The 273,012-nt window shown below is 39.0% G+C and overlaps 39 protein-coding genes and 8 long non-coding RNA genes across 119 annotated transcripts in view; 23 read left to right on the top strand and 24 right to left on the bottom strand.

The window, feature by feature from the left end:
- The window catches only part of LOC125501309, a 4,966-nt gene extending 2,811 nt beyond the window's left edge, over positions 1-2,155 (bottom strand). The window contains exons 1-4 of the long non-coding RNA XR_007278844.1: positions 1,979-2,155; positions 1,773-1,909; positions 1,585-1,662; positions 1-1,497 (exon numbers count right to left, since the gene is read on the bottom strand). The exon at positions 1-1,497 is cut by the window's left edge and continues 2,811 nt beyond it. This is a non-coding gene — a long non-coding RNA (uncharacterized LOC125501309). The remainder of the gene's footprint in view (positions 1,498-1,584; positions 1,663-1,772; positions 1,910-1,978) is intronic.
- A 208-nt stretch (positions 2,156-2,363) lies between these two features.
- Positions 2,364-5,301, top strand: LOC125501308. Of its 2 annotated transcripts, none has more exons than XR_007278842.1 (4): positions 2,364-2,558; positions 2,645-2,911; positions 3,014-3,951; positions 4,656-5,301. It is a non-coding gene; the product is annotated as an uncharacterized LOC125501308 (long non-coding RNA). The 2 variants fall into 2 exon arrangements; XR_007278843.1 differs by lacking the exon at positions 2,364-2,558 and having other exon boundaries at positions 2,757-2,911; positions 3,014-3,778; positions 3,862-3,951.
- Positions 5,302-21,254: 15,953 nt separating this feature from the next.
- On the bottom strand, positions 21,255-21,921 carry LOC125501485. The gene is made up of 3 exons (XR_007279067.1): positions 21,780-21,921; positions 21,542-21,710; positions 21,255-21,445 (listed from the first exon to the last, which is right to left on the bottom strand). It is a non-coding gene; the product is annotated as an uncharacterized LOC125501485 (long non-coding RNA).
- A 16,731-nt stretch (positions 21,922-38,652) lies between these two features.
- On the bottom strand, positions 38,653-41,956 carry LOC105687419 (alpha-(1,3)-fucosyltransferase 10). 4 transcript variants are annotated; one of them, XM_012403071.3, is made up of 8 exons: positions 41,816-41,956; positions 41,558-41,674; positions 41,175-41,220; positions 40,946-41,073; positions 40,624-40,843; positions 40,297-40,486; positions 40,031-40,208; positions 38,653-39,273 (listed from the first exon to the last, which is right to left on the bottom strand). In XM_012403071.3, the coding sequence occupies exons 1-8, from the start codon at positions 41,867-41,869 to the stop codon at positions 38,779-38,781; spliced, it is 1,428 nt and encodes a 475-aa protein (XP_012258494.2). In that variant the 5' UTR covers positions 41,870-41,956; the 3' UTR covers positions 38,653-38,778. The 4 variants fall into 4 exon arrangements, with proteins under 4 accessions (XP_012258494.2, XP_048512697.1, XP_012258495.2 ...); XM_048656740.1 differs by lacking the exon at positions 41,558-41,674 and having other exon boundaries at positions 41,816-41,954; XM_012403072.3 differs by lacking the exon at positions 41,816-41,956 and having other exon boundaries at positions 41,347-41,672.
- Positions 41,957-42,043: 87 nt separating this feature from the next.
- On the top strand, positions 42,044-43,445 carry LOC105687420 (MICOS complex subunit MIC19). Of its 2 annotated transcripts, none has more exons than XM_020853158.3 (3): positions 42,044-42,190; positions 42,629-43,034; positions 43,160-43,445. In XM_020853158.3, the coding sequence occupies exons 2-3, from the start codon at positions 42,629-42,631 to the stop codon at positions 43,330-43,332; spliced, it is 579 nt and encodes a 192-aa protein (XP_020708817.1). In that variant the 5' UTR covers positions 42,044-42,190; the 3' UTR covers positions 43,333-43,445. The 2 variants fall into 2 exon arrangements, with proteins under 2 accessions (XP_020708817.1, XP_025602202.1); XM_025746417.2 differs by lacking the exon at positions 42,044-42,190 and adding an exon at positions 42,197-42,345.
- Positions 43,446-43,596: 151 nt separating this feature from the next.
- LOC105687418 lies at positions 43,597-50,005 on the bottom strand. The gene is made up of 3 exons (XM_025746418.2): positions 48,988-50,005; positions 48,609-48,899; positions 43,597-48,539 (listed from the first exon to the last, which is right to left on the bottom strand). The coding sequence occupies exons 1-3, from the start codon at positions 49,896-49,898 to the stop codon at positions 43,640-43,642; spliced, it is 6,102 nt and encodes a 2,033-aa protein (XP_025602203.2). The 5' UTR covers positions 49,899-50,005; the 3' UTR covers positions 43,597-43,639.
- A 142-nt stretch (positions 50,006-50,147) lies between these two features.
- LOC105687421 (B-cell receptor-associated protein 31) lies at positions 50,148-52,401 on the bottom strand. Its single transcript, XM_012403076.3, has 3 exons — positions 52,160-52,401; positions 51,106-51,420; positions 50,148-50,997 (listed from the first exon to the last, which is right to left on the bottom strand). The coding sequence occupies exons 2-3, from the start codon at positions 51,371-51,373 to the stop codon at positions 50,570-50,572; spliced, it is 696 nt and encodes a 231-aa protein (XP_012258499.2). The 5' UTR covers positions 51,374-51,420; positions 52,160-52,401; the 3' UTR covers positions 50,148-50,569.
- Positions 52,402-52,617: 216 nt separating this feature from the next.
- Positions 52,618-53,367, top strand: LOC105693197 (MICOS complex subunit MIC13 homolog QIL1). Its single transcript, XM_012412967.3, has 3 exons — positions 52,618-52,758; positions 52,861-53,014; positions 53,095-53,367. The coding sequence occupies exons 1-3, from the start codon at positions 52,739-52,741 to the stop codon at positions 53,290-53,292; spliced, it is 372 nt and encodes a 123-aa protein (XP_012268390.1). The 5' UTR covers positions 52,618-52,738; the 3' UTR covers positions 53,293-53,367.
- A 328-nt stretch (positions 53,368-53,695) lies between these two features.
- Positions 53,696-57,895, top strand: LOC105693229 (proliferation-associated protein 2G4). The gene is made up of 7 exons (XM_012413023.4): positions 53,696-53,997; positions 54,841-55,075; positions 55,157-55,319; positions 55,463-55,642; positions 55,779-56,027; positions 56,194-56,340; positions 56,463-57,895. The coding sequence occupies exons 1-7, from the start codon at positions 53,913-53,915 to the stop codon at positions 56,565-56,567; spliced, it is 1,164 nt and encodes a 387-aa protein (XP_012268446.1). The 5' UTR covers positions 53,696-53,912; the 3' UTR covers positions 56,568-57,895.
- A 172-nt stretch (positions 57,896-58,067) lies between these two features.
- LOC105693228 (NEDD8-activating enzyme E1 catalytic subunit) lies at positions 58,068-60,435 on the bottom strand. The gene is made up of 4 exons (XM_048656742.1): positions 60,019-60,435; positions 59,540-59,900; positions 59,016-59,345; positions 58,068-58,928 (listed from the first exon to the last, which is right to left on the bottom strand). The coding sequence occupies exons 1-4, from the start codon at positions 60,264-60,266 to the stop codon at positions 58,539-58,541; spliced, it is 1,329 nt and encodes a 442-aa protein (XP_048512699.1). The 5' UTR covers positions 60,267-60,435; the 3' UTR covers positions 58,068-58,538.
- Positions 60,436-60,468: 33 nt separating this feature from the next.
- LOC105693226 (coronin-2B-like) lies at positions 60,469-74,826 on the top strand. 8 transcript variants are annotated; one of them, XR_007278890.1, is made up of 11 exons: positions 60,615-60,755; positions 61,394-61,560; positions 65,330-65,527; positions 65,782-65,898; positions 66,183-66,497; positions 66,617-66,841; positions 66,947-67,156; positions 67,255-67,372; positions 67,572-67,798; positions 74,110-74,247; positions 74,372-74,826. XR_007278890.1 is itself a non-coding variant. In XM_020856484.3 (10 exons), exons 2-10 carry the CDS (start codon positions 61,438-61,440, stop codon positions 68,924-68,926), a joined length of 1,725 nt encoding a protein of 574 aa, XP_020712143.2. In that variant the 5' UTR covers positions 60,469-60,755; positions 61,394-61,437; the 3' UTR covers positions 68,927-70,674. The 8 variants fall into 8 exon arrangements, 7 of the variants coding, with proteins under 7 accessions (XP_020712143.2, XP_012268437.2, XP_048512695.1 ...); XM_020856484.3 differs by lacking the exons at positions 74,110-74,247; positions 74,372-74,826 and adding an exon at positions 68,735-70,674 and having other exon boundaries at positions 60,469-60,755; XM_012413014.4 differs by lacking the exons at positions 61,394-61,560; positions 74,110-74,247; positions 74,372-74,826 and adding exons at positions 64,784-64,979; positions 68,735-70,674 and having other exon boundaries at positions 60,480-60,755.
- On the bottom strand, positions 67,146-74,410 carry LOC105693230 (U-scoloptoxin(05)-Sm1a). 4 transcript variants are annotated; one of them, XR_007278893.1, is made up of 4 exons: positions 74,271-74,410; positions 73,001-73,156; positions 72,056-72,413; positions 67,146-67,381 (listed from the first exon to the last, which is right to left on the bottom strand). XR_007278893.1 is itself a non-coding variant. In XM_048656747.1 (4 exons), exons 2-4 carry the CDS (start codon positions 73,264-73,266, stop codon positions 72,202-72,204), a joined length of 396 nt encoding a protein of 131 aa, XP_048512704.1. In that variant the 5' UTR covers positions 73,267-73,394; positions 74,271-74,409; the 3' UTR covers positions 69,496-72,201. The 4 variants fall into 4 exon arrangements, 2 of the variants coding, with proteins under 2 accessions (XP_048512704.1, XP_012268447.1); XR_007278892.1 differs by lacking the exon at positions 67,146-67,381 and adding an exon at positions 69,496-71,153; XM_048656747.1 differs by lacking the exon at positions 67,146-67,381 and adding an exon at positions 73,239-73,394 and having other exon boundaries at positions 69,496-72,413; positions 74,271-74,409.
- Positions 74,827-75,021: 195 nt separating the features above from the next.
- On the bottom strand, positions 75,022-82,845 carry LOC105693204 (cytosolic carboxypeptidase-like protein 5). Of its 4 annotated transcripts, none has more exons than XM_012412974.3 (11): positions 82,626-82,778; positions 81,542-81,684; positions 81,176-81,465; positions 80,538-80,876; positions 80,118-80,389; positions 79,779-79,935; positions 79,558-79,654; positions 79,133-79,439; positions 78,775-78,982; positions 78,421-78,579; positions 75,022-76,010 (listed from the first exon to the last, which is right to left on the bottom strand). In XM_012412974.3, the coding sequence occupies exons 2-11, from the start codon at positions 81,657-81,659 to the stop codon at positions 75,249-75,251; spliced, it is 2,709 nt and encodes a 902-aa protein (XP_012268397.2). In that variant the 5' UTR covers positions 81,660-81,684; positions 82,626-82,778; the 3' UTR covers positions 75,022-75,248. The 4 variants fall into 4 exon arrangements, with proteins under 4 accessions (XP_012268397.2, XP_012268399.2, XP_048512675.1 ...); XM_012412976.3 differs by lacking the exon at positions 82,626-82,778 and adding an exon at positions 82,446-82,599; XM_048656718.1 differs by lacking the exon at positions 81,542-81,684 and having other exon boundaries at positions 81,373-81,465; positions 82,626-82,845.
- Positions 82,846-83,066: 221 nt separating this feature from the next.
- On the top strand, positions 83,067-85,225 carry LOC105693208 (cleavage and polyadenylation specificity factor 73). Its single transcript, XM_012412983.3, has one exon. The coding sequence runs from the start codon at positions 83,071-83,073 to the stop codon at positions 85,120-85,122; it is 2,052 nt and encodes a 683-aa protein (XP_012268406.1). The 5' UTR covers positions 83,067-83,070; the 3' UTR covers positions 85,123-85,225.
- Positions 85,226-85,784: 559 nt separating this feature from the next.
- Positions 85,785-95,706, bottom strand: LOC105693202 (DNA polymerase theta). 7 transcript variants are annotated; one of them, XM_048656707.1, is made up of 22 exons: positions 95,559-95,706; positions 95,205-95,400; positions 94,041-94,271; positions 93,658-93,911; positions 93,400-93,532; positions 93,130-93,331; positions 92,807-93,002; positions 92,441-92,610; positions 92,078-92,345; positions 91,610-91,943; positions 91,316-91,457; positions 90,933-91,176; positions 90,688-90,829; positions 88,191-90,561; positions 87,834-88,042; positions 87,554-87,758; positions 87,295-87,476; positions 87,087-87,206; positions 86,667-87,002; positions 86,317-86,581; positions 86,023-86,243; positions 85,785-85,933 (listed from the first exon to the last, which is right to left on the bottom strand). In XM_048656707.1, exons 2-22 carry the CDS (start codon positions 95,289-95,291, stop codon positions 85,796-85,798), a joined length of 6,450 nt encoding a protein of 2,149 aa, XP_048512664.1. In that variant the 5' UTR covers positions 95,292-95,400; positions 95,559-95,706; the 3' UTR covers positions 85,785-85,795. The 7 variants fall into 7 exon arrangements, with proteins under 7 accessions (XP_048512664.1, XP_048512663.1, XP_048512660.1 ...); XM_048656706.1 differs by adding an exon at positions 94,441-94,970 and having other exon boundaries at positions 95,205-95,685; XM_048656703.1 differs by having other exon boundaries at positions 94,441-95,685.
- A 209-nt stretch (positions 95,707-95,915) lies between these two features.
- LOC105693203 (tubulin-specific chaperone D) lies at positions 95,916-101,921 on the top strand. Its single transcript, XM_048656717.1, has 18 exons — positions 95,916-96,429; positions 96,744-96,922; positions 97,096-97,234; positions 97,493-97,679; positions 97,774-97,993; positions 98,148-98,296; positions 98,413-98,642; positions 98,757-98,896; positions 98,990-99,095; positions 99,192-99,369; positions 99,469-99,627; positions 99,756-99,965; positions 100,118-100,282; positions 100,372-100,496; positions 100,587-100,741; positions 100,822-101,020; positions 101,133-101,435; positions 101,520-101,921. The coding sequence occupies exons 1-18, from the start codon at positions 96,088-96,090 to the stop codon at positions 101,793-101,795; spliced, it is 3,462 nt and encodes a 1,153-aa protein (XP_048512674.1). The 5' UTR covers positions 95,916-96,087; the 3' UTR covers positions 101,796-101,921.
- Positions 101,834-104,872, bottom strand: LOC105693209 (probable mitochondrial glutathione transporter SLC25A40). 2 transcript variants are annotated; one of them, XM_012412985.3, is made up of 7 exons: positions 104,170-104,872; positions 103,912-104,078; positions 103,693-103,827; positions 103,407-103,569; positions 102,825-103,021; positions 102,623-102,683; positions 101,834-102,252 (listed from the first exon to the last, which is right to left on the bottom strand). In XM_012412985.3, the coding sequence occupies exons 1-7, from the start codon at positions 104,276-104,278 to the stop codon at positions 102,050-102,052; spliced, it is 1,035 nt and encodes a 344-aa protein (XP_012268408.2). In that variant the 5' UTR covers positions 104,279-104,872; the 3' UTR covers positions 101,834-102,049. The 2 variants fall into 2 exon arrangements, with proteins under 2 accessions (XP_012268408.2, XP_012268407.2); XM_012412984.3 differs by having other exon boundaries at positions 102,602-102,683; positions 104,170-104,871.
- Positions 103,420-104,108, top strand: LOC125501341. Its single transcript, XR_007278897.1, has 2 exons — positions 103,420-103,560; positions 103,746-104,108. It is a non-coding gene; the product is annotated as an uncharacterized LOC125501341 (long non-coding RNA).
- Positions 104,873-105,094: 222 nt separating the features above from the next.
- LOC105693210 (translation initiation factor eIF-2B subunit alpha) lies at positions 105,095-107,225 on the top strand. The gene is made up of 8 exons (XM_012412986.2): positions 105,095-105,237; positions 105,315-105,416; positions 105,619-105,758; positions 105,893-106,009; positions 106,099-106,211; positions 106,473-106,617; positions 106,810-106,935; positions 107,066-107,225. Exons 1-8 carry the CDS (start codon positions 105,225-105,227, stop codon positions 107,213-107,215), a joined length of 906 nt encoding a protein of 301 aa, XP_012268409.1. The 5' UTR covers positions 105,095-105,224; the 3' UTR covers positions 107,216-107,225.
- A 195-nt stretch (positions 107,226-107,420) lies between these two features.
- On the bottom strand, positions 107,421-117,729 carry LOC105693207 (tyrosine-protein kinase Fer). 4 transcript variants are annotated; one of them, XM_048656719.1, is made up of 16 exons: positions 117,589-117,729; positions 117,163-117,394; positions 115,387-115,645; positions 114,443-114,616; positions 114,133-114,229; positions 113,694-113,889; positions 113,177-113,314; positions 112,851-113,060; positions 112,448-112,631; positions 112,000-112,170; positions 111,035-111,262; positions 110,702-110,878; positions 110,375-110,588; positions 110,064-110,216; positions 109,729-109,851; positions 107,421-109,578 (listed from the first exon to the last, which is right to left on the bottom strand). In XM_048656719.1, exons 3-16 carry the CDS (start codon positions 115,597-115,599, stop codon positions 109,196-109,198), a joined length of 2,661 nt encoding a protein of 886 aa, XP_048512676.1. In that variant the 5' UTR covers positions 115,600-115,645; positions 117,163-117,394; positions 117,589-117,729; the 3' UTR covers positions 107,421-109,195. The 4 variants fall into 4 exon arrangements, with proteins under 4 accessions (XP_048512676.1, XP_012268401.1, XP_048512677.1 ...); XM_012412978.3 differs by lacking the exons at positions 117,163-117,394; positions 117,589-117,729 and having other exon boundaries at positions 107,421-109,338; positions 109,456-109,578; positions 115,387-115,942; XM_048656720.1 differs by lacking the exons at positions 117,163-117,394; positions 117,589-117,729 and having other exon boundaries at positions 112,448-112,601; positions 115,387-115,942.
- Positions 116,095-116,825, top strand: LOC105693211 (cytochrome c oxidase subunit NDUFA4). Its single transcript, XM_012412987.3, has 3 exons — positions 116,095-116,288; positions 116,356-116,502; positions 116,577-116,825. Exons 1-3 carry the CDS (start codon positions 116,241-116,243, stop codon positions 116,631-116,633), a joined length of 252 nt encoding a protein of 83 aa, XP_012268410.1. The 5' UTR covers positions 116,095-116,240; the 3' UTR covers positions 116,634-116,825.
- Positions 117,548-119,617, top strand: LOC105693251 (phosphopantothenate--cysteine ligase). 2 transcript variants are annotated; one of them, XM_012413063.3, is made up of 7 exons: positions 117,548-117,664; positions 117,750-117,933; positions 118,084-118,214; positions 118,332-118,429; positions 118,574-118,788; positions 118,996-119,178; positions 119,304-119,617. In XM_012413063.3, exons 2-7 carry the CDS (start codon positions 117,805-117,807, stop codon positions 119,487-119,489), a joined length of 942 nt encoding a protein of 313 aa, XP_012268486.1. In that variant the 5' UTR covers positions 117,548-117,664; positions 117,750-117,804; the 3' UTR covers positions 119,490-119,617. The 2 variants fall into 2 exon arrangements, with proteins under 2 accessions (XP_012268486.1, XP_020712149.1); XM_020856490.2 differs by having other exon boundaries at positions 117,664-117,678.
- LOC105693249 (vacuolar protein sorting-associated protein 16 homolog) lies at positions 119,466-124,535 on the bottom strand. 2 transcript variants are annotated; one of them, XM_012413060.4, is made up of 17 exons: positions 124,106-124,517; positions 123,838-124,024; positions 123,576-123,704; positions 123,312-123,456; positions 123,027-123,154; positions 122,775-122,950; positions 122,327-122,699; positions 122,069-122,196; positions 121,831-121,975; positions 121,595-121,729; positions 121,338-121,499; positions 121,095-121,244; positions 120,726-120,973; positions 120,435-120,531; positions 120,195-120,298; positions 119,951-120,098; positions 119,466-119,882 (listed from the first exon to the last, which is right to left on the bottom strand). In XM_012413060.4, exons 1-16 carry the CDS (start codon positions 124,159-124,161, stop codon positions 119,954-119,956), a joined length of 2,508 nt encoding a protein of 835 aa, XP_012268483.2. In that variant the 5' UTR covers positions 124,162-124,517; the 3' UTR covers positions 119,466-119,882; positions 119,951-119,953. The 2 variants fall into 2 exon arrangements, with proteins under 2 accessions (XP_012268483.2, XP_048512679.1); XM_048656722.1 differs by lacking the exons at positions 119,466-119,882; positions 119,951-120,098; positions 120,195-120,298 and having other exon boundaries at positions 120,460-120,599; positions 124,106-124,535.
- Positions 124,536-124,897: 362 nt separating this feature from the next.
- On the top strand, positions 124,898-133,237 carry LOC105693242 (chaoptin). Of its 4 annotated transcripts, none has more exons than XM_048656716.1 (7): positions 124,898-125,509; positions 125,621-125,746; positions 126,768-127,396; positions 127,484-127,657; positions 128,742-128,860; positions 128,936-129,082; positions 129,170-133,237. In XM_048656716.1, exons 2-7 carry the CDS (start codon positions 125,742-125,744, stop codon positions 132,158-132,160), a joined length of 4,065 nt encoding a protein of 1,354 aa, XP_048512673.1. In that variant the 5' UTR covers positions 124,898-125,509; positions 125,621-125,741; the 3' UTR covers positions 132,161-133,237. The 4 variants fall into 4 exon arrangements, with proteins under 4 accessions (XP_048512673.1, XP_048512672.1, XP_012268470.2 ...); XM_048656715.1 differs by having other exon boundaries at positions 125,599-125,746; XM_012413047.3 differs by lacking the exon at positions 125,621-125,746 and having other exon boundaries at positions 124,898-125,285.
- A 278-nt stretch (positions 133,238-133,515) lies between these two features.
- Positions 133,516-138,622, bottom strand: LOC105693243 (eukaryotic translation initiation factor 4B-like). 2 transcript variants are annotated; one of them, XM_012413050.3, is made up of 12 exons: positions 138,465-138,622; positions 138,109-138,237; positions 136,798-136,979; positions 136,334-136,441; positions 135,930-136,158; positions 135,559-135,810; positions 135,139-135,385; positions 134,975-135,023; positions 134,768-134,879; positions 134,563-134,656; positions 134,408-134,477; positions 133,516-134,093 (listed from the first exon to the last, which is right to left on the bottom strand). In XM_012413050.3, the coding sequence occupies exons 1-12, from the start codon at positions 138,472-138,474 to the stop codon at positions 134,025-134,027; spliced, it is 1,551 nt and encodes a 516-aa protein (XP_012268473.2). In that variant the 5' UTR covers positions 138,475-138,622; the 3' UTR covers positions 133,516-134,024. The 2 variants fall into 2 exon arrangements, with proteins under 2 accessions (XP_012268473.2, XP_020712163.2); XM_020856504.2 differs by having other exon boundaries at positions 136,798-136,976.
- Positions 138,623-139,042: 420 nt separating this feature from the next.
- Positions 139,043-172,102, top strand: LOC105693239 (zinc finger protein 1). 5 transcript variants are annotated; one of them, XM_048656725.1, is made up of 11 exons: positions 139,043-139,165; positions 139,286-139,562; positions 139,735-139,881; positions 165,063-165,247; positions 166,169-166,309; positions 166,503-166,800; positions 166,872-167,230; positions 167,349-167,726; positions 167,804-168,130; positions 168,384-168,546; positions 168,691-172,102. In XM_048656725.1, exons 5-11 carry the CDS (start codon positions 166,223-166,225, stop codon positions 168,882-168,884), a joined length of 1,806 nt encoding a protein of 601 aa, XP_048512682.1. In that variant the 5' UTR covers positions 139,043-139,165; positions 139,286-139,562; positions 139,735-139,881; positions 165,063-165,247; positions 166,169-166,222; the 3' UTR covers positions 168,885-172,102. The 5 variants fall into 5 exon arrangements, with proteins under 5 accessions (XP_048512682.1, XP_012268464.2, XP_012268465.2 ...); XM_012413041.3 differs by lacking the exons at positions 139,043-139,165; positions 139,286-139,562; positions 139,735-139,881 and adding an exon at positions 154,196-154,333 and having other exon boundaries at positions 168,691-168,916; positions 168,994-172,102; XM_012413042.3 differs by lacking the exons at positions 139,043-139,165; positions 139,286-139,562; positions 139,735-139,881 and adding an exon at positions 154,196-154,333 and having other exon boundaries at positions 166,872-167,227.
- LOC125501342 lies at positions 153,516-155,639 on the bottom strand. The gene is made up of 3 exons (XR_007278899.1): positions 154,456-155,639; positions 154,020-154,394; positions 153,516-153,793 (listed from the first exon to the last, which is right to left on the bottom strand). It is a non-coding gene; the product is annotated as an uncharacterized LOC125501342 (long non-coding RNA).
- Positions 172,103-174,719: 2,617 nt separating the features above from the next.
- Positions 174,720-175,714, bottom strand: LOC105693241 (NAD(P)H-hydrate epimerase). 2 transcript variants are annotated; one of them, XM_020856505.2, is made up of 2 exons: positions 175,573-175,714; positions 174,720-175,452 (listed from the first exon to the last, which is right to left on the bottom strand). In XM_020856505.2, the coding sequence occupies exon 2, from the start codon at positions 175,431-175,433 to the stop codon at positions 174,741-174,743; it is 693 nt and encodes a 230-aa protein (XP_020712164.1). In that variant the 5' UTR covers positions 175,434-175,452; positions 175,573-175,714; the 3' UTR covers positions 174,720-174,740. The 2 variants fall into 2 exon arrangements, with proteins under 2 accessions (XP_020712164.1, XP_048512703.1); XM_048656746.1 differs by having other exon boundaries at positions 175,533-175,666.
- A 366-nt stretch (positions 175,715-176,080) lies between these two features.
- On the top strand, positions 176,081-183,471 carry LOC105693240. 2 transcript variants are annotated; one of them, XR_007278891.1, is made up of 9 exons: positions 176,081-176,275; positions 176,443-176,652; positions 176,803-176,965; positions 177,150-177,281; positions 177,445-177,579; positions 177,747-177,978; positions 178,093-179,748; positions 179,831-180,006; positions 182,987-183,471. XR_007278891.1 is itself a non-coding variant. In XM_048656744.1 (8 exons), the coding sequence occupies exons 1-7, from the start codon at positions 176,259-176,261 to the stop codon at positions 178,269-178,271; spliced, it is 1,068 nt and encodes a 355-aa protein (XP_048512701.1). In that variant the 5' UTR covers positions 176,081-176,258; the 3' UTR covers positions 178,272-178,315; positions 178,569-178,785. The 2 variants fall into 2 exon arrangements, 1 of the variants encoding a protein (XP_048512701.1); XM_048656744.1 differs by lacking the exons at positions 179,831-180,006; positions 182,987-183,471 and having other exon boundaries at positions 178,093-178,315; positions 178,569-178,785.
- LOC105693200 lies at positions 179,693-180,833 on the bottom strand. The gene is made up of 3 exons (XM_048656748.1): positions 180,662-180,833; positions 180,388-180,569; positions 179,693-180,292 (listed from the first exon to the last, which is right to left on the bottom strand). Exons 2-3 carry the CDS (start codon positions 180,421-180,423, stop codon positions 179,894-179,896), a joined length of 435 nt encoding a protein of 144 aa, XP_048512705.1. The 5' UTR covers positions 180,424-180,569; positions 180,662-180,833; the 3' UTR covers positions 179,693-179,893.
- Positions 182,121-183,471, top strand: LOC125501338 (probable glutamate--tRNA ligase, mitochondrial). Of its 2 annotated transcripts, XM_048656751.1 has the most exons (3): positions 182,121-182,374; positions 182,484-182,520; positions 182,616-183,471. In XM_048656751.1, the coding sequence occupies exons 1-3, from the start codon at positions 182,339-182,341 to the stop codon at positions 182,852-182,854; spliced, it is 312 nt and encodes a 103-aa protein (XP_048512708.1). In that variant the 5' UTR covers positions 182,121-182,338; the 3' UTR covers positions 182,855-183,471. The 2 variants fall into 2 exon arrangements, with proteins under 2 accessions (XP_048512708.1, XP_048512709.1); XM_048656752.1 differs by lacking the exon at positions 182,484-182,520 and having other exon boundaries at positions 182,133-182,351.
- A 606-nt stretch (positions 183,472-184,077) lies between these two features.
- On the bottom strand, positions 184,078-184,924 carry LOC105693221. Its single transcript, XR_001103459.3, has 2 exons — positions 184,767-184,924; positions 184,078-184,671 (listed from the first exon to the last, which is right to left on the bottom strand). It is a non-coding gene; the product is annotated as an uncharacterized LOC105693221 (long non-coding RNA).
- A 102-nt stretch (positions 184,925-185,026) lies between these two features.
- Positions 185,027-187,202, top strand: LOC105693219 (alpha-2-macroglobulin receptor-associated protein). Its single transcript, XM_012413003.3, has 7 exons — positions 185,027-185,533; positions 185,664-185,805; positions 185,883-186,053; positions 186,139-186,249; positions 186,369-186,477; positions 186,603-186,759; positions 186,834-187,202. The coding sequence occupies exons 1-7, from the start codon at positions 185,300-185,302 to the stop codon at positions 187,035-187,037; spliced, it is 1,128 nt and encodes a 375-aa protein (XP_012268426.2). The 5' UTR covers positions 185,027-185,299; the 3' UTR covers positions 187,038-187,202.
- Positions 187,203-187,317: 115 nt separating this feature from the next.
- Positions 187,318-189,827, top strand: LOC105693220 (33 kDa inner dynein arm light chain, axonemal). Of its 2 annotated transcripts, XM_012413004.3 has the most exons (6): positions 187,318-187,530; positions 187,616-187,774; positions 187,856-187,988; positions 188,096-188,241; positions 188,329-188,526; positions 188,608-189,827. In XM_012413004.3, exons 1-6 carry the CDS (start codon positions 187,438-187,440, stop codon positions 188,641-188,643), a joined length of 765 nt encoding a protein of 254 aa, XP_012268427.3. In that variant the 5' UTR covers positions 187,318-187,437; the 3' UTR covers positions 188,644-189,827. The 2 variants fall into 2 exon arrangements, with proteins under 2 accessions (XP_012268427.3, XP_020712158.2); XM_020856499.2 differs by having other exon boundaries at positions 187,616-187,988.
- Positions 188,007-215,386, bottom strand: LOC105693217 (protein lap4). Of its 10 annotated transcripts, none has more exons than XR_007278886.1 (36): positions 215,019-215,386; positions 214,699-214,816; positions 210,344-210,422; positions 210,141-210,230; positions 209,901-210,021; positions 209,503-209,795; positions 209,267-209,400; positions 209,072-209,183; positions 208,760-208,935; positions 208,443-208,603; positions 208,238-208,348; positions 207,914-208,156; positions 207,576-207,815; positions 207,380-207,458; positions 206,607-206,771; positions 206,272-206,447; positions 206,016-206,153; positions 205,789-205,944; positions 205,628-205,708; positions 204,749-205,549; positions 202,426-202,533; positions 202,163-202,342; positions 201,655-201,699; positions 201,140-201,298; positions 200,665-201,045; positions 200,424-200,579; positions 194,425-194,982; positions 193,796-193,907; positions 193,621-193,677; positions 193,377-193,494; positions 192,403-192,508; positions 192,145-192,258; positions 191,937-192,065; positions 191,526-191,726; positions 191,033-191,125; positions 190,567-190,708 (listed from the first exon to the last, which is right to left on the bottom strand). XR_007278886.1 is itself a non-coding variant. In XM_048656709.1 (35 exons), exons 1-35 carry the CDS (start codon positions 215,178-215,180, stop codon positions 190,454-190,456), a joined length of 6,315 nt encoding a protein of 2,104 aa, XP_048512666.1. In that variant the 5' UTR covers positions 215,181-215,386; the 3' UTR covers positions 188,007-190,453. The 10 variants fall into 10 exon arrangements, 7 of the variants coding, with proteins under 7 accessions (XP_048512666.1, XP_048512667.1, XP_048512669.1 ...); XR_007278888.1 differs by lacking the exon at positions 191,033-191,125 and adding an exon at positions 191,376-191,432 and having other exon boundaries at positions 190,572-190,708; XR_007278887.1 differs by having other exon boundaries at positions 190,652-190,708; positions 191,033-191,432.
- Positions 215,387-215,467: 81 nt separating this feature from the next.
- LOC105693246 (peroxisomal membrane protein 11C) lies at positions 215,468-217,265 on the top strand. The gene is made up of 5 exons (XM_012413055.3): positions 215,468-215,865; positions 215,934-216,275; positions 216,383-216,561; positions 216,739-216,807; positions 216,899-217,265. The coding sequence occupies exons 2-5, from the start codon at positions 216,045-216,047 to the stop codon at positions 217,110-217,112; spliced, it is 693 nt and encodes a 230-aa protein (XP_012268478.2). The 5' UTR covers positions 215,468-215,865; positions 215,934-216,044; the 3' UTR covers positions 217,113-217,265.
- A 1,170-nt stretch (positions 217,266-218,435) lies between these two features.
- Positions 218,436-226,335, bottom strand: LOC105693245 (cytoplasmic polyadenylation element-binding protein 1). Its single transcript, XM_012413053.3, has 12 exons — positions 225,798-226,335; positions 224,422-224,740; positions 223,470-223,669; positions 221,647-221,912; positions 221,436-221,562; positions 220,922-221,345; positions 220,605-220,837; positions 220,442-220,534; positions 220,180-220,345; positions 219,972-220,099; positions 219,815-219,895; positions 218,436-219,737 (listed from the first exon to the last, which is right to left on the bottom strand). The coding sequence occupies exons 1-12, from the start codon at positions 225,816-225,818 to the stop codon at positions 219,564-219,566; spliced, it is 2,232 nt and encodes a 743-aa protein (XP_012268476.2). The 5' UTR covers positions 225,819-226,335; the 3' UTR covers positions 218,436-219,563.
- Positions 219,595-220,412, top strand: LOC125501339. Its single transcript, XR_007278895.1, has 2 exons — positions 219,595-219,754; positions 219,992-220,412. It is a non-coding gene; the product is annotated as an uncharacterized LOC125501339 (long non-coding RNA).
- Positions 226,336-226,895: 560 nt separating the features above from the next.
- Positions 226,896-230,514, bottom strand: LOC105693223 (cell division cycle protein 16 homolog). Of its 3 annotated transcripts, none has more exons than XM_020856464.2 (11): positions 229,971-230,514; positions 229,706-229,858; positions 229,435-229,599; positions 229,191-229,350; positions 228,764-229,016; positions 228,585-228,664; positions 228,422-228,511; positions 227,968-228,277; positions 227,716-227,878; positions 227,434-227,626; positions 226,896-227,302 (listed from the first exon to the last, which is right to left on the bottom strand). In XM_020856464.2, exons 1-11 carry the CDS (start codon positions 230,076-230,078, stop codon positions 227,052-227,054), a joined length of 1,926 nt encoding a protein of 641 aa, XP_020712123.2. In that variant the 5' UTR covers positions 230,079-230,514; the 3' UTR covers positions 226,896-227,051. The 3 variants fall into 3 exon arrangements, with proteins under 3 accessions (XP_020712123.2, XP_012268431.2, XP_048512687.1); XM_012413008.3 differs by having other exon boundaries at positions 226,896-227,338; positions 229,971-230,464; XM_048656730.1 differs by lacking the exon at positions 229,971-230,514 and having other exon boundaries at positions 226,896-227,338; positions 229,435-229,595; positions 229,706-229,847.
- A 128-nt stretch (positions 230,515-230,642) lies between these two features.
- Positions 230,643-241,258, top strand: LOC105693222 (protogenin B-like). 2 transcript variants are annotated; one of them, XM_012413007.3, is made up of 20 exons: positions 230,643-231,083; positions 231,386-231,648; positions 231,711-231,846; positions 231,952-232,105; positions 232,291-232,359; positions 232,453-232,676; positions 232,808-232,950; positions 233,025-233,184; positions 233,276-233,563; positions 233,633-233,797; positions 233,910-234,101; positions 234,222-234,406; positions 234,528-234,672; positions 234,756-234,851; positions 234,949-235,102; positions 235,185-235,318; positions 235,397-235,765; positions 235,851-236,125; positions 236,202-236,309; positions 236,380-241,258. In XM_012413007.3, the coding sequence occupies exons 1-20, from the start codon at positions 231,017-231,019 to the stop codon at positions 236,572-236,574; spliced, it is 3,522 nt and encodes a 1,173-aa protein (XP_012268430.2). In that variant the 5' UTR covers positions 230,643-231,016; the 3' UTR covers positions 236,575-241,258. The 2 variants fall into 2 exon arrangements, with proteins under 2 accessions (XP_012268430.2, XP_012268429.2); XM_012413006.3 differs by having other exon boundaries at positions 233,633-233,842.
- On the bottom strand, positions 239,711-244,487 carry LOC105693225. Of its 3 annotated transcripts, none has more exons than XM_020856472.2 (9): positions 244,346-244,487; positions 243,993-244,267; positions 243,735-243,908; positions 243,369-243,571; positions 243,132-243,285; positions 242,789-243,057; positions 242,480-242,698; positions 242,284-242,382; positions 239,711-240,396 (listed from the first exon to the last, which is right to left on the bottom strand). In XM_020856472.2, the coding sequence occupies exons 2-8, from the start codon at positions 244,042-244,044 to the stop codon at positions 242,329-242,331; spliced, it is 1,125 nt and encodes a 374-aa protein (XP_020712131.2). In that variant the 5' UTR covers positions 244,045-244,267; positions 244,346-244,487; the 3' UTR covers positions 239,711-240,396; positions 242,284-242,328. The 3 variants fall into 3 exon arrangements, with proteins under 3 accessions (XP_020712131.2, XP_048512700.1, XP_012268433.2); XM_048656743.1 differs by lacking the exon at positions 239,711-240,396 and adding an exon at positions 241,817-241,999; XM_012413010.3 differs by lacking the exon at positions 239,711-240,396 and having other exon boundaries at positions 241,817-242,382.
- LOC105693224 (activin receptor type-2A) lies at positions 244,431-250,632 on the top strand. 3 transcript variants are annotated; one of them, XM_048656739.1, is made up of 10 exons: positions 244,431-244,562; positions 245,605-245,795; positions 245,879-246,047; positions 246,134-246,273; positions 246,338-246,717; positions 246,824-247,010; positions 247,132-247,269; positions 247,352-247,483; positions 247,556-247,733; positions 248,358-250,632. In XM_048656739.1, the coding sequence occupies exons 3-10, from the start codon at positions 245,978-245,980 to the stop codon at positions 248,396-248,398; spliced, it is 1,266 nt and encodes a 421-aa protein (XP_048512696.1). In that variant the 5' UTR covers positions 244,431-244,562; positions 245,605-245,795; positions 245,879-245,977; the 3' UTR covers positions 248,399-250,632. The 3 variants fall into 3 exon arrangements, with proteins under 3 accessions (XP_048512696.1, XP_020712129.2, XP_020712130.2); XM_020856470.2 differs by lacking the exon at positions 244,431-244,562 and adding an exon at positions 244,569-244,910; XM_020856471.2 differs by lacking the exon at positions 244,431-244,562 and adding an exon at positions 244,569-244,910 and having other exon boundaries at positions 247,556-247,748.
- Positions 250,233-250,891, bottom strand: LOC110117443. Its single transcript, XR_007278898.1, has 2 exons — positions 250,580-250,891; positions 250,233-250,425 (listed from the first exon to the last, which is right to left on the bottom strand). It is a non-coding gene; the product is annotated as an uncharacterized LOC110117443 (long non-coding RNA).
- LOC105693232 (putative thiamine transporter SLC35F3) lies at positions 250,870-258,966 on the top strand. Of its 13 annotated transcripts, none has more exons than XR_002306061.2 (13): positions 251,167-251,611; positions 251,687-251,867; positions 251,944-252,116; positions 252,189-252,338; positions 252,397-252,747; positions 252,811-252,939; positions 253,024-253,213; positions 253,314-253,403; positions 253,525-253,654; positions 254,999-255,028; positions 256,556-256,839; positions 256,953-257,147; positions 257,219-258,271. XR_002306061.2 is itself a non-coding variant. In XM_048656733.1 (13 exons), the coding sequence occupies exons 3-13, from the start codon at positions 251,723-251,725 to the stop codon at positions 257,066-257,068; spliced, it is 1,788 nt and encodes a 595-aa protein (XP_048512690.1). In that variant the 5' UTR covers positions 251,167-251,358; positions 251,436-251,611; positions 251,687-251,722; the 3' UTR covers positions 257,069-258,271. The 13 variants fall into 13 exon arrangements, 9 of the variants coding, with proteins under 9 accessions (XP_048512692.1, XP_048512691.1, XP_048512690.1 ...); XR_007278889.1 differs by having other exon boundaries at positions 256,953-257,893; positions 257,973-258,271; XR_002306064.2 differs by having other exon boundaries at positions 257,973-258,103.
- On the bottom strand, positions 258,723-261,263 carry LOC105693234 (BTB/POZ domain-containing protein 17). Its single transcript, XM_012413033.3, has 4 exons — positions 261,122-261,263; positions 260,793-260,997; positions 260,534-260,674; positions 258,723-260,457 (listed from the first exon to the last, which is right to left on the bottom strand). Exons 2-4 carry the CDS (start codon positions 260,952-260,954, stop codon positions 259,150-259,152), a joined length of 1,611 nt encoding a protein of 536 aa, XP_012268456.2. The 5' UTR covers positions 260,955-260,997; positions 261,122-261,263; the 3' UTR covers positions 258,723-259,149.
- A 129-nt stretch (positions 261,264-261,392) lies between these two features.
- Positions 261,393-265,360, top strand: LOC105693231 (splicing factor 3A subunit 1). Of its 2 annotated transcripts, none has more exons than XM_012413026.2 (13): positions 261,393-261,539; positions 261,617-261,717; positions 261,786-261,915; positions 262,221-262,551; positions 262,620-262,779; positions 262,860-263,141; positions 263,229-263,336; positions 263,402-263,570; positions 263,651-264,334; positions 264,427-264,488; positions 264,568-264,675; positions 264,743-264,916; positions 265,046-265,360. In XM_012413026.2, the coding sequence occupies exons 3-13, from the start codon at positions 261,810-261,812 to the stop codon at positions 265,145-265,147; spliced, it is 2,286 nt and encodes a 761-aa protein (XP_012268449.2). In that variant the 5' UTR covers positions 261,393-261,539; positions 261,617-261,717; positions 261,786-261,809; the 3' UTR covers positions 265,148-265,360. The 2 variants fall into 2 exon arrangements, with proteins under 2 accessions (XP_012268449.2, XP_048512680.1); XM_048656723.1 differs by having other exon boundaries at positions 261,773-261,915.
- A 166-nt stretch (positions 265,361-265,526) lies between these two features.
- LOC105693235 (xylulose kinase) lies at positions 265,527-270,336 on the bottom strand. 2 transcript variants are annotated; one of them, XM_012413034.3, is made up of 12 exons: positions 269,847-270,336; positions 268,545-268,627; positions 268,325-268,478; positions 267,995-268,174; positions 267,787-267,888; positions 267,443-267,574; positions 267,197-267,350; positions 266,972-267,116; positions 266,608-266,897; positions 266,449-266,546; positions 266,242-266,382; positions 265,527-266,137 (listed from the first exon to the last, which is right to left on the bottom strand). In XM_012413034.3, exons 1-12 carry the CDS (start codon positions 269,907-269,909, stop codon positions 266,075-266,077), a joined length of 1,605 nt encoding a protein of 534 aa, XP_012268457.2. In that variant the 5' UTR covers positions 269,910-270,336; the 3' UTR covers positions 265,527-266,074. The 2 variants fall into 2 exon arrangements, with proteins under 2 accessions (XP_012268457.2, XP_048512689.1); XM_048656732.1 differs by lacking the exon at positions 269,847-270,336 and adding an exon at positions 269,230-269,421.
- Positions 270,337-273,012: the final 2,676 nt, after the last annotated feature.

Here is a 273,012-nt window from a genome sequence, read left to right as displayed (position 1 = left end):
ATTGAAACTAATAATAACTTAATTCCTAATTATTTATTGTTATTTTTTATATTACTTATAAATATATGTGTTTTGTGTGCATAATATAGGCTTCCATTGCCCCGGCCAAAGCCGTAGTTTATAAATTTTTAAATGTGTGTGGTTTTATCGGCCGAAATTCATTAAACTTCCAGAATCGTGAAATGATTTGAATAACGTGATTCTCATGAATTGAAATACAACAATGTTTCGATAATTTCATTTGAAATCGTATTGGAAAATGGTATAAGCAAAAGAATGAATTTAATTCATATTAATTAAGGGCTTAAAAATGTGTGTGTTTGGGGTAAGGTTTCTTATGACTAATTCTTTTTTTTTTTTTCTTAATGCTAACAAAAAATAATATAGGTAGTGAAATAATATTTTTCTTCGATCAGGATTCCACTTCAGAAGATGAAACGTTGCCCAAGAATATTCTTATACCTTATTATAAATACCTTAATTATTTTCAAACTTAATTTAAATCTTATTTATTTCCACACTTAATTTATATCTTAATTATTTTCACACTTAATCTATATCTTAATTATTTCTATACTAAATCCAATGTCCGCGGTAGTTTCTTGAAGCTTAATCGGATACTTAAAGTTAACAAGAGAATCAGGGAGGAAAGAAGATGTTGAAAAATATGTTTCCATATCAATCAGTTGGAGTTAATTACTTTGAATGAATGAGAATTGAGAATAACTGAATCGACAAATTTTTTTATCTCCAAAAAATCAATTACGTATTTTCTAATCGCTCGGAGCTGCTGATCATACCTGATTCTCGTCGAGAAAGTGAAACTATGGTAAAGGACCACCATTCGAACGGCCTAATTTTTTTTACTAGTTAGTGATCGACGAAAACGAGATCAATCACTAAAAATTATTATAAAATGCAAGAAAACGCGTTGGTCAATCAAACGATGGTCTTTACCGTTGCCTATGAGCCGCGCACTCTTGCTTACATAAGGTTGGTGGATGATGATTTATTTGAATAGTTCATAGTGTATGAACTATTTGTCAACTGACTAACCAATAGATCAACTAACTGAATAATTTTCCAAAAAAATTCTATATCTGTGACTCTACAAACTGCAAGTGCGCTATGCTCAACGACAACCGAACCTACGATTACCTGAGCTAATAAAATGATTTTAAAATCTAAAAGTACCGCCACGCCACGCGAATTGGGGGAACATACTTATTCTATAAAATACAACGATCCCGATGCCAGCGTTCACCATCGTGTGAGCTGGCAAAGAAATCGAGGAAATCTGACTGCTGGGACTTACCCCACCGCTGCCGGTACCAAAACCGGACCCGAGCTGGTTCCCAAGCTCAGGGGTCTTGGATTTTACCCGGATGTCTCTGCCTCCCTGATGACTATAGCTGTGTAGTAGGTTGAATGTAGAAGATGTAGTACGATGAGAGGTCGATACAATGCTCCTTCGATACTCCCACGAAAAATAGTGCTCTAAAAATGACAAGAAGAGAAAAACATGAATAATAAGAAAAAAGACTCTGTCAAAGAGAAAAAACAGTGGTAGAAAATTGTATTTACCGAAATTCTTCACTTTATACGTGTGGTTGGTGACCAGCCGGACGAGGAGACTTTATTGTAGGTAGTAAAAACTTTTATCTGTAAGACGAAATTTGAATATTTTTGATAAAGTGGATTTCTAATACACAGGCGGTGCGAGTCACAGAATTCGGAGAATGTGACTAGAATTATTAAAATTTGAGGCTCACCAATTCTGCTCGAATGTAGTGAACAGAAATCCGGTTTGAGTAGCTACGGAATCGTTCTCAGCAGTATTGCACGTGCCAGTTAAATTAGTTGCACCGATACGTATAGTATGCCATCGAAGTGCAACAGGCTCTGGGCTCTATAATGCATAATACCAATACACGAATAAGTATTGCAGTTCCAAATCAAATTGATTCAGATTACAAACCTCACGGCGACAAGGTCGTCTTCGCCATAAAATCACAGCCCGGTATTACGAATACCGAGCAATTATAATCGAATCAAAATTACCAAGCGTCTATTACGCAGCAACTTTACGAGAAATGAAAATTTCGTGAAAAACCGTTAAAAGATTAGGAACTCGATTCTCCGAAACAAGAAATAGTGCACTCTGATTCGAAATATTACATCAACAAACTAAGATATTCTATTGTTGTAACAAATTAAACGTGAAAATAAATCGTAATAAGTAGGGGCATAGTCGCATGATCGACCTTAATTCGACCGTTCGCGATCGAATCGCACTAAGTCGAAACAAAGGCGCCCGCTCGCTGCTCGCTACGAAAATACGTGGGGAAAGATAGAAAAGAAGAGAAGTTAGAACGAACCAGATTGTAGGACAGGAAAGGTGAAGATCCGGGTAGAAGAAGTTCCAGATCTCCATATTGCATTGTGAGTATGCACTTCGAAGAAACTGCAGAGACGCAGATTACTTCGCAGCAGGTCTAGGACCTGTCCATAACTTGTCCATGCCTGTCTGGCCCGGGCAGAGCCATGCAATATCTCAGGTAAAACCATTTTATATTTCAATTCAGTAGATTATTCTTGTCACAATATTAAAATTAATGTTCAAGCTAATTAGTGCGACCTTTAGAATTAGGTATTATGCGATATGGTTAAATTAGTAAGGAGTTATAAGAGCACGAGGCGTACTGTTCGAAATTCGGGAAGCTAATGGCGTCGTAGCTTCGAGACGCTTCGAGACGCTTCGAGACTCCCAGCATGCATTGCTGGTGGGGCTCGCCGCATGGTGGCGTTCCAGTCGAACTCGTTTAACTTTTACCTAACCGCCTCTTTCGCGCGTTCCACCGTGTTGTAAAAAGCTGAACGAACGCAATAAAAACGATCGCAACTGCTTCAGGTAATATTTCAACAATCAGATATCGATTATAATCTATTCTGGGTTCAATCATCCTAATTATCACGATTCCTAATTGTTCAATGGGTATTGCTTTGATACTAGATGGAATAATCTCGAAGCTTAGAACGCAGATCGTCGACATTGAAAAAACCAATCAATCGCAAAAATGATGGGGTTATCTGACGAATCCGGAGAAATTCACTCATATTCACCAATCCCTACACGGTGCCGGAGGATGGAGAGGTAATTACAACCATCGAGCCAGATTATTGTGAGTATTATTATTACCATTTTTTCTCTCATAAACCGCAAGTTTTTAATACCTCGCCCAACGAAGAGAGTTCGCTGTCCGCTACGGGTGAGAGAAAAATAATATTTTTGAAACAAAATCTTGTATCCCACAAGTTTTTTGCAAATGCAAAAATATAATAAAGTAAATTCATTGCATACGAGCGTTAGTGCAGTAAAGGAAGGCAAAATATGCGTTCTCCGAGGGTGTCGTTCTCAAAGAATAATAATAGCAGTAAAAAAAAAATAATCAAAAAATCGGAGGACATCAAAAGCACCGCAATATTTTCATCGCATTAACGGGGTAAAGTATTAGCCAATAATGTCGGCGCCTATAGTGGCGTGTCCAACGTCGACTTACCCAGCTGTTGCTGTAAAAGCAACACCTTGTTCACCTCAGCTCATATCCCTACACAACTCGTTTAAGGTAGAAGATAGGGAAGAGAATTATGAATGCGAAGGAGAACCTCAAACAAAAATAAACAAACTGAAGACCAAAAAAATAAAGAAGACTCGTTTACTTTGGATAATTTGCATACCATATCTTGCAGCCAACGAGGAACGTATGCATATAACTAGGTATAATTCAACCGGCTAATTAAACAGGTACCGAACGTATTTTAATTACGACATGGCAAGGATCTACAATATTATTACTCGAGGTGCCGGCGTGCGACTTTCCAACCACACAGGGCTCATCTTCTTCGTCATCATCATCGTATCTCTACCAATTGAATTACCCTCAGTACACGGTAAGGCTATACCTCATCAATTATAAATTTTATTAGCGTTATCGTTATTTTTACTTACACCGTAAGGAGTCTCGATTAATAACAATTAATCTTACAATATTTTCGCATCGATATTTTCGTTTTATTTCTATTCCACAAACAGGGAATTTTTTTATCTGTGTACACTTAGGTGAGAGCATTATAATATTGGCAAATTGCCGGTATAATAGTTCAAAATATTGGAGCGTGGGTGACGGAACGTGTGGTAACGTATACAGCTACAGATGCAGCAAACACGGGCATATCGATTGGTTCAGGAATAGTTTCTGTGTGATCGAGAATAAAACGAAGGAATGAACGAACCGATTCTCCGTATATCGAAATAACGAACCGCGATTCGTACCTACCCAGTTTTACATTCGCATGAAATGAGTAAAAACTTGATTGACACTAAAATGAAAAAGCTAAAGAACGAAAAAAAAACAGTTTCATCATCCCCTTGATCTAAACTCGTAACATATCAACGTGTAAAGTGGGACACTTTCCGTCCCCAACGTCACGATGTCCAGACTTAATGGTTCCGGTGCCATTTAGTATCGTCATTTTACTCCAATGTGATCGCTCTCTTTGTACATACCAATACCCATACAAACGTACGATGAAAGATAGATAAATAGAACATACGTACGAAGGTACGTACTCGTACATGGTTTTTTTCTTTTTAGGCAGGAAGTGCGTGTGCACAAGCAAGTCATGCCTGGAGGCAGGCACGGACACCCGCAGGACGCGTTTCTCCTGTTACACAGAACTCATCCTGATCGACGAGGGACAAGGGAACACTACAACCCGGGGCTGCGCCGAGTAAAAAATTTTTTCCTCCCGCTCTTTTACTTTCTTTTTTTTTTATGTATATATAATTTATTTATTTATTTTTTGCGATATTTCGCGCCCGTTAAGCCAGCAATGCAACGTATGTACCGGTGTAAGTCCAATTTACTTGTAATATGTATAAAGTAGGAAATTATGAGGATCTTGAGGAAAATGGGTAATATGAACGACAGTAATAACAACGATAAATGAAAATAAGATCTGCCTGTGGATACACAGTTCTGCCTGTGGATTTGGTTGACAATGCATAGTTATAGGTATACAAGTAGGTATACGTAACGTATACAATCACTGTGCAGGAGGATCGAGTTCACCGAACTCAATACGTATACGCTATACATCTATATAAAGTAACTAACTAAGAGAATCCATGAACGTATATATTTATTTGTATGTATGTACGTAAGACTTATTATATATATAAATACCTACATACCTATGTACGTGCGTAAAACGCGGTATACAAAAGATGCGGCTAAGAAACTTTGCGCTTAATTGCCCCCTGCACGTTCATTCCTCGATCCTTGACTTGATGCATGCGATTTTATACTTGTATGTAATACGTACGTATGTACCAGTTCTCTATGTACTCGTGGCGATTATTATACCTACAACCATATACCTAAGCATGTATACCGTAAGAATCTCAGGAAAGTGAACAACATAGGGAACGCATGAGCGCGAGAGAGAGCTTATGGAAGTTCCGTGAGTACGAGACAGACAGACTGCCTGCCCCTCCGTTGTCTTTGAGTCCCCACTCCGCCAAATTGTAAACAGACCATCGCTAGAGCTGTGATAGCCTGTTTGAAGAAAATCAATAAAAAAAGTCTGTGATATCAAGAATAATAAGTATTAATAATTGTAATTAGAATCATCAAAGATTTAAATACATTTACATTGACAAAAAAAAAATTATATTTTCATGAGAAAACCTTCATTTTGAATTGGGAACTTCTTTGAAAATTTTTTAATATTTAAAGGAACAAAGTCAATCATATTTATGCTAATGGTTTTTGTTTTATCAATTGTGAGAGAAAAACACTCTCAACCCGAACGCGCTTACTTAGATCACAGCTCTAGCGATGGTCTGTTTACAATTTGGCGGAGTGAGGACTCGAAGGCAACGGAGGGGCAGGCAGTCTGTCTGTCTCGCACTCACGGAACTTCCATGAGCTCTCTCTCGCGCTCATGCGTTCCCTATGTTGTTCACTTTCCTGAGATTCTTACGGTATATGTATGATACGTACGATAATTCAAAGATTCGCGATCTCGTGGAACTCGTGCAACTCGTGCACGCGAGTTATCATATTTGAATACATAGCGGACGGCGTGAACCATAGTTATGGAGATATTTTGATAACATTAATTATCTTATTAGAAAATAGATGGGTGAATGAATAAAATTACGTTCGTACGGTGTACAATTTACCGGTATATAACTAATTGATTAGGTAATTATTGATTTTTGGTATTTAACCGTACGAAATATTTATTTTATTCGCTTCGTATTTTTTTTTTTATTTTTCCGTCAGAATTCGGTGAATCAAAAGAAACAGAACAATCGATTGATTGTTATATTAATTGACTGAATTAACCGAATAGTTTGTTGGAGGAAAAAATTCTATGCAGGCATACAGATTTATTTTCATCGGGGTACACGTATTTGCACTTGTAAAATATCCCCCCATCATTAATTCCAATCTCATCTTGAGCGACATTCCGATGAATCAATCTCATAATATATTGCTCAAGTTGCTTGTACCTCGGTAGGTTACACGACTGTCCGTATGTAACGTGTTTTCTATGTATCGTACGCACATACCTATATACGAGTTCGCGTAAAAAAATTGAATTAAAATCCATCTACCTATCAGTCGGGCGTAATATAAATGAGTATATGTATAATTATATAAAACGAATACGTGATACACGTATACTGTGCAGATATATAAATTTATTTATAGAATCAAAACCGCGAGCTTGCTGTTGAGGTTTTTTTACTTATTATCATTTTATTTTTATTTTCATTTTATTTTGCATCCATATAAGCGTAAATACATGTAGGTATGTAGCGCAAAAACTATCCTATACAATTTATACATACAACGACGTGTGTCTTGCTGAAATGTAGTCTGAATTAATTAATGAATTTATTTATTTATTTAATTAGCTCGAATCCAGTGCAGCGCTGAATATAATTCTCATGTTACGTACTCACGTGAATGTAGATTATTATCCCATATGGCGAATACATGATTCTTGGCAGGATTTATAGCGCATTCCATGTCAGACGCGACACTTTTTCCAAAATATTATTTGAACTTGATAAAACCTTCATGTTTTTGACTTATGTATGGTATTCTTAATATTTTTATTGGCTCAGGAATCCGAATCTGGAAGCCAAATTCATCTAGCTATAAAATTGATCGAGTTATCGAAAATTTTTCGCTTTTTGGAGCAGAAAAATTAGGATATCTCGGAGAAAAAAATCCGTAGCTCAAATTGGCCAACGGATCCGTGTTCCTGAGGTCAAAATACATAAGAAAAATGCCATACAATCAATTTTTATTCTTTAAAATTGATCGTATGGCACTTTTCTTATGTATTTTGACCTCAGGAATATATATATTAAACCCAATTAAAACAATGATTTATTTTTTGCTCAAAGATCGAATTTTTTTTCTGGTTCTTCAAGAGTAATCTCACATATAATGAGCTCCGAAATCCAAATTTAAAAGCCAAAATATTCTACTCATGCAATCGATCGAGTAATCATCAATTATTCGCTGTTCGAAGCAGAATAATTATAAGACATCGATTGGTTTCAGTCGTAGACCCAAATAGATTCGTCGCGATCCATGCATGGGTCGAAATATTCGAATTTCTCGGTCTACAAGGGACCTAAACTGGAGTCAGCGTAGCCAGCAGCTAGCGTTTTGTTGTGAGACCTCACCTTCGAAGCTGAGCAGAGCCCACGCCCCACAACATACCGCGCGCCCGTGGCTACCTGACTCCAGTTTGGTCCCCTTGTAGACCGAGAATTCCGAATATTTCGGCCTATGCACGGATTGCGACGAATCTATGTGAGTCTACGACTAAAACCAATCGATGTCTTATAATTATTCTGCTTCGAACAGCGAATAATAGATGATTACTCGATCGATTGCATGAGTAGATGATTTTGGCTCTTAAATTTGGATACCTGAGCTGATTATACGTGAGATTACCCTTGAGAAGCCAACAAAAAATTCGTTTTTTTAGCAAAAAATTAATCATTGTTTTGATTGGGTTTACTATGCTTTTCTTACGTATTTTGATCTCAGAAATCCAAATCTGAAACGAAGATTGATCTATCTCAAAAAATGACCTAGTAATCCCCATTTTTTCGCATTTTTTTTCAAAAATTTGAGGATATCTATAAGGGAAAAAATCGTAGCTCAATTTGGACAACGGATGCGTGTTCCTGAGGTCAAAATACATAAGAAAAATGCCATACAATCAATTTTTATTCTTTAAAATTGATCGTATGGCACTTTTCTTATGTATTTTGACCTCAGGAATATATATATTAAACCCAATTAAAACAATGATTTATTTTTTGCTCACAAATCGAATTTTTTTTTTGGTTTTTCAAGAGTAATCTCACATATAATGAGCTCCGAAATCCAAATTTAAAAGCCAAAATATTCTACTCATGCAATCGATCGAGTAATCATCAATTATTCGCTGTTCGAAGCAGAATAATTATAAGACATCGATTGGTTTTAGTCGTAAACCCAAATAGATTCGTCGCAATCCATGCATAGACCGAAATATTCGAATTTCTGAATTCACCAGCAAACCCAAGCTTAGCTAGAGTCAGAGGTAGCCACGGGCGCGCGGTTTGTTTTGAGGCGTCACCTCTGCTCATCCCTGAAGGTGACGACCCACAACAAAGTGCTACCCTGCTGGCTACGCTGACTCCAGCACAGCTCGGGCTCCCTCGTAGACCGAGAAATTCGAATATTTCGACCCATGCACGGATTGCGACGAATCACAGTGCGTCTACGACTAAAAATAATCGATATGTCTTATAATTTTTGTGCTCCCAACATCGAATAATTGATGAATATTCAGCTTATTATTCGACCGGTCGTTGGATAAATTGGACTTGAATTTGTCGAGTCAATTGTGCCACGACCCGAAACCATCGGAATATCTTGATATTGCTACGTCTGCAACAAACGATTGGCTTATTAATCGACCGGTCGTTGGATAAATTAAATTAGGAAGCAGTTGTGGATTTTCAAACTCAAAATACATGACGATACCTATATTACGGCTTCAGAAAAACGAGCGTGTCGACTGGACCGAGCAATTCCTGATACTCGTCGAGAGATCTCCATTTTTCCGTTCGGAAATGCGACAAAATGGACAACACGTGCGAAGTTCTGTCAAAGAGCAGCATCGCAAATCGAACGGAGAACCCCAACGATTTTTCTGAAACAAGTACAAGTGTTAAAATGTTTATAGATTACCGGATGCTGGAGGAACCAGAAACTAACAAACCTGCATTTCTCATTTAGACGCTGTATCCATATTAAAATAAGACTGACACGTAACTTCGCAGTTGCTTGGATTTATTGTCCAGGCCCGAAAATTGCAAATACCTGAAGACTGTAGCCTCTGATCCTCTGGGTTTTTTCCGTGTCGAGACCAAGAATGCAATTACCTGGACAAAGGAGTAAATTCAATGACATGTCATCATTAGTATTCGTCAACATCAGGGTTGTGTTCAACTTCGATTTAAAGAACATGCTCCGATGGAACGTCAAGGGTGTGTCACGAGTTTTTGATCAGTAAGTTATCAGATCTGATACCGACCGATGACGATGAATTGTTCGTAGGAAATATACCCTATGCGGATTCGCCGACCGATATCCATGGACCGACCGATGACGATGAATTGTTCGTAGGTAATTTACCCTATGCGGATTCGCCGACCGATATCCATGGACCGACCGATGACGATGAATTGTTCGTAGGTAACTTACCCCATCTGGACTTGCGCTGAAATCAGTTTTTGAAAAGTCCATCAGATGGCACTAGTTTTTGTAGTTCACGAAAATTCCGCGACTTAGCGCTAGCTGTATCAGCGAGTGCGCAGACGTGACCAACAGCGGTGAAATTCAATCATAACATATCCCCGAAATAAAGAATCCCCAAAAAACCTCGCCCTTTGTCCGAAAAAAGTCGAAAATCGAATTTTTTTTCGGTTTTTTGAGCTTCATCTTATAAATAATCAGCTCAGGGATCCAAATTTGAAGGCCAAAATCATCTACTCATGCAATCGATCGAGTCATCATCAATTATTCGCTGTTCGAAGCAGAATAATTATGAGACATCGATTGGTTTTAGTCGTAGACCCACTTTGATTCGTCGCAATCCATGCATGGGTCGAAATATTCGAATTTCTCGGTCTACAAGGGACCTGAACTGGAGTCAGCGTAGCCAGCAGCTAGCGTTTTGTTGTGAGACCTCACCTTCGAAGCTGAGCAGAGGTCACGCCCCACAACATACCGCGCGCCCGTGGCTACCTGATTCCAGTTTGGTCCCCTTGTAGACCGAGAAATTCGAATATTTCGGCCTATGCACGGATTGCGACGAATCTATGTGGGTCTACGACTAAAACCAATCGATGTCTTATAATTATTCTGCTCCGAACAGCGGATAATTGATGATTACTCGATCGATTGCATGAGTAGATGATTTTGGCTTTTGAATTTGGATACCTGAGCTGATTATACGTGAGATTACCCTTGAGAAGCCAACAAAAAATTCGTTTTTTTAGCAAAAAATTAATCATTGTTTTGATTGGGTTTACTATGCTTTTCTTACGTATTTTGATCTCAGAAATCCAAATCTGAAACGAAGATTGATCTATCTCAAAAAATGACCTAGTAATCCCCATTTTTTCGCATTTTTTTTCAAAAATTTGAGGATATCTATAAGGGAAAAAATCGTAGCTCAATTTGGACAACGGATGCGTGTTCCTGAGGTCAAAATACATAAGAAAAATGCCATACAATCAATTTTTATTCTTTAAAATTGATCGTATGGCACTTTTCTTATGTATTTTGACCTCAGGAATATATATATTAAACCCAATTAAAACAATGATTTATTTTTTGCTCAAAGATCGAATTTTTTTTCTGGTTCTTCAAGAGTAATCTCACATATAATGAGCTCCGAAATCCAAATTTAAAAGCCAAAATATTCTACTCATGCAATCGATCGAGTAATCATCAATTATTCGCTGTTCGAAGCAGAATAATTATAAGACATCGATTGGTTTCAGTCGTAGACCCAAATAGATTCGTCGCAATCCATGCATAGGCCGAAATATTCGAATTTCTGAATTCACCAGCAAACCCAAGCTTAGCTAGAGTCAGAGGTAGCCACGGGCGCGCGGTTTGTTTTAAGGCGTCACCTCTGCTCAGCCCTGAAGGTGACGACCCACAACAAAGTGCTACCCTGCTGGCTACGCTGACTCCAGCACAGCTCGGGCTCCCTCGTAGACCGAGAAGTTCGAATATTTCGACCCATGCACGGATTGCGACGAATCAAAGTGGGTCTACGACTAAAACCACTCGATATGTCTTATAATTATTCTTCTCTCAACAGCGAATAATTAATGATTATGTGATCGATTGCATGAGTAGATGATTTTGGCTTTCAGATTTGGATTCCTGAGCTGATTATATGTGAGATTAAGCTTGAAGAACCAAAAAAAAATTTGATTTTCGACTTTTTCGGACAAAGGTCGAGGTTTTTTGGGGATTTTTCAGGGGTCTTGACGTATTAGGGTGGTTTGTTCACGATTTTTGGCGGTTTTCGATCCAAAGGGGTGGTTCATTGGCGATTTTTTGCTTCTTCTGGAAGAGAGGAAAGGTTTTTTTTGGCGATCATTGACGATTTTCGACCGGAAAATAAGGTTTTCTGGCGATTTTCGGCTTTTCCTACCAGCAGGGCCAGTTTTGAGGTGATATTTTCTCTCAGATTTGGAGCCCAGAAATCCGACTGTGCTCGCGAGAATATTTTGCTCGATTAATTAATCGAGTAATCGCAAATTTTTCACTGAAATGAGCAGAGAAATTGAAATATCTCTGTAGCTTTGAGTCGGAAAAAAATAGGAAAAAATCGCGAAAAATCAGAAAAAAATCGGGAATTAATGTAGGATGACGTACCTTCGGTTCTGGATCACAGGGAACCTCCAGGAAGGCCGGGAAATGCAGTAATTGGCGGATCAATCGGAAAATTGACTCAAAATCGAAAAGAAATCAGGAAAGGAAGGAAAAAATAGAAAATATTCGGTCAACATCTGGAAACAAGTCTAAGGTCGTGTTACTCTAGCTACAGGGCTCAAAAAACTCACAGGACATGGAGGAAGTACACTCATTCATTCAAAATGAGATAAAACTTGAGAAAGATTCAGGAGAAGAGCGGAAAATAATAAATAATGATGACGGAGCAGTAGTTGTATGTATTTTGATCTTGAAAACAAGAATCTGATTACATAATTGAACAACAACTAGGAGCTATCAAGGTATTACAATTTTTTGACTTTTCAAAGCAGTAGAGTACAGCAGTCAATCAATTTAAACAGAGGATTAGTATTACCATCGTTTCTGGGCCCTCAACACGTAGAAGTGCCAAAACTTCAGGAACTAGACTTCATTATTGACTCGTATATCGATAAACGACCAGAGTCTCACAGATACTGCAATCTTGCTAACACAATACAGGATGCGTTCCGAATGTTTCAAAATACCTTATTCTAATACATTTCGAACTTAAGAACATAAATCCGACGAATTAAGTGAGCTACGACTCAAAGCTACAGAGATATTTCAATTTCTCTGCCCATTACAGTGAAAAATTTGCGATTACGATTTGGGAGGAGAAAAATTATAAGACATATCGAGTGGTTTTAGTCGTAGACCCACTTTGATTCGTCGCGATCCATGCATGGGTCGAAATATTCGAATTTCTCGGTCTACAAGGGACCTAAACTGGAGTCAGCGTAGCCAGCAGCTAGCGTTTTGTTGTGAGACCTCACCTTCGAAGCTGAGCAGAGCCCACGCCCCACAACATACCGCGCGCCCGTGGCTACCTGACTCCAGTTTGGTCCCCTTGTAGACCGAGAATTCCGAATATTTCGGCCTATGCACGGATTGCGACGAATCTATGTGAGTCTACGACTAAAACCAATCGATGTCTTATAATTATTCTGCTTCGAACAGCGAATAATAGATGATTACTCGATCGATTGCATGAGTAGATGATTTTGGCTCTTAAATTTGGATACCTGAGCTGATTATACGTGAGATTACCCTTGAGAAGCCAACAAAAAATTCGTTTTTTTAGCAAAAAATTAATCATTGTTTTGATTGGGTTTACTATGCTTTTCTTACGTATTTTGATCTCAGAAATCCAAATCTGAAACGAAGATTGATCTATCTCAAAAAATGACCTAGTAATCCCCATTTTTTCGCATTTTTTTTCAAAAATTTGAGGATATCTATAAGGGAAAAAATCGTAGCTCAATTTGGACAACGGATGCGTGTTCCTGAGGTCAAAATACATAAGAAAAATGCCATACAATCAATTTTTATTCTTTAAAATTGATCGTATGGCACTTTTCTTATGTATTTTGACCTCAGGAATATATATATTAAACCCAATTAAAACAATGATTTATTTTTTGCTCAAAGATCGAATTTTTTTTCTGGTTCTTCAAGAGTAATCTCACATATAATGAGCTCCGAAATCCAAATTTAAAAGCCAAAATATTCTACTCATGCAATCGATCGAGTAATCATCAATTATTCGCTGTTCGAAGCAGAATAATTATAAGACATCGATTGGTTTCAGTCGTAGACCCAAATAGATTCGTCGCAATCCATGCATAGGCCGAAATATTCGAATTTCTGAATTCACCAGCAAACCCAAGCTTAGCTAGAGTCAGAGGTAGCCACGGGCGCGCGGTTTGTTTTAAGGCGTCACCTCTGCTCAGCCCTGAAGGTGACGACCCACAACAAAGTGCTACCCTGCTGGCTACGCTGACTCCAGCACAGCTCGGGCTCCCTCGTAGACCGAGAAGTTCGAATATTTCGACCCATGCACGGATTGCGACGAATCAAAGTGGGTCTACGACTAAAACCACTCGATATGTCTTATAATTATTCTTCTCTCAACAGCGAATAATTAATGATTATGTGATCGATTGCATGAGTAGATGATTTTGGCTTTCAGATTTGGATTCCTGAGCTGATTATATGTGAGATTAAGCTTGAAGAACCAAAAAAAAATTTGATTTTCGACTTTTTCGGACAAAGGTCGAGGTTTTTTGGGGATTTTTCAGGGGTCTTGACGTATTAGGGTGGTTTGTTCACGATTTTTGGCGGTTTTCGATCCAAAGGGGTGGTTCATTGGCGATTTTTTGCTTCTTCTGGAAGAGAGGAAAGGTTTTTTTGGCGATCATTGACGATTTTCGACCGGAAAATAAGGTTTTCTGGCGATTTTCGGCTTTTCCTACCAGCAGGGCCAGTTTTGAGGTGATATTTTCTCTCAGATTTGGAGCCCAGAAATCCGACTGTGCTCGCGAGAATATTTTGCTCGATTAATTAATCGAGTAATCGCAAATTTTTCACTGAAATGAGCAGAGAAATTGAAATATCTCTGTAGCTTTGAGTCGGAAAAAAATAGGAAAAAATCGCGAAAAATCAGAAAAAAATCGGGAATTAATGTAGGATGACGTACCTTCGGTTCTGGATCACAGGGAACCTCCAGGAAGGCCGGGAAATGCAGTAATTGGCGGATCAATCGGAAAATTGACTCAAAATCGAAAAGAAATCAGGAAAGGAAGGAAAAAATAGAAAATATTCGGTCAACATCTGGAAACAAGTCTAAGGTCGTGTTACTCTAGCTACAGGGCTCAAAAAACTCACAGGACATGGAGGAAGTACACTCATTCATTCAAAATGAGATAAAACTTGAGAAAGATTCAGGAGAAGAGCGGAAAATAATAAATAATGATGACGGAGCAGTAGTTGTATGTATTTTGATCTTGAAAACAAGAATCTGATTACATAATTGAACAACAACTAGGAGCTATCAAGGTATTACAATTTTTTGACTTTTCAAAGCAGTAGAGTACAGCAGTCAATCAATTTAAACAGAGGATTAGTATTACCATCGTTTCTGGGCCCTCAACACGTAGAAGTGCCAAAACTTCAGGAACTAGACTTCATTATTGACTCGTATATCGATAAACGACCAGAGTCTCACAGATACTGCAATCTTGCTAACACAATACAGGATGCGTTCCGAATGTTTCAAAATACCTTATTCTAATACATTTCGAACTTAAGAACATAAATCCGACGAATTAAGTGAGCTACGACTCAAAGCTACAGAGATATTTCAATTTCTCTGCCCATTACAGTGAAAAATTTGCGATTACGATTTGGGAGGAGAAAAATTATAAGACATATCGAGTGGTTTTAGTCGTAGACCCACTTTGATTCGTCGCGATCCATGCATGGGTCGAAATATTCGAATTTCTCGGTCTACAAGGGACCTAAACTGGAGTCAGCGTAGCCAGCAGCTAGCGTTTTGTTGTGAGACCTCACCTTCGAAGCTGAGCAGAGCCCACGCCCCACAACATACCGCGCGCCCGTGGCTACCTGACTCCAGTTTGGTCCCCTTGTAGACCGAGAATTCCGAATATTTCGGCCTATGCACGGATTGCGACGAATCTATGTGAGTCTACGACTAAAACCAATCGATGTCTTATAATTATTCTGCTTCGAACAGCGAATAATAGATGATTACTCGATCGATTGCATGAGTAGATGATTTTGGCTCTTAAATTTGGATACCTGAGCTGATTATACGTGAGATTACCCTTGAGAAGCCAACAAAAAATTCGTTTTTTTAGCAAAAAATTAATCATTGTTTTGATTGGGTTTACTATGCTTTTCTTACGTATTTTGATCTCAGAAATCCAAATCTGAAACGAAGATTGATCTATCTCAAAAAATGACCTAGTAATCCCCATTTTTTCGCATTTTTTTTCAAAAATTTGAGGATATCTATAAGGGAAAAAATCGTAGCTCAATTTGGACAACGGATGCGTGTTCCTGAGGTCAAAATACATAAGAAAAATGCCATACAATCAATTTTTATTCTTTAAAATTGATCGTATGGCACTTTTCTTATGTATTTTGACCTCAGGAATATATATATTAAACCCAATTAAAACAATGATTTATTTTTTGCTCAAAGATCGAATTTTTTTTCTGGTTCTTCAAGAGTAATCTCACATATAATGAGCTCCGAAATCCAAATTTAAAAGCCAAAATATTCTACTCATGCAATCGATCGAGTAATCATCAATTATTCGCTGTTCGAAGCAGAATAATTATAAGACATCGATTGGTTTCAGTCGTAGACCCAAATAGATTCGTCGCAATCCATGCATAGGCCGAAATATTCGAATTTCTGAATTCACCAGCAAACCCAAGCTTAGCTAGAGTCAGAGGTAGCCACGGGCGCGCGGTTTGTTTTAAGGCGTCACCTCTGCTCAGCCCTGAAGGTGACGACCCACAACAAAGTGCTACCCTGCTGGCTACGCTGACTCCAGCACAGCTCGGGCTCCCTCGTAGACCGAGAAGTTCGAATATTTCGACCCATGCACGGATTGCGACGAATCAAAGTGGGTCTACGACTAAAACCACTCGATATGTCTTATAATTATTCTTCTCTCAACAGCGAATAATTAATGATTATGTGATCGATTGCATGAGTAGATGATTTTGGCTTTCAGATTTGGATTCCTGAGCTGATTATATGTGAGATTAAGCTTGAAGAACCAAAAAAAAATTTGATTTTCGACTTTTTCGGACAAAGGTCGAGGTTTTTTGGGGATTTTTCAGGGGTCTTGACGTATTAGGGTGGTTTGTTCACGATTTTTGGCGGTTTTCGATCCAAAGGGGTGGTTCATTGGCGATTTTTTGCTTCTTCTGGAAGAGAGGAAAGGTTTTTTTGGCGATCATTGACGATTTTCGACCGGAAAATAAGGTTTTCTGGCGATTTTCGGCTTTTCCTACCAGCAGGGCCAGTTTTGAGGTGATATTTTCTCTCAGATTTGGAGCCCAGAAATCCGACTGTGCTCGCGAGAATATTTTGCTCGATTAATTAATCGAGTAATCGCAAATTTTTCACTGAAATGAGCAGAGAAATTGAAATATCTCTGTAGCTTTGAGTCGGAAAAAAATAGGAAAAAATCGCGAAAAATCAGAAAAAAATCGGGAATTAATGTAGGATGACGTACCTTCGGTTCTGGATCACAGGGAACCTCCAGGAAGGCCGGGAAATGCAGTAATTGGCGGATCAATCGGAAAATTGACTCAAAATCGAAAAGAAATCAGGAAAGGAAGGAAAAAATAGAAAATATTCGGTCAACATCTGGAAACAAGTCTAAGGTCGTGTTACTCTAGCTACAGGGCTCAAAAAACTCACAGGACATGGAGGAAGTACACTCATTCATTCAAAATGAGATAAAACTTGAGAAAGATTCAGGAGAAGAGCGGAAAATAATAAATAATGATGACGGAGCAGTAGTTGTATGTATTTTGATCTTGAAAACAAGAATCTGATTACATAATTGAACAACAACTAGGAGCTATCAAGGTATTACAATTTTTTGACTTTTCAAAGCAGTAGAGTACAGCAGTCAATCAATTTAAACAGAGGATTAGTATTACCATCGTTTCTGGGCCCTCAACACGTAGAAGTGCCAAAACTTCAGGAACTAGACTTCATTATTGACTCGTATATCGATAAACGACCAGAGTCTCACAGATACTGCAATCTTGCTAACACAATACAGGATGCGTTCCGAATGTTTCAAAATACCTTATTCTAATACATTTCGAACTTAAGAACATAAATCCGACGAATTAAGTGAGCTACGACTCAAAGCTACAGAGATATTTCAATTTCTCTGCCCATTACAGTGAAAAATTTGCGATTACGATTTGGGAGGAGAAAAATTATAAGACATATCGAGTGGTTTTAGTCGTAGACCCACTTTGATTCGTCGCGATCCATGCATGGGTCGAAATATTCGAATTTCTCGGTCTACAAGGGACCTAAACTGGAGTCAGCGTAGCCAGCAGCTAGCGTTTTGTTGTGAGACCTCACCTTCGAAGCTGAGCAGAGCCCACGCCCCACAACATACCGCGCGCCCGTGGCTACCTGACTCCAGTTTGGTCCCCTTGTAGACCGAGAATTCCGAATATTTCGGCCTATGCACGGATTGCGACGAATCTATGTGAGTCTACGACTAAAACCAATCGATGTCTTATAATTATTCTGCTTCGAACAGCGAATAATAGATGATTACTCGATCGATTGCATGAGTAGATGATTTTGGCTCTTAAATTTGGATACCTGAGCTGATTATACGTGAGATTACCCTTGAGAAGCCAACAAAAAATTCGTTTTTTTAGCAAAAAATTAATCATTGTTTTGATTGGGTTTACTATGCTTTTCTTACGTATTTTGATCTCAGAAATCCAAATCTGAAACGAAGATTGATCTATCTCAAAAAATGACCTAGTAATCCCCATTTTTTCGCATTTTTTTTCAAAAATTTGAGGATATCTATAAGGGAAAAAATCGTAGCTCAATTTGGACAACGGATGCGTGTTCCTGAGGTCAAAATACATAAGAAAAATGCCATACAATCAATTTTTATTCTTTAAAATTGATCGTATGGCACTTTTCTTATGTATTTTGACCTCAGGAATATATATATTAAACCCAATTAAAACAATGATTTATTTTTTGCTCAAAGATCGAATTTTTTTTCTGGTTCTTCAAGAGTAATCTCACATATAATGAGCTCCGAAATCCAAATTTAAAAGCCAAAATATTCTACTCATGCAATCGATCGAGTAATCATCAATTATTCGCTGTTCGAAGCAGAATAATTATAAGACATCGATTGGTTTCAGTCGTAGACCCAAATAGATTCGTCGCAATCCATGCATAGGCCGAAATATTCGAATTTCTGAATTCACCAGCAAACCCAAGCTTAGCTAGAGTCAGAGGTAGCCACGGGCGCGCGGTTTGTTTTAAGGCGTCACCTCTGCTCAGCCCTGAAGGTGACGACCCACAACAAAGTGCTACCCTGCTGGCTACGCTGACTCCAGCACAGCTCGGGCTCCCTCGTAGACCGAGAAGTTCGAATATTTCGACCCATGCACGGATTGCGACGAATCAAAGTGGGTCTACGACTAAAACCACTCGATATGTCTTATAATTATTCTTCTCTCAACAGCGAATAATTAATGATTATGTGATCGATTGCATGAGTAGATGATTTTGGCTTTCAGATTTGGATTCCTGAGCTGATTATATGTGAGATTAAGCTTGAAGAACCAAAAAAAAATTTGATTTTCGACTTTTTCGGACAAAGGTCGAGGTTTTTTGGGGATTTTTCAGGGGTCTTGACGTATTAGGGTGGTTTGTTCACGATTTTTGGCGGTTTTCGATCCAAAGGGGTGGTTCATTGGCGATTTTTTGCTTCTTCTGGAAGAGAGGAAAGGTTTTTTTGGCGATCATTGACGATTTTCGACCGGAAAATAAGGTTTTCTGGCGATTTTCGGCTTTTCCTACCAGCAGGGCCAGTTTTGAGGTGATATTTTCTCTCAGATTTGGAGCCCAGAAATCCGACTGTGCTCGCGAGAATATTTTGCTCGATTAATTAATCGAGTAATCGCAAATTTTTCACTGAAATGAGCAGAGAAATTGAAATATCTCTGTAGCTTTGAGTCGGAAAAAAATAGGAAAAAATCGCGAAAAATCAGAAAAAAATCGGGAATTAATGTAGGATGACGTACCTTCGGTTCTGGATCACAGGGAACCTCCAGGAAGGCCGGGAAATGCAGTAATTGGCGGATCAATCGGAAAATTGACTCAAAATCGAAAAGAAATCAGGAAAGGAAGGAAAAAATAGAAAATATTCGGTCAACATCTGGAAACAAGTCTAAGGTCGTGTTACTCTAGCTACAGGGCTCAAAAAACTCACAGGACATGGAGGAAGTACACTCATTCATTCAAAATGAGATAAAACTTGAGAAAGATTCAGGAGAAGAGCGGAAAATAATAAATAATGATGACGGAGCAGTAGTTGTATGTATTTTGATCTTGAAAACAAGAATCTGATTACATAATTGAACAACAACTAGGAGCTATCAAGGTATTACAATTTTTTGACTTCTCAAAGCAGTAGAGTACAGCAGTCAATCAATTTAAACAGAGGATTAGTATTACCATCGTTTCTGGGCCCTCAACACGTAGAAGTGCCAAAACTTCAGGAACTAGACTTCATTATTGACTCGTATATCGATAAACGACCAGAGTCTCACAGATACTGCAATCTTGCTAACACAATACAGGATGCGTTTCGAATGTTTCAAAATACCTTATTCTAATACATGTCGAACTTAAGAACATAAATCCGACGAATTAAGTGAGCCACGACTCAAAGCTACAGAGATATTTCAATTTCTCTGCTCATTACAGTGAAAAATTTGCGATTACGATTTGGGAGGAGAAAAATTATAAGACATATCGAGTGGTTTTAGTCGTAGACCCACTCTGATTCGTCGCGATCCATGCATGCGTCGGAATATTCGAATTTCTCGGTCTACAAGGGACCTGAACTGGAGTCAGCGTAGCCAGCAGCTAGCGTTTTGTTGTGAGACCTCACCTTCGAAGCTGAGCAGAGCCCACGCCTCACAACATACCGCGCGCCCGTATATTCCTGAGGTCAAAATACATAAGAAGAGTGCCATACAATCAATTTTATTCTTTAAAATTGATCGTATGGCACTTTTCTTATGTATTTTGACCTCAGGAATATATATATTAAACCCAATTAAAACAATGATTTATTTTTTGCTCACAAATCGAATTTTTTTTTTGGTTTTTCAAGAGTAATCTCACATATAATGAGCTCCGAAATCCAAATTTAAAAGCCAAAATATTCTACTCATGCAATCGATCGAGTAATCATCAATTATTCGCTGTTCGAAGCAGAATAATTATAAGACATCGATTGGTTTTAGTCGTAAACCCAAATAGATTCGTCGCAATCCATGCATAGACCGAAATATTCGAATTTCTGAATTCACCAGCAAACCCAAGCTTAGCTAGAGTCAGAGGTAGCCACGGGCGCGCGGTTTGTTTTGAGGCGTCACCTCTGCTCATCCCTGAAGGTGACGACCCACAACAAAGTGCTACCCTGCTGGCTACGCTGACTCCAGCACAGCTCGGGCTCCCTCGTAGACCGAGAAATTCGAATATTTCGACCCATGCACGGATTGCGACGAATCACAGTGCGTCTACGACTAAAAATAATCGATATGTCTTATAATTTTTGTGCTCCCAACATCGAATAATTGATGAATATTCAGCTTATTATTCGACCGGTCGTTGGATAAATTGGACTTGAATTTGTCGAGTCAATTGTGCCACGACCCGAAACCATCGGAATATCTTGATATTGCTACGTCTGCAACAAACGATTGGCTTATTAATCGACCGGTCGTTGGATAAATTAAATTAGGAAGCAGTTGTGGATTTTCAAACTCAAAATACATGACGATACCTATATTACGGCTTCAGAAAAACGAGCGTGTCGACTGGACCGAGCAATTCCTGATACTCGTCGAGAGATCTCCATTTTTCCGTTCGGAAATGCGACAAAATGGACAACACGTGCGAAGTTCTGTCAAAGAGCAGCATCGCAAATCGAACGGAGAACCCCAACGATTTTTCTGAAACAAGTACAAGTGTTAAAATGTTTATAGATTACCGGATGCTGGAGGAACCAGAAACTAACAAACCTGCATTTCTCATTTAGACGCTGTATCCATATTAAAATAAGACTGACACGTAACTTCGCAGTTGCTTGGATTTATTGTCCAGGCCCGAAAATTGCAAATACCTGAAGACTGTAGCCTCTGATCCTCTGGGTTTTTTCCGTGTCGAGACCAAGAATGCAATTACCTGGACAAAGGAGTAAATTCAATGACATGTCATCATTAGTATTCGTCAACATCAGGGTTGTGTTCAACTTCGATTTAAAGAACATGCTCCGATGGAACGTCAAGGGTGTGTCACGAGTTTTTGATCAGTAAGTTATCAGATCTGATACCGACCGATGACGATGAATTGTTCGTAGGAAATATACCCTATGCGGATTCGCCGACCGATATCCATGGACCGACCGATGACGATGAATTGTTCGTAGGCAATTTACCCTATGCGGAGTTGCCGACCGATGACGATGAATTGTTCGTAGGTAACTTACCCCATCTGGACTTGCGCTGAAATCAGTTTTTGAAAAGTCCATCAGATGGCACTAGTTTTTGTAGTTCACGAAAATTCCGCGACTTAGCGCTAGCTGTATCAGCGAGTGCGCAGACGTGACCAACAGCGGTGAAATTCAATCATAACATATCCCCGAAATAAAGAATCCCCAAAAAACCTCGCCCTTTGTCCGAAAAAAGTCGAAAATCGAATTTTTTTTCGGTTTTTTGAGCTTCATCTTATAAATAATCAGCTCAGGGATCCAAATTTAAAGGCCAAAATCATCTACTCATGCAATCGATCGAGTCATCATCAATTATTCGCTGTTCGAAGCAGAATAATTATGAGACATCGATTGGTTTTAGTCGTAGACCCACTTTGATTCGTCGCAATCCATGCATGGGTCGAAATATTCGAATTTCTCGGTCTACAAGGGACCTGAACTGGAGTCAGCGTAGCCAGCAGCTAGCGTTTTGTTGTGAGACCTCACCTTCGAAGCTGAGCAGAGGTCACGCCCCACAACATACCGCGCGCCCGTGGCTACCTGATTCCAGTTTGGTCCCCTTGTAGACCGAGAAATTCGAATATTTCGGCCTATGCACGGATTGCGACGAATCTATGTGGGTCTACGACTAAAACCAATCGATGTCTTATAATTATTCTGCTCCGAACAGCGGATAATTGATGATTACTCGATCGATTGCATGAGTAGATGATTTTGGCTTTTGAATTTGGATACCTGAGCTGATTATACGTGAGATTACCCTTGAGAAGCCAAAAAAAAATTCGATTTTTTAGCAAAAAATTAATCATTGTTTTGATTGGGTTTACTATGCTTTTCTTACGTATTTTGATCTCAGAAATCCAAATCTGAAACGAAGATTGATCTATCTCAAAAAATGACCTAGTAATCCCCATTTTTTCGCATTTTTTTTCAAAAATTTGAGGATATCTATAAGGGAAAAAATCGTAGCTCAAATTGGCCAACGGATCCGTGTTCCTGAGGTCAAAATACATGAGAAAAATGCCATACAATCAATTTTTATTCTTTGAAATTGATCGTATGGCACTTTTCTTATGTATTTTGACCTCAGGAATATATATATTAAACCCAATTAAAACAATGATTTATTTTTTGCTCAAAAATCGAATTTTTTTTTTGGTTCTTCAAGAGTAATCTCACATATAATGAGCTCCGAAATCCAAATTTAAAAGCCAAAATATTCTACTCATGCAATCGATCGAGTAATCATCAATTATTCGCTGTTCGAAGCAGAATAATTATAAGACATCGATTGGTTTCAGTCGTAGACCCAAATAGATTCGTCGCAATCCATGCATAGACCGAAATATTCGAATTTCTGAATTCACCAGCAAACCCAAGCTTAGCTAGAGTCAGAGGTAGCCACGGGCGCGCGGTTTGTTTTAAGGCGTCACCTCTGCTCAGCCCTGAAGGTGACGACCCACAACAAAGTGCTACCCTGCTGGCTACGCTGACTCCAGCACAGCTCGGGCTCCCTCGTAGACCGAGAAGTTCGAATATTTCGACCCATGCACGGATTGCGACGAATCAAAGTGGGTCTACGACTAAACCCACTCGATATGTCTTATAATTATTCTTCTCTCAACAGCGAATAATTAATGATTATGTGATCGATTGCATGAGTAGATGATTTTGGCTTTCAGATTTGGATTCCTGAGCTGATTATATGTGAGATTAAGCTTGAAGAACCAAAAAAAAATTCGATTTTCGACTTTTTCGGACAAAGGACGAGGTTTTTTGGGGATTTTTGACGGGTCTTGACGTATTAGGGTGGTTTGTTCACGATTTTTGGCGGTTTTCGATCCAACGGGGTGGTTCATTGGCGATTTTTTGCTTCTTCTGGAAGAGAGGAAAGGTTTTTTGGCGATCATTGACGATTTTCGACCGGAAGATAAGGTTTTCTGGCGATTTTCGGCTTTTCCTACCAGCAGGGCCAGTTTTGAGGTGTTATTTATTCTCAGATTTGGAGCCCAGAAATCCGATTGTGCTCGCGAGAATATTTTGCTCGATTAATTAATCGAGTAATCGCAGATTTTTCACTGAAATGAGCAGAGAAATTGAAATATCTCTGTAGCTTTGAGTCGGAAAAAAATAGGAAAAAATCGCAAAAAATCAGAAAAAAATCGGGAATTAATGTAGGATGACGTACCTTCAGTTCTGGATCACAGGGCACCTCCAGGAAGGCCGGGAAATGCAGTGATTGGCGGATCAATTGAAAAATTGACTCAAAATCGAAAAGAAATCAGGAAAGGAAGGAAAAAATAGAAAATATTCGGTCAACATCTGGAAACAAGTCTAAGCTCGTGTTACTCTAGCCGCAGGGCGTCAAAAACTCACAGGACATGGAGGGAGTCCACTAATTCGTTAAAAATGAGATAAAATTCGAGAAAGATTCAGGAGAAGAGCGGAAAATAATAAATAATGATGACGGAGCAGTAGTTGTATGTATTTTGATCTTGAAAACAAGAATCTGATTACATAATTGAACAACAACTAGGAGCTATCAAGGTATTACAATTTTTTGACTCCTCAAAGCAGTAGAGTACAGCAGTCAATTAATTTAAACAGAGGATTAGTATTTCCATCGTTTCTGAGCCTCAAATATCTGGAAAAGCCGGAACTTGAGGAACTAGAGTTCATTATTGACTCTGAAATCAATAGAAGCAAAGACCAGAGTCTCAGCGATTCTGCAGTCTTGCTAGCATGATACAGCATATGTTTCAAATGTTTTAAACTAACTTATTCTGAGATTCTCGAACTTAAGAACGTAAATCCGTCGGATTAAGCGAGCCACGACTTGAAGCTACAGAGTTAATTAAATTTCTCTGCTCATTACAGTGGAAAATTTGCTATCACTCGATCAATTCGATAAGCAAGATATTTTGGCGAGCACAGTCGGATTTCTGGGCTCAAAATGAGTAAGAAACCAAAGCGCAGAATATCAATCGTACTTTCTCGACCCGAAGGAGCTGTAGTCTTCGCTTTTCAAGTGTCCGCAGCAATCTTATTTCCATGTAGTTTGTTTGCAGCGACTCAGATCCGTCGACTCAATCAAGACACAACTCGGTACCATCGAAATATCTTGATAATTCTACGTTCTGCAACAAAGAATCAGCTTATTGATCGACCGGTCGTTGGATAAATTGAATTAGGAAGCAGTTGTGGATTCTCAAACTCAAAATACATGACGATACCTATATTACGGCTTCAGGAACACGAGCGTGTCGACTGGACCGAGCAATTCCTGATACTCGTCGAGAGATCTCCATTTTTTCGCTCGGAAATGCGACAAAATGGACATAACGTGGGAAGTTCAGTCAAAGAACAGCATTTGTTCCTGAAACAAGTATGAATATTCCAATGTTTATAGATTTCCACATGCTGGAGGAGCCAGAAGCCAACAAACCTGCATTTTCCAACCAGACGTTGCATCTATATTCAAATAAATTTGACAAGTAGTTTCGCCGTTGCTTGAATCTATTGTCCATCCCAAAAATTGCACATGCCTGAAGACTGTCGCCTCTGATCCTCTGACTGTCTTCGATTTCGAGACCAAGAATGCAATTACCTGAATAAAGGAATATTTACAATTACATGTCATCATTAGTATTCGTAAACGTCAGGGTTGTGTTCGACTTTGATTCAGAGGCTATGCTCCGATGAAACGTCAAAGGCGTGTCACGAGTTTTTAATTAGTGAGTTTTTAGCAATTGTGTCAATAGCAATACGTTTTTTCACTGGACTGATGAAACTAGGAGGTATTATAATTGATCCAACCCATTGCGAACTGTCATCAATTCTCTCCTATTCTTCCAATTTCCTCATGAACTATTTAATCACCTTAGCTGCCAACAAACAGTGTCATCAATCACCTGGTAAATTCTGTATACCGATTCTTCTGAAACAAATATAGAACATTCCAATGTACAGAGATTTCCACATGCTGGAGGAGCCAGAAGCCGACAAACCTGCATTTTCCAACCAGACGTTGCATCTATATTCAAATAAAACTGACATGTAGCTTCGATGTTGCTTGGTTCCATTGTCCAGCCTCAAAACTTGCAAATGTCTGAAGACTGTAGCCTCTGATCCTCTGACTGTTTTCCATCTCGAGACCAAGAGCGCAATTACCTGAATGAAGGAGTAATTATAATGACATGTCATCATTAGTATTCGTCAACGTCAGGGTTGTGTTTGACTCGATTGAGAGGATATGCTCCGATGAAATGTCAAAGGTGTGTCACGAGTTTTTGATCAGTGAGTTCTTAGATCAGTAAGTTTTGACGCCATGTAGCTAGAGTAGCACGACCTTAGACTTGTTTCCAGATGTTGACCGGATATTTTCTATCTTTGCCTTCCTTTCCTGATTTCTTTTCGATTTTGAGTCAATTTTTCAATTGATCCGCCAATTTCTGCATCTCCTGGCCTTCCTGGAGGTGTCCTATGATCCAGAACCGATGGGACGTCATCCTGGATTTATTCCCGATTTTTTCCCATTTTTTCCCATTTTTTAAAATATGTTTGAATTTTAGCGCCGCTGGTCACGTGGCCGCACTCGCCGATACAGCTAGCGCCATGTGGCGGATTTTTCGTGAACTAAAAAAAGATGGCGCCACCTGCGACTCGACCACGTGGTCGAGAAACGAGTGGGGCCCGTCACGAGGCTAGACGTTTCAGTAGTTCACGAAAAATCCGCCACATAGCGCTAGCTGTATCGGCGAGTTTTTAGTTCACCGAAAATCCGCCCATGGCGCTAGTGCGGTCGCTTGACCAGACCACGTGACGTCAGAATCGCGGAAAAATTCAAACATAATTTAATATATCGGAAAAAATAGGAAAAATACGCAAAAAATCAGAAAAAAATCGGGAATTAATGTAGGATGACGTACCTTCGGTTCTGGATCACAGGGAACCTCCAGAAAGGCCGGGAGATGCAGTAATTGGCGGATCAATTGAAAAATTGACTCAAAATCGAAAAGAAATCAGGAAAGGAAGGAAAAAATAGAAAATATTCGGTCAACATCTGGAAACAAGTCTAAGCTCGTGTTACTCTAGCCGCAGGGCGTCAAAAACTCACAGGACATGGAGGGAGTCCACTAATTCGTTAAAAATGAGATAAAATTCGAGAGAGATTCAGGAGAAGAGCGGAAAATAATAAATAATGATGACGGAGCAGTAGTTGTATGTATTTTGATCTTGAAAACAAGAATCTGATTACATAATTGAACAACAACTAGGAGCTATCAAGGTATTACAATTTTTTGACTCCTCAAAGCAGTAGAGTACAGCAGTCAATTAATTTAAACAGAGGATTAGTATTTCCATCGTTTCTGAGCCTCAAATATCTGGAAAAGCCGGAACTTGAGGAACTAGAGTTCATTATTGACTCTGAAATCAATAGAAGCAAAGACCAGAGTCTCAGCGATTCTGCAGTCTTGCTAGCATGACACAGCATATGTTTCAAATGTTTTAAACTAACTTATTCTGAGATTCTCGAACTTAAGAACGTAAATCCGTCGGATTAAGCGAGCCACGACTTGAAGCTACAGAGTTAATTAAATTTCTCTGCTCATTACAGTGGAAAATTTGCTATCACTCGATCAATTCGATAAGCAAGATATTTTGGCGAGCACAGTCGGATTTCTGGGCTCAAAATGAGTAAGAAACCAAAGCGCAGAATATCAATCGTACTTTCTCGACCCGAAGGAGCTGTAGTCTTCGCTTTTCAAGTGTCCGCAGCAATCTTATTTCCATGTAGTTTGTTTGCAGCGACTCAGATCCGTCGACTCAATCAAGACACAACTCGGTACCATCGAAATATCTTGATAATTCTACGTTCTGCAACAATGAATCAGCTTATTGATCGACCGGTCGTTGGATAAATTGAATTAGGAAGCAGTTGTGGATTCTCAAACTCAAAATACATGACGATACCTATATTACGGCTTCAGGAACACGAGCGTGTCGACTGGACCGAGCAATTCCTGATACTCGTCGAGAGATCTCCATTTTTTCGCTCGGAAATGCGACAAAATGGACATAACGTGGGAAGTTCAGTCAAAGAACAGCATTTGTTCCTGAAACAAGTATGAATATTCCAATGTTTATAGATTTCCACATGCTGGAGGAGCCAGAAGCCAACAAACCTGCATTTTCCAACCAGACGTTGCATCTATATTCAAATAAATTTGACAAGTAGTTTCGCCGTTGCTTGAATCTATTGTCCATCCCAAAAATTGCACATGCCTGAAGACTGTCGCCTCTGATCCTCTGACTGTCTTCGATTTCGAGACCAAGAATGCAATTACCTGAATAAAGGAATATTTACAATTACATGTCATCATTAGTATTCGTAAACGTCAGGGTTGTGTTCGACTTTGATTCAGAGGCTATGCTCCGATGAAACGTCAAAGGCGTGTCACGAGTTTTTAATTAGTGAGTTTTTAGCAATTGTGTCAATAGCAATACGTTTTTTCACTGGACTGATGAAACTAGGAGGTATTATAATTGATCCAACCCATTGCGAACTGTCATCAATTCTCTCCTATTCTTCCAATTTCCTCATGAACTATTTAATCACCTTAGCTGCCAACAAACAGTGTCATCAATCACCTGGTAAATTCTGTATACCGATTCTTCTGAAACAAATATAGAACATTCCAATGTACAGAGATTTCCACATGCTGGAGGAGCCAGAAGCCGACAAACCTGCATTTTCCAACCAGACGTTGCATCTATATTCAAATAAAACTGACATGTAGCTTCGATGTTGCTTGGTTCCATTGTCCAGCCTCAAAACTTGCAAATGTCTGAAGACTGTAGCCTCTGATCCTCTGACTGTTTTCCATCTCGAGACCAAGAGCGCAATTACCTGAATGAAGGAGTAATTATAATGACATGTCATCATTAGTATTCGTCAACGTCAGGGTTGTGTTTGACTCGATTGAGAGGATATGCTCCGATGAAATGTCAAAGGTGTGTCACGAGTTTTTGATCAGTGAGTTCTTAGATCAGTAAGTTTTGACGCCATGTAGCTAGAGTAGCACGACCTTAGACTTGTTTCCAGATGTTGACCGGATATTTTCTATCTTTGCCTTCCTTTCCTGATTTCTTTTCGATTTTGAGTCAATTTTTCAATTGATCCGCCAATTTCTGCATCTCCTGGCCTTCCTGGAGGTGTCCTATGATCCAGAACCGATGGGACGTCATCCTGGATTTATTCCCGATTTTTTCCCATTTTTTCCCATTTTTTAAAATATGTTTGAATTTTAGCGCCGCTGGTCACGTGGCCGCACTCGCCGATACAGCTAGCGCCATGTGGCGGATTTTTCGTGAACTAAAAAAAGATGGCGCCACCTGCGACTCGACCACGTGGTCGAGAAACGAGTGGGGCCCGTCACGAGGCTAGACGTTTCAGTAGTTCACGAAAAATCCGCCACATAGCGCTAGCTGTATCGGCGAGTTTTTAGTTCACCGAAAATCCGCCCATGGCGCTAGTGCGGTCGCTTGACCAGACCACGTGACGTCAGAATCGCGGAAAAATTCAAACATAATTTAATATATCGGAAAAAATAGGAAAAATACGCAAAAAATCAGAAAAAAATCGGGAATTAATGTAGGATGACGTACCTTCGGTTCTGGATCACAGGGAACCTCCAGAAAGGCCGGGAGATGCAGTAATTGGCGGATCAATTGAAAAATTGACTCAAAATCGAAAAGAAATCAGGAAAGGAAGGAAAAAATAGAAAATATTCGGTCAACATCTGGAAACAAGTCTAAGCTCGTGTTACTCTAGCCGCAGGGCGTCAAAAACTCACAGGACATGGAGGGAGTCCACTAATTCGTTAAAAATGAGATAAAATTCGAGAGAGATTCAGGAGAAGAGCGGAAAATAATAAATAATGATGACGGAGCAGTAGTTGTATGTATTTTGATCTTGAAAACAAGAATCTGATTACATAATTGAACAACAACTAGGAGCTATCAAGGTATTACAATTTTTTGACTCCTCAAAGCAGTAGAGTACAGCAGTCAATTAATTTAAACAGAGGATTAGTATTTCCATCGTTTCTGAGCCTCAAATATCTGGAAAAGCCGGAACTTGAGGAACTAGAGTTCATTATTGACTCTGAAATCAATAGAAGCAAAGACCAGAGTCTCAGCGATTCTGCAGTCTTGCTAGCATGATACAGCATATGTTTCAAATGTTTTAAACTAACTTATTCTGAGATTCTCGAACTTAAGAACGTAAATCCGTCGGATTAAGCGAGCCACGACTTGAAGCTACAGAGTTAATTAAATTTCTCTGCTCATTACAGTGGAAAATTTGCTATCACTCGATCAATTCGATAAGCAAGATATTTTGGCGAGCACAGTCGGATTTCTGGGCTCAAAATGAGTAAGAAACCAAAGCGCAGAATATCAATCGTACTTTCTCGACCCGAAGGAGCTGTAGTCTTCGCTTTTCAAGTGTCCGCAGCAATCTTATTTCCATGTAGTTTGTTTGCAGCGACTCAGATCCGTCGACTCAATCAAGACACAACTCGGTACCATCGAAATATCTTGATAATTCTACGTTCTGCAACAAAGAATCAGCTTATTGATCGACCGGTCGTTGGATAAATTGAATTAGGAAGCAGTTGTGGATTCTCAAACTCAAAATACATGACGATACCTATATTACGGCTTCAGGAACACGAGCGTGTCGACTGGACCGAGCAATTCCTGATACTCGTCGAGAGATCTCCATTTTTTCGCTCGGAAATGCGACAAAATGGACATAACGTGGGAAGTTCAGTCAAAGAACAGCATTTGTTCCTGAAACAAGTATGAATATTCCAATGTTTATAGATTTCCACATGCTGGAGGAGCCAGAAGCCAACAAACCTGCATTTTCCAACCAGACGTTGCATCTATATTCAAATAAATTTGACAAGTAGTTTCGCCGTTGCTTGAATCTATTGTCCATCCCAAAAATTGCACATGCCTGAAGACTGTCGCCTCTGATCCTCTGACTGTCTTCGATTTCGAGACCAAGAATTCAATTACCTGAATAAAGGAATATTTACAATTACATGTCATCATTAGTATTCGTAAACGTCAGGGTTGTGTTCGACTTTGATTCAGAGGCTATGCTCCGATGAAACGTCAAAGGCGTGTCACGAGTTTTTAATTAGTGAGTTTTTAGCAATTGTGTCAATAGCAATACGTTTTTTCACTGGACTGATGAAACTAGGAGGTATTATAATTGATCCAACCCATTGCGAACTGTCATCAATTCTCTCCTATTCTTCCAATTTCCTCATGAACTATTTAATCACCTTAGCTGCCAACAAACAGTGTCATCAATCACCTGGTAAATTCTGTATACCGATTCTTCTGAAACAAATATAGAACATTCCAATGTACAGAGATTTCCACATGCTGGAGGAGCCAGAAGCCGACAAACCTGCATTTTCCAACCAGACGTTGCATCTATATTCAAATAAAACTGACATGTAGCTTCGATGTTGCTTGGTTCCATTGTCCAGCCTCAAAACTTGCAAATGTCTGAAGACTGTAGCCTCTGATCCTCTGACTGTTTTCCATCTCGAGACCAAGAGCGCAATTACCTGAATGAAGGAGTAATTATAATGACATGTCATCATTAGTATTCGTCAACGTCAGGGTTGTGTTTGACTCGATTGAGAGGATATGCTCCGATGAAATGTCAAAGGTGTGTCACGAGTTTTTGATCAGTGAGTTCTTAGATCAGTAAGTTTTGACGCCATGTAGCTAGAGTAGCACGACCTTAGACTTGTTTCCAGATGTTGACCGGATATTTTCTATCTTTGCCTTCCTTTCCTGATTTCTTTTCGATTTTGAGTCAATTTTTCAATTGATCCGCCAATTTCTGCATCTCCTGGCCTTCCTGGAGGTGTCCTATGATCCAGAACCGATGGGACGTCATCCTGGATTTATTCCCGATTTTTTACCATTTTTTCCCATTTTTTAAAATATGTTTGAATTTTAGCGCCGCTGGTCACGTGGCCGCACTCGCCGATACAGCTAGCGCCATGTGGCGGATTTTTCGTGAACTAAAAAAAGATGGCGCCACCTGCGACTCGACCACGTGGTCGAGAAACGAGTGGGGCCCGTCACGAGGCTAGACGTTTCAGTAGTTCACGAAAAATCCGCCACATAGCGCTAGCTGTATCGGCGAGTTTTTAGTTCACCGAAAATCCGCCCATGGCGCTAGTGCGGTCGCTTGACCAGACCACGTGACGTCAGAATCGCGGAAAAATTCAAACATAATTTAATATATCGGAAAAAATAGGAAAAATACGCAAAAAATCAGAAAAAAATCGGGAATTAATGTAGGATGACGTACCTTCGGTTCTGGATCACAGGGAACCTCCAGAAAGGCCGGGAGATGCAGTAATTGGCGGATCAATTGAAAAATTGACTCAAAATCGAAAAGAAATCAGGAAAGGAAGGAAAAAATAGAAAATATTCGGTCAACATCTGGAAACAAGTCTAAGCTCGTGTTACTCTAGCCGCAGGGCGTCAAAAACTCACAGGACATGGAGGGAGTCCACTAATTCGTTAAAAATGAGATAAAATTCGAGAGAGATTCAGGAGAAGAGCGGAAAATAATAAATAATGATGACGGAGCAGTAGTTGTATGTATTTTGATCTTGAAAACAAGAATCTGATTACATAATTGAACAACAACTAGGAGCTATCAAGGTATTACAATTTTTTGACTCCTCAAAGCAGTAGAGTACAGCAGTCAATTAATTTAAACAGAGGATTAGTATTTCCATCGTTTCTGAGCCTCAAATATCTGGAAAAGCCGGAACTTGAGGAACTAGAGTTCATTATTGACTCTGAAATCAATAGAAGCAAAGACCAGAGTCTCAGCGATTCTGCAGTCTTGCTAGCATGATACAGCATATGTTTCAAATGTTTTAAACTAACTTATTCTGAGATTCTCGAACTTAAGAACGTAAATCCGTCGGATTAAGCGAGCCACGACTTGAAGCTACAGAGTTAATTAAATTTCTCTGCTCATTACAGTGGAAAATTTGCTATCACTCGATCAATTCGATAAGCAAGATATTTTGGCGAGCACAGTCGGATTTCTGGGCTCAAAATGAGTAAGAAACCAAAGCGCAGAATATCAATCGTACTTTCTCGACCCGAAGGAGCTGTAGTCTTCGCTTTTCAAGTGTCCGCAGCAATCTTATTTCCATGTAGTTTGTTTGCAGCGACTCAGATCCGTCGACTCAATCAAGACACAACTCGGTACCATCGAAATATCTTGATAATTCTACGTTCTGCAACAAAGAATCAGCTTATTGATCGACCGGTCGTTGGATAAATTGAATTAGGAAGCAGTTGTGGATTCTCAAACTCAAAATACATGACGATACCTATATTACGGCTTCAGGAACACGAGCGTGTCGACTGGACCGAGCAATTCCTGATACTCGTCGAGAGATCTCCATTTTTTCGCTCGGAAATGCGACAAAATGGACATAACGTGGGAAGTTCAGTCAAAGAACAGCATTTGTTCCTGAAACAAGTATGAATATTCCAATGTTTATAGATTTCCACATGCTGGAGGAGCCAGAAGCCAACAAACCTGCATTTTCCAACCAGACGTTGCATCTATATTCAAATAAATTTGACAAGTAGTTTCGCCGTTGCTTGAATCTATTGTCCATCCCAAAAATTGCACATGCCTGAAGACTGTCGCCTCTGATCCTCTGACTGTCTTCGATTTCGAGACCAAGAATGCAATTACCTGAATAAAGGAATATTTACAATTACATGTCATCATTAGTATTCGTAAACGTCAGGGTTGTGTTCGACTTTGATTCAGAGGCTATGCTCCGATGAAACGTCAAAGGCGTGTCACGAGTTTTTAATTAGTGAGTTTTTAGCAATTGTGTCAATAGCAATACGTTTTTTCACTGGACTGATGAAACTAGGAGGTATTATAATTGATCCAACCCATTGCGAACTGTCATCAATTCTCTCCTATTCTTCCAATTTCCTCATGAACTATTTAATCACCTTAGCTGCCAACAAACAGTGTCATCAATCACCTGGTAAATTCTGTATACCGATTCTTCTGAAACAAATATAGAACATTCCAATGTACAGAGATTTCCACATGCTGGAGGAGCCAGAAGCCGACAAACCTGCATTTTCCAACCAGACGTTGCATCTATATTCAAATAAAACTGACATGTAGCTTCGATGTTGCTTGGTTCCATTGTCCAGCCTCAAAACTTGCAAATGTCTGAAGACTGTAGCCTCTGATCCTCTGACTGTTTTCCATCTCGAGACCAAGAGCGCAATTACCTGAATGAAGGAGTAATTATAATGACATGTCATCATTAGTATTCGTCAACGTCAGGGTTGTGTTTGACTCGATTGAGAGGATATGCTCCGATGAAATGTCAAAGGTGTGTCACGAGTTTTTGATCAGTGAGTTCTTAGATCAGTAAGTTTTGACGCCATGTAGCTAGAGTAGCACGACCTTAGACTTGTTTCCAGATGTTGACCGGATATTTTCTATCTTTGCCTTCCTTTCCTGATTTCTTTTCGATTTTGAGTCAATTTTTCAATTGATCCGCCAATTTCTGCATCTCCTGGCCTTCCTGGAGGTGTCCTATGATCCAGAACCGATGGGACGTCATCCTGGATTTATTCCCGATTTTTTCCCATTTTTTCCCATTTTTTAAAATATGTTTGAATTTTAGCGCCGCTGGTCACGTGGCCGCACTCGCCGATACAGCTAGCGCCATGTGGCGGATTTTTCGTGAACTAAAAAAAGATGGCGCCACCTGCGACTCGACCACGTGGTCGAGAAACGAGTGGGGCCCGTCACGAGGCTAGACGTTTCAGTAGTTCACGAAAAATCCGCCACATAGCGCTAGCTGTATCGGCGAGTTTTTAGTTCACCGAAAATCCGCCCATGGCGCTAGTGCGGTCGCTTGACCAGACCACGTGACGTCAGAATCGCGGAAAAATTCAAACATAATTTAATATATCGGAAAAAATAGGAAAAATACGCAAAAAATCAGAAAAAAATCGGGAATTAATGTAGGATGACGTACCTTCGGTTCTGGATCACAGGGAACCTCCAGAAAGGCCGGGAGATGCAGTAATTGGCGGATCAATTGAAAAATTGACTCAAAATCGAAAAGAAATCAGGAAAGGAAGGAAAAAATAGAAAATATTCGGTCAACATCTGGAAACAAGTCTAAGCTCGTGTTACTCTAGCCGCAGGGCGTCAAAAACTCACAGGACATGGAGGGAGTCCACTAATTCGTTAAAAATGAGATAAAATTCGAGAGAGATTCAGGAGAAGAGCGGAAAATAATAAATAATGATGACGGAGCAGTAGTTGTATGTATTTTGATCTTGAAAACAAGAATCTGATTACATAATTGAACAACAACTAGGAGCTATCAAGGTATTACAATTTTTTGACTCCTCAAAGCAGTAGAGTACAGCAGTCAATTAATTTAAACAGAGGATTAGTATTTCCATCGTTTCTGAGCCTCAAATATCTGGAAAAGCCGGAACTTGAGGAACTAGAGTTCATTATTGACTCTGAAATCAATAGAAGCAAAGACCAGAGTCTCAGCGATTCTGCAGTCTTGCTAGCATGATACAGCATATGTTTCAAATGTTTTAAACTAACTTATTCTGAGATTCTCGAACTTAAGAACGTAAATCCGTCGGATTAAGCGAGCCACGACTTGAAGCTACAGAGTTAATTAAATTTCTCTGCTCATTACAGTGGAAAATTTGCTATCACTCGATCAATTCGATAAGCAAGATATTTTGGCGAGCACAGTCGGATTTCTGGGCTCAAAATGAGTAAGAAACCAAAGCGCAGAATATCAATCGTACTTTCTCGACCCGAAGGAGCTGTAGTCTTCGCTTTTCAAGTGTCCGCAGCAATCTTATTTCCATGTAGTTTGTTTGCAGCGACTCAGATCCGTCGACTCAATCAAGACACAACTCGGTACCATCGAAATATCTTGATAATTCTACGTTCTGCAACAAAGAATCAGCTTATTGATCGACCGGTCGTTGGATAAATTGAATTAGGAAGCAGTTGTGGATTCTCAAACTCAAAATACATGACGATACCTATATTACGGCTTCAGGAACACGAGCGTGTCGACTGGACCGAGCAATTCCTGATACTCGTCGAGAGATCTCCATTTTTTCGCTCGGAAATGCGACAAAATGGACATAACGTGGGAAGTTCAGTCAAAGAACAGCATTTGTTCCTGAAACAAGTATGAATATTCCAATGTTTATAGATTTCCACATGCTGGAGGAGCCAGAAGCCAACAAACCTGCATTTTCCAACCAGACGTTGCATCTATATTCAAATAAATTTGACAAGTAGTTTCGCCGTTGCTTGAATCTATTGTCCATCCCAAAAATTGCACATGCCTGAAGACTGTCGCCTCTGATCCTCTGACTGTCTTCGATTTCGAGACCAAGAATGCAATTACCTGAATAAAGGAATATTTACAATTACATGTCATCATTAGTATTCGTAAACGTCAGGGTTGTGTTCGACTTTGATTCAGAGGCTATGCTCCGATGAAACGTCAAAGGCGTGTCACGAGTTTTTAATTAGTGAGTTTTTAGCAATTGTGTCAATAGCAATACGTTTTTTCACTGGACTGATGAAACTAGGAGGTATTATAATTGATCCAACCCATTGCGAACTGTCATCAATTCTCTCCTATTCTTCCAATTTCCTCATGAACTATTTAATCACCTTAGCTGCCAACAAACAGTGTCATCAATCACCTGGGAAATTCTGTATACCGATTCTTCTGAAACAAATATAGAACATTCCAATGTACAGAGGTTTCCACATGCTGGAGGAGCCAGAAGCCGACAAACCTGCATTTTCCAACCAGACGTTGCATCTATATTCAAATAAAACTGACATGTAGCTTCGATGTTGCTTGGTTCCATTGTCCAGCCTCAAAACTTGCAAATGTCTGAAGACTGTAGCCTCTGATCCTCTGACTGTTTTCCATCTCGAGACCAAGAGCGCAATTACCTGAATGAAGGAGTAATTATAATGACATGTCATCATTAGTATTCGTCAACGTCAGGGTTGTGTTTGACTCGATTGAGAGGATATGCTCCGATGAAATGTCAAAGGTGTGTCACGAGTTTTTGATCAGTGAGTTCTTAGATCAGTAAGTTTTGACGCCATGTAGCTAGAGTAGCACGACCTTAGACTTGTTTCCAGATGTTGACCGGATATTTTCTATCTTTGCCTTCCTTTCCTGATTTCTTTTCGATTTTGAGTCAATTTTTCAATTGATCCGCCAATTTCTGCATCTCCTGGCCTTCCTGGAGGTGTCCTATGATCCAGAACCGATGGGACGTCATCCTGGATTTATTCCCGATTTTTTCCCATTTTTTCCCATTTTTTAAAATATGTTTGAATTTTAGCGCCGCTGGTCACGTGGCCGCACTCGCCGATACAGCTAGCGCCATGTGGCGGATTTTTCGTGAACTAAAAAAAGATGGCGCCACCTGCGACTCGACCACGTGGTCGAGAAACGAGTGGGGCCCGTCACGAGGCTAGACGTTTCAGTAGTTCACGAAAAATCCGCCACATAGCGCTAGCTGTATCGGCGAGTTTTTAGTTCACCGAAAATCCGCCCATGGCGCTAGTGCGGTCGCTTGACCAGACCACGTGACGTCAGAATCGCGGAAAAATTCAAACATAATTTAATATATCGGAAAAAATAGGAAAAATACGCAAAAAATCAGAAAAAAATCGGGAATTAATGTAGGATGACGTACCTTCGGTTCTGGATCACAGGGAACCTCCAGAAAGGCCGGGAGATGCAGTAATTGGCGGATCAATTGAAAAATTGACTCAAAATCGAAAAGAAATCAGGAAAGGAAGGAAAAAATAGAAAATATTCGGTCAACATCTGGAAACAAGTCTAAGGTCGTGTTACTCTAGCCGCAGGGCGTCAAAAACTCACAGGACATGGAGGAAGTCCACTAATTCGTTAAAAATGAGATAAAATTCGAGAAAGATTCAGGAGAAGAGCGGAAAATAATAAATAATGATGACGGAGCAGTAGTTTTATGTATTTTGATCTTGAAAACAAGAATCTGATTACATAATTGAACAACAACTAGGAGCTATCAAGGTATTACAATTTTTTTAATTTAATTTAATTTCGACACGCCAAATTAAAAAAATATCTGAGAGGTGACTGACCCGGTTACGTGGAATGGCCCGTATTCGAGTTTGGATATATTACCCGGCGACAATGTTAGAAATCTATCAATGCCTATGGAGGCTCTAGCCTCTAGTCACCACACTTTTTCAATTCGTATTTCAATTAATTTGTCTCAAATTAAGAGTCCACATTTTTGCCATTGGAAATTTACAAATTTGGATTCATTAATCGGTGCATGCGTATGTACATTCAACAATCGTTTTCTGGATTGAATTTTGACAGATTCTCGTCAAATTCTCGTAGATCGATTCTTGTTTTATTCCACACTTGCTTTGATAGTAATTTAGCTTTGCATTTGCCAACAGCCCACTCACGCACCCACCCATTATTTTTATTTATTTTATGAGTGAGTGGACTTAGCGGCATAGGGCAATCATAATGCTTCTGTGCTACGATATAAGTATCGCGTTTTCTTGTTTTCGCGTGTACCCTCTGGCAAACTAGACATTCGAATGTCTGAACATAGGTCCCGAATTCATTCATAACGTTTTTACTGCGATTTCTCAAATTGTTCAAAAGACGAATATTCGTTATCCGTTTAGTAGGATCTGCGGATAACTTATGAGCTATAAATTTCTGGTATCGTGAAACGTCATCTGCCAGAGCAAGTAAGTAGTTTGCTAGTTCCTTAGGCTCGGCAAAATCTGCTATGGAAATTGCAGAGCCCTCGTTTGGCAGCCAATCCTGTAAATAAACATTATCATGTACGAAGTTAACTATTATGTTATTTACTTATGATAGTCCATATTGTGTATAAATACAGGGTGAATCCTTTAACTCTGTCAACCCGTCAGGGGTATGTTGGGGCTGCTCAGACAAGCATTTTGAGGTAATACACTTATGGTCGGAAACTCCTCCTAACGGCTGTGGAGGGCTTTGAAGATTTTTTTTTAAATTTATTTATTTTTTTTCTGGTACCCAGGGGTTGCTCGTACTGTCGCTCGGATTCGAACGTAATGGTTTATTCCGCGCTAAACAACGTACTTCTTAGTGTCTCATCGGTACAAGTCGAGTAATTATGAACCGCCTTACTTGGGTCGAGCTAACCAGATGTGCATTATGCGTACCGCGCCAATGATTCGAATTCACTCGCTGCGCAACGCTGGTATCGTGAACGGTTCCCAAACCGACCTTTTCCCCACAGGCAAGTTTTCTCTGCAGTTAATCGTCACGCGAGGGAAACTGGGTACCATAAAGAAAAAAATAAAAACAAAAAAAAATTAAAAAAAAAATTTTAAAAACAAAACTCCAAAGCCCTCCACAGCCGTTAGGAGGAGTTTCCGACCATAAGTGTATTACCTCAAAATGCTTGTCTGAGCAGCCCCAACATACCCCTGACGGGTTGACAGAGTTAAAGGATTCACCCTGTATACTTCATTTGCACTATAAGGTATAAAATTAGCGATTACAACGCACATCGTGCATATAGAATCTATATAACCTTGAATGAAGGCGATCCGTAATAGACTGGTACCGAGCCTACGATAAGTGGTCTCCATAACTTTTCCGTTATATAGTCATTGCAGACAGCATTTTCGAACGCAATAGTAAATTTGTATTGAGCAGTCAATGACAAGAATTCTCTGTCTTTCAGTGACTCCAAGTGATCAACTGTCAACCTTGCAATGGTAAATCATTTCAGTTTTTGGACATGTGTCACAGTACAATTAGTAAACCTAGTTACATATGAAGATGTGACAGATTTACCTTTTGGGGAGACGTTTATTATTCAAACACATACCATAGGAGTCGATAGAAATATATTTCATCAATTCCTGAACATATGAATCCCTTTCACTCGCAGTATCACAATCAGATTGAATATAGAGTAATGGAGCCAGGTTGGATTCCCTCATCAGTCTATCCTTCTCCTCAAATGACATGAAATAAGTTGTCCCTGGATATATCTGATTGTTACTTGCATGCAAAATGAGAATGATTTGACTCGTATAAATTTATCACGCTACATCAAAGACAAGAGCATATATGAACTACTCGTGTCAAAATCGTGACAAGGCTTGAAAAAGTACAAACCTAATAATTCCTCTTCACCGTCTAAGTCAATGAGCGTCAATGGCACGTCACTATATCGGCTAAAAGTTGCAGAGTGATTGAATAATGCCAGAGCATATTCTGACGTGAAGATTGGAGCATTTCTCGGTGACTCTTCATGAATTAGGCCCCAGTCAATGCTATTCTGACGTGGCATGGGTAGGTCGTCAATTTGAATACTACTGCCATAGAATAGGATGCTCTGCAGATAAATTTAGCAATACTGCATATGTACATTATGTGAAAATTTTCAGCTTGAGAAACAAGATTTATAAAATAAACCAAATAAAAATGCCAAATGTACCTTGAGATGATTGTGCGACCAAAAAGTGCGATCCTGTGTAAACCAACACTCGGCTGATCCGCAGGTTTCCAAACGACCTATGCTGCTTACGAAAGGCGTCCACCACAATATCACTGGAATTTTGATGTCTGAAAATAATTCAATTTATCGATTAGGATTCCACTTGTAATTGTAAATAAAATACAGCCTTGACTTCCATATATTCATTGTTGTTGTTTTCATCAAATACCTTCATGCCGCAATTTACGACCATGGGGTATATGCATGAGCCAAAGCTGTGGGTAAATTATAAAAAATTAGCAGTTGAATCGAAACTTGAGCAAACTTCTTTCATTATATGTCTCGATGACTCCAGCATGACAAGGCAACTGTAAAAATTAAGTCTATAATTGACGGAATACCTGGCAAGTAATGAATAAAAAGCCGATGACCGTTACTATGAAAATACCCATTTTCAATTTCGTTGGCATTTTTATATTCCCATCAATAAACGTACTGGTTCTTGGATGTCCTTATTCGCACAATACGAATCTTCAGTCAATGAGATAAGTTGTACTCTAATACTACTTCCGTCAATTCTACCATAGATATACATATGTATGTATAGTCTACCATTGTAAATAAGCGTTTCACGTGGCGATACACAGACGCAGGACGCTTGCGTTCACCAGAGATGAGCTCACGTCCAAAATAACGCCAATGGAAAAATATAACCTTGATCATGGCGATCTACAGTGGACCGTTGACATTAGGGTTAAACTTCAATAGAAAAATTCCTGATCTTCAACGTTCAATTAAAATTCAATGAAAAATTTACAATATATCGAACCAAATGTTTTTATTTTGGTTTGTAATCGTGTTTGTAATTACTGGAAAAGAGTTGATGTATTTGGCAGGTTGAAAAATGTTGATTTTGGTGAGCATGCCAATGGCATGCCATTTCTATGATGCCATCCCGCAGTGCCCACAAAAATTCCAGGAACAGTCTATCGCAGATAATCCTTGAATATTTTAATTGAACAAATCTCGATTACTTCCCGATGGAGACAAGGGTGGAGATAGATTTTCGTTGAAAACCAGCCCTAACCAAAAACAAGCCAATGACTGACTTCAACGTTTGTCTTTCGGACTTGAATGAAGGACAAAAAAAAACTTCACATGACATGCGCTACGTATGCAACGAAACCCAGTATGGCGACGACAGGACCAATTTTGTATAGGAGATCACTTTAAAATTCCGAGAAAGTAAGTAGGAAGTGTGGCTCGTGTCACCACGGTCCATGGAGCTGCCGATGCCCGTGTACAAAGCGTCAACCGATATTACCTTGATAGCTTACTTGACCAAATAAAAGTATTTTAAATAGTTTGTTCAGGACGTGATTTGTTGGTGCACACCCTTGGTATAGAAAAAAAAAGATTTTGATCTATAGAATGACCGACTAATCATCATAGTTTATGTAATATAGTTAACGTTAGATGTAAATTGTTGCTCATTATTTTCATCTGTGACAAGTTATTGTGGTCTGACTGTCATTGGATATACAATCCATAGTACATGTGGAAAGGTCTTTTCCACATGGAAAGGATTAATTGATAATCATATCGCTACTGATACCACTTCCGGATTGTTTAGAAGTAGTACTTATGAGGTTACAATTTGAGTTTGGTTCTAAATTTCTACAGATGGGGTCGAATCAAAGTGCCCGAAAACTTACTATTTCTAATGAGGAGGAAGTCCGTGTCATCAAAGTATCGAAAGCGGTTGTGCAGCGGCTGCAAGGAGCCGAGGATGAAAATGGAGAAAAAAAAACCACCAAGAGTGCCGAGCCCCCATATGCAATGCCATTGCCTCATCTAGTTTCACAAAGGGTACCTGTTGTTCCGGATGGCTCAGCAAATGCAGTGCCGGTATATTATTATCCTGAATATACCGTATCAGCCCTTGAAATTCAGCAGCAAAAAGAGGAAGAACTCAAGAATCAAGAGCATTACTGGCAAAGACGCCTTGAGAACATGGAACGAACTCACAAAAATATCAATAACATCGTAGAGGCAGAGTATAAGAAAGCCATCAACGAGTTTACCAATGGTAATTGTTAAAATGATAATTTGAGACTTAGGTTACATTCTATTTCACATTCGTACCTCAAAATTATCATTTCAATTGCCCCTTCAGGCTGTAATGTACTAATGGTTCTTGTAAATGTGTCGCAGGTGGTAAAGTTCCAATTCCTAGTACAAGATCACCCTGCGACAAACATAATAGCAAGGTGTTAAAATGCTACCAGAATAATCCAAAAGAGGTGCTACAGTGCTCTGCTTTGGTAGAAGAATTCTCAAACTGTGTGGATCAACACCGCGCAAACATGATCGCCGCACGGTGCTGAGTTATCACCGCCCAATTCATCAATTGTTGCACCCCGTTTATGTAGACATTTAGTTTTCAAAATATTATGCAGCAATTCGTAGTAGAAATAAAATCTTTATTGTTATAAGCGCAGCCGCTGCATATTTTGGATCTTTCATTCTAACAACTTTCGCTACCTTGAATAAACTTCCGCATTAGAATAACAAATGTACCTAGTATAACAATTTTCGTGTATTGAGTATCTTATACTTCCACATGTTCTGCTGCTGTTGACAAAGCCCGTGCGTCAAGAATTCTTCCAATTGTGAGGCTGCAGCTGTATTAGGTCAGTAATCTTTGGACAAACGTGAAATTCTTTCTAAGAGAATTATTTCAACGGATGGATATTCTTCGAGTAAATCCTTCCACGCAATTTTTTGTAGACTCATGACAACACTGACGGTCAGTGCAACCACATCATTGGAATGAGGAAGATAATTCGTTACACCTTGCTGTATACCAAAAATACTTCCCGATCCTTGGATGGTTGATTGAGGTTTACTCAAAACCTCGACTTTTCCAGAATGAATGAAGTACATTGTGTGATTAACATCACCTGCTTGCACAATATAATTTTTGGGAAAGTACACGCAGCATTTCATCCTGGCTGCAAGTTGAAATAAGAAATCATCGTGCAGGCCGTGAAATACCTCTGACTCAATGAGCAGGTAACCATAGATATCAAACATAATTCGATGTCGTAAAAAAGCAGGCATACTACTTATCATGCTGGGCATCCAAGCCCCTCTATACCTCACCCATTGCTGCAAGTAATAATCCCATATTCTTTGCAGCAAAACGGGGGATAGTGATCTGCTCTTCATAAATGAGTAAAGTCTTTCTGCCTGAATCTCAAAGTTTGTGAAGATATATTGGGTGAAGTGGATCATCGTAGCTACAGTTGTTAGGAAATTCAGAACGACTGCTTGATAGAGGACTATTAATAACAATGTTGTCAGAGCTTCAGGTACTGTGCTGGGCTGCACGTCATGTGAACCGACTGAAGTCAGCAGATCGGAATTGTATTGGTAAGCTAGCATCATTGCCTCAATTCGGGATGTGACGAAATGTTTTTGGCGATTTGGTGGAATATTATGACTACAACCAAATTCTCGGCATGCAACAAATATCCATAAACAAACGCCCAGGTGAACTACAACAAGATTGGTAGTGCAGAAATAAAAAATACGCTTCACCGGACTTACATACAAGTCTTTTTGCCCATTGGCTTGAAATTTCAATAAATGAAATATTCTTAGCAGACGGTTCGATTTGAGTATTGTATAAAGTTGAGTACGGAACTTGGGAATGCTCACTACACGCGACAAAATCTCAAACGGAATGCAACAGAGCAGATCCAGCCAGAAGAGATCCCAGCTATAAATGTATCTCCTCGATACCCGCTCATAATTAGTGATGGCAACATCCTTACTCTGATCAATAAGATTGGTGTGAAAACCAATGAATATTTTGATAAAAAATAATAGGTCACACAAATAAATGAGAAAATTCATTGGTACATTTAACGCATGCATAGCAATTTGGGTTGTCACGAGATAGACACTCATCATAGAGACAGGAAGACATAATATCCAGCAGAACCACTTATACCAAGCTAATTCCTTAGAAATGAACGTCATTGAACTATACGCCTTGGTTTGAATACTACCTGCATTCGATTTTTTTTCTGCATATTTAGGAACCATAACCGAGTCTACAATAAATTCAATATTCACAATGGTAGCACAAGATAATCTGGCCTGCACTACAGGAAAGTTGTCAATTGTACTATAAAATTTACTCCCTGCTATACTTAAGAGAAGTACGTGACCTTGCGCCATCATCTGCATAGTATGCCGCAGAGGCTTTGTTTTCCTGAATGAACCAAATATACCTCCAGGACCGATGGTACATATTAAACTATCATCAGCTGCCAGAACATCAACAAAACCATCTTTAACGATGTAGATTTTATCTTGAACTTCATTGCGGCAAATAATGGGACTACCTTTGCGGTAGCATGTATTGTCAAACTGGTTGGCCAACAATCTAATGGCGTTCAAGTCATGATCTCTGAATAAATCCACTCTCGCTAACACTGAGCCATTCAATTCCATGGCAACTTCTTCGCGGAGGTGCGGTGGGAGAGTTTCAAAAAGATTTTTACAGTCTGTACTTTTTTTGGAACATTTCCAACAATGTTCAACCTCGTCAATGATTACTGTAATCAATTCCATTGAAACGTCTTCTGCTTTTAAATAACGGAGCAAAGATCGTATCTCTTGACGATAACCTGTAAGACTGAGATCGCAACCAATCTTGCTGCAAGTGATTTGTGCAACCGTTAACCACCACATAGGTATAACAGTTATGCAAACCAACATGACTACAACCATTTCTTCAGTTGTGACCGTCGATATTGCCCCATTTCCGCAACGGAAAATAAAAGTGGAGTAAAAATACACGGATATACAATAGATTGCCAGAGGGTTATTGTGTTGTTTGAATCTAGATACTGAAAACCACGAATAAGTGGTACATTCGATATTCTCATAAACGTCGTCTTTGTATTGAAATTGACATATGTATAACATATTGGCGCATGAAAAAGAGTTTAACATAATTCCAATAATCAGCAGAAATCTAAGTCCAGCCAATGATGTGTTACGATGTTCAATTTCGTTGTTCGTTATAACAAATCTACCGAATATTCTAAAAAGTAGGAACGGGCGAGTAATCAAATAAAACCATGCCTTAGTCAAGTGGGTATTAGAAGATCCGAGTGTGTTTTCCAATCCAAATAATTCCAGAGGCAAGCTGGTTAAAATGTCGACAAATAGACAACCAGCAATATAATGTTTTGCTGTCAATAGAGGATGACTTACTCTTATGCCATTATTAGTGAAGTACGAAAGGTGCAGCCGTAAATAAATGTCTATAAATCCAATGAGATCGAATAAATAGCCAGCCCAACGTAATTGAGGATATGCCACCAGTGAAGTAAAGAATTGAGGATAGAATATGATACTCATGAAACATACAACTTCTCGGAGTTCCTCCCAAGAAGTAAAATATTTTCCACATGGGTCCATGCCACGTCTCAACATCAGATAGCGGATGATAGAGAGCACCCCAATTCTTTTAAAAGGTTTAATGTACTGCAGGTCAATTGCCTTCTCATCTAGAGAGGCTAGTTTTGGATACCCGTTGATTGTTGAAATAGACTTCTTCTCATTTTTAAAGCTCACTAGAGTTCTATCAGCAAGGTCATCGCATTGATTTATTGCTCGAGCTAATTGTGCCTTATATTCGGGGAACATGTTTAGGGTCTGCCTAAAATCTGAGTGCTGAATAGATAGGATTTCACATGCCGTTAAAGCACAAATGTCAGCTAGATTATTCGTATTGCGTACAAATTCTATGACAAGCATTGCCGATCCAGGACCAACAGTTTCCTTTCTGTCTCTATCAACGTCGCTTGGTAATGCGGAAATAACCTGACAGTATCCATTTCTTATCACGTACATAGTTGTTGTTTTCAATCCGGCTTTAGCAATTATTGCATCCTTTGTGAAAAGAAAGACTTGTGCTTTCTTAGCAAGTATTTCCAAAAATACCTGGTTCCCTTCAGAGAATATCAGTGAGGACTTGAGGTTTTCCATGATGCTTTGTATAATTATTTTATCATACAAGTCTTGACATACCATGGACAATAGTTTACCATTCGTATGCCTCCTAAATTTATTGTAAATCCATTGCGCGTGAAAATGATTTCGAATGCACGTTATCAAGTTCATTGAGTTCCCATGCTGCGTTAAAAATTGAGTGACCAAGGAAAGGTGCTCCGCAGCTGCATTGTTTGTCTCATACTTAATTATATGAGTTGCTCCTGATTCGGCGCAAAAATAAACATATATCATTAGACTAAAGATTATTCCTGCATCCAATTCCAGAACTTCCCATTTGTTTCTTGGCACTTTTTTTGAAATACCAAGGCTCGTTATTATATTGAATGTGTAATACATGGAGGATATTAGAACATTGTACAGCAATCCCTCTTTGGCAAGTGACTCTGCTTCGAGTGTCCCATAATATCCAATCAATGTATTTACACCACATGCTTTCAACCGACAACTAGTCAGATATATTACAGTTGCCATCCAATATGCTGTGATGACGTACATAAAAATTGACCAACACAACTTGACAGGCTCCACCTTTCTACCCATATGTTCTTCGAATTGCACCATATATTTGTACAGCCTATACACTGTGAACAGTCTGTTAGCTCTATAAATTGAACATGAGTAATTATCAAGATTTATGGAATTCGAGCTCACACTCCCAAAAATGGTGATAAACAGTTCTATTGGTAAAGCAACGATGGTGTCGACAATGAAGCCTGTAGTTTGAAGCTTCAGTCTCAGCAAATGTCCGGTATCAACTATCATTGGTTGATTCTCTAGCTTTATTGCTGTGGAGGACTGTATGAACAGGTCTATGACACTGGTTATGACAAAAACAGTATCTGTGATGAGGAGCCAATTTGGGAATGTCGTAGTAAACGTTATGTAATAAGGATATAATAAAATTATGATAAATGACATAAGTATAACGAATTTTCCCCACCAATTGAGAAAATTCGATTTTGGCTCAAGAACGCACGGGCAACTCATATCCAAACAAATAGCATTTGATATTAATTCTACTCTATCACTCAGAGCCAACAATTCCAGATGACAGGAAGTTCTCGTTTCGAGAATAGGTACGGAAAAATTCGGTGACACTTGATCGCCACAATGCTTTGTTGTATCTTCAATCATATGCCAACAAATCTTCAGCCAACCCATACCATTGTTATGTTGCCGAATCCCCTGGCGTTCAATCTCTCTATGTCTCAGGGTCTTCAAGTGTTTCGCGATTAGGAAGCGTGCAACTCGTTTTTCATGAAGATGAGTGGCTGCGATCGGATATAAATTCAATAGCCTGTAGAGGCTGGTCGCATCCAGTATATGTAATTCGGAATGGGTTGCACTGCGAATGTCAGCGTGACATTTGGATGGCGTCAGTAATGTTCCCTCACCTAATGTAGTGCCACTTGATAATGATAGTACAGGTGTCTCGGCATCATCCTCAGTCAATATTTGCAAGACTCCAGATGTTACGTATATCATCTCTGATGTATACCTGTGCCAAGTTACAAGATTCCAAAGTGGGCTTGTCTATCTTTGTGATATACGAGCTTATATGTCTAACCTGTTTGCCTTGAACACATATTCCCCAGGTAGATAATATTGAATTCTCATTACGCAACTGAGAGCACGCTTGAAAGAGATATCTTCGTTCTGAAACAGCTGGGAATGTCTCAAGACTTCCCAGTGAATATCAAGTTGAACCGATCGTTGAAGAGGACGTGGTAGTGCGTGAAAGAATTCTGGCACAGTTTGTATCGCTGCTCTGTTCTCCAGCAGAGTCATATGATACAAACTGACTTGGTCATAGAGTGTATCAGAGGTACCCCATGAGTCAATGAACTTGGCCTCTGATCTGGAAATATTTTTTTAACTTGTGACAATAATGGATGATCCGTCTAAAATCAACAATGCCAAAATGTTGTAATGAAGTCTTAACTCGCCTCATTTCCAGCATAAAAGAAAGCTGTCTCCACATATTTCTCTTTAATATGCCAACTAGATAGGCATAAAATACTGATTTCATAATAAGTCCAGTGACCATAGCAAAACTGAAAAAAACCCACTCCCTTGGGACAGTGGCTGAAATATTCCCCGCAGCGTTGTTCCAATTTAGGGACAAAATGACTGTAACTGCTGCAATAAACTGATTCATTGTTTCGGAATAATCAAGTACAGTAGATGGGAAGCTATGGGTCCAGTTAATCTCTTTGCAACCCCAGCATGACATGGTATGTAATAAAGCTGCCAAAATATGACCAAAGACAAGATATAGCGTTACATAGCCCATTGTCAGATACCATAAGTTTCTAACTCCAATGGCAGATCTAAGTTGAAGGAAATTTAGTTGTAGACGGTAAATCCTCATCAGTTTATTTGATGAGAGAACGTTGCCGATTCCTTGCCAAGATCCATGCTTTTTGATAACCCAGGTATCAAAGATTAAGTTCAGAGGTATCAACGAAATTATATCGATAATCAGTGAAGGCCAACTAGTAGGCATATATCCACGTGTTTCTTGTATCTTTTTCAGAAGATTATGCAGTATTTTGAGGAGAGTATCTGTCAGATAAATGATATCGCAAAGCGGCGTTATGTACTTTTCTAGTACATACATGGTTTTTTGCGCACTGTACGCAATTTTGTAAATTACAAGAAAAACTACCAAGATCACAGACAGTAGCACTACGTTAGCAAAAAACGTGTCGAATGGTAAAAAAATTGCATTTTGCCAATGAATACTGGAACACTGCTTTGCCAATTTTTGATTCATGTTCGGTTGTCCTGTGATTTCATTGACATTATTCGAATCATGGGTTAACTTATAGTGTTTGGGGACAGGTTCTTCATCCATAGAATCAAGCTGCTAGTTGGTAAATATAAGAATCTTTGATTTATGATCAAATCAGAGGCTTGTGACTGAAAATAAATTGTATGGCCCTAGGCATGTGGTAGATGACATCTCGTACATAGTTTTTTGTTTCAACACCTGACAATGAGTTCCATAGATTTTGTTTGAGCAATTTTTCACCAATTGAATTTGATAGATTAACAGAAGCAAACCTTAAGGATAAAAAAACAATCAAAAATCCATCGTCGACCGTAATTTTCAGACGTCTCTTATTATCCAGAAACTTACAACTTATTACAAAACGAAAAGACGGGTATAAAACTTTACGGTTAACGTTATACCAGAGGCTGGTACGGTATTCATTGATCTGAGGTAACATCTCACATAGTCCTGATTAGTCTCGATAAATATCGCTAACCAATTAGTCATAATGGTATATCAAAAGTATGCCACCCAATTGATTCTATTATGGATAGCTAGATATGAGCCGGTGGTTACATGCGCACACTAAGAACACTGCGTTGATCCTGGGGATGAGCGTAAAAATAAGACTTAACTCGTACTTCCATATCAAGATAAGGAGACACTGGATATTTCATACCATCGGAACACGTTTTCAAAAAAAATAACTGAACGAATGAATACCATTCGTTTTTTGGCAGAGGGTATTAGCTTTATTCCATCTTTTTATCTCCGCTGCATTGTAATTTAGCGTGTTCGTCACTAAGCCTATCATATTCTTTGACAAGAGATTCTGCCTGTGATGTGACAGCTTCTTTGTCCTTTCTTTCTCTCCGCAAATCAGCCTCAAGTTCAGATATCTGCTTGTTCAACTCACTGATTTGATTTTTCAGTTCAGATACTGCTTTATTATGAGCTTCATTGGAATCATTCTGAGCACTTTCTCCGGATGACTTCTGCGCCAGAAGTGATTTAGCTGTAGTAGTTGCAGATACCGCCTGACGCATGGCAGCTTCACTTTGAGCTAATAGTGTAGCTTGGGCAGAAATCAGTGTAACGAGACGCCGGATGACAAGGCTTAAGAAAAGAGCAAATCCAGAAATATAAAAATTTCGCTGAGCTCGGAATAGCCTCATATTACCTGTAATACATAGACCCAATCACTTCGTCATTTTCTCTGTATCCCATCACATTGTAAATGAGAATCGTCTATTTTAGTCAAGTAATCAGCAGAGGATATACTCATTACCTTGCATTTCGGAGTTCAAATGAATGTGTTCGCCTGCTTCCAGATTAGAGTACTTGCGCATTTCTCGTATGGCATCAAGCAAAAACAAGACCAGAATAGCCAATAGCACTAGAAAGTAAATTGAAGCTTGACTATTCAAGCTTTGGAGGAACCTCGACTTAAAGAATCTCTGCCATCTTCTCGGGGATGCTATTGGCAAGACGAGCAGCAAAACAACAGCTATCTCCGAGTATAAAAAGATGGCAATAATTGTCCATTGTAAACTCATTTTGGTAGGTGGTCTTCTCTTACTTGATTCGTGCTTCAGAAATACGTCTATTTGGGAATTAAATAATCGTTTTTATAAAAGTTTTCATCAGACACCTAAGGATATTTGGGATACAAATTGATACGAGATATGCAGTGAAAACTTGAGATTCTTTTCACATTACGTCTGTCATTTATTGAAAAAGATGGAAGAGTCAATGTTACTGAATATTATCCGAGGAATAACTAACTGAAATTATGTCAAAATTATCGGCATGTTGTATTCAAGCATGGTATTTGATATATGATCCTTTCCTCGTTTATTAGAATTTATACAAAATAGTCTGCTGGAGAAGTTGGAAGAAAATCAAAACTGACAATGAGACACATTGATATATCACTTGACATATATTCTAAGAATATTGGCAAAAAAAGCATTTTCATATGTACGTGGTCCGCGATGTAGCTTGAAGTGCCAAAGTCAAAAATTGATTCGATATAAGCAAAAAATTACAGACCAAAGTTTCTGACGCAACAAAACATTCGAATTTCATTTTAGACAATTCATGCAATTACAGGGGTAAGTAAAAAATTATAATTTAACGTCAAAATTATGTAGAAGTCAGAATTTCGACTATTTTATAGGTTGTAAAGTGATAATGCTATTACAGCACAAACTTTTTTATGACCTAATGACGACAATGAGGACAATTTCAACCACTGGACGAGGCTACGACACTGATGGAAAGATTAAAGTATTTTCGCAATTACGGTAAGAAGAGTTCGCAGATATGCCCCAATTACTCACGTCTGATTATGTGGATTTGTGATATATCGTAGTAATATTTCAAGCTGGCCGAAATGATGGATCGAAAGTTAGATCATCCGACGTTCACAGGTAGTGATACTCAGTACAAGAAGGTGCGGTACGGTACTTATAAATAACCTTACGATGACGAATGTTGCCGTCAGAATCTTTCTAGACTGTATTTTTTTAACAGCCTCACCATGGTCCCCGCAGTGGTCCCCGCTGCCGCTGCTCTTCTATCGCGATTGTTCATTCGTCTTTTCTTTTTTTATACTTTCCATGTGTAGAGCGACTATTGGGTCCATGAGAGCGACACGGAAACAGTGAATTCGTTGGTGACACGTAGCAGTGTGAAGCCAATCTCGCAGGGAAGTCATCATCGCACTCAGCACCGCAGCCAACTTTGAACCCAGCGGCAAATCTAGCAAGCAATCCAGCAGCGAAACAAGCGTCGTGTGCACCGGGCTTAAGTTGATACCGAAGTTTATCTAACAAGACGACGACGACGGTGTCAGTTCTCTTGCTCTTGTTATTCAGGGCGATTTCAATCATCTGCTTCGTTGAAGAAACAAATTTTAGATGAAAATGGGTGTGTTGCGGTTAGTATGTGCTTTAGAAGTTGAAGATGGTTGAATAGACCTTTGTTGATATGATTGATCTCTTTGAATAAGAGCTGGATGATTTCAAGGTTTACATTACAGATTTGCTGTCAAAGCTACCGCTGCCAGCGGAATTACATATTACACCAAAGGACTTTGGTCCGAACCTGAAGACAGCATGAAACTTTATTGCAAAATTTATGACACTGTTACACCGTATGTAGAAAAAAATATCCCCATGGACGTCGTTCCTAAGGTTTGGCCCAGGATATCATCATATCATCAATTTATAACAAAGATTCAAAGCTTCTATATTTAAATAATTTTTATTTTAAGCTTCCAAAACTACCAAACGTGACAGACATCATGAGCCTGGTAGAAACTATGTGGAATAAAGGTATCATCACATCGTTCAAGTTTATATCTGAACTTTCCGAACATACGTCTAGAGGTATTGAAGTAATTGGAATCAAGGAAGCCATTTCCAGTGCCATAGATTCGTTGAATGCAGCTGAAAAAGCAGGCAGATCTTAGTAATTGAATCCATAAAACTAATATTGATACATATGTATTTATTTCCAGATTAAATAGTGAAAATTTATAGTTCTATATGTGAATAACCATTATATGCAATTAAGGAAGATTGATCTACTCATCCAAAATAATTTTAACAAAAAAAAGCCTTTGCAAATTGAAATGAAATAATTGTAATAGCCCAAAATATCATTCGAGAGACTAGAAAATACTCTCCGCATCGTTGAATATTGCATGTTGGATTATGGTAGAATATCATTTAGCAGCATTTAAGTTCGAATTGACAATAGTTTCCGCCAATTTTTGACGTCAGAGATGCCATATTTTCCATTTCCGCCAGGAGCGTAGTCGGCTTCGAGCAAAGCGTGTACTACTCGGACAACTCAGGCGTAAAAAAACATATGGACCATGGATTATACTCGAGTGGTGGTAACGTGGTAAGGGAACCCAGCCCCACAAGTATAACAGCCGACTTATTGTTAAGTGAGTTTAACCAGTGAGTTTAGCATAGTTCAACGGGACGCCACCTACGAGGTATAAAAATTCGGGAAGTAGACCAAGGAGTAGACAAGAGAGCGAGAGAAATTCGTGTCACGTGACTGGTCAGTTGTGCAGAAGACATGGCGGACAAAGAGGAGGCTGAGAAGACAATCGCTGAGGACTTGGTTGTCACCAAGTATAAGATGGCTGGTGATATAGTAAATCGTAAGAAACTAACGCAGAATAAAATGAGGATCTTAGGGACTATCAAATCTTCCTCTCAAATATCAGAGTCATCTAAATTTTCAACGATATTATGAAAGGCCATATGGAATGTGGCGCGCCAATGCCGGGCTTCCTTGCCATGTGGGTTGGCGTCGAGCCTGAATTTTTTTTGCACTTTCCCGAAAATATTCCTCCGTATCGTATGTTAATATGCTGAACAATCGGTCTTAAATTTACCTGTTCTCCAGATTAAGCTGTTTACCACACTTTTGTCATGAGCGGTTCGTTTCATACACCTCCGGAATACATTGACTATTTGATTTATTGCTTGAAGATAACGTTCTTATTTTACTGTTCTTGAAATTAAAATAATTTTCAGCACTCATAAGTTTGATTGATAATTCGTATACTGATTTGTGATCGGCATAATTCGGTTCAGTACTCAAATCATGTTAAGTTCGCTCCTTGCATGGCTTCATCACATCTATTTCGTTTGTAAACCAACAATTGATAGCAATTTCCGATTGGTTTCAGTTAGTGTTTTCCGGAATTTTTTCACCAATTTATGCCAATGGTATAGAAGTTTTCAGTATAATTCAAAAGAAACTATAGCCTGTTCCTACTTCTGTTGATTGGAGATGAAAAATTACCCATACAGTTTATTAAACAAACTCTGAACAAACTGCAGCATCACATTCTTCTCAAATATTTTTCTATTCCAGAGATTTTAACCATAGATAGCATACACAGTTTCTACACGGGCATTGCCTGAGCCTCTGCCGGAAAGCTCGCTATGCTTCATTCCGGTAAACATCGAGAATTTATATGGTGTTTCTGTTATAGGAGTCCTGAAGCAGGTCTTGGACAAATGTGTCGTTGGCACATCAGTAAGATATATTTGCGAGCTAGGCGATAAGCTGTTAATAGAAGAGACAGGCAAGGTTTTCAAGAAAGAGAAAGAGTTGAAAAAGGGTATAGCTTTTCCAACATGTGTCTCAGTGAACAACTGCATTTGCCATTTCTCCCCTGTACCCAGTGAACCTGATCAGATTCTGAAGGAAGATGACATGGTCAAAGTGTGAGTTAAACCAAAAGATACCTTCGATTGTTTCATTTTGCTAGAAAAAAAAATATTTCATTATTATCATATTTACTCTAGAGACCTTGGTGCTCATGTAGATGGGTTTATCGCCGTGGTGGCGCATACCATTGTAATTGGTTCAACGGTGGACAAAAAAGTAACCGGTAGAAAAGCTGATGTTGTGCTAGCTGCACACTATGCTTCTCAAGCTGCGTTACGACTTCTTAAACCAGGCACCGAGGTAGGATGCATCAGAAAACCTGAAATAAGAGTCCATGTCACTTTTATAGAGTTCGACTTCGTATATTTTATAAAAGATGAACGTTTTTGTGTAGATATGTAGATGTCATATGTAATATTATATCTCTTTTTCTATGTTACTAGACCTACACCATCACAGGGACCGTAGAGAAAATTTGTGGCGCCTACAAGTGTAAGCCAATTGAGGGAATGCTTAGTCATCAATTGAAACAGTTTAAAATCGATGGCGAGAAGACCATCATCCAAAATCCCAATGATGCACAGAAAAAAGAACATGAAAAATTCACTCTTGAGACTCATGAGGTACAAGTTTTGAACAACAAATAATACCAAAGTTTAGAATCTACATTAGCCCCAGGTTTTATTGTCACTTATTGAATTCTGCAAGTGGTCGAGATTGTTTCTTTACGATCGTTAATAGGTGTATTTCTCAATTTAGGTATACGCGATAGATGTGCTAGTAAGTACAGGTGATGGAGTTGGACGAGAGCAAGATACTAGAGTGACGATATACAAGAAAACAGAAGAAACTTATCAACTTAAACTCAAAGCGTCTCGTATGTTTTACTCGGAGTTATCGCATAAGCATGGACTCATGCCCTTCAATTTGCGCACTTTTGAGGATGAGAAGAAAGCCAAAATGGGAGTCGTCGAGTGTGTTAATCACAGGTTGATCGAACCCTTCCAGGTACGAATCAACACTAAATTAACCATCCAATTGATGCATGACTTTGACATTCCTTAGTTGTGCGTTTCTACATGAGATAACACCTCAAAGACAAATCCAATTCATAGCGTACCTGTGCTTTGTGAACACTGTTTACAGTAAAATGGTAAATCATTCCATATTTCAGGTGTTATATGAAAAACCGACTGAGCATGTAGCACAATTCAAGTTCACAGTGCTTCTCATGCCCAACGGACCACACAAAATTACAGGAATTCCTTTTGATCTTGAGATTTTCCATTCCGATTGTCTTGTCGAGGACCCTGAGCTTAAGGTACGAGTCGATGTGGCTGGATTTGTTTGAATCTTTTCAGAATGACCAATTTGAGAGATTAGTATCGAAAATAATGTCGTATTATAACAATTACCATTGTAATCACGTTTGTTCGATTTTAGTCTCTACTGAACTCTTCGGCAAATCCCAAGTCTGCAAAAAAGAAAAAAAAGAAGGCCGAGAAGGCAGTCGGCGAAGTGGCTATGGAGTTGGATGTCCAGGCTTAACATCTGTTTTATTTTCATTCATGACTTACTGGCATCATGCACCTTCCCATCTTTTATTTGAAGCAAAAATAAAACGAACGATTACTGCCAAAAGTAAAACTGGACACTGTTTAGGAATGAATTGAATATTAACTGTAAAAAGCGAAATTTCCGTTATAACCTTTATACCACAGGATGTGATCACTGCCTGCGTAAAACAAATTTATCATAGATCAGCCACAGTGCAATGGTGAGTTTTTTTTTGCTTCGTTGACCATAACGGCGAACTACATACTGTCAGAATTAGTCTGTAGATCGCGGAGGTATTCGTCTATGATGAATTTCATATTGTTACGAAAGCGTATTACTGTATTTCATTTCACACGCACGAACACTCATAGTCTTGTTCATCAGAATTTTTCTTTGATTTTATACCAAGAACTCTGAGTTAAACATGGTGTTTTCTTTACATGATTCACGTTGGACGCTTCACTCGTAATTTCAGTCGAATAACACGTAAACATGTCGGCTGCGACACCAGTATTTAGTACATCCTTCATCCCAATCAGTTGAACATATTGCCAGCTTATACAGTAATCTAGGAATAGAAGTCTATAACATTGGAATACCGATTACCGATCGAGAGGTTGAAGGTTTATTAACTCGTTGCTGCTAATGTAAACGAGTATTCAAGCCATGTTTTTCATACAGCTGTGAAAACTATATTATGGTAAATTTATATCCTGCAAAAAATTCCCAGAATCATATACCAATACGTTCTGACGAGTTGCAAAACCTGATGCGTTGAGGGGAGTTGATTTCGAATTTGGTTGTAAACTAGACTCCCTAAACTCACTACCATTTGTCGGTATTACGGGAGGGGAATCAATCGCCCTGGAAAGCTGTTTTTTGGGGGCATCTGAATTAACATTGAAGAATTTATGAAATATTAACATTATCTAATGACTAATAGTTTTATATAAGGATGATAGATAATGTGTCTATGTTATAGATATTTTTTCTACTCGAATTATGAATATGGATTGTCGGAGTGTACTTGTGAAACAAAGGTACCCTACGGTGACGTGCTCTGTCTTTCCACAGCTTAAGATTCTTCTTAACACAAACTATGTTGTTGCAGGTCATAAATTTTGTGACTTGTTGAAATACAATTTTACATCTTTACATGGTGAAATTCACGACTGATTTTAATTTTGAACATATTTGTTTATCCGGTATTTCTTAAAGAATGCGTTTGCCCTAAGTAGTAAGGATGCTCCACTGCATGTATTTTGAAGTTGGAAAATACCTGTGCCAAGCAAATAGAATGAAACGACATGACTACTGCACTCGCTTTTCTTTATTTTCCTTCGATATCATTTGGATGATAATTAAATTCAAGTGGACGAAAAAAAGCAGCAAAGATCAGAAGACTACACCGCAATATTGTGAGTTGATGAAGTAAAAAAAATGACGCAAAAAAGGCGAGAATATGTTACATGCGCAGAAGAAACGCTGACAGAAATTAAACCAATTTACATTTATTAACTTTGTTTCAATTGCTTCATGCTGCAGTTCTTGCGGTAGCAACTACAACTCACAATTTTCGTCAAAATACGTACACAAAATACAGAATATAAAACAGTATCGAAGTAAAGTTTGTCTATATGAAGAATGAACTAAAAGAATTCTTGTGAATGAAAGTAATGGTAATATGACGCAGAAAAATCATCGATTTTGAAAATTCATCTGACGGGCACATTACGTAAATTATAGATATGACGTAAAATTTGTCTCGACTATATCAAACAGCCATTTGCGTAATTACATGAGCTTGCTAAGACACTAGCAGTTTGTTCTTGTTTGCTCGGATTAAGTTGCTCATAAGAGACCAACTCGATTGTGGTTGCCGCTCGACCATATATAGCGGTGTGTGTCGATGTAATATATGAAAAAGTATGTAATTTGAAATAAAATGTAAAGATCTCATCGTTACGCCATTTCTACATCTGTGACAATAGGTGGAAATTTCAACTTGAGTACAACTGTGTTTGGTGTAGTGATGTCTGCCACCATTATTTCAGAACCATCTTTTAAACCAAGCTCAATCAGGGATTTGTTTAAATTTACTCTCGTTTTCTCCTCGATGCTTGCAACCGTCTGCATATACAGGGTTTTGTTTTTCCCATCAATGTTTGCCGTCACACCTGGATTTTTCATCTGCAAGTCAATCCTTTCGCACAATATGTCTAGCAAACTCTTAAGCTTCAATGATGAATCAGAAATCCGTATCTCTTTTGGGATTTGACTACAAGCTAAGCAATCATTCTTCTTTTCCGCTTCGTATGTATACGTATAAATCCCATCTAGATCATTCAATACCTGTCAAAAGGAATGAAAATAAACGTTCTATAACAAACTTGCGTAAACGCATCACAGAGTTGTGGGGTAAATGACTATCTAACGAACCATGTAATTATTCAATGAAGAGCAACAACTTGTCGCTAACTTGAAAACTTCTGTACTACAGGTGGCAGCAATCACTGCATTTGTCGATGCAACAGCAGGAATAATATTTTTCACAACTCCTTGGACAAGTCTGTAGGTTAATCCTTGTATACTAAACTGCACAGCTCTTTCGTTAGACTTTTCATAGATCCAATTTATATGGTGTGGATCGTCTCCATCAATGGGACAGTCAAATGGATTTTCTTTTGGCCACTGAATAACTTTCACATACTCGATACAGTGTTCGGGTAAACGTGGAGTATTTGCTATTGTACACAGCGGATAAGTGACCTGTTGGACAGCAATTGACAAATCAATTTTCATTTCTTCCATGGATACCAAAAATTGACACGAGACTTTTAAAACTTGAATTTTTCCATTTCTATGAATAATAAAACTAAAGTAACCCAAAAGGAACAGACAAAAGAAAATGATCAAACTGAAATTGGAATAAACAGTGTAAACTGAAATTTAGAGAATTTCACCTGTGGAGGATAAAGATCTAATGTACATTCGATACAGGCTGATAAACCAGGTAAAATGACTCTTGCGTTCCCCTTAAATCCTTCTGTACCTCCGTCAACCAGCGGGATAACACTGGACTGATCCAATTCTCCATCTTCGTAATTGAGCAGTGATATCAACATACCATTAATCCATCTCCTGGCAACGATTGAATCTAGCCCAGAGATTATGATGTGAAATTGTCGATAGAAGGCTTCATCTTTTTCTTGTATCTTACAAAAGTGTGGCATCACGTTACATCCTGACACTCGAGCATTGATAAACTTTGCCGCAACCTCAGCTTTCGAGGCACCAATGTCTTTGTGACGAAACAGAAATTGTCTGTTTTGAAAAAGCAAAGATTGAAATACTGACAATTTATATTAATAAAATACAAATTCACTGCAACATAAAAATAAAATATCTCTTCTGGAAACTGGTTGCGTTAGGCTAGATATACCTGTTGAGGTTTGACAGTTCAATAGTATCCATGTCAATAAGATGAATCTGTCTGAAACCCATCAGGGCCAAATTCTTGAGAAGTTCACACCCTAATCCTCCCGCTCCAATGACCAACAGTTTACAATTTTCACTCAAAAATTGTAACGTATCCGGTGACGGTTCGAAATCCGGCCGACAAAATGGACCAGATCTCTCCAAAACCTTCCGTAGATGACACCATTTTCGGTGTAAATGGTCTGATCCCATTTTTACAAATGTTAGAAAATTGATTTCATGTGAACACGTGAACAGCGCTTGACAAGTCGAACAGAGCTTCTTTCCTATGCGAAAAATTCACAATGCTTTCCATTTTCAGATGAATGGAAGGATGGAAGCCCGTGAGTAAAATAGTGGCATAATTAATGGAGAAGCGAAATGAACGCAAATTCGGTGTGAGACCACGTGAGATTAACACGATGACTGGGCTCACAGACGTTTCCCGTTCTTTTTGGGACAAACCGAAATCTACGAGTCTTGCGATCTGAATATCTGTCGTAACCAGTGGCGAATTATAAATGAACGTTGAACCCGGGCGTCTACAAGACATTACAGAAGTACAGAATCGACTCATTATCAGTTGTGTAAACAAATCAGCGTCTTGTCAAACCTACGTAACGTACGTACTACGTACGTGAATTTCAAACGCATTTTTGCATTCAAATGACAACATTGGACTACTAATTACAATTTACGGTGGTGAGCATTGTCTTTTGTTTGTCCATACTCTCATGTTGACGGTATTTCGTGGTATTCCAAAAGTTGTCACACTATCGTGCATGTATACATAAAATCATCTTTCATTCTATAAAAATTGTTCACCGAGTCAACGATTTCAATCGCTCTCTTTTTATTCGAGTGGTAAAGTCATACATGATCACGAATGCTTGCCCTGTGCTGCCTCGTATAATCCTTGATTTCTAAAATGAATGAATCTAACGACAACGTAACGTATCAAGTAGAGCCTGGATTGGAGTTGACTACAACCTGGAAAATCAATAACAAAGCATGTTTGATTATTTTCATTACTGTTTCTACGCTATCACTCGCCAAGCGACGGGAATAATTATTTTATGTAGCCACTCAGCCCTGTAAATTGCCGAGTAATATTTTGTAAAAGTTTTCCTACTAGTCTTTTCTTTTGATTGTATGTACGTACAATATACACGTAAAGATAGGTGTGGAAAGTTTAATCAGACCTTGCAGTTAGCCATGACGCGAAAATTCATTGAAACATTAATTCGTTCTTTTACTACGCAATCATATTGCAAATTGAGGAAACGTCGTCCATGGTTATCTGTAAACATTTTTTTATACAAAGTTTCTTTCCAATATAGAGAGAACGTCGACCCTACAGAAGACTATTTCAGTGACCCAAGACATGCTTAGAATTAAGGAGGACCTACTAAGCGATATGATAGAACAGGATGGAAGAGATGAATTTCACAGTGCTTCAAACACTAATACAATCGATGTTAGAGCCTGCTACAAACCCAGCGAACGAGTGAGAATTTTCCTCCTATGCAATCAAATAGACAGTATGCTGAAAATCAAAACTTTTTCACAAATAATTTGTCAGATTCTTATTTTAGAGCATTGCATGTTTTGATAAAAAATGGAAAGGATGTAATAACCCCGGTAGTAAGGGAATTTGAAATCTGAAGAGGAGCGAGATTCTAAATCGCCCTGTTGTTCAAAATTATTGCAAGATTTTTTATTCTCACCCTGATTGCTTTACTGCATGTGACTGTCATATTATAGTAGGTAGGTTAGTCATAACTAAGAATAAAACCGCACAGCTTCAGTCTTTGTTCGAGATGCATACGTTATTTCATCAAACAATACAATGCTCGAGGTGTATGAATTACTATGATCATGAATTTTAGCAAGGACTTGCAAAGCAAAAAATAACAAAGTGGAATTTATGAATTTAATTAACTACATCCACTGATATATATACTAACACTGCAGCGCAGATAACATACTTTTTCGGACAGTATAACATTTCTCAATGGATAAATTTAATTCTCGAATTGTACTCCGCACTAATCTAGGGATCGCAGGCCGAAAGAGTCGTTACATTCTGCAGCGGTAACGTTTGTCTATTTGCGGTTGACTTTAAATTTGGAGGTTTTGAGGTCCCCGGGATTTGGCACGCTTACAGATCCTAAAAAACTGTATAGTATCATTCTAGACTTTCTGCAATTTACGGTTCAAGTGTTATGTTAATTAGATACAGGCAGGGCGGGGGATTCAATTCGTACGTTTTTTTTTTAAGTTTACTGTTTTCCAACCGTTCGATTTGCTAACGAGTAATTTTTATATTTTCATACATTACGCATAGTTTTTGTCTGACAAATTTTCCCCATCGTTCATCAATGAAAAATACACGAGGCATCTAATAACCCCTTATCGTGTACGTCGTTGTACTTACAATTAGACTAAATTCATCCGGTTGAACGCTCGGTTAAATTAGAATATCCATGTATAGGATACACCGTACACCTACACTACATATAGCTATCCGATTTGTACAAACACTGTATGACAACAAAATGGATTGATAACAACACGATGTAAGAATATCAAACATTGTTTGCAGTAACGAAAATCTACGTCCGATACTTCTAATCCACATATTTCGTTGATAATACCTCGTAATTATTAATTACCGATACAAAGCTACGTCAGTCTGCAATAAAATTTTATATCTTAAAGAGTATATAAATCTCAAATTATTACGAAACCATGAAAATTAACCGATTCTGTAGGTATTCGTTACCCGCAGCAGATTTCCTAAATTCAACGCTAATGCGAAAAAGGCGATAGAAATTCTGTTGTGAACTTCCCATGTAGGAAATGAGTTCTAATCTCCCCACCCTCGTATTTCGCGTCTGATAGATACACACGTGTACAATCCACCGCTACAAATAATTGTTAGTATGGATGTCCTGATCGAGTTCCCCGAGGAGTTACCTCTTTCGTAACGAAATCAACGTTCGATCGAATTCAGTAAGGATCGGGTACTCGGCGTGAAAAGTGGTTCGTAAAAATCTCTTTCTACTTAGAAATTGCCGGTGTGTGTATGAGCATTTTAACTCCTGTCGCTGAAAAACAGATTATACAACAAACGAGTATTGAAAATAAATAATAAGCAGATCGATGTTACACCCTCTGATAGAAATATATCAGAGGGTTTAACATGTATGTGAGACTGGTCAAAAAAAGGTTTTTTTTTTTTCTTTGAATAAATGTATCTAAAAAATCAAACAATCTATGGTAAAAAAACCATTTTGACTAGAATCAAAATGGGAAAAGAAAAAAAAATTGTCACTTTTATGAAAAATATCAATTGTTCTCAACGTTCAACAATTTGATTTTGTGCTCTGACGTTCCATAACTTTTGTTCTATCGAGTTTAGGCGAAAAACTAGAGATACCAATTTTGTAGAAAATTAAATTTCCTAAAGATGGTAAAAACAAAAATTCTAAAAAAAATTTTTCGTGTATACTTATTCTGAAAATTAGAAGTGATTTTTTTTCAATGTATTTCAAATGGGAAGGGGGACCTCCCTATGCGCCAGCTCAATTTTTGAGATATGTAGGGACGATTGCGGGAGGATTTTTTTTGGTGTTAAAGAAACTTTTACAATACTTAAGATATGAGCTCTCAATATTAACATTAAGTATCCTCCCAAAACGTGAGAAGATTCCCCATTTAAATAACATGTAAATTTGAATTTTTTTAAATAATTTTCTATAACTCTACGGCATTTTATGATATCATATCCATTTCGTTCGAAATTAATGGAGAATTGAACGATGTTCGAAAGTGTTTAGCACAGCATAATTACAACTTACACTGGCGAGATGGTACAGGTCATTAAAGTTGATTTTCACCCGAAATATCTGCTTCGTTATCATGCAATTATTCTCTCATTGAGTACTTCTTCTGATATTGTAAAAAATTTCGAAACATACACATCTTCATGTATCATTCTATTCCAAGAACTGCGGTACAAAAACTTTGATTTTCCTGAAGATCGAAAGATTTAATAGCTCGATGGAAGATCGGTTTTATCATGTATCGGATCAAAAGTTTATTTTGTAGATTTATAGGATATGTATGCCTTTTAAAAATTTCGTTTGATATTCTCGTTTCCGTTTTCAACATATCACATTTTACAAAGAGAGCATAACTTCAGACGATCGTAGCGGTCAAAATTTGTATTGGGACTTCGCGTATACATTTTTTTCTACCCTCCGCAACCAACGTATCACCACCTGTGGTATCACTTTTTTCTCTCTAATCTAAAGACCAAAGGCATGAACCTATTTTACTATTCACACTTTCACTTTCGCCGCGTTTTGGCTTTAATACCCGTCTGTATGGTAATTACTTGGCTGTTGGTTAAAATCACCAGAAATTAATGATATACTATAATGCAGTTAGTCGACTATCATTTTATCTACACGTACTTACGTACATACTTACGTACATACGTAATTTATATTTTCATACATAATTATAATTGAGCGTTGCGTATTGTTGCTGCTGCTGCTTCCACTATGATTACTATAATTATGATTATATATTATATATTATGTATTATTGCAATATTATCATTATTTTTGCTGTTGTTCTTTGTTATTTTGTATAAGTTATGATTTTATGAGTCTGTAGCGATTTTTTGTAGCGGTGTGTTTCCTTTTTTCTGTTTCATGCAGTAAAGAGAAAAAATTTGAGAGAGTTAAAAAGCATTGAGTCGATGTTGCATGGACCCCATCATTCGTGGCCTCGCTGCTCTCGCACATAATCCTTCTGTGCTCTTCGGTACAAATGAATGATCGAATAATCTCCTTAGCCATTGTTACACTACATTAAAGTGTCGTCAATTTGTCTAATATGACCAACGACAATCAGGTAAGTGCCCCACGTTCGTAGTTCGTTTGCAAGAAACTCTCTAGGATCGGTTCATCTATATATCATTCAACTGTGATATCATTCTCGCGATTAGGACCATTGTTGTAGGAGGAAATTTTTGTTTTTCAGCCTACTTCTTTCTCTTTATTTTTCGAGCATGACCAAGAATTAGAAAGTACGAATATTCCAGTTTAGCTTTTTGTCAAATTCATGTATGCGCTATCATTTACGACTCTCAATCAGCTTGAATGTATAGCTTAATCCGATACTGTACCTACCTGTGCCTAAATTCATTCTTGAGATGTAGCATCTCATTGTCAATAGAAACTACAAGTACGTTTATTTTGCAGATCTGGTTTCGAGGGGTGCGAAGTAGTAAATTTCGACATGTGTATGGAGTGCCTGCTAAAAGAGAAAAATGTTACGACAACGTGAAGATAACTAAAAACGCCCACGATTCACAATTTTGCGCAGTAAATCCAAAATTTTTGGCCATTGTGACGGAGGTTGCAGGTGGTGGTGCCTTTCTCGTTTTGCCGCTTGACAGCGTAAGAAATTTGTTTCATTTTCAACCTAACATCTGTTGATTCTTGTGAATTTCGTGAAAAATGCTCGGTCAATTATTTCTTCTGTACAAAGTGAAAAATTCTTTCCATCTATGCTCAATCCATGCGAAATATGACCAGTATTTACTTATTTATATAGTTATATGTATACTGTGTAAATATTAAGGTAGTTTATTTTTTGATTTGAAAGTTATTTTATTACAAATATATGTATATTTTTCTTATTTAATGTACAGACTGGTCGATTGGATTTTAATGCCAACAGAGTGACCGGTCATACAGGACCAGTATTAGACATAAAATGGAATCCATTTAATGACAATATGATAGCTTCATGCTCCGATGATTGTACGGTAAGTGTATCATGTAAAAAGCCCTATAACGCAACCACTTGATTCTACAAATTCCACATGTTTGATATCGTTCGAATGTGGGAGGTGTTCAATATCAAATCACTTTAATTCATGAGTTCATGTACTAATCACGTTAATTAACGCATCTATGTCAGAAGGCACCACTGTCATCAGAGTCAAAAACTATCATCCCTATATTCTGGAATTGTGACGAGCTTCTCGCGTAATCGATCTTTGGGTATTTTTGTTTAGTGTAAAGCATATTTTTGTATTATATTTCACAGATTAAATTGTGGCACATACCTGATGGAGGCCTTTCCCGAAACTTGACCGAGTGGCTTGTCGAACTACAAGGTCACAAACGACGAGTGGCATATATCGAATGGCATCCAGTAGCTGAAAATATATTGTTCAGCGCTGGATTTGATCACCTCATTATCGTGTGGGATATAAACAGCGGTGAAGCTGTAAGCATCATAGACAGACATTCAGATGTTATATACAGCATGTCTCTAAACCGAGATGGAAGTCTACTCGCTACCACTTGTAAAGATAAAAAACTGCGTGTTTTCGAACCAAGATCTGGGATCGTTGTTTCAGTTAGTACATCCTGCTTTCCGTAGTTTCTAATTTTGTATGTTATCTTTGCAGGTAATTGTTCGTATTGATTATGTGAATATTAATTTAAATGTTGTAATTGGATTTTTCATTATTTTAGGAAGGCGTATGTCATGCTGGAACAAAAGCAAGTAAAGTGGTATTTCTCGGTGGTTCTGGCCGCCTACTGACGACTGGTTTTAGCAGACACTCAGATAGGCAATATGCCGTTTGGAGTCAGCATGATTTGTCCAGTCCTTTGACTTGCGAGACGATCGACTCTTCAAGTGGTGTAGTTTTTCCATACTACGACCATGACACCAATATGATCTACCTTGCAGGAAAGGTGACGATTGTACTCAATCAATTTTTTTACTGAAGTAGAAAGGCATACTTCGTTACTCCTGTTCTCTGTCGAATGCATCAATAATAATCACAGTGAATATTATAGGGTGATGGCAACATTAGATATTATGAGGTAGTAAATGAAACGCCCTGGATACATTTCCTCAGCCAGTTTATATCTGGTAATCCTCAACGAGGACTAGGTGTGATGCCAAAGAGAGGAATCCTTACCAGCCAGTGTGAGGTTTTCAGGTTTTTTAAGTTACATGCAACTAGGGGAATGTGTGAACCCATTTCTATGATAGTTCCGCGAAAGGTAATGCATTTATTTCAAACTAATAATCTTTAGTTACATGTCCTATTTATATCAAATACTGATTCTTGTCAGGATGTGATCGATGACTTCATTTGCAGAGCGATCAGTTCCAAGAAGACTTATACCCGGACACAGTTAGTACCACGCCAGCTCTGACAGCAAAAGATTGGGTAAATGGCATGAACAGCCCTCCACATCTGATCTCGTTGAAAACAGGTAGATCAACTGAAAAGTTCCACAGTCAGTTCTGAATCAGGAATATGTTTTTATTTATTTATTTATTTTTTTTTTCCAACCAGAAGGTTTAAATCTGTTGAGTCATGTCCCAAAAAGAAATATGTTCGTAAAATGTGCAGTACAGACTCATGAGTAACATTTCTTCAATGAAGTAGACGTTGTTAACTTTTTCAAATAGGTGGTAGTATCACAACGCATAAACCTCGGTCTCACAAACAAAATCAAGGTCCTGCTGCCACCGATCTGAACACTAAGAAGAAGTTTGCATTTTTGTCGACTGAAACAGTACCGGATTACAGGCCGGTAGAGCTTCACGACATGTCCGAGAAGAGTCAAAAGACATCTAGCAATCTGACTACCAAGTTTCATCAGCTACAACAAAACTTTGGCAGCGTCACAACGCAGGTAAGAATCTACACACTTTTTTACTGCTACTATACATATTTCATGTAATTCATATGTGATTTTCGACAGTGATATACTTGTGACCTTACATGATTTTAATATCATTTAATATCAACTAATTTGGGAAAATTTAATTATTAGAACAGTGCAAGAATAATAAATAGCAATGAATGGTTGATCAAGAATTTTTAGATTTTCCTGAGTAATTCGAAAGCCTGGTCATCATTTACACGTGGCAGAGTCCTACTCAAATGTAATACGACCAATATTTTCCTAATTTTATTCCTTTCGGTTGACAGAAGAATCTGAAAATGCTGTTCATATTGACAATATTTTATTTTATCAACTTGTAACATATTATTGACTGCATTTCATGTCAATCAAACAAACATAAAATCATTGTGATTTCGGACCGAGTCAAATTAGGTGTGTGCACAGCTCATAAAAAATCACTTACTTACGATAACATAACTAAGCAAATTCAGTTTTTGTTGATATAAAATAAGAGCTACCCCTTCGACCGTTCGTATAACTCACCAACACTTTGCATGGACTATATCAAGACGACGAGATGTAGTACTGAATTCCATTAGCCTATGAACAAGTTTGGAAGTAGTTTCAATTATTACCAAAAGGTACGTTTGTATGATTTATTTTTTTCATTATCTTTCTCTTGTCATTTCTTGGTAAAGGTGATGGATTTCGTTTTCTGTGACACACACAGATTTGACTGGCTCTGATATGGTAACCAATCATTGGAAAATTATTATGCAAATACAAATGCTGTCCGTTTCTTGTCAAACTGTCTTTTATAAAACCCTGCTTAATCAGTTAAGAAATATTTCATTAAATATGAAAATAATATTCAAGATGCAATTTAACTACACTAATCTTTGCAGCTAGCATCTCATTATATAATAGAATGTATCATTTTAGAAGAATATTCTAACATCACCGTTAAGCGACAACAAAACACTCAGCACCGTAGAACCTCTTAACGAATCTGATTTGAGGATGGCTTACGTGCATCAAGGAGATGAGTTGAGATTATTGAGACGACAGTTGGCTAATAGTCAGTTACGGGTCAAGGAGTTAGAAGAACAAGTGTTGAAGCTCCAAAATCAATGAAAAGTGCATTTTACATTGGATAATGATCAAGAAGCAAAGTATTCTATTCCCAATCAAAGCTTCTCATCGAAAGGTTTTATGAATGTGTCCATTGCAATAGGATATAAACTACAAGAAATTCGACGTCTGCATCAGCGTAGTTAGGATACTTGGAATTATTGATTCATTAAGTTGTCACTCCTGTCTTCATGTCGGTTAAAAATTAATTCTTGTATCGTTCCCTTCAAATAAGTGAGATCTATATTACGAACGAAATCGCATTGTCAAAATTGAGTCGTCAACAGTATCTTTTCGATTCAATATCACAACTTTCCTATTGAATTTCTTGATACTTTCTATACACAGCTGAGTTCTTATCGAATCACAGACGTGGAGAAATTTATCGAATTAAAATGCAAAGGTACATATTCATGATTTTACCACTTGGATGTAATGTGGGTAGTTGTGATAGTATCTAATATAACTGATAGATAATTGCGCTAATATCTTGATGTACCTACCTAGATTCCAATGGACCACTGCAATACCGTAGATGGACAATTAACTTGAAATTGATGACTCTCTATGAATTAGAGCAAGTTAATGAATTTGTATTATCACATTTACAAATAGTTAATATCTAAAGACGCAAAATACCGTAATCGATTAGTACAAATTTTGAAAAACGGAAATGGCACTTAAACTAAAAATAGACAGCAGTATCTTAATCTGATTTTTCATATGCTATTCAGATGGATAATCAAAGCTCGTGTGCTATCGATGTTGTCAGTTTATTGATCTATTTATCGTGCCTTTGCCAAAAACTGAGCACTGCCTCCGGTAATTTTTTTTTATTCCTTTCATATGCATTTCTTAGGCCTAATTAGGAAATGCGTGTTTGTAGATAGAGAGGTAAAATATATGTCAAATTCTATAGAGTCAATTTCAGTCAGAGTTCGGATGCTCGTTTCAATTTGGATTGAATAACAAATGTCGATTACGATGGTACATCTTAAATCAAACGGTAAAAACAAAATTTTCGATTATTGGGTGATCGTTCATAATTTGTACGGTCAATGATTAAATTATGATTCAAAAAGTTTAAGCTCATTATAAACAATGTATGTTTGGGATTACATTTAAGAAAATCTGCATACATCAGAAATAATGATCAATCAGTGATTTATTCGAATCCTTGAATTTAAGATCGAGAAATTCAAACTGGAAATTTGCTTACCGAAAGCAGTCTGTAATAAATTCGCGCGGTGCACTCGTATCTCATGGGCAATTTGATTATCAGTCAGCTTGATACTTTGCCAGTTGGCAGAAGTGAATGTTCTGATTTTTTTTAGAGTACTCGTAGGCTTATTGTTTCCAACGTCAGGGCCCAGCGTGATTGGCATTGCATTAGTAAAAAGTGCAAATGAGGTAGTAAAAAAGAAGCGCATTGAAAGTAACATCAACTTTTTGATGTAAGGGTTGCTTCACACATATGCCAAAGACGTTGATGATTGTTTCGAGTAAATTGAGCATGCACAATAATTAGAAAGCACATGATCATATTGTTATGATAATTATGATGGCTCTGAACTTTGGCAGTTAGGTACAGAGCTACCTACTCTTTGTTATTATTATTATCATTGTTATTATCGTCATCGTAATCTTCATTATCAATGTATAAATGTTCAATATTTGTACGTGTAAGCGATATAAGCGAATAATTTTTCGGAATTTAACTTGTAGTCAATAAAGAAATCGGTTAATTGCAATTTTCGGTTTGCATACAGATGAAGATATAATACTGTGCAAATATACATATAATCTATACCTATACCTATGCATAATATCGTCGTTATCCCATTAATTACAACAATGAATAAAATAGTGATAAATACTACGTGGTTACGAAAGTCTTAGAAAATTGGTTTGTAACTACTTTCCAGCTTACACGATATCTGACGGCCTCTCGATTTGGTCTCAGAAAAAATATCATTACGTGCACGAAATGATATATTAATAAGTCGGGTATCAAACAAGTCATCATTGCTTACACAGAACAGTCTTTTTTTTTAATTGAATTAGATTAGATTAGTGAACAATCTCACGCAGGCTTGAATGTTACAGGCTCAGTTTTAGGGCTCTTCCAATTCATTTCATTTGCTTTAAAATCAGAGGGATATGTCTCAGGAGGACAGAGCGACTACTGTCAGCGAGTGAAGTTTAGAGCACTCCGTTTGGAAGTTTGTAGCTACAAAGAAAAAAATGATAGAGCAGGAATTCAAAACAGGTTTAAAAGCTTGGAGTATTTTGTGTTTGAAGACTCATTTTCGAATTTCGAACAAAAAAACACCGACATTTATGACCACCGACAGGTCGAAAAATGTGGTTTTTTCAGAGTTAACCGAAGTAGGTCAACTTTGGAGCATCACCACTCGTTCGAAAAATATTCGAAAAAATTCAGAGATATTCCCGAAAGATTTCTCGAAAAGATCCCGTTGGAAAATTTCTAAAATATTGAAATACATGGCGCCGAAGTACAAAGAGACGATCTCGGGAACAGTTCAAGCAAAACTGATCTACCGTGGGCTGAAAATTTACAGGAAAATCTACAATTTCTAATGCCGTAAACGGAAAATTGCTTGTATTTCTGAATTTTCGTTAATCGTCATTAACGTTTTAGGAAATTAAAGACGTTGCGGTGCGGGAAGATGTCAGACTGTAGTGACGCTGTAGCGGCTGGGTCACCCACTTAACGCCTTCAATTTCTTAAAACGTCGGTGTGTTTTCTTCTCAAAATTCGAATATGAGTCATCAGACGCAAAATATTTCAAGCTAATAAATTACATTGCATCGATATATGTGGATGGATACAATTTGGCTTAGAAAACATTGAAATACATTTCATCTTCTGCATAATTTTTCTTTTCTTTTCACATAATCTTCAACGATTATGTTGATATTAAAATTAAATGACTACCGTTCTAGTAATCGATGTGAAAAAATATCTAATATTTTGTGAAATTCTGTTTTCTATACGGGCTTAAATGTTACGGCAGATACACCTGTATGTATTTTCAATTGCCACGTAGTAATCCTCATTTAATGAGGAAAAAAAAACACTTATGTGTCCTACTAGATAGTAAGATGTACCTAATATACATTTGTGCAGGGAAGCTTTGCTGCCTTGATGGTAATCGGACGGAATTGTTTCGGTGTGATCCATGACAAGTTCGATTGTCCTTTCGGACTATTCAAAAATCTTGTTGAAAGTTGGAGTAGAATATACAACGCGTTTTCTATCTCTTGAATACAATTGTATATCCGATTATCAAACTGGGTGTAACCAGCGATAATGCGGTCGGTAATGTGGCTGATGCGGGATTACACCCGTCGCCGCTACAAGTGTAGACGCAGGTTCGATACTCCAACTGGTCGCCCGACTGACTAACGTAATTGCAGTAATTTCCCACGTACAGCGAAGAACAGTATCTTTTGGTACCTATCCCTCCTGTCAACAAAGAAGAATAAATTTTATATTCAGCGATTGGAAATGCCGGGTAGATGCGGTGCAGCAGAATAGGCCCATAGTTTAAGAAAACTTGAAAAATTTTCAAAATGGCCCATCAAGAATAGAAATTGCACAACAGTTTCTGATGCTCGGCAACCATGTTGCCCTCCTCTAATCCCTTTAGCAATTTGGTCGTTGAAAAAATCCACCCCATTGAACAAACAACAAATAGACAAATCAACTCATGCATGTGCAGCATTGTGTATACCTATGCCAATACGCTAATTGAGTCAATTTATTGGATTGGCACAGATGTTCGTACAACACATACGTAAACTGTCAACTTCAGATGCCACACGGGTATACCGTAAACGTGCTACATTTTATTTCCACCTCGCAATGTGCTGTTTCTTTCTAATAAATTCTGATGATACAATGATACGATGATATACTATGAGATAGAATTAGCTGTACGTTAGTAAGTTTTTTAAAAGATGTTAAAATCCAGTTAATTAGCGTAGTTAGTTAATTGTAAAACCAGCGTATACATATGTATAGATTGAAATGCGTGCGATACTTTGATTTACCCTCAAATCTTCCGACGTGCTTTATGCAGTACTGAGCACCGTATACGTTATCGCATGGCTCCGGTTTAATGTCGATGTCACTTTGCAGATACTCATTGCACTGAAATGGATTGTCAGAATCCGTACCCAGGCATTGATAACAATCGATCGCACTCGCTAAATATAAATAAACAAATGAATAATAAAATAAACAACAACTGTAGAAAGGAAAACTAGTGGGCTTACAACGCTGTATTACCTGCTTGTATCATAGGTATATTGAACATGTAATCTGCATAGGTGGATTCGTACTTGGCATTGGTATTTGCATTAAAATATCGTACGAAAAAAACGAATTTTTGTCAATGAACGTTTGTCAAGTTGACGGTAAAACTTTGTCCAGTAGACGAAATTTCTATAAAATTACAGACTCTTGTTACGTGATATTACCGTTTCTTGTGTTTTATTGTTAAATATTTTGATTAAGTTCTGCGAATGCAACAAAACATAATTCCGATGTTCGTTCACCCAATGAATACAACGAATCGATTCTAAAAAACCTGAAAAACGATCGATTTTATCAAACGATCAATAACGAATTCTATCTACAGTGAGAAAGTTTGAATCAGATGCAAATCTCTCGTTGCACACGAATTTCCTACACAATTGTCAATGAGTGGGAGGGTAACTTGTACGAGTGACGAACGATACGAAACTGTACATTCATTGTTCATGATCCGTTCATTTTTAACTCATATACGTACAGGGGAACTCCGAGAGTAATATATCTTGCAACGATCGTACAGAGGCCAGAATTGGGTATGTAACGCTACATACATGCATACTCGATGTTCATAACGATTTATCGTTGCCGATCCATATACATATATGTACTACTTTAAGTTTTCATCCCGCTCCATGAAAATTATGTTGAAAACGCGCGTTAACATAATTGACTAAAAATCAGTCGATCGACAACCATTTTTTGCTCCTGTTATGCCATTCGTAGAAGTTTTTTGCAAATTAAAGACTCAATATTTCATTATGGATCGAATTTCAATCTGATATATCTATTAACAGCGAGCAAGCATGTTGCGTGAGAGATCACTCGCTAAAAATGTTTGTTGCAGTATAATCGAATTCCGAGGTTTACAAAAGTTCAAGGGCCCCACCCTCATGGGATTCATTAGACGTTACGTTTCATTTGTATACGATGGTAAATCAGACGCATTGTGAGATATTGTAGAATACGGAGATAAATAGGACAGGTAAGAAGCACAACCGTACTCACCGGATTCAAGGTACGCCAAAAGAAGCGCAACGATTATCAATAATGATCCGTCTCTTCGATTACATGCCATCTTGTTTGAAATTTATTTTCCTTTCACTTAGAACCGTGGCTGACCGCAGCTCGAACAGCAATCGCCACTGAATTGCGTTGCTAATGACACATAGACACTCTATGTATACACCTGGCTGCTACGTTGCGTTTACGATCACCTGTAGTACTGTAAAACCTGACCGACCCTTGCCGCCTCCTATCGCCTGACCAAAGCGCCTATAACCGAAGCTTGGCTCGAACTGAAGCGGCCAGCGACGATCTACAGTTTCATTTGTTTGTATGTAGGCGCCAATGTGAGCAATTAAAGTGGGAGTTCGACAGAGATCAGTGGAGTTCGCCACCTCAACCTTAACCAATCACGAGTCAGTAGATCTTGGAGAAGCACTGTGTGTCCTACCATTAGCTGCTGATTATACGTATCAAATGCTGATTATACATACTTATATTTTGTATTTTAATGCTGTTAATTGTTATTCATACAAATAAAATTTATTCATGTTTCTAAGATCTATATAATAATGATTTGATAGCTGAGAAAACTACGGCGTAATCTATCATGCACGAGAGAATTCTGTTCTGAAATGATTCAATTGCGGAAAGTTTCCCCTCTTTTGTCAAATTTCCCTCATGCATTAGTCATTGCATCACTTTTTAGCATGTAACAGGATGAATTTACAGCTGCTCGTTGCAGATTGTACAATAGATTTGTAATAGAAATTTTATTACCACGTTGTTACAATTAATTTGTGTTTCTGAGTGTGATTGAAGTTCTGCATTCTAAAGCAAACTTGGGTCAGAGTCTCGATAAATTCATAATACATCAAGACATATTAATATTGTAAAAACTAAAGATTTATATCAAGATCAAATGTTTCAGAAATCAGCTCAATAATAATTAAAATAGGATCTTTTAGTTTGCCAACACTCTCATTCTGTGAGTCCACTGCTATCTTCATTCCCAGACAATTTGGAAATGAGTAAAGAATTCTTACCTTTCAATTTCAGCTTGGAAGACTTCTTTGATTTTATTTGCTCGATTTTAATAAAAGGCTTCCGCACTCTGCCAAATATATTCTTGTTATTCTGTTTATTGCACAAAAAAAATGCCCTTGATGATACTGTAGGCACCACCTTTCCAGGTAATGTTGATTTTGAGGATTCCCCAATTTCTGGACGAGTTTTTGCAAACTTTTTTGAGGGGATAGCCTTTGGACGTTCAGATTTGTGTTTAAGAACGAGTGATTTTTCACTAATCATTTGATGTTTGAAATTATTCAATGTTAACTGGCGGTTCGAGCGCTTGTGCGTTGACAATTTAGGTAGTACAGTCGATCTGATATTAGCTACGTTTGATGTAATGCTTGGAATATGATCGACAGATTTCAACAATTTCTTTCTTACAGCAATTGCAGATGGCAACCTCGCACCGGACGACAAATTATCATCTTCGATCTTACATCCGTCTTGATTTTTCAACATTCTGTTACTGCTAACCGGTCTGGTTTTTCTACTACATGCAATCCTTTTAAAATTTGTATAAATCAAAGAGGCTCGTCGTATCCTATTTGTTTTAACTGCCAGGATTATACCACTTTTCACTGAAGTACTACAATCTTCGGTAGAAGAATTCATCTTTGATTCATTTGTATCCAGAGTGCGTTGATTTGTAGCATCCACTCCACCTGAACCCTATAGAAAGAGCAGTAACAGAAATTGCATATGGATAAACGCCGGATAGGCATACACATCAATATTGAAAATGTGCCCACTAGTACATGAATAGCTCAACAATGCTAGAGCACTATCTCCTCTAACAGCAATATCAATCTGGGAACAATAGATGAAAATGTATGTGCAACTGTTCACAGAGCATGATTATTTCTCTCCATGCCAGAAATAGCCAAAAACTGATCAAACAATGGTCATTTATTTCAACAGTGCTTAAAATTTATCATGAAGGTATTACTTGTGTTTGTTTAGTGATTGAACTGACTGTAAAATCTTTGGAGAACAAGCAGGCGATTATGGCGTTTGCATATGACTAATTGTAAGTATACATATAAATGCACAAAGAAAAAAAAATAAAATAAGAATTTTACCGAACGACACCATCACCATTTTTGTTGTCTCAAAAATGATCTCTTACAATGGAACAATTCGATGAATTGCAACTCGATAAAACCGTAAGATACACGACGGATACACGAAGATATACGCCTACTAGGAATGAATAAAAATAAAGCTGATAATCGCGTACTAATAAAGTGTTGATTTATTTACACAAATGTATATATAAATCAGTACAATAACGAAGAGTATGCATGAGTTATTAAAAAGAAAGCATCGTTTTATATTTTTATCAGTCTTAGAAAGAAATCTCATTCCAATAGAGGTAGAAGAAATAAGTTTCTCAAATTTAAAGCTCGGAAAATTGTAAGTAACGAAACTATCAAATTTAAAAATTTGGCCAACGGTTTTATTATATTCTGAAGTATGGTGTCGCACGATTGAACTCTAGGTTCACGTTGCTATAGCGAATAAATATGTTATTCCATGCCACATATTTTAAAAGTTAAAAAATCAACAAATTGAACCAACTGTTGATTTACTGAATACAGCTTCGCCTGCAATATATTCAAAGTTTCGAAAAAATCATTTTCGAGCTGCTTAGAATAAGTTCATACTAACGATCAGATAAAAGTCGATGTTTTGAGCCGTTATGATTTGTAAGGTTGATAATTTAGATTAGGCTCGTATGGCTTACTAGGCTCATGGTAATGAGAGTGGAATTAATTCTTGTTACAATCTAATGAGATTTTTCAATTGATACGAGTGCTTTCATCTCTATTACTCATGAACGAGGATGACCGACTTACTCATTTTCAAATTGGCTAAAGATTTGATTGATTCAATTGTGGGTACCATTTGTCCGAAAATTACTTTGGCTTTGTGACAAATTCAACATTTGATATATTCAAAATATGAATTACGAGCCACAATTTTTTGACCGCGATAAGCCTCCGTCATACAGCGACATTTACGATTGCTGCGTTACAGTAATATGCAGATATTTCTAAGCAAACATAATTATGATGAATATTAAGAGAAATGCTTCTCTCATTCTCTTTGATAACTAATTTTTCAATACTTTCTGACCAAAGGAAACATTTTTCAACCTTCTTTCCACTTGGTTAACTGTCATATATTTTATCGTAAAATGCTTAATTTTTAATTCATTTTTTATGACGTATTCGTATTCAAAAATCAATGTATTAACAAAGTAACTACCTGAATTAATTGTATTGGGTATTATTCATTCAGTTATAAGTTGTATAATTTATCCTCAAATTGTACCCTGAATTCTCGATTTTATAAAATAACAAATCAACATACGACACAAAATGTGTATACATCGATTGATGAAGAAGAAAAATCGGAAAAAGTACTTCTCATAGATATGACTGATTAATGAGAGAATAGCATATTCATCATTGCCGATATATTATAGAGGAGACAAACCTACAAAAAACGACATTAGTACAAATATCGATTAAAAAACTTCCTGTTCGAAAACTATATCAACATTTCTAAAGTCAACAAACAAGAATTGACACGTATTTTTTGCTGGGATTAATATGCGCTCGGTAAACGAAAATTTAAGCACTTTGAATTTTCAGAGCGAAACATAACGTACCGTTATCACTGCTCAGCTTACTAGATAAAGTAAAGTCGTTCGATTTTAAGTATCAAGGTTCAGCTTTTAATTTTCGGTTTGAGAAATACCACTTATGTCAACCCCCATGAATAAACTGAAATATGACAATGTTCAAGGATTTAATTCTGCATTATATTGTTTTCCGGAAGACCAGCTACTCAGTACTTGGAAATGCAGTCACACATTTCAAAATATACCTGTGTAATGCCACTGATGGAAGTAACGTAAAATATTTAATATCAATGATATTATTAAAGAGTGATCAACGTCTTTTCGCTTCCTTACTCTGACTTGACAAACAAATGAAATGAACTGTTAGGACAGTATACATTGCCTTATTTCAGTGTCTATATTTCCACTTTGGCCATTTGGATTAGAATTTACCTTACTCAATGGTCGATTGAACGATGAAGCGAGGTTCACGTACGTTAACTTTAAATATGATCGTACACCCCTCAGTGAACGATATTGGCTGTTTGGGAGGCGGCTATTGGGATTATTTGTTGTAAGATCTAGAATCGACGGCCCTAATGCAGCTCCAACCTACAGAACAAGATTTGCTGAGTTAGAGTAACCTGGTGCCCCAATGTTGAAGTTGAACATTTCAAGGATGTACAGATGTCCATCGGTTGGAACAAAGCCTCTTTGTGTGCAATATTGTAACATTATAAAAAATACAGTCAATAGATATCTCAGAATCTATGCATACGTTTCATAACAAACAAGGTATGCACTCACCTCTTCAAAAACAGTAGGTGTATACTTTGGTGGGACAAACATGTGGCTTTGTGTTTTGTTTACTCCATCCCGTACTCTAGCTGGCATCGAGTTTACCATTCTACCGGAATTGTAATTACACTCCAAAGTGTAACTCCGCACCAGGCCAGTTAACTTATAAACTGCCACTCTACCAGACCCCTCACGTGACATACCGTCACGTTTATCACTGAACGAGATAAAGCATATTTATTTATAATTTAGGTGCATTAGGATTTTCCGATGACGGGCCATGTAACATTATAGGTTTGGCATGAATCAGCGTGTAAACTGTGAAGATATTGATTCGTCTACAATAATAGATTATCAATTTACTTACATCAAATACATATTCCTTTCTGCAAAGTTACAAGAAGTGAAATGAAAGTTTGGATTATTGAGAGACATCAACTTTGGAAGGAGCATACACATAACAGTATCTTCCGCATTGTCAAAATGATTTCCATACATAAATACTCCTTTCTTTGAAGCATGACCATGTAAATCGATGTATAAATAGAGTCCAGAGTTCTCAGGATCTATTGGGAATTGTCCAATGGCTAGCGCGGTACATGTTTTCTTATTACATTCGTTTTCTGAATTTTGCAATTTTGCTTTTGAGTTTTCAACAAACTGTTCTTTGCCTCCTTTAAAACGTAATATTTCAATTATCTAGCAGACCAAACACTAATAATAGTACATTGAACTGAATTGTGAGTACGGATTGGTATCTAGAAGGATATTATGTATATGAATAACATTCACCATGCAGTATGTGCCCTGGAGCTCCCTCTGCCAGCTCACATACCGTTCGAGATTCTGTCCCATCCCTGCCTTTTTCATCCAAGGTCATCAGTGTCACCTGATACATAGCATAGAAATAACGGATCATCTACATCTTCGTGGTACGCGTATAATATGATTTTCAAACCCTTTTACTTTTACCCTGTTTTTTCAAGAGTCTAATATCAGGCTTTGGAAATTACCTGCTGCAGTAGTCTGTTGGTTGTATCACGAATAACATTAGTCAGAGATCCAGTAGGTCCAATCACATTGACTTTTCTTTCGCCAACTTCTAAATTAATGTTCAATGATTTCTCAGAAGGAATCTCGTCTGGCACTTGATAAAAGTGATGATGATACCTTGACCAAGTGAAAATGTCATAATTTTTCAAAGTCGATGAAAGAACACATGTAAGTTTTAGTGCAACTACAGCTATGCGGTTGGATAATTTTACTTTTATACGAACGATTACATACTGTTTCATGTGCTCTACTTTTCAGTAATAATACGAAATAATGCGATTTAGTAATTATTAACTTACAAAATGAGCACTCTGGCAGCATATATAGTTGGGTGATCGATGAAAGATGGATTGAGATAGACTCTGTTCAAATTGACCCCCCTTGTATCCATCCGATAATGTCCTCTGGCCACTCCATCGGGATTGAGCATTGGAATCATTTTGAAAACATAACTCCGACGTAGATTGATAGCTATAGGGTCTTCTCGATTTAGCAGAAAATTGAGAAATCCATTGAACACAAAACTGGATGGTGTCTCTCCCGGATGAACTCTGGCACTTATGAATATAATCTGCAAACAAATTAGAGCAATTAAATTTCATCAACCATCATCGTTACAATGTATTTTTAATAATACACTACAAGGAATATTTGTGGGCAGTCGAAAGATAAACAAGATTTTGAATATGGAATTTTATGGTATATAGAACAGAGCATTCCTTTTTGCCTCTGAATTTGAATGGTCTCTCTTCATCTTTTATTGGAAATAGTCGTTTCAGCTTTGCCTCCCTCTCGGTTGAAATGTTGTGATGAGAGCTTATCGTCAACAAGTCCAACCTCAAGCCCTCCAGAGACATTATAGCACATTCTCTATGATAATAAATATCGTCAGCAAGCGTAACATTTTTCTTCATCAATTTTGCATCTATTCGCTTCAAATAATTTTGCAAGTCCGTATATGAGAATGGATAGGTGAATGCAATATAACTAATAGCCTTGCTATTTTCTGGTGTACGAAATAAAAACGATAAGGTGAATTCGCTGCCCTTGTGATCAAGCTGGAAAAAACATATGTATTAATCCTTCAACTTTTTTTTTGCTAGGTGATTATTTCTAGAACCTGTTTCTTTGGTTTCAAATATAAATAAACGTGTTCATATTACGTTTTTTCAAAAATCCATTGACAATGAATGGATATATTTACAATAACTTGATTCTTAAAAATCTGGATGCTGAAAAATTCATTTAATCTTTTCAACAAGTAACTAGCTGTGACGATAAAAAAAGTCGTTAGGTTTGAAACAAAGCCAAACGTGGTATTGAGTAATTGCCTTAAAATCACTGTTATTATAATTACAGTAAAGGACGGCTTGTCTCGTATTCGTTCCCATTGCGAATGACCTGGTACAGTTTTATAAACAGGACACATTCCCTGGCTGAACATTTTCACTTGCTTGTTGAGATTAACCACATTTATTTTGACAATAGCATCTGGTGCTGGCGCTTTGACACCAAAGTAGAACCAAGTTCTATTGGTGTTCTGATAATCTGTACCATGGCAATCGTGTTTGGTCCATACATTGAACTCGTATTCTGGTATCTCGTCTGGCACAGTCCGACTAAATTTCCCATCATGTTCAAGACTTTCTGTAACAAAACAACCATAAATGAGACACTAATTTAGGAATAGTCAAATTTAGCATCCTAAAAAAATATCAGTTACCATTACGTGGAGATCCTTCGCACACCTTGAGCTGCTCTACTTTAGCCAAATTAGCCGAATCAAAGTGATTGTAGAATGTAAAGTTACCACATTTTATTCCCTCTGTTGTAGCTGCCATTATATGCTATCGGTTACATGATATTCTAAAATAGTCGTTAATTATTTATAATGTTAATAAACGAAAAAATAAAGAAACGGTGCAGGGATCTTAGCAAATATATCAGTCAAAATTTCATTTAATATCATCAAGTGACACAAGAAAAATGCTCTTTTCTATTGCCTATGCTATGTTGTAAGACGGACAATGGTTCAATAAAACGATATTAACGAAGTATATTATTAGCGATACTAAAAATAATTTTTCATGACAGGTTATCTCAATGTCAGAAAATATATCAGTAAATAAATAGTTTGTTTTAATACAATGTTGTTGTGGAATGCAATACTACAGCCGACTAACCTATACTTGTCTACTTTCACATTAACGATAAAGGATCATAAATACAGCTGGGCTATAAGTTTGAAATGAAAATAGTAGTAAAGAAAATGTCAACTTGAATTGTAATAGAGCTAAAGATCGATTCTGATTTATAAAGATAACTTAGGGAAAAATCATAGATGACATTTTAGAATCAAATCCCATGATGAGATAAACCGCAGTTCCCATTATGTTGAATAAACCGTAAAAAAGTTCAAAAAACGCAAGCCACTCAGTAGGGAGAATTTATAGTATAAATAATTAATTTGTGGCATGATTAGGAAATATGTCAATAAAGGATCCCTAGGAAATGTAATACGCAGGTGACATCTTTTGTGTGCTGCGAATCATTAACGCTTATTCTAGCAGAGAGAATATATTAATGATTTCATTTCCAAGTGTTTAACCCTTTGGCTACTGCTATACCTAACGCAAATGTCACTCGGTCGTCTATTGACGACAGCCGTAGTTAATACTGATGAAATTGATGCACTTTGACAGTTGATCGATCATATGATCTCTTATTTACATTTGTTACGTCAAGTTGGCATGCAGTGAATGAACAAACAAAAAACTGTGCCACAAATTCATGTGAAATTCACTCACCCTTTTGTATGGGATAAAGATGCCCCTATTCATCTTCAGAGTTTCAGAAGAACTAGAATAGCTCATCGCTCAAAGATAGGGTTGCACTTTTAACAAGGAAATGATAAGATATTATTATTTCTTCATATCAACGTCTTCCTGCTTCCTTCCACCATTTCCACAAAAATAGTACAAAAGTACCAATAGCTCTGTCAGACCAAAGAGGATGTGAAAGGAGTCACGGACCCTGAAGCGTGCGGTAATAAAAAGAACTATTTACGTTAGATTACCTGGTGTATTTTGCAAGTGTCGATTGAAAATTGTTGTCAGGATGAGAAATCATATGGCGTATAAATAATGAAAGAAAGGACGAAATGATGCAATTGTAATATATATTCCTACCGCTGAACGATCCTCTAATAGTATCATCGAATAGTAAATTGGCGAATCTCAGTAACCTAAAAAAATGTCCTCAAAACGAAAGTCGGACACGCAAGTGCCGGCAGAAGAAAGCAACTTGCTGTCGATTAGACCACTTGGCGCGGGTCAAGAGGTCGGCAGATCATGTATTATGCTGGAATTCAAAGGAAAAAAGATTATGCTGGATTGTGGCATACATCCAGGTCTCTCTGGCATGGATGCTCTACCGTTCGTTGATCTTGTAGAAGCTGATGAGATTGACTTACTTTTGATATCCCACTTTCATCTCGATCACAGCGGAGCTTTACCATGGTTTTTGCAGAAGACAAGCTTTAAAGGACGATGTTTTATGACTCATGCAACAAAAGCTATATATCGCTGGCTGTTGTCTGACTACATAAAAGTTAGCAACATAGCGACGGAGCAAATGTTATATACAGAGTCGGACTTGGAGGCCAGCATGGACAAGATAGAAACCATAAATTTCCACGAGGAGAAGGATGTGTTCGGAGTAAAATTCTGGGCCTACAATGCAGGACATGTTCTCGGAGCCGCAATGTTCATGATCGAAATTGCTGGTGTTAAGATTCTGTATACCGGTGACTTTAGTCGGCAAGAAGATCGACATTTAATGGCTGCTGAAATACCCAATATACATCCAGATGTTCTAGTTACAGAATCGACGTATGGAACTCACATTCATGAGAAACGAGAGGACCGAGAAGGCAGGTTCACCAATCTGGTTCATGAAATTGTAAACCGAGGTGGCAGATGCTTGATTCCTGTATTCGCGCTCGGTCGTGCACAGGAATTACTTTTAATCCTTGATGAATACTGGAGTCAACATCCCGAGTTACATGAAATCCCAATCTATTATGCCTCATCTTTGGCAAAAAAATGCATGGCCGTCTACCAGACGTACATCAATGCCATGAATGACAAGATACGTCGACAAATAGCGATCAACAATCCATTTGTTTTCAAACATATATCAAACTTGAAGGGAATAGACCATTTTGAGGATATAGGTCCTTGCGTAGTAATGGCATCTCCTGGTATGATGCAGAGTGGTTTATCTAGAGAATTGTTTGAGTCCTGGTGTACAGACTCAAAGAACGGAGTGATAATTGCTGGTTACTGTGTCGAAGGTACCCTGGCCAAAACAATATTATCAGAACCAGAAGAGATAGCTACAATGTCTGGGCAGAAGCTACCACTCAAAATGTCAGTCGATTATATATCATTCTCTGCACATACCGACTATCAGCAAACTTCGGAATTCATAAGAATTTTGAAACCACCTCATGTCGTTCTCGTTCACGGCGAACAAAATGAAATGGGAAGACTAAAAGCTGCTCTGCAAAGAGAATACGAAGACGATCCGCATACAAGTATGGAAATTCATAATCCTAGAAACACTGTGGCTGTAGAGCTATATTTCCGTGGTGAAAAAACCGCCAAAGTGATGGGAACATTAGCTATGGAAGCTCCCAAGCCTGGACAAAAATTGTCAGGCGTTTTAGTGAAACGAAATTTCAATTACCATATTTTAGCACCGTGCGATTTATCCAAATATACGGATATGAGCATGAGCCAAGTGATTCAAAGGCAAAGTATCCATTTTTCAGCATCAATACCTGTCTTGAAATATCTGCTCACTCAAATTGCTGGCAGTCTAGAGACTATTGATGATAAAAAGATGAGAGTCTTCAATAACGTTGATGTTTTACTAGAAGGAAAAACCGTCACAATGGAATGGATAGCGACCCCTGTTAATGACATGTACGCAGATTCAGTTCTCACTGCGATTCTACAGGCTGAAATGATGGATCAACCACCAAAAACTCTGCAAGCACCTGCCAAAATGGACAGGATGCATTTTAAGGAATGTCTTATCGAGATGCTACAAGAAATGTTCGGTGAAGATTCAGTACCAAAGATATTCAAAGGTGAGAAATTGTATGTTACTGTGGATGGTAAGAAGGCTCACATCGATTTGATGAACTTGGTCGTGACGAGTGAAGAGGATGAAACTTTTGAACAAATAGTGCAGACTGCTGTTTCTAAACTACATCAATCGCTCGCCCCTCCCCCATGATACAATTTGAACAATCAATTCCGATTCAATTCAAATGAGATAATTGTATAATTGATCCAACATTATCGATTAAACGGTTAATAAGAGAAATTTTTTTTCAATATTTTGTCTACACTTTTGTCTATTTATCCCAAAGAATCTCAGTATTTTATTGCAATTACACATGCCATCAGATATTATGGTTGTACACCTCGCAGGCCCGCAAAGATGATAGATTCACAAGTTTTTTGGACAGTATAATGAATTTTTCTAGGTATTATTCCTAGAATTGTTATCAATCGTTCAATTTATTCCGACGACACAAAGAATTTGTTGACATGTGTGTTTTTACCACATTGATGATAGAAGTGTGAATTCATAAATTTTGTTCCAAATTGATTATGATTAAAAAAAATGGTAGATTATCTGAAGTACATGAAATTCTTTTCATGATAATCTACGCAACAATAAATATACGTGTAACAATTATCCATGAAAGTTCAAGGTATGCAATAATCGCTCTCAAATTTCGATGAACTTCACAATTATTGGAGGTGCTGACGTTTTTAGAACTCACTTGGAGCACAAAAGAATAATTCCAAAATCAAAAGGAATAACTACAAAGGTGTCAATTTCAAATCCACGAACAATTATTGTACTGGTGAAATAAAATAGGCCAAGCATTACTTTGATCCTAAACTTTATATTCGGTTAGGCTACCCCATGTGGGACCGACTTTAATTTTAACAGGCAGTGGAACGTACAGCTGATATGCCTCCTCCATTGATGTTTTCACTATGACTGCAACCCGATCAAGGTCCGCTGCATTCACCTGAGAGAGTTTTTGTCATCGAAATATACTGTAATGAGTCTTGATACAATAGAAAAAAAAGCTGACATGTCTACTGAAAAAACGCCAACCTCATATAACAGTTCATCGTGAAGTTGTAGCACTAGATAGGCTCCTCGTTGCCGGCAATCCTTACTGCTTCTAAGTTTCCTAGTTTTCATCTCTGAGAAGACTCTTGGAGCATCTGGATATTCGGAATGCAGTCTTTCGTCGATGAGAACCATTGCTTTCTTAGCTAAATCTGCCGCCGAACCCTGAATTTTCGTGTTTACCGCCTGTCTTTCAGCATGTGCTGGAAATGAAGTTTTTTACGACTAGATAGAAATATAGGTGCGTTTAATGGAAAAAGAGGGTTTTGCTCTTACATCTTTCACTTTTCACATCACTGTACAAGCCTGGCAGTTTTCTGCGCCTTTCCATTAGAGTTATCACATATCCATTTTCTCGGCTTTCTGTTGTTACCTGGCTTAGCCAAGTACGTACGTTCGGATAGGTACCTAGGAATGTTTCCATGAACTTACCAGCTTCCAGTTCCGTGACCGATAACTGTTTCGCCAACGCCTTTGGACCTATGCCGTAAATTATTCCATAACATAGCTGCTTTGTGCGTTGACGTAGATCATCTTGTACCTAATGCACAGAAGGATAATGAGAACACCATATTCTCTAATTATGTTTTCCGCATTATTTGAGAGTGAATATACGGATTTATTACCTCCTCTACAGATATATGATTCCATCGTGCAGCGATATTCCTAAAAATATCAGCATCTCTTCTCATAACTTCGCACAGCACGGGATCTTTGGAAAAATGTGCCAGTATCCTCAACTCGAGCTGGCAATAATCTGCTGATAGGATGATATTTCCGCAAGTAGGAACAAATGCCATGCGCATGCTAATTACAAAACTGTTATCCTCGGAACTGAAATCTCTCGGAACATTTTGTAAATTTGGTTCATGCATGGATATTCTGCCAGTGGCTGTCCGTGTTACACAACATCCCTGAACCCGAGACCCTTGATGAGCTAGACTTAATAATGGAAACACCATCTAAAATAAAGCCATGTTTTGCAGATGATCAAGTATTACTTGGATGCATGATCCCTAAACTTTTTAGTCCACAATTGCAGTTACTTTAGTTTGAGTTGCGTTGAGTTTCCGCCATGACACGACTAAATTGGAAATTGGGTTACTGCAATTTTCTAACACGGCCTTATTGGTGCTCACTTTTATGCCCTTGTACATTCCTAAGACCTATAACAAATCGAGTAGAGCATAAACGATTCTTTGACCATGTAAAACTTTTTATTTTAGCTGACAATGAGTGGCGCCATTATCTCACCTGTGCAACTTCTTTCGGAGAGTTGAAACTGAATCTTCTTCCAGCTAAGGCAAACGCACGTTGTTCTAAGGACATTAGTTCCCGCTGCAGGACTGTCGAAAGTTCTCGAAGTGACTCTAGATTTATTCCTATTCCTGTTAGCTCCAATCTTGCCAATGTTGATGCAACTTTGCACTCCACATCTATTGAATCGGGTTTAGTGCTCTTTGTTAAACCTGACATTGAAACAGAATGTGCGAGAGTGACGAGATATTGTTACCTTTATATATTTGTGCCAGACCCATGCTCTGTGATCGTAGCTGTCTGATAAGCTTTCCTGTGATATACCATGTTACCGCAGCCTCTGCAGCAGCTTTGTGTTTGGCAAAAACGAAGCGCTCAGTTTCCTTATTGAAACCTACAGAAGCTTGAGCAGAATAAGCATGCTGCAAGACGGTAACTCCTTGTGGGAAATAAATACTGGCCTATCAAAAAAAAAAAAACAGTTTTAACAGATGAAACTAATTCGGTGAATCGAAGATGATAAATTTTTTTTTTACCATATCATTGAGTTTCTTTTCGGCAAGATCGGGTTCTAGCAACCATTCTGCTACTTGTGGATCGAGGAATGTACAATTGGAACTGATGTTGCAGCACAGATGCAGCGTTTTGTATATGTCTTTACTTCCATAGCAACGAACGTTCACTGACGAATTCGTGAGTACGTCTCGTAATAGTTGAAGACGTTCCTTCAATGGTATGCTGTCTTCTGGAAATAGTAAAAAACGACCTATACCTAATCATGTATTAGTATACAGAGCATAGACGGCAACTATGAAAGAGTTTTCATATGAAATTACACAAGAGATGATGTTATATGTTGTGCCGCACCCACACCCGCACCCAATAACACGTACCTTTTTTATTTTCAAAGGAGATGTAGTAGACAACGTTTCTTCCCCAGGAAATAGCAACCCCGTTGACGATGGTGTCCGAGTAAATACAGCTTTCATTTTTCTTTGAGCCTTTTCTTTTGCCACTTGCACCACCGACCAATCTGCTCCCAATGCCAAATGTATCGCAGACAAACTTATCTTGTGCCAAAGCTATTGCAATCTCACTCTTTCCTTTCAACTCACTGCTAAATAAATTGAATATTTTATCATCCCAAGCAACATTTATGATATCTAAGATGTTCCAGTCCGATTTTTGATTGGAACTTATTCTATTTTCTTCACTGTCAGCTCTTAGGCACTTTTTCTTACGTTTTCTGGAATTTGTAACTTTTTGAACAATAATTGATGAATTTAGACTCCTTTGATGTAGGTTCTGAGTCACTCTGAATCTAGCCACCGGAGAATCTTCATCTGTATTTGATACGATGCTATCCGTGCTGCAGTTCTCTTGATACAGCACCTTTTTAGAACTTATGCCACCTGTTCTTAGCAGTTCAATGTTTCTGCTTGTAACAATATTCGATTGTCTTCGGGACTCTTCGAGTGTGGGATTGCTCTGCTTTGTTTCCAAGGCAACCCTTCTGGATAACTCCAATTTTAATCTAGCTCGACTTTTTTCTGTATTTTTGGTGGGTTTTAAATTTTGTGACGCAACGACATAATCGTCCGAATCTGATTTATTTGACTCAAATGACAACCGGCGATTACTACTGATATTCAGTACTTTAAGAACTGGACTACTGTCGCTTTGCGAGTGGGCCTCGTTGAATTGGCGTTTACGAGAGTCTGAATGATTGATCATCTTCACGTCGTGAATATTACCTGAGTTTGACTCTGGAGAAACTGATTTAAAACGGCTATTTTGCACCGGAGGTGTTACCGCGATCTCATCAGTTAAATTCAAATCACTCATTACAGTTCGACACTTTTTTTGCAGGTTTCCAGAACACATATTGACTCGATACGACTCGCCATCATGATTTCCTGTTACTAGACCCTTCGGACCCCCAGGAACCTGACATGCTTGATCACGAATACCGTTGGATTTTGTGAACGAGTTCCTCGACACGGTCGGGTTATCCCAAGTCGTACTATTCCAGGAAAAATTTATTTCTTCACTATTAAGGATTTGCTGATTGAAGTATGGGACTTCTGAATTATCATCCGTGGTAGCCATATGTTTGTGACTTGAGATTGTTTTTGTTGTTAGGTTCAGCTCTGCGGTATTGGCATTTCGCTTTGTGATCATCGTCGATGTGTTCCGTCCACTCTCTACCTTGAAAGTGGAGTTTGGTGTATAGGTCGATGAATTTTGGTAAACGGTATCAATTGTATTTGTATCTTTACCGATGTTCACCGAACTGTTTATATTTTTTTCAAGGTCATCGCAGAACTGTGTGTCGAGACTGAGACTATCACCAAATAAACTAGGACTTCCTAAAAACGAAGCATTTGGATCATCGTTGAATAAGGATGTCTTTTGGCATTGCTTCGGCAGTGGTTCATGGTCTATACGAATTTCAATATGATCTGCCGAGTTCCCTATTGTTTTTTTTTTTTTTTTTATTGTATCGTTATCCATCTCTTTAGGTCTTTCAACTAAGTTAAAATCAGGAATATCAGCCTTCTCGTGAATGTAGGTATTCGCACCTAACATTTTGTGCACGTTTGTCTTTTGATTTTTCTCATCAATTTCGATAACAAAACTCCGAGAATCATCCATGGGTTTTGTAGGTGAATTATTCTGTTTTAAATTGTCATTGTAAACAGATGTGGCGTTGTCATCGTTTTGACGTATCCTCCGTTTTGTACTCAAGAGTTTAAACTTGGGTTTATTTTTGGCAAACTGATTTTTCGGGTTGATAGATTTTAGTATGCCAGAACATGATGATACAATCGAATCTGGATTGTCAAGTACGTGTATTTTTGGCTGAATTTTTTGGCTTTGGGTATCACCAACGTTGATGTTGGACTCGCTACGTTGTTCCCGTAGTAGGACTGCTTTTGAAAATGAGTCAATCTCTGTCGAATCAGTTGTTGCACGCTTTTCTAGCTGCTCCAACGTGTTCATTAAGTTCTTATTAATTTGTTGAGAGTCAATAGCATCTATACTATTTCCCGTGTAAGAATTTGTAGCATACTTTGAATCTGGGATAAGGAATCCATCATCTACCGGAACTTGTATAGAACTTTTGTTGTTTACAAAAGCAGGGTTGAGGACGTGACAATCTGACGATGAGCTTCGATTTCTTTGATATGACTTTTCTGATAGGCAACTATTCGACTTCTCAATACCTTGCTGCCAGTACACGTCCTTGATACCCAATTCATGCTGTACGGCGCAAAAGTATAAAAATCTCAGCATTGATTTATACCAGGATTCATACGAATGTGGTTTATGAAATATGTGAAATACTATGAAATAGAAAAAGCATAATAATATAGTTCAAACAACAACCTGCACTAAGGTGCGAGCTTCCTGTACCAACATCACTGCCGCCTGGTACGGAGTGAGTCCGTCCCGTCCAGTGATAAAGATACTTCGAACTTTATTTCTTTTTGCTGTTTCCAGCATGTGTTCACCATCCTGCTCCTTTTCGCTGTATTGCGAAGAGTATTGAAATGCACAGAATGTTACCGTATGTTACAGAAAATAGAAGATAGAGCTATCTAGATAATAGCTAACATTGGTTATTTTCATACCTTTCAAACGGTAGAGCTTTGTGTAATGCACGTTCGACAGCAAGCTCATTAGCAGTTGCTAGGTCTGCCACACACTTGATTCCATCCTTGTAAAGACTTCTAGCGCGAAGACCATTGAGCATTGGCAGACGTAGCAGATCCAGTAACTCTCTACAAACTCCAAATTGCAAACGAACTTGAAACTGGCAAAATAATAGTTCCATACAATCCCATCCCAATTGTTTGCAAAACTGCGTGACCATTCCTGCAGATTTGAAAAGGGTTCAGCATTGGATATGTGTTTAACAATCGTCACCAACTGTAACTTTTTTGAGAATCTCTTTTGCCGGAAAATATATCCAAATTCTCTTCAAAATAATGAATAGGTGCTGAAATCAGCGTACCGGCAAAAGTTGAGGCAGACTGCTGTAAGCTTTGTAAAATTCCTCGACTACATCCATATTTCTCTGAAACTGTAGTCAATGGAACTTCCTTCACTAAATCGTGCAGTGCTAACGCAGTGAAAAATCTTCGGTGAATACTTTGCTGAAATAGTTGAGATAAAGCATATACGATAAAATCGTTGTGTATCAAGTTAACAGTATCGGAAATAATTTAATTCTGACGTATGGATTTAGAACTAGCTCGAGGGTTTGAGGGACAGAAACCATATACAGGTACATATAAAAATTATTGACCTTTTTGCCGGGTTTAGCAAGTCCCCGAATAGCAGACACTAAAAATTTCTCTTCGATTCCAACCATCCGTCCAACCCTTTGTTCACATTCGGTCAAAGATTTCCATAAGTTGAAAAATATCATCCAGTCAATTTGTCCATTTAGGCTGCTGGAATTAAACGGTGTAACTAGATATATGATATGTAGATCTGTTTCCAAGACAAAGCTTTTTCTGGCCCTTTGCAACTCTTCAAATAAGAATAATCCATCTGACGGAGGAACGGACGATGCAAGACATGCCTTGCCAAGAGCCGTGGCCATCCATCGGTGCTGTTTATCCTCTATTTCACGTGCTCTGGGCACAACAGAAAATTTATATTAGGAAGCGTCAACCTCAATCCTACTTGGTACATGTAAGACCAATGAGTGACAGCAAGGTAATTCTATTTTTTATGATGGGATATCCCAATCATAATAATCGGAACTTACATAATAAATTCATTCAGTGTCAGAAACTCCATAGCTTCTTGGGTGAGCCTTTGAACGTTATTTTTTGGCTGAAAACTAGCCAGCGTGCACCTGCTATAAAGATCAATGTCTGCCGATGTGCATGCAACTCCACTTGCCACAACTTCTAGCAATGCTCTGACCAGCGGTCCTGATCCTTCTAAGCAAGATCGTACGGGATCTAAAGGCGCAGCCAACAAATACTTAACTGTACTTTTTTCATTTGGTTTGCATATTAATATGCTTTCGCCTAAAATAAGAGAATGACAACATGGATATATTGTCATTAGAATTGGAGGAAAGAATTCCGATGATTTTAGTTGAGCGTGATGTTTTTCTATCTACCTGCGGTATCCTTTCCCATACGACCCGCGCGTCCAATCATTTGCCGGTATGTGAGAGTATCTATCACTTTACCGTGGAACACTAATGACCTGATGATGACTCTTCTAGCTGGTAAATTCACTCCGCTACTCAACGTTGATGTTGCTATAAGAACTCTGAGTGATCCAATTCTGAAATAACGTCAACATTACATTGTAAAAATGATAGTTATTCACAGACAATAAACCAGAGCTGATGACTAAAATTTTCTGATTTAATGTGGGCTCAGACATGGGAAATATGTTAGTCCTTGCTTCGAGATACTTGTAATTGTAACAGAACGTTCTTTCGGTAACCAAAATAATGTAAGGCAAAATGAAACCAAACCTGAAAGAGCATTCGATGATATCTCGTTCATCCATGGTAAGTCCTGCATGGTGAAAAGCGACACCAAATGAGACGGTACCTTTTAAAACGTTGTCTAAACCAGCAGGACATCGTTCAAGCTGACACAGTGTTTCCGCAATTGCGTCCGAGTTCAACTGTTTTCTAAGAATTTGCCCAAGTGTGGTATCTCCACTACCTAAAATGTGACAAACAAAGTTATTATACATGATACTTGAAAAATTCGGGCTCTTCTGTGGTCATCGCTTGTGCATGCATAAACTTTCAGCAATGTATCTGAGAGAATTAACATTCCAAGAACTGACCTAATTTGAAAAATATCGCAGCCACCTGGTGGGCTAGATTTTCGCACCAGTTTTTAGTTGGACAAAATATTAATGTACTGTGTCCATCGGCAATGGTTTCAATGCATAACTGGAGTATTTGGTCCGGATCATTGCATAACTCTGGTATTGGATGGAGCTCCCTTGTGGGCATGAATTTACTGTTATAAATAGTTCTGTTTATCTGAAAATATACAATAATTATATTCGGAGCACAGACATTTTCAAAACTTTCTTATAAGTACGGTTCACCTTGTATTGTTCATTTAGTGCAATTGGTCTGAATTCCGTCTTAAAAAGCTCCGCACCCAACCACTCAGCTAACAGACTAAGATTTGGAAGTGTAGCAGACATGCCAATAAGTTGGATGTTTACCTGCTCTTCTCTGAAGTAATAACGACTTATTACCATACAGCAGCCATTAATCAATTGGGGAGTTTGATTGGCTTTGACACAACTTGTTTTATAGTGCGTCTGATAGAAACCGAATAAAGCGAAAAATTAGTTCACCTCAATGTCATATATTTTAGTTTTGTGAGTAGCAGTTCGAGCAAGTAGCCACGATGTGGGTCACCCAGAAGATGAAGCTCGTCCACGACCACAGCCCCCAAAGAGGAAAGGCCTCCCTCTTCCATTAAGCGATTTATCAATGAGTTTGCTTTTTCGATAGTTGCTATTGCTATATGAGTAGCAGGAAGTCCCCCTGCAGGAGCATTTCCGCCCATAAAACCTTCGACTCGAACTCCACTACTCGATAGCAGATCCTAAAAGTTTTTGGAAATGTTGTACATTATGGTCACAATGCGCTGCAATTACTCCGAGTCAGAACAAAATCTTTAGTAAACCATTAAAGGCACCGAGTACAGAGAGATAGGACAAAATCTGTTACTCACTTGAAAGTAAAACATTTTTTCTCGGACAACTGAGACAAATGGCAAGATAAATATGACTTTTTTCTGCCGTTCCAATACTGTTTTCATAATGAGTATTTCAGCAACTAAAGTTTTTCCTGCTGAGGTTGGTGCTGAATAAATCAAATTTTTATTGTTTTCAAGCACTTGATAGTTAGACAAACATTCCATTTGCCAAGGAAACATTATTCCCATGCCTCTTGACTCATATTTCTGTACAAGCGAATAAAAGTTTCATGAAACTTAGCAAAGCGGATAGGTAGTAAGATTAGACAGCTCTTTCAACACTCAGATAAGTGTTTTTCGAAATTTTCATCAGAAAACGCAAAGTGGATAGCTGTCTGGCAATTATATCAGCCGTCTTGGTAAAGTGCAAACGAACCTGGAGAATATTTGACGGTACTCCCCATGCCGATAGTTTACATCTATCCTGCATGGAAACAATTGAGCTTTCTTTACTCAAGTCAATCTGGAATATTGTTTTACTATTTGCTATAATCAAATTATTTTCTTTGTCATCAGGAAATTTTTCGATCTGTGCTGCAATTGCCTTTCTATCAATTAACTCTGTTTCATGAGTTTTTTGTGCTATGGTTTGTAGTTTTAATTCACTAATAGATAATTTTGGAGTACTATTTGGTCCGTGATGCTTTTTGTTGAAGTGAGTTGCTTTGTTGACAACAGAAGTAATACTATTTCCAGTTGTGGCGTTTGATGCGATTGCTTCCTTCAAATGCTTGTTAACTATGGTTTCTACTTTTTCTTGTTCACTTGAATACTCATCCTTCAAACTCTCAATGACAAGCACATTCATTGGCAAGTTTCCATCATGTCTTGATTTTTGAATTTTGGTCATTTTGGTTGGCTGGGAAGCCTGAGTTGAACGTCTTTGAAAAATCTGGGCTCTTTTACCTTCCGGATGATTTTTATTGCTATTATTCATTTTGCTCAATCTAGGGCAAGTCTTTTTTTTAGAGACACCATCGGTAACCTTGGGACTGTCAGTTCCAGGTTCCAAATCAAGAGTGACAATTTTTGAAAGAGCTATACTATCTTGAAAATATTTGTCTACGTTGGTATCGTTAATTGTAATTGCTTCTTCGTCGTGCTTCTGGAAGTAATTGACATTGCAGGTTGTAAGCTTACCGATGACATTCTCTGTCCTTTTTCGGAGAGAAACAAAAGTCGACTTTGCAGCTCTGGACTCAGTTGCAATTTTAGAGTGCTGAGCATTATTCCTATTACATCTACGGTCTTCAGCTTCTAATAACGCGTCTAAGGTTTGTTCACCAAATGAGCCAATTGTAATTTCACTCATTTGGAGTGACGTATTATGTATCATCTGGACAATAGAATCTTCATTAATAGAAATTAAATAGAAATATATTGCTTCGCCAATTCCCTGAGTGTGAAACTTTAACTGAATTTCTCAGAAGTTTACCATTGTAGCTAAAACAAGTGTAGACAACAATACAGAATTATCGTACTAGTAATGAATACCTGATGGTTGTGAAATTTTCCATCTAAGACGGGATTATTTATTGATCAGAATTGTGAACATTGATTTCATGTTTATAAATTCAAAAGTTTGGTCTTGTGACTTCGTGGTTGTAGCGCGTATTATAGACCACAAACTACTAACGGGCATCGTCCGTGCCAGTCTGTTCTGCGTGGTTCTGCGCCAGTCTGCAGTAAGTTCGTATGACACAAGTGATCCAGCAAGGAAAGTATATTTCCTATGTCCGTAAGAGAGTTATAGCAAGTCAACTCACTGAAAGTAGTTCTGCCGGTTGTTAGCAGGTGGATGTGATACTTGAAGAACGCCAATCATGTGTCATCTGTCAAAATATTTTATACGCCTACAAACTGTGCCCACAACGAACTGTCGCCAAGTGAATCCTTGTAACCATTTCTTATTTGTGACAAACTAAATACATTTCACCACATCCTAACTGGAACGAAATAATCGGAAATATTAAAAGCTAGTTCGAGTTGGTTCGTTTTTATTATTGGTAACAATATAACCAAAATGGTGATTAGCGATGGACCTGATCCCGAAAGTATGGGCTGCGGGTATAACATGTTCATAGAAATAGATGAAGTTATTGCACTTGTCAAAATGTTGAAGAATCCCGATTTGACAACATCACTGATCGAAAGGAATCAGGATCGTTTCACCTTTATTTTAACGCAGTACCAGGATCAACCACACTTGCTGGATCCATATTTGGATGATATTCTTAGTTCAATGCTGGCAATTGTGCGGGATGAGAGTGTTTTGGACAGCGCAAAGCATAACGTATTCAAATATATGTTTGTCATTATGTCAGTGAAAACCTATAAGAAAGTTGCCTCGCATCTTCCTCACGAGGTAATTTCATTGCATGAAATTTCTATTAAGAGAAACACTATGAACCCTTTTGCTATCATTTCTCTATTTCCACACTTGTTGCTTACTTTATTGTTGTTTAAGTATGCTATTTCAGTACTCACTCTTGCCTCGGTAATCTGTGTATTAGCAGCCCTGTGATTACTCTCTTTTCTATATCCATAATCCATGAACCGACATTTAATGGAAAATCTGTGTAAAATAAACTCATTGAAATTATATTGAACTTTATTTTGAAAGTTCTGTCTTTGTTGGCTGAAATAAAAGTTTTGTTAAAGGGTTGCTAATCATTTTAGGTAATGGATCTCGTACCTGTTCTTCGAATGCTAGAAAAACAAGACCCAAATGATGTGCTCACATGGGAGACACGTTATGTCCTTCTTGTTTGGTTATCGATCATCTCTAAGATACCTTTTCCTTTGTCTCGTTTGGAAATTTCGGCTAATGTTGAACCTGAAGAAACAATTACAAACAGGTATACAATTTCTATTGTTTAATATAAATAAAATCATTTCATTCTCTTGGACCCCTCTACTCTCCCCCAACATAGCTGCGAATTGATGAATATCCACATATTGTGAGTGAAGAATCGAGCTAGCTGGGGTTAATCTTGTAAACGATTTTGATGATTAAGTGAAAAAATTTCAGGATAATAAAGCTGTGCAAATTGTATTGCCTATCAAAAGATACCTGTTCTGTTGCTGCGGTATTCCTGATCGCTAATTTTCTGAATCGTTCGGACATCAAAAAATTATATCTGGAAGAGATTATTATGTGGTGTTCCCAGGTAATTGGTTTATTCATTTAATGTAATGGCATTTGATGATATATCTTAGAATTGTCAACAAACTAGTACGGAGAGATCTTTTCAAATGCTTGATGCTTCTGTATTTTTGAATTATCCATCTGCTGATATTCTTAGAAATTCGTGTGAATAGTATTTGAATTTTTGATTCGGTTGAAAAAGTTAAGTATACTTAAAAAAGAAATGAAGTTCATTACTTGAAAAAATTCACAACACTACAGAAAACATATTGGCTTTCAGAATTTAGAAATGGAGTCTGCTATCCATAGTGCATTAGCCATACTTTCCTCTATTTTAAAACACTGTGCCCGCGAAGATCTCAAACCATACGCACTAGTGCTGTTGGACAAAGTCATGACAATGAAATTAAATGAAAATTCAGATTCACTCGTTCGAAAGTTTGCACTTAAAGTGATACAGCGAATCGGTAAATATTCCACTTCATCATTCTCTGGTGTTAAACATAATTTTTAATCTAACTTTGAAGGCATTAATTATGCATTTTCAATGTATAACTTCAGGTTTTGTTCTGCTACGAGCAAAAGTGGCTGATTGGCGATATCAGAGGGCAAGCAACCCAATAAGTTTGTTATCCGAGCAAAGAAAACATACAAGAATCAGTAGCGTCGGAGATACAAAAGAAACATCGCCCCAGGACATCGAAGATGATATCCCTCCGGCTACAGAAGAGATTATTGAGCAGCTTATACAAGGTCTTCGTGACAAAGTCATTACTATCAGGTATCAAATTATTTTAATCACACGCAAACGACACAGATTCAACTATGCTACTCATGATCAGTTATTTTTTTTTTATGTCTATGCAGTTATTGCCTTTCATGAAAACTATCTTGATTTGTACATTTTGACATTTCTACACTTTTTCAATTGTCAGGTGGTCTGCAGCTAAAGGTATTGGGCGAGTGACAGCCCGACTACCGATAGATTTAGCCGATGAAGTCGTAGGGTTTGTGTTGAATCTATTTTCTGGTCGCGAATCGGATTCAGCATGGCATGGCGGTTGCCTGGCATTGGCCGAATTGGGTATACACTATTCAGAGTGTTGCTATCCATATTACAGAAAACAATTGAATTATTCGCGAGCAAAGTGTTCCATAAAAATGAAGTAAAAATGTTTTCAAAGATTTATTTGTTTGTAGGGCGAAGAGGATTGTTATTACCTCATAGATTGGGGGATGTAATTCCCCTTGTTTTACAAGCACTGATATTTGACGAGCCACGGGCATATGGTTCTGTGGGATCGATAATAAGAGATGCTGCATGTTACGTTTGCTGGTCTTTTGCAAGAGCTTTTGAATCTGAAGTATTACAGCCTTACGTCAATCAGATCGCTGCAACACTACTCATCGTGGCTGTTTTCGATAGGGAGGTATAGGGGTGGATTCTAAAATGAAGTGCAACGTGTTACATTTTCTCATCAGATTTTCAATAAATAAAGTAGGTATTGCGATTGTTATGATGAACAATGTTACGATTGTTCCAGATAAACTGTCGTAGAGCTGCTTCGGCTGCATTTCAAGAAAATGTTGGTAGACAGGGTAACTTCCCACATGGAATAGATATTCTCACTGTCACTGATTACTTTGAAGTAGGTGTACGGAGTAATGCTTATCTGAAAATCAGGCAAGTCCAACTTGTTTTTGCTAACCGATTGTCAAATTTCATATAGAAATATGATCATATCAAGAACATTGGCTGATATATATTCATATGTAGCGGCCATATAGCCCAATACGAAGAATACACGAAGTCTTTGATCGACCATTTACTTACAAGAAAAGTCACACACTGGGATTCTGCGATTCGGGAACTTTCAGCTAAGGTTTAATCAACTTGACTTTAATTTTTTAATAATTTGATTGATTTTAGAAGTTTTTCTATACACATGGTTCGGATGTTTATAATTATTTGTTTGCAGGCCCTCTGCAATTTAACTCCCAGGGATCTTCGCTACATGGTTGAAACAGTATTACCAAACCTCCTTGAATTGCTGAACTCTATTGACTTGAATACTCGCCATGGATCAGTTTTGGCTGTTGCTGAAATTTTGGAATCATTACATGTCAATTCTGATGACGAAATCAAAAATATTATCGGTGAGTAAATATTATTCGTTACTGTAATCATTCTTATCCCTTCCTACTTTGCACAAGATGAATCAACATGACATTCTGTTTTACCTAATATACATTCAGGTAAACCAGCTGTCGATCAGATAAGTAATATTGTGAGAATCTTCAGAAGTCGTGGACAATTTAAGGGTTTGGGAGGAGAGTTGATGAAGCAGGCATGTGCGGTGCTAATACGAAAATGCGCCCGTGTTCGTTTTCCGGTTCATTCAACCGATGTTATTGGTGAGTAGCAAAATTTCTCGCTAAAAATACATTCTCATAATGTATGCATAAATATAATATAGTTCACCAGCGACAGCGATATGGCGCTGAAATTCAAACATACTAGATAAATATATTTCTACGATCAGATGACTGGCAAAGTTTATTGGAAGAATGTTTGAACCACGAGGTAGCTGGCATAAGATTGAAAGCAGCAGAAACGCACTCCGATTTTTTCACTGAATATTATACACCCGCTCACATCAGTAATGACGCTCGAAAGATAATAGTCGACCGGTACTTAAATAATTTGACTTCCAACAATCGGATTAACAGAATGGGATTTGCTCAAGCCATAGGTGAGCCCAAGCCCTAAGTTACCAAAATAATTTCATCTCTTCATTGATAATTCAAGCGTAGTCTAATCATCTGTCTCACCAAGTCCAAGAAGGGACTTATTCTCACTATGTTAAACTGCTCAAAAATCATTATACATCATGCCTGTTCCCAGGATATTTTCCATTATTCATATTGCGAGAAAGAGCCAAGGACATGATACAAGCATTAGTCAAATGCACGCACATCTCAGAGCAGACTTTAAAGTGGGCAGAAAGTCGAAGAGAAGCTTTTCATTCCCTCACAATGGTTTGCCAAACTCTGGGAGTTGAAGAATCAAGTGAGTTCTGAGCATCCTTCAATAAACGTCATTTGATTTATTTGTGGTTTCCTTTTTGTACTATCGGAACTATTAATTTCTCACGATAGATACATGGGAGCCATACGCCCAAGATTTATACGACTGTTATTTACTTGCTCTTGGCGAGTACACGATAGATAGCCGTGGTGATATTGGGGCCTGGGTCCGAGAGGCTGCTATGACCGGTCTCCAGGTAACCCTTATTCTCTATTCTTGTTAGAAAATCAGCAATACTTGCACCAATCTTGCATACTTCGACTCAATGTACTTGAATGTATTTCAGCTCTTAACGAATCTGGTTTCACATGCAAAACTGACGTCGATTTTAAATGAAAAAGTGATGGCTCGTGTGATAGGTGGTGTTGCCCAACAAGCTGTTGAAAGAATCGACAGAATTCGCGCACAATCCGGCGCTGTGTTTAGCGGTCTTATACATAGGTACAAATTACAGACATGAAAATCTTCGTAAATTTAAAAAATTATTTTAGTCCTCACTGACGACAAACTTTTCATCCCAGTGATACGGAACTTCCAAATATTCCATACCACAACAAATTGCGAGAACTGTTTCCACTGACCGAATGCAAGGATAATATAGATTGGAAGATGGAATCGATGACTTTTCCACGCTTTATCAGAATGCTTTCATTCCCGCCTTACACAGTACCTTTGCTCCGTGGAATAATTTACAGTGTAGGTGGATTGAGCGAGTCATTGGTAAGTTCAATCGTAACAAATAAGCGATACTTGGATATCGATTTTGATCGGTAAGGCAAAATCAATGACATTTTACAATAAGATAATGATTGGTTTCTTTGTTTGCAACTAGGTGAAACACTCGAGCATGTCCTTTTTTTCTTACTTGAAAGAGATTGATCAAGTGACTGCGCATAGATTATGTGATCAGGTTTTGGATATTTTTGAAGAAAGCCACAAGAATGAAAGGATGATAACTTCTCTTCTGGCATTTATGGTTCGTTTGATAAGTTCTGGTTGTATTCAATTCATTTTGGATGATCCAGAAAGTGGCTTTCCACGCCGGCTCTTGATACTGCTTAAGAAAGAAATCAAGTGTATAAACAACACAAAACTTCTCATTAGTAGCATCGCAGTTTTTTGCCAGTTACTACAGGTTTACTACTACAGTTTTTCCTTCAAAAGATCATAGATTCTGCAAAAATGTTCATATGCTCTGACTGCCTGATTTTTTTTTTAGGTGCAAAGCGATGTGAACAAACAAGCATTCGGTCAATTGAGTATATTCTTATGCAATAAATATATGTGCGTAAGAAAAATAACAGCAGTACGCACATACGAGGCGCTGACTCTTTATGGAGAAGATATGTATCTCCCAGAGGAGGATCTTACGAGTATATTGAATACACTCAACACGACCGATTGGGAGCAACCTGTGGCGATACTTCGCCCAATCAGAAACCACCTGTGTGAATTGATGAAAGTTTCACCTCCTGTCACAATAAAGAAACCTTGAAAATTGTCATGACGTTACACAATTAATAACAACGATGCTTCTGTCGAACATTTTTTATAATTGTATTCTTCGAATTTGCCATTCACTCAACTTGTTATAAATAAACGCAGTGAATAAATTTTGAAACCAGAGTTTATAAAAATTTCTGGTCTTCCAGAATCAGAATTCATAGTTGAACCGGCATTTGAATCATGTACGGTATTATCAACTCCGATGGATGAGCTATTGCTTGGTTCGTCTTCATAATGCTGCATTCAAGTCTTGAGTTCTAGCATCTGGTTAGCATTGTATGCCTGGAAAAATCGTTTACCATGCTCGAACGTCGCTATCATAATTGCACAAGCTGGAGCAACCTTGACCAGGCGAGGAGTTAGTCCGGCGAATAGGCCTCGGATTCCATTTTGACCGTAAATTAATCTTATCGTAGAGTACGTACTGCCACTGCGCGCAGGTTGCTCTATTGGAAACAAATAATAAATTATAACAAATCAAGAAAAAAAAGATATGGATCATTTGGAAGGTGGAAGTTGGTCAAGCACCCAACCATACCAAAACATTCACGCATACGTATACGTTATCAGATGCAAGAAATCGGTGTGATACACACATTATCGCGTATGACCATGTGTCGTGCCATAGTCGTACATGTTTCGGTGCTTGGCTCGACACCGGCAGAGTTTGTCTATTTGGCCGGAAACCAATCCAGAAAAATTATTTCGCCTGTACTTTCCTTTCAACTCCCAAGCATCACGTATCATTGTATCAAAAAAATTAAATTCATGCTCGAGGGTTTTACATGAATTTACCTGAATAAATTTTTTTCTCACCCATCTCTATTTGCCGATGAGTCTTCACGACGTCAAATGGGATTGTCAACAAAGCTGCGATCTACAATTTAGAAAGAAAAAAAACAATCATTCGTTGGTCTCTTACATTGTGTAGTAATCCTATTTTTGGTTGATTTAGGCATGTTCTATGCAGTTACTTGAATGACAAGTAAATGACAGAAGAAGAAGTAGTTCAACTTACGGAACCTGCTACAGCTCCAGCTGCTAAATTAAATGTAAACGTTCGCTGAGTTCCCCAAAAATATTGTTTTATAGTTTCATAATTCAGCCAATAGATTGCACTGAAAGGTACGTCACGTAACAATGTTGATCCCAGGCCCATCCACAGACCAGATATCCCATTATATCTGATAACTGTTTTCAAAGCTTGTCCGATTTCTGGAACAGGAATGAGTATTATAATCAGTGGAAAAGATTCATAAGAAAATTCAGAAATAAAGTATTTTGTTTAATGGCGGAATTTTGGCCGATTGGTTGATTGTTGTTGCTAATTAAATTTAATAAAACCTGTCGAGTGACGATTAGAGATGTTAATTATGGTAGGTGAACTGCCAACGTAGTCCACTTTGGCAAATACATAACATGGATACAGAGAATTCCGTTTGTATGTGCATGATATCATCGTTCATACCAAACTTGGTACATTGCAAATTACAAGATCCAGCTATCTTAATCATGAAACAAAAAGGATACAACTTGAACATCCTTTTCGTTTCAATTTACGTATTAATTGTTCGGTGTGTGCGTAATGGTGTTGTATTACCTGTGTAACTCTGTTTTTGAGATTGCATCTTTGTTCTAATGAGCTCTAATGGGCTAACTAAAGAGGCCGCCCAGATTCTTGCAGTACTACCAGCCAACACCGGAATCCAGAATGGCTGGGCTGAATTTTTTCCTCCTTTATTATATCTATCGTTGTAAGTATCCTGCAATATGAGTTCTGGTCTGAAATGGCTTGCAATGGTATCACGACAAAAAAAACTCAAAATGATTCCTATATAAAATCAACGGAAGTAAAATTGGTACCTTATACAATGCCATTGAATTACCTTGAAAAATAGTCTCAATTGTTCATAAGATACAAAATATACTATGGTTGCAGGTACAGCTAGAACCAGTGTGGGACTCAGACCACTCCATAGAGATAAGACCCCTTCGGATCTGCTGATCTTGGTTATTGCATCCTGCCAAAAACGCATAGTGTAACGATTTGACAAGTAACTGAGTGGAATTTTAGACTGAAGCATTTGAAAAGATTTTTCACTCACAAGTGTGCCGGTGAATTTTCCATTAGCCTGCATCCAGGGTGGACTTTTGCCATCCAGGCAAGGACACAAGTGATCCATGAGACCATTGCAATACAAAAAACATTTATTAGAAGACATGGCCTTCTGTTGCGTTTGTAAACGAATTTTAACGACATCCAACGGTGTTACTAAATTGGTAAATAAAGTTTATAACATTATTTGAAAATTCTATTTCACACACGAAAAATACCACAGCAATACAATAAAATATAAACATACCGATGATCGATGTAATGAGAGCTCCGGTGCAAGATGCTACCATTTGTTGATACGGTCTAATGCGGAATCTTGGATCATCCAAATCGATGTCTACGGTATTAGCACCCATTTTCGAATATAATATTCATATAATTTGACTTTGGTCAACAATCTAAACTGCCGTCGTAATTCAAAATTTACAAGATACACATAACCCTATGACAATATTTCTAGCTAGTCGCATAATCAATACAATACGAGATCTCAAAATACTGTATAATAGTATCAACCACACAGAAAAATATTTCAATCGTTCACGTCAAACTAGACACTTCCAATAATTACGGATTATAGCTCCGATTTTTGATTTTCAATGTCAACAACACAATGGTGACAGTAGCGATGCAGCAAATACAGTGCTATATTAGTCTTCGTGATATATTCGGATTTAATCAATTGTTATATATATGTACATAATCTACATAACGCGAGTGTCGCGAGTTCGGCTCGTGATAAACGTTTCCCAGCCTCATCTTAGTATGAAAATCTGATTTCCCATTTAAATAATTCACATCATACTGGCTCGCAGTCTTCATCACCACAGACGTTGACTGAAGAATCCACTCGAACTGTTATCATAACTGCCACACCTGTCAAGCAGAAACCTGACCGGGCCAACGATTTTAGTATAGGTCTGAAATCGTTGACTGAGCCGTATGAGATCCGTATCAGAGTTAATTTTTTGTTTTTTATGGCCAAAATTATACATTACTAACCTTCTCTAGCCTTCCACATACATCAGGAAGTAAGAGGATATCATGCATATATGTATGTACGTACGTACGTATATATGCATGTAGATGGTTGTATCTTGGTTGTATGTATCTATCAATGGTTCCAGTCCATGGTTCCATGCACATGATTTGGGTTAAACCAACCATAATGGTCGATCTTGAACAACTCGTGTCAAATTCGAGTTAGAGCAGTTACATCATATGCATATGCTTTGACTGAAGAATCAGGAATCAGTGGACAGTTCATGTTAGTTCGAATCAAACAAAAAGTAACATTTACAAATGGATCAGAAAGGTAGCTGCTACATCTCGTTAATTTGAGAATCAGCTGACCAACAAATGACCAACGGTATTATTCTTATATATTTGCAGAAATTGGCAAATTCTTTAACAACATTATGAAAAATGAGAGAGACCTTACAGCAGGGATGGCGGCCATACGTACACTCCTGAAGGTTTTGGAGCATTCTGATTGTACGTGATAATTTTTAATCTATTAGTAATATTTCTCTAGGTAGATATCTGTTAAGTCGAATGGCATTGAACAAATTGGCTGACCTAGTAGTACTACGTTGAAAATATAATTCATCAATGTTATGCATATCATTGTAATTTGATCAATAAATCTGTAATAACGTCGCTATTCTTTGTAATCTTGGTTGTCTTACAAATTTAGCGGAAACAGTTCAAGAGCTCCAATATTGTCTGCAAAATGCAGTGGACACGATGCGTTCCACAGATCATCCCGTCACCGGTATTGCTTCAGGATGCGAACTATTTTTACGGTTCATCACTTTGGCTACTCTGGATACTCCGGTATGTATCCGAGACTTTTTCATTTTCTTTCATTTTAAAAATCCATGAATTCGTGCAAACATAGTTTTACCACTGAAATTTATGATAATATATAACTCTGCAACTATAATTTACTGGTCTTGTTATGACATCAGTCATTCGCAGATTGTAAGGGAATAATGATCCAACGAGGAAAGCTTTTTTATGAAAAATTGTTTGCGGCCCGTGGCAAAGTTGCCAAGTTGGCTGCACAGTTCATAATCGATGGCTCGGTAAGTGGAACTGTTATATATTAACTGCATCGAGAAAAATTTAGATTTTCCATCATCTTTTAACACAGATGAATTAACTCATTCTGCAGCGAGTGTTAACGCATTCCAAATCCAGAGTTGTCTTGCAAACCATGAGAGAAGCTGCTGCCAGCAACAAAAGATTTGAGGTCTACGTTACAACTTCATCCCCAGACAATAGTGGGTAAGAGTTTATTTTGGTACACAACCACGTTTCCAAATCGGATCATAATTTCTCTATCATATACATGGTGTATTCCAAAATTTGCTACCAGTAGTGCAAGTCCGGTTAAAGGGAAATGGATGGATAAAGTGGATAAGCGAGCCATAGATACTAGTTATTTCTGGAACGAAATTAAAGCAGAGTTTTCTTATTTATGTGTATCATCAATTTTTCTCACATTTGAAGAAAAAATTGCTGACTTTTGATTTCTTTTGCTTGCAGAGAGGAAATGTGTAGAGATTTGACCAGCCTAGAGGTACCGTGCACATTGATACTTGATTCGGCAATGGGTTACGTGATGGAGCAAGTTGACATGGTAATGGTTGGAGCTGAAGGAGTGGCGGAAAGCGGCGGGATAATTAACAAGGTTATTAATATTAATCTACTGTAATATCAGTATATGATATATTAGTTTGTAAGCATTCATCGATTCATCCAAATTTTCGTGCGGATATTACATGTTTGCTTGTACCTGTTTTTATATCTAGTCGTTGCTCTCATATGATTCGAACTGTATTCAAAGTCTTTTATCTAACGATCTTCTTTCAATGGATTTCAGGTAGGAACATATACAATGGCAATGTCTGCTCAGGAAGTCAAGAAGCCCTTTTACGCATTAACCGAGAGCTATAAATTCTCCAGAATTTATCCCTTGAATCAGGTCGATCTTCCCAATGAGTTCAAGGTGAGTTTTCGATCTTGAGATAATTTCTCAATTTGACGATGAATCAACGTAACTCTTCAGGTGCAACAAAAATAATCACATTAGTTACAATGTTTCGTTAAATTGGGATGAATGCGTTTTGGGTTTACAGTATACCGCGAGTACGCTAAAAAAGGACCTTCAAAGGGAGCATCCTCTGGTTGATTATACACCTCCTTCTTACATAACTCTCTTGTTTACCGATCTCGGTATACTCACTCCATCTGCCGTGAGTGATGAACTCATTAAACTATATTTATAACAGAAAAAAACTTGTTTTTATTATTGCTCGATCAATTGAATCTTGGTCATACACTGCACGACCATGTCTTACAAATGAAGCTGACGTGTGATAAATAAATTCTTATTAAGATCGGCCGACTTCCTTCGCTGATCAACATCTTGCTTCGGATTAATGGTAAACGGACTTTTGTTTTTAGAAAAAAAGAATACGTAGTAAGTATAAGTTTCTCGTTAAAATATTCTTTATTATTCCATGAGTATTGGACTTATCAAACGAATAAAATTCAACAATTGCACGAACATAAACGGACTATAACTTTTGCCTATAACGGCCACAATAAAATCTTATTTCATAAAACTAATTTCATAAAATATAATGTACAATATTGTAGGCATATCTTCTAAATCGACCGATTCAGTGTTCACATCGGCAATTTTGAAAAACATAAGTTGTATGAACGATTGGTTATATTGCACAGCAATAAAGATTTCAACTTACGAAACAGACACTGCCTGATATTCAAAATAAAGCCTACCTAGGTGTATACATGTATCTATATGTATGTATGTATACTGATACTGGACATGTATAAAATATCAATAATCATGTGATTTCAACAATGGTAATCGTTAACCCTTTGCACTATAATTGTTTTCGAACGTTTTCCTAGTTTGTCTCGCCAGAGGTGACCTGATAATCCAAAGGGTTCTAACCAATGCGGCATAATGTAATAAAGGTAGACGGTACATGGCACTGACGGTTAGTCTACGGTATTGCCAATGAATCACGTATTTTTTAAGTCGATAATACCCGTAGCAATGTTATAAACTAGACGCCAATATAGTATGTTAAATTCTATTTCAATTCAGCTAAAAGCATTGATATAGCTAGTTTGAAGTGGCTATACAATCAGAGCAAAAATTTTCATTTCGGTCACTTTGTATGCATTTAAGTTTAAACGAAAAGGACCGAGCTGCGTGGCACTTAATAAAGATAAAATATAAAGGTCTGTGAATTAAATTCTAGTTAGAGGTTTATAGATCTTGGAAATATCGCTGTCACACACTACTTACATGTGAGATTGTATGACTTTTTTTTTAATTCACGAACCAATTCTTGTTACCAGTAAAATTATAAATTAAGCAAGATATTGTCGCGTAAAATTCCTCGGCGAAATTGAGTAAATACTGTCAATAAAATATATTCGAAGATAATTGCAACTATCACAAAGAAATATGAGATTTACAGTCTAATCATGAAGGCTGATGTTCGCATAACCTAAAGTTACATTACACAGATATCATTGGTATTAGAACCAAAATTACATACAACTAAATGAAGATCCAATTTTTAAAGTAATCCAAACCTTATTGTACTAGTGCGATAACTTCATACGTAACAATAACTAGCTGCTCAGTTCATACTGTCACTGTTGAAAAATCAATGATGTAGCTGCACTTGTTTGACATGCGAGTATTGTGGGCTCAAACGTAATGAACAAATTTATATGCATTACGGATAAATGTATGCAGGTGTATCGAACAATCGGACTCCTGCACACAACAAATCTACATTTTCAAGTTAATTTGGGTCTAATCGTTGCGGGAAACAGCTAATGAATAAATTTTGAGTAACACAGAAAAAGTAATTCTCATCCATCGAATATTTGTTTGGTGAACTATAATGCAGCCGTAACTTGAATATTTTTTTTCCAAATATTGATGTACAGTAACTTAATCAATCGTGTTGAAATTGCATAAATAATTGTACATATATCGTATTTGTTACTGCTTCATCAAGATTGAAGTTTCCTTGTTTAATTTTGTTTAATAGATGAACTACCAAAATAGTGTAATCGGTACATGGAGAACGCTCACAATAGATGATAAACATCAAAATTCTCCATTAACATCTAGACCCTGATTATTTGCCTTTGATATATTTTAAATCATTGAAGTTTAAAATTCTTTTCAAGGCAGTGCACGCGGCTCGCACAGCTTATGAAAGTGCTTGTGACAGTGTGTCCACAACTGTGTATATCTGCTCAAAATGTGGCCTTTTTTCTGGCTCATACTCCCAACAACGTAACATTAATCGATGAATTTCCTCTGGGGTTCCCTCAGGTGCAGGCATACGATATCCTATGAGTACATATCCAAATTGAAGTGTATAATTGTAGGAACGGGAGACAAAGAAGAGGAGTTGCAGATTATCAAATAAAATGTATCTCAAGACAAGAAAGAAAAGACAGCAAATACCTGTATCGATTTTCTCTCGTGCTTTTGAATTCGACATACCGCTATACGGGGTTCCGCCCTTCGAAAATATTTCCCATATCAAAACGCCATAACTCCAAACGTCACAAAGAGAAGTATACTTTCCTATAAAAGATTGAAACAGACCCAATGAATAATGAATATATTCTTTATGGTAATGTTGATCAAAACAGAAATCATTGATAACTAAATTTTAATACACACATTTGATTGCAGGCATTGTCAAAAAAAAGCTAATCATCGGGTAACATTTACCAAAATTCAAAGCTTCTGGTGCAGTCCACTTGATTGGTATTTGTTTCATACCGTCAGAAACTATATATTCCTCTTCTTCCCTCGACATTCCAAAATCAGATATTTTCACGATAGATTCGTAACCTAAATACAGCAGAAAGCGGAAATAATTTGATAGAGTTTGCAATTTCATTTTTGAAAACCTAGTAAAGCTGAGTCTAGAATATTTGCCGAATTAAAAGAAAAAAAAAAAAACAATGCTTACGTCAGCTACAGGGTTTCAAGCAAATGATCAAAACGCAGCTGTACATGGTTTTCAAAATTAGTCGTGTCGTAGATTTCATGATATTACTAACCAACAAGGCAATTCCGTGCTGCTAAATCTCTGTGAATACAGTATTTAGACTCCAAATAGCACATACCAGCGGCAGCATCCTTGCACATTCGAAGCTGTTCACGTTGAGCAATGGTGCTTGAATTTTTCCTCAAGTAAGTGAGAAGCGAGCCACCTAAAGCATGTATGTCACAACTGTACCTTAGAGTAAATTCATATAATTTTCGTTCAGAGACAAGTTACAGATTTTCGCCCTTGAGGACGCAGCTATGTCATATTAATATGTGTATGCTGGACAATCGAGTCCTATTCATTCCACATAACAAAGTTTACCTGGTACTAGTTCCATAACGATCATAATAGGTTGCTTCTGCACACAAATGCCAATAAGTTTGACTATGTTAGGATGGTCATATTGCTTCAGAATTCGTCCCTCTTGTAAAAATTTCTTTTTCTGTTCGTCGGGTAAAGTTATTTTGCATGTCTTTACAGCTACGTCGCTTTTCGTCGTTTTTAATTGGGCTTTATACACATCTCCAAAGTTACCCTGCGAAATTTATTTATATACACCTACTAGTTTTTCAATTTGTCCAAATATGTGGGCCAAAAACCACTCATTCGTTTATTAATGAGCCAAGGGCAATATAAAAGCGTACTCACTCGGCCTATTTTATCCAAAAGTATCACATCATCGTTGTTGAGCTCCCATCGTTCTCGCAGTATAGGCGTTTGTAGAACAGCACCAGATCGACTAGTCACCGGTAATCCAGATTGCCATTGATGGAGAATCAACTCTTGAATTGATGGAAATGACGGACCTTCAAACCGGAAATGTCCCTAAAATTGTTGATAAAATATGAGTCGTCAAGTTGGGGTATGAAAGACTGAAATGCTGAATGGGAAGTTTTCCATTATTGAACGCCCATGGTTTGAGTTTTTATGTGTTTTCTAAGCAGGATTGGAAAAGTAAGCGTTATTAAACAGTATAGTAACCTCAGACGTGGTTTGCACAATGAAATGTTTGTGGCCATCCCAGCAAACGGAAAGAACAATTTGACATTCGTCGTTTCTTGTGGTTTCACGTACCAAATAATCTCCTTCATTAACTAAAAGTCGCACAACTTCTTCACGCGGCAGAACCCCGTGAAACCATTCTTCTTCGATCAAGCCTCCCCCACCTTTTCGATTGTTACTCAAATTACAAACGTCACGTAGTGGTACCTATGGTGCAATATATAAATATAATAATCAACTTACTAAAGGTTTGCTGATACGAACCAAGTTGTTTCTACTGTTAGACATTGCAACAGTATTGAAGTAGAAATCAGATATTCTGTAGACATACCGCATACGTAGCAAAACATGGGAAATCTGCATGCAATTTTAAGAAACCACAAGAATATCACGTGTAATTCAAATATCGACGCCAATCCTTGAATTAGTGAGAAAAAAAAGAAACAACAAACAAGTGGCTGGGGGGGTGGTGATTCTCAAGTCACTCAAAAGCTTAGTCATAGACAAAAGTCAAGTTTTTGCCAATATGATGATGACAGTTGTGACAGAAACCAAGTTTACTATTTGCTAAAAATTGGTCTTTCCACACTCTTTTACAGTCAAGGGATTCGCGAATCAGCCCCAGTATGGAAAGTTGCATTATTATTGCAAAGTTGTGCTCAGTTGTTTTTCAGAAAAAGAAAATATTTCTCCAGTGGCAATATTGAGACGAAAACAAATCTCTTCAAATAGATTGCTAAGGCATATTTGAAGATTAGTATATGTTTTCGAAATTCAATCGATCAATTCAGTTAGAATGATACTCTTCAAGAAATTTGGTTTCAGAATAGTTCCAACTGCCTTGGACTAATAAAGCTCTTGTAAAACGAACATCAATTCACAAATATATCCAAGGCACATTTGATAGTTTGTTAAATTGCACAAATGTGGGATGTGGCACGTACAACTGATGGAGAATCGATTCGTTTGCATGTTGGACCCTCACTACACGCCCTAACCACACCATTCTTTTCATTGCCTATCGATGGTAGCGATTTGAATGGTGATTTTAACAGCGTAATGAAACGCTGATTTTTGCGTAATGTAAAGTAACCAATATCTGGAACCGTATTTCTCTGAAATGATAATCAAGTTGAACATCCGGTGAAATGCTCTGTGTAAAATATGAAACATATGACTCCGGAGTTGTAAAGGACGCAACTTTCATTTAGTAGTCTACATGAGTAGAAATCATTTTCCAATCACAATCTAATTGTAACTCAAATAACATTGTATTCAAGAAACTCAATGGAGCTGAACAATAGAAATAATAGTTCCCTGAATACTCAATATGCTATTGGTGAAAAGGAAATTGCAAATGAATTCTTAATGGCATCTTGGTGAAATGCTTACTTTGTTGTTTACTGGTGGTTCAGTGAAAGAGCCTTCCATTGAGAGATCGCAACCAGAGGGTAGTTCTTCACATCCAAGCTCATTAAGGGCACCTCTAATCACTTCTGCCTGTCTCAGTAATTTTTTCTCCTGACATCGTTGTCGTAGTTCTTCCCTTTCTCGTGAGTAATCGATACTTAATATTCTGCCCAAGACAACATTCAATTTTTACAAACTAATCTTGAAATTTAGATTCATCACTTGAGCCTTAACTCTTCTACTGGAGTCTTGTTACTTTCTCTACATTTACTTTAGTTACATCGATTAGAAAAAACATTGTACAAGACATGTAGTCTGTGCTGATACACATCACATTCTTAAATACGATTACCTATGTACAATTTGTTTGAAATTAAAAACATACTTGGAATCAGTTATGGGTTCCGGAGGTGATAGCGTAACTTGTTTGGTCAGCTGTGTGGTTTTGAGAGAAGCTTCCAGTTCGGTGAGTCGGCATCGCAACCAATCTATAGTCAAGTTATCGACTGTTAACTTGTTTGGTAGCAGCTTTCCAGACGTGTCGTCAACAAGATTTTCTTCAAAAGTAAATCTCATCGGAGATGCTGGTCGTGTTCTAGGCAACGAATATCAATCAAACCGAAAAAGATATCAGCAAAAATTTCCCAGAGACAGCAAAACGAACAAAGTTCATAATACCAAAAACTTTTTCAATTATTAAACAAGATATACCTATGTTTTCCAATAAAATCTTTGTACTCATCAATTGGTTTTATCGCTTCAACAGCTTTTTCCATTCTGGTATGAATTTCCAAAAACTTTTCCGTTGTAAAGTCTGAATACTTTACAATATCTTGAAGAATATTTTTCCTGCAATATACAGTTAAACTGAATTCGAATAAAAAAAACAATTCTTGGTGAAACAACACTCAAAACACTGTTCACCTTCCAGGTATCACATTCAGAATCTGCAGCATGTAACAGAAGCATATTCAGGCATTAGGTTAGTATAGAGAAATAAGATGAATCTGAGGGTTAATAGATTTCGTTTCAAAATTCAAAGCTGTAGGAAAAATTTAACCCCTATAGAATAATTGTGCCTAAATTTATCGATTTTAAGCAGGCAATGATACATTGAATTCTAAATGTAATCTGTTTTTGGTTGTTGAAAGATTATGTGTTGGCTTAACTTCTGTCACATTATGCAATATAATAACATGTGTGCAATCAATTGTCTAAAATTACTTACCATGTTACAATAAATTCTTGATGAACAGCCTGTTGTCGTTGTAATAAGCTAGGTAAATAAGAAGTTCTTAAATCGTGTTCACACTCGGTCACTGCTCCAAGAAGCAGCACATATTCATTGTGGGTCAGATGTAGTTTTCGACATGCTTTCTGGTATTTTTCTCTAACTTCGTCGAGTTTTCTTCCACCTCGTCCTGCTACATTACCACGATCATTAATTTGTGTATTATTTATTAAATAAAGTCTAGATTGTTACAATAGGATTGCGAAAGTTTGCTCGTACAAACAAGAAATGAGAATAAATATTGTTTGATTGATGAAATTCTGAGTTCTATGATTCCAAAAGCAATATTCAAATTGTATAACACATCTCCAGAGAATTGGGTGGCGTGTTATTTCAGTCCCATGAATATGGATGCGTTATGAATCCTATTACTTACATTTAACATAATGTTCCTCAAAACGCGATCTCATTAATTTGTATACTTCCAGACTCTTTTGATATTCGGTTTTTTTCCTAGCTACATCTTCGGTCAGCTACAGATGGAACATAAAAATAATTGATGAAAAAGACATTAATTATAATTCTCGTATTTATGCTATGGACAAAAATACTTTGATTAATTACTGAAGCTAAATAACAAATTTAAGTAGTTTAAGCATTGGGCTGTTGTTGAGATAATCTTGGTGAGAAAGAATAGTGAGTAATGCAAACGGATTTTCAGAAAAAATTTTAAATCATGTGTCCACCTGCTGAAATTGATTGTTTAACCAAGTATGTTCTTCTTGATAAAGTTTACGAGCTCGTCTTCTCTCTGCATGCAAACTAGTTATGTGCTCCACAACAATGCTATCCATTAAATCAGCCTGCTGCTTGATCAGCTTAGCACTGTGATCGACCGAATCTAGTATGTCTTTCCAACTCTGAAATCAAGGGTCATCTTTTAAGGAGAAATATGCAATAATGACACTCCAATTAACGTAGGAACAAAAAATCTGTTAATTATGCGTGCCAAAGTGCCCTGGCAATGGATTGTTGGCAAAAAGGTCTGATATATGTGATGAACTACGGTTTGAAGGAATGATAAGGTTCCATCTCATTGAGGAATTTGTGTGCCACACAGCGAGAATCATTTATGACATAGGTGATGTCAAAAGAAGGTAAATTTAAAATTATTGGTTTATTATGTTTGGAAAATGTGAGGGAGGTCTCCATTAAAAAGTAAGAACACTATATGTGATTTGTGATTTCGAGCATTGTAGTTGAAAGTTGTGAAAAATGGAAATCTTTGTTTTGACTAGATGACATCGTTGAAAATAGGAAGTAGAACATTTTTCAAATATCACCTAATCATACAGACTATGTATGGATATTGAGACGTTGATAAAGTCTGATTTCAGAAGCTAAACTGTTATATTTTCAGGGCCATCTTCTTCCAAACCAATCACTCGAACGAATAAAAAAACCAATCGGTACCTTTTTTTCTTGTCTACATCCTTGAGAGTATCAAAATTAAGTGATGTTGCATAAAGTTGATGCATATGTGTCGATTAGACCAAGAATCATGACAGGATAATAAATTCAAACAATTCTTGGAAACAATGCGCAAGTATCGGCGAGTGTGAATGAGATGATAGACTAACACCAAGCAGAGATGGTAAATTTTCCAACAGTCAAGACTTTAGAAAGTTACCTGGGCAATTAAACTGCCAGCAAGATCTTCACTACGTTCAACTTTTCGTCCTTGCATTGTCAGTGAGGATATGGTTGAGGCATAGTCTCGATCTGATTTGACCTTATTGGTCAGACATCGACGCATTGTATCGAGCAGTTTAATTTCAGCATCCTGTCTACCTAGAAGCGCCTCATGGGAAGCTTGCCCTTGCAGGCTAGATGAGAATCCCATGGCTATGCTTGGGCTTCCTTCAATACCGTCTTATAACAGTTTGGTGCTAAATACATTAATGGAAATCCATTTCTAAACATTTACGTTAATCCAACTTAAACAGTATATGTCTGAATTTCGTTGAACCGTTTAAATGTTCGAAGGAGTTGGTCAGCACCAACAAAAAATTACATCACTTTCTTCGAGGTATTGGGTTTAGAATTTACCACCCACCATTGCTGAGATCAACACTTATATTTATACACAATCAAAATTATAAATTTTTACTTCTAACGTAAAATACCGACACGCATTAAGAACAATTTGTAGATGACAGACGTCACAGCGAAACGCATTCCACTTATGTGTATTATGTATTATCTCTTCACCAATGAGGTTTCAGCTAACTATTTGATTAAAAGGCACAACTTTACGATGTGTCTCCGAACGCAGGTGTTTCATATACAGTGATTACAATCTATATTGGCAATAATCCTTGACTTGTCCCTCTCCCTACTTCGCTAAGACTGCGCAAATTGCGGCGGAGAGTGTCCTCTGATTCTGTGTGATTCTGGTGGTGTGTCTAGTCCTCTCCGAGTGCTCCTTGATATTGCGTCCAGGAGGAAATTTTCAAATCGACGGAGTGAAATCAATATCTAATCATGGTGATGCCAGGAATGACGCTTGCCAGTCTCAAAAAGCACCCGGCTGTAAGTTCAGAACATACAGCTGATCTAACACAGCAACTGTCTCACATTGCAATTGTTTTTTTTACAGCTGATCCCATTATACGCTTGCTTGGGATTTGGAATTACTATGGCAACATTCTACTCGATACGTTTAGCTGTCCGCAGCCCCGAGGTATCTTGGTCAAAGACTGCTAATCCAGAACCATGGAATGAGTATGCAAACAAGAGACACAAGGTAGGCAACGGAGGGTATGCTCGCTGTTTAAAAACATTTCACTCCTAAAAAATTTTCTTTTTCATTTTTTTCAGTTCTATTCGCCCTTACCACAAGATCGCCCGATTGAGTGCCCTGCACCCAAATATTAAGCAGTGAACTGTCATGTAGTATGCTGTTAGCTTGAAGAACGTCTAAATGAGGTTTATGTAAATGCACATGATATGTATAACAACCCTGTTATTCAAGATTCTCCGTTTTTTCTGTAAAGTACGGAAGTTATGAGTAAAATATCAGTTCTAGAAATTTATTAAAATGTTGAAAATAAACCGTACGAACTTGAAGTGATTTTGATATTTCCATATACTCTGTTATGCAATATCACCCTCAACATGCTTTTTAAATTATCAAGAATCTGATGTTTCAGCCATCACTTTATACGTGTACCAACTATACAGTGGTTACAAACAACAAAAGGTCTTAAATCACTGAAATAGCTGAAGTACACTTCTATTTCAGTAGTCTGAATTCGTTGGTTGCATAACTGATATAAAAACTAACTCAACATATTCTATATATAGGTGTAAGTATAGTGTACGTACATACCTTGGCCAGACCAAAGACGATAGGACCTATCCTCTTTGGGCCAGACCACAGTACAAAGAATAGAAGAGTACGTACACTTCTCATTGCTCCTCATACTGTAACCAGACCAGACGTGAGCCAGATGAGTATCTAGCACTGATCCGAAGGGTCTCTAGATGGATGTGTGCTCAAGCAGCGCCTCCGTCCTTGGTTTTGCTTCAAGAAGTTTTGGCAGCGAGAAATATTTGAGATTGAATCGACATATCAATCGATCAGCTATCGACCGTTACTCAAAATGCTTTCCTCCCTCCCCCCCCTGATTTAATAACTGCTTCGTTTGGAAATAAAAATTAGCACTTATCGGATATATTCTTCACGGAAAACAAAATTAAAATGGTGCGACAGAGAGGAAAATAATAAGATGATGTATTCCCTCTTTCTATGACAGGGAGGTAGTAGGTTATTTCCGGATCCGAAGTTAAGAATTGTAAAGTGCTGGAGGGGAAATTCAACATTGCTCACCTATGAAAACTAGTTCATCAGTGCGCGCGGTACTGACTAGTCATGTGACCTCAGCTCCACCGACGAATCACGTTTTGTAAGACGGAGAAGGTTATCTTCCCAATTGGTCTCTGCTTTCCACTATGCTTTTCTCTCTTCAGACCACCATTTCCCACTTGCAGGATATACACACGTATAGGATGATAGAGTTCCGTCCAGCTAGTATATGCTCTAAAAATGGCATCAAACTGGGAAGAATTTTACTCTTCGCAACCAAAGCCTGCAGGTTTGGAGGATAGCGAAAGACTGTTAAACAATTTTTGCATCAAGCATTTCGCAGGTGATACAAAAGTTGTTCTTGTCACGGTAAGATGTGCTACAGAGATTCAGTGTCAACCTTCTGTTCACACACCACCTTTCTGATGCTTACCTGTTACATGTAGACCTCTAGTGTGTATTTGCAACTGTGTATCATCGTGGTATTAATTGTCTGCTAAATCTTTTTTAATACATCAGAGCGGAGGTACCACCGTTCCCTTGGAGCACAATACTGTGCGCTTTGTGGATAACTTCAGTGCAGGAACAAGAGGTTCCGTATCGGCAGAATTCTTCCTGAAACAGGGTTATGCTGTGATATTTATGTACAGGTATTTCCCATTTGGTCATTGGATGTTTATCACAGTAAACCAAACTGGATAGGTATTTCATAGCCAACTTTAAAAACAATTCATAGGATCGAATTGTTGATAAGCTTTTTTTTCCAGGCTTAAATCGCTTCAACCATTTTCAAGACATTTTACTGGACAGAAGTTCTTGGATATGCTCGAATTGACCGAAACTAAAGATAAAACCTCTATAACAGGTAACATTAATCATATTGAGATAGTCGCATCATTTTCCTCAAAATTTATCCGAATCATTTGTATGATTCTCAAAGTTACAAGAATCAGCTGGCCTGTTCTAACTTGAACCGTGTGTTGATGAGTTTATATTTGCATAAGTATAGTGACATCGAAGAATATTTCAAAGATAGCAGAAGTTGTACAAGGCTACAAAGCTGCACTCAAAGACGGCAAATTACTAGAATTAAGCTTCACAACCATTGCCGAATACCTATGGTTGTTACGATCTGCTTGTCAAGCGTTGGCATTTTTAAAAGAGAGTTGCATTCTGTATCTGGCAGCTGCAGTCTCTGACTTTTATATTCCAGCTGATGAAATGGTGAGTATTTTATTCCAAAATTTCCCAAACTTTTCACGATTTGAGTCCAATGATGTTGGGTATCTTGTTTTATAGACTGAAAATGAGTGCTCAACATTTTTCAGGTTGCTCAACTACTGTATCAAATGTTAATAACAGAACAATAGCATATGAAGAATATTTATAAAATTTAAAGAAATTATGCACTAATGAAGCAAACCTTTTCAGTCTGTGCATAAAATCTCGTCTAGTAAACCTCAGACAATATCATTTCAACTAGTTCCAAAGATATTGGCCCCTTTGGTAAGCCTGTGGGTTCCCAACGCTTTTGTGGTATCCTTCAAACTGGAAACTGACAAGGACTTACTGATTGCCAAGGCTAGAGATGCACTTGACAAATACAAACACAAAGTGAGTTACTATGAGATCATGGATCGTGTTGCAGCAGCAATACCACTTTTCTAACTAAACTCTCTGACTTGTCCTTTTTTAGGATTCGTTTCACTGCATTCAAGTCAATTTTTTTTCCATTTCAGCTGGTCATAGCTAATATGCTTCAAAATAGAAAACAGCAAGTGACATTAGTCACTCAGAAAAGCAGCTGTGTGATCAATCTTACAGAAGAACAATTGGAATCTGGAGAAGAGATCGAAAAGTATATTGTAGAGAATGTTGTGGAAAATCACAAATCATTCATAGCCAACTGTAAGAAGGGGATTTAATGTTCAAGAATACAACCTGAAATCGTTATAATTTAAGTATATCGAGTACTTGCAAATGTGACCCGTAAATACACAAGTATATTCATTGTATATTATTGTGGAATAAAAAAGTGGTGTCACGGCGTCAACTGTGGAGGGACAATGTATTCCAGTTCATAAATAGGACTGTACGACATATTTGCTGTCAGGGTCCCAAAAAATTATCAAGTCGCATTGTGCGAGCAGTGTAAATAATATTTATACAGAACGCTCATTGACAGTGGTGAATATGTAATCATATCGCCCATAATATTGTTGTTTGTTGACAATACAACCTCCCCAAATACACAAGAGAGGGTTTTCATCTTTGCCAGGTGTAGTGAATTTTTTTCATGCAGCACCCAATTTGTGCAACTGCGGAGAGTTTCTTCGAATCACCTCAATTATCTGCATGAAATCTTTCGAGAGAAAAGTTGCATTACCTTTCATTTTCCATTGCGTAGAGTTGCTATCATATCATTTATCTTATGCGCTGTATCTGCATCTGTCGGCCCACATTGAGCCCGAACATATGTTAGCGCTGAGAGATCTTTCTGCTCTAGTGCCAATTGAGCAGCTTCCAGAAGCAGACTAGAGGTAATGCCCACGTCATTAAATAAAATTAGATTAGTGAAGAAGTTAGATTATTAATTTCACCAACAATCATAAAACTGGACTATTGCTCACCCAATTCTTGCAAAATATTTGACTTTAAGTTCATCTTTAACTCTTGGCAAATATTTTATTGCTTCTTCTAGCTTATTATATTTCAGGCACTCGTCAATAAATGGCTATTTATGACAAAACAAACAGAATAATTAAAATGACTCACATGATAATTATGTCGTTGTTTTTCAAAGGCCATATAGCATAATTCTAAGTATACTCAAGGGTTAAAAAAAGAGAGAAGCGGTATACAAAACTCACCTCATAACCGATTGGCGATTTTTTGCTCTTTGAAAATTTCTCCAATTCGACCCACGAGGCATTTTTTGCAAGACATTGGATTCTTAACCACCAGTAACTGAGTGAGAAAAACGGTAAACCAAACCATTATAGCGGGTGTTATACCTATGTCCTTTGTAGTAAGATCTAATGAATTTATTTGCGATTAAATGTTTGCAAGACGACAATAATGGTTATGCGACGTGAAGATAATTCTATTTAATCGACGCCATAAGGCTTTAGCTATGAAATCTCTAACGTATGGAGGTTTACCGTCTATCGGGTAACTTGTATTCCGAGCGCAGTTTATCCGCAAGTTTCAGTTCATCTTGTAGAAGCAGAAGCTTCACAGTCTCATGAAGAGGTTTTCCTACAATTGGTTCATGCAGAGTATCTTCTAGAGATCGCTGATAGCGTAAGAGTTTTAGTTGTTCCTCAGTAAGTGCTGCGTTTGATTCACTTCGAGCGAGTCTAAACTTTTCTTGGGCTGACTGCAAATACGTATCTCTGGATATGGAATTCTATTTGAAAAATTAAAACAGTCAAAGCTTGGCATTTGAAGAATTTACCACAAAACCTAATCTGACAATATTATACAGAGTGATATGCTAATATTTATTGATAAATTTCAAGAGGCCTAACCTTTGGGTGATAGCTTTCTTTGATGAACCATAAAGCAAAGGAATGAAAATCATCATGCTGGTTATAAATATCTGGCAAGGCTTCCCTGTTGTGTCCTTGACAATATTTGATGTACAATGCCATGGCTAACGGAGATCTCATGATGAACCTCTGAAAGTGGTATCCCTTGTTAGCCATTAGAGGCAAATGATTGATTTTTGAATTCAAATAATATCATAATTGCCGAACAGGCACAAGTTACACCTGAAAATCGGCAAGTGGCATATTCTTCTGAAGGTGCAGAATGACTGTGTACACTAGATCTGTATTTCCACTTTCCACAGCTTTATAAAGAGCAGCGTGTTTTTCACTCAATCTCAATAACAGGGGCACTTGCAGTTGAGCTCTTGGCTCATAATCAATTAGCTGTAACATTCAGAGAAAAAATATTTTAAATCGAAGCTTCATAATGTCATTTGGATACAGGCTTCACTTATTAACATAAACTCGCATAAACTCACTTTGATAGCTAACTGTTTTCTGCCACAATCTGCTGCTTTAATCGCAATTTCACTGTACGAAACTCCCGGTGCGTACCCTAACTTATCTGCTATTTCTTCCGCAATCTGTTCCTTATCCAGCTGAGTTTGCTTGACCTACGAGACACATCCAAAAGCATTTCAATTGCAAATGAAGCGCAGACTAATTTCGCCTGATCTAACATTCAGACTTATCGCTTAATTTGCCCATCATTTACCTTGTAGCAAGCCCAATGGGCAAGTATTCTGCTCTCGCCATCTACCTCTGGTAATTGAAGATGTCGGGCGATTTGGATACTCAGATAATAATGCCTTCTGGCAACCAGCCGATCTAGTAACACTTGGCTAGACAAAACCTGTAATCTGATTCTGTCAAGGTATTACAGCCCAGCTATTGGTACAGTAAAACTAGAGACAGTTATGAGTCATCATCCGATAGGAATCCAAAAAGGATACTGCGTATATGTCAACGGAATGCTAATAGCAGGATGACGAATGGCGTTTAAAACTCTCAGTTGGCGGCACATGGTTACATAATAATCAGGATTAGTGTTTTTGCTGAAACCCTTGCCAAATTTTGCTGCCTAAGGATGAATGAAATTTAGACCATTCAGTAAATCAAATACATACTACAGATAGATTACAGTATATCTCACCCTACTATGAAATACCGTTACGTATCTCACTAACTATCTCAATAGTGAAAAGGCCTACCCTCATGAGGAGTTTTTGGGTTTCAAAGTTAAACTCATAGCTAGCAGCGTCAATACAATCTTGTATCGCCGTATCTAATTTCTCTCTAACAAGATCCATGTAGCTATCAGCTTTGTGAGACCTCTTTTGAAATTGCTTGGAAGCTTCCAGCAAATAGGACGCAGGATCTGTTGAATTTATTCGGAATATTTTTTGCACGACTTTTGGTACTTTTTGTATCATTTCATGAGACGAATTCGACAAAACTCGTACAGCATCAATTTCGGTAATGAGGTGCACTGGTCCATCATAAGTGTATGTGATCATTTCTGCTGTTCTTCCCACCACTATGGCAATGCTATTCCAACAGCAGACTACAGCTTCTGTTCCACACCTACAAAGTTGAAAAAAAATTGAAATGCTAAACGTTTTCGAGTAGTTACTGAAGTAAGTTATAAAACGTACAGACCAGGCCATGTCGGAGAGTGATTCTTTGACATTGGTGAAGCATTCGCAATATTTTTTCTTTAGATCTATTGAACCTAGGTACAAATACCCAGTGTCCGAGTAAAGAGCAATATGTCGGTTATTTCCAGATACTGCTATCCTTGTAACACTATTAACTTTGTTGGTGAAATACGTGGTCTAAAATGATAAGATAAAATGAACGGTGTCGAAAACCTGAAAAATTTTTTCAGAGCCTACGAGTTAGAATACTTACAAATGGAACCGCGAGAGGTTTCTGATCGATATGATGTATTTGATAAATTCCTTGTTGAGTTGCTACTATTACGTGGCTATCGCGATCACTTGGAATAATACACCAACTATCAATCTGACCTCCGGTTTCTGTGAAAAAAGAAAACAAAATGAAAAGCAGTCTGGATCCGATAAATAGATTCATTGATGTTCGGGTATTTGCATCAAAGATAAGGTTGCATAAGGTTTTAGTTTTCTGTGAGAACCAAGTGGATTGAATATGTGACAAAACTTGAAGCATACTCACTTGGAATTTCCGCGAGTTGTCTCACTTTAGGTTCAGACACATTGTTGGCTAAGAAGATTCGATTTGTGGACGTTAAAACAGCTATACCAGTCCCATTCACCGTGGGAAAGAATTTAGCAGCGGTTACCTTTGTCTCTTTTGCTTCCTGAAATGCAAGTTTTTAGATCATTAAGGTTGAATCACCTCTTTTGGGACATCTCGGTAACAGAACTACTGTTTGGTAACAGGAACACTTGGAAAAAATTTTATTTTCAATTTACATACACTTCCCATTCCAAACGTATGTTGGTATGTACCAAACATATCGTAAATGAGGACCATTCCATCATCCTGTACACATAGAAGTTCTTCTTCGTGAGACCACCCAAGTAGCACCAGCTGACCGCTGCTCCACTAAATCAGTGGAAATATATGAGAAAATGAAACAACATGAATTACTATAAACCAGATCACTTTTATTCGAATTGCCATTGGACTCAACTGTATTACTCGGGAATTTATGGATAATGCTAACATGTCAACATACTTGTAACGAAGCTATCTGCTTTCCTGACGCCGAGTATATAGAGACAACGGGTTTGCCGGTACCTTGTACTTTGACAAGTTTATTCGGGTTTCGTGTCACAGCAATGGGACCACCATAAGGTGCAGCAACCACAAAGTTATGGGTATGAACTTCTTGTTGAAAGGAAATGGGATACAGCTCAAATTTCCTGGCAAATAATGTTATATTCCATACATATAGAATATTTGGACAGCGGAATACAAAATGCTGAATAAATTCAAACGTTTACCGAAAATAGACCTCCCTCCCGAGTGGAAACCAATCCGCGGTTAACATGACAGACATGTTGACGGTAGAGTATTTTTTTCTATCCACCTTTCAAATTATTTCCTTATTCAATCGCTGTACGGATATCGCCATAAAGTACACCTCGCAGAGTTACAGGTCCTGACATTCATTATCTTTGTATGTATGTTCCATTGAATTCCGGCGATTATTTTATTTGAACGTACGTACTTCTACTTGAACACAACGATGTACAAAAATCATTAAGGCGACACGAAAAGGGGCGGAAGAAAATATGATTATCATCGCAATACTACCGATCAACGATAGTTCACTGACTTAGCGCGTAATGCTCCAAGCATGTGGCTGTCATCTGTAAAAGTGAAACCAGCAGGTGCCGCCACCACTCATTTAGCGAGCGCAAAATAAATAACAATCTCTCATTCTTTAAAATTTTGAACAATTGACATAATCGTTATTGAGTCATGCGAGTGATTGTGACAGAGATTTGGTTTGTTTGTCGGTCAGAATGGGTTTGTTGAGTCAAAATATGGGTTTTTTTTTTCTATAATTTTCGAATACAAAAAGTTTAGTCCGATTAACCATCAATCGTTGATTACTTCGGTAGGCGATACGATAATACCGGGACAGATAAACTCAACGGTTGATCGGAATTACGATATTTTTGGATGAATTAAACTAATGATCAACACAAAACTGGGCTTTCCATGAGTGCGAATAGAGCGTGGGAGAAAAGGGAATTGGATAAAGGTACATTTTTTTCTCCAAGATTCGAATAGTGTGGCACCCGCGTTAGGTGGTATCGGTAGGCGAACGCGACATAACGTAATATAGGTTCGGTGAAAGGCTCGGTCGGGCTTGGTCTCGATTGAGTTCACAGTGCCGCGTAGTGTGGTACAGAATAGTTGTCCCGTTCCTCCGTGTTTTAACCGATCTTCCCCGTAGCGGATACCGTAATTTTTAGTTCTGTCGGTCCTTCTTCGACACCAGATTCCCCGTTACAATTACCATCGCACCAAGCGGTAAAGACTTCGCGGCTGACCTGCCGCTTGCTAGAACAGAGATCGGAAGAGAGATAGGCCAAAAGAGACTCGTCTCACGATCCGTCCGAGCACTCTCCTACAGTGGTCAATGATCGCCGCAGCCTCCGCCCTTGAATTCATGTAAGAAAAATTACACATTCGTACCCGTACCACGTTCGTACGTCGATCCGATTATTATGCATTGTTTCGTATGGGTATGCTTCTACTTCTAGTTCGGTATTTTTCTTCATTATCGCTATGTATTTATTTATTTTTTTACAAATTTGACGTGTGAAAATTATTTAACATCGGACGGATCCCCTCAAGAACGATAATAACGGCAACCTGTTCACTTCGAGGAATTAGTGAGTGATTTGATTGTATGATCTTTCCGTTATACCTACATAATATTGGTTCATGCAAAATCAGTTATACTTAATTGTGCGCGCATCAGAATTTTCGTCTCGCTCGTTCAGGCCCGAGTTGATAATTCAAAGCTGGAATTCTTCGTTCGGTCGGATGGTATGCACAAGATGAACGTTTGACCTCGAAACCTTCTCTGAATAAAATATACACGAAACCGATCCTGCAGCCGTCATGGCGTGAGTAGAAAAAGTTTCTATTTGATTTATATTAAAACTTATGTACATTGTTATGTACATTGTGAGAACGTTAATTTGTTTTGAAGATTATCATATATCGAATTTGGACTGGCAGTGTATTGATATTTAAATGTCTATGATCATCGCTGATTGTACGCATACGTAGTACGTACTCATGCATCCGAGTTTTCGCGATGCGAACATCAAATTCTCGTCCATCCATACGGCCTTTCGTAGAGAGCATGATTAAATGCCATAAATGATAGATATATGTATGCATATGTTTAATGTATATTTGTATGTATGGTTTCATTCTTTTTGTGTTGGATAAAATTCACATTGAAATGCGACACAACTTGGGGTATACATGGAAATTTGAAATTAACTACATCAAATATAATCGCGACATCTGATGGCTCGAATTTTCGTTGTATTTACCTATGACTTACAGTAAATTTTAAATATTGCTACGACATTATAATGGTTGAAAAATATATGAACCCTCACTTCGCGCGCTTCCATGAAAATCACGCATACAATATTCGACCTATACCTATAGGTATACGTATATAGCATAAATCGCGAAAGCTCTTATCGGTCATGTTTTGATTATCTCCGATGCTTGTAAGATGCTTACATACATATGTATAACTGTTCTACCGTAGATGATATATGTGGATATCCTGGTACATACGTACAGTAAAAATTAGACAAAATTATCGGTACCAATATGTGTATACCATATCTCTACTGAAAATGAAAATACCGAGTTTTATCCCTCCATGAGGTTCCCGGCAGCTCAAAAATCTTACGTGCGTCAGTGAAAAACGCACCTACGGCATCGCGGTGCGGTCGCAAGGTCGGACTCACCGTATGTCTTCCGTTGCAATTTCATAAATGAAACGTAAAAACTCGAACGATTGAAAATGCCTCTTTTAACAACTTCCTGGGAAGAAAAATTAAAAGAAGTAAGAAACAATTTATCTCTTTTTATCTATTTACTAATAACTATTACTCGTAGGTACCGAGCAGTGGGAAGTTTGTCGCTGAGTTCGGTAATTTTGGGGCTGATTTCGACGTTGACGTATTCACAAGAATGGCGACCTTGCGTCGAGATAAAAAGAGACCTCTACATACCCTGCAAGTGCTCCTTATCATCGGATCATGGACTTGCCATTGTAATGAATTGCGATGGTGTAATTTTTACCCGCGACACAACCGAAAGACTGAAGCGGCAGCCAATAGTTTCGTTCAGCCAGAAGAATGTTGGCTATAAAAAATTACCCGAGGATCTTATAGCAGCAGGATTACCACTTGAGATGTTAGACTTGTCCGGAAATTCTATTCAAAGACTGATGGATCGTCTTTTGAATTCGCAAAATCGACTCGAGGAACTTAGATTAGCCGAAAACCTGCTAGGTGACAATTTGAACCCAATATTCTCTAGCAACGAGTTTCACGAAATGGCAGAACTCAGAGTTCTTGATCTAGCGAAAAACGGACTGCGAAGCATAGAAGAGGGAATTTTCAAGGGATGCCAGAAACTGGAAGAGCTATATTTGGATGATAATAATTTGACGCACGTCCCAGCAGCCTCTTTGAAGGGACCACAGGGCATAAAACTTCTCTCTCTTTCTCGTAATAACATCGGTGAGTTATTATCGGTTGACTGTCCGTGAATTAGTAGTAATTTTCGATTCAGTTCTTTAATTGTGTTCAACTAATTCTTATATGCAGGAACTGTGATGAGAGATGACCTTGTCGGTATCAGCGAGTCGTTGGAGCGCCTGGACCTTAGTTGGAACATCCTATCGCACATGGACGACGAAGCATTCGCCGGCTTAGGAAATCTCACGTTCCTCAATGTCTCCCACAATGATTTGACGCGATTCAACAGCGACGTTTTTAAAGGTAAACATAGGCTAAGGTTCGCAAAGACTGACGGTAAAGGATATCAATATTGAGAGGCATTACACCATACATATATGTATGTATATTTGAGTACAGATCGATCGAGCCAAATCAAAAGTCCACGCATTTTGATCATTGGCATTCGCAGATAAATAATTGAAAAATTGAAAAGACTAACAAACTGAATTAAGGAGAAACAGAAAAAGAAAACCGTGTTCCAATACCGCTTGCTGCTTATAAGAGAGAACAATGCGAAACCTGTTGCGTGCTACACCCTGCAAACTTTATTGCATATACTAATTGCATATTAGCCACGTAGCCACCAATAAGGGAAAGATGCTCGAATGAAAAATGAAATGAACCTCGATTACGATTACCCATGGGAAATAATGTATTCTGAACGGATTTTGTTCGAAATCTATCATCGTCGTTTTCCTTACCTATGTGGGCTGTTGTTCATCTGACCTCGCTTTACTACAAACATCAACGATATCTATAACAATTTCCCACCACTAAGCGACACACCACAAACTCTTTTCCTCACGTGTCTAGTTCCACAGTTAATCCATAGTACTCGACTTACTTGGCTTACTTACTTGATGTTGACTATTGTGATATAAATTCTGACACGATACCGGAACACGTTATGCGGTAAAAATTTAGTTTTGCGAAACACGACGCAAAAACTCCATCTAGGAAGCGCTGAAAACTGGATCCAAGATTCATCAATACCCCTGCAAAAGTGCACCATCTTTTCAAATCTTTGGGAATCATTTATTGACAGTCTATTGGCCTCATACGCGTCCTGGAGATTTTTCATGCTCCTGCCAGAGATTCCAATCAAATCTTTTACCGAAAAATCCAATGAAAAAAACGGAAAATAGAGTTTTGTGAAGATGAAATTCAAATAGAACAAGTTGCTTCTTTGTATTCCTTGAGGTAACTATTTGAAACAAGTTTTCATAGATATACTTTTCACATAGTGCTTATAACTAAATGTGATTGCTTACCATGCGGTGAAAAATATAGCATCGTACTACGTTTAACTGACAATGAGACAATATATGTTAAACCATGGTTTCAGGAATTTTAAACTTGCGGCAACTTGATCTTTCGATGAACTACCTCAAGGAGTTCCCTACCGAACCCCTGAGGCATTTAGACCAGTTGACTTTCTTGAACATTGCCAACAATTTAATTAGCGTGAGTGAACTTCACCCAATCATGACATGTTCTGGAAAAGTGTGTAGATGAAATGAAATTCTTTGTGATTTTTAGAACATTGAACAAGCGCATCTATCAAGGCTGGCAGAACTACAAGTGTTGGATCTTAGTCGAAACAACATTGGTCGCTTAGGAGTGAGAGCATTCTTTGACCTTTCTAGTCTGGTCCATCTCGATTTAAGCCTGAATGCCCTCCGTACGGTTAGTCGTCGCATATTTGTAATTATACTTACTTATTATGCTAAGATACGAATTAACCACAGTGAACAAATTTTTATTGTTGTTTAGATTGAAGAGTCTTCTTTCGAAGGCTTAGTAAATTTGAAGTGGATATCCTTGCAAGATAACAACATCCTGCTCTTACCTGGGTCCGCATTGTCTCGTCTCCCTGCTCTGACACATTTGCACATCGAGTATAATCGTATCGCCGCTCTCTCCATCGATCTCCTTCGCTCAGCCTCTCCATTGCTCCAGACTTTAGGTTTGTCTCGCAATTTGATTAGAGAGATACCCGCTCGGTTGTTTGAGAATTTCAAAGGCTTGACCACTATCCAACTCAGCGATAATGCACTGTCGTCTTTGTTGCCAAACACATTTTTTGGTATAGAAGACACCCTGCAGAACCTTGATCTCTCTCACAATCGTTTAACGACCATTGGTGAACTGCCTTCGACTAGTTTGATATCTTTGAATTTGGCTGGAAACAATCTCAAGCGAGTTTCGCCGGAAACCTTCAGCATTATGGGCAATCTACAACAACTCAACTTGAGCAACAATCCTCTCTATGGTGGATTTCCACCGATTTTTCCGCCGATGCTGAAATCATTGGACATTTCATACACTGGGCTGAAAATTTTACCTTCTATTTTATTTCGAAATCTGGAACACCTCCAGGAAGTATCAGTAGCTGGCAACTATTTACAGGAGATTGGTGAGGGTACTTTTCAGTACCTGTACAATTTGTCTTCCATTGTTCTTTCGTTCAATGCCATTGAAAGCATACAGAAAGGAGCATTTGTTAACTTGATCAATTTGTACAAGCTTGATTTACGGAGTAACAAACTTGTCTCTTTTGGTGGAGAATTTTTCAACACCGGAACTGGCCTGGAAGTATTGAATTTGTCGGATAATTTCCTAAGTTACCTATCGCCCACAGCTTTTATAATTCATCCGCGATTAAGAGAAATTAATCTTTCTAACAACCGCTTTATCTACTTTCCTAGCGATTTCATCAAATCGCTACAATTTCTTAATAAAATAGACCTTTCGCTAAACAAGTTGGTCAACATAAATGAATTTGCATTTTCTCAGTTAGCCAGGCTCAAGACATTGGATATATCGAATAATAAATTAGAATCAGTGGATGAATTAGCCTTCCATAATTCAACCCAACTTCAGACTATACGCTTAGCTGGTAATAATTTGGAATTGCTCAGCGATCGAACCATGGAAGGTATACTTCGACTTGAACATCTCGATCTCAGTAATAACAAGCTTGCATCGTTACCAGAAACCATGTTTGACCCAACCAGAATTCAGGCTCTGGAAAATATTAATTTATCGGGAAACAGATTCGATCAGATACCCGTTAAAGCATTAAAGAAGCAATCTCATTCTCTGAACAGTTTGAATATGGCGCATAATAGATTGGTAGAAGTCTTCAACCAAGATATTGTGGGTCACCTAAAAGAACTGGATTTATCGGGAAACCCTTTGAGTCCGAGTGCACTACGTGGAATTCTTGGTGAGGCCAAGGTGCTTCGCTCTTTGAATCTGGCAAACACAGGAATCGAGAGTTTGACCAGATTAGAAACTCCGTTTTTGCGTCATTTAAATATTTCTGGAAATAATATCAGTGACTTTGGACCCATTGCCTTGGAACGAACAACTTTATTGGAAACCTTAGATATTTCTCGAAATAACTTGAGATATCTTGCTAATATGACAGAAACGTTTAGAAGTCTTCCGGTACTTCAGACACTGGATGTTTCTAGTAACGCGATCAGAGCCATAAATGACAGTAGTTTTGTCGGACTGAACTCGTTGCGAGAATTAAGAATAGTTGATCTACCGAACTGCAACAGGATCGAAAGAAGTGCTTTCAAAACATTGAAGAGGCTCCAATCCTTGCACGGCTATAACTATCCAAGACTTGGATATTTCGATGTTCGAGGTATACTGAAATACATGAACGGTATCGAAGTTATTGATATTGAAATCAAAGACTCCTCAATTGGTAATGAACAATTATCAATAAGGTCACATCCTCGTCTACGATCAATGACTTTGAGAGGTGACAGACTACGCAACATCCTATCAAGCTCCCTTGTCGGTGTCCGGCATTCGGATCTCACGATTGGCCTCAAGAACACATCCATTGATACAATTCCGAATGCCTTGTTTTTTCCTGTACCTAGATCTACAAGAGTTACTCTTGACGTAAGTGGTAGTCAGTTTACCAACTTGCCACAACAGTTTATTGTTGCATTAGAAGAGAGAAGTGATACCATTACTCTCAAGGGTTTGGATTCGAATCCAGTTAAATGTGATTGTCAAATAATACCTCTTTGGCGTTGGGTCGTAATGTCAAAATCGAAAATGAAGTCAACAATCAAATGTGCGAGCCCAGTACATTTGGCCGGACAATACCTTGTGGACATAAATGAAGCTCATTTAAGCTGCGACGTTGGATCATCTGCGAAATTCGAAACAACTGATACCACTACCTCCTTAAGATCTACAATATTAGAACCAGAAATAATATGGACTGCAGCTCCGCCTACTCAAGATAATAAAAAAAAAAAATATCACAGTGGAGACTTGCCATTGACAACGGGTAATAGTCCTACGACAACCGATGATACTTTAGTTATTGGTATTGTAGGAGGAGTGTTTGCTTTCATAGCGATTGTAGTTATAATTATATGCATTTGTCGTTTGCGATGGAGTAACCATGTGAACGGAGCTCGGATGGCGGCAATGGCCTCCAGTATTCATGAAGCTTCCGTCGTCAGACCAGGAAGTACTTATTCCGGAAAAGCTAATCAAGAGATTTACATGGGGTCATATAACGGTTCTATGCTCGGCCATGGTAACAACATGTCTGCGATCTCTGGGTCACCCATCCACACACCTCTACCAATGATGCCCTTTGTCCAACCGATGCGTATAATCCAACCGATGCACAGGCCTATACCGCAACCGGTATATGGTTATTATGAGAATCCCAATGTCCCTATTTATATGACATACGCATCCGAAGATAAGTTTGACAGATAATCACATAGCATATGGCATCGTTACCATATCAAAAATTTTAGGGCACACCAATAGGAATGCCAGAAAAAATACCCCGCAAAGATACATCGTATCACCGGTCCTCAAATTTGACTCTTTTGAGGAAAGTACTATATTGAAAAATTGATCACAATCATCACATCAAATATCATCGAGACACTACGCATTTACTTTTCAGAGTTAATGCCCATCGCTGCCAACCATATTGATTTTACAATAAATGAAACAAGTGAAATAATGAACCCTGCAATGCAGACTTTATTTCAAAACTGAATTGTAACTTAGCTTGTATGGTTAATCACAATTCACCAAAACCATGAAGAATTCGGTCCACAAGACTAAAAGAACGAGTCCAAATATTCATTGGTGCTCAATAGTGTCAATTAAAAAAGGCCGGTATAGAATTGTGTACTACCTTTTTTCACAGATTATTTCAATCTGTGAAACTATGTTATCTGTCATAAGTATACAATATTGTATTTACCCATCAATAATACCATGTAATTTCGATTGTATTCAAAGAAACGGTTCGCCTTATGGTGAGCGTTAGTTTTCTTCGCTTATGATTCGTTTCGAATTTGATTCGATAAGGGCATGTCGCTTATAAGAGTATACGTACACGACATTGCCACCTGTTTGAAAGAAACTTGTAGATAGCTTTTCATCATTTTATACTTTAGAAGTAATAGCTCGTATTTATAAAAGCAGATACGATCGATTTGACTATTTTCTGCACCTCGAGAGAAATATTCGTGAATAATTAGACGAGACAAAAGGGTACTGATTATTCCAACGAATGCCCTATTATAGGCACACTGAATGGAAAATTACGATTTGCGTGCGAAAATGAAAAAATTCACATCTCTATCGACGAACGCAACGAAACATTATCGTATACTTATTAATAATTTTCCTCCTTCTCTAGGCAATGTAAATAAACACTGAATCAAGATTTTATCGTTATGTAAACTCTATTGTGTTTGAGTTAATGTCACAGTTGTTTTAATTTTTAAGAAATGTGTTAAAACTTTGGAATAAAGTGTATTTTTTTCGATTAAATTCAAGAATTTTTGTCTTCTTTTATCAGATTACCGAGATGACGTTATAACTTACGATAGTAACAGGCAGTCAGGATGTCAAAGGGTAAGTGCCAATAACATGATGTGTCATAAAACCAATGATCTCGTCTCATTATCTCTGTGCGAACAATCTTCCGGAAAAATCAATCACGACACAATCCTACGAGTTCGAATATAAAGAAACAATCGTCATTTCGCACACGTAATTAAATCGGACTTTAGGTGGATTAACGGAATTGAGAGATAGAATAAAAACTATTATTTTTTGAAGTTCGTGTGTATTTATCGTTTCGATTGTTTTGCTTTTGCATCGACATTATTATATTACATGTATACGTCACACATTGTACAATATCCTCAAAGCAACTGTACATCAGGTAAAATATTTAAGTAAAAAATTCATGTCCCAATTCCTAAATGTTAACTTCATTTTAATTCCAAACCCCTCGTACGACTGTTGTTCAATAGGAAATCGAGAGTTGTGATAAATAATCAAACCACACATCAAGATCGAAATATTAAGTAGATAGGTATAGCTGATTAGGCAATAATTATAAATCAGAAATAAAAGAATAGTTTAATTACAAATTAACAATGTTTATTATGGAGCTTGGATGTGTTGGGTAATTGTGTGGCCAAACGCTTAATGAATTCTTCAGCAAGATATTTAGTAGAGGTAAAACGAATTATCAATAATATGCGTACGTATACCAATCATGATACATGTGGCACAATTCAATTGCAAGTTTCAATTATCACGACCAAAACTAATCGTCGATATTGTCTGGATCCACGTCATCAGGCAGCATGGAATACTTATTGGAAGCTACAAAGTTCTGTAATAATTGAAACATGGCATGGACTCATAAACATCAGTTCTGCAATAATTTGAATATAGGATGGCCTCATAGGAATCTTGTCTTCGCATACCAGGTACTTCCCATTCGCAAGACACTCGACGGCTTATGTCAGGACAAATTGCACACATTGACCGCGATTCATGTAAAGAATCACAATGGTTCGGAAAAACGACTCACTGTCAAGAAAATTATTTTAATCGCAGTATCTGCGTTATTCACCGGCAGTGAGCCTCGTCGACTTGTCTCTGTGAACAGAGAGTACCTGTTGTTCTTTATCACTAAATACTTACCGGAATCTGCTCTTCTTTAGCCTTGGGCATTCTGCTGATCTCGTCATCTCTGTCCCTGTCTCTCCTTTCCCTGTAGAATTTATTTGAATCAGTACAACTTGAAGGCCCAAAATACATGTTATTTCTTAAGCGAAACAATCAATAACGTATTTTACCTGTCAGGAACTGCACGAGATTCGTTAGGCTTTTGAGGCCCACGAGTTGGTCCACCCCGAGATGCAGGTGGTCCTTTAGAATCCCCTCGCTGACCTGTTTCGTGAAAGAAATCATAGTAATGAACAGATCCTGAACGCTTCCGCACAATCCAGGGGTATTCGTGAAATGGTTGAAACAGGAACAAGAGAAGTAAAAGAAATTTACCAGAGCGTGCAGAAGTTGGTTGGCCTCGAGGTCCTGATCGTTCAGCTTGTCTTCCCCTGTCTTCTTCAGACCGCCATCCCGGCCGCTCTCTCTCCCTATCCTCACGCCCTTCCTGAATTCGGAATTGATAAGCGAATGAGAATACTGATTTAATTGTGATTTCAATAACTTGGTCTCTTTTTTAAATCATTTTTATAAAGGACTTACGCCATTGCGTCGACCCCAAGCACTCTCTTTAGGCGCACGCCTTTCATCCCTGAAATAAAAACATTCCAGTTAGACGAATAAGTGAACAAGCCTGAAAGTTATTCGCTTCAGCCGGTGAATTAATGTGGAGGATCACTTTTGAAATAAATTGTGCGAAAAATTACCCTTCCTCCTTGGGTCTGGTCTCTGCATTAGATTTAGCAAGACGTTCTTCAATTTCCCTCTCTTTAGCAGCTGTATCAACAGGTTTGGCTGCGCCAAAGATATTAGCAGCTGGAACAGGTGTGGCAACTAGTGTTGGCGCTGGCTCTGGTTCTACAACAGGCTCTAAGGATTCTTCCTGCACAACTATGGGTTCCACGGGCTTTGTACGCGGCTGCAACTGTAGCTTTGGTCTTGTTTTCAATTCCGCTGTATATGCACAAACATACAGAGAACCCCGCATAAATATTCGTATACAAAAAATAGTTGAAATAAGAAAATACTTGTGAAAATTAGATTTTGTTAGAATAATTTAGTAATTTATCAATGTTGAAATTATTGCTAAAGTTTAACGGAACCAAACTCAATGAGTATACACGAACATCTCGAGGGTTCTTCTCGACGTGAAGGCCCATCCCGAGACCAATCGGAATCGCCGTAATTGCGGCGCTGGCCAAAACTCCCTCCGCGATCTCTGTCTCTATCTCCATCTCTATCCCTATTATCTCTGTCTCCTCCGTAACGTGGACGATCTCTTTCTCTGTCTACTTCGTCACGGAATCCAGCTCTCTCTTTGAATGCCCCACCTCGATCGCCACCTTCACGCCAACCACCGGGCTTATTGTCATCGAACCCTGTGAAATATTCGGAATGTTGATTTGCACTCCTGTATACACTAGGTCTGGTATATTTGGAATTCATTGCTGTTTTTGGCTTTTGACTTCCATAAACCAATGTTAGAAGTGCGGTTTACCTTCTCGATCATCTCTGCGGTCTTTATTATCAAATCCCCCACGACTGCGATAACGATCCTGTTCAGCGGGAGCAGACTCATCTCGTGGTCCACTTCTCCAATCTCCTGCAGTTCGCTCCGGATCATCATAATTATCCCTACGATTGTCCCGACCCATACGACCACCACCTCGTCTATCATCGCTGCTACTGTTTGAAACTTCAATTCTAACACGTCTAGTTTTGATGGTCTGCAACGTCGATTCAAACAAATATTATTGAATGAACCGCACAAAATCGACCTTTAATTTCTCACAGAGTCGTGAGTTGTATGGGTCAGAAATTTTTCCCCCAGCAAATCTACTCAAAACTGAAACAAGTGCTTCAAACTGAACAATAAGAAACAGTAATAAATATTCCACTCACAGTATTTGCAATTGATAAGGCGTCGATCAAACTTTGACGATCCTCGAACTCAACATATCCGTAACCTCTGAGTTTGTTAGAATCTTTTGGGAGGCGTATATTGGAAACCTGAACATAATTAATATCCGTATTTTAGTTTATTCACTTTCCTGTTTGCACAATGAAAAATTGGTATTAGAATGCATTGGGTAAAAAGTCTATGATATTAGCTTGAATCGCTCCCTATACAAACATAAAAGACAAGCAAAGTTGAAAAACTGTGATTGTGGAATAGTTCAGGGTATCTAACGTTCAAAAATCAGCCCTGTATAATACAAACAGTAAATGATCCTGTGATGGTAACAATGAAAGCGTATACTATTTGGAGTATAATTATAATGTATTTTAAACAACGAACTGTTTTGGAAAATTTTATTGAAAGATGATTTTTCAAACAATTTGAGATGTCAGAATGATTCACCAACCTTCATTTCTGCAAAAAAATCTGCAAGATCTTCTTCATCCACATCATAGGGTAGATTGGAAATGAAAGCTACATAAGGAGGATTCGTAGGAATATTTTCTTCGTTCACACCTGTGCCTCGGGCAGCCCTTGGCGCCGTGGGAAGATACACTGGTTCTTTATTCCGGTTCGATGAGAATCCTTCTGAAATTTTCATTTATTCAACGCATTTACTCAAGTTATGTAGTAAATTAATATGTGGATTTTACAAAATTTTGGAGAACCAATCTACCAAACAAGGTAGGCTGATGCAAGAAAGATGATTCGTTAGCTGGAAGAAACAATACAAAACCATATGGTAGAACATCTTTGATACCGATCTTCATACTTCAAATTTGATCATGTGTTGTACAGAATAATGTTGCACAGTCAAATTCATTCGGTGTGCCAATCAAGCCCCAATTACATTCAATGGCATGTCATTCTAGAATACCTAGTTGAATCTTCAGTCACATGTGAAAAGTTATCAATTGAGACATCACATGACTTCTCTACACCAAGGTATCATAAAGTGGTAGGACAAAAATTTCACTGGATAATATTATGGCTTTGATATTTTTAGTCTGGGATGCTTGAATTCACTTCAATCTGTTCGAACTCAGTACTGGTGTATTGCAAAAATTGCAAAAATGGTGGTAATAAGTAGGATATTCATTTATGTAGACTGGCTTATCCGTCAAGTTTGTCAAGTATCAGCGGTAAATCGGTTTCTGAGTTAAATGTTATTTTTAGCGCAACAGAAATAAATGAATAATACAACTTGTGGTTGTAAACTAAAGTACTATGAAAATTTTGATTATGTGAAAATAAGAGCTTATGAAGAATTTGAGATGCATTCAGTTGGGGTTCTACGGCACGTAGTCGATATTTGGAATTTTTGCATATTCTAGTAAATCATTAGTTAGCAATTTGATGTACACGTCGATTGTCACTCGGTATGAAATAGTAACATCTAGATGTTGAGAGTAGGTTCCACACGATCACTTTCTTGCCACGAATGATGATAGTGCTCATAAGTCAAGCGTCTGTGATTTGATTTGCTAGATAAGTATATCTGTAAATATCTGTAAAATGTATTCTATAGCTACCAATGAAGGATCATAAGACATCTCTATAGACACCTGTTAATAATGTGCTGTGAAGATTCTATGGGAAATGAATTGATCAAAGAAATTGAGAAGACTGAACAAGGATAACAAATTCATTGTTTCTAGTTGCCAATTAAAGCAGCGAATAAGTTTTCTTAGTTGAATCGTTTGATACTATATCTTACCGTGTTCATCTTCGACATCATCTGCCCAGTTTGATGTTTTGAGCGAGACACTTTGAATACCACCAGGTGTGTCAGCCAAGAAATCTGTCAGAGCTAACGTTTTTCCCTTGGGCTTCTTGGTCTTTTTACCTACGATTCAACGGAAGTTCCAATAAGTAGGACGGGCAAATGGTATTTTGGTAGCTTAAAAGTTGATACTACAATATTGCGAGCATGTGGTTGTGGGACTTGGCTCAGTTTGGTTATGTAGGTAAAGAGGCATTCTAGTGTCACCGGAAAAATGTGGGTCGGAGTATTTATAATAATGAATTATAAGAACGAGCAGATAGTCGCTATAAGAAGACTATTAAACTTACCAGAAGACATAATTATCGCTCAAATTGAATAAAAGCAACTCAGTCCCGCAATTTAATGGTGCACACGACCAACTTCAAGATCCATGAGGCATGAACTACGCTGTTGCACCGTAGAAATGAAAACCAACCCGCTGAATCGCCCCGTTAACGAGTAGAATTCCGAAACCGCTCGGCGATACCGACGTTCCTCCTTACTGGTTAGTGTTGGTTCAGCGGTCGTACCGTCTATTTCGTCTCTCTTTTTATTCGAAAAACCGACTTCTAAGATTGAATTATTGTCAACTTTAAGATTCTCTTCAGCTTCAGTGACTCAAAAAATGTAAACGTCTTTCTGGCCGCATCGGATCTTCAGTGAACAGCATCGGGAACGTGCTCGACAACAATGGGAAATTCAAATTTGAATTCAGTCCACGCGGTATGGCAAACGATGGCAAGGTGTCGCAAAAAAGCGAACGCAGAGTCAACGCGCAGAGCGCTTCGTTGGCTGCAGGAATACGTGATCGTCGGATGCTGGCGTATGACGAACACAGATGGCGACTTGGGAGAGACTAAGCTGCCAATTCAAGCAATCGCCACGTCACCAGTAGCGAGGCAAGTATCGAAGAAGCATGTCGGGGTCTCGTAGACTCACGATAATCTACGTACTTTTAGGTATTTACATGATTGGTGCATTTTTTCTTACGTGATACGTAGTCCGCAAGGTAAGAAGAGATTTTCCCGATTAGCATCGCATCTTGGCACAGTGGGTCCATGCTCGCGCTGTCAATTCGGATAAAATTTTTATCGAGCACAAACTGATGTTTTTTCGAATTAATTTGCAGAACAGCGTTAGATCGCGTTAAACGAACACATCGATAGAGGGTTCGATGAAACAATCGATGGTCATTAAGTTGTTACGGTATCCCACCGCAGTATCCATAGAGTCTAACGGCAATCTCGTTAGGTACATACGTATGTATGTACGTACATACGTATGTACGTACAGGACGAATTTTTATCGCCAAAATGATATTGCCAAAAAAAAAAATTTTCATTCATCAAACAATGTTCCATTTGATTGAGGAGAAGAAGTTAATATTGCGGCCAAAATTTTCTCAGGTATGTCGCATAATCGATAATAAAATATATCGAATGTATTTCATTCTAACGTGGGTTTTATTCAGTGTCGTATACAATGCATAGCATTTTAAATTATTTAAATCAAGTTTCACGTTATACTCTCGATCGCGTTATCGTCTCGGCCACTGATTCTCAATCGATATCATTACAGCTTGCGTGCCAGTTATTGATTACGGATCATAAGACACGGCGGAAGGTACGCAGCGAGGGCGTGAAGTACGAAAGAGAAATGGTAGTTAGGAGGGAGCGGAACAAGCCACATCGATAGCGTTCGTTTACAGCGCTTCCACCTCCTCAGGTAAGAACACGAGGAGGTCCAACGATCAATAGTAGGTGTGGTTCCATTTTTGGTTACCGTAGCTCCTCCCATCTGTCCGAACCGTGTCATCCTCCGCAAACCGATGAATATTCGTCTCGTTACGTAGACTCCGCCGATGTATCGCAATACAGGGTCATCCGTAAGTACATACGTTCCACCCGATCGCTTGGACGACGAAACAGTTTTTCCCTATAGTTCCTTCGTTCAGGCTCTCATGCGACCGACGAGTCAGTTGTACTCGTTTCCCTCTTTCACTCTTACGCTTGTACCGATATACGTAGATGTAGCAAACGGTTGGAACTATACATATAATACGCTGCACACGTGTGTATACGTACGTATACCACTACCGTCGCAGGGGTCGAATATACGATAAAACTGCGCTGTTTATTTTTATTTTTCCGACAAATCTGCGCGATGCGTTTGAAAATTGAAAAAAAAACAATAACAACTAGATATATGTAGGTATAATACATAGCGCGGTCATTCAATTTCAACCGTACAGTCGTAATTTCAGTCTATAATACATTATGCGCGACTTCTGCGGTCGCGTGCAGGTGCGCGATGCGCGCTACCTCCGTAATACGTATAAGGCCGGGGAGCCTATTGACGAAGCTAATCGGCGCGTGAGCGTATCCCAAATGCTAAAACCATTGTCGAAGGGTGTCGTTAAGTCGATGCACTCTGTCCGAAGACTGCAAGTCGCGCTACACGTAATTCTATACGTTTCACGCACACGTCGCCGCGGCACTCGGCAGTATGTCACATGTGTAATATTTCATACATCAGTGGAAATGGAGAGAGGGGGATAAGTCACGGGGAGCGGACGAGGGCAAGGGACGAGGGATCATCCACCCTTTGCGGGGTAACCGGCGTGAATAATACGCGGCGTGGAGTCGTCCTGCGACTCACGCGGCAACTTTATTTCGAACGGTGCAACGTGGTACCGCTGCACGGTACGTACGTATGTACGTATACATACGTACATACGTATAGTGTGTATGCACAGAAGTCGATGTATACGTGTACGGTAGTATGTATACGCATCAGCAACGAAACGATCCACGAATCGTCCCCTATTGCGTATACACGTGTAGATATAGACGCATCGGGTATCGACGTATAGACGTATGCATGCCATTCTACGCCAAACGTACGCGCGCATGCACTATACGTACACACGCATACGTATAAGTATACCCACGCCGTATGCCTATACGTGCAGGATTGATGGAGATTAAATATATAGGTGCAGCAAAAGATAGACGCCGGATATGCCGGTGCGCGAGTGAGGGAGGAGGAGCGAAGGTTGTTTGAAACGGGGCGACAGAAGTCAGCGAGGGATGATGTCATATATCGGGGGTTTCGCGTCGTGCGTATACACGCATATAAGCTCGGGCGACGATGCGTCCGATACCTGCTGCAGATGCCCTGGACCGCTCGTTTCGTGAATATAACGTTGGTACATACATACATGTACACGTACATACATACATAATAAGTACGCTAAACGTATACTTGACATCTACCCACGTACATATGTACACGTATACCTATGCATACGTGTGTATATATAGGGGCGGATGGGCAAGGAGGGGGGGGGGGGGGGGGGGGGGGGGGGGAAGGGCAAAACGTGGTAGGTGGGTCAATTGGGGTGCACAAAAAATTTTGTCAAATTTTACTTCGCCAACTTCATTATGTTTGTGGAAGCTTTTTTTCTGCACTTTTTTATAGGGGGCGCACCGTTTCGGCCCAAAAGTTTTCGTTTTTTCTCGTCGAAACGAACAATATCTTTTTTTGATTTACTCGAAATATAAATAAGAGACAGAAGTTCGGGCTTTCCTTAACCCACCCATCAACCTACGAAGGTACGTACACAGAGGTACGTACATAGGAATAGAGATGCGCATCGCTGTAACCGATGCAAGGGCTATTATAATCGCGCTATACCACTGTGGGCCTATACGTTGTTGTTGAGCGTTTTTCATCGATTCGACCGAGCTCAGAACCGGCTGATGAATTCTACTTGTTATAATCTCCAAGGGAGCATTGGCTATTCTAAAATCTGAAGAGAGTCGGCGTACGATACGTATACTTGCGGCCATAATATAGCGCTGCTTTCGAAGGTGTATATATATATGTACATACTATATATATATACATATGTATATGTATGTATATATATAGTATACACATATGTATATGTATGTATATATATAGTATACACATATGTATATGTATGTATATCCTGCAGTGATAATGGGCATGCAGCGTGATGCGGGATCGGGGATTTTTCTATTCCGGGATCGGGGGTATCGTAGGCAATGTATACCTACGTATACCGTACAATGTGTACGTACATCTATGTACCTATGCATAATGCATCCATGTATATGCACGTACGAGTTGATGCATGCATATACGTATACACAGGTACGTATGGGTATGTATGAATGTATGCAGTAATACGCCGTTCGGGGGACGCGTGCCGTTCAGGGGTGAACTCGCGTTGCGGGGTGCAGCAGCGGTCGTGGACCGTACGTTATACGTACGATATCCCCGCGATGTTTCTCCGCGACGGTGACTCATGCAATCCGACGCGGAGCTTTGACAGCAGCCTCTCTAGGCCGGACCGCTCGGTACCGTGTCATATTTACACGATTGTCTCGCATACGAGCGTACGTATAGCGGTGCATCTACACATGCACGTATATAACATATACCACGCATACTACACCTACATACAACATACGTATAGCAGTAGGTATATATAACGTATTGTATACCTGTATATATGAAATGCACACATACCTATACAGGTATACACGTATACCTTGTAGACAGCAGCGGCGGATAGGGGTCGGGGTCGTATGGGGGTAATCTCAAAACTGCTCTATGTGCAGTGTTATATATGCCCAAGTGTATGCGGGGGTCGGCGTCTGCCTCATCGTTTATACAGCGTCTGTATACGAGGTAATGGGTATGTATACACCATATATGGACAGTGTTCGCGAGTCACTGCAAACATTCAACGAAAACCATATCTTAGGCGTTCCCCCGGAAAATTGTGAATTTCGTAAAACTTGGTCTCGAGACCCTTGTTTTGCCGTCATTTTTTCCCAGCCGTGCAGCGGTATCGCGTCTATATTCTTCCCGCGGACCCCGCGCACGTCCTGATCTGCAAAAAGACCCGACCCTTACACCCCTTCAACCCTACACACCCTGCACCCTGTACGCGATTTATTCTTAATTCTCGTCGCGGTGAACGGCAAACAATCACTAGGTATTCAAATTGAACCTTTGGTTATCGTCTTCCTCCCTCTCTTTCGTCGTTATACCGCACCCATAGTTATATCGCTGGAACAGTACGAAATTATACGTATGTACAGTATGTTTGCGTGGATATACGCGAATCTTATCCCTCTCCTCATCGAGGTGTAACCCACACCTTGTTCCCAAGGGTACCGCTTTGGATTCTTTCGATGTTTGAGCCGAAAACCAAGTATCTTTGAAATCGATCGAAGGATCGACACTTGTCTCAGCTCTACGATCCTATCTTCTTTCACGAGGATCTCGTTGTTCAAGATTATCTTAAAATATAAGTATATATATGCGGTCGATGATATCTCGATCGAGTGATGAGTTTATGGAATATTTTACCATTTCGAAATTTACTGTATTATATTTGTTCGATAGATTCCGATCGTAGTACGAATCAGACGCGCTACCACGTATCCCGTGGAGTGAAATCATTTCGAATATATACTTGGGTATAAACGCAAAAGAATCGGGGTGAAATCTAAAAAGAATTTGCGAATAATGAATAACGATGATATGCATTATACGTACCTACATATTCGGCCAATAGATTTAATTAAATGAGAGATCGAACAGATTGCGAATTTCGAAGGTGCGAGAATCAATCGCAGCGGTTCGTGCGGGTGCGAGATTGTTTATACTTGTGTGTATAGGTCCGGTTATAATTACCTCGTTAGTTGCTACTGCACGATTAGAGGTATACTTGCAATAGTTACAAGTGTCGGAGAAAATAACGACGACCGTGACAACGCCTACGGCGACAACAACAACAACAACAACACCAACAAGAATAACGGCGATAATTACAATGATAACGGTATATCAACGACACCGGTGGCAATTGCAATAATAACAATATGAATAAGATGGTATCTTAATTACCGGCAATTGGACCCGAATTGAATAAAATGGACAGATAGAGAGAGGTGCCCGCATATACCCGCCACCCCATGCTCTAAGCCGTCACCGAATTCTCCCTTTATACCTATACGCACCGTAATACGTATAATTGTGACCGCGGCGATGGCACTGACGTATCCACAGATTCCGAGTGCCTGTGGCCCGAATTTCAGGTGAATTATTACCAGACGAGGCCGCACACTCGGTGAGTTATCGCAACGTCGCCGCGCGCCGTTATATCGTACGTATGCTCGTATAACTTGGAGAGGCTGGAGGTAAAGTAAGTCGAATGCAACGGTCTCAGATTACGACCCATCGCAACTCCCGCATTTCTGCTATTCCTATCGCTACATTAATTCCCATTGCGGGGCCCTCCGGGTTGCCCGGGTACAGCCGGTATATCCTCGAGATACTCGAGCCAATTGATGATTTCACTACTTTACGCGTCAGCCGCGGCTTCCACGTTTCCTCGGCGTACAATGTACGTATGATCGTTACCGCGCACATACGGCGAAACGGCGGTCGACCATGAGACCCTGGCGCAGCGCAGCGATACACGCAGCGATGTCCGGTACGTACGTACATACGTACACCGTATACATACGTACGATACAACGCGTCCCCGTATACGTACGCACGTACGTACGTAAACCTGTAGGTACGCCGAAAATGTACGAACGACAAGTTTTTTTCTGTTTTTTTTTTTCTTTTCCCTCTCTCTTTTCACCCGAATGGAAACTTTCCGCGATATATATCTGGTCGACTGCCGTTCGGAAATGTATGCACCTATAACAGTATATTACACACACGTGTATAGGTATATTCTGTAATACATACAAGTATATATTCTTGTACGTATTTTTTGAAGGAAGGGGGTCGCAAAAAGGGAGGGGAACACGGCACGGGAACGAAGGGCGCACAGGGGTCCGAATCTCCCTCGCGTACATCGCGGAGACAGGGGGTGATGCGAACCCGAATCTCCATTGTGCTCAGGTGTTAGGCGTGTGCCGGGGCGGGTGGTGAAGGGTACAGGACTGCAAAGAGATATAGATTTGCACACGCGCCACGAGCTGTGCCTTGACAAAAGGATAGAACAGATTGGAGGCCATTCGTCCGTTCGTTCGCGTTAGTTTCCCTTTCCCATTCCCTTTTTTCCGGTAAGCTCCGCACCGCACGCGCGTACACATTCGCAGAATTCGACCGATCGAGGGCAGGCCGAATATTCGATCCCTCTTGCACACCCTGTACGTTATGTAATATTCGCGTCGATACACCGACGCTCCGTAGAAAGGTTGGTCCGTACGACGCGCGATATCCGTCAAAACGGCCGATTCGTCGCCCGATCGGTGAGCGATCGGAGTAAAAGATGAATGAAATTTCACGCGAATCTAGGGGGAACAATCGCACAGTTCCCCGGTAGATGCGGTGTAACCGAGGTATATTCTCTCCGCGGCCGCACGCGCATATTCGTCCGAGTTGTCGCGTCGGCGATGTTGTTGGCTTTGCCAACTTTCGTCCGGTCCCCGTATGCGGTATATTTCGGGTCCGTGCGGAATCGCGCCGCGCGGATCGGTCGAGTCGAACGGAGCTCGGCGTTTGCACGGGGGCTGGTTTCGAGGGGCTGCGACCGTATCCGATCTGTATACGCAGGTATACGTCTGCGTCGCATACGTCGAGTTACCGCCTTCCGCAGCGTATATGTATATAATGTACGTACCTCGTACACCGATTGTAATATCTTGTACAATCGGTGTATTGTAATGCATTGTTTTCGCGCACATGCGGTACCGATGACGCGCCGCGCGGACGTCGGTGCTCGTACCGAGGTCTGGCCCGCATAAGGAGGACAAGGGACACGGTAGCCGCGTATCCCCGAGGGACCCGTACCCCGCAGGACCCCGGGGAAGTACGGGGTGCAGCGAGCGTCCGGGTCTAGGTCCAGGTTCAGGTCCGGTTCCAGGTCGCACACCACCGGCTCGGATCGAGGTATATGGGCGCGGGTTCGCAACCTCCGCCCCAGGCTGTTGCCCATATGGCGCACGTGGCTTTACGTATAGGTTATAATATTACCGTATACCAACGATACGCCTCGTGAGCGGCCACCGCACGGATTGGCAGATTTCACACGGATTTTATTCCAGACGGGCTCGCAAAAGCTACCGCATGTATTCACCTAAGGTCGCCGCGTCGTCGACGCGTTTCGGCCATACGAGATCGAGGAATTCGTTATTACCAATTGCGGGCGCATCTCGCGCGTTTCACGCTCCATAGCTCCGCGGGATATACAATACGAACGAGTACGCGACGAATCGTAGGAACGCGTCAACTGCAGGACGGAATGATTTTGTTAATCGGAGAAAAGAATATCATCGCCGAGCGCGAACGACGGTCGAACGAACCTCCGACGCCTCGCGAGGTACGCGCGCAACGATCGATCGATCGATCGATGGAATCCCCGTGTGCTCGGTAGTGTACTCTGCACCTTGTACTCGTTACAGCTCACGCGATTCACGATCCGACCCCGCGGGCTCGTATACGTACGATTCTCGGGGTTCCAACGTCGGCGAGGAGTGAAAGGCGGACGTAGAAGAAAAAACCGTACAACGTACACGTCGCGGTATCGGAGGGATGCGCCGTGCGGCCACATGGGCGAATAGAGCGGTTCGCCCTCCGTCGAGTCGTCGGATCGGTCGTCTCGGCGGCGACGACGACCGAGGGAAATCCGTCGCGCGAGTCGTGCGAGGTATACGCCGATAGTTACGACCGTAGATACACCCAACTGAAAAAGGAGACAATTGTCTCCCGCTGCACATAGATGCGGTATACGCGCGTACGGCGAAATTATAGGTGCAGGTACAGCTACGTAGAAATGCACACCGCGCATAACGTGAAACGAAATTAAGTCCGGTGACTTCGGGTCGGAAGGGATGCCGGAGAGAGAGGAATGCGAACGCGCGAGAAGGAGGGAAAACTACGAAAGCTTGGAGTAGGTATGGCTATACATGTGTATAGGTATACCGTACGTATATCGTACGCGTACGTACCCTCCGCAAGTGGCGCACACATGCCGCACAGTTGTTCGAGAGGTCAGGTTCTCGTTCCCCGTGGGCTTTAGTTTTACGGTACCATGCCGGCTGCAGCGTTTCCACTACCCTGACGCGGCCCTCTAGGTATACAGCTGTGGTGTACGTGCGGTGATCGTAAGTACGTACGTACTTACGTGCGTGCGTGCGCGCGTACATGGGCGGTTCGCCTTTCCGCACGTTCGCGTTCACCTTAGGGCTGTACGCGGCGGTACAGTTCGCCGGGATAAACGACGATTCAGGTACAAGCTACCTGTACGACGCAACAACGCTCCCGTTCGGCTATTCCCAAACGAAGCATACATCTGTGACGAGCAATTTTACAATTGGTCCAAAATGTTGTCGAATTACATTGTCGTTGACATTGCGTCGTCGCAATTACGTCGTTCCGATTGACCGGCACGCACCTTTGATTCGTAAACAAAAACCGGGGAATTTCCGACATTTCAACTATGTTATACCGCACGCACGGGCACGCAGGTATACGCATATGTGTATGTAAACATGTATATTGGCCTATAGATTTATCGGGATAGGACGAAATCCTTCGCCACGTATACGCGGACGCGTCTTATCCTGCGAGCACGGTAATCTCTTCCTTCGATAGGCATCGTTTGAAAGGTTAACGAAGCGGTGTACCGTCACGCGTATTATACAGGTACTGCACGCGTACGCGTCTGTATCTATAAGTACAGGCATACGGCACAGGTACATTATCGCGAGAGATTATACATCTGTCGAAAGTACAGAAGCTGTGCGGACGATGACTCACTCGGAAATTCATAATAAGTCGATTGCGTAACGGAGCGTGCGAAACAGCCGGATTCCGAAACGAGGAGAGATGGTATACGGAAGTTCGATCGGTACGTATACCGCAGGGACGCGCTGGTCGGAATCGCTCGTTCTTCGCATTCCGGGCCGATCGAATCACCGTATATATTTCATACCGAGTCCTCGAACGATCGCATCCCTCGTATTCGTCCTACCGCAGTTGCACGCGTGCGGCGCCGCGGTGCTGATAAACCCGCCGTGTAACGTACACCGATCCAATGTATCAATTATATTTATATATATTTGGTATATCGATGCGTACACGTGCGTCAGGCATACGTGTACCGATGTCTTCGGAATCCGAATGAACCGAACGTGACGAAGACAGAACTCGAAACACTACCTACCTATACGTATACCCGTAACGTACACCTATATTTGCCCAATAATGAATCAGTGTGTATTCGACGACGACTCACCGGTCAAATATAACCACGGCTATGGGCCGAGCGCTAGGTATTATTGTACGAGATAAAATATATACCCCCGAGTATGTCGAGCCGCGTACGTACGCGTACATATATGTATAGGTATCGTTGACGGCGATGCAAAAATTATTTGGCAACCGAAATATCTACCTATCCGAAAAATATGGAGGTAGATCCGTGCGTATAAACGGGCGCATCGACTTTTATGCATCTACCGCATGTACGTACGTACGTTTACGGGTATGAACGTACGTACGTCGTCGTGAAACACGTACACACGTCATAGGTATACATACATATATATATATATATATATATACAATATATACATTATATATATATAATATATATATATATATGCATGATGTATACGAATACGAGTCCCGACGATCCGTACGAAGCAATTAATGGAAGGAGTACGTCGGGGGTGGGTGGTGAGCGTTGGTCGAAAGAAGAGGAGAGACGACGGTGATTCACGTCTCCATTGTGCGATGAGAATCGCACGGCGGGAGAGGTACGGGCATCGGACGGACACTAGGCAGCCACGAGGCAAAGATGTATACGTATACGAGTGGTATATCCGTCGGGCAGAGTCGACGTGGTACGTTGCCTCCGAGTCGCGACGGTTGTCTCGCTTCTCTTCGACCATCGTCCGCCCATGGTACGAGCGAGTAGGTGACTAGGTGTACGTACGTACGTACGTAAGTATCGCGACGCGCGTAGCGGCGGCGGCAACCGTCGTCGTCGTCGTCGTCGTCGTCGTCGTCGTCGTCGTCGTCGTCGTCGTCGTCGTCGTCGTCGTCGTCGTCTCTCGCGATAAAGAGTCGTCGGGGTTGCGAATCACGATGCGGCGGCGCCTAATGGGCGGCAACAAAAAGAGGGCTTCGCGACGCCGAGGAGAGCGAATCAGGAGTTGAGAGGGGATCGAAGAGGGATTCTTCTTCGACCCCCCGTCCCCGGTGGCTCCGATCTAGCGATTCGGTCTCGTTCTCCTCCTTTCGTTCCGCCGATCCGACTCCCCCCCACACGCACCGGCGAACAGGCGTCCCGGTAGGAGCTACGCGGCTCGACGCCGACACGGCACCGATGCCGACGCGTCGATACCTCGACCACGGAGATCCGAGATGTTGGTCCAGAGGTTCGTTTCGTTTCTTCCGATAACCGAGCGATTCTTCTCACCCACCCGCGTACACCTTACGCACACTGACACTCCGTCGGCGATGTACGGAGGGAGTCTCCTTCGGGTGGATCGGCACTGGCCAAAATCCATGTCGGAATATTCTGTAGCGGCGCGTACCGCGCATGGGAGGCGGTTTTGTCGGACTACGTGGCTCGGGGCAGAACGGAGCGATGTCTTCGCGATCGAAACGACGACGACTCGCTCTTTCACCCGTGTCACACCTCCGCGATGTTCGTTGCGAGGTATAATTGGCGATGTTACACGTCGATCTATATCCAGCGATTCTCTACGTATGCGTAGCTGCTGTCGTATCTCACGTGTCACGTGGCTACGGAATATCGGAGATGGAATCGGACACTGCACAAGTCGGCACTACTGCGACACGATTGTGACCAGAACGACGGTTATCATTGTATCCGAATCAACGGTTTCGATCGAACGATCCGATCGTCGTCGTCATTCCTCTCTCGTCTCACGCGGCCGATACACCGCTCGAAATCGACGTTATCCTTATTATCGATATATCCGTGGTGTTGTCCCGCAGCGCGGCGATGCGATACATTGTACATGTATTCCAGATTCGCGGTTGCATTGTGCAAAAAATATCTAGGTATACATCAGTCTTGCCCGATACGCAAACGGAGGATTTTGGAAAAGAATTCCTTCGATCGAATAATTGGACGCGGAAATTGACATTCGCCAAACTGACGGTGGATTTTCAAGTTACGTACATTTTTCAATCGATCCAATTTTCACAGTCTTACGAGAGAAACGACAGTTCGGATGGAATATATTTTGTTACGTCGAACAAACTTGCCGATGTTCCATAAAAATGAGAAAACGAACGATATTGTCGATGTATCGCGAAGCGAGAGACAGTAACGCGATTCGACAGAAATTTCCTAGTCCGCCCGAAATCATTTCGCCGCGGGATTGACGAAAAGCTTATCGAACAGGTTCTTCATTCCTTTTCCGCGGTTGTGAAACGGTAACACGTATATTCATCGGTCGTATGCGGTATTTCTTTCAGCGCCGGATGCGATATTAGGAACGATCGCAGAGGAGCGACGAAAACGTCGAGCCGAGAATTGCGTTCGGACAGCCTTGAGAAAACGGAGAAAAAAACAAAACAAAACAAACCAAAACAAAACAAAAAAAGAGAAAACAAAGACAGAAGACCGCGTCATTGTAACTTGACCGTTCGAATAGCTCGATCAACTCCCGACTCGTCCGAGTAATGATCGTCGCCGATAACCCCGGGGGTTCCATTCGACGTCGGGACGGCCCTGTTCTTTCCTCCCAACGTTCGACTACCGCGCGACGGACGACGCGCAGCAAAACGTTGCTCCGCGGTCCGTCGGCTTTTCGGTCAGGTAGAGGGAGGGAGGCGGGGGAGAGGAGAAGGTGGGGGGGGGGGGGCAAAGCAAAGCAAAGCAAAGGAGAGCAGTGGAGAGGAGAGGAGAGGAGAGGAGAGGAGTGGCGAGGAGAGGAGCGGAGAGGAGAGGAGAGGAAATACGTTGCGCGGCGAGGAGTCGCAACGAGGGGTGCGGCGAGGAGAGCTTCGGCGGGGGCGGTGGCTGGCTCTGTCCGCCATCACACCGAACCAACCATCTCGTCGCTTCGTCCTATACGCGCAGTCCCCGATTCCGTCTCTGTACGCGTGTTGTTAGTCGGGAGGTAGAATCCCGGTTGCCCACCAGTGCCTACTTTAATACACTCCCTGCCATGCCCTAGCACCGGTGTCACCGCGGGCGCGTTCCTCTTCTTTCTTCCTTTTTCTATTCTCTTCGTATTATACATGTAAACATATTATCTATATATCTATGTATATATATGTATAGATATATATTTATATATATATACATATACAATATAATATATAATATATATATGTATATATACATACACACACGCACACACACGCACATACCACCCAAATACACCCCTGTACGAGTGTGCGTTACAGGACATATTCCTTCCGATCTCGCGATTCGAATAAATACGCGTTCGACGAAAGAATTGATATTGATATTGGTCGGTCGTATCTAACGGTATAGTGTTGCAATTATTTTTGAAGAAAAACAAACGAGAGGTGGCAAAGTGTAAACCGAACGAGCAAGGAAGCGTGCAGTCACAAAACTGAATTGAAGAAAGGAATATAAAAATATATCGAGAATAAGAACTCGCCATCGTCGTCACCTGCCCACCGAAGAGGAAGAAGAAGAGAAAGAAGAAGAAGAAGAAGAATAATAAAAAGAAGGAGAAGAAGACGAACAATTAATTCCCTTTGTACCGAGGACGCCGCAGACCGCTGCGATCCATGAACGAAGAGCCGTTAACGCTACGCTACGTCACCTTTGTCAGCTTCTATCTCTTCTTTGGTTTTTCATCTTCGGTTACGTCGTGGGCGTTGTTATACACCGTGGTGTTCTAGCCGAGGGAAAGTCCGTCGTGATGATCATTTGTAAGTGAACGCTTCTGTGAGTGCGCGAATTTCGAGTTTGGCGGTTCCGAGGAGGGAAACGGAGAATCGAAGAAACGAAGAAACGACGTGTGCGTTCGTTACGTGTGTCGTTGGCGTAGGCGCGGGGAATATATTATTGACACGCGAAGGAAATAACATTTACACGTATGCACGCGCGTACATGACATCGTTATATCCGTACGCGTGTGCGAACGAGTGAAACGGAAGACGTGTAGTGCGAGGGATCGCCAACGCGAATGGGAGAAAACGTGGAAGGACGAGAGTGCGAGTGATAAAAATTGAAAGAAAAAGAACCGATTAACGAGAATATTCGAAAAGATAACAAAATAGAACGGTGCGAGTCAGCGTGCGGACGACGATGGTGGCAACGAACCGCGGGAGCTAACGACGATCATGATAATTATTTATCAACGGAAAAAGCAGTCGCTGCTATCTAGAGTCGAAAAATCTGAAAGCCAACTGGCCCGATGTGATCGTTGTACGGTGAATTGCGATCGTTGTAGGATCGAGTTTCCCGGTTACTCCGAATTCGTTACACCTTCCACATAATCTGCTGCATATATATTTTCCCATCACACCGCGATAACGCCGCGCCTCCTCACCTCGTTGGCAGGCCTCGCTTTCGTCGTCAACGTCGTATACGTTTTCTTCATCATCTCCGACGACGAGACACGTCCGAGATTCGTACGCGTAATACATTTTTCAAACTTATCTCTCTTCATTTTCCCAATCGCATCCCGAGTGAGCGTTACGTTGCTCGTATACCTTTTTTCTTCTCGTCGGCCTCTCCCAGCCGGATTTCCCCGGTGCGGTGCTGCGGAGGATTTACTTGTACATCGACTTTGTACTCTCGTTGTCATTTCCCGTTACCCGAAGAGTCGAAACGTCGGAACAAGAGAAGCGAGAGATACTATGATATTTTACGAAAATCACCCAAGACCCTACCATCATCGTCATCCTACGTTGCCTCTCTGACGCAGGCTGCAGTACGTACAATATTGTCACGGTTTCATACTTCCGATGACTACGATCTCCCCTCTCGCCGCATAATAATAACGATAACGCTAACGACGACGACGACGACGACGACGACGACGACGACGACGACGACGACAACAACAACAACAACAACAACAACAACAACAACCGCGCCAGCAGCAACAACAACAATAATTATACGACGATGATAACGATGACATCGATTATGATGAATCGATAAATTTGCAAACTGAAGAAGAGAAAAAGAAGAAAAGAACAGAAGTAAATAATTACTAACTGTACTGTAACGAGATGTGAATACGAAAAAAAAGACAGGCGTATATACGATATATCATCGAGGCGAATATCGATGGGAAGGACGAATCGATACTTTGTGCACAAATCGGGAATTAATTAAGAACAGGGAAAGCAAGTTTTCATTATTTATGCATACATGACGGTGCTCCGGTTCACTGGAAACTTGGTTTGAAAAATCTCTTTGTTCCCCTTTCGGCGGCTCGTGCCACGGTGTTGTGTCTTTCTTTCTTTTTTTTTCCCTTTTTTTTTTCTTTTTTTTTACTTTTTTTTTTTTTTTGTCAAGTTTTCTCCATGGTTTCCCCCATTGATTCGTGAATGTGGAATTTCTCCGTCGAAATCACATCGCCGCCTCTGTCGGATACTCGGTGATCTTGATCGGCGTCGCGGAGGTTGTTGACGCATAGCGACGGAATGAGAACCAAACAAAAAGTAAAACGATAAAACGATAAAATAATATAAGCAAAAATAACAATAATAAAAATAATAATAACAATACCATAAACGAGATAAAATGAGGTGAAAGAATCGCGAGTACGCCAGCCAAGAAGAGGCATCAGTGACACGATGCGCGGTGCATCTTAAAAGTTAATACTAACCTGAAACCCGAGGCCAGAACGACCGTCCATCTTGCGCGTCGTCGTCGCCGTCGTGTTACCGCAGCATCGCGTTGCCGTGGCGATAAACGGAGTGATAAACAGAGACAGAAGGAGAGAGAAGAAAAAAGGAGCGCCGATGATTAGGACGGTTCGGTTAATAAGTGACCGTTGCCACACAGTAGTGACACCATCGCAATCAAGATTTCACTCGGAGACCGTTAACCCTTAATTCTTGACGTCCGCAGAATCGACGTAGGGTGCGAAACAATCACGCGTGAATATGAGCATGACTCTTTTCAGGAATACCTTCAAAGGTGAGTTAACGTCGACGATGATATCGGTAGATTTTGTATAGCGTTACACCAGAGACGATACCTATATGAATATTATTATAATACAACCATGTAGCGGAATTCTCTGATTCAGGAGTACTTACCTGCACCCCCGCCTTGTCAAAGAATCGCGAAGATCGCAATCGACGTATACCGCCCGCGTCCACGATATTGTCCGACGTGATAAAATGCAGAACGTATCAAATGAACCGAGTTGTACCGACCCTCGGGTATACCCGTGATCCTCATTTTTACGCGGAATCGGACGAATTGAACGATTTTCACAGGGATTATTGTAATCATTCCACTGCCTCATTGTCAGCCGCCATTGTTTGCGAGGTGGAAATTGGTCAGCGCGAGTGACAGGAATTATTTCAGACGAGGAGCGGAATATGCGTACCGTAAAGGTAAAGATCGTCTATATATTGTACGTGATATCCGTGATATGGTACGGGGGCGGGGGGGTGTCGGAATTCGTCCGCTCTTTTTGGCGCCAGTTCTTCCATTTTATGCTTCAAAGTTCTACCTTCCCGTCCGCAACGCCACGGTTGTATTTCACTTTTTACCGATAACGAAGCAAGTTCCGGGCACACCGACATATTTCTAAATTTAGATCGGGAAACTCAACGTTCTCGATCGCCCAAGTTCGGCGTGCGTTAATCGTTGCAGTGTTATATGTACGTATAGTCGGTATTTCGAGTCTTGCGCGTGGGTCTGAAAATACCTACATCGATATCTATATTATAAGGTGGTCCGAGTGGATTCGTTTAGGGTCTAACCTCGAACCTTGATTATTTTTAATTCGGCCAACATTTTTTCACGATCGTGTAATTTATCCCCGAATCGTAACGTCCCCCGGTTCGTCTTCTTTTTCAACGTATATTCTCAGTTACGATCATTCAAAGTTCCGAAATCCGAAAATACATACTCGTGCAATTGGTCTCCGAACTTTGAGAAAGGCTCGCGAAAATCACATTTTCCCTCCCAAACATTTTCACACAAGCCCGATCGTCGCGGAACCATTTTTCTCTCCGTTCTCTCGTCAAGACGCGAGATCGCAATCTCGACGCGCCCGTATCGAATCACTCGCGCGGCATTTCTCGAGGCGCACATTTCAATTCTCATCGAATCCGTTGCCGTTGATTCGTTGGTGCTGTTATACGTGTACGTATGTACCTGCATAGGTTTTGCGGGGAACAGGATGGAATCGTCCGCGGATATCGCGATTCGCCGACACATCGGTTCACCGTTTCGCCGAATCACAACCGTATAGGTATTATATGTATGTATGCATGCAGATGCAGCTGATGCAGATGCAGATGCAGTGTGCACGCGCATGCGACGTCCGACAGTTCGCGACAGCGGACACACGTCGAACTCGTTGTTTACCGCGATCGTCGCTGTATCGGTACCGTCGCCGTTCAAATTTCATATTTCACTCGCGGGCAGTTCCTTCTTCAATTCAACTCACCCGCGTCCCGTGCGACTGCAGGCTCGTGAAACTCTTCTTTTTTTTTTCACACGTACGTACGTGCGTATAATACCTACGTACTACGCATACCTCGTATCGTACAATGTATACCGATACGCCTATACGTACGCATACATAGGTATACGCTATACGTGTACCGCAAGCTCCGCCCTACGGTATAGCAACAAAACTTTGTGAACAACATGTGGCAGTTGATAATCGTGTAACCCTGAAACCTAAAACGACACGCCGCATGCCGTTCCGAGTCTCTCACCTAAGTAGGTATACAGATATATACCTATATCACGTACAATATAATTTTATGTACGCTCGTAAAGTATAAGGGATCGCGTATACCGGCTATAATATATCGCCGATGCCGGCGTGCTGCAGGGCTGCTGATTCGAAAGTGTAGAAAATAACCAATTACGTGTACACGTACGCGTGTGCGAAGCGTATACGATACAACGCGGATATAGATGTGTAAAAAAGGGTGGCCAAGATATAATCGCACGTGGATCATTGCCTATCGCAATCTCAATACTCGATAGAAGTTGTGGCTTTGACGCGGCGGGAGAAAGTAAAATCAAGGACGTACGTACGTACACGCGAGCCCGATTCGCCGATTCGCCGACTCGTCATCGTTGACGCACAATTACAGACATCGTGCAAATATATTCATAAAAGTTTACACGATCGACGTCCGCTATACGCGTATCGTACGCATCGCGGTGGTCGAGTTGAGTCACCCTACGCACAATATAGCCCTACGATTTCTTCGATCGACCCGTCTTCGTCATTTTACAAATCCGCACCTCCTACCCGATATGCGAACGATTCATCCGCGGTGCAGCGTGTCGATTATCTTACGCGTGTACACGTATCGATAATCGATATACACGTACCGCCTGTGTTCGGAGGTGCACAGCTTCGATCGTAGGAACCGCGCGCGATACCTGCGATTGTCGCGTGTATGGGGTACGTATCGCGTACAGCGGAGACGTTTTTTTCTTTTTTTTTGACCTCGCAAGAGTGCCCGAAAGTACGGGATGAATGCGGAGAATGAACGTATCGCAAGGATAAGTGAAATATTGAGAAGAGGGAAGATCGCCGCGCCCTATACGGAGTCTCCGATTCCCCGTGAATATGTACGGTTGCGCGTTCCCGACAAACAACCGATTGTGCGGTACAGCAGCCTCGAACGAATTACACGCGGTAGAGAACGGTGTGTGCACGTGTACGGATATACCTATACATGCCTCTGCGTATACATGCGCGTATACTTATAGCTGTACCGCGACTCGAATCTGCTCGGAGCAGCCGAGCCGACACAGCGGCATCGACGGTGATGGCGACCGCGCCCCGTCAAGCTCAATGACCTCCCTGAGAAAATCATTTACTTTATGCCAGAGATCGCGCGTGGTCGCCGGTCGCTTTACCACTTGATACTCGTACCGGCCACGGTACGAGTATCCGGATTATTCTCGGCCATTTCCCATTGCCGAGCTTGTCTTATGTATCATCGATTTCTGTCTACGCGGCGCATATTTATTTATCGTTGCAGAGACGATGCGTCGTGAGGCATGGCTGCCGAAACAAAGAGAGGCGAGCGCAAACGATATACGTTAATCGATACGGTGTCTCTCGTACAGTACGTGCAAGGGTATGCGGCGGATACGGTCGTATCGGCGGCATCCGATCGGTAATCGGGCGATCATTGTTCTCAAATGTGCGCAATCGGCATAAGTTTGCAGCCGACACGCCACGGAGCTTGATCGTGAGCGAGCACCGCCCGGCTAATTACGATCGGGTCTCACGCGTACGCCGGAATATATCGGATCTCTATTCTCCCCGAGCCTATGCAACGCGTCACCTTTCGGTACATATCTACCGTTCTTCTCACCCCTCTTCGTACGTTTGTACGTTTGGACTTTTGACCGCACATGAGCCTCGAACGCCTATGATCGCGTCATCGCGCTTCACCGCTTCTCGTTCCGCGTATATACTATTTTCTTCTCAGGGCGGCGCCATCTTGTTTCACGGCACCGCTGCCGCGTACGCTTATGGGTTGGCTCGATTCCCCTTCGTCCGTCGTCTCCGCATCGTGTCCCGTACCATCGTATGTTTTTATATCGCGCATTTTTCTCGCGATTATCCGTTCCCTTAGACACCTATGCTACGACGGTTGTGCGGACCGTTGCAGAGCGAAACTCGACTTTCGATCAAACTCAACGTCGAACAAGCGTGAATCGACCCAACTTACAATCCGCGGTGAAGGTACAACGCGAAGCGTCGTGCATTGTCGGGGGTATACGCACATTCGTATAGTATACGTAGGTACGTACGTACGTACGTAGGTACGTACATCTCGTACTCGCCCAGCTCTGTACTCCCGCGGATCACGACCGCGCCATTTAACGTTAACGGAGTACTCGACGTTGCACCTGAGGCGCGACGCGATGGGCGGCGAACATAGGTGGACGATTCAATTTGTGTCGAATATCGGATGCGTACAACCACGCACCTCGCCGCGCTTTCAACGGCGCCATCTTGTTGCGCGTGGTTGCTGCGGATGTCGCTGCTTTTCCCGATGCTTCTGCCTGCCACCAACGAATTCGGACTTTGAATTCTTTGGCTGCCACGTATCCCCTTGTACGTACGTACGTACGTTGTTACACCGGTATCTGTTGAATTTTTTCTAATTTTTCGCAAATTCATAACAGCCACAAAAATGCTATGCTCGCATGCATAAAAATTTTATATCACAATACAGCTGTGAGTCAAAGGTCAAAATCTCCAGAAATATCAATCGGAGCCTGTGGGTCCGACAAGGACCTTTCTTCTAGGAAATTGAATTGCCAACGAAATTTTCATTCGCGTTATTTCGGCAAAGTTGACCATTTCGGAGATAACAGCGAAAAAACGACAACTTGACAGAAAAATCCACTTCGATGTTCCTCGTATCTGCATCTCACGTCCGCAGTCCAATAGTTGCACTTGTGCCGTCTCGGACACTTTTGTTCAATTCTGCATAGATTTGGACGAAGACCGATGTAATATACACATACATAAATTGCCGCCGAGTTGCGTAGAATTTTGAAAAAAGAAAACTTTCAATTTACGCGTTAATGCGGTATTAATTGAATGATACATCTTTCCATCCGCTCGGAAAGTACTTGAAATTGTTATTTTAGCGGCTGAAATTTTCAGGGAATTTCTTTTTCCACACATCGAACAAAATTTCCGGGGCGGGGATGAAAAAAAAAAAAAAACAAAACAAAATGGTCGATACAGCATATAAGCACGGATGGTATGGGTATAGTACAGCGAAGGGTACGCACTTTCATCGCGGGTGCGACGTATGTACGTACACGAGGTACCGCCAATTATATAATATCCTTGGCCCCGAGCACCAGCTGCAACACGTACGTACCTACGAGTCAAATCACACGAAAAATCACGTCGCATACGTACACGCGTACACGTTATCACACGAGGCAATTGCAATATTTATTGATACGTATACGCGTATGATGTATACGGCCGTACATTGTACGCGTACATTTCCGACAATTCCGAGTTCTCAGGCTCCGACCGGAGCGACAAAACTTACGCGTCAAGGCGTATCGACGTCGTATCGCACACACACGCGTAGCTCAAGTCGCACGGAGCACACATTGTACGTACGTACACACGTTGAATACACAAGTATGGGTAATACGTATAGCGTGTAGCGTAATACGTCGGTATTACACAGCTGAGCACAGCCGCCGAGTGTACGTATACGTACGTACGTACAGCTGTGCAACGTATAATGATATTGTGTGTGCGTGTATAGTATGTACGCGATGTACGCATACGAATATACACGCGTGTATCTCATACGTGCAGAGTAATCGAGCGGGGGAACGCTCGCACAGGCGCGAAAGGTCACGGTTGCGACCCGTTTCGGTGTTCTTATCGCACCGCGAACGGTTAAAGTTCGCCCCGCAGGAGCTGCGAACGAGAGTATAAGCGTGCGGCGCGTCATAGGTACACTCGTAATTAGGTGTACGTCGACGGAGAAAACATCACCGCCGCCAGAATCCACGGGGAACGAAGCGCGACGCGCGTACGTATCGAATATCCGGACGCGGTATGCGTGTACGACACCGCGGCGCACGTCTCTTTGTCGCGAGACCGGCGGCAGTTTAAATACGCACGTACGTACAACGATGCAATTCTACGCGAACCTACCTGTAGCCTCGCGAGTATACAGGTGATACCGAACCGGTGTCAAAGCACCGCGTACGCGTACTCGTTTACGCTACATTGTTCCATACGTGCAACGCCGTTGCGCAGCTGTGCGTACAGGAATTCGAGATGTTATAGGCGTAACGCGCGAAGGAGAATAACAAACCCCCGACTAATTTCTAAAGGGAGTCGGGGTGACCCGCGATATCGGGTGAGAAGTTGAACGTATAAATTAGATATACCTGTACGGGTGCGTGTACGGTATACGTGTGTACAATCGTATGTGTACATACACGTGTACTCGTAGCGCGTAGTGTGATATACGCGCGTGCGTATCTCGACACGGGTACGCAACGTATAACGTACCGTGCGGTACAATACCCGTGTACGCGTATAGGTGCGATGCAACGATATATACAGCGGTATATGGTACGTGCGTGCGTACGTAGCGCGTACGACGCGAAGCAGCGAATCTGCCCCCCGGCCGCCCCGTGTTGAAATCGCGGTGCGCTGCACGTGCCCCGTCGTTTAAATCCCACGATTTACGACGGGGACGAAAAGTTACCGAGGGTTGAACGACCCTGGTGCCATGTGCCACTTTTATTGTGCCACCCCTGAGTGTGCATTGACACACGCGTCGGGTCCAGCCGAACAATGCCTTAGAAATTGCTAACCCCATCCGTTACAACCGCCCCGCGGCAAGCGGCTATTCAAATGCCCCCAAATGAGGCGAATATATGCGAATAGCCGATACGTACGGTATACACGCGCGTCCTAGGTGCATCGCGTGCGTATAGCTATACCTATGTATAGCTGCGGGGCGACACGCGTGACGCGTATCGTCGTCCCGATGCATGCGCCGCAGCTACGCACAACATGGAGGCATTATACCTACGCCATACGTACGCGCATCTGGGTACACGCGTACGTATACGTGCGATATAGGCGGTACTGCTACGTGTACACGACGCACAACTCGGGGGGTGAGAAATCGTAAAATCACAGCTTCCGTCGATTCGGATATAACGCATCGTGGGGTGGATTCGCGCCGTCCGATTCGCTCCGACTACCCGACTATACGTTATACACGCGAGGATGAAAGAGCGAGCGATCGGCGTAGCGCTCGATTCCGTTCTTTTGATCGGCGCACGCGGTGCTCCGTCGTCGGACGATATTCGCGCGCCGTCTTCGTTGGGCCCGATCGTCTCTCGCCGTGTCTCGCATTCGGAGGGAATTGCAGATCGTTGGCACGGAGAATCGAATTGTCGCGTCGCCCTGCGGCGGCCGATACGTCGTCGAGCGTACGTAGATCTGACACATCTACGCGCCTACCCGATACGCGTATTATTGTCCGTACGTCATACCGCGACGCCGCATCTGTCGAGCTTCGGTTGTTATATCGGTTCGCTCGACAAACGGAGCGGATCGTAAGGGCGACCGAGTACCGCGTCCGCGTTCGCATAACGGCAAGGGAGAATAAATAAAAAAACAACTCGCTGAAACGCGAGCTTGCAATGCGAGTGACGTCACGCGCCAACCCAGATCCCGAGTACGTCGTACCTATACGCATCGTACGCGTGTATTGCACGGACGAGATGCGCGAGGCTGCCGATCGTGCCGATTTCGTATAATTGAGAGCGAGAAAGACGACGAGCGGCGAGGCCGAAGAATAAGCGACGAGGAACCTCGACAACGGAAAAAGACAGACAAAACACAGAGACTCTCGTGTCAATTAACGATCCCGATCAAGCCGCTGAACGCTCGTTTGTTCGTCGCACGAATGACCCGCGCGCGCGTAATTCACTCTACAAATATATCGTAGGTATACCCTTGATCTTGCGCTCTCTACGTACGTACGTACGTACGTAAACACGTGCAATTATACGCGATCGTAAGCGTAGGGCTTCTCGCAACGACGATACCTATTGGGCAGGGATTTTTCAGTTATCGAGTCCCCGCGTCGATTGATGGTTCGAGTCGCGATTGTAACGCACAGCGTATACCTGTTAGAGGGCAATTAGAGGACTATTCTGCCGAAAGTCGTCGAATATTCGACACGCTAATACCCGTATACCTACGGGTCGATTCTGAACGGGTCGGGCCGCTGCAGGGCATCGAAGGTCGCAGGCAATTACGTCGATGTTCCGTAATAATTGAAAATTGATGAATAATCCGCGAGACAAACGGAGCGCGACTTAAAACTTTCGTATTCCGAATTGCGAACGTATTACAGCTTTGGAGCCGAGAGTCCGCGTTGGATTGCCAACGACCTGGCGCTGACTACGCACGCTCGTCGTACCTCTTCACGTTTGAGTTTCGGATAATCCTCGTATTGTTCTTTCAAGCAGTGACTATTTCATACGTGAAATAAATTGATGTCGGGGCAGGACCGTATTAACAATGGAGATTTTATAAAATCGTCGATTACTCATAACTGAGAAGAGCAAACAATGCTGGATCTGAAAAATCAGAGCTGTTGCAACGGGATCACCCTGCGTATATCGATTATTTTTAACCCCGACATCGATAGCTTGATGATTACAGATTTTCTCTCAACAAAGTAACGCGAATAGGTATAAAATTTCTACCCGCTCGGATACGACGCTACATTGTATTCCGCGCTTATATTAACGCGTGCATCGATGACAAATTAACACCAATTGTTTCAGTTGGATCGACACAAGCGGCGAGTGTTTTTTTTTGTCTTTTATTTTTTTATTTACTTATTTTTTTTCAATTTGAAAATTTTGAGTAATCATCTTTTCGATAGCGAACCGAAATTGCCGTTGTACATATGCGTGTGACGTGCATACACGTACATCGGTGGTATGTATGCGGTATGTCGGTCGGAATTCAGTTGCAGCCGTTTATACGTGCACGCTGCATAATTATTTACTCGAGACGGTCCGGGTATGTGACGTCGTCGTGATTTATTTAGTTTATACGTCATGAGCTTAAAAATGACGTCATATATATCATCGCGTAAATAACATTGTTGGAGTGAAGATACACGCGTAACTTATACATGCCATATCGTGGTACGTATGTACGTCGGTCGCTCTCGGTGTAATCGTTCGGCGGATAATTCAATAGCGACAGAACTGTACATTTTGCTGATATTTTATCCTTGCGCGTGACAAAAGGTTATACATTCAATACACGTGACGAGCCGTAAAAATCTTACGTCTCGTCGGACGTTAGAACTTTATCGATTCTTCCATACAAATTGATAATTGTCCCAATCAGGCCGATCGGTTGATTGAAACCCTCCCTCTCGCGCCCAGGTAATCGCAGTTATAGAAGCGATATGCAGCGATATGCCGTTATCCTTCGTTGTAGTTTCTTTTTTTCTTATATTTCTCTCCAATTTCCAACCGATCTTACATGCGTACACGCAAGACGCGAAGCGTCCGCTGTTATAGCGTAGGTATACAATGTATCGATATTATATAGTCAACTAACGTCGAAGTGTTTCAAAGGAAATAGCGAGGAACATTTCGGCCTGATCAAAGATCGCGAGATTTCGGTATAGTGTACGGGATACTCGTACCTAGTCCGATTTTCTCGGTCATGCGGTATCCGTGTATGCGATGAAATGATTATATTTCAAACGTCGAAAGTTCTCACGAGAATACCGGGAGAGGGGAGGGGAGGAAATTTAACGCGGACAAAATCAAATCAGGTCGCGGACAAGCAACCCCTGTATCGTAGGCGTAACCGTTGCCTCGAAACAGAGCGAGAAGTTGCCCGGGGTGGGGCGAAGAGGAATATGAAGAGGTGAAGGAAATGGAAAAGGGAAATGGGAGAGTTGGGCGAGTGGTAACATGGGGACAGATAGAAAAGGGGGGCGCAGGCGCCGTTTTGTTCGCCCCTACGCGCCCGTCATTCGTTCACCTTGGCTTTTGAATCGTCGTACTAGCGATCTACCCGGAAGTCGTTCGAGCGGACAAAAACGAAAACACAAGGCACAAGAGAGAAGGCAATCGCTGCAATCGCTGCGCGTATAGCTGCACCGACACGCGATTTTTTCGATCGAAAAATCCTGATAAAAATACTCGATACGTCTACATTTATCCAAATTAATCCTAGCTGAGGTACGGAAGGTCATGTAGATGTATCGCGCTGATGGTTAGTCGATTATTTGGCGCGATAACTGGTCATGACCAAGATTGAGAATTTATTTTTCACTCTTCTCCTCCCTGAAAAGTATACAAATAAGTATCCAAGAGGGCACCCGCCGATATTTGTTACATTTTTTTCTATTTACTTTCATTCGGTTAATTTTTCAATGTCAACTTTTCCGAACACATACATATATACATGTATAAATATTATCTCATATCTTATCTTATACTCTTACACACTATGTGTACATACTATATATGTTATTTTTTTTTTTTTTTTTTATTTTCAATTTTTATATATATATTCATTCTTTTGTATTCATTTTTATATATTAATATATTTTTGTATTTCATGTTATTTTAAGATATAAAGCTGAAGAGTTTGTTTGTTTGTTTGAACGCGCTAATCTCAGGAACTACTGGCTCGAATTGAAAAATACTTTTTTCGTTAGACAATCCATTTATAGAGGAAGGCTATAGGCTGTGTAACGTCACGCTACGGCCAATAGGAGCGGAGCATCAACAAAAAATGTTGCAAAAACGCGACAATGTATTATAAACTGAGCCGCGGCAACGCGTGGCCGGATCGGCTAGTCATTTTATACGCGTATAAAACCAAAAAAATAAGGAAAGGGGACTCCAATTAATCGCCAAGTCGGATTTTACCTTTTACCTTTTACCGTTAAACGTGCGACGATGCGGCGACGTTACGATGCACTGCGGTTACTATATCACATATCCATAAGTATACATACGGTAATATTTGAGAACGTAGATACATATGTACACGGGATTTATATACCGACGATCGAGCAGCCAATCCGCGTACGCGCGATATGCGCGGACTTCTTTGGTAACGAATAGGCGCTTTGTTCTTTTCCAGGCTGCAGCGAGGACGAGGCAGGTGCCGATGCGGAGGTCGGGGGCGGTGGCGGGGACGGGGAACGGTGTCCGCAGTGTGGCCTCCACTGCCTCGATCTAACCGCCCTCCGGCTCCACCTAGAAGACACCCACAAGACCGGCTACACCATCGACAAGCACGACTTGAGCTCGCAATTCTCCCAAGTGGTGAGTTGCCTGATTGCATCACCTGTTTCTTCTATCTTTTTCTTCCTTTCGTTTCTTCGGTTCCCGCTTTTATCTCGGTGCGGTTCGCCACTTTGCGTGTGCGTAGCCGTGGCGGTAAAGTTATTATATTCCTAGAGCAGAAATAATATTCGATTTTATTTTCATGGGGCGACAAGATATATCACGATATGAGTCAATTTCCAATATTCGAAATCTCTTCCTTCGCCGTTATACACCGAAGCTATTTTTTTTTTTTTTTTACTCTTTTACTTTTTATTTTTTTCCGAAAGTCATAGCTTCATCGATGAAAAATGTATAGGTTTCGTTGATTGTTATACGCGCATATGAGGTAAAAAATCAACGGGCGCTGTAAATATTTATTGCACGTGTACAGTTTATTGTTCAACAAGATTCTAAGGACGCCAGCAGAATCCTCGGCAGAATTTGACAATGCCTTTTGTATTTACTCGCTACATAATTATTCGCGCGACCGTCAATAATATTGACACATCCGGTATTACAGCGATAAGGGTATATTGTATGGGCATAGGGATGCGTGTACGTATGATATGTATCGTACACCAATATTGTACATTGTATCGCGGAAGAAACAACGTTCGCACGATTACGTGGTGACGTTATATCCCTAATCTAATCGCAAATCGACACGATGAATATAAATCTTCATCTTGTGCACCACGGCGTACGCACATTCGCGAGGAATTGTTCGAACTCGAATACGTTAATCCTGATACCGTTGTAACACCGTAAATAAACTGTATAGCGCAGGGCTGTGTGGTACGGTTGATCCTTGTGATTCGGCACGTATATTATTTTTTATCCGCGGTCACCGTAGCGCAATGTAGGTACACAACGTTCATTTCGCAAATTCATGTGAATATTTTTTCGTGAATTTTACAGTCTTGCAACGTGTGCAGTAAAACTTTTGCGAATGTCTACCGACTGCAGAGGCACATGATCAGTCATGACGAAAGCGCCGTACTTCGGAAATTTAAATGCCCCCACTGCGAGAAGGCATTTAAATTTAAACATCATCTCAAGGTAAAGGATCTAGTCGTCCGCAGCTTGACTCCGATTGCAAAAACTATCATGCACGTACATAGCCTACTCTAACAATTAGCTGTCCGAGTGTAAATTACGTTCAAGTATGCATATTTTTTCGGGTTTGACGTCGGTCTTCTCTGCACTGTTCGACGTACCAAAGATCTAAAGATATTAATTATTTATTATGCAGGAACACTTACGTATACACAGCGGAGAGAAACCATTCCAATGTAACAATTGTAAAAAGAGATTTTCACACTCGGGGTCTTACTCAAGTCATATGACCTCCAAGAAATGTTTGATCGTGAATTCGAAAAAGTCCCGGCAAGGCACCATCGGCAATACGGACAGACCTGCAAAGAAGTGCCAACAATCTTCGCAGGGCAGACGAGATATCGATAATATGCTGGCAGCGAATAATAACACCTTCCTTCCGATTCTCCCCAAACTTTCCCCGTCGGAGTACCAAGAAATTCAGCGTGAAGGAGGTAATCGATCAATAGCGATATAAAATACCCATTCAATATGTACATGCTTTGACATTCGGGGTTTTCTCTAGGTATTTATGATGTCCCCACCTTGTTGCCTCGTATGATGGGTTTTGGCAATTATTTTCTTCAATCGTCCCTCGGAAAAATTCTGAGTCAGTTGAACTCGAAAAGAATTGACCAAGTCACGGAACAGTTCGAGTCTCACAGAGAAACCATGAGTCCGTCTACCGCGGATTCCGAAGGCACCGAGGGCACCGAAGGCAAAGAATCTCCAGCACTGGCGGACCCCCAAGGTCTGGATGCGGTACGACGTATTTTAGAGACTGTAAACACCTCTGTCACCAAACAACTTCTGGAAGCCAACGTGAGGAAATTAACTTCCTCGCCTGCGACCATCAAGCGAGAATTCGACGAAGATTATCAGGTGGTTAGTTTTATAAATCAAATCATCAGTAATCGTTGATTATCTTGTAATGACTCATTGTCAACGTTCGAAGACTACAAAATCTCGGCAACGTTTTGTAATTGTTTTGATTTTCCTACAGGACCAGGATAGCGAAATGTCGAGTGAAGTAACTCATTATCCGGATTGGCCTTCCACGGATCAGTGTGATTCGCAAAGCGAGGGTTTGGCTGCCAAATTGGAAGATGCAAATCAAAACCAAACACCGTTGGAATTGAAAAATAACAAAAGAAAAGCCCCAGAGGCGAATGCTGAAAGCTCCGAAGGTGATTCTGAGGAAGAAGACGATGGGAGTCATACCACGAGCGTAGACGGAGGTCGGAGAGTTAGGGCTCGATCTTTAATAGACGATGAACAACTGGCGGTACTTAAAGGCTACTACGCTATAAATCCTCGTCCCAAGAAAGAGGAAATCACTATGATTGCCAATTATATACATTTTTCTACACGAGTCGTACAGGTACATGAGTCACTTTTGATCAGCGTGAAGCAGTATATAATTTTCAGCTTTTCTCATATCTCGATGTCTTCTCATAGGTTTGGTTCCAGAATTCTAGAGCAAGAGATCGAAGAGAATCCAAGATGCCTGGACTTTTACCGCTTACCAATGACGGTAGTCAAACAACGGTTGAGCAACCTCTAGATTTGTCGAAAAAGGACGTACTCACGATCACGGCTGTTAAAAATAATGCTGAAAATTTGAACAAGACCTCCAACAAACAAAACTCTACCATAAAAGACATTCCTGTTACTCCAAACCCTGATGTAGATGACATTGACGATGCGCCGCTTGTCATAGACGAAGAAACAACTGATTCCGTTGATGTAAAACCGCCATCCGTCTCTCTGGACGTCAGCTCTAAAGTAAAAAAAACTAATCACCTTATTATCCATGAGGAATAACAAATTTTTTCTTTACCAATTATTTCCCCTGTTACAACATTTTTTTTTTATGTTGTTCATTGATACGGATATATTCACGGTTGATTTCTTACGAAATGAAAATTAAAAAAACCGTTGTCAATGGAAACTCTCTTCAGGTTTCAAGTTCATCAGTTTTTCAACTATTCAGCAAGATGCCCATTGCGTAGTTCACAGATCTAAATTATGTTCGCAGAATCAAAGTCAAATGCCGACAAAAATTGAGAACGAGGGCGCGATGCAGGCTGAAGCTCCAGCCACTGGAGAAAACGAGCAAGAAGGTCTATACTTCTGCGATCAGTGCGATAAGACCTTTTCGAAGCACAGTTCCTTAGCGCGACACAAATACGAACATTCCGGTAAGATATGCCTTTTTCTTCTACACACTAATTTATCTCAGTGGACTAAATGTCCCAACCAGAGGCCGCCTTCCCATATCTCTTATACCGTTAGTTACGAATCAAAGTTGAAATAAAATTAATTGTATTTGCCGATTGCCCTAGGTCAAAGGCCCTACAAGTGCGAGGAATGCCCGAAGGCATTCAAGCACAAACATCACCTGACTGAACACAAGCGGTTACATAGCGGGGAGAAGCCATTCCAGTGCTCCAAGTGCCTCAAACGCTTTTCTCACTCTGGTTCTTATAGCCAGCATATGAACCACCGTTCCTCATATTGCAAGCCCTACAGAGAGTAGAGACAAAAATGTACGACGCAATAACCAAAAATGTACGTACAGATCTGTTTAATCGGGACATAGAATAGCTTTCACTTATCATACTACACAGTATCACCTCGTGTTGAAGTCTTTGGGTTATTTCAAGTTTCGCAGCAACATATTTCACCTCAACGGCAAGATCTTGATATCTTCCAATCGAAATTTACAATTGAAAGCTTGGGAGTTTGTCGCATGAGGCAAGAAATTTTAGAGGTCAGCAACCGAACCCGAGTATTGGTTCTGCTCACCCGCCAATCAACCCTTCGAATACTGCTTTTGGGAACATTCTACGATCCTCTTATACATATACGTACAATAATCGAATATCTTTGTCTGTATAACGAGAAATTCCCTAATATTACAAAACTAACACGAGCTGGTATGCCGAATTCATCATGCCTCGCATTTGCAGTTCGCCACTGACAATGAATAAAGTATCGGGATCACAAGAATGCCGCGCTACATTAGATTCCAAACAAAGACGTGATTTCGATCATGTTACCATCGGCTCGCTATATTATAATAAGCAACCAAACAACACGTAACGGTACCAAAAACGCATAATGCAATAATAATTCTATTATAAATAATATAATAATATACATAATATTTTATTATTTTTATTAACAAAATATTATATATACCGTGACAATAATGAAACAAAAAAAAAAAAAAAAGGATAAAAAACTAATAAAAATTAAAAAAAAATACTAATTAATGTACAAATTTGTTAGTTAAACATTCGCTGAGGAGTGCGACATACACTAACGAAATAATAATACGATACAGTGCCAGGCTATAGAATATAATACCCGAGCGCTCGGAGAATGTTGAATTTGTCTTGTGGCAAAAAAAATGTTTGAATATCGCGGCACGTGCAGTTCAAAATCGGATATACTCGATCAAATTCAATATGTGTTTCAATCGGACGATGCGGTATTTCTTACCTAATTCAAATCACTTTCATGGCTAAATCATTTTCTCGTGATTTGAGCATTCCTTCAAACGTATTAAAAACCATCAGTTGCACAATCATATACGTACATATTTCTTTGAAGTTAGCGCGCGGGCGGGGGCAATTTAAACATAGATATCGTAAGATACGTGGGTTTTGGTAGTTTATCATTTTCAATTACCCCAAGTATACCCAGATAACAGAAACGAATGGAATCAATAAAAGTCACCATTTTTTAGTTTGTAAATTCGGATGTCACATTCCATATTGATTCACTTAAATTCGCAGTAGTGCAAAGAGTTGAGTAATAGTTTTAAATTAGAATTTGGGGTCCGCTAGCTGATGAATAGAAACACAATCGAATTTGATTCGTGTGATACCACCTTGAAAAGTTCAATATTGTCTACAGTTCGACTAAATACCTATTTTTTTAAAGCTAAATATGAACGTTAAAATCAAAATATACATCAAGCAATTGAAAGAGTCAAATGATTAAAGTGAGGATTTTTATTTGCATCGGAACTTGATAAGGGCAAGTAAATATACGAATGCATCCATCTGACAATGAGACATACCGTCGGTAAAGCTTTATATAAACTTGCCCCAGTTACCAGAAAACATATGACAAAAAAAGATGAAAGGAAATTTCATGCTTCGCCTCCTCGATTAAACTTACTCTAACTCGACTAAAAGAAGAGAGAAATTAAAATAAATGAACCTATTATTACATTATTATAGTTGAGCTTGAGAGGCCATGGGCATCTGTGAAAGAATATTGCCGGTAGATATATTTTCCAGTTCGTACTTTTCTTGCGATGACAAATACAGAGAACGATGTGTAACAACTTGACTGGAACAAGTGATCAGATAATAACAAACAACCTTGTGCTTTCGTCAACCATTTGACGTACATCAAACGCACATTTATACAACTCAGCAACTTCTCAATCAATGAAATTTTGGTAATACTTTTTCACTGATATCAAAGCCCAGATTTATAACTAAACTTAACTATGATATTAAATGCTTCCAATACTGTACTATTAAATATTATCATGATATTTGTATGATTTTGTTTAAAGATGTGAATGTAAACAGTATATTCCACAAAAGATAATACTCGAGAACGTATTTTATAACAGTTTATTCATCTTTTTATTTACACGTAACACAAGTGATAAGTGATATTGTTATAAATAATACCAAATATGGTTGCCATACAGCGTTTATCCAAATGCTAAACTTGTACTTCCTTATACAAAGGCTACGGTTATCCGCGTTGGGCATCGTGTACACATTACGAGCAAGCAGATATAATGCTTATAATACTCATTTATAATAGTGTTAACGATTAAGAAATATATTTTTATATAATTATAATATACTATTTAGGATATCAATAAAGGGTCGCACGTGCAGTTGCAGTGGTCTTATTTTTACTACACTTATCAACTGCTAACTGAATGCGTCTAAATTGACATCATGTAGAATTTGCTGCCAACTATTTGAAAAGTTAGTTTAAAATGAATAAAGTAAGTCGCATATAACAAGTTTGGCTCGGTTTTAATGTTAGTTATTATACCTATAGATGTTACCATCGGTTGTGCAATCAAGTTGAATATGCTGTAAAGAAAAGAAAACAAGAACATAAAAGACAATACTGCACACACCTTTGCAACGAATAGTTTCAGTTAACTACTGCATTACTTTCGCGTGGCACCATTCATCACAAAACCTCCCTCCTGCCCAGCCGTCGACGCTCTCTAGAATTCCTGATTGTTAAGATTGTTGAAGCAACAATATACAAGCACCATACGATGCCTTCCGTGAACGACCGAGCTTACCTAGTTACTAAATATTGGGACAAGTTGAAATCAAAAGTAGTTATTTCAGCCCATTTATACATTTTACCCAGATGCGATAGATATGTTATTATCAGTATGACACAGTCATATTGTGTATGGCGCAGAGTAGCGAGATTACCGTTTTTTGGTCTAAATAACTATTTTTATTTTTCAATTGGATATAATAGTAACTATTGGTCATGCCATTGAGCTTTCCATGACTACATTCATAAGTAAAATTGAAAATAAGTAATAAAATAAATTGTATATACCTATTCGATAACACAGACAATAATGTACCGTTTCTTTTAGAGTTTAGAGCAAACCTACATTTGCATAGTATACCTGTAGAATTCACATAAAAATATAATATAAATATAAAATTGGTATATATTATATACATGCATACATTTAATTACCATATAAATATAAGCGTACGTATACAAATATGTAGGTAATCTGATTGTGAGTGCATATACCTCCATGTCTGTATACAGCGTATTGATATTGGAATGGTCAAATTTAATAACGCAATACGTACTCCGAAAGCTAATCATGAAAATGACAGTTATGCAAAGCAGGTGGTGCCCGTAGTTTCAGATCGTTAATGGGGAGAAATACTTTCAAGCACTTCAGGAAAAGATTTTCATATAAACTAATTACCATAATTTATTAGTCCAATATTGAACCCTCATCTTGCTCTTTTGTCAATTAAGTCTTCATTGAATTATTTGCATTTGAGATTCTTGTAACCAAAAGTACAGTTTTCATAAGGGCAAGAACGTTAGACTCGTCAATGATATTAAACTTTTCTTTGTAAATGAACAAAATTCGTTGGCAACTGAGGCGCTGTCGGTATCACTTTGCTGGCTAATACTCACATCGACGTTGTCATTACCGTGGAATAAAAGTTGTATTGTGACGAAGTTCCATCCATATATGAAATATAGAATATTATACAGTTAGGCCGACTTTTCCGCCAGTTCGTGCCTTTTTTCATCTGGGAGAGTGCAGTTTTGGAATGCCCTTCTAATTAGTATAAACCATATAGTCAAGACATTCTAATGAAAAGTAAAAACATGATAATGTTTTAATGCATAACAATAATGAATGCCCCGTTAGGTGGTGGTAGTTATTGATTGCAAATATTATCATTTGTAGAATTAAGAAATTGCACAAGTTTTAAAGCACGTTATTCACTCGTTAAATATCCAGCACTTTTGAGCCAAATTACTGTTGATAGATCTATCTTGATGTAAACAACTTCTTCCATTTTCAAGATACACCAGAAGTCATTCCAAAAAAAATAAATAAATAACCCAGCAGTGAAGAGCCGTTTCCAAAAACCAACATGTGAGCTCGCCGCATTGGTTGTTTATACATCATACAACTGAAATACGTGAAAGTATTGATACATCTTAAAATGAAATAGTCATACAATAATTTCCAGCTAAAAACTAGCAGTTAATGTAAATTTCGTTGGAAATCTTAGTAATTCATTAATATCAGCTTCTTACAACATACGTCAGATCTCCTGAAGTTTAATGTAACATTCTATTTCTTCTAAAAGTTATTACGATCTGAATGAGATGGCGAATCGGCTGGATTCAAATAGTTTCCATTCCATTCTTTCAAATGTTACATTGATCATCACTTTTGGGAACATTAAAATAAAAAAAAAAACTGTCCTTTGACATCTTATCAAGCACAGGTCTCTGCACACTATCGTGAGTGACTGTTCAGTATTCACGACGTGATGAGGAACAGTATAACTTCTTGAAATTAATCTCATCTCATTATAAGTGCACCGCTTCTATTACTATTTGACTATTGAGTTTTTCATAACGGAAAATGAGTGGATGTTAATTATTAAGTGAATGTAATTTTTAATGGCAACTTTGAGATAAAATTTACACAAGATTAATTGAGAAATTGGAGGATGACAATAAACAATTTTACTCTATCGAATATAAATAATTTACAATTATATTCAGATCAGCCTGACATAAGACATGACTATGAATAAATTTAACAATAGTACAATAATTACAAAACTTTGTAATCTTGTATTTTGTAAACTATTTGCTAATTCATGGCGTTGGTAGAGCGCCGATTTAATTCTTTGAACCTAGTTTTAAAGAAAATGTCGTACAAATTTTACTCTGATGAAATTTTGTATATTACGCTTATCAGTCTCTTTTTTGTAGCAAATTTTTTCCTGGTACGATTAATGTAAGATGTGAATTTCGGAAACACAAAGGGGCAAGGTGCTTTTAAACTTCAATGCATTGAGATGCAGTTTTTGGTAGTATATCTAATACGTGAGATTTCATTTGAATCATCATTTTAGAATCTTTCAAAACAGGCCCATCATTACAAATATTGCACTAATATTAGATGAACAATAATATATTTTCGCGACGTAAATGGACGTAAATAAACTACGTCTCAATCCGTGTTGTAAGTTTTCAATATTTTAGCAATTGAAAGATGCCATAGAGCTGCAACGATATTGTAATTCAAAAAAAAAACTTAAAAACTGGCACCCAAAACCGTACTCTACCATAATGTAATGGTGGCGTGTTATTATATTAGTTGTACTATAACATAATATAATATTGTCATAAAAATGTTAAAATTATCATCATTTGAAGATGCGTAAATAAAGAGAAACAGTGAATATAAGATTTGAAAACTCATATTATTCTATGTATTTCTAAATATTAATATTCTATCTGGATGATGGAAGCTCTCAGAAAGTTCTTCTTTCCTTAAGTATAATGTCACTGATCTGTATTCAGAAGTCGCTCTTAACACTAATAGTGTCCAACTCGTTTTTCTATTTGTTGAATTTCCTACGTGGGAAAAGGCTGGTTTGACATTTGAGCTGAAAGAGACTTATTGATACGGGTCATTACAACTAAATAGTCATATCTCACTTCGGAAAGTCAGGTTCCAGAATACTGGAGAGCAGATATGTGTTCTTTAACTTTGGGTAAGAAATGAAATCAAGGATTTGTACAGTGCAAAAAAAATTTATTCCAGCCTGACTACCAAGTCAGTTCCATGATAATTTGGGAGATTTAGTTTGTATTCCTGTTCCAGTTTTTTAGGTACAAATCTTCCACCCAAATAGTGGAACTTTCCTTTGAAATTGGTGGCACACAACTTGGGCGCTGTCAACGATATCAACATTGCAGGACTAATATCCCCTGCCAATGGACCGGATTCAACATCCCATCCAGAAGGTATGTCAATACTGCATATTGGAACAATTGATTGCTTTAGAAGATCTATTATTTTTTGAAACTCTCGACGTACGGGTGGCTTGAAACTGAATCCAAACAGAGCATCGACAATGACGATATACTCGTTGAGGGGTTTGAAGTCTGAAATCTCAGCCAATAATTGTACGCCATTTTCCATGCATTGATGCATCAAATTTTGATAGAGTTTGTTGTTGGGTCTCTTTGGATAATATACTTGAGGCTCGTAGCCAAACAGTTTCAGATGTCTGCTACAGACTAAACCATCTCCGCCGTTATTACCTGGCCCACAACACACGAGGACTAGATTTTGGATATCTGATCGCAGGGGATAACATTTGGCAATTGCAATCGCACAACTTTGACCAGCTAATTCCATGAGCTGATCTAAGCTGAATTTGTATTTCTCTATTAGATCTACATCTATCTTAGTTGCTTCGGACTGTCCCAGAAACTTGACCATTTTGTTACCGCTCACGTTGCTGTGAAATGAATTTTTTATCGATCTACAAATCAATCTTATGCTTGATTCCCGATAACAAGAAATTCCTATTGCTCGTACCAATGATTTCAGCATCTGATGTTGTATAAAAAAAACTAACCTCGGTTCGTTTTATCTAGATGCACCGGATACAAACATCACAAGCGGTCTGTTCAACAGACTTTCATAATACCCTGATCTCTGGTGAACTAACACCGTTGAGCGTAGATATTGCAATATCCACTCAACGCCAATAAGTATATCGGTGTTTTTTTTTGTTTTCTCTTTTCAATTTAAAGTTATCTTCCTCCATAAATGTTTGTTCTATAATGATGTTCCATTCAAAATGCACACAGCACTGAATTCCTATCATCAATAATTATAAACATCGTCAAAAAGCGTCAATTCACAACCGTTGCGGGGTGCCAACTTGTTCCTTATTATTTACACCTGCGCAGGTGTCTCATTGTCATGGTAGAGAAAAACTAAAAAAGCGGTTGGAGCATGGAGGGGTTGTTTTATCCGCTTGTTCTACAAGATTTTTGTTAAACGATTGGCTCGAACGATTTTCCCCAATAATACGCTTCGGTAGTTCTAAACTTGTCCATATGCTTACAAATATATTTACGTTTGCGAAACATTGTCAAATTTTATCATGTTTGTGAAAAAAAGCCACCACTTGATAAAGTATACTTCACCAGCAAGGAACTAGGCTTTGAAGGTGTGGAACTAATTGTACTTAATATCCTCAATTATGAGGAATTCACTGCAGATTAAGTTCAGCTAATTCAATATCATTTTATTACCATGGTGAGAAGAAGCAGGTAAATTCAATTCATTACATTTATAATAGAATAGGTGAATGAACTTGAAATTACATGACAAACTTGAATATTACATTCAGATCATGACGCTTAGACATTTTTAGACATAACTTTGTCTAATGTCCGAAAATTCGTCATATACCTATTAATGTTGGTGTTTGTTGCAGGATCAAAAATAGAATTGCCATAGTCACTCTAATTTTGGGACTGGCTGTAGTTTATAACGAATTAATTGCTTATGAAGTTGAAAGTTTGCACTGGGCTTTTTACAAATGTGTAGACTGCACCAGAGTATTATTTGTAGCAGACCCACAGATTTTAGGGGTACAGAATGAAAAATATTTTGGTGCATCCTTGGCTATATGGGATAGCGACAGGTAACTTTTTTCCCCGTGCATTGAGTTTTGGGTATGATTGGTATATTCTGTACGTACTTGGTGGGAAAGATTTTTGTAAGTTTGTCTTCTTTGTAGACCAATGCCTGTGACCCTACGGAAAATGTTGATTTTTTTTCTTTGAATTTTCAGTTACTTGAAAAAAACATTTTCAAGAGCTCTCAAGCATTCCAGGCCACATGTAATAGTCTTTCTTGGGGATTTGATGGACGAAGGTCATATTGCGCCCACCGAAGATTTCGAGTTGTATAAACAGAGATTTGATGACATATTTCAAACACCGGACCATGTGATGGTATCTTTGGAGTACATAATTTTTCAGTCATGGTGCAAGATACTTATGTAAACAAAAATCTTGTGTTCTCATGATTCTAAATGAAGAGTTCCCTTTTCGTGTTTCAACTCATGCATTTACTGTTTCTTGAAATGATATCAAAGTTTCAGGAATTTCGTTATGGAATTTTGGTATGATATTGCAGAAAATTTATATACCCGGAGACAATGATATTGGTGGTGAAGAAGACATGGTATCGTCCCATATTAATGAGAGGTTTGAATTCACCTATAGTCAGCCTGATACCTTGACTTACAAGAGTTCAAATTTTTTCAAGGTAAGACTACAATTAGTAACTGAAAGTTATTCCTTGAATCACACAAATTAAGATGTAACCTAACTTGACTAGTTATTGATTTTGGCAATATTTTGCTACGGTCTAAGTTCTCACATGGTAAAAATCTCGTTTTTAATTAATAATTGTAGTTACCATGTATCAGGTGAACAGACTGACCCATTTGATTCCTCAAGCACCAAATGATGCATTTCTGAATGATTATACTGAAAGGAATACTACCAATATTGTTCTAAGCCACATGCCGCTCTTGTTTTCGCCAGGCAGTTTTGTCCAAAATGTAAGTGACAAACAAACGCTGTTGTGAAGATAAGACGAAAAATTATTTACATTTTCAATGGGCAGCAAGTAATGAGATTAATCTAGATTTGATTTCATAAGGCTCAGACTGTAGTTTACCAATTTATGACTCATGAGTTACACCAGATTTCGATTGTTCTTAATTAGGTGGTTAAGAAATTATCACCGCAGCTGATTTTTACTGCCCATGATCATAAAGCGATGCATACGAGCTTGGATACAGCTACCGACCAACTAAGTGATATCCGAATTCTACCACCACATGAAAATCGGTTGTATCAATTACGGCTGGATGTGGGGACTATTCATGAAATTCAAATACCAACATGTTCATATCGGATGGGAACACCTTATGTTGGTTATGGATTGGTTTATGTTGGTATGTTCCGTGTCTTCAATATGAGTTTTTTTGGCTGCATGTTCTTTTACTTGTTATATGATTTGGCCTTGCATACAACAGCCAGCCAATGTAACATTTTCGTTCTTGTTCCAGATACACAGGATAAAACTGTGGAATTCACAGTACTGTGGCAGCCAAATCGTTTTGTGCAACTACGGATTTACGCTGTAGTCGGTTTAATTTTATTTTTATTTCTACTTTGCTTCTCTTCTGGTTGCGCTTGTCGAGTTACATCTGCTCAGATAGCATACACGAGAATGCCCAATATCTGAATAACGTATCGAAACAAACAGTGAATCTCTTGATTAAATTGACGGTAAACATTGCTTGTTATATGCCTATATGTATGGGAAAAAGTGAGAATTTATACCACTAGCTACATTGGACTCCGCTATAAGAAGTGCACTGTTTTCCCTATACTTCTGTATAAAACGATCCAATTTACCTGGTGATAAATTATCCCTACTTTCTCCTATTACTGTTATTCCGTTATTGGAAAGAATAATTTTTTTTATACATTCTTGTAGAACGCAAACTCACTTTTAATACTGAAATGTTATTGTCGACAGGTCACTTAGATAGGTACAAACGAATGCTTACAATTAATGCGATGTGCAGAGGGTTACTTTACAATCGTGACGTCGAAGCGAGATTTCTATAGATTGTAGTATGTAATTATAAAACTAAGGCTTCCAAAGCTGAGGAGGTTAAGGTTTTTAATTGAAACATTTGAAAACTGCGTATGAATCAAATGATCTTTCAATATATTATTCAAATATTGTGTCAGTTGCCAGTCTTTACAACAGATCGTGAATTTTCCGTTCAATCGGCGTCGGTTCCTATGGACTGACGACGTGTAAATTGGTGTACATCTCATGATCTTCATACCAGCACACTGAAAACGCCTTCACCCTCGACATCCTAAAGTAATTTTTTAGGATAATACAAGTTTCTCTAGATACGTTCATATTTTCCGCGGCAGCTGTCACCAACACTTGATCTTCAGAATCGAGCGAGATTATTTCCGATTTCGTTTATAAATATGTAGCATAAGACTGCATGGGTCACTGATTCATTTAGATAGAATAATCATTTACTGGTCGATGTACAATAACCAGTATTTTGACGTTATTTTGATTGTGGAGATATTATACTATAAAAATTAGTTTTCCAGATATTCACTTGCTTTCCCACCTATTGGGCTAAGAGAATAACTAATTCGTCCATTAGCTTTGTCACATAATTTATCTTTGAACCATTTGAAATATCAGAAATCTTATTGTATCATATTTTGCTTTTATCAGTTTGATAGTGCCTTCAGATGATCTGTGGTACGGATCAAGAACTGATGATATGATTTTGCAAAGGCTTCAAGATGGAAGGGATTTACGAGTGCAAACTGCTGTTATTAAGCCCATTGGGGGGCGTGTGACACTTGGTAATTCCTCTTTACTCTAGAAGTGGGTAATAAGTTTAACTGTAAGCAAAATATTAAGGTGCAATAATTATTTCATGAGAATTTCATCCCTAACTCGAATTCTGAATCAGAATATGCTCTTGTAATCTGAAATTAATTTTATAGACAGAAAATTGTCAATACGAAAATAATTTATATGTGATTTCTCAGCAAGACAATAATAATCGTAGTTTTTTTATAACTTGCGAAGTTACAACCACTTGAATTAATGTCGAAAATTAAATCCTACCCATTTGACTCGTTCTGATCTTGATACCGGATCGCAACTGTGCGTGAGTATTTTTATTTTATCAATCATGGGCATCTAATTACTCTGATTCTGAAGGTGCAATTTCATGCTGATGTTTGACGCAGATTTTTAGCGTAAAATGTAGTCACGTGGTATTATTTGGACACTTGTCGTGCTTCGGTGTTTGCCTAAGTCTCAACGATTCTTGTCCTGAGAGCCCCAGTCCATTGTCTAACAAAAACAGCGCTAAGCCGAGGCATTCTGGAGGAGAACTTGAACCTGCTCACTACAAAGGATGGAGGTATCAAATTGAAACTAACAAAAAGGATATTGGAATAGATACTCGTATAATTCCAGATGTTACAATTGAAAGTAAGGGCCTGTGGGCCCACCCCTTGTCGGGTTTTTGTCCAGGAGGATTCTGGCCCAGAATACATCCTCTTGGAATTTACCGGCAGCATCTGATACGAGTCCTGTTTGATCTGTGTCTTCTGAGCGTAGAATATAAGTTCCTTGTTTCGAATAGCCGATGAATAGCTGCACCATGTTGCACAGAGCTGTATGGAGGCCTCGGAGATGCAGGTAACCTGGAAATGGCAACGGAGTGAAGAGAATCACATCGGTAAAAAGAAAACCCAGATCCTCATCTCTCGACTGACCAGTGAATCTTTTCTAAGCTCACCTGTTGGGCTCGGGGCAAAGCGAACGTGCACTGCATGTGTTCTGTACGACCTTTTGGGAAATTTTTCAAGATTCCAGTCGGAGAATAGAGTACGCTGCACTTTGTGCATGTCACCGAGTGTCACGCAATAGAGATTATGAATTAAATCAATTCGCATACATTTCCCTGATCTGGGAGGTTACCTGCAAACGTCATTTGCGCTTGAAGCCACACACGTCAAGATGAACAAGAGAGACCATAAAGATGCACCTATTCTAATTGATTTGTCAATTACCGCATCTTTCCATGGCCCTGGGAGCGTTTTCTGATATGCAACTAGAGTTACACCATCCCAGATTTATTCTGAATTTGTTTCTAATTCTTTTTAATATTCTTTACTTTTTTCCAATTTTTTCTAATTTTTTTTGATTTTTTTTGATTTTTTCTGATTTTTTCCGATTTTTTAATTAATTATTCGAATTTTCCGCGTATTTCTCTGGGCGCCGCCATTTTCTCTAAGCTCCGCCCACCGCGAGTACAGCTAGCGCCATGTGGCGGATTTTTTGTGAACTAACACTTAGAAAACCGGGAAAGTTTTGACCCTCCTTGCAGCGAAACCTGAAAAGTATTGACCACTATTTTTCTGGGCTCCGCCCACCGCGAGTACAGCTAGCGCCATGTGGCGGATTTTTTGTGAACTAACACCTAGAAAAACGGGAAAGTTTTGACCCTCCCTGCAGCGAAACCTGAAAAGTATTGACCACTATTTTTCTGGGCTCCGCCCACCGCGAGTACAGCTAGCGCCATGTGGCGGATTTTTTGTGAACTAACACCTAGAAAAACGGGAAAGTTTTGACCCTCCCTGCAGCGAAACCTGAAAAGTATTGACCACTTTTTCGAGCAAAAAAACGAGAAAGTTTTGACCCTCCTGGAACTAAAATCCCCGAAAAAGTATTGACCGACCCCAAATATTCGAGGAGGCAGTAGTCGTTAATTTTGTGGTTTTCCTCGAATATTCGAGGAGGCAGTAGTCGTTGATTTTGTGGTTTTCCTCGAATATTCGGGGAGGCAGTAGTCGTCAATTTTGTGGTTTTCCTCGAATATTTGGGGAGGCAGTAGTCGTTAATTTTGTGGTTTTCCTCGAATATTTTGGGAGGCAGTAGTCGTTAATTTTGTGGTTTTCCTCGAATATTTTGGGAGGCAGTAGTCGTTAATTTTGTGGTTTTCCTCGAATATTTGGGGAGGCAGTAGTCGTTAATTTTGTGGTTTTCCTCGAATATTTGGGGGTCGGTCAATACTTTTGCGGGGATTTTAGTTCCAGGAGGGTCAAAACTTTCTCGTTTTTTTGCTCGAAAAAGTGGTCAATACTTTTCAGGTTTCGCTGCAGGGAGGGTCAAAACTTTCTCGTTTTTTTGCTCGGAAAAGTGGTCAATACTTTTCAGGTTTCGCTGCAGGGAGGGTCAAAACTTTCCCGTTTTTCTAGGTGTTAGTTCACAAAAAATCCGCCACATGGCGCTAGCTGTACTCGCGGTGGGCGGAGCCCAGAAAAATAGTGGTCAATACTTTTCAGGTTTCGCTGCAAGGAGGGTCAAAACTTTCCCGGTTTTCTAAGTGTTAGTTCACAAAAAATCCGCCACATGGCGCTAGCTGTACTCGCGGTGGGCGGAGCTTAGAGAAAATGGCGGCGCCCAGAGAAATACGCGGAAAATTCGAATAATTAATTAAAAAATCGGAAAAAATCAGAAAAAATCAAAAAAAATCAAAAAAAATTAGAAAAAATTGGAAAAAAGTAAAGAATATTAAAAAGAATTAGAAACAAATTCAGAATAAATCTGGGATGGTGTAACTCTAGTTGCATATCAGAAAACGCTCCCAGGGCCATGGAAAGATGCGGTAATTGACAAATCAATTAGAATAGGTGCATCTTTATGGTCTCTCTTGTTCATCTTGACGTGTGTGGCTCCAAGCGCAAATGACGTTTGCAGGTAACCTCCCAGATCAGGGAAATGTATGCGAATTGATTTAATTCATAATCTCTATTGCGTGACACTCGGTGACATGCACAAAGTGCAGCGTACTCTATTCTCCGACTGGAATCTTGAAAAATTTTCCAACAGGGCGTACAAGACACAAGGAGTGCCCCAAGCCCAACAGATGAGCTTAGAAAAGATTCACTGGCCAGTCGAGAGACGAGGATCTGGGTTTTCTTCTTAACGATGTGATTCTCTTTGCTCCGATGCCATTTCCAGGTTACCTGCATCTCGGAGGCCTCCATACAGCTCTGTGCAACATGGTGCAGCTATATATCAGCTATTCAAACCAAGGAAATTATATTCTACGCTTAGAAGACACAGATCAAACAGGACTCGTACCAGATGCTGCCGGTAAACTCCAAGTGAGGCAAAGAGAATCTTACTGCGACAGTTTCAAGGTACAAGAAACATGTTTGGCTGGTGATTCGACTCGGAGAGGAAAACTGGGTTCATAATAACGCCAAGTATATCTATGGAGCATGACTGTAGGTGCTACAGCAAGACGAGAGGGATGTAGGCAAGGTGTTGTTGCATAATATCAGTGTCTTTTATGACTAATATAAGCATGATGTCTATTTTGGTTTCAGTTTTTTATTTCGAATACAAGGATGCTCTAATCAAACGATCGTAGACTAATCCAGAGAAGGAGACTGCAACAATGAGGTTGTACTGGAGGAAAAATTGCCACCTCTCCTTCAACTTGCAGATTCGATTCGCAAAATCCTGAGTGGAAAATGGTAAACCGATTTCTGTGGGCTGTTCATCCGGTATCAGCACTTTCTGACGAGCATCTCCTTACCTGCAACAGGAAATGTGCTTACACCTGCCGGTTTATAATTTGCAAAATAATTATCACACATGCATAGCGTCGAATAATTGATGTATGCGAATAAGCCCTTATGAAATGTATTCATCAGTTGTATTCATTCGAATTACTGGCACAACATCGTAATATTGAAATGAAAATTATTCATCTTGTGAATGATATTGCAAAGTTTTTAATAATTATTTGAATAATGCTGAATGTATTCCACCTGCATAACTCATGAATAAATGACAAGCTATTCTCAAATAGAATACTTGTTTCCTATTATTTACACCCCTAGAACCATAAATCATTTACATGTAGAGTCCTGGAATAACGAATAGTGATCAAGGCAAGTAAAGAATTATGATACATGATGTCTCGGAACACCTCCTCGGTTTTTCTGTTCTCCTGATACAAAAAAAATTTCTGGTCTAAATATTAATTTCTAGGACCTACATTCTAGAGCTCAAAATTATGCTCTTCTTTTTGTTTCGAAAAATCATTGACTGATAGAATAGACAGGCAGGCATATAGTTAGTCCTGCAAGGAACCAGCTGCTCTCCCTATCATACTACGAATAAATATACAGGATTGAATGCATGCACATATGAGACACACGAAGTCTAGGAACACCTCCTCGGGTTTTCTGTTCTCCTGATACAATTTTCCACTTTTGGGCAAACTTTCAATTTTCAGGGCCGGTATTCTAGAGCTCTACATTATCACTTCCGGTTGTGCTTGAGTGTGATCTAATAAGCATGCATGCATGTATGATGTGTGATGTGATTTACGCATGAATATATCACCAACAATGGCTATCATGTAATGATGCATACAGGGATGTAATTATTGATAACTGAACAATCGAGGTTTTGGTTACAATGAGTTTTTATTAACAAATTGATCGTAAAGAATACATATTGAGACTTTGCAATGGACAATATCAATTCATTTTTGTATACTTATGTTTAATGCGTTACAAGAGTATGGACGATAGTTTCATTTTAATTAACATTCAATTATTCACTTCTTGTTCTCTAAGATACGAGACATATACATTATTATTTATTTATACATAATTATCCACTCAGAAAACATAATAATTGGATGTATAAATCACCGTACAGGATATTGTATAGTTCACCTGTGTATGTACAAGTAAAAGCATAACTTGTATTTTCTATGCGAGTATGGTGCCACCGTTGCTTCAGAGACTATCCAATGCTCTCCTGAAAATAAAAATGAGTGCGAGGTGAGGAAATATGACGAAACTCAACTATAGCTTGTCAGGTCTTTGTCCGGGAGGATTCCAGCCCAAAATAGATCCCCTTTGGGTTCACCGGTAGCATCTGGTACAAGTCCTGTTTGATCTGTCTTCTATGCGCAGAACAAAACTTCCCAGGTTTGCCCGAGCGAATAAATAGTTGTACAGAGCTTTACGGAGGCCTCCGAGATGTAGGTAACCTGGAAACGGCATCGAATTGCAAAGAATCAAAACAGTGAGCGGAAAAATAAGATCCTCATCTCTCGACTCACAAGTGAATATTTTCTAAGCTCACCTGTTGAGCTTGAAGCAAACTGAACTTGCACTTCTTGTGTTCTGTACGATCTTTTGGAAAATGTTTCGAGGTTCAAGGAGGCGACTACACTTTGTGCATGTGCCGAATGTCACGCGTCATCAGGGTGCGTTGTTTCTAACAGTACGTACGTATGTACATACGTATGTACGTACGTACGTACGTACGTACACTAGCGCCAGAACTATCACCTAAGTAGTCAGTGCTTAGCAGATTTCAATTATTTCTTGTTTGTAATTAATTTAGGTAACTATCCAAATATTGATGAAAATAGACCGACAATCGCCGTCAAACGAATCTGCATCGAATTCTACTTCGATATAAATAATTTTTTCGCTGAAAGGCCAATTATAATAACTCCCTAGCCGGACCAACAAACGATTAAAAAAGGAATTTCTATAATCTGGCCGAATGAGGGGCTCAAGTATATCGAGTTTGGCTGACTGTAGTTCGTAGTAGCCTTTGATTGATCTGAAAAATTATTATTGGTATTTGTGGTATTCCGTTGAATTTTGATGTTATCGACTACAATGGATGTTAAAAAATGGAATCATATTTTAATCTTGATTCTACCCGTACTCCTAAGCCTTAGTTCTTGCGAGAGTTTCAATCACGGCTTCAACAAATACTCTGCTGCTGTCAATGCACCTACCGAAGGTGCTTCTATACTTCCTCCAAGTTCACTGCGAGACCTCGACAAGCCGTTCCGCATGGCAAAATTAAATTTGTTGTGGAGCAAAGCAAAGCACGTACGTGTCCGTAAGCCATTTCAGCAGTCGATTGAATTGAATATGATAGTTTCGAAGCGTTTTATGGAATGTTATGCTGATCCTTTTCCTCTCTTACGTCAGAAGTATGATTTTATACTTTGCATTACAGCGTTTAACACATACCAAACTTCAATCTTTGTTCAGCGATTTGAAAATTCACGACAAAGAGGAAATTGCATTCAAACATGCCAAATCCAATGGTGAAGATCCTGAAGGTCTGCAAGAAGCTGTGATGCGTAAACGATTAATTGGTAAATATGTTTTGAGTAACAAATCAAATGATTGTCAGGTTATTTTTTACAAACTCAAGTTTATTATCCGTTTCTAGGTATCATGAGTACTTACGATCTCTTGGAGCATTTTGCAAATACTGAGGATCCATCCCTTTTGAAACATTACAAGGCCCTAAACGATGGTAGTAATTATGTATCTCAAGATGTTTTCGAAAATAGAAAGCTCAATCAATTATGGGCTAAAGCTGAAGTTGCTGGATTCAGTGGTACGAGAGTTGAATAGACTTCACATAGATTCAATCTTTGTTCATACCCTTATATCATTTGAACATTGATCATTATGTTTTTCAGATGAAGAACTCAGCGCACTAAAAGAAGAATTTATGCATCATCAGGAGAAAGTCGATGAATACATGAGTCTTTTGTCCGATGTTGAAGGTGGAGATAACAAGAGACATGAGAGTTAGTCTCTGTAACACATTCAAAATATCATAGGCTATTGGCGTGTAATTGGCAGTTACAATTTTTTGAATTTCATTAAACATAATCTTGTTATATATTTTTTTTTTTTTGTATTGTAGACAGTCTAAATGATAAGCACGAGAGTTGGAATATGATTGAAAACGAAGAAGAGCAGAATAACATTCCAGGGACCAATATTGATTACCTTACCAAAGCTAATTTAATTAGGTAATAACTATCAAACTGTTTCGTGACAAGTGATATTTCCCTGGATTACCTCTTTTACATAGTGATTCTTCCAGTTATCTAATTAACTTTGCTCATTTATCATGGGAATAATTTAATTTTTACAGAGAAAAGCACGTTCAGTTGAGAGATGGCTACGATCATTTGGAACGATTGACTGCACAAGGACCACATCACAAGGAGTTTGTAGAATCAAAGGTACAGGGTCTTTGGAGAATTGCACAACAAGCAAAATTCACCCCAAACGAACTAGCATCTCTCAAGGTAGTCAAATTCAAAAAAGTATGATTACTGGCATGGAATTATTCACTGTTATACAGTTACCGTTATATTTTCAGGAAGAACTTCACCACTATGAAAGAAGGTTGCTTAAATTAAGACATCTTCACGCAGCAACGGCGCTGGCGGAAGCCAAGAAGAATAATAAACAGGATTATGATAATTCCACTGCTGACAAAAGCATCAAGAAACATGCAAGAACGGTAGAGAAGTTGCATCTCGAACTCGAGGCAAAAATTATGCAAAAGCACGTGGAATTGTGATTTATAATTCCCTAATAAACCTCAATACTTTATAAAAAGTTGTTATCGAATCTCGTTGCCAATACTACTTGATGACGTAATTTTACTCTTGACATCTACTAACAAATTTTTTATTCGTGTACAATGTAAGTCTACCAAATATTTTGAATAAATGTATCGATTTAACGCCTGGGATCAATTTATTTCTCTCTTCCTGATAATAGACCTGTTACATCAAAATTACCATAGCAATCATGATGAGTAACAAAGTTCTTTCGTTACCAAGCAAACAAATGCCTGATGGAGGTGAGCTAAAGTAAGCCTGAGTCTTTGATGGCCTCAGCAAATATTACAAGTACTGCTGCAACGTTTACGATTAGGTATCAAGTAGAACGTTTAGAGTAACATTAATACAAGTATCATGGCAGGAGTGGTACAGGAACGAATTATTCCTCCTGCGAACACTCTTGTCAAGTACGACAATCCTGTTCTGGTTACCACTCATCTTGGAAAGGTTGGTTTCTGTAGAAAGTATCTAAGGAATAATGCAATTAATTGTCTACTGTAACTGCCAAAAATTTGTAATGGTCTTCATTTAGAAAACCAGAGAAGGATCACCATCTAAAATCGGAACTACAGCTTGCAAGGTGCAAAGTGCGCCACCGACGACTGACATCAGGCGAGAAACAGATGAGATCTTGAATGGAATTCTTCCTCCCAAGGAATGGGAAGAGGATGGACAAATATGGACTCAACATGTATATTCTAATGCACATTCTATCATATTGATGGTATTCAGATTTTTATCAATGAATATGCTTCGAAATGTAATGATGCAGGTGTCAAGTATACCAGCTACGAGATTAGATGTTATTAATCTACAAGAGCAACTCGATATGCGGCTACAGCAACGACAAGCTCGGGAGACTGGAATATGCCCAGTGCGGCGGGAACTGTATACACAATGTTTTGGTATTACTTTTCAAGCACTGAAGACAAACGGGTTCTGTATTTCTACATCAAATTTGACAGACGGTAATACAGATGAAATTACAGAGATACTTCATGTGAATTTTCAGATGAAGTAATACGCCAGGTAACAATTAACTGTGCTGAACGAGGTTTGCTTTTGCTACGAGTTAGAGATGAGATTCGAATGACAATGGCTGCATATCAAACGCTTTACCAAAGTAGCATAGCATTTGGTATGCGCAAGGCACTGCAGGTCGGTAGTGACACAAAATAGTGATACTTCTTTGTACCAAGATACAGCAAAATCACAATCATATCATAAGTTGCATACCTTCGATAGGCAGAGCAAGGGAAGGAAGATCTCATGTCAGCTGCAGAAGAATTACGGTTACAAAAGGCAGAGCTTGAAAAGAATGTAGCTGAGCTGCGACAAAGATCTGAACAGGCTGAAATCAGAGCTACAGAGTTAAGAGAGGCTGAAGAGAAAAAACACTCTGAAGAAATTCAATTTCTGAAAAAGACCAACCAGCAGCTCAAGGTGAGAAATGTACATGAATAGACTACAATTAGGCAAAAGTAAACTGATAATATACTTAATAAGCACTATTTTCTATATCAGACACAACTGGAAGGCATTATTGCAACGAAAAAGTGATGTCCAAGAAGATGCCTTCGTTTACAAGCTTTTCCACAGAATATAAAATATATAAATACTATTATTTATTTTGGGATTACATTTAAGTTATAATAAATACATACTCTTGTCCTAAATATCGAATAGCTTGATGGATTAAATCTATCTATAGATTGATTGCTCTCTACTGTATCAGCAAATCTTCCCATTCCACTGAACCATGTCAAGACTCACATATTTGTCAACAAATTTGAATAATATTTCTTTCGCTACCTTTCTAAGATTCGCGGACTTTCATGTATAGTGATATATTCAAGGCACACTACAGGCATGTATACCTACATACACCGCGTGTATGATTATGCAGCAACAGCACCGGTATGCATAAGATTGTATGTAAATGAGAAATCTCATAAAACATCTTATTCCCACTCAAAACGCACGACGTGTAGTACCCAAGTTGTTTCGTAATTATTCCTTAAAATTATTATGCATTAAAATCTAAGAATGAATTGATGCAAGACTGGCTGATCTTGGACGCACCGAAAATGAAATACAATTGAGTTTTATGAGTTACCTTTGCCTAATGAAGATTTTGAGTTTCACATAGTAATTTATTAGTAGTAGTTTCGAGGAATTTATTATTAGGCATTCAAGGAATGAGTGGAATCTAATAAGATGGGAGAAATGTCTGTATAGGTCTTCACTCAGATTTTTTAAATAAAACATAGGTTTAGAAATAAACCCGTGAATTAGTTAAAGTAAAATGTTTTACAACTTGTTCTCTATTCAAATTTGAGATTACCGATTTCTTTAATAAGTATTCTCATTTCAAATCTAATAGCCTAAAATATGAATATACTTATGCCTACACAATAGTGACGATGCTGTACCAAAAATGTAGTTCATACTTCTTAAAAACTGTACGAATGTTCATGACATTTAAAAAATACCATATCAGTTGAAAGCTATGCTCAACTGCAAAGCTGTAGTTTTATCTACTTTGCATGAGTAAGTTTACTTTATCCCGTCGCTTTGAAATTTTCGTTGCACTTCATAGCACTGTATATTATAATTTCAAAGAGATTGTAATAAAATTACATCTAACGTTTCCAATTTATTATCAACTTTTCGATGGAGTCAACTAACATTTTACTATGTATGTGTAAAATATACCAAGTTATTCATAATTATACATCACTAGATTATAAAATTCTGCAAACTTTATTAGCAAGTTGTTAATATTGTAAATTCAAGCACAGAGTTTTGGTCCAGGAGTTATTTATCCACAATACTTCTGAGAATAGAATATTCGATGAATTGGACCCTCATCTTTCTGATCCACTACAATGATGCCTCTACCTTACTATTATAGTTTGAAATCCATTTTCCACCATCTGATTGGGAACATGTGCTGATACATGTGGATATATTTTAAGATTATCGTGTGATGTATTTATAGAAAAATAGTCAGGAATGTACATTTCTGGTAAAACCTGAACCCCCCGAAAGAATTCAATTATAAAAGGTATGCATATAGAAATGTCAATATACCGATAAAGGCATCGTATTCAACCAGATGGGATTGGGGTGGAATAAAAATTTTCACCATTGATATATTTTTCAAGTGTTTAGGAGATGAAGATGTACTTGGTAGCTTTGTATTACGTAGACTATAGTGTATCAATTTTTTTTTTCAAATGAAAGCATCAATTTTCTTCAATGACACCTAGTGATAAATTTTCATGTACCATGACATTTCATAGTATGCACATCTCCAATACTATTCTATGTTGATATTGTCAGTAGTTTATAACCATGATATTTATTATTAATGGCGACCTTTTCGCGAACGCTTTCGCTTCTTTTTCTTAGATGACGAACTGGTTGGAAGATTGATATTGACTGGAACAGATATATGCAACATACTGTCTTTTTCTTCAGTGGGTGCACTTATAGAATGTCGAGCGGTTGGATCTTCACTTTCACTCTCAGCATCGCTGGCACCAGTCTCTCCGATACTCTCAGCTTCCACTTCGGGATTACTGAGTTCTAGTGAGATAATGTTCTCTCGTAGAGTTTCCACCTAGGTTTACAAAAATACACACAAAGAAATTTATTTAACATACCAATGATGTTTCTCAGAGTGGGTTTTGAAATTGAAACTGCTGAGTACAATGAGTTATACTCATTGCTGCAAATTTCATGATTTGTCATATAAATGAATGAACTTAAATCAACTTTGAATCTTGAACTTTTCGACCAATGGTTGAATCTTTTGAAAAATTTGGTAAGACACAATCTAAAATAAATTGATCTGAAAAGACAAGCGTTATTGTTGACTGAATAAAAGTCTGATGAGCTGTAATTATTGCATGGTACTAACTTAAGTATGGAACATAGAGCATACCGACAATAGAAGAACAGTTTGTCAGTGATCAGTAGAAAGAAAGTGAGTGGTTCAGGGCAGTGTGGGTTGCATTCCAGGTGAGGGTGTTGGAATCTTCAAACAACAACAAATGTTACTAAGATTAATCTGTTAATAAGAGAATTAGTAGTTTTTGACAAGAGCAAAAAATTTCTGTATGTGTAGTCACAGACGATCAAGAATTAGAGGCATGGATATCTGCTGTTTGTTTCATAGCAAGAAAGACATTTGCTCGAATAGTTTTCAATTCTTCATAAAGTCTCGTCATGCGGTACTTGGATTTAAACTTGCTTCGTCTCCGAAATGACATGCATTGCATATTTACCTGCTGTGGGGAAATGTATTACACTAATGTCTACACATCAATCGTCGATGAACTTCACTACACATAAAATATGTAAATATAATCACCGTCTCTTATAGAAATAAAATAGAACATTGCCAACAAGTAATTTTCGAAAATGGCATGTAATACCTCGCGCTCAATCAGCTTCTCGACGTATTCAATAGTTCGTACACGGCGTTCGCCTGTTACTTCATCCACATACTCCTCAGTGCGTCGAGTGACCTTTTCATCCACTACTTTTTCACATTCACGTACTGCTTTTGGAGGACCGACTTTGCTGCGTACAGCAAGTTTAGGAAAATCTGCGCTAGACGGCCGTAATGTAGCAAACTATCATAGGAGGACAGAGAAACGAAAGCCACTATAGTTATAGCAATTTGCTTACGCCAGTTATGTTAGAATCAGCTTACATAAAACAAGCAATTAGTAACTATTACTGTTAATGTATAAATTCAATGCCAATCATTTTTCTAAGGTTAATCGATTAATTATAGATGTATCGCTCAGGACAATACGAGTGTTTGAAATTCAATGACATACTTCTGCTACGTTCTCTGGCTCTGCAAGGGGCTCTGTTAATTCCACTGTTGTATCTTCAACTTTGGTGTTCCCTGATGTGTCCATCATTTCGTTCATCTTTTTAATCACAAGTTGTGCCTGGAGAGCGTCCTGTAATAAATATCGATCACATATACCATAAAGCTGAAGGCTATTCATTGCACAAAGAATCACTAAAAGTGGAGTCTACCTGCTCGAGTGACTTGAGTCGAGCTTGTCGCCAAGCCGCACGTTTTTCAGCTCTTAAAGCTCGCTGTTCCGCAGGGGTTAGATGACTTTCTTCATCCTCATCAGATATTAGTCCCTAAGAATCAGATTGAAAGTGATATTTTCAAGTACAATATATCAAATAATATACGATTTGAAATGAAATCAATGAATTGGAGTTGTACTGTAAGAATAGAATTAAAGAAGGAAAGGTTGAGTAGCAATAAAACTTTTGATTTACCTCTTGAATCATTCTCTCCTTCAAGCGTCGCTCAGCTTTGGCAGTCCTGACGATGCTGGGTGCATTGTGGAGAAGAGGATGAGGGCTTCGTGAGCTCAGTCTGCTACTAGAAGGTCAATGAGCATGCACAGCGACAAATCACGAAATGGCGACTTAGTATTAATTTTTATTTATGAAATATACAAAGGCAAAAACAATACAAAAAGCCGAAAAATAAGTCGTGACGAGGGTACCCACCACGCAGAAATACTAGGTAAATTAAAAACCGAAGAGTCTGAGATAATCCCATTAGTGCCTACAATGTTAATGTCGTCTGAAGTTCGTTAATTGGTCATGTCATATTTTTCCTTTAATTTCGTCAAAACTATAGCTGCCTCAGTAATTTACGTAGTTATTAATATGTACTATCAAAACATTAAAGAAATTTGAAAATAATTGATTAATAAGAACGGGTCAACATTTACTCAGCTAAATAGATGATCAATGCATGCTGGTTTCTCGCTAAAATAATTCTTACTCAAATTATACCTAGCTATATTAAAATTTACATATTCATGCACTACTAAACTTGATTCAGAGTTATCAAAGAAAACAAAATATCCACAATTTGTCAAATTAACTTTACAGTGGACACTTCAAAAATACTGCCATTGTGACTCTCAAACAAATACTCATACAAATGATGTGAACTTAATGGGAATAGCAGGTTATTAATTTTTTCTTTAACACGACAAGTCAGTTCTATACATCCCAGCAATAGAGGACATCGATGTGAAGCTTACTTTGATAAAAATCCCCGTACCTCTACTTTTTGCCATGTATGACAATTTAGTAGTCACTTTGAGAAACATCATCATATTAAAATATAATGAGCAAAAACAGTAAAAATCAATGCAGGAAGCGACAGAACGCAGAAAGGAGCTAGTGTAGGCGCAGCTTGCTCTGTGAACTTGAGGTTGCTCAGTCAATCTTACTTAGGTCTTCCGTTGTTCTGGTCTTCCATCATATCCTCAGATTCTTCTAAACCCTCATTTTCATCTATTTGGGACCATGATTTCAATTCGTCTCTGGTTAAAGTGGCTATTTTTCTTTCTGAAATAATCAGGATACCTTAAATTTGATCGAATGTGAAGGATATAACACATATTGTTGACGATAAAAGTTTGTGAGACTTTTAAAATTCATTTGCATCATGACAAAGATGTGTAGTATATTTACCTTCTTCTTGCTTCATCTTTTCTACTTCGTCTTGGCTCAAAAAACTGAAGACTTTTTCTGAAAAATGAAGCAAACAATGTGTGCATAATTAGATTGGTGAACACTGAGTCATTACACCTTATGCGTAGCTAAATTTATTTAGAATCTTATAAAACACAATTATATGGATGTTCACCTGGCTTTGGAGAAGGTTTAAGATGCTCTTCCATAGCTGATTCGAATAGTCTTTTCCGATCACTGACAGACATTTTTGCTGGAGCCGGGGTTGGAGACGGTGTGGGTGTGGGCTGTATTGAATAGATGCTCTTATTAGCAAAAACATTCAACTGTATTTACGATTTAATGACAGCTCACAATAGACATTAATCAATACACGTTAAATTTAAATTTGAACACAGCGAAAGTGCGAACATGAAATTATATTATAGCGTAATTATAACTAAAAACTTACACACATGTGCCTTGGTTGATGCATAAAATCTGGTTTTCTGCTTTGGTTTACTTAATCAACTTTTTGAAATTCGAATTCAGCCAATACCTTATTTACTTTGCAAATGGTTCACAATCATTTGCTTAAAATAAATTCACACTATTCAAACCATTTTTTTCTCAAATTTTTGTTAGAATATATGTTACTGCTGGTTATTTTACAACATAATTTGAACAATATCATTGAATATAGGCATCAAATATGAATCGATAGAAAATTCATATTAGCGTTAGTTTGACCTATACCTTCATTCACTTGCCAGCAAAAAAAGTCAAAATATACTTAAATAACATAATCATGCATGTAAAACCCACCTCAACCTGAGATATCCCATGAACAGAGCGTGCAATCTGTCGTATTTCTTTAAAGGGAAAGGAGGAACTTATTCCTTCCATATACCCAGGGCTTGTCAAAGGAGTCGGAGGCAGTCGAGTATATCGAGGACCTTGATGGGAATTGATTGGAAGGTTATCAAGGGAGAATCGTTTTGGCGACTCAACATCATTTGGAGAAAGCAATGTAGTAACAGAATGTTGCACTGATCGAAAGCATGGAGGTTTGATATAAGGAATGGATGAATCGATCAGTGTTGTACAAGCATTGAATGATGAGGAGTCTTGAGGATGACGCTTGTTGTCTGTCATTTCAGTTTTATTCAAAGATATGGGAAGAGTTGCAAAGTTAACACTTCGCTTAGGTACGTTTAATAACTTTTTAGTAGAAGGGCAAAGAGAAGGAAGGGTTTGTGTGGTAATAGACTGATTGTAGTCCGTCGTTGTAACATGTGGATGTGAACGAATAGAAGAGATGGGTGAAGGTGGTGTTACGGGACCATCCACGGATGTTCCTGCAGCCTCCTCTTTGCTAATCAACTGGGTAAATCAAATAAAATACTACATATTAGTGAAAGTGTTAGTCAAAGAAACTATATGATAAAGTAATTCGATGATTGTATCATTCATTTTGCCAACAATGACCGGAATTAGCGAAAAATCTTTCCTGAATAGCTATCATTGTAGGGGTAATAACGTTAAGATAAAAAGAGAAAGTGAAATTCAGGACATGAGAATTCGCATATATTTTCATAATGACAAATACTGTGACTAAAAAATATAGCCACTAGATTGGTCAACTAAGACACGTTGCTGATCATCTAATACAACTGATGAAGATTTGTCAATTGTTTGTGTCCATTATTGGTGATTGAAAACAATACTGAAACATAGCAAGTGAGCAAATAGTACTAATAAAATGATGGCGGTGTTAAAAATTATAGTAATACTACTGATATCAAGAAATAATATCAATAATTTGAAGCTAATTTTGAGGATCTACAAAAAGATAATCACTATAACTTTTTCGTTAAATTCCTTGTTTCATTATTACTCTTATTATTTCTATTTACCATTATTGTCGTTATTATTATCATTGTCATCATTCTTGTTATTGTTGTCATCATCATTATTATTGCCGTTAATTTCATTATTGTTGTAGTTACTGTTCATGTTATTATCGTTATTATCATTATTATCAACATTATTGACCTTCTTACTAAAAGTGAGTTCTTGTATCTCGTTGAATCTCACTTATAGGTAGTGGATTTGTCTTTTGCTTCCTTAATCAAATTCAAAGTATGAAACGGATTACTCAAAAGGTTGTAAAAGAACATAAACCTCAATATGGTAGCACATGAACTAAAATTTTAGCAGGAATTCTGTTAACTTGTGCTATGAAAGTAATGTTTTCATTAAAAATACCACGCAGAATGAAGTTCACTGAAATATCAGGATAAAATACATGTCCTAGGTTTCATTCTCATAAGTTTTACTGGAAATCAATATTGCATAATAATCAAAGGTTTCGCACATTTTTGTATTGGAACTTATTATATGAATCTAGACTGTACCACAGCTAACACTACATCACCAATTTATTGGAGTACGTATCATCATCATTATCGCAATTGCCTTCTGCAATGAGTTCATTTTACTTGATTGAGAATTTTACTATCAAAACGCTTCGTCTCTTGTATTATATGGTCCATCATGATAATATAAGTCGATGATTTGTATCATGATGGAACAAAATAATCGAACCTTTGTCGAAATAGTTTTCTTCCGCTACACACTAGCCATTTTATCACAATTAGGAACATGTTAGTAGCTCCTCTGGATAAAAAAGCCAAATCCAGATTCTATGACAACTAATCACATAATCAATCGATCACTTGTATTTTGATAGAGTATCAAACGAGTCAAGTCATACATTGTAAGATAATTTTCCTATAAAACATGCTAACTACGATGAGAAAATCCAATTAATTCAGCAGGTACAATTATCTTTTCTTATATTTACAGAAGATTCGTTCACATCTCCACGCTAATAATTTTTCTGCGTTCCCTAGATAAATCAATAGTAATATTTGATATCTATACCTGTACACTAATATGTGCAACGTTAGACCATCAAATATTTTTGGTCACAAAATCGGACATTGTACAACTTTAGCAATAAGGACCTACGATTCTGATTGAAATTATCAAACCCACCCACGAAAATTTAAGTGGCAATTCACTGGACCTTTAACATCAACATCATTTTATTTTATGTTTAGATAAATAATATCTTATATGTATAAACATCTGGTCCATTAGATTTACGTTAACATTTAACATTTATAGAAAATTTATAGATACAGTACATTGATTTATATTTTCATAATGATATGAATGTGTAAAACAACAAATACAAGTAAGCTGAAGTATTCTCCAGACACACTGTATTCTATGTGTTTCTGTGTAAGTTCGAATAAAATTTATCTCTTTCACACTTTTTTTCCAGCACTCACACCGCACACACCCACACGAACACACATATATTTGCAATGCATGACAAAATTGATACTGTTAAATTTATCATGATTTATGTAACTTCTGGTAAGATGTGTGGTGTTTATACTTCCTTACAACTAATTGTAAGTAAGTATGCGCCAAGTGTCTGAATGTCTGGGAGATGTTACCGCTTAATCGTGGCTCGATGAAGTTATCTTACATAGAGATGTACAGAAAATGCATTTCCAAAAACAACCATTCACCCCCACATTTCTCCCAATTTTTTTAAAATATATCAAAAAAGATAATCAAACTGCGTGAATGATCGTAACTGCATACATCATCAGTATAAAATTTACTTCTTGTCCTTACTTAATTTGTTTCATGGTAAGTCTTGAGATGCAACAAGGATTCTTTTGCTGCAGAAACCATCTGGATCAAATATAATCTAGTCCTCGTCATTGGGTATTTGAAAACTGAATTGATCCATTTTCAACTACTGAATCCAGCGATATTTGTGGCAACCACTCGTAGTGGATAACAGAGCAGTGATAGTCTTTGTTTTATGACTCACTGAATAACTTATAAGGCGTATTTATATACACTCCTATGAATTCAAAAATTCAACTAGTTTCAGCTAGCGAAAATATACCTATATATGTATATTCGATCACATTATCTCGCACTACATTTTCAATTCATAAAAATATTTGAGAATTTCATGAGCAGCTTCAAAATTTTCTCCAACTATTGGTGTGCAAAACTCGGAACTGCTCTTGCCATAATTAGTTTATCGTAATATTTTCTTGCAATTTTTACAGAACATTGACTTCGGCGCAATCCGATCGACTTCATTTTTGATTTAAATCTGGAAGAAATACTAGATGATTCCAACAATTTTTGATTTTCATAGCACAGTTCAATTTTTCTTATCATTCACTGGTATACATATGTATATACTGTCCTTCTGAATTGAAGAATCAGTATTCATGAAATGGCGTCAACATTGCCGTTCGTTTCCTCTAAAATTCTTACTTCCGATGGTTTCAGCGGGTTTTCATAAGGTTTCCAGGAAAAAAAGACTTTCCGTTAAACTACGTCGCGATAATCTGTCAAAAACGTCTTACTTTATTCTTTGAGATAAGTCATTGATGTTTTTATTCCATCTCAGGGCATACACCGGTAGCCAAAAATAAGGTATTTAGTTATTCACAAGCAACATCATTCCTATTCTGACTGATTTGCAATTCATAGTGAGCCAGATACAACTATAGATATATTGAACCATAAAATATATCTATGGTACAGCGTAAGAATCTCGGTTCTATATTTACCAATATGCTGAATTCTATTCGATCTTCAAATGTGCATTCTTAGGAAGAAATGACCTAGGATAGTACAAAGTGCATTTACAACTGAATGAGACATAAGTATTTGGAGTGCCCTGTATGGCAAAATCGACACTGAATTCGAAACATATTTCATATGTTTAATATGGGTCAGAGTCTTTGAATGGCTATAAATGCGAATGGTGCCTTTGTATGTCCTTAACGATTTTTAAGATCGATTGAATCATCACCATAGCATAGCTGAAGGGATTTGTTGACCCGAGCTTAAGAGAGATATATGATTTTGACGAGGTAGATATCACACTTTGCTAATGTTTTATCTTATTTCATAAAATAAACAACATTTCGCCTCAAGTCAATTATTAACATCGCACGACAATCTGCTTGGCAGCTTGATGGCAGTTTTGATAACAGAGAATAACAAGGTACTGTATAACGATAATATATCAGAATTTGCTAATGGCATACCTATATGTATGTAATTGTAGATAACATTGTATAATATAATTAATAATCGTTTATGGCACATAAGTCCGCAGGGCAGACGCAGGGAATACAGGAAGAGGATGGATAGCTTGCTCTTGTTATAGGGCGGCCAAAGTTGTGCTATCATCTTCCGTTGTCTGCAAATATGTCAACTTTCGTTTGTTGCTCTTAAGAGCATGCCAGACATCGATAATAAATATCATGCTTGACTCAAGCAAATTAACGAAAAACTGATATCGGAAACTTGTCAAGACATTAACTACAAAAATAACAATGACAACAATAATAATAATAATAATGATAATAATGATAATAATAAGAATAAGAATAAGAATAATAAGAATAAGAATAAGAATGATGACGATAATGACAATAACTATTATTCTAATGGTAATACTATACATTTCGGTACACATAAATTATTAGAGATTCAGTCATGCCATAATAACACACAGTACCTACAGTTTGCCCAGCAATGGTGAATAATTGTAATGGGTGTGTAGATAAGTTTCAGTGGATTACAAGTGTATTGATAAGGACCGCTCTGAATTGAAGTTAGTCATAAAAGTTTACGGCCGCTAATGATTATAAGTCATAAGGACAGGAATCCTCGTGATAAAACTGTGTATAACTCACACGAATTGCTAGTCAGACATTTGTGACTTGACAAAAAATTTCTCAACGTTAAATAAATGCAGATGATTGAAATCTAGACATTAACAATAGACACAAAGGGGCATATTGTTTGACATTGTGGCTAGACATAATTTTCAAATCCAATTCAATCGTGTGCAAATAATAGTCGAGAGCTTTGAAAGATATGTCAGATAAATCAGTTGTGTTAGAAGGTGTCGCGAAGCTGGAAGTAAATGGCAAAGTGAAGAGTTTATACAAAATGTCCTTAATATTCAATAGCTGGATGGTAATATAGGTGCCTTTGAGAATTTACAAAAGATGATGTCAATTTGACAAAAACAGGTTACTGTTGGGTGGTGATAGAAACAATATATATTATATCTATATTCACGTGGAGAAAAATTTACGTATTATTTACAGTGCAGATGTGAAAAAAGCACATCTCCTTTGATATAAGCTCTATATGAGTTTCTTGTATTGGGTAACTCAAGAATTGATGTAGCACCAAACATTGAATTGAAAATGACTACCACATCAAAGATATTGGTTTCATCAATGAATTATAAACGAACTATTCTACAAATGAGAGTCTCATCATCAGACGTTGCGCAACCATTCAAAACGGTTGTGGTGACAATCGATGGAAAATGAATAAGATGAACCAAAAAAGACCACAAAAAGTCATGTTTGAACAATTAAGTTCTCGCAAAACATCCCTTTTATCTGTCAAGTTCAAGTGAACTATGATACTGACAAGTACTATTCATCTTTCGAATTGGTCTATGAAATTATAGGTAGATAGATAAAATAGGGGACCTCTGGTTTAATGTTTAAAATATAAATTTGTAACTGGATCAACCGACATATCTCATAGCATGCATTCCAACCATCATGCTATCTTCAATATTCAAGCCAACTATAATTATGCAAGCATTGATTTATTTTTTTATTCTATATTCCACAAATACTCCGAACTTATACTTTGAATTCAATAAAAGCAGATGTACTCACAGTAGCATTTTGGGGTGCTAAGGTGTGTTTGGTCATCACTATAGTGGTTGTTTTCAAGTCCTTTGTACCACCTGGGGATTTTGGAGGCACGAGCAAGTCAACTGGGCTATTTGGCTTGTTCACCAAAGATTCTGCTGCTCTCACAACGTCTAATACCTACAATTATCAATAACAATAATGCCTTCAATGCATAATTCCAAATTGGCAAACGAGGACAGAATAAAATAACAAAAAATATTACTTTTTCAGGAGTAGATTTTTCTCTGTATTCTATGAGGGTTCTTTCTTGCTCTTCTTGTTCCCACGCAACTAATTCAGCTTTCATTTCTTGTTCTTGACGAAGTGTCGCTGTGTCCTCATCGTCACGATCCAAACTGGACACACTCTGCGACAAAGACTTGATTTCATCAGCCGTCGAGTCTTTATACTCTCGAGATACTTTAGACTCCTTCGAGTCTCTACCTCCGGACATGTATAATGCGTGTTCCAAATCGTTTTTGTCGTATCCTTTACAAACTACCAAGGTTATCAAGTTCCCCGAACATCGGAGAATATTAACTGCTTCTTGATGTGTGGCACCCAGTAAAGATGTACCATTCACTTCTAATAACCTCATTCCAACCTGAGCAATGCATAAAATCAATAAACATGTAGGCTCAATTTTCGATGAAGTGAAATAAACAAGGATTGAAATCTGGGAAAGCATTGGATATTACCTTCAATTTGGCGTCTTTCTTAGCTGCACCTCCGGAGTTTATTTTTGAAATGAAGACACCCTCGTCCGTATGATCTAGTGGATTTCCTCGTTGCCCCCTCAGTCCGCCTTTTATATGCATGCCAAGTTTTTCTCCCGGTTCTTTTACTATTGTCAATTCCTGGAAAACAAGAGAAGCCAATCACTTGAAGGCAAATCACTCGAAATAATAAAAGGTGGTCTTATAAAGTTTGACCCCTCAGTCATCTTGGGAAACAATGATCACAGAAAAATATTCGTACCGTAATTATTTAGAAAATGACATTGTTATACATGAATGGATGAACACCATAATCCTGATGTTAGGACGAAATGCCCCAGATTCACACATGGTATATGCACACAAAACGTTGTACATTTTAGAACAGATAAGGTCTTCAGAATTCATCAACAAGTATGAAACATGCAAGCACTTCAGCATCCACCCTTGCACTAATCGTCTAAGGGAGGAACAGCGGAACATTGAACACATCTTACCATCGCTTTACTTACTGTCACTGGAATGTACTCTATTTCGACCAGCTTGTGAAATAAATGATATGATATGACACATAGTTGAAAAGTTGATATGGTAGATTGAAGAAAACTTCATGCTACTTAATTTAGTGGTCGTAGTTGAAAAAAAAGTGGTTTCAATTATGTAATCTTGTAGAAAACTGTTTGCTATATTCAGCACGAAATATGCAGAACGTAGGAGTTCATACGATTCAACAAAGAAATTGACCAAATAGAAAGGTCAAGAATTGCAGATAAAACGAAGTTGTGCCCGTTATACAGACCAATTTTTACATACAAGCATAGCACTCTTGACTACAGCAGTGTGATTCATAACGCTTCTCAAATGTTATTCTTTACTGTGCTTTTAAGCACAATACAAATTAGATAGCCATATTTCATTATAGTTGTAACTGGCATTTCAAAAGCAGTTGAATTTGCATGGAACACACAATAAGCATTGTATAGCCAAACATGATATATCACTCACCTGATAACTATCTGGTAGTGGATCATGCTGGATGGTAAGGGTAATTGAATCACCAGGCCGGAGAAGTTCCATCACAGCTTCCTGATGAGTGGCTTTTGTGACATCCGTTCCATTTACTTTCAAAATCCTATCACCCATTCTAAGTTTTCCAGACTTTGCTGCTATACCATCAGGCACAACCTAAATAATATTTTTTGCCAAATTTTTGTCAACAATCTACGGATTTAGTTTTTCATTATAATATTAGAACAGTAATAACTTACGTGGGATATGAAAATGCCGGGTTCTTTCACTCCAAATGGTGTGCATGAGTGGTCTGTTCCTCCAATAATACTAAATCCAAGTGATCCTTCCTTCACCAGTACCACGTCCTAAACAATCGGTACTGAGTAATGAAATATCCAACCGAACGGAGTTATCCTCGTTATTATATGTACAAGAAAAGGGGCCGATGTATTTTTCACGAAATTCCGGCAAAACTACCATTCAAATTGATTTTGAACAAAGAGGCCAATTTTAGGGTGGACAGGAAAACTAAAAGGAATCAAAAGTTTTTGCTTTCTTAGGCTTTCAAGAGATTAATATGACAAAGGGAGGCTTCATCTTCAAGAAGAAGCAACAAGCGGCAACAAGAAGAATCTTCTTAGGGCTGAATCACTTACCAAATTGAATCAATAAAATCGGCTGGCAATTCTGTAAAATCTCTAACCCAACTCGTATTTATTTAATTCATAATGAAAATAAACAAAATTCTTTCATGTTATACACATGGTAATATTTTAATGTGATTGCAAAGATCAGTAGCTTAAGGTTGAAAGAAATTTATTTTCTGTAAATGAAACAGCCCTTCTGGAAAATCAAGTTTTAGCTACAAGTTTGAAGCTGTGCTCTGCTTGAAGTACTGAAACAACTGTAAATCCAAGAATTACTATCTATGGTAACGTGATATGACTTTGAAAAAAAAAAAAAAAAAAATTGAGAGTTGTTCATGTGCAATTCCAATTTTGCGTATTGAATATATTGCTCAACATTAGTTTAATGGTAGTAGTTCCGAACAATAAATACCATAAGTTTGGATAATGTAACAATACTTACCCATTTCCATGTCAGAATAAAGCCTTAAATTTTTTACGGAGTAAGCTTTAAAGCTAGACAATTATGAAAAATTTGTTATCGAAAATCGTACAACACAGTTCGAAAAATAATCAGCAAAATAAGCAAAAGTTAAATATAAAAAATTAGCGCTCACATTGATAATTATCTATAGCCTACAAGTTGATAAATAATAGGAAAATATTTATCACTCATAGGGTTTTCAATGGACAGTTCTTTCAAGAATATGAACATACAGTTTGTTGCCAAATAAATTCAATACGATCCCGAATCTAAATCACGATTCGAATCTGAAATTAATTATTGTCTTAACAACCCATGCTCGTGGAATCTACACATGAGCAACATCGTTTGCTACCTTTCAGATGTTATACATTTTGTTCCAATAAATATGCAACGTTTCTAAGATTGTTCCTGTATATTGGACCTAGGATTCTGTTGATTGATACTATGTCTTTTGAACTCATTTTAAAAATTTTCAATGAACCAAAAATTCTGACCTCCTCATCAGTATTATATTGACCTTGTTTTTTCTTTTTAAAATATCTGCAAGTTTTGGCAATGATGCTGTAATTCATTTGATTAGGTCATAACTTGACTATTTACAATCAGTGAGATCGGGCAATAGTTTATACATGGAGTCTCACGTACGTAGGGTGCGTGAAAATTCGATAAATAACAAGTTGGTTGTTCAAAAAATATGCTGAAAATTTTTGATTGTCATCAACTAAACTGGATGTATTCATGCATTGTTAAAATAACTTATGCAAGATGGAAATTTGTTATTTCAAAGCGATAAATGAAATTGGAAATTAGTCATCCACGGATACAAAATTTAGTGTTAAAACTTTGCAATATACACAGCAACACAATAATGCAGTGATTCGGTGTTAAATATATGTACATTGATATTAGAGATGATCTTGTCCCATATTCAAAATATTGACCCATGTGTTATTTAGATTATACGTGAAAGCTCTGAGTGTAGGCGACTGCAGAATAAAGCTGCTATGAATGTTATGCACAGATTACGAAGAAAATATATAAATCTGTTCCGACTGGATGCCAGCATGATGTGAAAATTCAATCATATGGATATGTGAATTAAATGTTAATATAAAAAACTTGCTTGCTGTAAATGTATTATTTCGCTCCTAGCAATTCCATCTTTTGCACGATATGCTGTATCTATATAAATTGTCAAATGATGGAAACAAAGTCTCTTCAATAAGTTCTTGATGGACTTGGTATAATAAAGAAATGGCAAATGTTTCTGTTAGGTCGGTGTCTACAGATACTCAAAGTGCAGTATTATTACTAGTCCTACTGTAGAATTACGTGTATTCACACCTACTGAATATACGGTAGATAGATTTTTGTTACGTGTGTAATGTGCTGGCTAGCATGTATACGTGTATTTTTGGAATACTCGTTAAGGTGATATCTGCATGCAGCGAACTATGAGGCACATACCTCAATGATGACTGGCTGAACCAGCTCGTTGTCGGTGATTCTAGTGACCACTGTTTCGGTAAGAGTACTCTTTGTGATGGTCTCGGTAACTTTGCCAATGGTGGTTGGCGCCGGGAGGAAGTTAATATCCCTTGGAAGGTTATCGGGTTGCTTGATAGTCACTGTGACGACGGGGCCCTGATGGGATTCTGGCGAGGGCGAGGATGTCGGAGGTCGGAGGAAATGAGCAGGGATCATGGCCTGAAATTCCTCGTTGGTGATTGGCTTCGGTACCTGTATATCCTCCTGTGGTGAGCCTGATCTCGATTCTGTCTCAACAACAGTCGGCTTGGGTACAGCAACGGATTCTGTTTGAGAAACACTGTATCTTGGAGCTGGTTGTGGTTGTGGCTGGCTCGCACTACTAACGCCTGATGACGTTGGTGCGACATTTCTGAGTGGATTTACAAGTTCCGTAACTCCGTTCATTTTCGAAGCTCCGTTTACCACATCGGACTTTGTTGGTGGCGGTGTTTTAGATGTCGGGCTTGGCGATAAATTAGTATCACCATCGATGGAACGACGGTAGCCCGCATACCCGGGCCTATTCGCCATATAACTGTTAGCATTGTAAAGTCCCGTGTAAGGTCGCGGTGCTCCGATAACACGAGGAGATTTTTCAGATGGCGTTTGTGGATTGCCTGGGTTTGCCTGGGAGAAAGGTATTTCACGTTCAACCACCAGTCGAACGAACCTCTCCAGACCAGTAAGCATACCCACAGCTTGTTGGTGCTTTGCCCCTGTCATTTCAACACCGTTTATCTATAAGTAGAATTTTCCATAAAATATTTTTTTCTGAGGATTGAATTGTTGATAATTTAGAGGTACATTTTACATTACCGATATGACTTTATCACCAACTAATAATTTTCCATCTTTTTGCGCGACCCCTCCATCTGTGATTCTTGAAATGTATATTGCCTGCAACATTATTAAAATTACAACTAAAGATCTTCGCTGGATATGATTTATCTGTGAGTTACCCATGCGCGACAGCTTACATCGGTATTGTCTTTAAAAGATGGAGAACTCTTGCCTCCAGCGATACTGAAACCTAACCCATTTTGGTCTCGAATAAGTGTCGTGTGAACCAATACAGGCATCATCGGTTCGTTACTCGCTCTAGCAGCTGGTATGGAGTCAGGGACTTTTTTCATCTACGAAAATTATTATAATTCCTTAATGAATTGTAACAAGAAAAAACTCATAATACAAAGTATGAATTTACCTTGGGAGTTTCATGAGGTGTTTGACTATCTCCGTTTTCAAGATTGTGAGAGAGTTCGGTTGAGGATACATATGACGTTGCACTGGGAGCTCGGCTGGTACTCAAACTTGAGCAGACTGAGTCTTTCCTTAATGATGCCTGTAGAAACATGAGATAGTTTCAGAAATTTAGATGGTTACGGAGCAATTTCTAAGACTTTGAGAGAAACGCATACAGTGTGAATAAAATGATTGTGTCCTCTGCCCAATTACTGTACCTGGTCAAATGGCGGTACTGTCTTAGTGACTTCCCTAAGAACAACCAAGACAAGAACATGGCCACAGGCTTTTAGAACTTCAACCGCATCATAGTGGTCTACGTTTACAACTGATACGCCGTTAACAGCTATCACTTTATCCCCAAATCTGAGACCAGCTAAATCCGCAGGTCCGCCTAAAATATAACGATTAATTAAAAACATGCTTTCTGTAATTACTCACACGTTTCATGGTTACTTGAATAATAAGGTATAACTAGCTTGTCACAATTGATTGGCTATCGTTACTAAGTTCCTATGTAGCAGTATACGGGAACACTGTGAATGGAGATTACCGTCTGTAACACGTGAGATGAAAATTCCTTCGTCATCCCCCTTAAAAGGTGTTGATCCTCTACCACCAGCTATGGATAATCCCAGCCCTCCTGTTGTTCGTTCAATGTGAATTTCATACTGTTCTTCCCGCAGTCCTATTGGTGGCTCGGCATCTGACATTCTATCTGCAAGCAGCCCGTAGCAAAATAAATTGATGATCATAACATATATTCAGAAAAAGTTAGGTACTAAAACTACCAATACTGGCTCCAAACCGTTTTGTATCAGTGCAATAGCTTAAATTATATTCGAAATGTCAAATTACCTCTCTGCTCTTTTCTTTTGATGAAAACTTTGAATATACGCGGCATGATGTGAAAAATTTTACAAACTTTCTAGCTCAACACATACAACGATATTCAATGACAATTTATACCACTCCGAGCGTTTCTCATCACCGACGATATAATGTTTCAGTACTGACATAGTACACTATTTTCGAAAGAGATTAATCATAGCTGATAAGCTTGTGTACAGATAGCTGATATCATATCACCGAAGATCCCTACCTGACCAAATACACTGAGATATGTTATACAGAATAGTGTCAGCCGAATTTGAAATAAGTCTGGTAACTGGTCTGAGATAAGTCTGATTGGTCTATTCTAAAAATAGTTGGGCCCTTTTATCTTATTGTAGTACCAAGTCCAACATTTCAAAAATTAATAGTGACGAAATGAGGATGGAAACGAATTATCGTACAGATAGATGTGTGACAAAGTTTTCACCATACCTGGACATTGCTGATCTTCCATAGAATCTATATGGGGTGAAGGAGATACCGGAAGGTCATCGCTCTTTTTCATCAAAGCCTACCAAAACGTAACAACGGTTTTAAAGATGAAAGAAAAGGACTTCCAATAAGTGATATGAGCATCTACAAAATCAATCATAATAGTAGAAAAATAACAAACAGATGAGAAGCTTACCTGTGCAATGATGGAGGCAACTTTTTCCTTATCAATGGAAGTGTGGATTCGTTTATTTTTCAAGTGATGGGGGGTGTCTCGGCGATGCAACCTGTTCGGTTTGCCCACATCACCGACACTTATTTCATTATTTGAATCTTCTGTTACTGAAAATTCAACATGCCTTTGCATATCATCTCCCTCGGAATCCTCGTCCCTGACAACAGCAGCAAGTACTGATTTTTGGACATCCACCTTCTGCTGAACATAAGGTCATAAGGATATAAAGTTTGCGGTATTCTTGACAGATCTAAAAGACACGCAACAGTGCTTTTTGAATAGAACAGCTCAATCTTCACCTCCAGAGAATCGGGATTCAGAGATGGCTGGATAGGAAGACCAACGGGTTCGTTTGAAACAGGAATATCATCCAGTTTGTTTGATGTCTCAGTCACCGAGACTTTAGTTCCAACTTTTGGCATCTCTTCATAAATTTGTAAAGATTGTGGCTCCTCCTCTGTAGAGACAAAATTGTCTCGATCTGATACTTTTATTGCTACCTCGGGTTCCATTTTGTCCAGTCCAAAAGTTTGAGACACATCCTAGGCAACATGATAAGCATTATGAATGGATGCCCCAACATTCAAGTTTGTCTCATGATAGTTCTAGTTTGTTGAAATTACCTGCTCATCGGTCGATCCAGAACGACTGTCATTTTTCCCTTTACTGAATAACTTGTGAGCTTTGGCTTTCAATTCCTTGGGATGTGGCGTATTTTGACGGACAAACGGTGTCTGCGATATAGAACGTGAAGTTGTGTATTGTAATACAGCTCTCATTAGAAACGAAAGAAAAAAAAAAGGATACACCGAAAAATGAACCATTCACCTCTTTATCGGCGTCTGGGGCATCGTCTGTGAATTTAACAGAGTGTGTGCGTGATGCTTCCCTCTCTTGCCAACCTTCGTCGTCACTACTCCCTACTTCTCTCATTTCTTCACCTTCGATTGCATCCCTAATGCCAGCCAACATTCCCAATCTACCTCTGTCTGTAATAAGGATACAAATTCAACGTATAAAAATAAATATAATCCATTGAAAAATGATAAAACATTCAGCATTTCTATATTTTATTTAAATAGAGATCATCACCTCAAAGAAATACGAAAACAGAATAGATTGAAGAACTTGATAAGATGACTTACCATGTTGATTGTCAGGATGGAACTCCATTTGTGGTAGAAGAAAGCATGTAAGTACCTCCTGTTCCGTTTCTTCCTCTATGTCTGTTTGAAATGTGAGCATTGGCTGTGCTTGGTTTTCACTTAGCCAGACTGCTTTTAGATTCAAGTTGATCAAGGAGTATGGCAAGTACTGTAACCTGTCGAGCAATGTAATGAGTAGCTAGATTCAGCTGCTCGGCATCGTGAAATTTGCAAAGAATACAGACACCAAATAGAAAGAACGGTGCATTTCTCGGCAGCCATCCAGTGTCGTTAGTAAAATATACCAAGTACCTATTTCCAGAGACATCCAAGACGTGTAGAGCCGTGCATTGGCCAACTTCAGTTGGAAGATATTGCAACTTATTATCGCGCAGAGAAAGAACTCCTAGCTTTCGTAAATTTCCTACAAATCAAGGACAGGTAACGATTACAACTATTTTATCAGGACAGTTACTGAGCAGCAGAAAATTACTAGTATTCATTTACCGATTTCTGTTGGTAGAAACTGGAGGCTATTCCGATCGACATTCAAATTATTCAATTTCAACAGACTTCCTATAGATGTGGGAAGTTCCAAAAGAAAATTTTCGGTTAAAATCAGCTCTTGGAGATTTTCACATCTGAAAAAAGATATAAAATTTGGAAATAATCATCTTTCACAGTTAATTGAAATCAGGGTTGCATGTACAAGGTACGATTCCCCAAGGTTTTCATGTCCGTACCTTCCGATGTTGTGATTCAGTGTTGATAATCTGTTCTGATCTACTTTCAATATGGTTAGTTTTTTTAGTTCACCAAGACCATCTGGTAATTTTTCAATGACATTCTGAGATAAATGCAAGTCTGTAAGTGACCGGAGACCACCAATTTCTTCAGGGAGATCCTCCAATCTGTTTTCTGAGACATCTAGGCACGCGAGAGTGGTCAACTCGCCAATCTGAGGTGGCAAATGCTGCAGCTGATTGTGATCTAACCACAACTCTTGAAGTGCTGGCAATTTTCCGATGTGTACTGGCTAACACAAATTTAATTTTTTTCCATTCTAGTTTCAGCGTCAAATATAAAATTAATATATTTTATCGCAATAGTTTAATGCAAATCTTCCACTTCGAATACTTACTAGTTCTTCAATCTCATTGTCACCAAGATCTAATCGTTCAAGTTTTGATAACTGGGAAAGTGATTCTGGTAGTGATTTGAGCAAATTTTCTCTCAACTCCAGTGATTGTAGTGCTTCTAGGCTGTATCAAGAAATTAATTTTCATTTAGCAACTTATGGATGACGCTAAAAATGTGAAATATGAATAACTGACAACATCTTTATATTTCTTGTCAATAACAAGTTCCTTTGTGATAGTACCTCCCAAAATCAGATGGCAAGTTAGTGAGTGACATATCATTTAGACCCAGAACGGTGAGATTCCTCAGCTGCACAAACCCAGGCGGCAATCTGAAAATATTATTTCATTGCATTAAAAGGCAAATGATCATTATCCATCAAACTGCAGTGACAAAGTATCTGAGAATTTAATCTGTAGATTAATAGCGCTTGTGCTTATGTACCTGGGAATAGGATTGCTGCTGAAATCAGCGACTTGTAGAGCTCGCAAATTTTTGATGTTCTCAGGTATGTCTGGTATGTCTGTAACACAATAGTGAGCATGATTGATCTGGAAATAATGTGGTATTTATTTAGAAAACATATCTCGGCTTAATAGTATCTGCTACCACTATTTTAAGTATAGTATCGATGTTCGAGGATTTGAACCAAAAAGAAAATAAGAGATGAAGATTGTTTCTTTAGTTCCAAGTACAAATACTATGATCCGAGCCGATGTGGTCTTTTTAAACAGTGAAAGGGCACACATCATTACCTCTATCTTTATTTGTTATTTCGCGTGATCCACACAAATGTTTGATTCAATTTATAACTGTAAGTCACATGGATATACTTTTCGCGATTAGGAATTTAGAGAAAATTTCTTAATAATCCGAAAAAGCAAAACCTAAAAATAAAAAGTTCTTTACGCTAATATCAACACGGACCGAAAGAAAACACGTTTATTCAAAGGCCATTAAAGATGTTTGAAATCTTGAGGTAATCGAATTCACGGTACTCCAATGTCCGAAAGCTCGCTAGGATAATAACGCAGCTATCCTTCGCCTCGAATCTCAGCCTTTCACTGTACGTTTAAATCCCAAGTTCAACTCGGGTCGGTCTGTATGACGGTAAGTTCACTCTCCAAAATAAAAAATACGTATTTGACCACTAAAAGATTCATATCCCGACTGGCTATCTCTGAATTACCTATACATATACCACGCCTAGACGCACTGGACCACATGTGTAAATGCAGTGCAGGGATTCCTGAATCGCATCAGCTATTTTCGAATTCAAAAGCATTCTGCTTAAGAAGAGAACATCGGGCAGAAACCGAAAAAATTATCGTGGTCGCAGAATTGGGAATTAATTACACGTATACATAGAGATATGTATACATCGATATAGTATGATAGCATGCGTGCTAAATGCGTATAAAGGCATCCGTGAGCTAGGCCTGCAGCATGAAAATAATATACACACTTCCGACGCTCCTCCATCAGCACAATGTTCGTAACAATTTCAACAAGAAGCGTTTCCGCCGACGAGAATAACGGGGAAATTTCACTCCGGCAGCCCGACCGTATATGCATATACATACATACATTCCTGCGTGCTATACAGGTTGAGATAATAAATAACTTCCCTTATAGAAACACATAGAAATTTCAATATTACTATGATGGATTGGATAATTACTGATGGATATATCTACATATGTATGCCTATATGTATGCGATAATAACGAGGATAGTATAAACGTATAATCGGACTACAGTCTAATTGTTTTTCATTGTTCGTACATCCCTTCAATCGTCAAAGCCTCCAATATCTTCATTCATCTGAAATAAAAGGTATTATCAGTAATCGATAGAAGCACCGCAAAACTAGCAGTTCGACGTTCTCGGATCATTTTTGTGCCTGGAGAAAGTCCTGTTTCTTACTTGTAGCTTTACGATCCGGTCTCGAACTAGTCCGTTAGTCTAAGGGCAATATAGGGTCCAGGAGCAAAACCTGTTGCAGAACGAGTAATAATCTTCTATTCATTGGTACGAACCGCGGCCGAAAAAGACTTCCGAATATTCAGGTCTTTAATTGCAAATATAACCATGGCGTATACCTATATTCGTAAGCGCGTTGCAATACTCGTGAAAACTTATAGGGTAGCGATTCGATGATCAAAGAATGTCATAAAAATGATCCTCCAAAAGCGTACACGATTGCAATCGAGAGTTTGAAGATATAAAATTCATTGGGACGTCATTGTAACGCCAACTATACATACATATAGTTGTGAGTTTTAATCAATTCCGGAGGTCTGTTGAACATCAGGTTGTTAATAATATTTTAATTTAAATCGGCAGGCTGTAATAGGTGCGCACCTAAACGGTTCAAATTATCCTTGCGGGACAATTCGAAAAAATCTTGAAGCCAAATTTCATAATGACGGTAAGTGCGGTAGGGACGTTCTTTGATCGTAGGACTCGTCGCACCTGCAGCATCACCATCATCATCATCGTAGCGCTCATCAGCATCTGGCTGTTGCTCCGTCCAACTATAGTTATTCGAATTCGTCGACAGGCGATTCAAAGCAAATTTTCGCCGTTTATTTACAAATTATCATATTTATTTACAAGTCGACCTTGTACTTCTCCGACGATTATTCGACTGCAACTTACAATTGGTCGCGCATCTCAAACAATGGGTGGAACAAATCGTTGACTGATTCGAACGGATACAACTGGAATGTGGAAGCGGAAAGTAATTAATAACACGAAAATTAATGCGCCCCTCATAACTAAGGATGGAGGGTGTCTCATAATTGGTATACCGTACGTGGTGGAGGGAAAAATCGAGTCGTGCGAATAAATATGCTGAACCTACGATCGACGTGTGTAATAAAAAATAGAGTGACGTTACAACCGATTCATTGCCGCACTACTAAACGTCCCTGTGTAAACACGACGGATCTAATTGTAAGAAGTATACGCGTGAATCGAGGTTCTATTTGCATGACTCGAATCATAGGCATATTTGGTATTACAGTATTTTATTGGGTATTGGATATGTATGTACGTACATATAACTCGATAATACGTGTATAAGTCTAATTGACACATATTATGTATACATTCAGGAAAATATTGCGGTAAAGAGCTGATCGGCAATCGTTTAAATCGAAAGCCGACGACAACTCTATCGCGAGAGAAGGCGATTCGACCGTTCAGAGACTGCTGTTGAAGGGAAAAAAAATCGAGTTCTACCATATGGAGAGGTCTATCACCGCGGAACGTTGAATAAAATTATCCACGCCTAGTTAGAGCACGAAGTTGAACGAGATGCGAGCGTACATAGCATATACGGTATTAATAGAAGTAAAAATTGGAATCAAAGACATATGCAATGGCTGCGAAACAACCGGTTGGATTTATTATCCGCGCCGAATAGAACGAGATGAATATATCACTGATATTTCCCCTCGTATTTCCCACTTCACAGGTGCGTTAGTATAGTTAGCCGTTTGACCCCCGCCCCTTTCAGAGCAACAAAGCAGCGACGTTCCCTTGATGTAAGGCATTTTAACGACTCATCGGCCTCTTCCCAACACTATTTTTCAGTTGAAGCAATTTTCGACGGATGTTCATCGATTGCTCAAGAACTGTCCATGAACCGTGATATAGGGGTGAATTAACCCCCGTGGGGGGTGAACGTGTGAAACACATTCCACGGTCGCAGGTGACACCCGAAGCCACATAGAGAGTCAGTTTCGGTTAGACTACAATATTTAATATACTCAAATCGGGAGCAGTTGAATCGAAGAGATAAAGTCACCGCGGTTATCTACATCTGTTCCAGATTGTGTAATAATTCTGTGGATCCAACATGCAGGAATTACCTCTCCCGAATTCGTTGAGACTCTCTGATAACCATCGATGAGAGCTTAGCGCCAGCTCGACGCCGCAGATACGAAACTCTGAATATAAGAGGAAACAATTAATTGGGTAATCGAGACAATTATCCCTGAAGTACCTTATACTGTCAACGAGTTCAAGACAATTGATAATTTTCGTGAATGAGTTTAATCCGACCAAAATTACGCTATACGTACGTAGTTTTCCAAGACACAACCAGGTCAATGACGCGATGATACACGAGATAATAATAATTTTAAGAACTTAATTACAACAGACATTTCACGATTACAATTACCTAGTTATCACAGACACGGTATAGCGTAGGTGAACTACCTTATTCGTTTATATGAAAAATTCTCAGGTGGTATACTGAAAAATCTATACATGTACTGTACGGTTAATTAATTTAATCCCCATCATAATAATTGTTTAAACTTCAAGGTAAATCGAATCACGAAGCTCCGTCGCGTCAGCGTGCGCCTGTCCTGTAACAAATAGTAAACGACCCCAGTGTTGGGAAAGGTGGATTCACCGCATAGTATCTGGAGTCGTGTATCGAGTACGTCGTCGCCGTCGCCCGTACGCGCAGAGCGACGCGTGAGCGAATTAGGGCAGCGGCCTTCAGTCGGCTTCCGACTCTCCCGTACAATGGATGCTCTGTCACACTCCGAAACAGAATACCTTAACAATCCGATGCACAGTTCGAACGGTTATGAATTTGAAATCTGTGATTCCAGTTGTTTCAGATTCTCAAGTCGATTGGTACGTACGTACAACGGCGATTTAATATTTCCCAACTTTAGGCGGAGAGATGTGGAATCGCAAAATAGAGCTAGAAGCTAATGACAGATGAAGATGGAAAGTAGTAGAATGATATTGACAGCTATATTAGGAAGGCTCACCGTTTCTCGATACGTCCAACTCCACGAGGTTTTCGAAATTTTGAATGTCGGGCGGCAAACGATGAATCTCATTGTCACTTAATCCTAATCTTCGCAGTCGTTGCAGACGAAAGAAATTCTGTAAAAAATCAACGAAGATTTTTGGATACGTACGTACAAGGTCATTAGAAATAACTTCCACACGCACGTCGATCTGTCGTTGACATTGTTTAAATTTTATTTCAGAGGCTATCGACTTGACGTAAAACATGTTAGTCATTAATTTTCAGATAGTTTATAAAATCAATTTCTGTTAGAAAAAAGCTTTTCTGTCTTCATACCTTCGGTAAGTCTTGAATGTGGTTGGCGTCTAGTAGTAATTCTTCCAAACTACGTGAATAACGTAGAATATCTTCTGGAACGCTCGGCAGCGAGCAGTGACGCTTGTCAACGTATTCCACCTGCCTGTTACACCCTTTAAAAATTGGTATACAACGAAACATGTTTTCGATCACACAAACACAGCATCGAACCTAATCTACCAATCACTCAGACGATACTCTATTTGCACACATTTCTAATAAAATGATTGATATAAAACGACCAGCACAACACACTTTCACGCCCTTCTCGGCTTCAAACACAGCTTGTGTCTCGAAGTCTGACGTCATCACGTCCGACCAAAACGACACGGCAAACACGGCGTACAAAAAGTACCCCTCCCTCGATTAATCGCGAACCTAAAGACGTGGAATAGAATAGAAATAGATCGACTAAAGTCGCCAACTAGAGAACGGGAACCCTAGAGAACCACGCCAACGCCCGTCGAGCTGTCATCTGACTACAAATGTGGCAACTATTGCCTCGTTGAAATTAAACAGTCCCGGACAATTTCGAATCGAAATCCTCAGCTCAACGCGGCACCACCAACGAATTCGGATCTGGCAACTGACAGACCCAAGTTGTTTGTGGGTACCACGTCTAGTAACCAAAGAATGTGCTTTTTACCCAAGTTTTTACCGCAAAAATGGCCACAAACCAAGTTGTATCGAAACAGCTGTATGAATTAGTAATTGCACTGCGTGGGTAATTGTATGACATCATTTCAAACAACTTACAGTGTTTGTCAAAAATTCCAACCGTTGAAAGTGAAGTATTAGATACTGATGACGTTATGTAGATAGTAGAGTGAGTTACGATATTTCGCTATCAATGTGTGTAAATCAATGATCAATGATAGTAAAATCATGATATAGATTGCAGAATGAGACTTGGCACAATTCTTGATTTGATGCTTATCAGTGATAATTGCAACCATCGGTTTATTCTTTCCTACCCACTACTCGTCCAAGGTCTTGCTTCAGAACATGAATTTGACAAATATCACCGAAGTTTTGGACACTTACCAAGGACGAGACAAATTTCTGAGGCTTTTTGCGTACCTGGGCAAGTTGGGAACTGGAATTATTCCCTACAACGATGTTGCAGTCAAGTCTCAAATTTTTTCCAGCCAAATCAGCGGATGTAGAGTAATCTTGAGGCTGCTGGATGATATTCCCACATTGCATTCCATTGCAAGCTATGGTTGGGGAAAAGAAGTATGTATACCTGGTTTCTCATCGATGCTTTGATATCCTGCATTACAATGTACCATTATGAGAATAGCCACATATCGATCCAAATATTTGCTTTCCAACCTATTTAGGAACCTGACCGGCTTATCAGATGGGCCAATTTGCTGCAAAACTTGGTGGATATAATTTTTTGTCCATTGGAACACATCTGTTGGGCTGGTGAAAAGAAAATTTTATCGGTCAATGTGTCATTGCTGGACAATGCTACTACTTGGTGCTGGCTTATCTCTATTTACCTATCTCTAGTTAAGTAAGAATCGCATGCTAAATAAATTTGACTCATGGTAAAAGCATATGCAATTTATTCTAATGAGGTATATGAAATATGCAATAATATTATCAGAGTATGATTCTTTTCATAATCAAGAATTATCTTTGTCCCAGTCTGCCAAATATCTTTTATCAACCGCTCCATCTATGATTTCAGATCAGTGCGAAGAATAAACCAACTCCAAAAGCACAAGGCTTGTTTACAGAGGACGGCATGCGATGTGAGGTAAGTTGGTTAGTAATCTTTGACAGGGGGGATCGTTTCTCATGGCATGAAATACATAAAAACTACTAAATAATCATACCTGAAATTTTAGCATAGCACTACGCCCATTGAAAGCTCAACAAATCAATGAATTTTGGACCTGCCTGCGATTAGTCTTGGATCTGAGCTATGCCATAAACTATCTACCTCCAGATACCTTATGGGGAGGTAAGCTCAACACATGGCAAGTTGGAGCTCTCGGAACTATCTCTTCGCTAATAATACTCTGTCAGATGTTCCGTAAACATGCAGTATCTAAGAAATAGTGGTAGGATTCTGTAAAAATAAATAGCAAGTTGGAAGAAATCAGTTTGAAGATTGTGAGATCAGATAACCAGCTAATAATGTCGTTGAATGAAAAATAATACAATAAATTTACTTTGATTGGTGATTTGGAATAAAATGGGTTATGGCATTGATTTAGAAACATTTTTTTTTATTCATTTCAACGAAATAATTCGCGTTACAGATTAGGCTATATTAACAGAGATGTGTATTCGATGGGAATGAAGCTAAGCCTTACACAGTTTTAACAATACCTGGTTAAAGCTCTGACGTTATCAGGGTATGGGTGTGTGAGTCTTCAAGTTGTTTACGCATATGTTTATCTTATGCATAGTGGTATTGGTAAAAAAAAAATCTACTTGAATGTTATTATTGTTAATAAATATGAAACCATTTTAGAGGCACTTTTTATTACTGGAACACAACTAAACTCGTTTCCTTATTCCACAAGTATGTACTTGAATCTATTTAAAAGTTGGCGGGAAATCTCACAAAAATCGATAAAAGTTTCTTTCAAACATGATCAGTCAGTCTGTGCATTGTGTGTTTCTAATATTTTACAAAATTAATTTTTATCTTAAACATCATAAAACCTACGCAAATTACGTTAAAAGGCACGGTGCATTCGGAGTTAATAAGTACGGCTTTTCAGAAAAAAAAGTTTTAAAAATTTCACTCGCTCAACCATAGATCTAGTAACGATCCTCGTTCCCTGTAGTCACCTGCATATTTTTAATAACCAGAAAGGCAAGAAAGTTCATTCCACTCCATGCATTACATAACGCAATCATAAATATCTCTGTTCACACCCCTAAACGTTATGTTAGCGCGGATTGAAATTCGTCCCTGGCAAAACAAATATTCTTATCATTCGCACAAGTGCTTTTCACTAATGGTATGTAAGCCTTAACAAAGTATTATATTGTTTATCACTCAATGCATTTGGTATTTATATTTAAATAGCATTATTTATATTACTGGTTGGTAGTATTATTATCATCTTGTAATACTGATTATATCTCTTGCATGTAAAGTGAACAAAGATTAGTTGCTCACCACCTTCTCACTTGTAACGAAGCTCGCCACAATGAAAAATGATTCTACAAGGAGAGATTCATTCGCATTCCCTCCAAAGCCAACGAGTCTTTTGGGAATTTTTAGTCCAGCAAATAAGAAGCAAGTATAAACGTTGCTCAAATCGTCCAAAAGAATCATGGTAAATATTGAAACTCAGTGAATATAGAAATGAGTCCCAACACTGTGATAAAAAATAACACAAAGTATGGAAATTAAGAGAACCTGAATTCTGTGAAAAATGAATTTAATATGCTTAACAAAATCATATCAAAACATTAGAAACATTGGCGTGAAATCTTTTTGCAAAGAAAAAAAAAACAATACATCTAGGTAACAAAAAATAAAAACGGAATTAATTCACTACAATCCGCTCCAGAATCGTAGACCATGTACTTTTCCATTTCGTCAACAGTTAAACAGTCCAGTGAACTCTGACAAATAGCTTCGACTTGATTAACATTATAAGTTATAGCTACAGTGGGCTTACTTCTGTTTCACCCCTACACTGTACAATCTGATGTAAAACTATACCATAAGGCAACAACAATAGTAATTATTGCGGATAGAAAAATAGAGTGCGGGCCTCGGTGTTAACAAAAAATAGCATAGCATTATACGATTCCAGATACGATCATGGCTGACAAATATTTTAGCAACAAAAATATAGCTATGGAGTTTCGTCGCTCAGCAGCGTAATCGGCGTTGGTGCCTGTCTAATGATGCGAGTCTTGTTAAAATAATCATCGAATAACCATAACATCGCATAATAGAGTTTTCGTGATTTTATAAAGATTTGTGAAATTAACAATTGTGCTAATAAGTTAATTAGTTATGAAACTAATTAATAGTACGTTGAACCATGATCATTGTATCTTGTAAAAATATTATCACTAAAAGCTTTTTCGGCCCGCATTTCAATTAACAGGAGAGTAACATAATTTTCACAGAACTTAACATCAATATCGTACCATCGATACATACTCTTGGTTAAAATAGTAATACGAGAACCAGTCTCTAAATAAACATACTAAATAAAAATCTTTTGTTTCAACGAACAAATCAGTGCTCATCGTATATTACCTACATAGGAACTTCAACGGTGATCATTGCAAATATTCATCATTAACAATAACACGAACGAACTTATCGTTATGCCAACCAGCTAACGTCTGACTCTATTTTTGGTCAGACCAGCTGCCCGCGACCCTACAGGTAAAACTGAATTTGCACCTTTTTGAAAATAATCGGCACAATGTCCGCATAAACATCTTTAGTCCGGAGGAGAAAAAAGGGGGAAAAAAAAATCCGAGGAAATAAAATTAAACGTAGGAGTTGAGTACGTTATTGGGCTGTAATTAAATGGTCAGAATGTTCGATGTACGGGATCCTACGTTATTCAAGACAGCACCTGAAGATAAGCCAACCACTCTGTGGTTCTTGGTGCTGCGCATTCGTGGCTTGTGATGTCTCATTGACTCCATTGCATGCTGCCATTGCCAGCAGCTACGACAGAAGTATCTGAAACACACCTGATAAACAAAACTTGGTTAGCAAAAAATTTTCTTGAATAATTTTTGTCTTTTCAATATCAAACCAAATTATTTACCAGTTCACGACAAAAGTACGGTCCCTGTTGAACGAAACATGATGAGCACAATGAATCCTCCAGATAAGGTTCAACTTGAACCTGCAAATGAAATGGAACTTGTTCAGTTGTTCTGTATTACATGGATGAGTTGAAAAAACCCGAGTTTTTCTAATACCTTTTTTGTAAATTTTGCAGTTTTTATCTCTATGAAGGCGGCGGTTATCGCTTTGAAGTAAGAGCGTGTGCTGCTGAAAGTTACTCGAGCCGATCCGATCGGATATTTGTATTTGTCCGTATCGATACCTGGGATGAAGCAAAGTGAATCGGTTAGTCAGATTATTTCTACTTACTTCCTGTGCGTTAATGGAATCGTCTGATCCCACCTGCATAAATTACTTCTTCGAAAAGATCATTCATAATTTTGGCAAGCCCTTTTGCGGTCAACATTCCATGCAAAGCCCCGACAAACACAGTTTTTTGTGGGTCTAATTTCTGTGAAGAGGACTTCACATAGTTGCTATCGTTCAAAACCCAAGGAATTACTTCAACCTGTATAGATCATAATGAATTATCAAATCATTATTTACCTGCATTGAAAATATACGATATGACTTGGTTCAAGAAATATTTATTTAAGCAACACACCTCCTTTCCCTTGGTACGTTTGGATGATATCTTGTAGTACCAGCTACCGCCATTTGTGAAATCATGCGTACAGGATGCTAGCAGGGCTTTCACCTGAAGATGTGACAATTCTTTATTAAGGCTCGGCCTCAACAAAACCATATTCAGTAAATATTCTCTTTACCTGTTTTTCGGATTCAAATATGATGTAGACGTATCCTTTGGGTTGAGTGGCGGATGGCTCTTTGCCTGGCCACTCAATACGAATTTGACCAAATTGTTTGAAAGTGGAAATCAACAAGGACTCTGTGATATCCCAAGGAACTCCACCCAAAAATACTTTGGAGGAGTAACCAAGCGGATCCTGAGTGCGCTGTGGTAATAAACCACTCCAGGTGCACGTTGCGTCGTAAAGAGCTAAGTGATGGTACAAAAAATAACAGGTTCAATTCAACTCAAAATAATTCCGAAAAGATGGTAAGACTGTAAAATAACACTTACAAGCGGCATTGCGGTGAAATCTTGCAGCTCGATCTAAGGAAGTGTGCTGCTCTGAAGTATTGGGGACAGAGTGGTTAACACTCATGATCTGACTGTTGATTCCGAAGCAAGAATTCTTTTTTTCAGACTCCCAAAATGAGCCCAAATAATTTCTGCTCTGGTTCGGCGTGGTTGGATTTTTTTCAAAGTCCCAGAATGAGCTCATATAATTTTTGGTCTGGTTCGGCGTGGTTGGATGATTACGAATGTGATTATGAGAGTGTTGATGAACAGATTGCTGTTGTGGCAAGTACTTTTTGCTAGTCATTCGTTGAAAGCTAGCTGTTCTGCCGCTCGAAGACAACAGATCTGCTTCAGGCGATATAAGAGATCCTACATTTTCTGGATGGCGAGGATGAGACCCAGAGTTCAGAGTCAAACAATACTGCAATTTCGTTTGACAAATGTAGACCTTATTTATTGATCAAAGTTAGTTTGGTGCTATTCTAATAGGTGTCAATAAAGTATATGTTACCATAATATCGGACATAGATTCATCCATACTGCTGATGCCACTAGTTTCAGAATCCGCTGGAGAATTTGAACGAGAGACGCTGCATCCAATCCTGGGGTTGAAATCTGGAGTTGGGCTCCCGCAGTCACTAAAAATCACAATTTTTCAACTCGGAGAAAATTGTTAAGACAATGTGGATATGAAAATTCATCGGAATGTTTGGCATGCTGACCTGTAAGACGGAGAACCAAGTATTGCTCTTCCATAATACGGAGAATGAATCGGAGATGTTGGAGACCCTATGAGTTGTAGCTGCATATTACGACCGCTCGGTAAAGGTGTGGATTGTGTACCGTTGCTTCCAGTAGACACAAAAGTATACGGATTGAAATAAGTACTGCCAGGTGTGCCGGGACTGCCTGGAGTAGTGACTGAGTTTGGAGAACCTGGAGTGTCCACCGAGGTGCTCGTTAGGGGACATCCATATCCATCGTCGTACTGTGTGTAGAAATTGAAAAGTAAAAATTACAAAAATCAAAGTTCTGTTTTATTTAATCTAAATGGTGTATCATGGTTTGTACAGTAATTGTATTATTGTACTCTTATATTCTTGTACTCTAGTTATGACAGACCTGTTTGGCTCAAGATTGCGAAATTCTATTCATCTTGTCTTATTTTATGCGACCAGTATATGCGAGGATTCTTATAGCCCATCAATTACAGATATACAAAAAATTTTTGCATTCCACAGATCGATTGTAAAAATACAATCTATAAGCGGTAGGTACGTGTCCTCAGTCAAATTTGCCGTGCGTTATTTATCAAATCTGGATCTCGCTGCATGTTGAGATAGGAATCAATGTACGGAACAACGAACTAGAAATTTCCATAATCTACGAGCAAGTCGTAATTAATTTTACGTTGCCTTATACGCACGCAATTGATGCAATCAAAGTGCAGCACTCTTGCCCTCCCTAAAAGGTGCTTCAGATCTTGGGCGTAAGGTCGTTATCTGCAGTAAAATGTGGGCGTTTGAGCGCAATCTCGACCGAACGTATAATTATCCCGAACATCTCCACATGTGTAATTTCCGCTAACTCACGCCCTACAGTTGAGATGAATTTTCAATTATTTGGAGAAATGATTAAATTTTTTAGAATGACAAGGGTATCAGAGACGATCATTCAAGGAAGGGGGAAAAAATAATTAGTAGGTAGTACATAGGATAAGAGATCTGTAGCGACGCCCTTGGAGTATCTCCATAAGGGGGGTGATCATTGTTCTGGTTATTACAGACATTGGCAACGGTATAGCTGATGCTTCTGGGTAACTATACAATACCGCCTATTTCACATTTGACATTTTTATTTCTGCCTAATGTGCAACATCAACTGATGCCAAAAGCATAGCATACATACATATAGTTAGGTATACGTAGGCAAGTGATATAATACCGTGGTATATGCCTACAGCTGTATGTATAATAAATACAAACACACGTTGCTACATATCTTTCGGAATGATACGAGTTTCCTCGCAAATTAGGTTTCCCTTTATGTTAATCTAATATACGTGCACGCGACGCAAGAATTATAACAAGGCAAAAATCCCCGATTAATCGTGTAATTAAAATAATTCGTTATGTTTACGAATAATGTACGGGCTTGATCTATCTCGAGATATGATACCCAAAGTCAAAAAAATTATCTACGGTAGTGTAAAAATCCGCGGAGTAAAGTTCTTGCGCTAGAATATGAATCTCATGATTTTATTCGAAATTAAACCATGCTAGCACTTTATGTATTGCAATAAAATTTGATACAAATGGTACACATGGTACGTTTCAATCCTTTATCAAAGGAAATAATATCACGGTCGACTGCACTGACACTTATTCCGTAATGAATATCATGTGGTCATGCTTTATAGGATGGAATTTTCAGATACGCTGATAGATACAGACGCGCAAATATGGAAGATCGTCGATGATCGTGTTCGGAAGAGGCTCGTGATTTGGTTTCTGAAAAAAATCGTCGAGGACAATGCTGTACTAACCTGATGAAGGTGATGAGTAGGGTGATCGGATAGCGATGGGGTGTTACTGTGATATTGGTGATGGTTCCGGTATCCTCCGGGCGATCCTATCACCGTTTGACCACTACCACCTCCGTTTCCGGCTGCTATGCCGCTACTTCCACCCATCAATGACCCCCGGGGTAATTCAAGCCCGAATAAATCCGAGATCGACATATCGCCTGGCAGATAAATACAAATATCGGTGTATCGGGTGATTGTTCACTATTTTTGTCTATTCGTAATACAGAGCGGACAACAAATGACGAACAAAATGAGTCGATTGGTGTCGTATACATGCGTTGGTTATACATACTAGCAAAAAACTTGACAGCGTAGTTTGTGTTTTCATGTACGGGGTGACCAGATATGAAAAATTTGCTAAATCGACAAAAATACAAAGAATTTGATCAGTTCACGTTAGCAATTCCAACTGGTTGAACTCGCGTGTTCGCGGTCGGGGGAAAAAGGCAAGGAAGAAAATCATTATTGCCTGGCCATGCGGAAGCGACGACGTGTGGATAATGCACATTCCCATACCTGTTAAACACCGGTGTATCTCCGGTGTATGGGATAGCTAACGCGAATGCGGAGAAATGCGCAATGTGCCTGCATAGATACTCGCATGGACCGCACACATGGTTCAGCAACGTGATTCAACCAGCAGGAGTTTAACGGTGTAGCATTAACTGGCAAACTCGACACATCTATGGCCTGAATAAAATGGGCGCATCATACGTAGGAAAGATAGAAGAAAATCTCTATTCCGTATCGATCCACTCAGCGTTGGAATCGGACATGGTAAGGCAGACAATAACTACATCTTTTTCATTCGATCCCCATTTTCGAATAGGGATAAACAGCAGCTGACTGGGTTCAACCGCTTTCCCCTGCATTCCTTTTCATTACCAGATCTACCCCGGAAATGACTTACCATCGGTGATGGATCCCCCCGAAGTCCTTTGACATGATCCTTCGCGTGCACGACTGGGAACATAGGAACCGGAAGAAGACGCGGAGGGAAGATCCAAAAGCAAGTTGGTGATCGACTGCAGTTGATGAAGGTGTTCTCGTTCCCGTTCGCGATCGCGATCGCGTCGCTGATCCCGTTGCTGCTCTCGTTCCCGTTGTTGTTGTTGTTGCTGTTGCTGTTGCTGTTGCTGCGACTGCTGTTGTGTAGGGTGATGATTAGTTGGACTTTGAGCGTCACAATCCGAGCCGGTTCCACATTCGGCGTAATACGATCGTCCGAGCTGAAATATCATCGTGAAAATCAATGCAATTGCATATCCAGAAGTAGATTTATTGTTAGTCAAATTTGATATTTTTCTTGACCACGGTACACGATCTTTCGTATTGTACAATATGATTGATTTTGTAATCGTTACTGGGTACCAGTATCACACATAATGTTGGATAATACAAGCTCTAAACACGTAATCGTAGTTCAACGAATTGAAATACCTATAGCTAGATCTAGACGATCTAGTTCACATAGGCAGGTATGTCACCGATCGACGGGCAGCTGCTGTCTTGAGTTCTTAGAAATCCATTGAAAAACACAAAAACAGGTCTCATGAGTTAAACACAGTTCTATCAATTTGAAAAGTGTATCCAGTATGTATCGGGTTTGACCGCTGCGACAAGGATATTGTTTGCGTCGTTCGACGTACCGATAAAGTTTCCAGGATTTCAGACGAGTGTAGTAACGATACAGCGGCTATAGAATTCAAATTTCATAGAATTTTAATCGATCCATAAATAATAAATATCATTACCATCGCAAGATTACGGTGCTACCACGAAAAGATTGAATATTGGACTATAGGACCGGCCTTCAATTGTAGCGAGGTACGGCAACAATAAGAGGTATACCGCATTTGTATAGCTACACAGAGCCATGTATTGGCGACGGTAAGGAATTAGAAAAAATTCAAACATCAGATTTAACCAAAATGCGAATACATCTTCGCTGTATATCTACACTTACGAAGTAAAATACGTTATGCTGATCAAAGTCGGAAAATTAATACTCGTACAAGGAAAAAAAGACAAATGAAATTGTAGATAGTACATGATAACAAAAGGGGAATGTATGAAGCAGTAGAGGTATTCCCTTACTGCGCAAGCAGTGTAGACGTAGGGATAGTACACAGGATATGCGGATTCGGAAATTGTGCACAACGTGTTCCGCACGTGGATATCACCTTGAGTAGGACGGCAACAAACTGCATCGAGACGAGAAATGTGGATTTAACCAAGGTACCGGATGACTGAAAAAATAATCATGCAATATATGCGGTATCTTACCTGTTGCAGAAGGGTAGGCATGGTGCGACGACTGGTCTGCGGTCTTTCGAATTCCTGTTAATTTTATTAGACACAAACAGGCGAGATTGTCCTAGTCACCAATGGAAGGTGATAATTACGGGAGACCGGTAGGGTGAAGTGAACGAATAAATTATACGATGACACCTTTCCTATTTAGAACGAAAAATTTACAAACAAAACGGTACGGTAGTTTAACCGAAATGAAATTTATGCTAACAAAACATGAACGTGCTGATTCAACGAAATATATCAATATTTAAGTTAATGTAATCTGTACGTACGATAATCTACTATTAATATTCGTAGTATTATTTTACTTTGATCCGGTATTCGGTTTTATTTAGAGTTGGTGCGCGACTTATTCGTTGAATGACATTAATTATCACCGATTCAACAACTTTTTCAGCCGTCCAACAAATATTATTTATATGGCTCGTTTATTATATTACATATATTTTGACTGAAATTACGAAGCAGCAACGATGGAGACGTAACCGCCCATTCTTCTCCACGTTGCTCCGTTCGGCAAACTGAACTGAATTGAACGTGCTTCGGGTTGAAGGCGGACGATCTCTGTCAGCGCCGACGCTGCTCACTGCCAACCATTCGGTGGTATTCGGTGCTGACTGCGCCTTGATCGTCCAACCCCGGCGAATAACCCTCCACCATCTGCAGTCACCCCGAGCCACTATAAAGGCTCCCACCCTTACCGCTATGCTTTCGTCGACAGCTTGATAGCGCTTCACATTTGCCTCTAGCCACGACTGATCGCGAACGTGATTCTGCGTCATTTGTGTGCGGTACGATGCGTTTCCATGACTCGCCAAAGAACCTGCACTCAATAAGTAGCATTTCTGCCATTTTTCACCTGTTACGCATACACATCCTGATGATCTAGTTCCGGTGGCCTATTTCAACTTTGGTGCGTATCTTACAGTACGCGGGCGTGTTACAGAACAAACCCCCCGCTATTCAAATTCAATTGCTACCGATTTGCGTGGTAAGGACGGCATGAACACAGTACCCTCTCGAGGTGATTGCGATATCGGGAAAACTTAATAACAATGTAAGAACAAGTATTGAGATAAAAATTTTATTCATTTATTATGATTACCCGTTCAGCGAGACGACTAACATTACCAATGTAGGAAAAGTAGCACATAAATGTACTATCACAAGTCAATTCACTCTGATTTTCCCGGGAAAATTTCTCCCGAGGAAGAAATCATCTAGTTATTTATATTCTACATGAGTAGAGGACGAATCAAGCATCTCTACTTCTGAACTCATGTCGCTTGTTGAATAATTAACAAGAACACTGTCTCTCGCTCTTTCCAATTTGGCTAGAGATTCCTCTTCAGATTTTGCAGAATCCTCACCCCATTCCGCAAATAGATTTACCCTCAATAGTTCCATTTTTGGATCCTGTGAGGGGCCGACAGAATTTTCAGTTGGCGCTCCAGCTTCTACGGTTCGTCTTGGATCTGGAAATTTATATTTTGGAATCTCCAAAGGGGCACCTGCACATAATATTTTAATCCAGATTATACTCGATTGCTAACAGTAAAATTTTGTTTAGACATGAGAATGATTCATGAAAGCACCAACTTCTCACCTGGATATGGTGGTTCTTCATCAATCAGCTGCTCCATTACATAACCAAGCATCGTCGTAGTAAAGGTGTCATCTCTCCGAAGACCGAGGGCTCTGTGAAAGGCATCTACAGCTTCTTGAGTAGAACCGCGAACCGCGTGTAAAAATCCTATCGCTGAGTATGTTGCTGGATTCAGTGGATTTAATACCAATGCCTGCCAGATTATTCGAATTTTGCAGCATCACATATCTCAAGAAGCTTGTGAACTATTTTAGGAGAATCATAGGCATTGTTTTAGCTTACCTGTTGGTGATAGTCCAATGCCTCATCGTACTTTTTCAATTTCCTACAGGTATGACCCAAATTGTTAAGGAGAGCTTCCCACTTGCTGAGGAGAACCACATCTCTCAAATCACCTTGTATCTTTTTCATTGCCTCTTTAAACTGTTGCTCTGCTGTTTTATAACTATAATTACCAAATAAACTTTTATAAGTGAATCCATAAGGACAGCAAACAAACGAACAGCATTATTTCAAGTCGAGACAAGTACTTACTCTAAATTTCGATATGAAATAACTGCCATTTCATGAATAACAAATGGATCATTGGGAGCTATGCCTTGAGCTTGTTGGAAGAATTTGTCAGCCAATCTGAGATTATTTGTCAGGCCACATTCTAGTCCGATATATAGTAGTGGCAAGTGACATCCTTTCATTAATTGTGAGGCCTTGAAGTATGCAGCCATTGCCTGGTCATGTTCATTTTCTACAGCAAAAGAATGGCCATACGCTAACCATGCCGGTCCAAACAGTCGATCCAAAGCTGTAGCTTTGGCTAAATATCTCCGTGCTGGATCACTCTTTCCTGGGAGCCAGATACATATATTCGAAACATTATTAATGCGAGAAATAAAAATGTCGAATTTTCATCTACGATGAATCTTGTGTCGATGAGTGCGATGAATAACGCTATTTTTTTCTTCTCGTTTAAGTGAAAGCTGTACTTTACCTATAACATAGTAGTAACATCCCACTGCGAACCAAGCAAGTGCCATGTCTGGATACAAGTCTACCAGCTTGTGCGCTAAATAGAAAAGTGCTGGAAATGCATGACAAACATTAGAGATTTACCTTTAATTCGATGAAAGTAGGACCAGAAAAGAATTACTCACCGTTTGCTTTCTTTAGCTCGACTAAGCAAGCTATGTGCACTGGAAGGCACGCACTGTGGTAAGGATCTTTCTGTAAAATCCTGAAAATTTTTTCCACGGTTATTAACATGTTGATGGATTAGCATGCAAAAATAGATTGTACTGAATTTAATATGAATGGTGCTTATTTAAATACAAACCTCTCAGTGAGACTAAAACATTGCTGATAATCACAATTATAATACAGCCTTTCGGCTCTAGAAACTTCCATATCCAAGTTATCTATTAAGCGATCTGTCACCAAGACTCCTTGCACTCCGCAGTTCAATATTGGTTCTTTCTCCGTAGACGATTGATACTTTTTCAATTTACTTTCATATAATAATCGCAATAACTTAGCCTCGCTAGCTGAGCACTGTTCTGCTATTGGTAATGACTCCAAAAGCTCTCTTTCTATAACGTACGTAAAGTCGGTATATGTGCAACGAAGTTTCGTGATTCAGTATTACTGCAATAATTGGCTTTAATAATTGTAAAACTCCTAAATCCGTCGTTAGACTTTTACTCATTAGTTTTTTTTTTGCATTTTTTCATGCAAACAACTTAGTTTGAAGTATTAATAGTTACCCTCAGCAGCAGATAGCATTTGATTCTGTACTAATGCTTCAAAAGCTTGATAGGAGTGGACATCGTATTGTAAAGCCTGTCTGTAACAATCAGAGGCAACGGCTCCCTTGTCTATTGCCTCGTACACTCTACCCGCACAATACAGTATAGAGCTGCGTACCTGTAGTCAACATATTATCTTGAAGTATACTCATTCAAACCCACATAGAAAATGTTTTAAACTTCTGCCAAAACGAGCACTTACATTTCTTGGTGCAACTTCAACTAGTTCAGTTTGGCCTTTGAAACTTATGCTTGAATGTGAGGTGTTGGTGCACATTTCCATTTTACCAATAACTTGAAGAGCCTCATTATATTCTTTAGCTTCCAACAGAGATCTCACGGCCAAGTAATGACACATTATGTCTGTCTGAAAGCAGTTATTTCATAACGCTTTGTTTCCCAAAAAACAGTCCCTTAGGAACTTAAAAAGTCTGGTAATTGTATGAAATATAGGTGGTCACTTGGTATCTCACCTTCTCAAGTCCTCGACTTCTGATAAAGTGAGCAGCTCGATGGTACTGTTTCATAAGAAACATACATTGAGCGAGAGCACATATATCTTTTGGGTTCTCATTACCTAATGAAACAACTTTATCTGCCCAGAATAAAGCTGCGCTGTATAAATGCTACAAATGGAAAATTTATAGATATTGTTGAATTCTGATGCCAGAACTATATAACGTAAAATCTAAGGTCTGAAAATGTCGAGGACAATGTGTTAGAGTTTTGAAAACTTACCAGGTCCAAGTATGATTTGACTAACTTTCTGTAACTTTCCAAGTCTATATTTTTTTCCTGTAAACTCTGCATTTTATCACAATCCGTTTCAATTTCTTGTTGTGCCATTTTATACCACTTCTAAGAGCCTGTATATCGAAATATGCGGTTGGCGTAATTGTCGATTTTTTGCGTACTGGTAGTGTTGTAGCACAGTATAATTCCTTACTATGGTGTTCTACTGGTCCTTATTCTGTGCTACGGTGTCGTGTGATTATCCTGAGAGTAGGCAGGAGTTGGATGGATTAGTTTGGACAAATGGTAGTTGGATGGTGTCACTGTCAAAAATTTTCACTATTTTCACTGAAAACATTATAACTGAGGAGCAGAGTATCGTGCGCTAGTAGTTAGACGATTCCAGAAGATGCATACTTCCAATTAATGATAAATGGTTGACCAACAGACATCGACTAACATTTTTAGAAGACACAGATTCTCAGTTTCATAAGATTTCTTGTCATAAATTCGAAATATCGCTTTATTTTCGGATAGTACGTACCCACGTTACATACGTGTAGGATAGTGTACGGGCGAAAACGATGACGCCACAGCGCTGTGATCATTGGAGCGACAAAGAGGGCGTGAGACAGCAAGAGAACGAAAAATCGAGGGAGCAAACGCTAGAGGGAGTGTAAAAGAGGGAAAAAGGAAGACGAAAAAAGAAAAAGACACTGTGAGATGCGCACTTTGCGTGTCACAAGGGAAAATAATAGCGTTTCTTCTCTTTCATAGCATCGTTTTTTTTGTGCTTTTGTTGCAAGTTTTCTGACAACCTCGGCTGCTTTCGAGTGCTATGCTCATATTGAATAATGTGAGAAGCAAGACGTGGACGGGGTTACGTAGTTCGGCTTTCTGTAGGGAAACGTCGAGTACACGGTCGCAGTAGCCAGGGTGGATTATGTCGAAGATGCGGCAAAAGAGATTCCAACGAAGGAAGAGCTTTGTCTTTCCGCGGCGTATTTCGGCCAAAATTTGTCAGTGAAACTAGTACCAATGAGTGTTGATTTATGGCGGCGCGAGTATTACTGCTCAGCATCTTGTTTACAGAAGTGCTAAGACCCGCCTGCCTCGCAGGTGCATCATTTTAATAATCGTTTGTTCATGCTATTTCCAGACGCATACCCATGCACGAGTGCACGCGTATGAATTCATACGTGTCAGCTATGCACACCTGAATGCGCTTGTAAATGCTTATTGTGTGTGCATTCATCTCATGGAATCGAATGTCAATTTTAAAAAAACAGCTCTGCATTCTTTTTCACATTAGACTAATCAATTTGATCTAGTAACTCATGATTTGTTGGCCTAATAGTAGAATTATGAATTAGTAACACACACTGTCAGCCTATCAATGAACTCTTACTTCATTTTTGAAGGGGTGAAAGGAACAAGCAGCAGTGCTGGAGGTTTTTCTGCATCTAGATCAGAAATTCTGGAGCTGGAAAAAAGCGGAGGATTAGGTGTCAGACTGGAGACAGAACCTAGTAAAAATGTGGTGGTTGGCCGGAGGGGAGCTACCCTCCGATGTGCAGCCGGAGCTAATCAGAAAATATTTTGGCTTCGCAATGGCGTAGCAGCCCCTCCGTGTGGCCCGGCAAGATGCATTCAACTATTTAATGGTTCTCTGCATTTCTATAAGGTAAAGAAACGCTGCGGCAATGCTGGTAACTTCCAAACATTCGTAATGCATTATATTTGCAGATGAATCAAAAATCCAGGGACAAAGAAAGCCTAACTATTGGGAGTGATAAGATTCAAAGAAACGAATGGTACCGTTGTGTAGCAAAAAGTACTGTAGGCTTACTTAGATCTTTACCTGCTCTTCTACAGATTGCCGGTGAGTGTTAGATTCGTTCAAGTAAATCCTTTGGTCATATGCATTGTTTGCTGATGAATCCTTGTCAAGCTTTCTGGTACATCACCATACTGGTTATTGTTTCAGACTTATCTCGTGAATTTGATGAATCGCCGAATGATGTGATCGTATACGAGGAAGAAATAGCCAGGCTGTCTTGCTTCATCCATAGTGTTCCATTTCCGCCCAACATTACTTGGCAGCATGATGGTCAACCGTTATCATTCGTTAATAAGACAAAGTAAATAAATGCAGTATGATCAACTCGGAAATATTTTCATATGTGACAGTAATGATTACACTGGTGTATTTCCACAAATTCAGTCAAATCGCGCCTCACTAACAATTACATGTTTTATTCATAGAATTATTTTTTGAGCACATTTTCAAACAAGGCGGTTTAAAATTTGTTGAATAATCTTTCAGATATTTCATGGTATCACCAGGTGTTCTATACATAAATTCAACGAAGCAATCTGATGCTGGATCATACAGGTTAAACCAATAAGTTCATGCTACTTTTAAATGGTGCCTAACCCACTTAATTAGTGATAGCTCACCTTCTCACTTATGTATTATGATTATCAGATGCATAGCAACCAACGAGTTCTTGAGGAAGTCTAGAAAAAGTAAAGAAGCCAAGCTGCATGTCGCTCCCACGTTTGAGAAAGAGAAATCAAATGTACCTGTTGCACTATTTCCACAAAATTCATACAGGTATCAGCTTATTGCTGGATCAGATCTGAAGCTGGTTTGTGCTGCGTCCGGCTTCCCCTCTCTTATAAGATGGATATTCATTTCTCAGCACAAAGGTGAATGAAGGAACGAATGAATCCAGTATCGCTATAATGAGTCTTAAAGTTACCCTACTGAACAGGTGTTTGGCCAGGCTAAAATAAATCAATGCGTTCAAACATCACGTACAGCTTGACAATTTTTTCAGATGGAGTTGTCGTAACAAAGCCTCGAGTCCTACTTAATACAAACGGTAGCATTGCAGTCTTGAAGTTGAAAACCGTAAATGCTGGTGATACAGGTCTTTACCAATGTTCCGTCGAAAATGCAGGAGTAACTCTGCAAATTCAGGTATACAAAATTGGCTCTTAAATTAATTTTTCTTTGAAAGTTCCATTGGGCGTTGATGGCTATCTTGTTTGTAGAACATTACAATAGAGGTGCTTATACCACCAACATTCCTCAAAAAACCTGTTAATCAACGTCATCCTAACGGAAAAACCGCCAGATTCGAATGCCAAGCTCAAGGAGTCCCCACTCCTCAAATTTATTGGCTGAAGGATTCTGTGAATCTCACTTCAAATCGTAAGTAAATTATCTTCAGATGATTATTTCACATCATGGTTTAAGCGTCCAATACGGTAAACATATCTACAATAATTTGGTATACTTGCAGCTCGGGAGAAAACATACATGCGGGAGAATAATAAGATGGAATTAGCAATTGCCTCTACGGTTCCATCTGATTCTGGAATCTATCAATGTGTCGCAGTAAATGCTGCAGGAGAAGCTTGGGCCGCTGGTCGCCTTCAGGTTGCAACATCATTGCAGAGTCCACCTGTACCTACATCTTTGAATTGTCATGCTCTGTCATCGGATAAAATTTTCCTGTCTTGGAAACCTCCACACATGATGCTTTTCTCTAATGTTACATCGTATATTACCGTTCATTATGCTCTGACAGGTACTTAGAAACAGTGTGAGTGATACGAAAGAATCGTAAATATTCATAACATTCTTCTCTTTATTTCAGCATCTGGTAGTCGTGAAGACATAGTTTTACCTGACCAAAATTCATCTTTTATTGAAATTGAATCACTTCAGCCATTTACTAATTATACTATGTATGTTCGGATGTGGAATGTTCATGGAGCTAGCAATCAATCTGCAACTATTCAGTGTTCTACTGCGGCAAGTGGTACGGCAACAAATGATGGCAGGATAGAATTGTGGGATAGATTTGGTATTAGTAACTTCGTTAAAAATTCCTTAATGACCTTTGGTAATTTTGACAATTTTTCATTATTCAGTTCCTATAGCAGCTCCGTCAATTACCGTTTACCCCATAAGCAGTACAAAGCTTCACGTGTCATGGCTGCCATTGAGCAAAGAAGAGGCACGTGGTTTTGTTGTAGAATACAAATTACAGTGGAGGCTCGAGGATCATCCATCAGTAAAGGTTCGAAATCTCTCTTCGTCCGTTAATCAACATGTTCTCACTGGTAAGTTAATTATTATGCTTTTGAGAAATGCATCAATGCTTAAATCTGAAGTTTGAACAATACTCTATATTGCTGGACTCGAGTACTTTAATGGAACGATATAATAAATGCTTGCATTAGATCTGATTCCTGGCACACGTTACGAGGTTCGAGTCTTAGCTCGCACGAGACAAGGCTGGCCCAATGTAAGTGATTTACGATTTAACTGGACCAGCGTGTTAATGCCTTTGACAGATTCTTCCCAATCCCCATTTGGACAGTTGGTAGAAATCGATGTTGTTAATATCAACGCATCAGCGGTCAAAGTTAGTAATTTTATTATTCAGCTGAAACTCAATTCAGGTTAAGGAATAAATAAGAATTAATGGGGTCTATTCACATTAATTACTAGAATGTGAATAATATATTCTCAATCATACCTTACAGATAAAGTGGAAGATTAACAAAGAAACAACTAAATCGGAAACAGATTTCGACTCTTGGCAGTTGTATTGTCAGGATGAAGCGGGGAAAAGGTTGTTGACTATTTTTCTTCCTAAGAACAGTACGGAACACTTGTTTACAGAACTTGGTAAATATTCGTTTGAGAGATAATAATCATACTTCAATCAAGGATTTTTATTGAAATATTGTTTATGAAATCGGTTACATTAGCTGAGGCAACGCACGAAATTGGATTGTGCATGATTCATTCTGGACAATCGTCGATCTGCTTTCTAAAACAGCTGAAGTCAAAGTCACTCATTGACGGTAATTGAAACAGCCTTATACTAAATGATTTAGTAATGACAGTGTTCTTTGAAGAGTTTGAGAGTTTACAGAGGAATTTCACTCAATGCCCATTCAGGTAATGCCCTGACTGAGTTGGAGGGAGTTCCTGCTTCGTCAACCTCTATTAACATAACTTGGTCAACAGCCCCGCTTAACACTAAACGTTGCTATGAAGTTTGTTACAATGCTGTTAACTTTGCTGATTCCGAACAACCAAAATGTTTTAACACGTAAGGATACATGCAAAGAAGACGAAGCACACGTTATTACACTGAAACATTGTTCTGATTCTCTGATCTATTTATATTACAGGACCGAAGTGATGATTACAGTTCATTCTTTGAAACCTTTTACACTATATCAATTTAAAGTGAAAGCTCTGTACAATTCCAGCAAATGGTACAGTCCATACAGCGAAACTATAGAATGTTACACAGATGAGGACTGTGAGTAGTCATATGTGCTTTCAGTTGTCATTGAATTTCATTTTTCAGATGTACCCAAACGGTGCTATTTTAACATAGTTCCAGGTCCTGTTAGAGAAGTACAGTGGTTTCTATCAAACATCACCGAGATTCGCATTGCTTGGAAAGAGCCGAGTAGATTGAATGGAATAATACGCAGTTATGCTGTGTTTTACACAAGTGGTCCACTGTCAACACCTCCAAATCAATGGAAAAATGTCACTGTATCTGGAAACAGGACAACCGCCATGTTACCAGGGCTAACACCCAGCACGCGATATTTCGTCGAAGTACGAGCTGCTACTAATGCAGGGTACGGCAAATCTTCAGAGAGAATCATGATCCAGACGGGGAATGCCCCTAAAAATTCTACGAATTCGTTGCCTGGAAAAACTTCACCCTATAAGCCAGTAACAGATCAGAGCCTTGGTAATTAACGCATAAACGTCACAGTTGTTGGACAAAATTCTGAGGAAAATGGTAATGTGGAATCGTTTGGCAATTTTTGTTTCAGGCATAATTGTTGGTGTAAGCATAAGCACCTGTTTCATCATCATCTGCCTAAGTAGTATATATTGTAGAAAGAAATGGGAAAATATCCAGTCATCTCGAGAAACTTCGCAGACATTGAAAGATCGGGTAATAGTGCGAAACGGAAATGGTTGTTGTATAGATAGAAATTCTGTTCCAACCGCTCAACATGTACCCGTAGCAGCAGCTACGAATGAAATTGAACTGGCAGTTTTTTTTCCACCGTCATCCAGATCTACGAACTCTCATGTAGATATGGTATGTACCAGAATAATGAGGAATTGATGTATTTTACAGTCATCGATATAGTTGGTACAATTCCCCTATTTCATAGCATGGTCATTCCACCAGCGTTGTTGAATCTTGCGTGAAGGAACCTCTTCTGACGCAATGGAATATAAATGGCGACAATCGAGATTTTGACATTACCGAGAATCCCCAGGTACCTAGCGTTACTTCAGAACTCAAATTGTTTCCTACAAATGCTACTTAAGGCATTTTGTCTGTTACAGTTCAAACGAAGAAGCAGCACCACGTCAGACCAACTTCCTGAACACGAATTAGATTGCACACAACTGACAACCTTGAATTATACAGTGACGAGTAGCGGTAGCAGTGTGAACAATAATTTCGAACATTCAGACAGTTTAACACCTTTTCAGCAAGTTCCATCAATGGCTGGTCCTGTCGTCGGCCCAAATGGGTGAAAACACCTGTAAATTCGGAAATCGATGTATTCCGTACTTCCGGGGTAAGCCAGGTAATCATTATGATAATTCTCACATTACTTTCTACCGCCACTAAGCTGGCTACAAAAAGTCGATATAACGAAAGTGGGTATACAAGCGATAGGCTCAACGGGCTGAAACCAACTGCGTTCAAAACGTCGTAAAGTTGTGAACTACGAAGGTAACAATTCACCACGTATAGCCTTGACATTATGTTATCAAAGAGAATGAGTGCCCGATTATAGTGCTGAATATGTAAATATTAACCGATCTAGTATAGGTGTGTTGCCGACCAGTCACGAAAATAAGTTCACTATCATCAACGTATGTATGACTCAGCTACACGTACAGATACACTTACTTTCTGACATTAATCGAATTAAGTGGTTTTTACAACATGGTAGTTGCTCATATTTAAAAACCTACACTCCGTACTTTTTACGATTCATAAAAAATCAAAAACTGCAAGCGTTTGGGCAGAATAATATGCATGTTGTCAATCTACATACATACTCCGTACATGTATAATCCGTAGGTGCTGGATACGAATTTATGTACTCTCGATTATTGTTGTTGGTTTTTTCCGGATATAACTTAGCGGGATGTTTATACTTGTCCGCCTTGTTGAATTATCTCAAATTCTGGCCTGGAAATATAGGTATTTTTTGCTACGCGTAATATCATCTTTAGTTTGACAACATAGTAATGTTAATCAATCCACCTAATTATGTAGCTAATCTATTATTTATTCCTGACTAAACTTTTACGCTCAGCCTTTATCCATGTAGTAGCTGGAACAAGGATAGATTTTTGTGTTTTTATTTGTCACAGCACTCTCTTTTGATTCCGTGAAAAGACTAATGTACCGAGTAAGACTGAACGTTTGAAACGTGAATTTGAAGCAACTTTTAGCAAACAGTTATAAGTAGCTGATGCCAGGCCAAAAGTGCAGCAAACGAAACTTCAAATCTGTATTCAATCTCAGCTGATAACTTGTTCCTTTGTCCACAACTTTTGGAAAATAGCCAAAAGCTCACAATTAGTGTGGACAAGTCATGAATGACTATTTACTTTTTCCGTTAGATTTTTCGATTATGATTTCAATCTGGATTTAAAATTAATGATAGATCGCCTGCTTCAAATAATCACGAGCTATTATGCTGAGGCTCGTTTGCCCTTCTTGAACTGATAATTTCCTTTTCGGAAATTTCAAATTGGAAAATATTCGTAAACTATTATGAATTACATTCCATAGATGTTTAATGAGCAGCATCCAGACCTTGAATAAATACTGATGATTTCTAAACTTGATGTAATATCTAGGTACCTACTAGCTGCTTTTGAATGACTCGCTCCAGTATACAAAGAATTCATACGCTTAATTGTATAATCAGTGTAGTTTTCAAGTTTTATAGATTTCTTTTTGCCGATGATTTACAATGTATTTGATAATTGACATGTAGGACTATACAACATAGCTCAAGTGCTTAGAGTTTTGTTAACTTGATAGAACGACACCAATTTGCATATTACTTTACATGCAATCTTTATGGATTATTTCGTGACAGAAAATTAACATTCAACATAAGCGAATACGTAAGAAGTAGCAAACGCTAAGGGTATGCAGTGTTAGTGAACAAGCATTGTGTTGAAAATAATTTAATTTTAGCAAAAATTCTTAGTTCTTACATATATAAATATATATATATATATATTTTTTTTTTTTAAAGAGTATACTTGCAGGCAATTTGCTACATTATTAATAACTGAACAAAGCCACCGAATCACCCCATAATTTTTTTTCAATACTGGTTTCATATCTTACACTTGATGAAAAAAAGGAAAGAGGATCCACACTACAAGTACAATACACACAGTTGACACAAACACTCACACAGAATTATGGTGTATGTTACCATGACAGAACAACCCAACACAGTACCTGATAGACTAAGTTGTATCATTTAGAGTGAGATGTAGGCATGTCAATGTTATTGCTGTACCTCCATTACCTGTTATTTATTACTTCATACATTCAATAATATTTTACCTTATCAACACAAACCATGCAATAATATAGCTGGTCAGAGTGCATGAGGCCCAATATAGTACGATTTCAATCGACACAAAGAAAATCTAGTATTTATCGGTTTTTTTAGAAACATGCAAGAATTTATATACTATGTCATATCCATTGGTTCATAGTGCAGATATTTTATCCGAATGCAATTTTGTCTAAGTCCAAGAACTAGGAGAGCGTGAGCTTCAAATTTTTTTACGTTCCATTAATTGTTTGGCATAAACGCGTATTCCACAAAAGCAAGTTAATGGACATTGAAATCAGTTATTCGAAATAAATGTGATGGTGATAAGCTTTTTGACTAAATTTCAATTAAATTTTTGAATGATTTCATATTTTGCTCATTGGTATGGATGACACTTTTCTGGCAGAATCCTTATTGGGGTTTTATGACTTACCTTCTTCTGGTTCTTAGGTCTACCGTATAGTTTCATTAACTAATTGGAACCACCTTCTAATATCAGATGTATGCCACTTTGGTAGGAACCGCATTCACAGTTAGGACTTGCCTGTTAAATTATTCGTCATTAGTCTTGACACGGTGCTGTTGTACAAAAAATTTTTCAATACCAAGCTACCGATATATAAATTGTGCATTTGCAATTAGTAATAGTTCTTCATAACGTATTTTTTTAACTCAAATAGAAATTAATTTCATGTACTAGATTTGATATCTTGCATAGTTCAGAGAATGTAGTTTACCAATTAACTTTTGGTTCGTATTCCTAAGTAGGTTTTACAATATGTTAATTCACGATAGAAAAAAAGATCGTCAGGAGCTCAAAACATCATATATGCGGGGAAACTATTTGTTGTGAAAACTTTGTAGAAGCTATTACAGTTTTTGGGGTGTCCATGTACGGCTACGTCATAAGAGTTAATTTCTCATCTGCCGACTTCTTGTCATAAGTAAGATTCTAATGCTCACACGAATAAAAATGTAACATTAAAAATAGTCAGAATATCTAGTCACAAATTACATGCCCACATCTAATTAGTCTTTGCACATAACTCATTGGTTTGCCGATATTAATATCAAATGCACTTATACAATTTATTTGTCATATCAAAAATGCGACACTCTGAAAAATCGACATAGGGGAACAAAAGTTTTCTAACAATAAGATCACAAAAATACATATTCGTGTTCAAGGTTTATCAAACCTGTTAATTGTCGCTTTCTCTCAATAATGAACCCACCTGTCTGTAGTTTTCATCTTTGTAGATTAAAATTAGCAATTTTTTATTTTTCTGTGTGTTTTTCAATAGAACTTCGATGTAAGTTATATGAATGCAAGCGAGATATTAGATATCTTCAGTTGTGAAATCTTTCAATAAGAGTTGATCTTTTCCTGACAGAAAAGGAAGCAACATTTAGTTATTATCCATAACATGGATAACGAATTTACGCTTATCAAAACTATTATAATAAGCTTAACCAGCCAATAATTGCTTCAGAATATTGCTTAGTCCAAAATTTGTTTGCTACGACTTTCCTAGTTTTTGGGATGATGTGTCATCGTGTCGTTGAGAACATTTTCAAAATAAATTACCAATTTTCGTTACAGTCGTATTTAGGAACACCTTCATGAATCGTGTGATATTTTCAAATGAAAACGTTGATGTGATAATCCATAGACATGATGTTGAACCAGTCATGGGGTTTATGGGGGCTGCGTATGGTCGACCCAAGTATGAGATTAACAATTGGACGACTTCAACTGAAAAAGCAATAATTTTTGGAATCATGCCATTGCATTGAAGAAAAAGATCCCGAAAATTGTATTCTACACCTTACATATATTGTGGGATCATGTCAAAGATATTATTTCAAACTCTCTACTCCTGTTGGGAATACATTGCATCAGCCAATGTTAAATAAGCTATAACAAAGTAAATTGTGATGGAGCGTGGATCGAATTCAGCGTTACCCATGGCAACCCCAATTAAATGGATATAACTCCATAGCAATTACTCTTTAGGATGACTTGCATTACTTAACTTCAACTTAACCACCGTACCTACTACCTACTATTGTTTGTATTTATACCGTTTGACATACCTCACCGGAAAATTTTTATAATATTAGCAATAAGTGTAATTAATTATTTCTTTTTTACTACTCCAACTATGTACAAATTTGCGTAAAATCTATGTAATAATTTCACGTAGTATTACTACCGTTAACAAAATTTACTCTTACTTATTATTGTATAAATGATTATAATTTATTTTTCTCAAGTATCATTACTCTCACTTTATGTTAGTTGTCTGTATGTTACAATCATACCACCATCAAAGGTGCGGTTACTTTGTAAATACTTATCTTTGTGTACATATATCTATGTATACATATATAAACATCGGGACACATCGTATACATATATAGTATATTATTATCTACGGAAAACATTAAAAATATATATTTTAATATATTAATTATAATGAAGTGCATAGAATTATAATCCAATGGTTTGATAGTATTAAAATTAATATGATACACGGGATGTTTAATAATATTGTTGATCTTTCTGTACGCAGCATATTGTTGTAATAATGATTGAATAAAATTAAGGCAGCATAGCCGCGTTCTTTCGAATGCCCTCCACCCCCTCCCAATCTGTATTACATACATACATATACAGCCGTTAAAAAAAATCATGAATATAGGATTGAGGTAAACATAAAACCAATTACCTGCTACGATGTAGGCAATAATAGGCTGTCAGTTTTATTCAAATTTGAATGCATGTACGCATTGGCGTTGAATAAACATTGCAACATAATATTCAATTATAGCTCTCAAAGTGTATAAGTGCAGATCCCGAGAATAATTGCATGGGAATGATTATAATTTGGTGCATTTATTGCATTAGTTATTATATGCTCATTAAATTTTCAATCGAACAAGCATACGGGTGAACGCTGCTATTGCGACGAATCACCCATTTTATTCCTTCAACATTAAGACTTTGTACTGTACAGCTAACACGTTATTATTCGATGAACGCCTGAATGATTAATTACGCTGTCATTGAATTTATTAATTAGCAAACAAGGTCCTGCAAACTCAGTAGCAAATAATTTTTGATTATTCGTGTAAATAAGCCAAAGCGTGAAGGTTGGATAAATTGAAAGAAATCAAGTCCAAAAAGTTGTATTCAATTCAAAATTTTTTTTTTGCAGTTCCTACTAGTCCTGTATTTTATACATATACCTACCTATGGTATATACCTATGGTATATGATATCAAAACTTTGGCACCGTTCAATATCATTGGTAACTCAATTTGATTCATGGAGAGTTGTACCGTTAATAAAAGTGCTGAAATCGTAAAATGGTTACAGACATTCATTCATCATCGTTGACTAGTCCCTCTATATCATAATGCATAACAAATTGCTCTGAAACACAGGCTGGAGTAAAATTAAGTACATACGCTACTTTTGTTTATCACATATGGCTACAGGCTTCAATTGCCATAATCAATTGCAGTTACTCGTACAAAGTACACCGATTGATGCTCGACTTATTTAGCACAATGTTAATGTAAGCTTGACATTAGGCACAGTGTGAAATGCTGTGGCTCGTAGAATTGAATTGCCTACCGTTAAGCTTCTACGCGTTGTCCCAGCAAACTATCATAACGTTCATCACAGAACCAAGGAATGTGGGAAAATCTTCATGGCTACATAATCATCAACAACCTGCAGCAGAAAAAGTTCCTTATACAATCAATGACGAAATGTTTCAGGCAAAGACTTGATCCCCCATACTATTTATTTTCAGAAAATATGATCAAACCTCCTTCAGAGACTCCTTAATGAGTTTGGGATAGAGGTAAGTGAAATCAGTGGTAGAAGACAACTTTCCAGGTTGTAAGTACAGATGTTTGTTATAGAGTAGTTCTTTGTCGATATATGGAGACAGTGGACTGTTTTCAACTCCATCTTTATTGCAGGCATCTGCCCATGGGCTCATATGTTTATCGTTCACCTCCTCTACGACGGTGGTCATATCAGCCTGTTTCACATTTTATATCTATAATCGCACACTCTACTAACTGGTGTAAGATAGATGGAAGAGCTTATTAGAATTCAAAATAGTCAATACCTTGGCTAGAGTTGACAAGGCTGTTCCCCAATAGTCATGATTTATGTTAAACAACTCTGAAATGATAGCACTGATAGAGCCTTGCGTAGAATTAGATTCGTCCACAAGGTTGTAAGTTTGGCCAATAGTATCTGATCGACTAGTGACATGCCACATGGCTCTTACAACATCTCGCACATGCACAGTATTCATTCGAAGGTCCGGTCCCCAGAGTAGCTTCATCATTTCTCCTATATGTTTATAAACTGCGCCCACAACAAGGCGAGGTGCTGTAAATCAGAAATTTCAGATTTCACTAGGGTGTGTGTCAATTATTGCTTCTGAAATTACTCCTAATATCTACCCAAACTATTCCGATCTCCAGGCCCATAGACGACGGCTGGTCTAAGGATTGTGTATTTTAACCCAGGTATATTTGACAAATCGTGTTCTACTTGGATCTTGTACTTTGCTATAAACGTCCATGGATCAACGCTGTCATCTTCTTTATGTGGTATCTGCAAAATGGTTTGAACATCAAAACATTAAAATAATCATGGAAAACTAGTTTTGATACCTGCGGTCGCTAAATTTTGTGTACCTTATCAGAAGAACTAAGATGTCCCGATGATATCTCCACATATCTATCTGCGTGGAGTTTGGCTGTTTCCTGTGCACAGTTGATGCTGAGTTTGTGAATGCCTTCTTTATAAACAGGGTCGGTCTGGCCATATTTTGTTTCTCCAGCACAATTGAATACAATGTTAATCGGTTGATCGCTGGCAAATGCACTTTTGCAAGATACTAAATGGTAACCAAGAAAGAATAATTGATTTTTTATCTTTGTTACGTTATCTTATGACATTAGTTTTTTGTTTCTCACAATGGATATGGAAATTCGTTGAGTTCTATAGAAATGATTATTTTAAGCCCATTGAAATATGTGGAAATACAACAGAAAACGTACCGGAATTAATAAGGTTAGCACTTCTGAATTCAAGCAAAGGATGCTCAAATATCTTCTGATGATGTTCATTAAGCCAAGCAGTTTGCGGTGGTACTTTGTCAACTACTCGAATGTAAGATACCAGCTCCTTATCCAGTAAATATTCTACGAGGTTCCGTCCGATAAAACCACATCCTATGTAACAGTGATAAGAACATAGAATGAAGTACGTTTGGCTCGTTGAGTTTTCTATAATATTAAAAAGAAATTGATCTTTACCTCCAAGAACAATCACTCTCGGTTTTTGGTCAACTTTGACAGTTTCCATCATGAGCAATCAACTAACAATTCTAGTTATTGGCTTTCTAATCAACTACTCTTCACACAATTGCTGCTCTTGCAGTTCTCCCCCAGGTATGATGTCACTAACATGACATGTCTCACATGTCTCAATCACAGGAATCGGCAGCCGAATGCATAGACCACTTATGCAACTAGACCAACGATGTTTGAAATTGACTGCAAGCAACAATTTAAAAGTCCAATTGGTGGATCTAAAAAGTGTTAATAGAGATCAGTGAGAAAGTGGCCATCGGTAGGGTACAAAAGTAAGGTACAAAAACGGTACGAACCATGATAATTTATTCCGTGGTACAACGAACGAGAACAGTGGAGGACTGTAAAGACCGAGTAGAGATGAGGAGAATCATAGTGAAGATGTGGTCTATGGAAATTGCTGATCACAGGATTGGTCTTGGATTGGTCCGATCTCCCCTATCTCCCCGAGTCCGCGGTCAAACAACCGCGGAACGGCGTCACATGGGAACACTTGTCTATGTTCACTCGCAAGTACGGTGTATTTTTATGTAATTAGAAGAATGTCTCATTCTCGATAATTTTGTCAAATAGATAAGAGACCACGGATGTACCTTCCGTCAATTAGTTCAGTTGTTGTCAGTGCTAAACACAAGCTCAGAATCCAGCTAAGCAGTAGAACACTACAGTCGCTGCTTTTGTAAGGCTCGAAAATGACATGAAGCTGTGTTGTGCGCGGCTTATTGAGTGAGAGGAATGTGTCTACGAGTGAACTACAAATTGCTTAATAGCTAATAGACGTAAAATTACTGTTATGCTTCTGTGAGTTATTCACGATGCCTCTGTATTTGATGATACTGCCGTATCTTCTAGGCTTATTAGGTAATTCATACATCCTATTTGGATCTAGAAACATTTCTATTGCTTTTACCCAATTTATTTCAATGTCCTCAACTGGGATCTATCTTGTTTTTTTGAAATTTCATCAATTTACGATCCACATCCATGTCTCAATGATCGAGCATATTGATTAGTTTCGTGAAAAATACACGACGTTTTTGTATCTCTCATTGCTCGAATGATGTTGGCCCATCAAAACATTGTTTTGCAAGTCGTGAGATTTTTTTTTCTCTTCTGGATAATAATTAATTTTCATCAATACAGATGTTTATTTGTTGTTGTTGTCATTTCAAGATAATCAGCTATTTACACCAGTATGGGCTGTGATTCTACTACTGGTATAGTGTAGCTGTTCAACTGGTGTCCTTTTTTGATAAGATCTAGCCGCACAGTTGATCATTCTATGCATGTTCAGCTGATAAGAAAATATAAGAGTTTCGGTACAAATGCAGAAAAGTGTATGGAGCTTGTGGACATTCAGTATAAAATATACCAGAATCCATGGAAAAAATTCATTTGTTGTTCTATTTATCCGTTTGGTATGATATTTTGTTAACAGAAAACGTTTGATGAATAGGTGTTACAGAAAATCTGTTCGAACGATCACTATCAGATTAATCAGAAATTACAACATCATTACAACTTCTTGTTGAACTTTTTAATTGAATCTGCATAGGGACATCTTCGGCTCGTGATGTCAAAGGATCGACATATTGCGAGTTTTATAATGAGACAACATGCACAGACCCCCAACAGGCCTGTTCAAGGCGAGAGGAATGTGGTCCACACGATTCTGACAAACGTAATCATTGTTATGTCCTTTGGGAACGAAATAATGTTACTGGGCAGACAGCCATCAAATTAAAGGTTCTTAGATCAGTTCCATCTTGACACATTCACTCTGATTTTATAAATGATTAGAATATTTTTTGACCATATTTTGTCAACAGGGATGCTTTCTGGACAGCAAGGAATGTTACGACAAGCCACAATGCATTGAAAAAAGTGCAGAACGAAAGAACTTATTCTTTTGCTGTTGTGATGGAAATATGTGTAACCAAAATTATACATGGGATCCTACACAACCCCCTCCACCAAACACCGATATCATAGATAAACGTGAGTAGGGATTTATCCTAACACTCAATACATCTTAAATTAGCATCAAAGTTTCAGGTCTTAAAATGATATAATTATTACTGCAGGGCCTCAACCGGTTCCAGATACGGACCAGCAGGTGATAACGATCCTTATGTGGGTTTGCATTCCCATGTTGTTACCCGCTTTTCTTTTACTAAGCTTGTACTGGTTTTATCGGAAACGTAAATTGGCCTATTTTAATGAGGTAAATTTAAATAATTGTTTTTAAACTCTACGTTAAAATTAATTCAATAATTTTTCATCGCAAGGTACCAACCTTGGAACCACTGCCATTGCCACAACCTTCACCAAATCTGGGCCTACGACCGATTCAACTTTTGGAAATTAAGGCTCGAGGTCGTTTTGGTGCTGTATGGAAAGCACAACTCAAAAATGACGTGGTTGCTGTCAAAGTTTTTCCGATTCAAGATAAACAGTCCTGGCAGTCGGAACAAGAAATATTTAAGTTAGCACATATGGATCATGAAGACATATTGCGCTACATTGGAGTTGAGAAGCGTGGAGACAATCTCCAGGCAGAATTTTGGTTGATAACGGCATACCATGAAAGAGGTTCCTTATGTGACTACCTCAAGGCTAACGTGGTCACATGGCCCGAAATGTGCAAAATTGCTGAATCAATGGCAAGGTAGAACGACACAAACACGCCAGTGTTCATAATTCAATGAATTCCAACATATGCCATGATTCACTTGGGTAAATTTATGTCGGGTTATAAATATTACTTTTCTTAGGGGCTTGATGCATCTGCACGAGGAAATACCAGCCAATAAAGCTGACGGATACAAGCCAGCAGTTGCGCATCGCGATTTCAAATCGAAAAACGTTCTCCTGAAAGCTGACATGAGTGCTTGTATAGCCGACTTTGGCTTAGCATTAATTTTTCATCCAGGGAAACCATGTGGTGACACCCACGGACAGGTAAAGATATCATGAATTTTGTGGTATAACTTCACTAGATTTCCTAGCTTGGCACTTGTGACAATTGTTTGCAAGAAAAGATCTGCTTACTTCTCTGAATGTGAATACACGTGTATTTTAGGTTGGTACTAGACGATACATGGCACCAGAGGTATTGGAAGGCGCAATCAACTTTACTCGAGATTCCTTTCTACGGATTGATATGTACGCTTGTGGATTGGTGCTATGGGAGTTGGCATCACGATGCACCACTCAAGATGTAAAATTCAGACAACGCTACTATTATAATTACTCATTCGTTTTTGATACAGTCGATTAAAGATGGTATTCTTTCGCAACAGGGTCCCATTGGAGACTACAGACTTCCATTTGAAGAAGAAGTTGGTCTTCATCCAACATTAGAAGACATGCAAGAAAGTGTCGTTGTCAAAAGAGAACGCCCTCTTATATTAGAGACATGGCGGAAGCATCCGGTAATTATCATCCCCGTGTATTTATAATAATCTTGAGGATCCATTACGAAATTTCTCTTCTTATTTTCGCAGGGCCTTTTGGCACTTTGCGATACAATGGAAGAGTGCTGGGATCACGACGCGGAAGCTCGTCTCTCTGCATCATGCGTAATGGAACGAGTTGTTACTTTAGGCAAAACGTTGCATCTGAATTCATCGACGGTGATACGCATGAACCACAACAACGAGGCTCTTACTACCAAGGAGTCTAGTATGTAGTTAGTTTGTACGTATGATAAATTTAGCTGGATAGCACAACAAAAACTTTCTGTACTATATTGCTTTCTGTGCCGATGGGGAACAATTCTAAACTTGGCGCATCGACTAGATAATCTCTAGTTAGGATCTAACCGCGTCGAGCGTTATGGATGCTTACAACTATCGACTCAATTCAGAAATGGGACGCGACCAAGATTCTAAATTATCTGCTGTTCGTAATGAAATCGATCCAAGTTTGTTCTTTTCGAGGTACAGTACCCGGCCATAAGCTCGTGGACACTTCTGAATATATCACCCACGACAAATTCAGAAGTCTCAACAAACTTATGGTCGATACTGTATGTACTGCCAAATATTTTTCCATTTTACTAATAGATCTACGATGTGTCCAAACATTTCAATACGTACATTTTTCTATCAGCAGATGTATTATCTTTATTATATCTAGTACTCATCAGCGTAAACTTTTGAAATAATGTTCCCCATTGGTGACGTACTGTGAAAAAATTCTGAGTCGACTATGCTTACTCAAGTACGTGGTATAGTTATTCATATGCACTTAATGCAAGTAGAGTACATGTTGGATAACGAACATGAAACGCATTCATATTCGTAGGGTACCAGAATTATACCGGGCTTCTAAAAGGTGATTGGTAATTTCGCTTTGGATTCATAGGAAACTTCCGGAAATGAGAAAATCAAATGTCATGTCGAAGAAACTACGAATCGCGTTTTCGGCGTACAGAAGATCTCCTTTAGAGGAGAACTACTGGTACCGTGCATATTCAACTGATTCTACTAGAGATTACAATGCAAGACACGCATGTTTGAGGGATATTCTTCGCTCACGCAAAATATAGTCGTGGTGTTGTAATGACAAAATCATTCATTGTTAATCAACCCAGTAATTGATTGATTCTTCTCTGTCTCCTGGTTTACGAGCTGTTATTTATACTTTCATTGTAAAATAATATTTATTCACCTTACCATTTTTTATGAAACTCAGAACTGTACATCAGGATAAATGGATCCTTCGATCTATGACTGTACATCCATGATAATTATCTGTGATTCATCCTTGCCCCACATTAACGTGAAAACAAGTAACACAAATCGAGCTACATATTGGAATATTTTAACCCATGGAATGCGGGCCATAGCATAAGCTAATTGTGAAGCTTTTGTGCGATTAAGAGTGCTTGAGTTCCATTAAATCATTTACTCTTTCTACTTCGGCAATTTTTGTGCGGGTTTGAAACATGATGCGCTGGTCAGCTATGTAACGTGGTGTACTTCAATTCTGTTGAAATGCTTTCACCTCATTATAATTTTGTATGAACAAATTATCGGCAGTCTTGCAAATCTTCGTGATAGTTCATCACAACGCATATGTGTGCTGACGAAAAATGTGACCGATTTTACTGAAATACGGAGTGAACAAAGCAGTTTATCTTCATTCCTACCTTTCATTAATCTCTTTTTCATCAGGGATATTGCAGAGATTCATGAATTACTGACAGCTTTTTAACAGTAGTTGCAGAAGTGATAAAAGGAACTTAGACATTTAACATCTGTCTATTCGCTTATCAATGCATGTTCATTGTTGTAATCAAGTTACATTTCACTGACTCTTTTCGAGCATCCCATACACACCTAGAGTCGGGTATATTTCACCTTGTCTCAACATTGTTACTAGTTCAATGCTATTATACATGTTGAATATCTTATATTTGTACACAGTTGTAGTACTCCAACTCTAACATTAGTGAGCAGTACGGCTCATCGATGTTGGGTTATTTGTTGATGACCTGTATAAAGTGGATAAGAGAATATTTTGTAATATACGATAGTGGATCCCTTTTTTAGGCCTGAAAAAGATTTCGTGAAACCGCTGAAAAATGTTTAAGGAGGTCAGAGACTCATTTGTCTGATTGTCATCAGCATTTCACCAACTATTCCTTCTTCAGAATCCTACCGGTATGTAATATCTGCTGCTGTTTACCGATGGTACATTTATGGCAACTACACATAGGTATATAGATTTAAGTTACATTTTAAGAATTGATTTTGTAATCAGACTTATCAGAAATCTCAAGTATATCTATTGGTATGTGTAGGCTGTATCATAACAGAGACTTTGGTCAGAGAACATCTGTACCTCATTGCATATAGGCTATTGTAAATATGACTAATCGTAAGATAATTAGGCAGCTAGGTATAAGCATGTAATGAACGAGTAATTTGAATTAGATTTTAAAGTGTTACACACTGAAAAAATGGCATGTTCCTATGTCTTACAGGCTAGCTTCAGGGGTTCGCTAGTTTTTTTTCTTTTTTTTTTACATCCCTAGTTTACATACATATAATATAATTTGAATGTGGGATCGTGAACTTTTGCATTCTTTCTTCGCATTTTGCATAATAAGGAGTGAAAGACATACTGGAACTCATGATAAATAAAAAAGAAGGTAATAAAACTTGTTGCAATAAATTTTAGATGCTGATTTTTCTAGTATATTTGACACAAAGCGAACAATTCTGTTTCACACGGATGTTCTTCATAAACTCTTCTTAAAACATGTGCCGTTTTAGTCTTATCTCATTCCCAAACGCTGTTCAATCCATTATTTTAGTATGTGTATACTATATCAATAAAATCATTGAGATAGGGTATGGATAAAAATCTGCAAAATTTATGAATTACTATCAATAAGCAGTAGGACCTAGATTGTACATCTCGTCTGTAAAATGAATACTATATTATAAGATCATTCTGTTTGAGAGGATCGTAAACTATAAATGTTATAATTTTGATTCTGTAAAAATTTACATACTTACATGGTTTAATATTTACGTATTGAAGTAATAAAAATATCAAGACAGATGACAAATCGCAGTGGTATAATTGCTCATCATTATTAACATGTGGAACCTACATGGTACACATTTTGCACGGGGTGAAACATTAAAAAAAACGATCCTCTCCGTCGAATTATCGATCCTCTGAAACCAAGGTTCTTTCTCGTTCATTTTCGTATTAATCGAATCAAACTTTTCATGACCTTACGTACAATAATTGGATGCAAGATCATACGGAAAGATGCGCCGACGTAGGAAGGGCGAGAATGGAGCGTGAAAAAAGGAGACAGTGGTCAAGAGGGGTGGCAAGCATAGTGAAGGTCTGGAGAGTTGGCGAAGTTCCCGGGTGTTCGCGGGTCCTACAATCGATGGCAATGGCGTATTCTGAGAGGATTTTCCAGGCAGTATGAAACAGAGTGCAATAGTGATCGCAAATAGTGACTTGTAGTATTTGCTGTTTCTGAATGGGTTCGCTGTGATTATAGCTACGTAAACACAGCTGAAAATCCACATTTCGTCCGAATGTGAGCAACTGTGCAGATGGTGGATTGGTGATTTCGGCGCTCTTTCAACGTGTCATTTCACACTAACTCTGCAAAAACATTGATTGACGAGTTTTAGCTCGTTTTAGCATTGGTTTTAAGTGATACTCTAGCAGCTATAGCTGTTGTCAATTTTTTCCACGTTGGTGCCATTTTCCAAATGTGATCTAACTTATTCGCAGCGAGTTCTTGCCAGAATCTAATCTGGTGCCAAACGTGAATTTTTCTTCTACAAACTTTTTGGAAAATCTGCGATGTCAAAGTGATTATAATCATTTGAAACATTTGTGTAGATTTGAGTTCTTTGTTAAGATGATGGCTAATTATAAGAGGCTTTGAATACCAAACCACCCTCTGTAATCAAAATAACGCCTGACGATATGCAATTAGCATTTCTCAACATTAGGATTTTTGAAGAGTAGCAGCTGTGATCACAAAGGCACATAATGTATAACATGTGGCTTTAGGGGCAAGTAAATTATTTCAAGAAATACTCAGTTAATCTAAAACGGATATCAATGTATTGATATCCTTACTTTTCTAGCATTTCACTGAAAACATTTCGGAACACTGGTAAAACATGGGTAGCGGCGGGGTTGGAGAGGTCCCCACCATATTTCACCCCAGAAGATCGCGTGCTCCGAGCATTGTGTTAAACGACGAACAACAAAATAATGGACCTTACGCCAGTCCTGTCCAAGTTATATTAGATACATCAGCTTCAGGTTGCTACAGGCTAATTATATGCATACTATTACCCGTATCGTTGCTTGGTATACTAAATTGTGCATCAAATTGCAGGATGTGAACAGCAAGGCTGTAGTGCTAGTGGAGGATGTTGCGACACTTCAATAACTTGCAGGTCTGTAGATCCAGGAGGAGGAGTTCAAAGTCAACAATCCTGTGTCACTGGTAGTTCTTCGAACTCCGTTTCAACTTGTTATGCCTCATGTTGTGCTGAGTCGGCAAAAAAGGTGAACATTACATGACTAATCGAGATGTAGAAATATATGCACGTGTAAACACCAAATTTTCCCCATTTCCAGATCTACTTCGGTATATGTGTGACAATATGTGTGACAGCTAGTTGGGTTGGTGCAACTCATTGTATGAAATATTTATACTTTCAAAAACCAGAAGCAATCAATAATCAGGGTTCGATACCTTCGAATGTGTCCGGACTACATCATCATCATGTAGGTACAAGTGTGGGCAGTATTCTACAACAATTTGATGATTACGTATGATTTACAGATATCCCTACCATATAACGCTCCATTTTTCACAACGTGGTTCTGTACCAACTGGGCTGTTCTGTATTTTCCGGTATACTTTCTATGCAGAGTAGCAAAAACCAAGTGCTCAAATCTGTCAGAAATTGTGGCAGAAAGCCTCCGTGGTTTTCGCGACAAAGGATTCACTGGCGGACGGTTTTTAACTCGATGCAGTCTTTTTTGTGGGCTATGGGTGGTAACAAATTATATGTACATTCATTCATTGAGGATACTACTAGCCACAGATGTTATGGCTCTCTTTGCCACCAATGTTTGCTGTGTTTACCTTCTTTCTTGGGTCATTCTTCACGAACAATTTGTCGGTGTTAGGGTAAGGCGGGTTTGTTGGATGAAGTATTTACTTGAAATATTGACTATGTTCTTCAAATTTTAGATAGTAGCAGTCATCTTATGCGATACAGGGATTGCATTACTTGCATACATGGATGGTATTTCGGGAAGTCCAACTCTTGGTGGTGTTGTACTCGCCACATCAGCTGCAGCTGGATCCGCGGTATACAAAGTCAGTAATAATTACTCAGAACATTGTACCAAGGAATCCTGGTCATAACTTTAGCTTGACTCACGTGCTAATACTTGATTGTAGGTATTGTTCAAGAAAGTAATAGGAGAAACCACATTCGGCCAAGTGTCTTTATTCTTCTCATTGGTTGGACTTTGTAATGCTGCCTTGCTTTGGCCAATTTGCCTTGCCTTATATTTCTCTGGAGTCGAAAGTGTGCAATGGACTCGCTTGCCATGGCCAGCTCTACTCTCTGCTAGTATCCTTCACCTGGGTTTGTGGCACAAGAATATTGAACCTTTTTTTCTGTTCGATTATTGAACATACATTTGGAAAATCGCATAAAATAATTTTCTGCTTTCATCCGTTTACAGTAGCAAATATGTTGGGAAACTTCAGTATTGCCTTGACCTACGATTTGTTCATAACTCTTGGCCTGATCACTGCTGTGCCGGTGTCTGCAGGTAAAAAAACCATGAAATGTCAATGCATACAAACCAATGGTTGTGATTTTTTGAAAACCATTTATTACACGAGCATAGACGAAAATCGTATTACTTTATTCTATCAATTTTATGGTCACAGCTCTCGACGTGGTACTTTACGGAGCCCACTTCGTTGGTATGAAGCTAGCAGGGATGATTTTGATAGCTGTGGGATTTTTCCTCGTAATGTTTCCAGACAATTGGCCAGATTACATCACGCGGTTACTGCGGTACGTAATTTAGACTTCACATTAGATTCATATCACTTGTAGTATGCACCTTAGTTCTATTTCATTTTCATTATAGTTTTCACTTCCTTAGGATTTGTGTCCTCTCCACCTATACTTATCTTATATCCATATGTATACATATATACATATAACCGGGTATACATATATATATATATATACATATACCGTACAGCTGCCTATATTTGTGTACATACTTATACGTCTATACTCTTGTAACGAGGTATAAATTTTTCCGTTCATATTATATTTTGCACCACTTAGAAGCAGCACACTTATATACTGAAATAGGTTCTGCTTGACAATCTCACTATATGGACTTGCGCCTTTAATCTTCACTAAATAGAGATTATATTCATAGTATACTTCTAAAATCTTAATATATTGTATAAATGTACTTCTTTCGACCATTGCCACATCGGTGGACAAAATCAGAAACTTGTGTTTTCACATGCTTTGTCACAAATATCTCACACATCAAAGTCTAGTCTATATGTATAAATGATACATTCACATCGGGATTTAAAGATGAGTAGCACGTGTATTGAAACGACCGATGGTGCTAGCTATCCAATTGCTTCCACTGTAAAAATAGTAACGACCATACATTAATCAACCACACTGTACTCCCCCAACATATGAACCAGGGGCCAATTCGGCACTCACCTTGCAAATGTGTCGCATAGATTCACATAATGTAGAGTATTATGTGGATAATAAACATCAAGGTCTAGTAACATTTTTTTGGTAAATACAGTTAAACCCAGTTATAAATACTCAAAATCGTCTATGTGTAGTTAGAGAGCTTAATACTAGTAGACGATTCATCTTCATTGGAAAATCTTTTTTTACACATCCGTGCATTTCGCGACACATTACAATGATGACTTAATCCAATTTACGATGAATATATTATCACATCTGTGAACATTTCACATCACAAGTAATTTCCTACAGAGGCAAGCCTATTTTTCAAATGTAGATCGTCAAGTTGCAATGGGCATTGTTCCTCACTATATGAAGGCGAACATAACTATCAGAAAAAAATCAAGCCCTTCAAGAATTATGAAGAAATTCATTTTTGTATATTTTAATATAATAGCATTAATATACAGATGTCTTCACTAGGATGGTAACCGACTAACAATTTGTGACTAACGTCAACAGCTACTCGATTGTTAGTTAGGTATATTATAGTTAAATCTATTTGAGCCTCAAAGTTAGTTTGAATCAATTTGCCTGAGCTGCTCATTACCATATGTGAATCGACATTGACACTTCATCACTCGCTTCCCAACAATCAGGATCCATTATATGCTGTTACAGAAACATAATCGCGATGAGTCACAATGTAAGGTAAGAAGAAATATAGCCTATGTATTGTTTGTCAGTGACACTGAAAATTCACCTCTGAAATTGGTTGTAGAGAGAATCACAGTTAAGAGATACCTATAATGTAAACTGCCTATAAATTTTTGTTGTTAACGTGTGTTCCATCTTTGGTTTACACATAATTTATTCCAATACATGGTACAGATCTATAACTTTTTGTAAGTAAGCATAACAATGGAGTTCATCAATGATACTACATCCTTTCACAGGTCTGCACAGCATCAAGTATGAAGTCAGTGCTTTTATCTGAGAACACCTTCAACAATCCTATATTTCAATAGTAAAAGTAGTCTATCAGATTCCAGTTTAAAATTTCTATATAATATGGATCATGAATCAAGTTGTGAGAAACCAAATGTTTACTTACAATGGTTTGTGTGTATTAGATGCATAGTACACTAGGTGATTTAACAGTTGTTCAGATTACCATTTGTTGTCCGATTAATTCAAAATGCAACACTGGTTGACAACAAAATTAATTATATCTTGTAAAATAAGGAGTAGAAGATCGGGTCGTTGTAGCCATATTTTAGTGGTGAATTGTCATGTAATGCACAAACAAAAACGAAATCTAATATTGGTGGGTGCATGGTATTTCTCTTTTTTGCTGATTTCGCTATTCTCAAATGTGCACTGCTTCCAATTGTGCGAACATTTTCATAATCTATTTAGCGGCATGCTCGTCATCATTGTTTTTTCTTTACTCGTATACTTTCTGGGGTTAATATATGTGTATATAGGTAATACTTATATGTATGTCGATTGTGAAGCAAGTCTCTTAGCAAAGAACAAGGATGCCCCTCAATGAAAATCTTATTGAATATAGGCGGATATGGCAATAGTCAGAACTATTGTTATATGTATATCTAACAACATCCTGAAGCAAATGCAATGATTAGGCTCTGTTACATACACCTACAATTTACAAATCAGGTCTGACTCGCAGCTCTTAGCACTATTTGCTACACAAATTCCTACATGTCTCATCGGCACACGCTTACTTTTAACTATGGCAAACTATTCAAACTGATACATTTATCTCTGATTGCTAGTTTTTTCATGTATGAGTATATGTTTCACTTGCTTCATTTATCAAAGATCCACGCAATACAATAGCACAATTATCTTGATTTCTGGTGTCCTTTACAACAAGCAGAATGTTATTTCATTCATGCATAAATATATTTAACCCCCCATACGTGCCATTTATTTTGATGTAAACTATATGGTGAATTTCGTGGATAATCTCAGCAAGTCTCTGACTCTTTGAGAATTGATCTAGACATATATTTGTCAAATTAAGAATTAGAGCAGGTAGTATGACTACCCAGTATGTAAAGTGATCGAACAGAGATCATAGCAGATTTCAAGGGAAAAGAGACTAGGCTGAGTGAAAACAAATCAAGTAACTTATATGTCATGACGTAGCGAAGCAGTAACATCTGTTAGGTATAAAAATTTGAAACGAAACAATCAATGGGGTTGATGCAGTACGACAAGTTCGCAACATCGTGGGGGTGGCAGAAGCGCGGTGAATAGAAGCCGAAGACAATCGATCCAGCATCGGCAATTCAGACGGAACTACGGAGTGTCCTCTACTCAGGGTGACGGACAAACCCTTCTTCCACTCCCTTCTACCAATAATACTAACTTGACCCATCATCATAATATCAATACTTCTTCGCCCTCTGAACCTTCACGCCGAGTTCCTACCTCAATTTCAACCACTACCAACAACCATCATCGCTCGCTCATCGTCCCTCAAGTCCAACAAGGTACGCCTTTCATAATTTAGCAGTCAGCTGCCGTAGTAGCTTACGCATATTCCGCATCAACTTATTGGCTAATAACCGGCGAAGGAAAACTATACTTGGTTCGTCTCTTCCAGCAAGTAGCGTGAGATTACAGGATGGATTTTCATTCGTTGAATTAAATCATCAATCACTCTCGCTATTTACCAATGACATGATCAAAATCAATTGCTTGGACCGAAATTCTTATTGAACGATTATGGAATGCTATTCAAAGGCCCTGGATTGTGCACTATGCGATGTTCGTAATCGCTAAATGAGATATTTTCGATGTAGGTAGTCTTGCATACAATGTTATACTGCAGCTGTTATTTGAACTGAGTATATTTGTTTTGATGTGCAGGGGATCTCATTAAGTCGTTTATACAACGGGTCTGTGGGTTATTTTGAACTTGAGCTTTGTAAAACAGTTTTGACGAAACACAAATGTCTTTATGTTTCATGAGAAAAGACTTGATATCAGATCTTATTTCACCAATTCTCAAAAGTCTCACCAATTAAGTATCAATAGCATTGGTCAACGATACATCTCCTTCACCATTTACTTATCACACCTACCTCATGTCATGTAGGTATTTTATTGCTTCGTTCTAATGAAACTACGAACTACGCATTGTCAGTTTGCCTTTTTACACTTTTTTCTTGACCTATTAAAAGATTTGAACAACTTTATGACCAAATCAACTCATACGCATGTAAATTTGAGATATGAATATAAAATTGTGAATAGGTGCGCCCAGGTATTCTTTCCCCAGACGTATTATATCCACTGGACCAGGTATATAAGTTAATCTATTGCCCTGGCAACTATAAACGGTAGCCAACGTTCGTACAGCAGTTCCTACTGTTATTTTGGATGTGCTATGTGATTATGGAATGAAGCATTGTACTGTCTGTGAAGTCATTTGGTTTATTTGACAATTCTCTGTTGTGACATGTCTATACTTGATCATTGACTCGATGTGCGCCAGCACATGGCATAGTATGTTACTGAAAAATATGAATCTTATTGGAATATGTACGTACCTTGGTATGCATGCTCACCAATAATAGTGGGAACCAACAAGCTGCATAATTGTACTGTGCATTGTTTTCAGATGGAGCAGGAGACACAGACACGGGTCGTCAGGTGGTACATCACGTGACGCAATTGACTATAGAACGGGATACATAAAATCTCATTTACGGTCACCTTCTGGAAGAGTTCGGTGACCTACTTTTGCCTGCATTATACCGAATTCCAGTAGTTTGTTACCACCTACTGAAAATTCTAATGTATTTAATAGGGTGTCGACACGAAAGACCATTGGACTATTGATCATTTAGAAAAATACTCTCTTTCTGATAAACCTTCCATTCTATGAATAAACAGAGATACCGATCTCAGTTTTCCATACCACTTATTGTAAGAGATTCTTCCGAATATTGTAACTCGATCACCACCATCGCATAAGTATGATAAATTCTTGTGCAACGAACTTACAGTTGAAAGAATAAATATCCTCATCAAGCCAATTCGAAAGATTAGCAAAGAAAAGAAGAATAAATCGAACTAATATTGAGAATTCTGATTACATTCAGTTTTCTTGGTATACCTTAGTATTACGTCTACATTCTCCTAAACTCCAGTCATTTTTTCTTACATATTATGTTCCAGAGTTATTCAACTGTATATAATATCGAGGACTAGCTTCACCTATTGCTGTAGTCAGAATGCAATTGAGAATCCTCAATAGTCTATCACATTACTCATTAAAATTCCGCGTGTCAGACGAGGTCCATAGAAACTGCCGGATATTCATTTTTGCTGTTTTGAGAAGGAAGTTAGTGTACAAGCATAAACACTGTTACATTTTGAACCAAACTTTATTCAAGGCGTTATGTGTGATAGGATATAAGATGCAACATTACAATATGTTTAAATAAGTTGGCTATCGGTACGCAACTGCGGGTATTGATCTGTTAGGAGTGCAGCTGAGACTGACGAAAATTATTAATACAGCCTTGATTAGTACAGGCATAACTGCTGGTGGAAAGAAATTGGTATAATGAATAAAAGTCTGCGAACTTAGTTTGCTCATTAGTAGTGCATGTATTACCAATGATGGTGTATTATTATTTGTAGATTCCATATATCAAAAGTTCATACACATAAGATACTGTTCCAATAATCACAGTGACTATACTCGTACAGTTTCTGATCAAGTTGGAATCTCTAAACACGGTCACTACATGCCTTGACTGACATATTACTGAAAACCTCATGATCATATATCATAAACTAAACATATCTTGAGAACGTTTCCGAGCCTGGGACTCTATTGAATTTGCTGGAGATATAACAATGTGCAATTTGAGCATATCTTTGTTGGGGCCGACGAGAAAGGGTGAAACGACATTCCCAACTGAGGGTTGCTTTGGGTTGAGCTCTTCGAAGGGTAAAAGGTCATCCAAGTTGAGGACGCGGTCATCCGTGCTGAACCTGTGAATGACTTCACTTACTCTGGCTATGTGTTCTACGCCGTCTTGTAGACCATAAAACAAAACACCTATTTTTACCCGCATATCAGGCTCGCTAGCGGGTGGTGGTTCCTTACAAGTGAGAGATAATCTTACCGATCTAATCACATGCTCTGGTACTTCGACATTACCCTGCCAAACTATAAGGAAAAATGTTTTGAACCATACGCCTTTAGGGTAAATATCTACAACCCATTCGCAGGTTCGATCTCCCGCACATTCAGCCAAATATGAATGACTTGAGAAAACCAGTGTTCTGGTGTGATAAGAAGGTAAGCTACGGAAATTTTCTATGGTAAGCAAAGAGCTACATGTGTCGTTCGTGTACAACCTGGGTTCAAAAAGCAGACCACCATCTTCCTCGGTTCTGGTAACTTCATTGACTCTCTCGTATTGTCCCGAATGAAATGACATTCCAATAGCCATTCTTTCAACAAAAAATTCCTTGTACTTTTTTGTCAATGGCGAGAGCAGCAACTTTGCCAACTGCCGGGGTGACATCATTGGAAATCTGACACAGGACATAACAGCAATGACTATCTGTTCTAATGCTGCGTCGAGGTCTACGGGGAGAAGTTCAATCTTCAATCGACATGCCTGATGATCCAGCCAGGATTCCAGACATTCGTATAGAGTCATTTCATCCCTAACAACCAAACTGCTCTGATGTAAGAGCGACACGAGGACATCTGGTTCAAAATTTTCAAAATCAGCTGTTTTGGCAACTAATTCCAAATTCCATTTTATGAAATTCTGGCAGGACTGAGCTACCATACGATGTCCACAGTTTGTAGTGTATTGTAACCAAGAAACAAGCAGGCCATGAGTAGCTGCTGCAGCAATATGGCTGTGCATGTAACTGATACAGAGAGAAATTAAATCCCTCACATTATACTTGTCTGCCAGAGATAGAATAGGTAGAACCACTCCATAGTTGATCCTTATCTGGCCTGTGTAAAAGTAGCGTAGAAATTCGCTGAATATAGCAGCGCACTGCGGTGTTTCCTGCAATGTGACTCTACTTTCTTGTGATTCTGTCCATTGCGGACTCATTAGCATCACCTGCAGGAAGAAGTCAAATGTGAACATTCTCTTATGTATTCAGGGTACAAAGCAGCTTTGGTCATCTATTATTTACCTGAAAAACGTCGCTGGAGGCACATAGAATTAGACGATGAGCCGGATATTCGACACTGTCTACTATAAGGCAAATATCATTCATCAACCGCTCGGCATACAGTGTGGCTATTTTCAGTAGAACTGTACTCGAGTTGTCAACCTTTAGTCACAAAAGAAAACAGTGTATATCGGTAGACAACTGAGATATAATGTTAGGAGCTGATTTAGAATGTAAAATAATAATTCCAGCATCAGATAAGTATTGATAGTGCACTTACTTCTATTGATCCAGACGTCTCCGGTTCTCCAGCAGGGCCTGATCGTAAGCTAGATGCATTAATTTTTTTGTTGTCCCCCATTGTGGAAACGCCTGTCATTCGCCGAATTGTGCCACTAGATATTATATCCCTGATTACTGGTACCACGAAGGATTCAAACATACTCTCTGACAATTGGAATTGCTCCTCATCAAGTTCTGCACATCTTAAATTCAATATCAAATATTGAGAACGGACCGACCTTCGTCTGCTGCCCGCAGGATCGTCGTAGAAAATACGGGCATCGGCATGAGAATTGACGCGAAGAAACCAATTATGTTTCAACTAACCAAGTTTCGTTGAAGCTTTGTTTAGTTTCAAAAAATACGACATGTTACAGTTGCTCACTGACGTGGCAGCACATCTCGTTGTCTTCCTCGGAATATCACATGTTTAAATCACTCGAACATCCTTTCTGTTAATCAACCCAATCTCTGGATAAACACATCAAATGACCAAAACGAAAATGGTCCTTTACTAGATTTGCATAGCGATGTTGAATTTCTAAACAATTTGCTTTGTAGGTTCATCTCTCAGCTGTCGTTCCCATTTTTTGGAACGGTCAGCTCTCACGGCGATCCGCTTCCACCGGATTAATTGTTCATAAGCTCATTGTCAGTTTCAGTCCGATGTATGTACCGAGTCAACAGAGTCGAATTGTGAGAGGCGCGCGAGCACTGATAAATTTCTGAATAAATTATTTTTATGGTGAGTCCTCCCACGACTTCTTATCTCCGCGTCGTACTTTGTCGAATATCGAAATACATCGAAGCATTCGTTTTCAGTTGTTGGCTTTTGGTTTGGCTGTTGCTTGGGACCAAAGATTTGCTTGGGACAAACTTGGGACACACCAAAGAGGGGACACCCGACCGTGGTTGGGACACAGGTTGGGATATTGGTATAAATTTTATTTCGTGCCCTGGGTCATAACGTTTGAACAGTTATTGTGCATAGTTGTGATAAATACCACTGCAAAGAATGCCAGCCCAGGAAATGGCAATCCCTCAACTATCAGAGGTTGAGGATACCGCGCCGTCCTCCCAGCCGATAGTTGGCATCATTTACCCTCCTCCGGAGGTTAGGAGTATCCTTTATGATGAATTCAATATGCATTTATTATTCAACCGATATTTGAACTGCTTGTAACTTTTTTCATCCGACGTTTCCTTCGATCCAATGAAAGTTTACTCTGGTATCAAATTACTCTGTACAAATTTCAGGAGAGTGGTCAAACCTGCAAAAAAGAGTCAGGGTACAAGTAAAGTCCTTGATTGTAAGTCCTTGTTAATGGAAATATGGTTGTTATATACATCTAGAATGTTAATTTGATAGATATAAACTGAATACCTGACATATTCTTGTCTATAATTTCCTTATGCAGTTGCACAGATATTGTTGATAAAACGGCAAGTTTTGTTGCCAGAAATGGCCCAGAGTTTGAGTCAAGAATCCGCCAAAATGAGTTGGGAAATCCAAAGTTTAATTTCCTCAATTTTGGGGATCCATATCACGCGTACTATCAGCATAAAGTCAAAGAATTCAAAGAAGGGAAAGCACACGAACCTGTGATCAGTCTGGGTGTTGGGAAAGGTGTAAATCTTACAGCTCATCAGAAGCAGCAAGAGATCCTCAAGCAAGTTGAACAGCCGTTCATTCCTAAAGATCCGCCAGTTGATTTTGAATTCATTGCTGATCCTCCATCGATTTCAGCATTGGATTTGTGAGTATTTTGTTGCTCTTGTTTATTATTATTTGTTTTCTTTTCAATTTTATAAACTTTTTTTACAGAGACATTGTAAAACTCACAGCGCAGTTTGTAGCTCGTAATGGGCGTCAGTTTTTGACGAATCTAATGAATCGTGAGCAAAGAAATTTTCAATTTGATTTCTTACGACCTCAGCACTCTCTCTTTCAGTATTTTACAAAACTCCTTGAACAATACACTAAGGTACGATGCTATTTATGCGCAATTCAACCATAGACTATCTGCACAATGTTAAAGCAATAATATATTTTTCTTATACTTAGGTATTGATTCCTCCCAAAGATTTATTGCCTCGTCTGCGAGATGAAGCTTCCAACATGGACAAGATATTGGAACAAGTCAAATATCGTGCCGAGTGGCTCAAGTACCAAGAGGCACAGCGGCGTAAGGAAGAAGAGGAATTGGAACGAGAGAGAGTTGCATATGCACAGATAGACTGGCATGACTTTGTTGTTGTGGAAACTGTCGATTATCAACAGTTTGAAGTTGGAAATTTCCCGGCACCAACGACCCCGGATGAAGTAGGAGCACGCGTCTTAATGCAGGTTCGTTATCGCAATTTTTTGGCATATCGATGAACTATTGATACAAGTGCATTGAAGTTGCTCAAGGTAAATATTTGTTTGTTGCAGGAACGTATCGAAGAAGGCGAAGAAGTAGAAATGCAGATCGAAAGCGATGGAGATGATGAAATGCACTCCCGAGAGGGTGAAAAGGATCGAGCTAAAGATAATAACCAGGTAACGGATTTTCAATGTATTAAAACACACACTGAATGAACTCCTTGAAAATGCTGTATCAATAGGTCCAAGATATGGAGGAAGACTCCAGCGATGATGACGATGTTTCTCCGCCTGGGGAATCCCATCGCACTAATAAAGATCTGAGACATCGAGATACTATACAGCCACCTCCGTTACCACCGACGCCTGGCAATGTCGTGGTCAAGAAGGGATATGATCCAAAACAGCACGGTAGGCACTAACAATCTAATTCTTTCAGTTGATTGAATTCGAATACGTGAAGATCTCATAGTACTGTGGTGTAATTGCAGCTGCTATCAAGAACACTCGGCCCACTCCACCGGACGAGTATTTAATCTCACCGATAACAGGAGAGCGAATTCCCGCCAGTAAGGTGCAAGAACATATGCGCATTGGACTACTAGATCCTCGATGGGTAGAGCAGCGTGACAAACACTTGGATAAATTGGCCCAGGAGACCGTATTCGCGCCAGGAACAGCGATTGAAGCTAGTTTGAAACAGTTAGCTGAGCGTCGTACGGATATTTTTGGGGTTGGAGACGAGGAGACCGCGATTGGGAAAAAAATTGGTGAAGAAGACAAAAAGAAGGACGACAAAGTCACGTGGGATGGTCACACGTCTAGCGTTGAAGCTGCGACGCGTGCTGCTCGGGCTAACATTACCCTGGAAGAACAAATCCATCAGATTCATAAAGTCAAAGGATTGTTACCTGATGAGGAAAAGGAGAAAATCGGCCCAAAACCCGCAAATCGTGCTACAGAATTGTCTCACATGGCTGCTGCAGCTTCAAAGCCTCAGGCAACGCTAAAAGCTCCTCCGAAGCCACCAGCACCTAAGCCTATGCCAGTTCCGACGCAACCTCCACCACCTAATATTGGAATGACCACAATGGGAATACCGCAGCCGATTATGCCGCAACCATCCATGATGATGATGGCGCCAATGCCTCCTATTCGACCTCCTCCTCTAATGAGTAAGTTTCACTCTCCAGTTTTTAAATTGGTTACCTTCAATTTTTGTATTACTACATCAGACACGATTTCACAATATATTTTGACTGCACAGCACCAGCAATGTCGCCATTCATGCCAACACCACCTCCAATGCAGCCGCCAATGCCAAGTGGGGTAAGATTGTCACTCAATGATGATACAACTCCGCTCCTCATTCAATTGACATACTTTCAAAGATAATTGAAAATTTCAGATGGCTATGAAGCATCCAGGAGAGCCTGCAGAAGATGAACCACAGGCAAAGAAATTACGTACCGAAGATTCTCTGATACCCGAGCAACAATTCTTGGCTAGAAATAAGGTGAGTATATTTTATTCAAATTTTATCTTCAGCTTTGCAGAGATCATATCTGACGATTCACTTATAGGGTCCGGTTCAAGTAAATATCGCGGTACCAATGATGACGGAAAAAGTTGAATGGAAACTGACCGGACAGACGTTAAGTATCACTCTGCAGCCGAGTGACACCATTGCCACAATGAAAGCGCGTATTCACGAGCAGACCGGCATGCCTCCTGGCAAACAAAAACTTCAATATGAGGTGAGTTTTCAACATTATTTTCTACTAAAGAACCTATTCCTAGAATGAATTCAATATAATAATCAAATTGACAATGAAGATCAGATACGAGACTGTGTCATATTTATAACTACCCTACTGGGTTTTCAGGGAATGTTCTTTAAGGATAACAACACTCTTGGGTACTATAATCTAGCTTCAGGGAATGTGATAAATCTTCTACCAAAAGAACGTGGTGGCAGGAAAAAGTAAATCTTTTCAAAGGTAATATCGATCGTCACTCACATTACTATTTACATCGGATCACTAACTGATCTACAGTGATCCATTTTTTGTCAAATGTTCTACCGACACTCTAATCCGTTGGAGTACTCACAAGTGGATACTTCAAATAATACATCAGAATGAGAAGTCAGCAAAATATTGGATCGTACCAAAATAAAAGAAATACCGGTTTGGAAATTACTTTTATCCAAGTTGCTTTAAAATTTTCATGTTCTGTCATGTTTTAGTGACTGCATAGCGAATTTGATGAAAATGAATGATTTGAAACGCTTTAATTTTCACAAATTTTTTAAAAATAACAGGCGCTATTTGTCAGTGGATTGAGAGAAGCACAGCTCTGAATCAATAGTTTAAAATTTTTCCCATTTAATATTCCTTATCCCTGGAGTCATTGACGTCTCTACAATGATATTTGTCATCGCACATATCTACTATATTCGAAATGGGATGCAACAAGCATATTCAAAGACGTTTCAGAAGAACAACGCCAAAAAGTCTTAATTGTTCGTTTACGATTCATTAAAATATCACGTTGGATAACATTAATTGGAAACTTCCGAATTATTTGTAACAGTTCACCCGCTCACTGAAAATTGCAAATTTTAATTTGACTAAAAGTAGACTAATGAATCGAACGGATTCTCTCAGCTTTGTCAAAATGTTTTAATCGAGTGTTTTGGGATGAAATGAAGCTCTAATCGCGCAATCACGTTACAATCATATGATTTGCCGTGTCATCATGTGTGATCGTGTGATCAGTTGCCGTCTGTATTTACCTAGACTGATATATGCGTAAAGTGGCCCTTATAAATCCTCAGTAATTTTTGCGGTAGGGAGTGGGGAACGTTTCGGTATACATGAAGTATTAAGTAGTTAAAATTCTTCAGGGTTTCTCTATTCCCTTCCCAAGAGGCCCTTGACGATTTTTCTGTATCTCACAATCATTGGTTCGTACACCTGAAAATGATCAGAAAGCAAACAGCGTAGTGAAAAATCTCTTTTACAAAAAATCTGTAATCTCTTAAATTCTCAAAGCGTGTCCGTTGCGATTTCAGACTTACAAATTTTGCGTCCTTGTAGGGCTCGCATAGAAGCTTCGGTTCTGGTAAGCAGTTCGTTATTTCTTGGAATGTCTTTTTTCCTTGCAGAAAGCCATGCTTTGCCTGATAAGCGCCTCCCAACATAGCGGAATTAGCTATCGCCTGCAATAGATAAATTATAATTATGGTCACCTATGCACGAAGTACTCCGGGGGTGAACCAACTCACCGAAACGTATACCGGAGAGTTAAATACATCAGCGAGAACTTGCAAAATCGCTTTATTGTTCGAAGCTCCTCCGGTTGCTATTATACGAGTTTCCGGACCTGCGGAACAACCCGAATTATCCATTTTCTGTGACCGGAGAAATTTCTTTTCATAGATTACCTATGGTGAATCCAAAGTCCTCCGCGTGAGCCCTCCTCGCAATGAACTGGCCTTCAATTAAAGCCCGTACCTCAACCTCCATCGAAGTGTACCGGCTAACTTGGTCGTTCGCTTTGTTGAATCTGTGGTCCCCGTTCAGGGATGGAAGTATCTCTTGCGCGTCGTAGTAGAGTCCCATGTTACCAAAATTTCCTCGGGGCGTACTCTCCAGAAGTTCGTTGAACAATTGCCAAGACCCTTCCGCGTTCGAGTCTCTTATCCTTTCTCGAGTTAGAGAGCCATTTTTGAAACTGCCAAAAACAAGAGCGATAAATATTGTTTAAATCTCTTTTATCCATGCGATATCGGACAGATGATTTGGTACCAAAGCAACGCCATGTAAGCTTCGTTCTCGAGCGGATTACAGAAGACGTGTCCGTTAGTAGCGGTTTTGGGCTCTTCAAGCCACAAGAAAAGCGTATCGCTTGTCCCCAAACTGCAAGCTACGTCACCTCTTTTGAGTCCCATCCCTGATCGGCAAATACAACGAAAACAATAAAATTCGTAATACTACCGGGGCAATTATTATCGATAATGAGATGGCAATTACCGATCAGAGAGCTGGGATTATCTCCCGTAAATGCAACGATCCTACATTTCTCATCGAATCCGAATCTCTCGACGAAATATTTTGAAATCTGGCCTAAGTCGGTTCGCGAAGGTACGGGGCTTCCGAGTCGGCCCCTCAGTCCTGTGGCACAAGCCTGTAGCAGAAGGAATAAAAAATTTGGTTTCATATCATTTACCGTGAGAATAAAGGTTCTGCGTCTCAACAATTATTTGACGATAAGCGCACCTCTAAGAGGTGATCACACCAGTCCTTCGAACGAATATCGAGAAGATTCATGCCTGAGCCATCCGACCAATCGATGGGTGCGAAGTCACCGAGAAAGAGAGAAGCGGCGAAGCTGCTAACGAGAGATATTCTCTGTAGAAAAAAAAAACAATTTTTTCTTTTAAGGGATGAATGTCTGCAATGCAATCACATGACAAAAAAGAATCGCTGATCAGAAAATGACGATGATGGTGATGGTGATAACGATATCGATGATAATAATAATAGTAATAATAACGACGAATAAGTCCAAAAAGACGATTTGGACATTCGTGTGATCCGTTACACCAGTAAGTGTAGTGTACCTCGGTGTTCGCATAAGCGTCTGGTTTATACCGAGCTATTTTAGCTATTTGGGCGCCGGAGAATCTCTCGTAGGCTCTGGATCCTGTTAGTTCGGCTAATTTCTGGAAAACAGAAATCGTTCGTGTTAGTTTCTACATCCCGTTTCACACTGCAGTTTACCTGTACAAATAGATGGACATATAAATTGTTGAGCTATGGTAAGATTACTTGCGGACCGCCGACGGCGTCCTCCAGGATTCGGCACTGTTCCGCTGTGCTCGAATCCATCCAAACTGGGGATAAACCGATAGAAAAAAAGGTAGCTAACTGCTCGTGCAAGAATTTATCTGGGTCGAAATTCCGGAGCTGATCACCGCTGCCCTTTCCCCAGTAGATCGTACCGTGTTGCTGTTGATTATGGTGCATGAAAAAAAGAGGACACGAAAACCGTCATCAGTTATCGAAGCGCGAGTAAAGATAAGATTCTATTTACTATATGTATGTATATGTGTACGTGTAGTTGTATCTAATTAAATAATCAAATCGTGTCCCGATCACCTGTGCGCTGCCCGAAATCGCCGCCACTTTTCCAAAATCCACACCGCAGACTCGCAGTTTATCGAGGATCATATCCAGCGCCTTGACCCACATCAGGGTGGGCGCAACCCTAAGATGAGGCTCCTCTTTGTTTTGAAGGATGCCTCCGTAGGTCCTGCAAGTTATAGAAATTTCAGACATCGAAGATGATCCGAGTGCCGTTGCGTAGCCGATTATATACCTGAATTCCGGAAGGTCGTTGTCAAACTGAACGTTGGTTTCATGAAGAACCATCAGATCGTCGTTGACAATCACGGCCTTTAACTGTAAGACATTGTGCTATGTGAGAAGAAAGCGAATTAACTGCGTTTACAAATAATCGAATCGTCTTGTACGGTCGCGTGGAGCGACATTCCAGAATATCACATGTGTCAAGGGATGATACTTCATTTGCGGCGATAAGATCACCGCAAACGAAGCAACTCCCGAGTTTCGCACGGAATACATTGTGCGGTGTTAGATTCAAGATTCAACGTTACGTCAGAATTGCAATAGTCTCGCTAATCGGGGGCGCGGTGAGTTCTTTGGAAAATGGAAGAATAAAGCATGTGTATAATCGAACCCCCTTAGATGATAAATCGTGTGCAACCCGTGTTACAGAATCGGGTATTTTTACTTGTTCGCCAGATGAGCCGGGTTGAGGAATGATTTGAAACGAACGCGGGAAGGTCTACGGTGGTGCACATGCGCGCTGGAGTTTCGTTCATCCGTGCGTGGTGGTCACCGATGAACCTGACCATTTAGAGGAGATAAGAGGAACACTTTGAGACACCGACGCGGAAGACAAATCGCGTTACTACGAGGACGAAAAGACCCTCAGAGTACACGACAAAGTGAATTCATTCGTCATTGATTTTCCTGGCTACCTTCCAGCGGACTGTACGGCCCGGCACGGGAAAAGACGCAACCGAGAAGACGAAGAGGAAAAAGGGTACGAGTGGGCACGGAACAACGAACGGTAACAATTTGTTTATACATGATAGTCTACAATGTATTTCCGATATGAACTCAAATCGGGTCGTCGTGCCCCGATGGATTAACATGGACGTGAGCCGCGTTTCGTTGACCGGTCCTCCCCGAGTCCGTGCGCATGTGAGTACCACCTTCGTCGCATGGTAGGTAGTACAGTTTTTGACCATGAGACTCCTCACCGAGAAACACTCTACGTTCGTTTGCGCACCTAGCAGCGGTGTTGAACAAAACTCAAGATAAGCTTTCCAAAATATGATACGTAAAGAGGTTTACGTTCTACGTACGAGCGCCGGATTCGACGACGCGCGAACACCACGTAGCAGCTGATTGCAAGACCGAGGTACTTATCTTTCCGTCGTAAATAACCGGGTGGCAGGAATACCCGCGGTCCCGAAGGATGGAAATGAGCATGGAACGAGAACTTTCAAGACATCGGCGATGTCGAATGGAGGCAGTGGGGGGCGAATGAACGAGGAACGTTAATACGTAATCTGTGAAACGTCATTTTTACCTGCTGCGTGCTGAGGTCTAGTCCCAGGTAGGTAGCCGTTGTATCCGTCGACGTCGCACTCATTTCTCTCTCGTAGGAATAAACGAAATGAAAGGAAGAGTAGGTTTCTACGCGCGTGTGCTTTAGAGGGAGAGCAGGAGGAGAGAGAAGGAATAGGAAATATACGGAGAGAGGGCGAGAAGGGCACTCAGCGGTGGAGACGTCGGTGCTCGCTTTGGTCGGCAGGTAGGCCAGGTGAACCGCACGGGTGGGAGTGAGTCCGAGCGCGTCCAGGTAGCGGCAGAGCGCGGGAAGTAGTCGGACACTCGGATCCCTCGGTAATTCCGTGGGCTCTCGTCGGCACCACGCAATGGAGAACGGGGGTACGCCGTATAAGTATTTCCCTTTATAAGCCTCGAATATCGACGGTATCGCGTGTTGCTGCCTGTAGCTAGACGGTATACCGGTACCAGTACCATCTATGAGCACCGCTGATCGCAAACAGACGGCTTATATGGCCGAACGATTTCGCAACGACCGCTTTATATTCGCGCTCGTATTCGACCCGTAGCGGGGTAAAGTATCAACTCGTAATAATGATACAGTCCACGATTATCTTATCTCTGTTTCCATGTTTGTTACTTATAGGTATTTTAAAATGCGTACAAACGTCTAATGTTACGTAACCGAACCAACGCCGACTCACTCAAGCGGACATGGCGGCACAGGGGCCGCTGTACTCTTTATACGAATCGCATCGTCAATTTATCCCAGCGTATTATAACGTAGTGACGAAATTTAAAATTCCCACCGCAAGTTGACCTTGCAATGTGTGAGAATGGATCTTTTTACCGCGCCTCCGCGAACTCTTCAAATCCGGTGATTCGGTGATTCGGAAAGAAGGGGGGCAGATCTACCGTATACGGGGAAGATGATAAACGAATCGAAAGATGTCCGTCCGAGTGTAAGCGGCTTTCCTGATCGTACAGTTGGCGAAGACCGTCGCTTCTCTCTGGATTCCTTCCTCGCCGTAGGAATTGCGAAGGCTCGTCTTCGATTCGTATACGTGCGTGTTAATTCGGACCGATCAGGCGATCGACCGAGGCAAAGATATTCGAGCGGTGTGACGTATACCCACCGTATCTCCGCTGCCAGTTTGGCGCGTGAATAATATCAGAAATCCTTTATTAACAGAGATACACAACCACTGTCATTTATTCGCGGTGGTTTCTTTACACTCTGCAAGTGATTGCGGTACCTACGGTGCGCGCGAATGATTAGCCGAAGCAGCGGGAACGGTGGCGCGGTTGAATTATCATCATACATGTACGTAGGTGCGCACGTACGTACGTATGGTTGTGCCGATTGACACGCATCGGGTGTTTCGACGTGCATGGATCGCCGTATTGTGGTATAGGCGAGAAGAAAACGTCGCCGAGAGAAAAATTCGTCGCGGAAGATATTCTCGATGTCTATCGTCGGACGGTGCGGGGGGCTTTGGGCTTTGCAGCGGCGCGCGAGGGTCTGTTAAACAGCCATATTGCCAATTTATCAACCGTGCGAATCCGATTTCGACCGGCGGTGTTGAACGGAGCAGGTGCTCAGCGTCTTGGAGATGAAAAATTCGCACAGCGGTTCAACCGCTCTCCATTAGAAGCGATCGTTGAACATACGTTCGTACCTAGGTCTGTAGAGTGTTTGAAAATTTCACAACGTGTACACGCGTACCTCTCACTCCATTGGCCCACTTCCAGGTCTAGGCGGACCGCCGAAACGCTGCCATCGCGTAAGCGTGTAAATGAAATAAAACAGGGGTAGGGTAACTCGCTTGATTCTTCTCGTTTTTTGTTCACGGCGATAATTCGGTCGTCATTCATCTTCCTCGTAACACCCTATATAATTACGATTATCTGGCACGTACGCGTGGATATACGAGCACATTTCGTTCGGGGGTACGCGGGAGAAAATAACGCGACACGGATAATTTTTGTACAGTCGGGTGTTATTCCATCGAGTCGCGTCATCGTCTAACAATAAGCCGGATATTTATCGGTATATGCATCTGGTATATATTGCGGAGTGAGGGTGCCTCGGCATTTCCCCCCGCTGCACCGCGCTCTATGGGTTTGACGATCCTGGCAAGGAAGTAGATTTTGCCCGTTATCCGCTCGATTCGGTCGCTGTCCGCCCAGCCCCAGAATCCCCCGCACGTGCACAATAATGTCCGCGTCTCGCGCCACCCTTACGTACGTATATCGCATGCGGCGTCCACCCCGTGTACGCCGCATGCCGCGTACAAGAGGCGTGTGTGCATGTGGGCGCGTATAGGCAGAGTTTGTCGGGGTCGAGTCGGGTTACGTTCCTGGATGCAAGCAGCCAACGAAGCAGGCAAGCCGGGGGGTTTGTTTGTGTTGCCGGTCCCGTCGTTGGCGTCGCCGAGGAGGGTGCCTCGAGGTCTAGCCTCCGGCGATGCTCTCGCTTGGTAATCGGAGGGTCGTAGCGACGATCGGGGAGAGCCGACGGGGCGACGGGATACCGGAGACGGGAAGACATAGACGCACGGCGTCTCTTTCATTTTTCACCGACACGATGATCGCCCGAAATGATCCAACGGCCGAAAAACGAATGTGTACGCACGCGAGAACACTCGGGCGCACGAACGTCATTATCGGACTGACGATGAATAAAAATGCGCGTCGCGACGTTACGACGTCTGCGGGATTTCCACCACGTTCTTACGCCGTTACTTCCGGTATCCCATATAATGTGGTACATATCCTGCGTAAAATAGAGATAATTAGATCGCGCGCCGGCACACGCCATCGACGCCGATGTTTTTCGTTTTGAGAAAATTTCAATTTCCGCCGTCCGCTAACACACGTATATTTACGACGCTACGTGGGTATAGGTAAGGTAATATAACGGAGAGTCGATGCAATTTATTTTTCACTCCGCCGACGACTTTGATGCAGATCATGCAAGTGTCTCAGGGATGCGACAACACTCGAGTGGCAGAGGGGAAGTAAGATTGAGATTGCGAATGGGGACGGGGACGGGGACGGGGACGGGGATGGGGAAAACTCGCGCTCGAACGTGTACGGCTATATAGCCTTTGACGGACAAAAGGCCCGGTGCTCTCCGTGTTCGACGAACGAGGACCCCGCCCGTGAGCGCGGGAGGATCCTCG

The sequence above is a fragment of the Athalia rosae genome, chromosome 6, assembly GCF_917208135.1.
Source record: "Athalia rosae chromosome 6, iyAthRosa1.1, whole genome shotgun sequence".
In the NCBI taxonomy this organism is placed as follows: domain Eukaryota; kingdom Metazoa; phylum Arthropoda; class Insecta; order Hymenoptera; family Athaliidae; genus Athalia; species Athalia rosae.
This window is presented reverse-complemented; position numbering and strand designations above follow the sequence as displayed.

Coding starts and splice junctions, on each gene's coding strand:
- LOC105693217 (XM_048656709.1), bottom strand. CDS start 215,180: ATGTTTCGTTGTATACCAATTTTTAAAGGGTGTAACAGGCAGGTGGAA. Junction 209,796..209,900: donor ACAATGAGATTGAAGAACTA/GTAAGTATTCGA, acceptor AATTTGTGTTAG/CCAGTACACATCGGAAAATT. Junction 201,700..202,162: donor CACTACCAGATAGTTATCAG/GTGAGTGATATA, acceptor TTATTTCACAAG/CTGGTCGAAATAGAGTACAT.
- LOC105693235 (XM_048656732.1), bottom strand. CDS start 269,406: ATGTTAATCCATCGGGGCACGACGACCCGATTTGAGTTCATATCGGAA. Junction 268,479..268,544: donor AACGACCTTCCGGAATTCAG/GTATATAATCGG, acceptor TATAACTTGCAG/GACCTACGGAGGCATCCTTC. Junction 267,351..267,442: donor GGTGTGATCACCTCTTAGAG/GTGCGCTTATCG, acceptor CTTCTGCTACAG/GCTTGTGCCACAGGACTGAG.
- LOC105693209 (XM_012412984.3), bottom strand. CDS start 104,278: ATGGGTGCTAATACCGTAGACATCGATTTGGATGATCCAAGATTCCGC. Junction 103,570..103,692: donor AATTGAGACTATTTTTCAAG/GTAATTCAATGG, acceptor CTCATATTGCAG/GATACTTACAACGATAGATA. Junction 102,253..102,601: donor TGAGAAAAAAATTTATTCAG/GTAAATTCATGT, acceptor TGTTTCCAATAG/AGCAACCTGCGCGCAGTGGC.
- LOC105693228 (XM_048656742.1), bottom strand. CDS start 60,266: ATGGGATCAGACCATTTACACCGAAAATGGTGTCATCTACGGAAGGTT. Junction 59,901..60,018: donor GAACTGTCAAACCTCAACAG/GTATATCTAGCC, acceptor TTTTCAAAACAG/ACAATTTCTGTTTCGTCACA. Junction 59,346..59,539: donor TAGATCTTTATCCTCCACAG/GTGAAATTCTCT, acceptor GCTGTCCAACAG/GTCACTTATCCGCTGTGTAC.
- LOC105693204 (XM_012412974.3), bottom strand. CDS start 81,659: ATGGCAGCTACAACAGAGGGAATAAAATGTGGTAACTTTACATTCTAC. Junction 80,390..80,537: donor TCAAATTCAGAGGCAAAAAG/GAATGCTCTGTT, acceptor ATTTGTTTGCAG/ATTATATTCATAAGTGCCAG. Junction 79,655..79,778: donor CCAACAGACTACTGCAGCAG/GTAATTTCCAAA, acceptor GCTATGTATCAG/GTGACACTGATGACCTTGGA.
- LOC105693229 (XM_012413023.4), top strand. CDS start 53,913: ATGGCGGACAAAGAGGAGGCTGAGAAGACAATCGCTGAGGACTTGGTT. Junction 55,076..55,156: donor GAAGATGACATGGTCAAAGT/GTGAGTTAAACC, acceptor TATTTACTCTAG/AGACCTTGGTGCTCATGTAG. Junction 56,028..56,193: donor GGTTGATCGAACCCTTCCAG/GTACGAATCAAC, acceptor TCCATATTTCAG/GTGTTATATGAAAAACCGAC.
- LOC105693210 (XM_012412986.2), top strand. Junction 105,417..105,618: donor GGTTTTGGAGCATTCTGATT/GTACGTGATAAT, acceptor TTACAAATTTAG/CGGAAACAGTTCAAGAGCTC. Junction 106,618..106,809: donor GCGGCGGGATAATTAACAAG/GTTATTAATATT, acceptor AATGGATTTCAG/GTAGGAACATATACAATGGC.
- LOC105693241 (XM_020856505.2), bottom strand. CDS start 175,433: ATGGTCAAGTTTCTGGGACAGTCCGAAGCAACTAAGATAGATGTAGAT.
- LOC105693202 (XM_048656703.1), bottom strand. CDS start 95,400: ATGATACATAATACGTCACTCCAAATGAGTGAAATTACAATTGGCTCA. Junction 93,332..93,399: donor CACTAAATGAACAATACAAG/GTGAACCGTACT, acceptor GTATATTTTCAG/ATAAACAGAACTATTTATAA. Junction 93,003..93,129: donor TGCGATATTTTTCAAATTAG/GTCAGTTCTTGG, acceptor GTCACATTTTAG/GTAGTGGAGATACCACACTT.
- LOC105693243 (XM_012413050.3), bottom strand. Junction 134,880..134,974: donor CTTGGGGTCGACGCAATGGC/GTAAGTCCTTTA, acceptor TTCCGAATTCAG/GAAGGGCGTGAGGATAGGGA. Junction 134,657..134,767: donor ACCAACTTCTGCACGCTCTG/GTAAATTTCTTT, acceptor TTCACGAAACAG/GTCAGCGAGGGGATTCTAAA.
- LOC105693222 (XM_012413006.3), top strand. CDS start 231,017: ATGGCGGCGCGAGTATTACTGCTCAGCATCTTGTTTACAGAAGTGCTA. Junction 235,766..235,850: donor AGTAACAGATCAGAGCCTTG/GTAATTAACGCA, acceptor TTTTTGTTTCAG/GCATAATTGTTGGTGTAAGC. Junction 236,310..236,379: donor ACATTACCGAGAATCCCCAG/GTACCTAGCGTT, acceptor TGTCTGTTACAG/TTCAAACGAAGAAGCAGCAC.
- LOC105693219 (XM_012413003.3), top strand. CDS start 185,300: ATGTTATCGACTACAATGGATGTTAAAAAATGGAATCATATTTTAATC. Junction 185,534..185,663: donor TGTGGAGCAAAGCAAAGCAC/GTACGTGTCCGT, acceptor TTTGCATTACAG/CGTTTAACACATACCAAACT. Junction 185,806..185,882: donor GATGCGTAAACGATTAATTG/GTAAATATGTTT, acceptor ATCCGTTTCTAG/GTATCATGAGTACTTACGAT.
- LOC105693251 (XM_012413063.3), top strand. CDS start 117,805: ATGGCATCAAACTGGGAAGAATTTTACTCTTCGCAACCAAAGCCTGCA. Junction 118,215..118,331: donor GCTGTGATATTTATGTACAG/GTATTTCCCATT, acceptor TTTTTTTTCCAG/GCTTAAATCGCTTCAACCAT. Junction 119,179..119,303: donor TTGACAAATACAAACACAAA/GTGAGTTACTAT, acceptor TTTCCATTTCAG/CTGGTCATAGCTAATATGCT.
- LOC105693203 (XM_048656717.1), top strand. CDS start 96,088: ATGGTGATTAGCGATGGACCTGATCCCGAAAGTATGGGCTGCGGGTAT. Junction 99,096..99,191: donor TTCGGGAACTTTCAGCTAAG/GTTTAATCAACT, acceptor ATTTGTTTGCAG/GCCCTCTGCAATTTAACTCC. Junction 99,966..100,117: donor GGGATTTGCTCAAGCCATAG/GTGAGCCCAAGC, acceptor GCCTGTTCCCAG/GATATTTTCCATTATTCATA.
- LOC105687421 (XM_012403076.3), bottom strand. CDS start 51,373: ATGAGTTTACAATGGACAATTATTGCCATCTTTTTATACTCGGAGATA. Junction 50,998..51,105: donor TTTGAACTCCGAAATGCAAG/GTAATGAGTATA, acceptor TATGTATTACAG/GTAATATGAGGCTATTCCGA.
- LOC105693224 (XM_020856470.2), top strand. CDS start 244,865: ATGCCTCTGTATTTGATGATACTGCCGTATCTTCTAGGCTTATTAG. Junction 247,011..247,131: donor GTGGTGACACCCACGGACAG/GTAAAGATATCA, acceptor CGTGTATTTTAG/GTTGGTACTAGACGATACAT. Junction 247,734..248,357: donor TCTTACTACCAAGGAGTCTA/GTATGTAGTTAG, acceptor TCATATTCGTAG/GGTACCAGAATTATACCGGG.
- LOC105687419 (XM_012403071.3), bottom strand. CDS start 41,869: ATGCTCACCAAAATCAACATTTTTCAACCTGCCAAATACATCAACTCT. Junction 40,487..40,623: donor CGGTGAAGAGGAATTATTAG/GTTTGTACTTTT, acceptor AGATATATCCAG/GGACAACTTATTTCATGTCA. Junction 40,209..40,296: donor AATAAACGTCTCCCCAAAAG/GTAAATCTGTCA, acceptor TACCATTGCAAG/GTTGACAGTTGATCACTTGG.
- LOC105693226 (XM_020856484.3), top strand. CDS start 61,438: ATGCTTAGAATTAAGGAGGACCTACTAAGCGATATGATAGAACAGGAT. Junction 65,899..66,182: donor CATGCTCCGATGATTGTACG/GTAAGTGTATCA, acceptor TATATTTCACAG/ATTAAATTGTGGCACATACC. Junction 66,498..66,616: donor GATCTGGGATCGTTGTTTCA/GTTAGTACATCC, acceptor TCATTATTTTAG/GAAGGCGTATGTCATGCTGG.
- LOC105693232 (XM_048656735.1), top strand. CDS start 251,723: ATGGGTAGCGGCGGGGTTGGAGAGGTCCCCACCATATTTCACCCCAGA. Junction 252,748..252,810: donor AACAATTTGTCGGTGTTAGG/GTAAGGCGGGTT, acceptor TTCAAATTTTAG/ATAGTAGCAGTCATCTTATG. Junction 255,029..256,555: donor GCGATGAGTCACAATGTAAG/GTAAGAAGAAAT, acceptor GGGTTGATGCAG/TACGACAAGTTCGCAACATC.
- LOC105693207 (XM_048656719.1), bottom strand. CDS start 115,599: ATGGGATTCTCATCTAGCCTGCAAGGGCAAGCTTCCCATGAGGCGCTT. Junction 114,230..114,442: donor TAAACAATCAATTTCAGCAG/GTGGACACATGA, acceptor TTCCATCTGTAG/CTGACCGAAGATGTAGCTAG. Junction 112,632..112,850: donor GAACCCATAACTGATTCCAA/GTATGTTTTTAA, acceptor TGTCTTGGGCAG/AATATTAAGTATCGATTACT.
- LOC105693197 (XM_012412967.3), top strand. CDS start 52,739: ATGAAAATGGGTGTGTTGCG. Junction 52,759..52,860: donor ATGAAAATGGGTGTGTTGCG/GTTAGTATGTGC, acceptor TTTACATTACAG/ATTTGCTGTCAAAGCTACCG. Junction 53,015..53,094: donor CCATGGACGTCGTTCCTAAG/GTTTGGCCCAGG, acceptor TTTTATTTTAAG/CTTCCAAAACTACCAAACGT.
- LOC105693239 (XM_012413041.3), top strand. CDS start 154,300: ATGAGCATGACTCTTTTCAGGAATACCTTCAAAG. Junction 167,727..167,803: donor TTTCTACACGAGTCGTACAG/GTACATGAGTCA, acceptor GTCTTCTCATAG/GTTTGGTTCCAGAATTCTAG. Junction 168,131..168,383: donor CTCTGGACGTCAGCTCTAAA/GTAAAAAAAACT, acceptor TTATGTTCGCAG/AATCAAAGTCAAATGCCGAC.
- LOC105693231 (XM_012413026.2), top strand. CDS start 261,810: ATGCCAGCCCAGGAAATGGCAATCCCTCAACTATCAGAGGTTGAGGAT. Junction 263,571..263,650: donor ATATGATCCAAAACAGCACG/GTAGGCACTAAC, acceptor GTGTAATTGCAG/CTGCTATCAAGAACACTCGG. Junction 264,335..264,426: donor TCGACCTCCTCCTCTAATGA/GTAAGTTTCACT, acceptor TTGACTGCACAG/CACCAGCAATGTCGCCATTC.
- LOC105693234 (XM_012413033.3), bottom strand. CDS start 260,954: ATGTTTGAATCCTTCGTGGTACCAGTAATCAGGGATATAATATCTAGT. Junction 260,675..260,792: donor AGACGTCTGGATCAATAGAA/GTAAGTGCACTA, acceptor TTGTGACTAAAG/GTTGACAACTCGAGTACAGT. Junction 260,458..260,533: donor CCTCCAGCGACGTTTTTCAG/GTAAATAATAGA, acceptor TTCTTCCTGCAG/GTGATGCTAATGAGTCCGCA.
- LOC105693223 (XM_012413008.3), bottom strand. CDS start 230,078: ATGGCACAACAAGAAATTGAAACGGATTGTGATAAAATGCAGAGTTTA. Junction 229,600..229,705: donor GAAGTCGAGGACTTGAGAAG/GTGAGATACCAA, acceptor AACTGCTTTCAG/ACAGACATAATGTGTCATTA. Junction 228,665..228,763: donor TGTTTTAGTCTCACTGAGAG/GTTTGTATTTAA, acceptor AAAAATTTTCAG/GATTTTACAGAAAGATCCTT.
- LOC105687420 (XM_020853158.3), top strand. CDS start 42,629: ATGGGGTCGAATCAAAGTGCCCGAAAACTTACTATTTCTAATGAGGAG. Junction 43,035..43,159: donor CATCAACGAGTTTACCAATG/GTAATTGTTAAA, acceptor AATGTGTCGCAG/GTGGTAAAGTTCCAATTCCT.
- LOC125501338 (XM_048656751.1), top strand. CDS start 182,339: ATGACGTTTGCAGGTAACCTCCCAGATCAGGGAAAT. Junction 182,375..182,483: donor ACCTCCCAGATCAGGGAAAT/GTATGCGAATTG, acceptor ATTTTCCAACAG/GGCGTACAAGACACAAGGAG. Junction 182,521..182,615: donor GAGTGCCCCAAGCCCAACAG/ATGAGCTTAGAA, acceptor TGCCATTTCCAG/GTTACCTGCATCTCGGAGGC.
- LOC105693245 (XM_012413053.3), bottom strand. CDS start 225,818: ATGCCTACCCTTCTGCAACAG. Junction 223,670..224,421: donor GGGGGGATCCATCACCGATG/GTAAGTCATTTC, acceptor TTTATCTGCCAG/GCGATATGTCGATCTCGGAT. Junction 220,838..220,921: donor ATTTCACCGCAATGCCGCTT/GTAAGTGTTATT, acceptor ACCATCACTTAG/CTCTTTACGACGCAACGTGC.
- LOC105693200 (XM_048656748.1), bottom strand. CDS start 180,423: ATGCAGTGCACGTTCGCTTTGCCCCGAGCCCAACAG. Junction 180,293..180,387: donor CTTTGCCCCGAGCCCAACAG/GTGAGCTTAGAA, acceptor TGCCATTTCCAG/GTTACCTGCATCTCCGAGGC.
- LOC105693242 (XM_012413047.3), top strand. CDS start 125,254: ATGATCGCCGCAGCCTCCGCCCTTGAATTCAT. Junction 127,397..127,483: donor TCTTTCTCGTAATAACATCG/GTGAGTTATTAT, acceptor TCTTATATGCAG/GAACTGTGATGAGAGATGAC. Junction 129,083..129,169: donor GCCTGAATGCCCTCCGTACG/GTTAGTCGTCGC, acceptor ATTGTTGTTTAG/ATTGAAGAGTCTTCTTTCGA.
- LOC105693220 (XM_020856499.2), top strand. CDS start 187,438: ATGGCAGGAGTGGTACAGGAACGAATTATTCCTCCTGCGAACACTCTT. Junction 187,531..187,615: donor TTACCACTCATCTTGGAAAG/GTTGGTTTCTGT, acceptor GTCTTCATTTAG/AAAACCAGAGAAGGATCACC. Junction 188,242..188,328: donor GTATGCGCAAGGCACTGCAG/GTCGGTAGTGAC, acceptor TACCTTCGATAG/GCAGAGCAAGGGAAGGAAGA.
- LOC105693225 (XM_020856472.2), bottom strand. CDS start 244,044: ATGATGGAAACTGTCAAAGTTGACCAAAAACCGAGAGTGATTGTTCTT. Junction 243,286..243,368: donor ATCTTAGTTCTTCTGATAAG/GTACACAAAATT, acceptor ACCATTTTGCAG/ATACCACATAAAGAAGATGA. Junction 242,699..242,788: donor CCTTGTCAACTCTAGCCAAG/GTATTGACTATT, acceptor AATGTGAAACAG/GCTGATATGACCACCGTCGT.
- LOC105693211 (XM_012412987.3), top strand. CDS start 116,241: ATGGTGATGCCAGGAATGACGCTTGCCAGTCTCAAAAAGCACCCGGCT. Junction 116,289..116,355: donor GTCTCAAAAAGCACCCGGCT/GTAAGTTCAGAA, acceptor TTTTTTTTACAG/CTGATCCCATTATACGCTTG. Junction 116,503..116,576: donor ATGCAAACAAGAGACACAAG/GTAGGCAACGGA, acceptor CATTTTTTTCAG/TTCTATTCGCCCTTACCACA.
- LOC105687418 (XM_025746418.2), bottom strand. CDS start 49,898: ATGGATGAAGAACCTGTCCCCAAACACTATAAGTTAACCCATGATTCG. Junction 48,900..48,987: donor TCTTTTATGCTGGAAATGAG/GCGAGTTAAGAC, acceptor AAATATTTCCAG/ATCAGAGGCCAAGTTCATTG. Junction 48,540..48,608: donor TATGTGTTCAAGGCAAACAG/GTTAGACATATA, acceptor AACTTGGCACAG/GTATACATCAGAGATGATAT.
- LOC105693249 (XM_012413060.4), bottom strand. CDS start 124,161: ATGTCTGTCATGTTAACCGCGGATTGGTTTCCACTCGGGAGGGAGGTC. Junction 122,197..122,326: donor CCCAAAAACTCCTCATGAGG/GTAGGCCTTTTC, acceptor ATTCATCCTTAG/GCAGCAAAATTTGGCAAGGG. Junction 121,245..121,337: donor TGCCACTTGCCGATTTTCAG/GTGTAACTTGTG, acceptor TACCACTTTCAG/AGGTTCATCATGAGATCTCC.
- LOC105693230 (XM_012413024.3), bottom strand. CDS start 74,340: ATGGCATGTAATCGAAGAGACGGATCATTATTGATAATCGTTGCGCTT. Junction 73,157..74,270: donor TTTGGCGTACCTTGAATCCG/GTGAGTACGGTT, acceptor ATTTATATTTAG/CGAGTGCGATCGATTGTTAT. Junction 72,414..73,000: donor GCACGTCGGAAGATTTGAGG/GTAAATCAAAGT, acceptor CTTTGTTGACAG/GAGGGATAGGTACCAAAAGA.
- LOC105693246 (XM_012413055.3), top strand. CDS start 216,045: ATGAATTTGACAAATATCACCGAAGTTTTGGACACTTACCAAGGACGA. Junction 216,562..216,738: donor ATTTACCTATCTCTAGTTAA/GTAAGAATCGCA, acceptor CTATGATTTCAG/ATCAGTGCGAAGAATAAACC. Junction 216,808..216,898: donor AGGACGGCATGCGATGTGAG/GTAAGTTGGTTA, acceptor CTGAAATTTTAG/CATAGCACTACGCCCATTGA.
- LOC105693240 (XM_048656744.1), top strand. Junction 176,653..176,802: donor GCTATATGGGATAGCGACAG/GTAACTTTTTTC, acceptor TTGAATTTTCAG/TTACTTGAAAAAAACATTTT. Junction 177,580..177,746: donor CAGGCAGTTTTGTCCAAAAT/GTAAGTGACAAA, acceptor GTTCTTAATTAG/GTGGTTAAGAAATTATCACC.
- LOC105693208 (XM_012412983.3), top strand. CDS start 83,071: ATGTCCTCAAAACGAAAGTCGGACACGCAAGTGCCGGCAGAAGAAAGC.